Source organism: Malaclemys terrapin, chromosome 12 (assembly GCF_027887155.1).
Source record: "Malaclemys terrapin pileata isolate rMalTer1 chromosome 12, rMalTer1.hap1, whole genome shotgun sequence".
NCBI classification, from domain to species: domain Eukaryota; kingdom Metazoa; phylum Chordata; order Testudines; family Emydidae; genus Malaclemys; species Malaclemys terrapin.
Genome location: NC_071516.1, coordinates 16,274,586 through 16,562,943, shown reverse-complemented (window position 1 = coordinate 16,562,943; position 288,358 = coordinate 16,274,586). Strand labels below are relative to the sequence as shown.

The window sequence follows — 288,358 nt, the reverse complement described above, 5'->3', positions numbered from 1 at the left end:
CCATCCCCCACATTAAGGCAGGATTCAGTACACCAAGAAGGAGAGTTGATGCTGAAGAAACATCTGGCACTTTGCCTCCATTCTGTTTTACATCAATACACGACTAAGGCTGTGTGTCTGGGACAGAGGTTTGGGGTGCAGGGCGGTGCTTCCCCCGGGGGGGGGGCTCCCCAGCCTGGCTTCCACCAACATGTCCATGCAGCTCCTAGGTGAAGGGACCAGGGGGCTCCCCAGGCACTCCCCCTGCAGCTCCCATTGGCTGTTATTCCTGGCCAAAGGGAGCTGCAGAGCCCGCGCTTGTGGCAGGAGCAGTGCGTGGAGTCCCCCTGGCTGCCCCTCCCCTAGGAACTGCAGGGACACGCGAGTCAGAGCCGGGTAGGGAGTCCGCCAGCCCCGCCAACCCTCCCCCCACCAGCACCAGCAGGGGTCCCCGACCACCACCCACAGCACCCACGGAATACCCCCTCTGCCCCCAGAGCATCCACGCCCCCCTGGCCTAAGTTTTAGGTAGGGATATATTATAAAAGTCATGGACAAGTCAAGAGCCATGAATTTTTGTTTACTGCCAGTGACCTGTCCATGACTTTTACTAAAAATGCCCATGACTAAAACGTAGAAGTGCCCAGGATGTGCTAGTGCTTTCCAGGCACTCAAAAAAGTGTCCTGAGTAACTCTCAGTGTAACGACAGACAGACAGACAAGCAGACAGAGGTTAAGGGAGGGTGAACAACCAATGGAGTTTTAATGCAAGAATCAGGCAGAATGGCAGTTATAGGGCTTAATTATGGGCAGAGTAAGGGTCCTGTGAATATACTGAGATAGGTTATCCGCAACGACTTTACTCTCCTTGGTACTAACAGTCAGCACAATCTGAAAGCGAAACAATTTTCTACAGGGGAAATGAAGGCTGTTTTTAGCAAATGGTTTTTGTGGGATTAACATGTGAGCAGCATAACACACTGCCCCACATATATGTGGCCTGAGTTGTAAAGCACAGCAAGTGGGCATGATGGGGCAGATCTGAGGCTTAGAGTAACAAAAAGACACTTTCCTGTGCAAAATTCCCTCTGAAGTTGACCCTGAAGAAAGGATTCTTTTGTCTGACTTTAAAATCTGAGTGACAGCCAGGGGCGGCTCTAGGCACCAGCAAAGCAAGCAGGTGCTTGGGGCAGCCTATTTGCAGGGGCAGCAGGGATCCAGCCTGGGAGCTGAGAACCAACAGGGGGCCCTGGGAGCTGTAGTTCCTTGGTTAGCTCCCTGCCTATACAGCCAACCCTGGAGCAGGGAAAGAACTACATTTCCCAGCATTCCCTTGGCCACTACCAACAGGAAAGGGAGGTGGAGGGAGTGAGGTAGCTGAAACCTCATGCTGCAGCTTGCTGTGAATGGAGAGATCACTGCTAGAGCGGGGTGGCCCTGGGGACAGGGAACAAGTGTGCCCAAGGAGTAGAAGGCTTTGGCCCAGCTATCCCCTTCTGAAGACATCCCCAGACTGGATTAGGGATACTGCTGTGACCTCACCTTGCAGCCCCCAAAGAAAGAATTGGGTGGACTAAATGCACAGTGCCCCTCTCTATCTGAAGCCTAGCAAGGGAGGTACGTGGATCCCACTAGAATTTAAAATGAAAAGTAAGGGAGAGGAGGCTCTGGACCTGGGCAGCTTTAGATACAGAACCAGGCATGTAGGAGGATTTCCATGTCTGAGCCATGGAAGCAGAAAATGATTTTTCCTGTCCAGATTTAGCTAGTATTCAGAAATGGAATCTAGCACCTGCCTTCCAGATTTGAATACCCTCAAAATTCAGGAGTTCTCAAGCTCAATTCGGGCAGCTGTTACTTCATTTCTCCCACTGTAACTTGCTGTAGAAAAAGTAGGATAAAATTGAGCAAGAAATGCTCCCCAGTGGTTATTAGGACTGGAATTGCTATTTTCAACAGCCATTGCCTTTTTTTTTTTTTAGTTTTATTTGTTTAAAAGGAAGACAGTGATATTGCATTGGCAAATTCCCCATAGAAACAAAGAGTGGAACAAAAGAATAATAAAGGCACCTTAACTTTTCCTCATTTATGGAGGACAGTCTTATAATATGCTTCCAGATATCCTCCAATCATACAAGCTGAAAATTGTTCCACTTTACTAGAGTTCTGTAACCATATGGGAACCAATCCGGTCTGTGCACATCCAAAATTCCTGCTGAATGACCCGCCTTGGGAGCGAGTTACCAGTGACCCAGGGCTGGGGCGGAAGGAGGGTACAGTTGGCAGGGGAGAGCCCAGGGCTGGAGCGGCAGGAGGTGTGGGGGTGGGGGGCATTGGTGGGGGGGAAGCAGGGAGCCCACAGCTGGGGTAGCGGGGGGGTGCGGGTGGAGGGGGAAGAGCCCAGGGCTGGGGCGGCAGCGGGTTTGTGTGTGGGGGGGAGGCCCAGAGCTGGGGCAGCAGGGGGATGCAGGGGGTAGCCCAGGGCTGGGGTGGGGGGGCAGCCAAACATTTTTTTGCTTGGGGCAGCAAAAAACCTAAAGCCGGCCCTGGTGACAGCCCTTGCTGATGGCACCAGACTGATAGCTGGGGGGGAGAGAGAAGGCCTCTGTCCACAGAAGAGAGACCACATTCTGGGCAGAGGGGCAGGCTTCCCCACATTGTCTCTCCAAAGTGCCTCAGCCCTGATGTGGAGGGGAAGCACATTCTCTTTGAGTTGTACATTCAGCCCTTTGTCTTGTGGTTGAGTACAGCCTAAAGGGGTCAGATGGGTCTGAGGTCGACAATGGTTTTTATGACATGGACATCAACATTTAAACATTTTCCATCTCTAAAAACTGAAAATATTGAGCCTGGAACATGTGAGTAGAGACCGGGTGAGCTCACACCCTCCACTTTATCTTTTGCAACTTTCAACTTTCTTTTTTAGTGGCCAGTATCTTGGCTGGTGCGTTGATGTCCATAGCCCCATACTATTCCTCAGATAGTGGCCTGCCTCCATGAAGCCTGATATTGCACTCTACTTGGTTCCTCTGCCAATCCCACAAGCAGACATGAAACAAAACTCTAGTATCACAGCTGTTGGCACAGGATGGAGGAGCACAGCTCTACACAACGCTCTCCTTCCGTGGATACCTATGGGAATCCTCCATCCAGGCTTACTGGAGCAAATAGTTCAGCTAAAGCAACCAAGATTGAATGTACAATAGAAGGAGACTATGTTATGGGTAGGCCCTATGGGATTTCAAAGTCAATGGAGCATAGTCCCCTCCACACCCAGAGGCTTTCCCATCAGATGTGATGATGTTGTTAAAGTTTATTAATATCCATTGACTCACACCCTGCTTCCTACTGCGCCAACCATAAAGGATTCAGCCAATGGCAGAGATCTGTGGAGTTACACTAGAGTTTGATTTGACTCTGGATCTTTAAAACTGACCACTGCCAGGATGGTGTGTGGGATGAGATGGCCAGCGCAGAGAGATTACACACACACACACACACACAAAAAAAAAAAATCACACCATATTTCCTTTCTGCAACAAAAAAACGTACTGAAGAGCATTTCTACATTCTGAATGAGAAGCCTGTGATCTGCCTCTTACGTGTAGGTTACTAAGAATACCCCAAAACCACATTTGTTGAAATTCTTATTGACTCTTTTTATTCACTGAAGTTTCACTTTGAATGTTCAGGGAGAACCACCAAAGACCACACCAGGGAAAAGACAAATTATAACCAGTGCAGTTTCTCACAAACAAACCAACAGGGCAAGCTGCATGGAAAGGACACTATTTCTGCTGGTGGAGGACATTAGACACTAAATGGTATCAATTACCATCATGCCCTTTAGTGTACATGGACTAATAGTGAAACCAACTCATGGGTTTGTTGTTGTTATTATTAAACACAAGAAAAAAAAAACAGATCACACTATCAGCTCATCTAATACACTATGCCTCTCAGGTCCTGCTGTGGTGCTTTTTTTAAATCTGTGTTTCTTTAAGGGTTGGACACTATTGGAACGCTCCGTAGAGAGTCTTTGTGAGCTGGGGGCCATGGATTAGCGTTCATGTCGCACTCCGTCAGTGCCTGGCCTGAGCCAGGGAAGCGAATGATCCAACCAGTGGATCAAATCTGTGATGGATCCCGGTCACATGCCACCTGAGGCACATTGCGCATCATAGGCTAAGACAACTGGCTGCCTGCCAGTGACACAAAAGCTCTTCACCATGGTGTTTCTTTGCCAGCTCCCACAGCTGCCTGAAAGTTGCTCACACTCTCGGTGGTGCGTTTGATGTAGAAAATGTTGAGGTGACGTCATCTGGATAAATGCATGAGTGTTCAAGTTCTCCTGGATGTCTTGCACTAGTCGGAATTCCTGCTTGCCTTGGTTTTGTCTTTATGAAAGTGTGTGCGTATGTACTAATGGCTCTGTGCATTATGGAGCTAAACACGGTTCATTAAATAAACCACAGCATTAAACTGCTTTTATTTCAATACTTTTACTTTTCTCTATTTGTTGCTTTTTTCTGTTGTCCCATCCGCCAATTTTAATCCTCGATATTTACCCAGAAAACTGTGAAGTTAGTTTTTGAACCAATTTTTACCTGTTATTCATTTTTGTAATAAACACCAATAAATTTCTGGGAAATGTGAAACAAAATGAAAACTGAAAGTGAAGGACCTAGGGACTTCTTATTAATTATTATGATTATTACTACAATGGGACTACTTCCAGCCATGAGCACTACTCCTGGCAGTGTTCGCAGGTTCAGGCCCTACCTCCTCATTCATGAGAATGAGACTTCTCTTACATAGTGCAAAGCCAGCATTCGGAAATCCCAGCTGCTACTACACCCGCAGTCTGCAAATGGTTTTACATCTTTAAGGGAAGTGGAGCAGAATCAAAACAAAACTTCCAAAGTAAAATCACTCGGTTGAAGTCAGCTTCCTCCTTTCAATGAAGGAGAACCTCATTTCCATAGGTATGTTAATGTGGATCTGTGAGGGTTTACGCCCCTCATTACAGGGCAGCACAGCCTAATGGCCAGAGTCCGTAGAATAAGCCCTCGTTACAGGGCAGCATGGCCTAGTGGCCAGAGTCTGTAGAATTGCCCCTGGTTATAGGGCAACACGGCCTAGTGGCTCAGCGGGGGCGGGAGGGGTCCTACCAAATCACGCTGAGGCTTATCGGGGGCAAGGTACCAGTCCGTCACCTCCCCCGGGTCGCTTCCTACCGGCTTGGGAGTTGAGGTCTCCCACAAGTCCCAGGGTTCTCCGTGGGTCTCCAGGTCCATCGCCTCCCCTGGTTCCTCCTGCAGTAGGGGTTCGTGCCGGTCCATAGAAGCCTCTGTTCCCAGCAGCTCCAAGAGTGTTGGCTGCCTGCAGGAGCTTCCCGGTTAGGTCCTTCCCCTGTGGTCATCAGCCCAGACTGAGCCGAGTTCCCTCCTTTTATACTCCCTGAGCATTTGGAGCATGCCCAGTATGAAGGGGGGGGGGGGACTGCCTGCCTCAGAGCTACAGGTCTGACGCCGCTGGGGCTAGTGCGGGGCGGGGCTTCCCCGTCACAGGATCTTATTAATATAGAATCATAGAACTGGAAGGGACCTCAAGAGCTCATCTAGTCCAATCCCCTGCACTCAAAGCAGGATTAATTATCTAGACCATCCCTGACAGGTGTTTGTCTAACCTGCTCTTAAAAATCTCCAATGAAGGAGATTCCACAACCTCCCTAGGCAATTCATTCCAGTGCTTAACCACCCTGACAGTTAGGAAGTTTTTCCTAATGTCCAACCTAAACCTCCCTTGCTGCAATGTAAGCCCATTGCTTCTTGTCCTATCCTCAGAGCTTAAGAAAAACAATTTTTCTTCCTCCTCCTTGTAACAACCTTTACATTCTTGAAAACTGTTATCACGTCCCCTCTCAGTCTTCTCTTTTCCAGACTAAACAAACCCAATTTTTTCAATCTTCCTTCATAGGTCATGTTTTCTAGACCTTTAATCATTTTTATTGCTCTTCTCTGGACTCTCTCCAATTTGTTTACATCCTTCCTCAAATGTGGTGCCCAGAACTGGACACAGTACTCCAGTTGAGGCCTAATCAGAACAGAGTAGAGTGGAAGAATTACTTCTCGTGTCTTGCTTATGACACTCCTGCTAATAGATCCCAGAATGATGTTCGCTTTTTTTGCAACAGCAGTCCTTATTGAATTTCATCCTATTTACTTCAGACCATTTCTCCGGTTTGTCCAGATCATTTTGAATTTTAATCCTACCCTCCAAAGCACTTGCAACCCCTCCCAGCTCGGTATCATCCGCAGACTTTATAAGTGTACTTCCAATGCCATTATCTAAATCATTGATGAAGATATTAAACAGAACCGCACCTAGAACTGATCCCCGTGGGACTCCATTCCTTATGCCCTTCCAGCCTGACTGTGAACTGCTGATAACTACTCTCTGGGAATCAAGTATCAGAGGGGTAGCCGTGGGGTCTGGATCTGTAAAAAGCAACAGAGAGTCCTGTGGCACCTTTAAGACTAACAGATGTATTGGAGCATAAGCTTTCGTGGGTGAATGCCCACTTCGTCGGATGCATCTGTTAGTCTTAAAGGTGCTACAGGACTCTCTGTTGCTTTTCTCCGGGAATGGTTTTCCAACCAGTTTTGCACCCACCTTATAGTAGCTCCACCTAGGTTGCATTTCCCTAGTTTGTTTATGAGAAGGTCATGCGAGACAGTATTAAAAGCTTTACTAAAGTCAAGATATACCACGTCTACTGCTTCCCCCCCATCCACAAGGCTTGTTACCCTGTCAAAGAAAGCTATCAGGTTGGTTTGACACAATTTGCTTTTGACAAATCCATGCTGACTGTTACTTATCACCTTATTATCTTCTAGATGTTTGCAAATTGATTGCTTAATTATTTGGTTCATTATGTTTCCAGGTTCAGAAATTAAGCTGACTGATCTGTAATTTCCTGGGTTGTCCTTATTTCCCTTTTTATAGATGGGCACTATATTTGCCCTTTTCCAGTCTTCTGGAATCTCTTCCGTCTTCCATGACTTCTCAAAGATAATCACTAATGGCTCAGCTATCTCCTCAGTCAGCGCCTTGAGTATTCTAGGATGCGTTTCATGAGGCTCTGGTGACTTGAAGATATCTAACTTGTCCAAGCAATTTTTACTTGTTCTTTCCCTATTTTAGCCTCTTCTGATCCTACCTCGTTTTCACTGGCATTCACTACGTTAGACATCCAATCACCACCAACCTTCTTGGTGAAAATCGAATCAAAGAAGTCATTAAGCACCTCTACCATTTCCACATTTTCTGTTATTATTCCCCGCCCCCCTCCCCCCATTGAGTAACGAGCCTACTCTGTCCTTGGTCTTCTTCTTGCTTCTAATGTATTTGTAGAATGTTTTCTTGTTACCCTTTATGTCTCTGGCTAGTTTGAGCTCGTTTTGTGCCTTGGCCTTTCTAATTTTGACCCTACCTACTTGTGTTATTTGTTTACAGACGCTCCCAGGGTTACGCAAACCCGACTTACGGAAATCCGGATTTACGGAAAAAGGTGGGGGGGGTTTGTGTGTGTGCATAATTGTCGGAGATACATTCCTGACTTACGCAAAATTCGACTTACGCAGGCATTCCGGAACAGAACGCTTGCGTAAGTCAGGGAGCTTCTGTATATTCATCCTTTGTAATTTGACCTAGTTTCCAGTTTTTGTAGGACTCTTTTTTGATTTTTAGATCACTGAAGATCTAATGTCTCTTTGAAAAACTGCCAACTGTCTTCTACTGTTTTTGCCCTTAGACTTGCTTCCCATGGAATCTTATCTAACAACTCCCTGAGTTTGCTAAAGTCTGCCTTCTTGAAATCCATTGTCTTTATTTTGCTGTTCTCCCTCCTACCATTCCTTTGAATCATGAACTCTATCATTTCATGATCACTTTCACCCAAGCTGCCTTCCACTTTCAAATTCTCAACCAGTTCCTCCCTATTTGTCAAAATCAAATCTACAACAGCCTCTCCCCTTCTAGCTGTCTCCACCTTCTGAAATAAAAAATGGTCTCCAATACATTCCAAGAATTTATTGGATAATCTGTGCCCTGCGGTGTTATTTTCCCAATAGATGTCTGGGTAGTTGAAATCCCCCATCACCACCGAGTCCTGTACTTTGGATGATTTTGTTAGCTGTTTAAAAAAAGCCTCATGCACCTCTTCTTCCTCATTAGGTGGTCTGTAGTAGACCCCTACCATGACCTCACCCTTGTTTTTTTACCCCTTTTATCCTTACCCAGAGACTTTCAACAAGTCTGTCTCCTATTTCCATCTCAATCTTAGTCCAAGTGTATACATTTTTAATATATAAGGCAACATCTCCTCCCTTTTTTCCTTCCCAATCCTTCCTGAGCAAGCTGTATCCTTCTATACCAACATTCCAATCATGTTTATTATCCCACCAGGTCTCTGTGATGCCAACTATGTCATAGTTGTGTTTTTTTACTAGCATTACGAGTTCTTCCTGCTTATTCCCCATACTTCTCGCATTCGTATACAGACATCAAAGATACAGATTTGATTCCCCCCCCATTTCAATTTTTATACCATAAATGGTGTTGTGTTGATATTTGGGGATTTCTCTGCATTCTTTACACCAGACAAAATGATTCTACAGCAGCAGCCTTCAAAATACCAGCATTACAAAATTGCAATGGCTTATGCAAGACAATAAGCAGGTTGATGTCGTTTCAAATATGCAGGTGAAGAAGCTATTAATGGACGGTACCAGAAACATACCCATGTTCCTTCACTAATTTGTTGTCTGCTTCCTTTCTATTTGAAGAGTCTTTTTGATTCCTCATTATTTCATGGCATGATATATGTACTAAATTCCAAAAATATTATGAGTAAGATTCTCAGAAACATTCATTGACTTCAGTAGAAGCAGAGATAGGCCAGCACTGGGTGCTGTTGAAAAATCTCTCTCATTCACACAAATTAGATTAGATAGATAGTGCTAATGACACCCTGTTTAGCCTATACCAGTACCACCATGGCCCAGAACCACAAAGGTACTTACTCTCCTAACTTCCATTGATTTAATTCCTTTGAAAGCAATGAAAGTTAGGAACCTAAACTCCTTTGTGGATCTGGGTCCATCTGAACTGAACAACCTTCTGTTTGAAGAGACCACATTCCAGAAATCCTAAATGAACTGAGTACAAAGCTGAGCATACTTCCGCTTCACTCTTGGTTGAAGTCCATCTAGATTTTTTTTTTTTTTTTTTGGACAGTTACGGCCTGACCCAAAGCCCATTTAGCCAATGGAAAAACTCCCCATTGACATCAGTAGGCTTTGGATCAGGCCCCTTTCACTGTGAATTTCTGTTATAAACGTCTCTCTGTTAGGTTTACGATGCACCATTAAAAACAAAAAACAGCCCTCTGTTTCAGTATTTGCTTGTTCTGTTCCTATGTATCTGAATAATTTCAACATAAAGTTAAATTAAAACTTAAATGAACACATGGGCCAATTCTCTTACTATAGACAATTAAAGTACACCACAGGTCAGGCCCATTATTGGAGCAGATTTATACCAGTTCAGGATTTTCCCCTGTAATTTCTGAACAACAAAGGTTAAAGTGTGCCAAGAACTTAAGCTGTTTCTGAAAGAAGGAAATTCAAGATGCATTGATTAACTGTTTTATTTTTCTCCTTTATGAAATGTACAATTACCCTTTGTACTTTACCCTATATCTTACATACTCTGAAATCCCGGCCTGATCTCCTCTCTCTCGTGAATCACAAGGATTTGGACTATCTGATAGGTACGTCAGCTTGTTACTCTTTGTTCCTTGTCCTCTGACCGATCAAGCCACCTACACACATCCTGTCTGCCAGCAGGTGTGTTAAGAGGGAGTGCCTCTGGTCTCAGCCACTGCTGTAACTTGGTACACACTTTAAAGAGGAAAATACCATCAAAGCAGCAAAACAGCAAGCACCGTCAGCCCAGCAATTAAGCTGTCAGGGTTTTTATGGGCACAGTGTTCTACGTGTTCATTAACCCTTTCCTTACCTCTTAGCAATGACATCTAGATTATACACTAATTGTGACACTGCAGGAAATCCCGTTTGAAACAATTTTAGTTTCAAGTTGATGTTACTTTCCCCTGACTCTTGCCCATTTCACCGCATCACAACAATACTCACAGTTCTCATTTCTTTGCTTCTACAACCCCCTAAATTACTCAGTGGTTTGGGTAACTTTAAGGGTTGTGCAATAGGTTCTTCCACACACAAAGAGCATCCTCATAGCTTTAGTCTGCATTGCTTTCCTTTATAGATTAAGAGAAACAGCAAAAGAAGAACAAACAAATACAAATTCTCCATTAGACAGAGGAAGAGAGACAGCACAGTGTGGCTGTCTCACTTGTAATACGCTGCCCGCTTGATATGAACCTGCTCTGCAAAATGGAAAGTGGAAACAGGCAGGTGGACTGCTTAGAAATGTAAAGACACAGCATGCAGAAAATTGTCCTACCAGCAAAAACATACTGACGTAGAGTTTATGTCCAAACTTTTAAACACAAACAAATGTGCATCCTCTGAGCAAAGTTGAGTAAATAGGCTGTGCATAGAAGTGCCACAAGCAGTCACTCTGAGACTGCTAGGTGAGGATTTCGGCTGGTGGATCTAAGTAGCCAGATAGTTTGTGGGCCCACCGGCCACAACCCTGGTCTTCCCTTTCCCACTTCCAAATCTCTCACCCATGTTTCTATAAAGAGAGCAGCCATGGACCAGTGCCATGGCACACAAGGAGCATGGAGCTGGTTTTGGAGCCAATCTCCAACCATAAAGCACCAGGGGTAAGGAGCGTTCCACATCAGGGATTTGAATCAGTAACACACACCCTGACCCGTGTAGGGCTCGGGTTTTGGCTTCTCAGGCTAATGGTAAATAATGTAGTACAAAATGATACTTCCAGAAGTTGGTCCAATACAAGATAGTACCTCAACCGCCTTGTCACTTCCAAAAGATCTCTATTTAACTATTATTGTCAACATTTAGGGAAAAAACTCCTCAGTGCACCATCCCCACTCTCTGCTCCACTTAATCCACTTAATGGGAATGCCAGATGGCAGTATGGCTAGGAGGTGTACAGAATGGAACAGTTTTGGATGGTGTGTGGGAGGCAGTCTGAACAGAATAGAATATGCTTGTGCTCAGAGAGTTTATGGCCTACCAGGGGATTCACAACTACATGGATTAGGGCGAGTATTTGCAGAGGGGACTAAATTAGTTAGGCACCCTAATTCCATTGACTTTCAAAGCAGTTGGCTACCTAACTCCCTTAGGCCCCTTTGAAAAGCTCAGCCTAGATGGTCCCAAATCCCTGCATACAGAGCATGGAGATGGTTGGGTTTCAGAAGGTGCTCACAGTTGCTCCACCCTGGAGGAGTGCCCCTCACTTTCTATGTGGTGCGGGGGAGGGCTCGAATTGCCACCTTAAGGGAAAAATATAAATACTTTCTGCCTTATTTTATTTTGCCAAAGAGTTTCATCCAGCCACCACCCAGGTGTGTGCTGAGCCATAAGGCCCCAGGCCCAAGGCAAAGCAGAGATGCACACAGCAGCCCTTTTAAATGTGTGGGAAAGAGTTTCATCATCATATCCCAATTTAGGAAAAAACTAATTAGAGCAAGGGTTAACTCATCAAAATGGTGAGTCAGCTCTGAGCATCAAACACTTAATAGCTATTCCCAATTCCTGAACCTAATGACAGCAGATGGAAACTTTTATATTTAATTGAGTTTTAATGAAGCAAAATTTCCACACACACAGAGAGGCTTAATATTAGGCTCTGAGGTTATCACCTTCTCAAAGCCAACGTCCCTTCTGACCCTTTGCACTCATAAAGGATCCCTGGGCTTAAATGCTGGGGTGAAGCGTGCAACAGAAAAAGCTAAGCTTGAACCGAGAAGGCATTTTTCAGAAGAATGAAGAGTCCCTAGCTTAGTATCCTGGCCAACTTCCAGTCTGGGGAATTACAATCTGCCTCCTTAAATTCCCCCCTGCAGTTTCAATTGGGCACAATATTCATTTTCACTTCGTGTTCCAACACTGTCAGCTTCAGACTGCTAAACAGCTGCTGCCAAAAGTTGGCTGCATTTCAGTGGTGGGTAAAGTGATTCCTTTGCAGATAACCTATACAGAATTTCTGGAGCCTTTGTGATGTGGAGTGTAAGATATTATCACTAGGCCCTACAATTCTGTGGCATTTGGAACATGAACCTGTAAAATGCTGACTATCCTGAGCACCTGCTAAGTTATTGGGAGTTGAGGGCACTCAGCAGCTGGCAGGATCAGGCTCTTAACGTCCAAGTTCCGTGGCTGGATTCTACAGCATGGGTCAGAAAACAAGCGCTACAGATAAAGTACTGGTTTTCCCCAAGTGAGCTGTCTCGTGCTGACTGAAGGACAATTCTGGTTAGGGCCAGCTTTTGAGGTTTCAAAATTTGTTTTCATTCCCCACTGGAATGAAAACAAAACCTGTCAAACTTTTTCACAAAAATGTAATTGTGTCAAAATGTCCATTTTTCGATTAAATCAGAGCTTTTTGAGTCAGATAGATGGGTTGGGGCACAGTGGGGATACTCAAGTTCAAGTCCTTGCTCAACCTGAGTCAGAACCAAATTTTTCACCCCAAAACACTCTGAATCAGGGGGAGAAAGAATTTGAACTTGAGTCTATCATCAATGAGGCCAGCGCAGTAACTTGTTTGCCCTTTGGATTATACTTGTTTTTCTCACTGCTGCTTGCTTCAGCTCATTTTAAGTTGCTAGATGCCACATACAGTAGTTTGAGGATAATTTCCCATAAGCCAGGATTTCACCTGAAAGTCTTTTTTCTGCCAGCTCCTATTACAGAAGCTTATTTTCTGTTGCAGAAGGAAGAGAAGGGTCTCTACAGTTGTAAGGAGCCCATTGTCAGTAATTTTGTATAGGCTATCATTTAGGCCGTGTCTAATGTAGAGCCCAAACCATGTAAGCTAGCACTGTTTCAAGCCATGTGTATAGTCTTTTTATTATAGTACCATCTCAAGACCTCAAGTGATATCAGGGCCCCATTGTGCCAGGCATGGTACAAACACATAGAAAGGAGCTAAAGCCCATTCATCTGCTTTATAACCCATACCCAGAAATATTTCTAATGGGGCTCCAGAAATCTATGCTACTTTTGACTCTCCTATATTCTCTAAATCACAGATTCTGCACTCTGTTAAACTAGTGGAAATCCAGAGCAAATACACAAAATTCAGTGTAACTGAGAACAGAATCTGATCCTAACTCCTGATTGCTCGTGATATTTTTTGGCGTAATAGTGACACCGTCCAATAAAATACAGCAGGAAAATGCATTCTGCGTAACTGTGTCTAGTTTCACTTTCTCCCACGCAGTAGGTGGGTTTTCAGGAGCAGCAGAAATTATATTAATTGTCATCCCTTGGGCTAGGACTCAGTCATAAACTGCACTGGTGTTGAATCTCAAAAGTGACTTTTTATTTCAAATATGAGCTAGAGTAGCCACCAGGGTGATTTCATCATCAATGGTTCTACCAGTGTGAAATGTAGAGCTGGCCAAAAAAATTACTTGCAATATGTTATTCACTGTCAAAAAATATATATAATGACTATTATTCAACCAGCAATAGAGCCAGTTGAATAGTCAAAACCTCAGTTCACAAATTACCGTGTGATGGAAATAAATTAGTCAGATAAACTCTTTGAAATATTATACACCTAGCTCTAGTGAGATGCTCATGTTGTCAGCTATCACTATTTTATCATGAGTCTAGCAATACTGTGATGTTTGTCTTAGAGACCTAGCTCCTGGAGTCCACTGATGTGTTGTGGTTGCATCTGGGTGTCTTAGGCATGGACCAGGACCCCACTGTGCTAGGTGCTGAACAAACACACAAAAAAGAACATGAGAATCTCAACTTTCATTTAAAAAACAATAATGTCTAGCCTTCATGAATGCGGATAAAAAGTTTGAAAAGGTGAATCCTAAAGCCACAAGATGAATAATACACCCCCCCTCCAATATTTATTATTATTAACCAGTCTCGGGATTTTGGGAGGCCTAGCTCATGCTTTTTGAATTCATGGGCTTGGCTGCACTGGTGCTGGTGCATGAACAGTCTGTTGCTTCCCAGGTGATTTGTTCTCCATGCTACTAGCAGACCCAGGCAAGGATTTTTCCCCCCCATGTGTGTGCGTGCACACACACACACGATGGTACTGATGGAACAACAAATAATCAAGGCTTGTGAGACAAGTTCTTCAAGTGGTTTATGGGAAGGTACTTTGGGATTTGCCCTGTTCCTCTTCCTCATCATCATTAGATTTAGCTCCCTGCCTCTTCAGTGGTATTTATGTCAGGTTCAATCTATATCTGATAGATAATTCCAGAGAGTGCTAATACTATGCCAAGGAAATTTGGAGATGGAGAATTGCTAATGGAGATTTATAAGAACTTGGCTTGCTTGCACTTGCAGTTATAATTCCAGCTAATCATTAAATATGTTGTTCTTCTTATTCACCCATTTATCACTAAAGGTCCCTATAGATTTAATTTTGATTTATTTCCACTAGTGACTTGCCCTCTGAGTGGCCCTTTCAGGTCTGACTGCCTTAGATACACATTGATGCTCACCTCACTTACACTTTTGTAGTACAGTGTGTAAATCTCTCTGCAGGTTTGGATTGGGTTGATATGAACAAATGCCAGGCTGGGCTAAATTCAGAGATTTGTCATGTTTAAGGCCCGAAGGAGCCATCAGATCGTCTAGCCTGACCTTCGGTATATCATAGGCCATTAAATGTCATCCAATTACCCCCATACTGAATCCCATCACTTGTGTTTGACTAAAGCATAACTTGTGTTTAGTTACATCATACCTCCCAAAAAGACACCTAGTCTTGATCTGAAGACATCAAGAGATGGAGAATCCAGCACTTCACCTGGTAATTTAAGCATTGGACCAATCACCTTCACTGATAAAAATTTGTGCCTTATTATGAACAAATTTTAATTTGTCTGGCTTTAGCTTCCAGGCTTTGGTTCTTGTTATGCCTTTCTTTGCTAGGCTAAAGAGCCGTTTAGTACCCAGGATTTTCTTCCTACGAAGTGTTTCTGCACTGTAATCCATCACCTCTTTACCTTCTTTTTGATTATCGAAACAGATTGACCTACGAGCATCTCATTTTCACCAGCCCTTGAATTATGTTTGTGGCTCTTCCCTCCACCATCTCCAATTTTTCAACTCCTTTTCAAAAGGTGGGCACCAGAATGGGGCCCAGTATTCTAGTATGGGTCAATGTTTCTTCATTATGAACCCTTCAGAGTCGAAGTAGAATTTTTTTAAAAATCTCAAGCCATCTGAGCTAGATTCTTACTTGTGTGCTAACTTCCAAATGTCAGTCCTGAGTATCATGTAGCATGGACCAGCAAGATAATTGTTACACCATCAGGTGTGTCCCAGCAGTCATATACCACATACCCATCTCTCAGTTTCCCTCAGAGTTCAGGGTCTGAGTTGGTCTGAGTTGTTCCCATGTAAATCCAGAGTCCAGTGGAATTACTATGAAACTACATGGTATAATCTAGAGCAAAACTGCATGAGTGCCTAATTTATGGTTCTTAAGGACTACACATGCTTAAACACACCAGTATTTATAAATGTATAATTGCCACATGACACTGGTAGGTCCTCTGAGAAGATTATTTGAATCCCAACCATCTTGAGTTCTGAAGTGATTCTTGGCCATATTAAAACTTTCCTCTGTTGATGTTGTCTGTTCCTACCTGGATTATCCTGAATAGGAATGCCCAAGCATCTTTATTATGACCTCATTTACCCCAGCCCTCAGGTACAGCAGACAGTTCTTTACTCTGACCAGAAATGTCTTAGCTCAGGTCTTCCAAACAGGGTTTGCCCTTTAGTCCCCACCCCCCCCCCCCCCCCACACACACACACTGAGCCCAGTTACAGCCATGGTTCCACTGTAGCTTGAACACTTAAAAAATATATCAATGGACATTTACCATAGATGAATTTGGCCTAATGAAATAATGATGGCAATACAACTGAACTTGTAAAGATGCTAGTATCTTGCCATTTCTCTTCCCTATAAATGGGAAGGTAAGGAAATAGCTAACAGTACCTGAAAAGCAAAAAAGAATGGAAGCACTTCCACAGCATTCAGGGGCTCCCTATTACGTAGACTTACATATTTTTCTGGATTCATCATGTGTTCTCTTGTGACTTAATGCAGAGCGTTGTTGCCTTTATCTTGATGCCCCAGCAGATTATGTTAGATTATCCATATTGCTAATTAGCAAGATAAATAATGAAGCAATAGCACATGACAGGCAAATTGCATTTCTGGGCTATTATCAACATGCCTTGGGTGGTGTTGTCAGGAGCATCTTATTGCAAAATGCAATTTTAAAAAAAGAAGGAATGAAGTGAGAACAGTGTGTATGACGCCTAGTAACTATGCCATGAGTGTGACTTCACCAGCAGCCAACTATAAAGCTCCACTTGCACCCAGTGTGACAGTGCTGTTTTGCAATATTGTAGAAACCTGCCAAACGCACAACCTCATTGCATATAAGTGGCATTCATATAATACGTGTGAGCATTTACGGGAAAAATCCAGCTTCCACTCAGCCTCTTCTGCAGGCAAGCAAGGCCTGATCACTTGTGGAGCCACCTTGAGTCTACTGCAGGGGTTGGCAACCTTTCAGAAGTGGTGTGGCGAGTCTTCATTTATTCACTCTCATTTAAGGTTTCGCGTGCCAGTAATACATTTGAACGTTTTTAGAAGGTCTCTTTCTATAAGTCTATAATATATAACTAAACTATTGTTGTATGTAAAGTAAACAAGGTTTTAAAAATGTTTAAGAAGCTTCATTTAAAATTAAATTAAAAGGCAGATCTTATCAGTGTAGTGCATTGGTTCTTAACCTGTGGTGCACGCACCCCCTGGGGGTGCGAGATGCCCTTTCTGGGGGTGCGAGACATGCCAGATTTTTTTTAGAAGCAGAGCCCTGGGCTGGCTGCCGGTAGCCCAGGGCGGCTGCAGAGCGCTGGGCCCAGGCCAGGAGCAGAGCCCTGGGCTGGCTGCCAGTACCCCAGGCCGGCAGTGGGCTGAGCAGGGCCAGAGGCCCGGACCCCGGCTGGCAGGAGGCCGTGTGGCCAGACCAGCAGTGAGGTGAGCGGGGCTGGCGGCTGGTATCCCAGGCCGGCAGCAGGCTGAGCAGGGCCAATGGCCAGGACCCCGGCTGGTAAGGGGCTGGCGGCCAGAACCCCAGACCATCAGCGGGCTGAGTGGGCTGGCGTCCAGAACCCCAGAGCGGCAGTGGCTCCTGCCAGCCTGGGTCCGGGCCACCGGCCCCACTCAGCCTGCTGCCGGTTGGGGGTTCCAGTCACCCAGACTGTCAGCTGGCTGAGCGGGGCCGGCGGACAGAACCCCAGACTGCAGGCGGGCTGAGCGGCCCTGTTCAGCCCGCTGCCGGCCTAGGGTTCCGTTCACCAGGCAGGCAGTGGGCTGAGTGGGGCTGGCGGCCAGAACCCTGGCTGGCAGCAGCGTGCCAGTAAAAATCGGCTCACGTGCCGCAGGTTGCTGACCCCTGGTCTACTGCATAGGATGTAGGCCAGGGAAAACATGCACAGGTGGTGGCTGGAGAGGCAGGAAGGTGTGAGGCCAGCGTATGAACTACAACCGGCTCACTATTCCCAAACCCTGTGTGTCTGGGCAGGGAACAGGCCATGGCTGCTATTATAGTCTTCAGGCAGCAGCAATGACTAGAGAGGGGTTGTATTTACTCTGCTGTTTTATAAATCCCTCCTCTGCCTGAGGCCTCATTAGATCAGGCTTTGCAGAAAGAGAATTTGGCTCTTTGGTTGCAAGCTATTCCAAGGCCTCTTCATCTTCCTAGTGTTACGCTCAGAGGTACTGGCGACTGCTTAGAGATCATAAACCTCTGAGACGGAGTGTGACTGGACTCTTCAGTTAACATAACTGTCAGGATAAGTTAATCAGACCCGCCCCATCTCTGAGAAAAAAAGAGGGTTGTGAACCTGCCCAGGAGTTTTTGGACTGTATGCAGGGCTGGTGCTACCATTAAGGCAAACTAGGCGGTTGCCTAGGGCGCCAAGATTTGGCGGCGCCAAAAAGCGGTGCCCCCAATTTTTTTTACAGTGTTCCTGGGCTGGGCTGCCGGTGGCGCACTGACACGTGCGGCTCAGAGTCCCTCTCCCAGCATAGCTGCCACTCCACTTCTCCCGCCTCCCAGGCTTGCGGCGCCAATCAGCTGTTTGGCGCTGCAAGCCTGGGAGGGGAGGAGAATTAGAGCGGGGGCGCCGTGCTCGGGGAGGAGGCAGAACAGAGGTGAGCTGGGGTGGGGAACTGCTGAACGGCTCCCTGGGCCGGGGGGGCGGTAGAGCTGCCGTGGGGGGAGGGCGCCTCAGGGCGGGGAGCTGCCGCAGGGCTGGGGGTGGCACGCAAGGTGGAAGTTTCACACCCTAGGCACCGGCCCTGACTGTATGGACAGCGGGTTTTTGCTGAGTACTGTTTTTTGGGGAGAGGGAGGAAGAAGGGGCAAAGGCAGAACACAGAACAGAACGGACAAAAACAAAGACACGCGTAGCTGGAAGGAGCAGCTGAAAGTACTGTGTTTACCCTGGCCTGGAAAAAACCTGGGGAGATGTTTTTGGGCTAGGAGTGCAGGAGGAAAAGAGTTGGTACTGCAAGCAAAAGAAGCAGTTTCCTGCTATTTGATTCCTCCTGGGTTCCGAGACACAGGAATTTGTACTTTCTTTGTAAATAAACAAAACTGCATCAAAGCAATACCTCAATTGCATCAGTTTCTCCTCCCAATTGGAACATCCCCAGAGCCTGGATTTTGGCTAGATGCTCAGGTCTAAAAGGGGCATCATTCTTGCATTGTTCTGCCCCACCCTATTAAATAGTTGCCATCTCCCACCAGAGATGTGGCACTATTTCAATCTGGTGAGGGAAGCAATGCCTGATGGTCCCTAAACAGCTTTGGGATGCTTTGGCTGGCAAAGTTCTGTACAAATGTAAGATATTACTATTATTATTGCCCCTCAATTGCCCCAGAACTGGCTATGCCCTAGGATGTAATCAGATCTCCAAACTAAGTAGGATGAAGCCTGGAGAATGAGAAGCTCTCAAAGACCCAAGGTGCTGTAAGAAATGGTGTAGGTGGTTCCATAGACAGCATTTTCCCCTCTGTCAGTCAGTCAATGCTGCGCCCTTACCCCAATATTGCCCCTCAATTGCCCCTCAGTATGGTGTTAGGGAGTGCTGTTATTCAAGTGCCTTTTAGTATTAGATGGAAATCCAATGCCCTGGTCGCTTATCGCTATTAAAGATCCTTTGGCATATTTCACAAGGATAGGTTGTTCACCCCAATATAGGTATTTATATTCTGCCTCCTTACATTTCTCTTGTAGTTTCCACTGGCTGTGATATTATCCACTTCCTCCCGAAAATGCCATGTGGGGTTGCAGGTGCAGAATGGCTGCAGAGCATTTCTACCCCAAAGGCTGCCGTATTTCAGAGCCAGAAGTAGTTATTGTATTTCCCGGCTGTGGTTTGGGTCAGTGTTATTTATACAGCTCAAGGGCCTTGCACAGGACTCAGGCCCACTGTCCAAACACCCACCTCTCACAGTCCAGGAGAAAAGGGGAGGAAATTCTGGCTGAAAACTATTATGAAGCAGTTTTTAATTTCAGTCCTGTTGTCTAAAATATAGGGCCAGATTCTCAGCTGGTGGAATTAGAGAGACTGGCACTCAGGAGGTGGCCCTGCCTTTAGGAAGGATCAGTCATGGCGCTTAAACAGCTGTGTACATAATTATTATTTCTATTCATGCCTTTGTGGAGAAAAGGTCTTTAAACCAGAGCTGTATCTCCTAGTTTGTGGAGCAAGGGACAGTGACCAACTGTACTATATAGCTGAACTTAATCAATGGCAGTCTTGTGACCGCTGACAGCAATGTTCATCCAGTTCAAACACTGCCACAGACCCTTGATCCCTGCAGCTCAGGTCAGTCAATGATGCAGGTGGCTATAAAAGGTTGCACCCGTACCGGATTTTTCCACAAGGGAGAGAACATGCAAGATGCCTTGCCCCATTCTGTGTCCCCCTCCCCTCTGAGGGGGCCAGTCACTGAGGCTGTCAAAAAGGGAGAGGAGGAGGTGGGGCCATGACCAACCAATCCCCATCTGCACTGGGATCGGACAGAGTGGCAAGCATGCATCCCTCCCCCCTTCAGGCTGGAGAGCTCCAAAACGTATCCCAGGGTTCTCACTGGGAACGTGCAGTTTCGTGCTGACTTGTACCGGGGCTGTGTCCCAAAGTTACAATCAGAGCTTCCATCAGTGGCTCATGACCAATGCAAACAGAAGCCACAGTGAAGCATTTTGTATAGTTCTGTATAGAAATGTTCCATTGTACAGCATGTGCATTGCAAGCTAGGGTCAGTGTTAGATCCATAGAAACGCATCGGTAATTCTCTATGGGAAAGGAATTCATATTTGTTTTCTTTTATTAAATGAATGTAGAACTCGGGAATGTGAAAGAATAGCTCTCCTGGCTGGGGCACCTTTCCCTGACAGCTCTCTAATGCACCCCGCTCTACCTGACCACACACAGCTTTAAGTCTATGCAAAGTGGCATAGTGTTTTTTTCTGCTGTGTGTGCAAAAGTGCACTCGTCTCACCGGGGATAAGACTGAGGACTGGTCTATACTACCCGCCTGAATCGGCGGGTAGAAATCGACCTCTCGGGGATCGATTTATCGCGTCCCATCGGGACGCGACAATCGATCCCCGAATCGGCGCTCTAACTCCACCAGCGAAGGTGGTAGCAAGCGCCGCCGACAAAAAGCAGCAGAAGTCGATTTTGCCGCCGTCCTCACAACGGGGTAAGTCGGCTGCAATACGTCGAATTCAGCTACGCTATTCACGTAGCTGAATTTGCGTATCTTAAATCGACTCCCTGCTGTAGTGTAGATGTACCCATAGACAGCAAACATTTTAGAAGAGGAGGCTTGTTTCTTCTTCCTAGCTGCAGGTGAGAAGAGTATCATGGGAGAAAAGGCAGTCCAGGAACTGGGAGGTGGGGAGAAATGTATGAAAGTAACCCCTTGAACCTACTGGGGGCTTTGCATCATGCACTGTAGCATTCTGTTTTGCTGAATTCAGGGAGAAGGCGCATGGAAATACCACTTTGTTCACTGCCCTTATAACAGGGGGACCTGGGATGAGTTAATCGCTACTGGCATGCCACCTGGGCAGGTAACCTCAGCCACTCGTGACAAGTTGTATGTCACTTGCTATCACATTAGTGAAAGGGAACACCAGGGGTTTCCAACCAGGCTGCAAAGGAAAAGCTCAGCGAGAGACAGCTGCCGAGTTGGTTGGCTCTGTGCATGGTGAGTCAGCCATAGACACCTGGGCCATGATATTCTCTTTGCCTTGGCTTTCCCCCGCTTCTCCCTTTGTCATAGCATCACATGTCAGTGTTAATGATTGATGTTAAACCAACAAGTGCAGGTTAGGGCAAATCTTATCAAAGTGATCTTCTAAAAAGTACCAAGCACATGTCAGGTCGTGCAGTGGCTTGGATAGAAGAAGGACCTGCCTGAACCTTTTCTGGTTTTTGGTGTCAGCTGTGACCTTAAGCAGATGTACCATCTAGCTGTCAAGTTCCAAGATACTTATAGGATAGATAGTCATGTGGCACAGGCCACTGGAATCAGTGGATACTGACCCTATTCTATGGCAAGGTTGTTGATATTCATGGTCCTCTGGCCCAGATCAGGGAGCTGGGGCTGGGAAGAGCATTTTCCTCTCTTACTGTTACTTCCACTGTAGCTCATGATTGTACCTCTTTTCCCATAGCACTGACTTTACTAACAGTAGTAGCGTTATTTTCAAGTTATTATGTTAAAGCTCTATGGGTCAAGCCTTGTGGATTTGCATATGGCTCATATACACACCACGGTTGTCAGTGGAACTTTCTTACTCAGGTTTCTCTTAGGTCCTACTCTGCTAACACTCTGATTGAAGTCAAGGACCTCAAGATTCAGCCTGATGTTAATTGGAAGTGGATCTGAATCAAAACCCCCAGATTTCAAATAGCCCCAAGCTTCAGGGACATTTGAAATCTGAACCCAGATCTAAACATTGTGGTTTAAACTAGCGTCTGTTAATATTGTTTATTGACAAAACTATGGCAGAAACTGGACTTTAAGAAACCTGCTTTGATTGTAAGCTCTTTGAGGTAGGAACACACTACACACATATATATATTCGTATGGTACCCATAAAAATGGGAGCCCATTTCAGATTGCGGCCTTTGAATGTTACCATAACCTTGTAATAGTTAGTAAATAGAAATGATACATGAGTACAACTGTGGAAAATTCACCTGATTTCCATTACAACCTTGAAAATCAGACCAGCTTTGTCAAAAAGGCTTGATAAGATTCAAAGACCTTTCAAGCGAACCTGGCAGTGGTTTCAAGGGAGACTGATATAAGGAATCTGTGGCTGAATATGGTACATACAGACACCATGGTTGTTAGTGGATCTTTCAGCACCAAAAGCTCAAGACTCAACTAGGGACAGCTCCAAGACCCACACATCCCTGCTACCTTTCTAGATTAAGCTGTAGGGCAGGGGTCGGCAACTTTTTTGAAGCATGGACACCAGAACTGGACACAGTATTCCATAGGCGTGGCACCAGCACCAAATGCAGAGGTAATATAACTCCCTGCTGTTACTCAATAGTCTCCTGTTTATACATCCAAGGAATGCATAAGCCCTTTTAGCAACAGCTTCACACCGGAAGCTTGTGTTCAGCTGATTATCCAGCATGGCTTGCAACTCTTTTTCAGTCACTGCTTCCCAGGATAGATTTCCCCATCCTATAAGTGTGTCCTACATTCTGTGTTCCTAGATGTATGACCCTACATTGGGCTGTAATGGAAGTCTGTTTGCTTATACCCAGTTTTCCAAGGGATCGAGATCACTGCATATCAGCGATCACTCCCCCAATCTGTGTCTCAGCTCCAAACTTTCTGAGTTATGGTTTTATATCTTTTTTTATCGAAAAAATCATCTAGTGTAGGGCCTAGAACCAGTCCCTATAAGACCCCACTGAAACATACCTTCTCAGTTGCAATTCCCAGTTTGCAATATTTTGAGAACTCTCAGTTAGCTAGTTGATCATCCAGTTCACATGTGCCATATTTTGTAACGTTCCAGTCAAAATGTTGCACAGTACCATGTAAAATGCCTCATAGAAGTCAAAGTATATTCATATTTATTCACAGATTCCAAGGCCAGAAGAGACCATTGTGATCATCTAGTCTGACCTCCTGTATAACCAGGCCAGAGAACTTCCCCAAAATTACATCAATACTAGTTATTACCTTTATCAAACAAACTTGTAAGCGCATCAAAAATTGATATCAAGGTTAGTTTCACAAGATCTATTTTCTATAAAAACATGTTGATTGGTATTAATCAAAAATGCCCTCCTTAAATTCTTGATTAAGCAAGTCCCATTTCAGCCCCTCCATTAACTTTTCCAGGATCAGTGACAGGCTCACAGGCCTATAATTACCCAGGTCATCTCATTTACCCTTTTTAAAATATTGGCAAAGCATTACATTTCTTCTAGTCCTCTGGAAGATCGATGGTCCAAGAGAGCTCCTGCACCAGCTCTTCTAAAAACACTTAGATGCAAGTTTTCCAGACCTGCTGATTTTAAAATGTTTAACTTTAGTAGCTGCTGTTAGACAGCAGCCTTAGCTACTGTTGGAATGGAAAGTATTTCATCATCATATATGCTATGATTATATCATCTGGCATTTCCACCCAAATACCAAAGAGAAATATTTATTGAACACTTCTGCCGTTTCTGGTCATAGATTTCTCTTTTTGTCCTTTGGCTTCCTTTATCAGTTTTTAGCTTCTAATTTATATTCAATAGCTATCCACTTCCTCTTTTTTCCATTTGTTACATGCTGTTGTATAGGTGAGGGGGTAGTCCGCACCCATTCGTTCCCAGGCCTCTTTCTGAGACCGATGGTACAGACCCTAGTTCTTGTGAGCAAAATATTAAACCTACTCCTTTGACCTGCCCTTCCCACTGTAGCACCACATTTTAAAGACACCTCCCATTTAAAATACACAGGTTGATACCCTGGCCCCACTGAAGTCAATAGCAAAACTCCCATTGACTTCAGTGGGACCAGAATTTCACCCATAAAGTCCACTGCCTGCAGAGAGGAGAGGTTGTAAGTGCCCTTAGGCTCATGAAAATCAGGCCATAATTTGGGAAAGCCATCAGATATCACTGTGATGCAGGCCATATAAGAAGCTAGCTAGGTAGACATAATGGAAATGGTGATTTATATAACATGGACTCACCTGTCCCCAGTGAACAGGACCAAGAACCATTAATTCCCCTTTTAGTAGACCACAGAATAGCCAGCAAGTGGCAATGACTACCACTTAGTCACTACCCACCAGCTGGATTAGAACCCATGATCTAGCTGCAAAAAGTTCTGTATCCTATTACCAAGCCCACTGAGCCATCCAGTCCCCCAGGAATGCTGTGTTTTAATAAAACTTTGATTTATTCCATAAAGACTCTCTCATACCTAAAAGCTTTTTATGGAAATTCTCACACATGAACTGAAACCACTGTAGTCAGAAGAGGGAAATTTGCAAACAGACCATAAAATTGTCTTTAATTAAAAAAATAAAATGGTAGACTTCAAATCCAGACTAAACACTTGGCATCTGAGATAGGCAGAAGAGTCTGTTTAGTCTCCCCTAAACCACAGCATCTCCTTTCATGACAAGGTAGCATTTCACTAGAGAGAGCAATCTAATATTTCCTTCCTTTTTCCTCCCCTCTCCCCCCACCTGATGCACAGCTCCTGGGCTGAGATAACTGAGAGCTTACACTGAACGTCTGACGCGAAAGAAAGTAACTGTCAAACACACACTCCCTTCTGAACAGGAAGCTCAATGAAATGTTCCTTGTGGTTTTAAGTTTCAGATCACGCTATCAGCTCTATAACATGGCACTTTGCAGTTAGCTTGTTTGTTTTTTTTCTCTGCAGTGTCCTATTTCCCATAACATGACACGAGTAGGCCTTGTCTACATTAGAATTTCAGACCTGCTTGTAGCTGCACCCATGCAAACACTTAGCACAGACAATCTACACCAATGCAGCATGACTTGCACTAGTGCAGTTTACCTCAGTACAAATCTCAGTTTATAGAGGTTTACCCTGTCTACAATAGGGCCAGCTGCACCCATGGCTGAAATCCCAGTGTGGACAAGGCCTTAAATGGACCAGAAATGATGTCTCTTTGTAATTATACCCGCACCACCCTGCAAACCCAGGCAAGCTATTTATCCATACTGTGCTTGAATTTAGCAAGCCGGGGCCAAATCCTGCAGTCCTTAAGTTAAAGAGAGCCTGATTTTGCAAGGTGGTGAATGCCTCCTTCAGTACTGATTGCCATCAGCTGCAACTAAAGCCAAGGGGAATGTTACCTGAATAAGAATTTGCGGGGGCTTGATCCTGTAGCCTTTAGTGCTGCTCCCAGTGGTTGCAATAGAAGTTTAGCCTGAGTAAGCACCGCAACATCAGACCCTGCAGGATTTTGTCCATTGACTCTGATGGGAGTTTTGGGCAAGTAACAACTGCAGGACTGAGCCCTGTATTACTATCCCGTACTTTCTTTTCAAAATAGAATTTCAAAGCAATATTACCAGCACTTGCTTCTTTCTTTTGGGTTTGTAGAGTTGTTGTAGCTGTCTTGGTCCCAGGATAGAAAGACAAGGTGGATGAGGTAATATCTTTTATTGGAGCAGCTTCTGCTGGTGAAAGAGACCACCTTTTAGCTACACAGAGCTCTTCTTGCAATAAAAGATATTATCTCTCCCACCTCATCTCTTTCTTTGGTGGCATTTTCATCTGTACAGGGAGGTCACTGGCTCTGCCAGATACAGCTCATTACTTTAGCAGTTAGTCTAGCACTGTACTCTTTGTGAATGGCGAGTGTCCAAATTTCTTGCAACAAGTAAAGGAGTTTTCTCCTTTGGGAGTAGTGGCCTCCTGGAGAGAGGAAAAATGCAGAGTAGGAGAGTCTGGCTTTGTTCCATGCTGATGCTGCATTATTTCCCTGGTAGTAGGCATGGAGAGAATGGGACACTTTTCAGGGCTTGCTCTGTGGGCAGCTAGCTTGAAATACTTAGCCTGCCATTCAGTACCAGCAGCAAGCAGCCAAAAATAGAAGCAGAGGTGGGAAATGATAGGCAGAAAACTGAAGAAAAGCCAAGCCATTTGAAAAAGGCATGAGAACTGATTGCATAGTGGCTCAGGGAAAGGCACTGATCTTACTCCTGCTATAGTTTTTCCTTGGTTCTCCCTACGCCCAGGTAAAGCAGGCAGTAGTCACCGCAGAAGTGAAAAGGTCGGTAATAAAATGAATGTCTTGATGATTAAATAAAAAAGTTGTTCTCAGATCTCAACCATCCCCTTACAGCCTGGTGCCTGTATAATAACATTTAGACATGCCAGAGTTCGTCTCACACCACCATGAATTAATACAATTCAAACACACCTGGCTTATTTTGATGAGAGTATAACACAAGGCCATATGTTCCTCAGTAATGTGTCTAGCTGACTGAAGGGGGCAAAACAGCTCTGGCAGATCAGTTGAAGGGGGAAATCCCTATTCTGGTCGGTTTAGTTTCTTAATCTGTTACCACCCCTGTGAGATCAGAGGGCCTGTCTGTCCTAGAGATATTTGTAACTCACCCAGAGCTAAACCCCCAATGTAGATGGCCTGCCCTCCTGTGACTTACCCCACTTTGAAGCCCCATTTTGCACCACAGCAAGGGGAGGGGGAGGTTATAGCAGCATAACTGCATCTGTGTACTAGTACAGATATCCCCAGAGAAACAGGGAGGCTTTGAGAACCTGAGTGTTCTTCTAGAGCAGTGGTTCTCAACCAGGGGTACGTGTACCCCTGAGAGTACACAGAGATCTTCCAGGGGATACATCAACTCATCTAGATATTTGCCTAGTTTAACAAACAGGCTACATAAAAAGCACTAGAGAAGTCAGTACAACCTAAAATTTAATACAGACAATGACTTGTTTATACTGCTCTATATACAGTGAAATGTAAGTACAATGTTTATAAAACAATTGATTTATTGTATAATTATATGGTAAAAATGAGAAAGTCAGCAATTTGTCAGTAATAGTGTGCTGTGCCCCTTTTGTATTTATGTCTGAATTTGTAAGCAAGTAGTTTTTAAGTGAGGTGAAACTTGGGGTATGCAAGACAAATCAGACCCCAGAAAGGGGTACAGTAGTCTGGAGAGGTTGAGAGCCACTGATCTAGAGTATGGATTAGAATACTCTGTTTGTGGGAGAAAAGCATTATTCTTGGATTCTTTTAAAAGTGGTGTATGTGGGAGAGGAGGGGAAGCATTGAGGAAGCAAAGAGGTTGTTTTTTTAAATGAATACTTCCCATTTTTAAAACATTTCAGATAATGTGATGACTTTGCATGAAAATGTTCCTCCTCCTCATGACCTGTCAGGTAATCTTATCCTCTCTTTTATCATGATCAGAATGAGTTCTTCTGTTCTTTTCAGTTCCCAGAAATAGCTAAATTAAATAGTTTCTGGTTAAGCTCAAAGGCAACTGTATGCAAAAAACAGGTGCAGTTACTGCCAATACAAATAGCTAATAAGGCACTTTTGAGTTTTCAGGTCCCTTATCTGAAGTCTCATTTTGTGCATCCACTCACCACACATAGGTGTGCAAATGTAACATATGCCTTTTTATCAATCATTAGAATCTTTATTACATGATATATGAAAAGTGTAATAGCTAGCATACACACACACACACAGAGGAATTTTTTTTTTACTGGATTAAAAAGTAATGAAAATAAACCAAAAGAAAGGGGATTCCTTGTAAATTGCACATATTAAAATATTTTTAAACCACTGTTTCCATGAACAAATATTTTTCAACATTCATTTAGGGCTACATTTTCAAAAGGGTGCTTTTCCTTTCACCTGCAAAAATTGTTCCCACATTTGTTCCCACATTTTGACATACAACCAGGGGGACAGAGTTTCAGCGTGAATGTTTGAGGAGTAGCTATTTCACCCCTTGTAAAGTGAGTATACAGGGCTTATGCCTGCAAGGTGCCAAAGTCCTAGCTTTCTACAATGGGTGTGTCTACAGTCTGAGAGCACAAGAGAGAACCCCACATTTTGGGCTAGACTCTCATCCCTGGGTCAGGCTGCTGGGGCAGTATAAAGCAGTTGGAGACCTGCCCTTAAGGGCAGCTCAGGATTCTCCCTAACACAATGGAGACCTTGGGTGACAGAGCCAACCTAGCTGGTTTTACATCACTGGCTTCTTTCTGCCTTGCACATAGAGGGTATATTGGGGCCAGTGCAATGAGAATGTGTGCAACAGGAGCATGGTGGAGCACGTAGTGTTCACTAGAATGTTTCCCAGCACAAACAATCCTGATGATATCGCTGTAGCTTAGGGTACTCTAAATTACAACAAGGGCTGTTTTGGCCCTGACTATCCCAGGGCCATGAAAAGATGATCTAGTACCTCCCCCCGCTCTCCCAACTCTCCTCTGCTGTATCAAACAAACTCAGCACAGTTGCGGATCTGGCCCAGTGCTGTATTATTGCCTAGGCCGACAAGGCCTAAGCCTAGGGCGGCAAATTTGCAGGGGCGGAAGCTCCCCTCCGCGCCCCGCCCCCCTGCTCCAGCTCACCTCCGCCTCCTCTGCAAGCGCGCCTCCACGTCCTGTTTCTCTCCCCTCCCAGCGCTTGCGCCGCGAAACAGCTATTTCGCCGGACAGGGAGGGAGGGGGGAGGAGGGGGAATGCCACGCGTTGGGGGAAGAGGCGGGGACGGGGACGGGGATTTGGGGAAGGGATCCAGTAGGGGAAGGGAGGGGGCGGAGTTGGGGCGGGGACTTTGGGAAGGGGGTTGGAATGGGGGCGGGAAAGGGGCGGGGCCAGGGCGGCAATTATTTCCCGGCCTAGGGGCGGCAAAATTATTAATCCGCCACTGATCTGGCCCTAGAACTCACTGTCTGTTGGACCCAGAATGCCTATATTGCTATGTAATGTGGAGCTATGTATTTAGAAGAAGGGTTGGAGCATTCAGTTAGAACATTCCTAAAAATCACTTAACCCCGAAAGAATGTAGCTTTACAATCTCTTGGGGGGCGGGGGAGGGTGCACATTAGCTGGCACCAAACTTTATTTCCAGATGTTTCATTCAGGCACAATAGCCTTTTTTTCACTATTCAATCAGGACATTGACTGTTGCCTGCACTTTGCATGGAATTCAAACAGTTGAAACCCCTCAGCATTCCTTATACATTTTTTACCTTGTACTTCGCAGCGCACATTTGCTTAGACCCAGCATCATAAGAGTTCATAATCTGGTAGCATTTCCATTTCAAGGGCTTGAAATCAAGTGTAAAAAATTGGCTCTTGGCTGATTTAGCCTACAAAGTCTGAACATGGCAGAAGTCATTTTGCGTCATTTGTCTCTCCTTTAAAACTCATGATGGCTCCCTGTAAATGGTTATACATGTACATTTACATTTAAGTTAGATGTAGACGTTAAACTCAATTTAAAAAAATATATCCCTAGTTAAAGATATAGTAGCTGGCCAGGTTTGTGCAGATGTCCCATGTTGGAGATATCTAAGGTCAATGAGATTACTCACTTGCGTAAAAGTTAAGCACATGTCTAAATGCTTTGCAGGATCAGGGTCTGAGAGCTCAGCATCTTGCAGGATCGAGACATGAGTGAGCCAAGTTAAAATTTGGTTTCCAAAAGCATTTGTGCAAGTCAAACTCAGTGGAATAAATACTTGCGGGAAGCTGACACTCAAAGAGTGCAAACTGGCCAAAACATATTCATTCACAAATATCCTAGACCTAGGAATGAGGTGAGGCTTTGGTTGGTTGGTTGGGTTTTGGGTTTGGTTTGGTTTTTTGCACTGCTAGCTGCAAATGTGGACAATGCTCAGACTTCCTTCCATTAATGTGATATGATGTAACACACTATTGCTCACCTACTGGGCTGAGTTTCTATGCACTAATTATGTTACAAAGTGAAAACTATTGAGCAAAACTTAATCCCTCAGAATGTGTCAATGATCTGTTGATTGTTTTGTGTGCTTTTTGTTTAGTTTTGTGTAACAGCCCCATAGGCGTGTGCACGGGGTGTGCCCAGGCACACCCTAATGCAAGGGTGGGCAAATGGCTCCACTCCCTGGTGCAGCAAGCCGCGGGGTCTGCGCTCCCGGGCCAGATCGCCCGGCTGAACGCAGCAAGCCGCCAGCCCCTCCCCACTCACCTGGAGCCATGCTGCTGCATGCGCAGTGCTCTGGGGGCCGGGGCTGCGCACTCCTGTGGGGCAGCGTTTGGCTCCGTGTTGAGGCAGACATGCTCCCCCCTCCCTTGGAGCCATGCCGCCGAGTGTAGCACTCTGGGGGCCAGGGCTCCGCGGGGAGTCAGACACGCTCCCCCCTCCCCATGAGCCATGCCGCCGTGCGCGCAGCGCTCTGGGGGCCGGGGCTGTGCGTTCCCGCGGGGCACTGTTTGGCTCCGCGGGGAGGCTAGGAGCCTCATCTCATGGTAAGGGGTCTGGGGCCACGGGGGGTTGGATAAGGGGTGGGATCCCGGGGGGGGGGGGTTAGGGACAGGGGGTCTCTGGAGGGGGCAGTCAGGGAGCGGGGGGTTGGATGGGGCATGGGAGTCCCGGGATCTCTCAGGGGGCGGAGGGTGGATAGGGGTCAGGGCAGTCAGGGGACAGGGAGCAAGGAGGGTCCTGCGGGGGCAGTTAGTGGGGGGGATCTCTAGAGGGAGGGTCAGGGGACAAGGAACTGGGGGGGTTGGATGAGTCAGGAGTTCTGGGGGGGGCTTTCAGGAGGCAAGGGTGTGGAGAGGGGTTGGGGGAGGCAGGGAGCAGGGAGGTTGTATGGGTCGGGAGTTCTAGGGGTCCTGTCAGGGGCCAGGGAGTGGTTGAAGATAGGCCTGGGAGTCCCGGGGGGTCTGTCTGGGGGCGGGAGTGTGGATAAGGGTTAGGGCAGTCAAGGGACAGGTAGGGGGCAGTCAGGGGACAAGGATCAGGGAGGCTTAGGTAGGGGGTGGAGTCCTGGGGGAGAGTTAGGGGCAGGGGTCCCAGGAGGGGGTAGTCAGGGGACAAGGAGCAAGGGGGGTTGGGAGTTCTGAGGGGGTAAGTCAGGGGGCGGGAAGTAGGAGGGAGTGGATGGGGGCGGGGCTAGGGCAGGGCTCCCTGGGTGCACAACCTAATGAAATGGGCTGCGCACGCCTATGAACAGCCCTGCGGTGTGCTTGTTGTGCTGATGCAATCCAGACAATCAAAAGTTATTTTTTCACTTCTTTTTTGTTTCCTTCCTTTCTACTTGATTGTCAAAGATGAGGCGTGACAAAGGATTTCTCCATCTCAGTCCATTCTGATTTATCCACTGGTAGCTGCAGAATAGTAACAAGCCAAATTGACACTTGCACTCCATGCAATGTTCCCATTAAAGCTATAGCGTTTTGCCTGAGTACACGCTAAGTAGAAATGTCAGGAATTAGCCAGTTATTACAAAAATGTTGCACTCATACAGCATTTCACTTGTTTGTACAATGCTTTAAACATCAGCTAATTAGTCATCTGTATTGTGATAGACCCAGACCAGTTGGGAACAGTAGAGTAGCAGAAGGGAGATATACTGGCCACTGGATAAGTAGTTTTCTGTTCTCTGAGTGACCAGAGCAGGGGCTGCTCCAGGCTAATGACTCCAATTAACCTGCTAAGAGTCAGGTGAGGCAGTTAAGCACCTGACTCTAATTATGGTCCCTCTGATGCTATAAAAGGGCTCACTCCAGTCAAGCCAGGGGGAGCCAGAGGAGAGGAAGTGTGTGTGAGGAACTGGGAGCAAGAGGTATGCAAGAAGCTGAGAGTGAGTAGGTGTACTGCTGGAGGACTGAGAAGTACAAGCGTTATCAGACATCAGGAGGAAGGTCTGGTGGTGAGGACAAATAAGGTGTTGGGAGGAGGCCATGGGGAAATAGCCCAGGGAGTTGTAGGTGTTGTGCAACTGTACCAGGAGGCACACTAAACAGCTGCAGTCCACAGGCCCCTGGGCTGGAACCCGGAGTAGAGGGTGGGCCCGGGTTCCCCCCAAACCTCCCAACTCCTGATCAAACACAGGAGGAATTGACCTGGACTATGGCTTCTACCAGAGGGGAAGGTCTCTGGTCTGTTTCCTGACCCACAGAGTGAATCTGTGAAGCGAGCAAATCTGCCAATAAGTGCAGGATCCACCAAGGTAGAGGAGGAACTTTGTCACAGTATGCATGTTAATGTTTAAAGGAGGAGAGGCAAAAAAGCTTAAAGGCTGGTATTTTCCAAAGGTGCATAATGGAGTGAGGAGCCCTACTCCTATAGAACATCTGTGGGAGTAGGGCACCCAACTCCCTTAGGCACCTTTGAAAATCCAACCTAAAGTATTAGTCATGCAAGCTTAAGAGCACAAAGATGTTATCTAAGGTCCAGAGGAGAAGCACCCACAAAGAGGAACGGTTCTACAAGGAGATCTTTGAACCCAACAGTCAGCCCAGGGTTCTGTACAATAGGACTGGATGAAAAGGAAAATGGGAGTGTTGTAATGATTATGGCTGTTGATGATGTGTTGTCACCTGTTCTGAAATGGTTGGTTTCACCAGTAGCATTACATGTATTTATGCACATAAGCTACACCTAAATGACCATGTTACAGAGTGACCGTCGGTAGCATTACAGAGATAATAGTACAGGCTCAGCATACTCCGATACAGACAGAGATGAAGGACATATAAGTAACTAGAGAGAGAGAAGCAGTGCCCATTATTGAAGCTAAGTATCTAGACCATCAGCTTCCTATGTGAATGATTCAGTCCATACCAGTTGATCATTTGCTAGTGCTAGATTCTACTTCTAGATATTGAAAAGTTATAGATCATGTACATGGTCACAGGTGGGATCATGTACATGGTCACAGGTGGGGAACTTGTAGTAGAAGTAGGTGATGGGTATTTAAGTGCAATATTGTTTCTTCAGAGATGAAAACCCATCTTTTTATTTTTCCAAAGATTCCCAGAGTGTGGAAGTCGTAAGCACTGCTTCCTCAGATAAGTGGTGCTTAGCAGTAAGTTAGACTTTCATATAGGATGTCCAGACAGCAAATGTGAAAAATCGGGACAGGGGTTGGAGGTAATAGGAGCCTATATAAGAAAAAGACCCAAAAATCGGGACTCTCTCTCTAAAATTGGGACATCTGGTCACCCTACTTTCATATGAGAGAGACAGTGAATGCAGAAGTCTTGCTAAGCACAGTATTGATGCAGAAAATAACCTCTCTGTTATTCAAGTTGTGCCCTGGCTGATTTCAGGACTGGTCTGTGCTTATGCTAAATTCATCCAGGGCTAATAAAAACTGTCATGAGCTGGAAACCAGAGACTTTATTCTGCATCCAAAATGGAAACATTCAGATGACTACAGTTCATTTAGCACTTTGATTTTGTTCAGAAAAAAGTTTCCATCGCATGCATTTATGAGCCGTCAAAAAGTTCGGTCCAATGATTGCACCAGATTTTAATTGCCATGTCTTCCATGCAATTATAAATAGTCATAAATGCAGATGCTCACAATACACAGCCTAAATAGAAGCCTCATCCTCTGTGTGTCCAGCTGCATCGTGACCTACTTTCTCACCAGGGTTAGGGATGTCTAATGTGCGTGCTGGAGTTAGCAAGAAGAGCTAAGTCAGTTTTGCTTTACTTTAGTCTAAAAATAATGCCAGAGCTTAGCAGTGCTATGTTTAACTCTTCTCCTAGGAGTCACTTTCTTCTGCTCATTAACCTCCCTCCATCTTCCTGTGAACAACATATCACTTCAGTGAGTTCCCAAGAAAACTAAGGATTCTCCTCATGTTCACTGGTGTAAATCAGGATGGGCTCCACTCTAGCCCCTGGAATTACACAGGTATAAAGCCAGTATAAGTGAGAAGGAAAAAAAAATCCAGAACTAAAATGTTATAATTATTCAGAATTTGAAAAGATTTAGTCTACGTGAGTTCAAGACAGTGCTTCGGCTCTTATCTCACTCGGAGGCCTTGGCTACACTGGCGCTGTACAGCGCTGCAACTTGCCGCAAATGCCCCCCTCCCCCTCCGAGTGCAGCGCTGTGAATTCCCAAGTGTAGCCAAGGCTTAACACTCTATGCCTCAGGGGAACACCCTGCACCCCCATGTTCATCCTTATAATATGATTGTGTGGTATCCAATGCAAAGGTTGTCATGTCGGGTGTCTTCAGAAGGCTCGTGATGCACTGAGCGTTGTTGTGTTATAGTAATGTTATAGGTTGTAATTTCATGTATATAGTTATGAGGCTGAAAATGTGTCCTCGTGGCTTAAAACAAGCCCAGGCAAAACTCTCCAGGAGCAGAGGGGCAGTTCACACCTCATCAGGGCATGGATGGGATAAACCCAGCCCAGCCTCACAGGAACAAAGGACACTGGCCTAGGCAGCAACAAAGGATCTGTTGGACTCTTGAGTGAGTCACCCCTCTTCCTTTGGTCACTTTGGGACTGTGATGAGGTAATGCTCACCTGACTCTGAAGGGGGGGGGTGCAAAGCCAAGAGGGAAGAAAGAGCATGATAAAAGGGAGGGATGTTTGCCATGCTTTTCCTCTCTTCCACCTCCATCTACAGACACCACCAAGCGACTGAAGTGCTGATCAAAGGGCAGAGCCTGGCTGAAGGGCAACCAGTCAGTCTGTGGTGAGAAGCATCTAAATTTGTAAGGGCACTGAAAGTGTTAAGATCAGCTTAGAATGCATTTTGCTTTTATTTCATTTGACCAAATCTGACTTCTTGTGCTTTCACTTATAATCACTTAAAATCTATTTTTGTAGTTAATACATTTGTTTGTTCTACCTGAAGCAATGCATTTGGTTTGACACGTCAGACTCCCCTTGGGATAAGAAGCCTGGTACATATCAATTTCTTTGTTAAATTGATAACTCATATAAGCTTGCTGCATCCAGCAAGCATAACTGGACACCGCAAGATGGAGGTTCCTGGGATTGTGTCTGGGACTGGAGATATTGGCTAGTGTCATTCGGTTGCAGAATCCAAGCAGCTTACATGCCAGAGGCTGGCTCCCAGAGTCAAGGATTGGAGTGACCTAGCAGATCACCAGTCCAGATAACACCAGGGGAACGTCACACTCACCCTATAGATTTTTGAAACTATCTTGGCACGACAGCAATAAGCAAGTTGTGCTTTTGTTTGCAGGACATTCATCAATCAAAATGATTTTGTTCATCACAGAGATGACCACAAACCGAAGCACCTGCCCTAGTGAATTCTGAAACCAAATCCAATTGTTGCAGCCTTCCATTATCTCTATAAAGGGCCAAACCAAAATTCCAGACCCCAAAATACCTGAGCTTTGGGCGACATAGGCAGTGCCTCTGGGCTTGGCAGTTCATAGCTCTGGCACCTCTAGGCTTGGTGCATCAGTTATGAAAATAAAAAAATTGCTTCAGCCCTGGCACCTCTTCCGTTACAAATTAAGCACTGGGTATAAGTCCATCTCGAGCTGTAACATATGGGGCAGAGAGAAGAGATGGGTGGCAAGAAGGGATTTTCACTTTAAAGGGCAGATTTAGGACTCTGATTTTGCGACAACTTCCACTGTCTTGAACAGCATTGGACCCTTTGAGCAGAGCTCTCCTATAGCATAAAGTTCTTTTAGGGCTTAAATGAGAAGGTGGGGAGAAGCTGCCACAACTGCAGTCTGTAAAGAACAGCAAGAACACAATGCATCACCCAGCATATTCGTAGAGCTCAGAGACTAACATCCCTCAGCATTCCAGTGGCTCCCACGGGAGAGCAGTGGCATGCTGCTCTTCTCCCTGTTTGCAGCAGCAGCTAAATTGCTTTAAAAGCTGTGAAAAATACATACATGCTCTCCTAATGTTTCTTTCCATGTAAGCCGGTGTATAGTTGCCACAGGGATGCATGGTCACCAATGGGAGGGGAGGTGTCCACAAGACAATTTCTCGGTTAAGATGCAGACAACACTACAGAAATGACTGGGAACCTCTGAATGAAGCAATAGTTATAGAAAGCACCACGAGCGTGCTTATTGCCTCTGGCATGCCCAGTCATGGTTCTGAAAATCTGTAGGATTAGAAAAGGAGTTTAGCATCATCTTCAACTCTTAAAGCTGAAAATCTGTCTCTGATCAAAGGTTTCTCTCCAAAGATGGTGCATGACATTTCACAACCCTTGCCAATTATATGCCATTTTGCCTTTCCTCCTGGTGATTATTCTTGCACTCCTGCCACTAAATTGCTCAAGTCCATTTTACTTCCTTCTAGTTCATGATGCAAAGCTGCCCCCTATTTAATGGTACAGCAGGGAATGACAAAAATAGATATGCTGAGTGGAGGTCTCCCTTGAAGGATTCTCACCCAAGGAGGATTCAAAAAGGAGAGGACACTAAGGGCTGTCTACAGAGGAGGTTAATGTGAAATAAACTAGAGTGTCAACTGAAAGCACAATAGCTATTCCCCACAAACTCCCTACTTGGATACTTTGATTCCACGTTGCATTTAGGTTAGTCCACTTCCACGGGGAATAAGAGCATGGAAAAAAGAGGGTCCACATGGCAAGTTGGAATAGCTATTCTGCATAGGGCTTGAATGTATGGGGCAATAGCTAAGACTAACTCAAGAAACCAGATGACCAAGGACCAGAGTATGCCTCATGTTTGTACGGCACTTAGCGAAAGGGGGTCCTAGTCCATAGCCAGGCCTCGTAGGTGCTACAGTATAATACCAAATGATAATAATGTCTTGGCTTGAACACAGACGTGCAGTATAGGGAGGGCAGAAGGGGCCTGAATAAAGATTAGGCTTAATTGAGATTCCTACGCTTAAATGAACTAGGGTGACCAGATGTCCCGATTTTATAGGGACAGTCCCGATTTTTGGGTCTTTTTCTTCTACAGGCTCCTATTACCCCCCACCCCCTGATTTTTCACACTTGCTGTCTGGTCACCCTAAAATGAACACAGGGACAGCTTCCACCCATACTCCCAAAGGGAGCAAGGAGGAGCAGGTTCATGGTCCCACAAAGCCAGACTGTACTGTGTGTGGGCAATGAGCAGCACACCCTGTAGAACAGGGACTCTCTGCCTTTCCAAACTACTGTAGCCCTTTCAGGAGTCTGATCTGTCCTGCGTACCCTAGGGTTACCATACGTCCGGATTTTCCCGGACATGTCCGGCTTTTTGGGCTCCAAATCCCCGTCCAGGGGGAAATCCCAAAAAGCTGGACATGTCTGGGAAAATCGGGACATGCGGGGTCGGCGGGGCTCGGGGGTCGGCGGGGGCCGGGGGCTCAGGGGCCGGCAGTGCTGGGCGGGCCGGGGGTGCTCGGTCGGGGACCGGCAGTGCTGGGCGGGCCGACCCAGGCTGGAGATGCCAGGGGGGCCAAACTGGGCCGCGCCTCCTCCCCCCACACCCCCTTACCTGCTTCAGGCTTCCCACGAATCAAATGTTCGTGGGAAGCAGGGGAGGGGGCGGAGTCTTTGGGGAAGGGGCGGAGTTGGGGCGGGGGGTGTGGCTGGGGGCGGGGCCCCGTGGAGTGTCCTCCTTTTGGAGGTTCAAAATATGGTAACCCTAGCGTACCCCCAAGTTTCACCTCACTTGAAAACTCCTTGCTTACAAAAATCAGACATAAAAATACAAAAAAGTGTCACAGCACACTATGACTGAAAATTTGCTGACTTTCTCCCTACCATATAATTATAAAATCAACTGGAATATAAATATTGTGTTTACATTTCAGTGTATAGTATATAGAGCAATATAAACAAGTCATTGTATGAAATTTTAGTTGGTACGGACTTCACAAGTGCTTTTTATGTAGCCTGTTGTAAAACTAGGTAAGTATCTAGATAAGTTGATGTACCCCCTGGAAGACATCTGTGTACCCCTGGTTGAGACCACTGCTGTAGAACATGAGCAGTGGTCCTGAGCGAGGACTCTTCCCTGAGCTTCTTCAGGGGCAGTGCCACCCCCATGCTGGGCTGTGCCTGTACAGCCCAACTAATCCCAGTGATCCATTTCCTCTGAAACAGCTGGCTGCAAGCCTGGGAGCAAACAGCTGCATTGGAATTAATTGCTTTCAAGTTTAATTAAGTTTTGCTATCAATTCCTAGTCCTTAAACACACACCTCCTGCTGATCTGATGCAATGCAGCAGCCCAAATGCATCCCTGGCGCTATTCTTACTGATCTCACTAGAATGTCAGTCGGGATGAACTCAACACCTAAGGGGCATTTTCTTTCCCTTCCATTTGATTTTTCTAGATAAGCCCATTACAGCAGAATGCAGTCAACACTCACTCCCAGCACACAGTCTAAGCAAACCCTGCAACCATGCTGATGTTTCACTGACTGAAAGAGAGGTTTGTCTTCCGGCCTGATAAATGCAGCATTTTGTTGTGGGGGCTGCAAGAGGTGATCCCTTTCCCTTCTACTTTTATTAAGGCTCTGAAGAAGTCTTGGTTGTTGTGTTTAGGGAGACATTTCTCCCCCAAAATCTACAAAACAGACTGGTGCTCTGAGCAAAGCTTACGTCAAAGGCTTTCTCCTAGCTTTTTGGGGGCCAAAATATTTGTGTAGAGACAATGACTGGGCCACTTTCTCTCCAGCAGAACTTGGGGCACTTTGAGTTTGTTTGGTTGCCAATTGCTGAGGATTTGAAGAAGCCGGCAACAACTCTGCATTTCCATTGACCAGGGGAGACGGGGGGGGGAGGGGAGAGGGGGTGTGTGTGTGCATGTCAAAGGGTCTGTACAGAGGAAATGGCTATTCAGGTGCCCTGAAATACTCCTTCTGCGACTTGTGTTTCATCATGATACAGAGTGAATGGTAATTTGCCTTTTGGCCCAGCCTTCTTTTCTATTCAGCTTTGGTATTTATATGCCCCATGTAGTGAGGTGGAGTGGCCCCTCTCCAGACTTGAAAGCAAGGGACCAGCATGCTCCCCCTGGTGGGTGGAGCCGAACCAGCCCCATTCCCCTTGCTGGAAGTACCAGGGTGGGACAGGAAGTATAAAGGGAGGGCTCTGTTGCTCAACTGAGTGGGAGCCCAGGAAGGAGATGGACATCTCCACTCTGCTGTGGCACCTTGGAGCTGAACCTGCGCTATGCAACGCCCTGTCCCTGGAGAAGACTGATCCTAGAGAGGAGTTGCCGAGACTGCCGTCCGCTGTGTACCCAGAGGACCTGAGGACTACACACCACCCCACCCCACCCAGACTGTGGTAGGAAGTAGCCCAGGGAAACCAAACTGTATTCTGATTTTGTTGCCGGAGCATGAGTCAATGTGTTTTGGCTGGACACCTCCCCACCCCTCACCCTGCCCTTCCCCACTCCACTTCCCCACTGCTATGGCCCCGGGCTGGGAAGCAGTGGAGTCAGGTGGGCCCATGTCCCCCTACCACCCCAGCTTCACCCCTGTAGGCCAAGAGGCCTGCCTTTGACTATGATCTGCCTGAGTTAAGACCAGACCTTTTTTTGCTCCGTCCTGTCTGAGGGTGGGGGCGTGCTAAACTTGTACTTGTTGTCAGCCCCGGCCAGGGGCCTGTGGGCTAAAGCCTGCGCCCTGCAAGCTAAAGCCGGTGCCCTGCTCTGGCCCACCCAAAGGCCCAGAGCTTCAGACTGTTAATTACTACCCACCCCAGCCACGGGGCTGCGGGCTAGAGACTGATCACTGCTTTGTGAGGTGGCTACAGAACTAGAGACTTCATACGGCTTGGCCCCACCAGGGAGGCCCGAGCCTGAGGATTATTTACTGATACAGCGAGGCAGAGTGGCCTCTCTCCCTACTTCAGAGCAAGAGACCACTACACCCCTCCGCCACCATAACATCAGAGAAGCTCACAATCTTTAGAGTATTTATTCTCTCAACACCCTGTGAGAGAGGGCAGTGCTTTTACCCTCATTTTACAGATGGGGAACTGTGCCACAGTTCCCCAAGTGACTTGCCCAAGGTCACACAGGAAGTTTGTTGCAGAACAGGAACTTAAGCACAGGTCTCCCAAGTCCCAGACTAGTCCATAAATGTCAGACCACCCTTCTTCTCAACACAACACAAAACTCCTTCTGGGTCTCTGCAATCCATTTTCAGCCTGGACATGGGTTTCTGTACATCTGCCCCAATGAGGTGGTAATTTCAAAACTGGAGATATTAACACAAATCTCCACTCTCAAGATTGTTTTGCGGGGGGAGTCTATTCCCTTGTTTGCAAATCTCGTAGAGAAGAAATGTACAAGATCTATCATGCCTGACTCACTGCTTCACCCAGATATTTATGTCCGTCTCCATTTTCAAGGTCACTGAGGACCTCTTGACATGAGATCCACCACAGAATCATTACCACTGTACATCAGATCCTGCCACGCAGTGACTTCCACCCATTTGAATGCTTCCTAGTGAAATGTCTCTTTAGCCTGTGCATGGTGCCAAAGCAGTAGTAACCACCAGTGATCCAACTGCCGTCCTTGCATCTGAGTATATTACATTGCATACTGGGCTATTCACAGAAACTTACCATGCCCAGCAAGATTGTGAAACTGAGGCAGAGAGGCTCAGAGAGTCAGTCAAGGTCGCATAGTGAATTACAAGTTGGATTAGAATTTAGGGGGTTGCTAGCTGCCGGTATCACTTAGCAACTCTTCTGTGCTATAGTGCAGACCTGTGAGTTCATCACAGAGTGTACAGTGCTCAAAAGCATAGAATCACTTTGACATATGCACTGAAAGTTTAACTGCAACCTGCATGCAGGATACTTAAGGGAAACTGACGGAGGAAAGGCACCGTATTTATATTTAGTGTGAGATGAGCTTCAAAGTTGGCATTCTTTTGCAAGAGACATCTTGACCTGGTTGATCAGTACAGGTAATTTATTAGCACCAGAATACCTTAAAAGTGTGACCATCTTATCAAAGCAGCGTAGGTCAGGCAAACCTTAGCTGATCACATGAAATTAACTGAATGAGAATGGTACGGGAAGAACCAAAAGAGATCTGCTGAATATTCAGACAGTAGCGTCCCAACATGATAGAGAAATTCAAAACCCCTCCCTAATCTTCACTACTTGGGTTCTTGGGAAGAGGAAATCTCTCTGATTCCTTGAAACTGAAAAAGCAATGGCTGGTACTGAATACTTTAGACAGTTTGTGGAAAAAGACAGCAGATAAAGTCATTGCTTGGTGAAGAATTCCATTCCTGCATTAAGAATAGCATTTAAAACAACCACTTTTGGCAACTCCAGGCTCCTGGGAAAATTAGCCTGTTCTTATCAAATGACTAACAGGCATGCACTAAAATAATCAGTTTACTGTTTACCTAAGTCCTCCACAGTTCTCAGAGGGCAGCCTATCTGATGGGTTATTCATTACTTCCCTATAATTATTTTTAATAAAACATGTAAAGTGCAATGATCATTCTGATTTTTTGATGTTGGTGCAGTTTAACATCACAATACAACACTATAGAAACAGACCTGCAATTAACCATGTTGGTATGGAAATTAGTACTTAATGAGGAACAGTGGGTTTGTTCACACCTTGCAACACTCAGTTGCCAGTAGAATGTTAAGGGGTGAATCACGTCTCTGTAAAGCATCTTGCTTTGTATCTAGGGTTAGAAAAATGTGCTCTACATTCGCTATTAGAACAAGATGACTCTTCCCCACCCCCTCTCTCTTTGATGAAGAGCTTTCTTTATCTCTAATATGTTCTGTGGAGAAAGTAAATACATATAATTCTCTGCATCCTTTTAGCTACGCTGTGTCCTTGATCCCATGTGGGGCACTCTGGGGTGGAGTTTGGAACTGTACTGGTCTGGGCAAAATGTTCTAAGACATTCTGTCCAGCTAAGGCAGATGCAGGCAGAACACCGTCAGGAGCGGGCTGTATGCTGCTCTATCTACATGCTGTTGAAAGAAGCACTATGTGCTCCCCAGCAGTGTCTGCCGTCAGATGCGAGCAGGCTACCCTCCAGTGCTGCTGAGCACCCGCACGGTGAGGTCCAATGTGCCAGCTGTTACAACTGCTGCAAGATGTAGCTGGCATTGGTGGTCTGTGGGAGTCAGACTAGATGTGGTGGTCCCTTCTTGCCTTACATTATAGGACCCTATGTAGATCTGCAACCTAGCTTGCCCCAGAGTTTTGGGGTGTTCCAGCCCAGGATCTGACTTTGGCCATTATAGGTACAAGGCCAGTCTCAGAGTATGCAGCTGGATTCCTCCAAATCCAAGGAGTGTTTTGAGCCAGGATTTTGGTCTGGGCTCTTCTCTTGTTGGAATGCTGGCACTTCAAAAGAAAGGGCAGATATACAAAGCAGCCTGGACAATACATTTTTCCCCGCATACCTGGCAGCTTAAGCAACGCAAATGTGGTTGGTTAAGACTAGCTTGGCTCACTTCACCATGCACAGCTATTAGTTCTCTCTCACTCAGCCAGGTGTTCACTGCACAGATTGTCCAAGAGACTCACTGATAGCCACAAAGCCACAGGGGAGTTGAGGTAGCTAGGGCAGTTTCCAAAATCCAGTCCTGAGCAGAAACACAGTAAACTGCCACGTTCCCAGGCTGGAAAAGAATGCCAATGCTTAGGCATCTCTGTTGTTAAGCCTGGGCCTGATGACTGCCCTCAAACTAAACAGATTGTTCTTTACTGCATTGCACATCCACAGGGTAATTAGATAAGTCTGCTCTTTGAAATCGTCCTCCACCTAGAGTTCAGTCAAATCCCCTGAACTCAGCACTATACTTATTATCTTCCTACTTGTTAAATATTCCCTCCCCGCCCCCTTTTATCTTCCCATAGGCCACAGGCCATACACCGGCAGAACTCGGAGCTACAAAGTAAACAGCCCCAAAGAACTGTGTGACCGAGCTCTCCGGGTACAGAATGTATGGCATCTCCTAGGTTTGACAGTTCAGGATAGTTATTTTGGACACGTTTGTTGATAGACAAATGAGTTCATATGTATCCTTAACAATTCTGTGCTCTATTATTAAGCACTGCGTGGAGTGACCTGTCTAGCAATAATGTTCCCACCCCATACCACTCCTGAGACATCTCAGCTACTTGCATTTGAACCACAGCTTCTAATAATTGTATCAGGAGTCATAGGATTGTTTTGCTTGGGTGTTTCTGGCTCAGTAGACCACATATGATTAGGTTTCTTATCTTGAAGCAAAGCCTGGGAGCAGTAAAACTTGCAACAAGTATGTCATGTTTCACAGTTTTGAACAGTCAGGTCCCATCTACACTGCAAGATGGAACTGAGTTTTTAACTATTTCAGGGACAGCCATGTGGTAAGTGGGTCCCTAACATAATTGACATTGTAATGTAGATGTAATTTTGATCATTTTTCCCTTCTTCCCCCCCACCCCTTTCTAGACCTTTACTCTGGTGCAACAAGGGGACTCTAACCCCAAACTTCTAAAATTGGGTTCAATTAGATGTCAAAATGTAAAATAATGAGACAGTACCTGATAACTGGAGAGATGTAGAGGGTGATAATGCTTTAGGCCAGGGGCTCTCAACCTTTTCACACTATTGTTCCCCTTTAGGAGTCGGATTTGTCTTACGTACCCCAAGTTTCACCTCACTTAAAAACTACTTGCTTACAAAATCAGTCAAATACAAAAGTGTCACAGCACACTTACTGAAAAATTGCTTTCTCATTTTTACCATACAATTATAAATCAATTGAAATATAAATATTATGCTTATATTTGAGTGTATGTATATACAGCAGTATAAGCAAGTCATTATCTGTTTGAAATTTTAGTTTGCACTGACTTCACTAGCGCTTTTTATGTAGCCTGTTGTAAAAGTAGGCAAATATCTAGATGAGTTGAGGTACCCCATAGAAGACCTCTACAAAATGGGAAATGACTGCCTAGGAAGGAGTACTGCAGAAAGGGATCTGGGGGTTATAGTGGATCATAAGCTAAATGAGAGTCAACAGCGTAACACTGTTGCACCCAAAAAAAAAAGCAAACGGCATCCTGGGATGTATTAGCAGGAGTGTTGTAAGCAAGACAAGAGAAGTAATTCTTCTGCTCTACTCCGTGCTGATTAGGCCTCAACTGAAGCATTGTGTCTAGGGTTGCCAGGCATCCGATTTTCAACCAGAATGCCCGGTTGAAAAGGGACCCTGGCAGCTCCGGTCAGCACCTGTGATCAGACCACTAAAAGTCTGGTCACCCACCTGCAGCGGGGCAAGCAGGCTGCCTGTCCGTCTCTGTATGACTCCCGGAAGCGGCCGGCATGTCCCGTTGACTCCTAGGTACAGGGGTGGCTATGGGAGCTCTGTGTGCTGCCCATGCCCTGAGTGCTGGCTCCACGGCTCCCATTGGCCGGGAACCATGGCCAATGGGAGCTGCAGGGGCGGCACCTGCAGTCAGAGGCAGCACCTGGTGGCACCTGCACCTAGGAGCCGGATGCTTCCAGGACCCACCTAAGGTAAGAGCTACCTGGAGCCTGCACCCCGTACCCTCTCCTGGACGCCAGCCCGGAGGCCCCTCCTGCACCCCAAACCCTTCAGCCCCAGGGACCACCCCAGAGCCCGTACCTGTAGCCGGAGCCCTTACCCTCTCCTACACCCCAACCCCCAACCAAACCCGGAACTCCCTCCTGCACCCTGAACCCCTCAGCCCTACCTCCCAGCCCGGAGCCCCGCCCGCACCCCAAACTCCTCATCCCTGGACCCACTCCAGAGCCCGCACCCCTCCCACAACCCAACCCCCTGTCCCAGCCTGGTGAAAATGAGCGAGTGAGGGTAGGGGAGAGCGAGCAACGGGATGGAGTGAGCGTAGGGCGGGGTCTCAGAGAAGAAGTGCAGCAGGGGCATGACTGTGGGGCAAGGGTGTTTGGTTTTCTGCAGATAGGAAGTTGGCAACTCTAATTGTGTCCAGTTCTGGGTGCCACATTTCAGGAAGTCATTGCAACAAAAATGATTAAAGGTCTGGAAAACATATGAGGGAAGACTGAAAAAATTGAGTTTGTTTAGTCTGGAGAGAGCGAAGACAGAGGGGACAAAACAGTTTTCAAGTACATAAAAGGTTGTTATAAGGAAGAGGGAGAAAAATGGTTCTCAACCTCTGAGGATAGGACAAGAATCAAGAGCTTAAATTGCAGCAAGGATGGTTTAGGTTGGACATTAGGAAAAAAACTTCCTAACTGTCAGGGTGGTTAAGTACTGGAATAAATTGCCTAGGGAGGTTGTGGAATCTCCATCATTGGAGATTTTTAAGAGCAGGTTAGACAAACACCTGTCAGGGATGGTCTAGATAATACTTAGTCCTGCCTTCAGTGCAGGGGACTGGACTAGATGATCTCTTGAGGTCCCTTCCGGCCCTACACTTCTCTGATTCTATGTGATAGTTCTCCTCTATTTCTAATTGGCTGAGCCTGTCTATGTTCAGCTCTGCAGAAGATTTTTGTTTCTCGGCAGGAGAGTCTTCTTTTTCTTCAGTTCTTTGATCCAGCTGGGAAAATGAGACGGAACAAATTCTCCTAGCCCTCATGTCTGTTTGACTCAGCAACCCAGAGGCCTAGAGCAGTGGTTCTCTGGCAGGTTCTCTATGCCTACCTTTATGTCTCTAGCTAGTTTAATCTCATTTTGTGCCTTGGCGTTTCTAATTTGGTCTCTACATACTTGTATTTGTTTATATTCATCCTTTTTAATTTGACCTAGTTTCCACTTTTTGTAGGACTCTTTTTTGAGTTTTAGATCATTGAAGATCTCATGTGTAAGCCAGGGTGGTCTCTTGCCATACTTCCTATCTTTCCTATGCAGTGGGATAGTTTGCTCTTGTGCACTTAATAATGTCTCTCTGAAATACTAACAGCTCTCTTGAACTGTTTTTCCCCCTTAGACTTGCTTCCCATTGGATCTTACCTACCAACTTCCTGAATTTGCTAAAGTCTGCCTTCTTGAAATCCATTACTTTTATTGTGCTGTTTTCCCTCCTACAATTCCTTAGAATCATGAACTCTACCATTTCATGATCACTTTAACCTAAGCTGCCTTCCAATTTCAAATTCTCAACCAGTTCCTTCCTATTTGTCAAAATCAAATCTAGAACAGCCTCTCCCCAGTAGCTTTCTCCACCTTCTGAAATTAAAAAAAAATATCTCCAATACATTCCAAGAACTTGTTGGATAATCCGTGTCCTGCTTGTGATATTTTCCCAACAGATGTCTGCGTAATTGAAGTCCTACATGGTAAAGGCTCAGCCAATTGGGAACAGAAGATACCATCTGACTTCTCCAATAGACCTATCCCAATGAAATTGGTCAGAACTTGAAAACATACCTCAAACAATAGCCTAATAAACATTTTGCAGCTCTTCAGACAGAGCAAAAACAGTTTACTCAAAACCTCTGTGGACAGTTCAGATATGGACAAAGCCCCAGATCTACCCCCCAGATTTAGACACCTAATGCCCATCAAAATCAGCAGGGGTTGGGCACCTAAATACCTGTAAGGATCTAGGCCAAAACATCAGCAAATACTGCTAGTTTGCAGTTACAGTTCATATTTGAACCATGTGCCTTTTATTAGTACACCCACACACACAAACAAAATAAAGCACCTAGAGGCCCCATTGTACCAAGCAGAGTATAAACACATAATGGGAGACAGCCCTTGCTCCAAACAAACAGATATTTGGGCAAAAGGTGGAGAAACAGAAGGATGAAGTAACTTGCCCAAAGTCACACTGCAGTTTAGTAGACTCAGAAATAGAACCTAGACCTCCTGGATCCCAAATCACTGCTCTGTCTTTTAGAGTGAAAAACTTCACAAAGCCCTAGTTAAAAGTCCAAGCTTTAGTCTTAACTCTGAATCTTCTGGCTATGGAGATTTTAAATCAGATCCTCATTATTATAATTATCAGAATTCTTATGTAACATAGTTGACCAATGAATGATTTATTATATTAGACTCCAAGACACAGATTTTATTGAAAAGGGGCCAGCAATCCATGTGTATTTGTGCACCTAAATTTGCACTCACAATTATCCCAATTATGGGTATAAATTGGGTATTGGTGCACGCAAGTAGAATTCTTTGACATTTTAAAGACTTTTTGCACCTGGGAAGCAATACTTTTTTAAACCTCTGCCCCTAAGTATAAGAAGCCAAGTCCTGGAGTTCTTATTCAGTCTTTACCTAGTTAAAAATTTCACCGAAGTCATGTGACTCCATGAGACGAGAGGAAGGCCTTCAGGATTTTGCCCAGTAAATAAGCAGAACTGCTGGTATAATAACAAATTGGTTCTGGAAATAAGTAAGGTTTCAGACAAAACCTTTGTTACTGCAATAGCTCATTTACTTGTACAAGTAGATTTCGTTCCTTTGGGTTGACTGGAACACCTTCCAGTTGGTATCAGAGTACTCTCAGCACGTGCTCCCACAGTCCTCTGAGTAGTGGCTCCATATCATGTGCCATACATGGCTACTAAGGATAGTGGACCTTCACAATCCATTAATGATAGCAAAAGGCGGTAGCTCAGCAGATGGCCATGGAAGTCTCACTGCCTTTGTGTCCTTGATTGAGGCTGAGTTGCACTGAGTTTCCAGCTGTGGTGCTTTTGCAGCTAGTGCACATGAAACGTCTATTCAGCAAAGTACAAAACATCAAAACTGTATTTGGTTCTTCACTGACGAATGAAAAAAAAAATTACTGCAAATGCCAGTGACTTGGTTTCCTAGAAGGAGGCCATCGGCCGCTTTATAAAAGTGTTCTCGTGGCTCTTTGTTGTGGCTGGCATGGCAGTCTGTCAATCGTTGCACACTCAAAGAGAGGTGTTAAAGCAAGCTTGGAAAGGATTTGGAGAGAAGCCAAATGAAGTGCCATCATCCACACATGATTTTTCACTGTATGGACACTGGCAACCCAAAAGATCATTAACAATGCTTTTGAACAGTAACATGCTTACGACTCTTTTCACTCTGCTTCTGCAAAGATAAGTTCTGCTGCATCTATAAGTCAAAGCATGCGACATGACATAAGGTATCATGAAGGACAGCAGGGCAAGCAGAGAAGAGGGGAAAAAACCCCAAACACTCTCCTTGACACTCCATAGCAGTCTCCCCTGGGCACAGGCTCCAACTTTCCTTGGCGCCAGTGGGTGCTCGCGCCCCCCCGCCCCACCCCAACTCTGCCCCTTCCCTGCCCCTATTGGACCCCTCCCCCAATCCCTGCCCCAGCCCTGCCACTTCCCGGAACGCGCCGTGTTCCTCCCCTTCCCTCCCACCGCTTGCTGCACAAAACAGGTGTTTTGTGGCGCAAGTACTGGGAGGGAGGGGGGAGAAGCAGGACTTGGCGGCGCACTCGGGGAAGGAGGCGGAGGTGGGGCGGAGGGGTGGGTTGGGGAGCTGCTGGTGGATGCAGAGCACCCACCAATTTTTCCCTGTGGGTTCTCCAGCCCCGGAGCACCCACGGAGTCGGCACCTATGCCCCTGAGGTCAAGGGACGGTTTGTTCAAGCTCCTGTCTCACTCAAGATCCGGACAGTTCACAGGGCTTTCTCCAGTGGAGCCTGGGTATTCACCGTGGGTACGTCTACACAGCAGAGGGGAGGGTACTTCCCAGAGCAGGCAGGCTAGCTTGTGCTAGCTCTGCTCATGCTACTGCACTGAAAATACCAGTGTGGCTGCAGCCGCCCAAGCCACCTCCTGTGCTAGTTGCCCAAGTATAAACCCACCCAACCCTCGGGGTATGTACTCTGGCAGCTAGCCCAAGCTGCCACCCCGTGCCATTGTGGCCACATTACTATTTTTAGGGTGCAAGCTCAAGCCAAGCTAGTGCCTGTCTAACTACCCACATCGGGAAGTGCCCTCCCAGTTACTGTGTGGACATACAGGGTGTGTCTGGTTTTTGATGGAGTACATTCTGAAAGCCTTTTTTAATCATCATTGTAGAAATGATTCTACTGGCACCAATTCAATAAGAGTATCTGGTATATCAAAACGTATTTTAAACAAACAAAAGAACATTTTAAAGAGGTCGTAAGGTGTGCGGGGGGAGGAAATAAAACATAATAACCAGGAAAATCTTTTCTGAATGCGTATAGAATCAGCTGTGGTTCTCAAGGCCAGAGAGACTCACATACCCATTTCTGAGGTAGGTATTATACTCCTTTTGCAGCAAGGTAAACTGGCACAGGGAGGTTAGTCTCGGATTCAGCAGAATGCTTCAGTGCTTCACTTAAGCAAGTTATTAATCTAATTGAAGAAATCTGCTTAAAGTTAAGCATATACTTAACCACTGTGCTGAATCAAGGCCTAAATGGCATGCCCATGTTCACAAAGCAAGATAGTGAGAAAGCTGGAAATAAGAACCTCAGAGTTCTGACTACCAGCCACCCACTCTGATTGCTAGACACTACTTCCTACAGTACGTACATATAACTAAACAAAGCCAAACTAGGAAAAGAAAAAAGTATTCTTACAGCAATGAAAACAACAGCACTTCCTTAATATTATAGGTCCATAACCTGCACATGTTGAAGTCAATAATATGTCGTATTTATCAACAAAACTTTCCTGAAAGAACAGGAATTTGATATTTTTAGTTTTCACTGTTTTGAAATGCTATCTTTGCTTGACTGGCTAGAGGCCTACCTCCTACATGACTGCCTACTATTAAATGCTTTAGCTAACTTCTAGTTTTGCAAAATTCAGGCCAGACTTTCATAGCTGCACATGCAAAAATGCAGGTGTAATTTACCCACACAATTACTGTGCTCCAACATGCATTCCTGGTATTTTTACATACACGTGACTAGTTAGATGTGTAACTGGTCCCTTTCGTGCATAGCTACCATGATTGCACATGCAATCCTGATAATTGCCCACCCTAATTCTGTGCATATACATTCAAATATTATAAGGCCAGAAAGGACCATTGTGATCATCTAGTTTGACCTTCTGTAAACCACTAACTACAGGACTTCCCTAAATTAGTTCCTATTTGAACTAGAGTATCTCTTGTACAAAAACATTCTATCTTGATTTATGAATTCCCAATGATGGAGAATCCACCACAACTCTTGTTCAGTTATTCCAAGGGCTATTACCTTCACTGTTAAAAAAAAATTACACCTTATTTCTGGTCTGAATTGGTGTAGCTTCAACTTCCAGCCACTGGATCTTGTTATATATTTGCCTAATACATGAAAGAGCCCTTAGAATCAAATTCCATTCCCATGTAGATGCTTATAAACTAGGATTAAGTCACCCTTTAACCTTCTCTTTGTTAAATTGATGGAACTCCTTAAGTCTTTCACTTTAAAACATGTTTTCCAATCCTTTAATAATTCTCATGGCTCTTCTCTGAACCCACTCCAGTTTAACAATATCCTTCTTGAATTGTTGACCCCCCAGAATTGTATACAATATTACAGTAGTGATTGCACCAGTGCCAAATACAGAGGTAATATAACCTCCATACTCTTCCTTGACATCCAAGGACTGTGTTAGCCTTTTTGGCCACAGCCTCTCACTAGGAACTCGTGTTCCCCTGATTATCCACCATGAACCCCAAGTCCTTTCCAGAGTGACTGCTTCCCAGGATAGCATCCTCGATCCTGTAAGTAAGACCTGCATTCTTTGTTCCTAGAAGCATGACTTTACACTTGGCCATATTAAAATGCATATTGTTTGCCGGTGCTCAGCTTACCAAGTGATCCACATAACTTTGTATCAGTGACCTGGCCTCTTCATTATTTACCCTTCCCCAATCTTTGGGTCATCTGCAAACTTTAATCAGTACTGATTTTATGTTGATAAAAATCACAACCAGTGTAGGGTCAAGAGCCGATCCCTATGGAAGCCCAATAGAAACACACCCACTCCATGAGGACTCCCTGTTTACAATTACATTTTGAGACCTGGCAGACAGTTTTTAATCCAGCTATTGCACAGCTGTGAAAATCTGAACTATGAATTTGGATTAATGTTCTTTCATCATAAACTCTAAAAATGTAAATCAGGCAATATAGGGCTGTTTTACACCAATATAGACATATATTTGCTTTAAATGCACTGTCGAGTGGGAGATTACAAACACTCAACCAAATGCCAATTCCAAAATGTGAGTGCTACAACACTGGGCTCACACGCATGATGTCCTAAAGCCAAAAATGCCATATTTACATAGGTTATCAGCTTTCACGGTCAGCCCCTCTGACCACTGTAGACTTTTCCAAATACAACATGAAGTCAAAACGTCACTCTGAATAGGACAATTTTCAGCAGTGTCCTTGTCTGTCTGATTCCTGCTGTTTTTCAGCGTCCCTGTGTATAGGCCAAATCTTGTGTTCTTAATTACTCAGTCCTTACTTAGGAACAAGAGTTTCACAGGAGCTTTTTTAATTAATGAATAAAAATTTCTATGAAGCCCATAAAGGCTCAGGTATGGCATCAAATATGCACTGTTTAGAACAGGAAGCCTTAGAGAGAGAATATAAGCTTCATAACACATGACCTTACATGATTGCCTAACATGACTTGTATATTCAGAGTTAACCTGGCCTCCCCCACCCACCCCCCAGGATCATCCTGATTTCAACAAGGAAAACCAATGTGATCCTAGTTGAGGGGTATGAGAAATAAATTCACCTATCTAAGATCCAAGCAGATCTTTCTGGACATCTTTTAGCATTTGGTCTCTCAAGAACAAATCTTAGCGGGGTGAATGCCCAGTTTCTCCACTGGCCTCTGCTCAACGGGACCACCCACAGGAACAAAGCAAGTAGATGTCCTGCAATACAAGTAGTTGCTCCTATATCTACTGATTTTCTCTCTCCCCACAGGGGTTGTTAAGGCAGAGCACAGCCCATTTCATGCTTCAGCCTTTCAAGATGAATTACATAAAATTCATTTGAACTAGTAACTTTTAGAGCTTAACAAATATTACGTGGGCAGGAAGGAAAGAGCTCTAATGTGATTGGGTTTGAAAGCAGGAGGTGGTGAGGCAGGATGACAGAAGCAGGGAGTGGAGAGAGCAATTTGCTCCTTTCCTGCCCTCTCTGGACTCCAACTGGGTCGTAGTAGCCCTTGGATTCTCTTGATCCCCCCCCCCCCCCCCCCCCCACACACACCACCACTCTGCTGGTAGGTGCAACCCACTTCCAGATCATGCCCCACCACTTGAGAAACATCTAGTCCATCTGCTTGTGCTGTGTCAGCATCCCGCTATCCCTAAACAATCTCATCCAACTTGAAGCTTTCCAAGGATGGTGACTCCATCACAAGGTACGTTTATGTCACCCATATGGGCCTGATTCTCAATTACACTATGGCCTCTTTTACACTGATCTGGCAGTGTAGCTACCCACCAGAGGGCAGCATAATTACACAGACACTTGAGCAAGCTGACATTCCTTCTTGCCTTGGAAGATTACGAAAGAAACATCCTGGTCCATGCTGCTTTGCAACATGAAAGGAAATCCTCCTGGATGGCATTGTGCAAGCGACCCTCTGTCTTATCCAGCACCCCAGGCCAGCTTTCTTTTTGTTTGGAACTAACTGGAGTGGTTTTAATGCTTTGTCCGGAGAGAATTTTCCCCATCTTGCATAGCCCAGATAGATGGAGTCTAATTTTCTAAGGAGGTTACTTACCTAAATACCATTGAATTTAAGTGGGATTTGCATGCCTAGTTCTTTGGAGCTTTTGAAAGTCCCATTTTAACATGAAGGGTAATATTTTCAGCATTGGCCCAACGCTGCTCTCTTTGAAATCAATAGCTGACTTCAGGGGAGCAGAATTTAACCCACTGACTTCAGGGGAAGCAAAATTAGGCCAAAGATGAGCCCTTCTGAAAGAAGAAAAAAAGAAGTCTTAATTTCCATTTTTATTTTTATTTTTTGCCATTTTTGCAATAATATACATCTGTAAAATGGAGGTCGTGTCACTTATTCACCCTTCTAAAGTGCTTTGGGATCTACCAATGAAAAGCAGAATAGTAAGCGCCAAGTAATATTTATTTAATTACTACCATTAGTTACTTATGCACAAACAGAGGATTAATGAAGGAATCTGTCACTGTCTTGAGCTCTGTTCCTCAGCACACGTTGCAAGCACTTGTATTCATTCTTTTCCTGGCTCCTCATTGTCTAAAGGCCACCATAATTTACTGTTTCTAGCCATATTTGGTGTGTACTGACGCTTGAGAGAAAAAGATCTGTGCTGGTTGCATGAAAACAAAGACATGTTGTGGTTTCACCTCTGTTTTGTTGTTGCTTTTTCCCCCCAAAGCAGAAAAGACAATTATGAGAAGCAGAAGAAAAAAAAAAAAAAAAAAACACAAACAAAAAACACCCTTTGTGGCAGAAAAAATGGTAAATTTATGCCTGAGGTAAAATGTGTGAAGAGTTGGAATGGAATTTTAGCAGGTTTCTTTAGCTTCAAGTGAATAAATAAGAGAAAGAAAAGTCTTTTCATCTGAATGTTTTGCAGTGCCTGGGGCTATGTACATTGGACACTGTCTGCAGCTGGTTTCATTTAGGGATGAGTGAAGTGGTTCAAAAGGAAAACTAGGAGCTGCTCTGAACCCTTGCCTTTGAATAAAAAAGTACCTTTTGGGGAATCCATTTAATTTCTTGTCATTATTCGCCACTTTGGCACGTAGACTCTGCCAGAACTGCAAAGTGCCAAATAAAAGCCATACTTTTTTCCCTCCTTGATTCTTTTTGTAGGCTCAAGAGGCTTGGACAGTTTGGGTTAGAAGATGGAAATTCTGGGGGGCCAGTCTGAACCAAATCTCTGAAGCTTTCAAGTCCACCCATCGCTAGGTTCCGACACCTACTGGCGCACTAATAACTAGCAGAGCCATTTATTTCTGTGGGAGAGAGAAATCTGTTGGCAATGTCTAGGGTAGACACATTGAAGCACCATATGCCCCAGTTTCCTTTCACTGCTTCATACTCAGCTACCTCAGCAAGCCACAGCCACTGGAACCTGCTCCTCATTTCCATAATTCACCTCCTTTGGGTTTGGCCCGTGTCACTGTGAAGGCTCATCACACCCCAGCCAGCTGAGGGAGTCAGTTGTTTGTAACAAAACACAGGTGTCAAACCTCATGAAAAAGAGGGCGGGGGTGAGCACAAGAGATAGACTTGGCCCTTCCGGTGCATCCCAACCTGACAAGCTCAGCAGGTTCCTCTGGTTCAACCAAACCTGAGCTAGAGGAGGATGCCACTGCTGATTCTGCTGCCCCTGGTGCCCTGTGCATCATCAGGGGGATAAAGAACGTCCAAAGACATCACAGAAGCCTTCACGTTAACTTGCACTTTTGCTGGTGGCATCAGAGGCCAAGGATTGAATGGGCCCTTGGAGGTTGAACTCCCCACTCCGCTCTGGCAGGGGTCACTTCAGAAGAGGACTGGGTCAATGTAAAGGAAGCTTGACTTGCTGCTGCTGCCCCGGACTGTGCCTGTTCGTTGCACAGAGGTTTGCATTCTCCGGGGCTGTTACTAATCCAGCTCCTTTTACCAGCACTTGATCTGCACTACTACAGCATTAAACCTTGCTGATTTAAGAGGCTAAACAAACCATTTCTTTTCAGGTTGAGTTACCTTCCTGCTCCCCAGAGATCATTAATGCTATTTATGGGCTCCCAAATGGCTCAGAGTTTCCACCATCCGATGTTTAGTTTTGCACGTTGAGCAGTGAACATTAATACAGTCCATGCAGATTGGTACCCAAGACAACTGCCAGCTCAGGAGGAGCACCTGGGTCACTTGGCACCAGAGAAAATAGACGCATTGTTAGGCCCCACTATTGAAATCAGTGCAGGTAAAGTTAAGTAGGAGAATGAACTTCAAATGATCATGGTGGCTCAGAAAAGGCTTGGTCTCAAGAAAACATCTACCTCATCTCTCAAGTGTTTTCCAAAGAAGATGCCAAACAGGTATTACTGGATGCCAGAGAGGCCGACAGGACTGGTGCTGTTATTGTTGTCTAGACTTTATTTTATTACTACTCGAATCATAACAGAGTCAGATGATCACATACCCCCTCCTCCCACCTTTGTAACCCAGGCAAGTCACATATGAGAGAGGCATGTGTAGCAACTGCATAGCTAAGGTAATATTAGCTTTGCACCTCAAGCAAGACTCATTTTCACCCTCTAGGCCTCAATCTTGCAAACACTTATACATGTGCTTAACTTTACTAGTGCTGAATTACCCCCAGGACTAGAGTTAAGCACATGCATAAGTGTTTGCAGGATCAGTGCTTAAATGGCTGAATTTAGTCTCTGTATGTGGCACGATTCCGCACAGGACAGTTTAAATTTTCTGTGCAATGTATTTTGCAAAATATTCAGTACACTTGTCCAGAGGAAATATCTAAAAATTCTCCCTTTTTGAAATGTTACAGTTTTGCTCATGCAACTTAAGGTTTCTTTAACATAAAATAGGTCATCAAAACACTTGGCATTTTATACAATAACGCATTTTGTGAGAGTGGAGTGAAACAAAAGAGGAAGCCAGAAAGAGAAGTTTCCTCAATGGCTATTCAGGCAAGTTAGTCTTTCTATCTGTGTCATTTATGGAATATCTTAGTTGCCCAAGTACAAACTGGAAGTCATCTCTCCTCCTGTTGTTAAACACTAGCAATAACATTGCAGGACTCATTTAATTCAGGTTTGTCCTTCGACCATCAAACTCTTGAAACTAATGAATAAAGCTTCTTACAGAAGCTATAAGCTCAAGGAACAGACAACATTTGAAATAATTAAACAAGTGCTCAGGACCGTAAACTGTGGCCTTTCAATGAAATAAGTAAATCCATCCAAGAATCCAATGTTTTGCTACTGGCCAACAGGATAGTTTTGTTTACCTTATAGAAAGCCTTATGGAGCATTGGTGCTTTCCCTTACCAAGTGGAACAGTAACAAGTGCTCCAGATTCCTTTACCTTCATCCAGTGGCAGCATCAATTCGTAAGATTTTTTTTTAAATTAAAATTCATAAATTTCTTTAAAAAACAGATTAGTGTATTTTTAATTTCTGAACTAGAATAAATTGTTTCTTACCAGTGTTCTCTGTGTATTTGCATGTTGTATATTAAGGATTAGGACATTTAATAATACCCCAGAGTGTGCTTTGTGTGAGAGCGCTAAATAGTAGACAGCCATTAATCCTGGAATTTGGCTCTATAAACCACAATGCCTCCTGTAGAACCTATCAGGTGTAGTATGTCATTGTTTCCTCCCTGAGGGCTTTTGGTCTACAGATCTTCGACATAATTCATTGATACGATATCTTCTGTCCGTGTGTGTTAAGTATATAGTGAAAGTAATAAACCAAAGAGCCTTGCGGTGCCATCTAATCAATTCCATACATTAGGCAAGTTTGTTTCCCACACTGCCAATCTAAGCTTGGGGATTTTTTCCTTCTTCTACTTCTCTGTTGAAATATTCTGTGCAATAAAACTGAAAGTGACAATATATGGCATTTCCCCATTCATGTGGTGTTCACTGGGCAGAAAGATAGCAACTGACACAATAGATGACAGGACCTACTAAGGTCACCCACGACCCTTCCCAAGCACCAGTGCAAGATAGTCCTCATTCAAAGTGGTTGAAGGGAATTTTTATCTGTTCTAGTGAATCTCTTTAACTCTTCTGCTGGCCTCCTTAAGCAAATTATCCCACTGTCTAATTGACTTCACAGTTAGCAATGTTTTCCTAATATCTGCTTCAGTTTTCCCATATGTAGGTATCTAATACATTGGCCTGACTTTAGCAGCTTTCCTTTAGGCTATATACGTTGAGTATGGAATTTTCAGAAGTGCCAAAAGCAGTTAGGCGCATAAGTCCCATATTTGCTCTTTTCATAAATCCAGCCATTACTCGATTAACCGTTTTCCTTATTCTTCCTTAGAAATAAAATTATAAGTGGGCATTTGTGCAATGCTGTGCAAACTCCTGAAGAAATGAAAGGAATACTTCATCCTTCTTAAGTTACACTTGGGATACGAGTTGCTGAGCTTTGGACATGATTGTATGTGGCTGTTCTAAAGAAATACTGGAAGGGGAATGTAGTGAACTGAGTGGCTGAAACCTGTGAGTAGATTCAATGAAAATCCTTAGGTTGTCTCCTATGCCATGTACTGCAAGTTAACCAGTTACACCTAGGATTTTGCACTTTGCATAGTGTTACCATACATCTGGGTATTCCCCAGACATTGCCTCTTTTTTGACCCTCTGCCCTCCATCTGGGTGGATTTTTCAAATAAGAGACAATGTCCAGGATTTTTGCAGAGCAGACATTGCAGCTCAGAAAAAGTCCCAATTGGTCCATTTCCCAATTGGTCCCCTCCCCTGCATCCACAGCTGATTGGTCCATTTCCCTGCAGCCACAGGTGCTGGGATCCCACCTCCACCCCCCAACTCCCAGCCATGGGGAGGGGGAGAGGCCTGCAGGGAAGCACTGACTGACCACTGGCACTGGGTCCTGGGCTTGCACCAGCTGCCCTACCAGCATGACAGGAAGCAACACTGTCCCCCACCTCCAATTAGTACGCTTGCTGCAGGTATCCCTTCCTGTACCCCCAAATACTCCCTTCAGCATCCCCAAATACCCCTCCCAGTACACACACCCATCCGGCACAACCCACCCAACTGTACCCCTCCTGCTGTGTCCTCTTTTGGGGAACCTGAAATATGGTAACCCTAACTTTATAATGATACAATGGAGGATCTACTGTAATATTGGTCTCCACCACTGCACTTCACTTCTCTGGACTTTAACAGGGATAGGATGAGACACAAAATGGATTATCTGCCATTGCATGGACTGTAAGTAGGACAGGGAATGCTATGAACATCCCCGATTCTCAGTCCTCCTGGGATGACGATTCTAACATCAAGAAATCATCAAGAAGAAGAGGCAGTAAACTATACATAAGCCCTTGAGCTATAGGCAAACTTTTTAGTGCAGCATTTTTGCTAGAGATGGGCCAGAGAGAGGAGCCCAGGGACAACGGGGTTGAATCTAAGTTTGTGCTTTGAACTTCCCCTTGAAAACATGGATTCAAATGTGAATTTTGAATCCCAATTTTGATCTCTCAGGTTTATGAGTGCTCAAATCCAAGGGGTGTGTGTGGGTTTTAATCTGGGTTCATCTTTTGTTTTGACCATCAGAAACAAAATAAGATCTCTTAAGTGAGCCAAGTCACTAACATTTTGTGTTTGGTTTTTCTTCCTTTCGATTACTGAACACTGGACAGCACCAGTTCTAGGCTCAGCAAACTTTCTCTTATTATATTTACAATGTATCATCTGTCCTGTGTTGCATCATGTCCTGCTTCTGTCACAATTATGACTTCTTCATACAATTCTGAACTTAAATCTTAAGTGTTAAATTACATTTTTTGTCCTGAATAGTCTTCAATAGTACGATCTCCCGCTTAGACTCCCCTTCTAACTGGATGAGCAAACACTCTGGACTTTGATTCCCCAATGGGCTGATTAAGAGAAGATGCCTGGCTCCAAAGAAGAAGACTACAATGTGACCTGAAAAAAAAAAGAGAAAAAAATCCACCCATTCATTCATTCCTTCCCAGCAACATTCCTTGGCCCAGAGCCAGCTACCATTTGACGTCACCGTCTTAACCAGGAACATAATGTACTGGCACCCAGACAAACGTTTATTATGGAAAAAACACAGTAACAAGTTGAAACATATCAGAGAAACCAGGGGAGAGGGAGCTAAATGGAGAAAAGGAGTTGGGGGCAGATTGGCAGAAAGTGAAAAACTTTATCTATCAAAACCCACAGGGGGGCACTTTCATTTTACTTTGAGCACTTCTGCCAGTTACACACATGAAAGCCTCTGGAGCTTGTGGTAAGTACCAACATTGTAAAATTAGCACAGTCAAAACAATGGAAAGTTGCTTACTTAAAGCACTGTTTGCTCCTTGCGATGTTTAGTAAGCTAATAAGGAAAAGGCCCCATTCTTCCATTCCTTTTTTCTTTAAACTGTTTCAAACCAAGTATTCCCAGAGCATTTTTTTCCCCTTACTCAGTAGCTGTTCTTTAAGTTCTGGTCAATGGGGTTAAAAATTAACTGGATTTTGTGGGAGGAAAGGGGAAAACCCAGTGTTTGCAGCTCGGAATTAATGCTGTAAAGCCAGTTTGAAGATGGGAAAAATAACCCTTCTATGGTCCCCTTTTCACAGCTGCAATTAGTGGCTGTTAGAAAAAAAAAGCCACAGAATAGTTTGTCCCTAAGGTACTTTTAGCATGGGGAGAAAAAAATAAATACTGAAAGTGGGCAGAAAGGATGAAGAAATAGTTGGGTGGTGATGTGACTTTAGGACACCAGCCTGACTACCCACAAACTCAACATGGATTTGGCAAGTGCAAGCTTCCCCCATATGGAGTGACTGGTAAGAGAGATCAGGTCTTGGCTTCGTTGCGGAGACTGCAAAAAAGGTATCATGTAATGGTTTATCTTCAGAGCAGTGTGGCCTAGTGGATAGAGCAGTGCACTAGCACTCAGGTGAACCAAGTTCAATGCCCAAATCAGCCTCTGGCCTGTTGTGTAACCTTACACAAGTCATTGTACCTCTGCACTTCAGTTTCCCCATCTGTAAAGCGGGGCCTTTGATGACCTCTTTTGTAAAGCATTTTGACATCTACTGATGAAAAGTGCTATGTAAGAGGTATGTATATATTGTTAGTGCTGTTTTTGTGATACGACAATTGGGAACGGGACTGAGACCCACCACGCTCTTCTGGCACACACATCGCTAAGCTGTCACATGGTAGACACTTGCAGTTGCTATGACTCTAGGCTAGATTTGAACCAGTGACTAGCTGATAGAATTGGCTCTGAAACAGTCCCTTTTGGATAGCTCCAGCAGAGCGGCCGTAAATCTGTTTCTGAGGATGCCCCCACACAGGTACTGATTCTGTGGGGATGGTGAGTTCTAGGAGCTAGGCCAGCAGAGTGGGAGAGGCATGGCCAAAGAACCACTGTCCTCTGGCACTCCCTAGCAGATGTTATCAGTTGGTGCAAATTAGAGCAGCTGTGAGGGTAAATTGCACCAGTGACCAAGCCAGGCCAAGATATCAGGGAAATGAGGCCCACTGTCACCATCTCTATTTCCAATTACCAGTCCCATGAACCATCAAGGAGCCCTAAAGAACTAGGTTTTGCACTCGCTGTTGACTGCAATTGCTTCACTTACTAAAACTGTTTTGTTCCAGACACTGCAGAGACATTTTCCATCCTGCCCCAGTAATCCCTCTAAGGACAGCCTTCGGCTTTGCTCATTTCCACCCATGTGGATTCCACATCGAGTTCTACCTATATGGTTCTTAACCTACAAAGCAGCAGGTCTAGAAGATGCCCTAAAAGGGCTGCATAAGTAGCACACCTGTGAAGTTCAGAAATCGATCTGATTCCTGAAGTCCACCAAGAAACCTTCAGAAGCAGGATCTAAAAACATCAGGGACATCAGATGCACAATTATATTTAAAAATGCAGATTATTATTATTAATATTAAAGAACCCTGCAAAGTTCCCAGGTTGCCTATCCATTCTTTATTGCCCTGATGTCACCACCGCTGCTACCCTTACTCAATTCTCTATTTCCTGTCCCTCTGAAGTCATTGGGTCTGTTGCCCAAACCCAGCACCAAAGTCAATAGACGTTCTACATCTCTGTAAATCAGGCCAATTGTTTAGATTTGGACGTGAGGCTCTCAGTGCCTAGATTTAGGCACCCAACTTTGAAACTTTTATCCAATGTACATTAGGTTAGGGGAGTGTGCGTCTTTGTGCCCTGAAGACATTAAGCGTCCCCTTGCATCCAAACAGCCACCCTAGTCCCCAATCTAACAATCCACGCTGCACACCATTGGTGCTACGGGCTGTCAAATTGTTCATAGCAAGGCAAAATGCATTTGGATCCTGCTGCAGATGCTCATTCTGCAGGCTGGTATACTTTCCACAGGGCTCCCCAGAGAAGAAAATGAAGTGTGGATTCTGAATAGCAGCACTAGAGAATGCAGTGAGGGGTCTAGGCAGCAGATCCAGAGTCTTCCACAGTGTAACAGAAAATTTGGTGTTGAGTCTGGGCAGCCCCAGGGAGTGCAGAGTGATAAAGAAGGTAGAGCCGGGGGCTTCCAGGTAACTTCATTGGGAACCGGGAGAGCACAGGGCCTCACAAATAAGATTACTTCTTTAGGTGCTCCTATATGGATTCAGACTGGGCTCTCCAGTGGCACCTAGGGGAGTTGTGCACTCAAATCCCATGAATGTTCAATAGATCTGAGTGCCTAACTCCCTAGGTGCCCGTGCCTTAGGCATGTAACTTGAGGCAACCACATTTTATTATTTTGGCATGGACTCTTTGGATTTTTTTTAGAATAATCAAAAATAAGCCACGTATCTTGCATTTTCCCTTTCCATATAGTGTGACCCCATTGTTGGAAATACAGTTTCCAGAGGGGTCGTTCTAAAGCTAACGGCAGTGAATTGACTTCTCTGATACAGCAGTCCCCAAAGAAGCATCTTCAGGAGGTGCCTGCACAACTTCTTGTTCCAAACAAAGGAACTGATCCTGGGAGCTGCTGGCCTCCTCCAGGAAGGTGCTGAGAACACTCAACCTCTTTTGAAGCCAAGGGATTTGAGGTGCTTCAGCAACCTTCAGGACCCGGCCCTAAGCAATTCTGTGCTTCTTTGAGAGCAGGAGTTTCTCAGAGTTCCTGTTCAGTTCAAAAGAGGAAGGGGGTCTGAGAAAGAGCTTCACACATACCTCTGCAATGTGGAGCCAAAAGGCGATCATGCAGAAGCATACATTCCAGAAGCCTGTGGTTTTATCAGTCACAAGACCATTCCTTCTTGGCACAGCTTATGGCCATCAGACTCACAGCATTAGTAAGCAGAGTCCAAAATCCCTATAAAGTTGAGCGTTTGCAGCCATCTCTCACACACACACGTGCAGGAAAGAGTTCCAGATTCCAATAAAACACAACACAGAGGAACTAGTCAGGCTGAAATTAGACAAATATGGGGAGTAATATACCCCACTCTTGCATGGAAAAAACCCTGCTCAAAGTGGCACAGAAAGCAATTCCATGGGAATCGTAAACTGGGGCACCAGAGTCCTAGGAATCTCTCATATGTCATTTTACCTGTATAACCAGTTAATTGAGAGTGACTCCATAGAATGTCTCCACAGAGAATTCAGATTTATTAAAATCGAGTGGGTTACCTTTTATTCAACTCATTCAAAAGACATTCACCTGCAAAAAAAGTACACCTGTCCAATTTTTTTGAAAATTGGACAGCTGAAAGACATGGCTGGTCTGTTAAATATGTATATAGAGCTTTCACTCCATTTAATAAAGTCTCTAGAAATGACATATTATAGGTGTTGTGACAATGCTCACTGTAATATGGTAACACCCTGGTAAAGAGAGAGATTGATCACTATATTCTTGTATGTCTCTTTAAACAAAAGCTAATGGTTCTAACAATTATTTTGTTTTTGATGGTTAAATGGCAACAATTTGTAAACTTGTTAAATCTTCCTAAATAAAATTAAAAAACAGAGCAGCCAAAAGTAGATGATGCTGTTTGCTGCAACAGAAGTGCAGGCCAATATAGAAAGTCCCCATCTGAAAGCGTGTTCCTGAATGATAGACTGATACAATCCATGCCACAGGAATATTATGTAGGGAAGGTAATGCACCTGCCCCCCAGCCCGTCCCTCACCCCCCCAAGTACCTGTAAGAGCAGCTTGCCACAGGGATGGAAGGCTAACCAGCTGGCAGAGTGGCTAGAAGTGCTCTCCAGTCCCAAGGGGGAAGTCAAGGGATGCTGAGATCATGGCCACAAACTCAGACTGAGGCCAGTGCTCGGGGAGCACAAGCCACAGCTTTTCTGTAGGTGTAGCAAGAACTATTACTGAGCATGCTCCCCTGGAGGTATTAAACCTCCCCTTGTCACTGTTTGTGTGGCAGTCCCCAATCCTATAATTAGGGCCCTACCAAATTCATGGTCCATTCTGGTCAATTTCAGGGCCATAGGATTTGAAAATTAGTCACATTTCCCATTTTCAGATGTTTACATCTGAAATTTCACGGTGTTGTAACCGTGGGGGCCCAACGCAAAAGGGGATAGTGTGTGGGGGAGTCGCAATAGGTGTTGTAGGGCGGTTGCGGGGTTGCCACCATCACTTCTGCACTGTGCGTCTCTGGAGCTTCCTGCAGCCAGAGGAGATTCCTGGAGGTGGGTCTGATCTCCCATGTGCTCCTACAAGCACCCCAGCTGGGGGCTCCTAACTGCTAGCCCCAGCCAGGCTGGGGAGGGACGGGACTTGCTCTTCACCCCACCCCAAAGAGTGGCCATGCAGGGTGGCAGGGAGGAAGATCAGACCCACCTCCGGGTACCTCACCTGGCTGCAGGGTGCTCCCAGTGGCATGGGGGAGATCAGACCCTCCTCCACCTCTGGCAATCTCCCATGGCTGCAGGAAACTCTGGGGCTGCTGCCCAGCTCCGGCGCTTCCTGCAGCTGGAGTAGGTACCCAGAGAGGAGTCTGATGATCTGCCGAGAGCAGCTGTGCGGGGGGAAGGGTAAGTCCCGTCATAGGCACAGACTCCGTGGGTGCTCCAGGGCTGGAGCACCCACGGGGAAATATATAGCGGGGGCTGGAGCACCCACCGGCAGCTCCCTTCCCATCCCCCAGCACCTCCTGCCCGCTAGCAGGCCCCGCAGATCAGCACCTTCCTTCTCCCTCCCCAAGCCTCCCACCCTCTGCAATCAGCTGTTTCAACGCGTGCAGGCAGGAGAACCTGCAGGGAGGGGGGAGGAGCAAGCATGCGGCACGCTCAGGGGAGGGGACGGAACTGGGCGGGAAGAGGCAGGCCGGGGGTGGGGTCTTGGGGAAAGGGGTGGAGTGGGGGCAGGGCGCCAGTGGAAAGTCGGCGCCTGTGAGTCCCATCCCTTCCCAGTCCAGAGTGGACTACCAGTTGGAGCCCTGGGGCAGAGTGGGAAGGGCACGTTTTTCACAGCCATTAATTTGGTAGGGCCCTACCTATAATCCATCATGCACTGTAATTTGCCTATGGTAATTAAAATGCAGTTAGCAATTCACAACACCTGTTTCCCTGTGGAGATGGGCCTAACATTCAGATGCAACATTCAGTTCCAGATCCAGATTTTTTAAAGCCCCACAGTTTGGGTTTCAGTCTGATCCGTTATAAAAATAGGGCCAGATGCAAAATTTAGATCCCAGTTTGAATTCTAAATCCACCCCAAGTGGAACCAGTGCCTAAGAAACTGCTGTGTCATACATAAGAGTTGGTTGAATATTATTCATTGGAAGTGTTCCATCAAATGCCCCATTGGAACAATATGAACGTCTCCCACTGTTCACCCAGGGCTAGTCATGCACATGCAAGGCCTGCAAACTGAATCAAGCCACCCTCAACTGCATCCTCCTAATGTCCAATCCACATTTTCTGGTTTTGGGTGTGCACAGCCTCACCTATTTGCACACTGATGCAATACTAGGACTTCAAGCCAGTAAGTGGGTCAGGCATCCCATGACATTGCTCATCTGTACGATGCATGAGATGCAGCACATAGCCTGTACAACCTAAAGGAGGAGGAGAGTGAAAATAGAAGATGCATGAAAAATTCACATAAGAGAGAAAGGACTCGTCATTTAAATGACTCTACACTAGTAGAGAAAAGCTTGTAAGAGGGGTGGCTGTGTAGGTTTATCTCAGGCAAGGGAAATAAAACTTAAATAGGCGGTCTTTGTGCTTCACTGTGATGCTACAGAGCGAACACCATTTCACAGAAAACTTGGCAAATGACATCGGTTTGAGTGCAAAACAGTCCTGTTTTTCCAGTGAAAATCTTGACATTGTCTGCACTGAAACCTACGTACTGCATACATCAGTTTTCACCTCAAAACGAGAGAGATTCTGAAATTTGATGTTTTGCTGTAACGACTGCCCCTTTGAGAGAGATTCTCTGAAAAATCAGTTTGGGTGCTGCAAAAAAGCCTGAAGTTAAGATGGAAAAAATATTACTTCCCTGAAATTTTATGAAAAAAATTGCCATCTTTTTGGCTAGCCTTGGAGTACCAGACACTGCCATGTGAAGACCCTTTGCAATACATTTTCCCTACCTGTCCGTCTTATGATATTCTTGCCAGTCTTCTGGGATCAAATTCATCCCTGGTATAATTCCATTTTTAAAAAGCATGACAATAGTTGATAGTTCTATCTAACCAACAATAAGGGCCGGATTCTGCTCATTGAAATAATTGGTTCCCGTTGAGTGCGAGACTGGAGCCATAAATCAGTGGTTAAAAGATGACAGCATAAGCCAATGAGAAGAGCAACACAGTATCTGCCATTATTGTTAATGGAATATTAACCACCATGTTTAGAGCCAATCATGCGGGCATGGCCTTCCAGCGATTCAGGAAAGTCCATATGGAATAACTCATTTTATGAGCAACTGTTGATTGTGCTAAGAATTCTGCTGATTTATGAGTGGGTCTCACTGTCATTTTCTATCACAGTGGTAAAAAAATAGATACATTTGTCACAGTTGCAGGACAATATACACATGTGGAACTGAACTATGCACTAGATTTTCCACTGGTGTAAGTCAACATCACTACCTAAGCCCAGCAATTAGTTTGATCGTGTTTTGTGTACCAAACTAAAATCCTCCTAATGTTAACTGTCTGCTTTTCCGTCAATAGCATTTGCAGTGCAAACAATACTGGGGATTTATGGAGGGTAGGTAGCAAAACAATGTTCACAACAAGGTCAAATTCATATGCATTTATGGCCTTCTAGCTATTGTAGGTTAGGTTAGCCCTGGGATGTCCAAATACACATTTCAAAAATCCAAGGATTACACCACATGTTTCTGCTCTCTGTTAGAGGGTCTGAAGATTATCCAACTAAAATATGGTTTTATCTGCATGCAAGTTACCATTTCCTCCACTCATTCAAATACTTCATCACATCACAAGTTAACAATGTCTGTCTACATACATATCCAGGTTTTGTCTAACAAGCTCATCTCTGGAAGTGCTACTTTATTACCTATCAAACAGAAAATCTAACCCACCACTGTAAGTGTGGTCTAGCGGTCAGAGTTGAGGACTAGAAGCCAGAACCCTTGAGCGGAGTTAGTCAAAAAGACTGATTCTGAAAAGAAGGAAAGAAAAAAAGCTTCATTTTGATGAAACATGTCAATTGTGTATAACTTTCTGTGGGGATGGAATTTCTAGTCAAAGCCAGAGTCAGACACACACAGAATAGCCAGGTGGGTAGGATTCTTACCTGGCACGGGAGACCCAGGTTCAACCCCTGTTGGATTTGGAGCAGGGACTCTTACTTCCTATATGACTGCCTTACCCACCAGGCTATTGACTATTCATACATTCCAGAGCCAGAAGGGCCCATTGTGATCTAGTCTTACCTCCTGTATAACAGGCCAGAGATCTTCCCAAAATAATTCCTAGAGCAGGTCTGTTAGAAAAACATCCAATCTTGATTTAAAAGTTCAGTGATGGAGAATCCACCATGACGTTGGTCAGTTGTTCCAATGGTTAATTACTCACTATTAAAAATGCACACCTAACTTTCAATCAGAATTTGTCTAGGCTCAACTTCCAGTCATTGGATCCCATTATACTTTTTTCAGATAGACTGAAAGCCCATTATCAAATTTGTTCCCCATGTAGCTACAAGACACCCCTTAACCTTCTCTTTGTTCAGATAAGTAGATTGAGCTCCTTGAGTCTGTTATAAAGCATATTTTCTCATAACTATCATTCTTGTGGCTCTTCTCTGAACCTTCCTCAGTTTTTCCCCACATCCTTCTTGAATTGTAGACACCAGTACTGAACACAGTATTCCAGCAGCAGTCACACCGCTGCCAAATACAGAGGTAAAATAAGCTACTCCTATTTGAGATGCCCCTGTTTAAGCATCCAAGGATCGCATTAACTCTTTTGGCCACAGTATCACACTGGGAGCTCATGTTCAGCTGATTGTCCACCATGATCCCCCATCTCTTTTTCAGAGTCACTGCTTCCCAAGGATAGGGTCCCCCATCCTGTAAGTATCACCTACATTATTTATTCCTAGATGTATATCATTAGCTATATTAAAAACACATTGTTTGCTTAGCCCACTTTACCAAGCAATCCATATCACTATGTATCAGTGACATGTCTTCATTATTTCCTACTGCTTTAATTGGGGTCATCCGCAAACCTACAGTGACGATTTTATGATTTCTTCCAGCTCATTAAGAAAGATTTTAAATAGTGTAGGGCCAAGAACCAATTGCTGCAGCACTCCACTAGAAACACACCTGCTCTATGATGATTTCTCCCATTTAAAATTACATTCAGACTTATCAATTAGCCAGTTTTTAATGCATTTAATGTGTGCCGTGTTAATTTTGTATTGTTTTACAGGGGGGGGGGGAGTTAAATCAAAATTAGGGCTAAATGATTTTAAAAAATAATCATGATTATCGCTCTGTTATACAATAGAAAACCATTTATTTAAATATTTGTGGATGTTTTCTACATTTTCAAATATATTGATTTCAATTACACAGAATACAAAGTGTACAGTGCTCACTTTATATTTATTTATATTACAAATATTTGCACTGTAAAAAAGAAAATAGTATTTTTCAATTCACCTAATACAAACACTGTAGTGCAATTGCTTTATCATGAAAGTTAAACTTACAAATGTAGAATTATGTACAAAGAAATAACTGCATTCAAAAATAAAACAATGTAAACTTTAGAGCTTACAAGTCCACTCAGTCCTACTTCTTGTTCAGCCAATCGCTCAGACGAACAAGTTTGTTTACATTTGCAGGAGATAATGCTACCCGCTTCTTGTTTACAATGTCACCTGAAAGTGAGAACAGGCATTCACATGGCACTGTTGTAGCCAGCTCACAAGATATTGATGTGCCAGATGTGGTAAAGATTCATATGTCCCTTCATGCTTCACCCACCATTCCAGAGGACATACTTCCTTGCTGCTGATGGGTTCTGCTTGATAACGAGCCACAGCAGTGCACATTGACGCATATTCATTTTCATCATTTGAGTCAGATGCCACCAAAAAAAAGTTGTCTCTTTTTTTGGTGGTTCAGGTTCTGTAGTTTCCGCATCAGAGTGTTGCTCTTTTAAGACTTCTGAAAACATGCTCCACACCTCATCCCTCTCAGGTTTTGGAAGGCACTTCAGATTCTTAAACCTTGGGTCGAGTGCTGTAGCTATCTTTAGAAATCTCACATTGGTACCATCTTTTCATTTTGTCAAATCTGCAGTGAAAGTGTTCTTAAATCGAACACCACATACTGGGTCATCATCTGAGACTGCCATAACACGAAATATATGGCAGAATGCAGGTAAAACAGAGCAGGAGTTCAGTCTCAAATTTAATTAATACATTATTTTTAACGAGCATCATCGGCATGAAAGCATGTCCTCTGGAATGGTGGACTAAGCATGAAGGGGCATACGAATGTTTAGCACACCTGGCACATAAATACCTAGCAACACCAGCTACAACAATGCCATGCCAACGCCTGTTCTCACTTTCAGATGACATTGCAAGTAAGAAGTTGGCAGCATTATCTCCCATAAAGGTAAACAAACTTGTTTGTCTTAGCAATTGGCTGAACAAGAAGTAGGACTTAGTGGACTTGTAGATGCTAAAGTTTTACATTGTTTTATTTTTGAATACACTTATGTAACAAAGAAAAATCTACATTTTTAAGTTGCACTTTCACGATAAAGAGATTGCACTATAGTACTTGTATGAGGTGAATTGAAAAATATTATTTCTTTTGTTTATCATTTTTACAGTGCAAATATTTGTAATAAAAAATATAAAGTGAGCACTATACACTTTGTATTCTGTGTTGTAAATTGAAATCAAATATTAAAAAATGTAGAAAAACATCCAAAATATTTAATAAATTTCAATTGGTATTCTATTGTTTAACAGTGCAATTGCAATTAATTTTTTTAAAATCACGGTTAATTTTTTTGAGTTAATTGCGTGAGTTAACGGTGATTGACAGACCTAATCAAAATGTCATATGGTACCACGTCAAATGCCTTACTGAAGTCTACGTTTATTACATCAACACTTCGCTTTATCAACTAAACATGCAATATTTTTTGATGAGATCAAGTTATTTTCTATAAACCCATGTTGATTCGCATTAATTGTATTACCTTCATTTGTTTCTTGATCAATCAAGTCCCATATCAGCCACTCCATTAACTTACTTGGGATTGATGTCAGACTGACAGGCCTATAATTACCCAGATCATCCCATTTACCATTTTTAAATAGGGGCACAACATTAGCTTTCCTCCAGTCTTCTGGAATTTCCCCAGTGTTCCAAAACTTATTGAAAATCAAAGTTACGGCCCAAAGAGCTCCTCACCCACCTCTTTCAAAATTGGATGGAAGTGATCTGGACCTACTGATTTAAAAAAAAGTCTAACTTTAGTAGCTGCTGTTTAATGTCTCAGGAAAGTGTTCTGTTTTTTCCCAAATGCAGAACAGAAATATTACTGCAGAAAAGGTAGACGTGTTCAGTAAATAATAATTTCCCATTTCTATCTAGTAATGGACCAATACCATTGTCAAGATTCTTTATGTTCCTAATGTATTTAAAAAAAAAACCACCTCCTTAAGTCTTCTGGCCATAGATTTCTCCTTATTCTCTCCCTTTGCTTCCCTTATCAATTTTCTACAATTCCTAACTTCTGAATTATATTCATTACTATCAACCTCCCCTTTCTTTCAGTTTCTATAGCGGCCTTCACTTCACTTCTAAACCAAACTGGGGTTTTTTTTAAACCAATATGGCCTTCTTCTTTGATTGTGGCTTTCTAGACATGTAGTATTCTTAAACAATTCCAAATTATTCAAATTTCTGATTAATTCTTCCTTCTGGCTTATTTGGCTGTTTTCATCTTCGTGAAAACTGGACCTTTTAAAGACCAGTATCACAGGTCTGGACTTTTTTGCTTGCACATTATAAATGTGATCAAGTCATGATCACTTATACCTAAGTTACCATTAATTTTTAGTTCTGTGATCAGTTCCTCTTTATCTGTCAAGACAAGGTCTAATATAAAATTCCCCTGTGTTGGATACAATTCTTGGAATTAGGAAATTGTCATCTAATATTTAGAAATCCCAAAGATGTTTTAGTACTGGCAGTATGAGAGCTCCAGCATGTGTCACTCAAATTGAAGTCCTCCACAACCACACAGCTTTTTCCCCTACATGTCATAGGTAGGTGCATAAGAAACTGATCACACTGGGGAACAGGATGATCTGGTGTCCTGTAGTACAGTGGTTCTCAAAGCTGGTCCGCTGCTTGTTCAGGGAAAGCCCCTGGTGGGCCGGGCCGGTTTATTTACCTGCCGTGTACACAGGTTCGGCCGATCGTGGCTCCCACTGGCCGCAGTTCGCCGCTCCAGGCCAATGGGGGCTGTGGGAAAGGCGGCCAGCACATCCCTCGGCCACGCCACTTCCCGCAGCCCCCGTTGGCCTGGAGCAGCGAACTGCGGCCAGTGGGAGCTGCGATCGGCCGAACCTGCGTGTGGCAGGTAAACAAACCGGCCCGGCCCGCCAGGGGCTTTCCCTGAACAAGCGGCGGACCGGCTTTGAGAACCACTGCTGTAGCAAACACCAGCTAATATCCCTGCCCCATCTTGTGCTTTATTTTCTTCTGAATTGTCAGTGACTTGGAAACAGGTAATGCCATTTTTGACAGAGTGCCGCTCCCACTCAATCCTTCCTAAATAGATTATAACCATTGATTAGGACATTCCAGTCATGGGAATCATCCCACTAAGTTTCAGTAATACCAACTAAATCAAATTTATGCTCATGAAATGAGCAATTTCAGTTCCCCTTGTTTGGAACCCAGGCTACTTGCATGGTGTGTAACCAATAAAAGAATTTCTTCTCTTTGTGTCCCTTGGTTTTTGATTAATTTTGTTCTCAACTTCTCCATTTTGTGCTGAGTGCTCATATCTTAAACTAATTACAAAAGGGGAGAGGTAAACATCCTTCTGACCACTCTAGCCAGCCTGTCATTGAGAAGATTGATCCCCTTTCTGCTGAGGTGGAGGCCATCCAAACTATACAGCCCCTTCTCCCATAAACGGTAAACCAATGTTCCACAAAAACCAAAACCCTCCACCACTTCTCTAGCCAGCTGTTCACTTCCAGAATCCGCCTACTGTCTTCCTTTGCTCATGGGACAGGAAGGATCTCAGATGATCACTTGGAATTCTTCTTCAGCACAAAGATTAGTGAATGTTTGTTAAGCACTTTGGGTTCATTGACTGAAAGATGCTCTATGGGAACTGCTCAAAACGATCCAGATTGACAGTTCTAACATTTGACCAGATTTGTGCCTCACGTACCTCTTCAGGTCACTAAGCTTGATGGAGTTCACCACCAACAGTAAATCTGGTGGGGAATTAGATTATAATGTCATATACTAGGAATGCACAGTACTGCACTGTATTCGATCACTAGAACCACTATGTGAAGAAACACAAGTCAGTCTGCCTTCAGTTTTTATTTTATAGCACCTTTAACTGTGAAGTCTAGCAAACGTAACACATCCTAATGTGTAATAGAAAAGCATGGCAGATAGTGTCTAGGAGAACTTTCACAGTACTGTATCACTTCCTAGATTTTAAAATAAATACACAGCCAGATTTTCAGGATTGTGACACCTTCTTCCCCCCTCAATTCAACAACACTTAAGTACATATATAACTCAGGGGGATTACTCATGTGAGTAATGTTAAGCACATACTTCAGTGTTTCGCAGAAACAGGTGAAATTAGTAGCAAGTGAAACTCCTTTACTATGAAACTGCTTAAAACCACAAAGGGACAAAATCTTTGCAAAATAGCTTAAGCTTGATCAATTCACATCTGAACTGCCCCAGCACTTGCAGGTCTGTAATTGTATTCCCAAAGGATGCGGGCAGAATGGTGAGCCCCCTAGTACTTATTTCTCTTCTGATGCTGCCATTTCATTGAGTCGTCTACTCTGAAAGGTGCCTTGACCCTCTTTCCTGCTCCAGAGGAAAGTACAGACCTATCCTGAAGTGCCAAACACTTTAACAGATCACAGCACCCAGGCAATCTGACACACATTATTGGAGTGTGTATCTCGGCAGCAAGAGCTCTGTCAGACTGGAGGCAGGACAATGACGCCTTAAGGACTTTCCAGTCTTTTAACACTGACTTGGTGATGGCCCAGATTTTCAGTATTTTGCACATAAAAGTGTACACAGTTACCTTGACTTATCTAGGGTAAAATATTCAGAAGTACCTAATTTGCACTTAAAGTTAAGTGCCTTTGGCAAATGAGACATAGTTGCTTTTGAAAATTTGACTGGAAACTGGACATTTATGCATAAATTTGCTGCAATTATGTACAAAGTGGTGGTATTGTGCATAACATTAGGTTTCCTGTTCTATTTTGTCCCTTAATGTTTAAGAAGTGTCATATTAAAATATTTCACTTCAAATGAAAGTGAAGTGAAATTGACAAGCAAGGCAGAATAAATGCCTCCAAATACGAGATGGTTGGGGTATGAGGTGTTCCGCCTGTATTGACGGAAGCCTGCTTCTCATCCCCTATTACACAGAGTTAAAAGAAATACACGTTAACAAGGCCTGGTTGTGAAGGACTTCTCATATGAATCATCCCACCGTGAGCAAAGAATACTCATGTGAATAAGGGTTTGCAGAAGTGGGCCCTAAATACATATTAATTTTGTGGTCATTCAGACCTGCTCTTCAAAGAGGTTACAGTGACCTGCTCACACTGATCTCCGTGCAGAAAGGAGTGGAATGCTTCAGCATTTTGTAAAAGCCGTTATTTTTATAGGTGACATTTTTCTCAGTAATCAGAGTAAATAATTTTGGCTAATCTTCCTCCTGTTTTTATACAATGTGAACAGGAATAATAAAACACAAAGAAATGCCACTCATTGATTCATTGCTGCTGCATAGAGATTCCCACATTTAAAAATAAAGAGATCTTTCAATTTAATCATCTAGCAGGAAGCATTCATAAGTGATTCACACACCGTGTCCTCTTTTATTAATGCCACGGCCAGACAGACTGATTTGCACACACATTTGCATGTTTGGCTTGATTGGAAAAATGTGCACACACCTGCCCCCTTGTAATGCAAATTGTGTAATTCTGCTCTACATCTTTTGTGCTAGCCTGGCACATGTCCTCACTTATTGCCTTGGTAGCCATGTGCACAAGCAGCTTACGGATTTATTTGCACAAGCGTGATAACTGTACATGCAAAATTGTTTCACATGCATCTGCATGCCTAACTAGTCAGGCACAAAATGTTCATTACCGAACACAAGAAAAATATCTGGGGGCTGAAAATCTATGAACATATTTTAGTCATGCATTTTGACGAAGGGCAGGTCTACACTACAAATTTACATGAGCGCATCTGCACTGGTTCAGCTGAGCCACTTGAGTGCGTCTGGTGAAGATGCTCTAAGCTGATGGGAGAGAGCCCTCCTGTCGGCTTAATAACTCCACCTCCGCAAGAGCCAATAGCTATGTTGTCAGGAGAAGCTTTCCGGCCAACATAGCGCTGTCTACATAGGGGATGAGGTCGGGATAACGACATCGCTCAGGGGTGTGGATTTTTCACACCCCTGAGCAACGTAGTTATACCAAAGTATGTAGTGTAGACCAAGCCTCAGTAAACGACACAATCCCAAATCTTAGGTGACGTCTAACTAGGATATTGCAAACATGAGGTCAAACTCTGGCTGCCTGCTGTGTATGGGACACACCAACAACCTTTCAGGCTGGAAGTTTTCTGCCCCTATTTTGGCTTCCCCCAAAACCTATGGAAAAGCAGGAACTAGATGAGGCATTGGTCTGCATGCTTGATGCACTTGTCACTAATCCAGCAATAACGGCTACACATGGATTCTTTTTACTCCTAGCAATGGCAATCTGAAGGAGGAGGAATCTGGCTGCTGCTGGACCACACATGTGTGCTCATTAATGGTGCTCATGCAGCATTTATATGCCCTCCTTTGTGAGAGCTGCGTGTTGTTTGGGGACTTGCCCTAAAAGGTATATAAAAAAACAAGGTGCCAAGTGCCATAAAATAAAATTTCCTACCAACTAGATTTAGAAGCCTCCAGAAAAGTTAAACTAGTTTGTTTTGTGCTATTTCTTGCTTCACCAAAGGCTGTATATCTGAACATTGCACAGATCTTAGATCCGAAAGTATTCTAATGGGAGCATAGAATTGATATTTGAAGGGGGGGGGGCGGGGGAATCAAAATAGTACCCAAAAACAGGAAGGAAGAAAAAAAATCAGAAGGATCAGAGCAGATTGGACTGGAAAGCTAAGTTGCAGCCTGGGATAAAAGAATTCAATACTGCTCCCATTTGAAATACTAGGGATGAGCTGACCCAACTACTATACTCTTCAGAGGCTGGGGAATTGTAATAGAAAGACCCTGGAGTTTCAATAAGAGGTTTATATTTCATAATAAGCAAATAAAATAATTGACAGGTTCAACAGCTCTTAAACAGTAGGAAGAGAGTCCTACCACATTCCATTACAGCCTTCCTGGGGAACACTTTGTTCTCCCCAGGCAGAGACCAGGCACAATTGCAGCTCTTATGCTCAGGAAGTGCATTGACTGCTCCCTCCTAGCATCCCTGGGAGCACAAGCCATCCAAAGGGGACACAGAATTGGACTCAGAAATATAGGGCTGGAAGGGACCTCAGAAGATCATCTAGCCCATTTTTGCCTGCTCCCCATAAGAGGCAGGCTTAAGTATACCCCAAGACCACCCCAGACATATTTTGTCTAACCTGTTCTTAACACTTGAAGGATGGGGATTCCACAACCTCCCTAGGTACCTTCTTTCAGTGCTTAAGGTATCCTTATAGTTCAAAAGCACTGACGAATATCTACTCTAATCTCCCTTGCTGCAAACTAAGCAGATTAGTTCTTGTCCACCAAAGGTAGGACAAGAAAAGTTGATCTCTGTCCTCTTTATAACCTATTATTACCTAGAGGAACACTTCAGCAGCCTCTTCTCTAGAAGTAACATGACCAATTCTTTTAACCTTTCCTCACAGGTGATGTTTTCTAAACCTCTTATTTTTGTTACTCTCCTCTGGATTCTCTCCCATTTGCCAACACCTTTCTTCAGAGCCGTGCCCAAACCTGGACACAGTATTCTGGCTGAGGCCTCACCACTGTTGAATAGAACAGAATAATTGCTTCCCATGTTTTACATATGACACTCCTGTTAATGGCACCTATGCTGAAGTGTGACTCCATGGGTGCTCCGGGGCTGAGTAGTGGGTGCTCAGCACCTGCTGGCAGGCCCCGCCCACCAGCTTGCCCCACCCACGGGCCCCGCCCACAGAGGATCAGCTGTTCAGCAGCAGGCAGGAGGTGCTGGGGGAGGAGCAGGGGCAGGAAGAGGCGGCGTGTGCTCAGGGGAGGGGAGGAGTCTTGGGGGAAGGGGAGAACTGGGGTGGGGCCTAGGGCAGAGCAGGGTGTCGAGTTCCCCCCAGGGAAATGAGAAAGCTGGCACCTATGGACTCCAGAATGACATGCCATTCTCACAACAGCAATGTGATCCACTATAGACATTAGACCCTTTTGGGCAGTATTACAGCCAAGCCAGTTATTTGCTGGTTTGTATTTGTTCATGTGATTTTTCCTTCCCAAGTGCTTGTCTTTATTGACTTTCATCTTGTTGATTTCAGATGAATTCTCTAATTCATCAAGATTCTGAAGACAAGAGGTATAGCAGTTGCACTTACCCTCAGTCTCCCTTGCTTGACCACAGAGCAGACCTAGGGACAGGCTGCACCATTGTAAGGGATGATGCCGCACAATACATACTCTGCCGATGTGCTACAGAGCTGGGGAGGGATTGCATCTCTTGAGGCACAGTCCTTCCTGGAGCTCCTCCTGGGCAATGCAGCTCTGAATCACCACTATCACAGACCAATATCTAAAGAAATCCTAATTCTGAGCTGGTCTGATGGCTCAGATGAGCAGGGCCGGCGCTTCGATTTAGGCAACCTAGGCAGTCGCCTAGGGCACCAGGATTTGGGGGTGGGGGGCATTTTGCCGCCCTCGGTGGCAATTTGGCGGCGGGGGATCCTTCCGCGCTCCGGGACCCACCACCGAAGTGCCCCGAAGACCGGGAGCACGGAAGGACCTCCCCTCCCGGCCGCAGAATTGACGACGATGACCAGGAGCATGGAAGGACCCCTGCCTAGGGAACCAAAAACCCTGGTGCCGCTCCTGCAGATGAGTACGCACTACACTGGTCAGGACTGGGGGAAGAAATCAGCTGCTTCATCAGCTATCTGGGGTTGGGAGGGGCACATGTAAAGGGCATGCAGTCAGCCAATGTGTAGTAGAGAGCTCAATGCTTGTTCGAGGCAGTGGCTCAGAGAGCCCTAATGGTAACAGAGAGTGCTGGGGGATTGGGATGGGGTGACTAGTGGCCCAGAAGACTCCGGGAGCTTGTGAGTACTGAAGGCTGAGCAGAGTTGGGGCAGGAGGGGGCAGGGCAAGTTTATTTTTTTGAATGTTCGTAGCACATAATCTTAGAAGTTCAGTTCATGCTTTATACACTTCAGGGCCATTTTTCAGGCCCTGTGGAGTCAGAGCTGGCTACAGCTGTGTTACCCAATTTCTTCTGGCTGGTATCTACAGTGACCAGATAGCAAATGTGAAAAATCAGGACAGGGGTGGGGGTAATAGAAGCCTATATAAAGACAAAGCCCCAAATATCGGGACTGTTCCTATAAAATCAGGACATCTGGCCACCCTACTGGTATCTTGGTGGCTTTATACCAGCTGTTGGAATATGTATCCCTTAAGGTCTGATAGAACATCTGCCCCTGTATGCTGGCCAGCAGCCTGCCTGCCATCCTCCCCCACAACAACGCTGTATTGCATAACTTCACCCCTACCTGTTTAGGTGGTGAGTTGATCCTCCAGGGACTTTATCCCTAAACCAGTATGGAGCTTAGCAATACACCCTCCACCCCCACTACAGTACTTATCCCCTGCTCCACCCCACCCTCAACTGTTCCTTTCCCTTGCTCTGTTTATTTTTGGGTTTGAACAGTGAGCAAAAATTGACTTTGGCTTCTTTGCCTGAACTCTGAAGTGTTTGAGTTGATAAGATCCAGGTGATGCATTTGGAGACAGTTACACAGTTCCCATGGGAGAAGACTGGTTCCTGGCAGGCAGCAATGAGTGAAGCTAAGCAAGGGCTGATGTTTCTTTTAACTGCAGCAGCATTGCTCTGCTTGCCTGTTCACCAAACTGTTAAAGCTAGATCACCGATTAGGAATAACATTAAAAATCTTTGGCATTGAGGATTCCTGCTTAGATCCTGGAGTGGGGTGAGGGGCTACATAGTATGGGGGAGCACCCACAGCTGCTGGGAGGAATGTGGGGGAGAGCATTACACATTGCTCTTGAGTGAGTCTACCTCCTGCCAACCCAGAGGCGTGTTAGACTCAAAAGAAGCCACATCCAGCCCTTCTTGAACTAAAGGGAAGGTCAGACTAGACTCAGGAGGGGAAATAATGGGGGAAACAGAGTGGTGGAAGAACCACACACTCCAAAAATTCTCCAAGGGACAGAGCTCCCCCCCCCCCCCTTCCCCTGTCCCAGGCAGTTGGCTGTCTATAGAAAGAAAGCTAGGTGCAATTAAGTTGGGATCCTGTTATGGTGACATCTTTATTCTCATACACCAACTCCACTCTATACAGAGGTTTACCTACAACTAGCAACAGAGGGTCCTGTGGCACCTTTGAGACTAACAGAAGTACTGGGAGCATAAGCTTTCGTGGGTAAGAACCTCACTTCTTCACTTGCATCTGAAGAAGTGAGGTTCTTACCCACGAAAGCTTATGCTCCCAGTACTTCTGTTAGTCTCAAAGGTGCCACAGGACCCTCTTTTCAGAGTAACAGCCGTGTTAGTCTGTATCCGCAAAAAGAAGAACAGGAGTACTTGTTTCAGAGTAACAGCCGTGTTAGTCTGTATCCGCAAAAAGAAGAACAGGAGTACTTGTGGCACCTTAGAGACTAACAAATTTATTAGAGCATAAGCTTTCGTGGACTACAGCCCACTTCTTCGGATGCATATGTTGCTTTTTACAGATTCAGACTAACACGGCTACCCCTCTGATACTTGACCTACAACTAGAACATCACGGCAGGGCCGGCTCCAAGGTTTTGGCCGCCCCAAGCAGCCAAACAAAAAAAAAAGCCGCGATCGCGATCTGCAGCGGCAATTCAGTGGAAGGTCCTTCGCTCCCAGCGGGAGTGAGGGACCGTCCGCCGAATAACTGGACGCGCCGCCCCTCTCCGAAGTGGCCGCCCCAAGCACCTGCTTGGTAAGCTGGTGCCTGGAGCCTGCCCTGCATCACGGTGCATTGAAGCTGCTGAAGACTCATTCCACTACCGGTAACTGGAGTTGCACTGCATGTGAGTTCACTACAAGACCAGTTCCACTCCATAAAATAAGCCTGCTTATCTGATTTTTCAATACTTCATTATAAGAAGTTCCACATTTTTAAAGAGAGGCTTGAGTGAATACAATTGTGCAACTAGGTCTGCAACTAGGCCATTAGCAATTATCTTTGAGAAGTCATGGAAGACGGGAGACATTCCAGAAGACTGAAAAAGGGCAAATATAGTGCCCATCTATAAAAAGGGAAATAAGGACAACCCGGGAAATTACAGACCAGTCAGCTTAACTTCTATACCCGGAAAGATAATGGAGCAAATAATTAAGCAATCAATTTGCAAACACCTAGAAGATCATAAGGTGATGAATAACAGTCAGCATGGATTTGTCAAGAACAAATCGTGTCAAACCAACCTGATAGCTTTCTTTGACAGGGTAACAAGACTTGTGGACGGGGGAGGGGAAAGTGTGTGGAAGCGGTAGATGTGGTATATCTTGACTTTATTAAGGCTTCTGGAATGTATTAGCAGGAGTATTGTAAGCAAGACATGAGAAGTAATTTTTCCACTCTACTCTGTGCTAATTAGGCCTCAACTGGAGTATTGTGTCCAGTTCTGGGCACCACATTTCAGGAAAGATGTAGACAAATTGGAGAAAGTCCAGAGAAGAGCAACAAAAATGACTGACAGTCTAGAAAACATGACCTATGAGGGAAGATTGAAAAAATTGGGTTTGTTTAGTCTGGAGAAGAGAAGACAGAGGGGACATAACAGTTTTCAAGTACATAAAAGGTTGTTACAAGGAGGAGGGAGAAGAATTGTCCTTCTTAATCTCTGAGGATAGGACAAGAAGCAATGGGCTTAAATTGCTGCAAGTAAGGTTTAGGTTGGACATTAGGAAAAACTTCCTAATTGTCAGAGTGGTTAAGCACTGGAATAAATTGCCTCGGGAGGTTGTGGAATCTCCATCATTGGGGATTTTTAAGAGCAGGTTGGACAAACACCTGTCAGGGATGATCTAGATAATATGTAGTCCTGCCTTGAGTGCAGGGGACTGGACTAGATGACCTCTCGAGGTCCCTTCCAGTTCTATGATTCACATGCATTACTATCACTGCACATGCACCTCAGGACATTGTACGCACAAATGGCTGGTGCCTGCATGCATACACACACGTGGGGTACAAAGCTCTCAAGAAACGTGGTCCTATTTCTCTGTGCACCCATCATTTATTGTAGTACAGAGATGTTCCAGTCACTGACATGTGAAAGCAGTGCGGGACAAACATCCACCTGACCTCAGTTGCAGGCTCAAATATTTGCACCTGCAAGAGTGTAGGCCCAGTTATAAGGGCAGGGTGAAAAACCCACCCTTTTGGTAGATTCAGCCATCATGTGTGTTTTTCAGGAATACAGCGAAGCAGATTTCATATACAGATTAGCCATCACTGCTGGGAGGAACAGTGAAGAGGAGGACAGAAGGGAGCACCCATAATATTTTATCTCCTCAGGGGTACTTCATATAGTATGTCTTAAATGCAGTCCCCTCTGGATTGTAGAGTAGCAACACCAGCCTACAGCACACTTGCATCAGTTGGAGGGAAGGGAACAGAAGTGTAGTCAAGGGCATTGGGGTAAGTTTCCTAATATGCCCTGGGATCATTAATGCCCCCAATTGAGAGCATCAAACTGCAAGGGACTTCATTTCTCTACCTCAAAAACTGAATCAACGTTGACAGAATTTGAACCCGGGGTTCCTAAAATCTGATGCTCAAAAACAGAGACAACCCTTTAAGAATAAGTGTGATTTTCTACTACTTACCACTGCTTCCCACTAGCAATATATATCACTCTAGTTACTATTCTTTATTATTTGGTGCTTGACCTAAAGCTCCTGTTAGGAGTCAAACTATTCAGTCTACACAGCACAAATAGACTGTGGGGTACTATGGACTACAGCACCACCCAGTGGTAAAATGTTCTTCTGCAGCTAAAACTTGCCACTGAATGCTCTACCTCCCTCTGCTGTGTCCAAGGTTAAGATCAGAAGTCTCAAAAAGCAGCAAAAAAACCCAGAGAAATAAATTATGTACACACACACATACACAATTTGGCACCTTGCTACTGATTATTGGAACCCTATAAATGGATGGATATTGCCAGTTTCATTTCCCCAGAAGCTAGCAGTGTTATGACAGACCATTCCCTAAGACCACTTTTCAATAGATTAATGTCCTAGGCAAAAAAATGTTGCTCCCACTCCTTTGACAGGTTTAGGGACCCCAGACATGGAGCAAGATGAAGAAATTCCAGTCCACCACCCTTCCAAACTAGCCCCTGCCCAGCACAAGAGCCCATACTGCAAGTCCCCTTCTCAAACCCGGAGTCTGAAGAACAAACCTGAGAGCTTGCCTGCCAACCAGCTACAAGGAGCCCACTGTCATAAAGTTGGTGCCCTAGGAAGCTGCCTACAGTGCCTATCCTTGAAATAGGCACTTCCTATTTCCTGACAATCACAGTCCTTGTACCTCTCTGTACCAAACTGCCAGGTGAACGTGGGGAACAAGAAGACAACTCAGCAAGCATATGGCTGAATCCAGCCCGGGCCCCCTCTCTCATACGCAGCTGACTATGTTGGTTGAGGTATTTTCTTTTCCAATAGTTAGACTCAAATGGGGTCTAACTGCCTAGACTAGGCAGAAGTGAAGCTCAAGAGGTTCGGAGTCTGGGTTCAGCGAGGATAAGCACTCTAAAGCAGTGGTTCCCAACCTTTTCTCTGCCACAGCACATCTTAATACCTTTAATTATTTTGAGGTACACCACCATATTGTCTCCAAATGAACTGATGAATATGCACGAACCAACCTAGGATGAGGCTAGTAGGGTTACAATAAAAAAAAAAAAAGCCAAACACACCATGGCAGCTAACATTAGATCATGATCTGTCTTTTGTGCCAGAATTAACATTTTCTGCAGTGGAAACTAACATTAAAGCTAAATATAAGAACTCTGAGCATGTTTTTGTCCAATGGAGAATGACATGCACTTGAGATTATTTTAGGATAATAAGCAATTAATTAATCGTTTCTTCTCATTCCCAAAATGGTCTTGTCATGTGTGTATAACTCTCTCTGCTGTTTTTAAATGCCATATAATTAAGTCACACTTAGAGTATTGCCAATCTCAAGAGATCAAAAAATAAATGAGTCCAACTCCAACAAATCAGGAGATTGTAAATAACCACGTTTTGGGGACCAAAGAGATTATATTTTTTCGGTATTGGGTATGATGATTTTGGCCTCTGCTGCAGGGGTCCTCACCCCCACATCTGCCTGTCCCCTGCCCAGCAGTGAATTCTGGCCCCAACTTCCAAATCAATTCTGTGTCCCAGTCTCCAAATCAGTTCTGTCCCTCAGCTCCCATCAGTTCTGTCCTCACCCTCAGGGCCGGCTTTAGGCCAATTCCACCAATTCCCCGAATCAGGCCCTGCACCTAAGAGGCCCCGCGCCCAGTGGCAGGGCCGCCCAGAGTGGGGGGCAAGTGGCAGAGAATCCATTCCCTGGCTAGAGGCACCTTTTTAATTTTTACTCACCTGGTGGCGCTCTGGGTCTTTGGCAGCACTTTGGTGGCGGGTCCTTCAGTGCCGCCGAAGACCTGGAGCGAGTGAAGGACCCGCCGCCAAAGACTAGCAGCGCGGCTGGGTGAGTACAAACCCCAGGTGTTTTTTTTTTTGTTTTTTGTTTTTTTTTACGTGTTTCTTTTTTTCGTCATCCCTGTCGGGGCCCCGTCGAAACTGTTCGAATCGGACCCCGCACTTCCTAAAGCCGGCCCTGCTCACCATCCACCAGTCTAGCCTCTCCACCTCAATTCTGCGCCCCCAGCTCCCTTACCCCACCAATTCTGCCTGCCCACCCCACATCCAGCCCCCACCCAAGTTCAGCTCCCCCCCCCGACACACACACCTTACCTCTGCTCCTGAGGTTCTTCCCCCTCCCAACCTGGAGGGGCTGCAACAGGGTCCCCACTCTTCTTCCAGGCTGGGGGGCAGCTCCAGGGTCTCCTGCCCTCTGGCACCTGCCGGGGGTGAGGGCAAGGAGACAACCTGTTGTTCAAAGGAGGGAAGGGAGATTGAGTTCTGATTGGCTGCTCTGCCCCTGGAGGAGGTGGGACAGTGAAGCAGATGACCAATCAGAAAGCAGCTTCCCGCCCCCCATTTCCTTTCCCCTCCCCTGCCCCCACTCCACAAAATTCAGATTTGCTATTTTACCCTGGCTTTGGGGAATGGAATGTGATTCATGCATAATATTTGAAAGGCACCTTGTCCCAGAGAGCAAAGTACAGAATGCGATCTGGTTCCAACACTAATTAAAATACAAAGGAAGGGTTTTTTTGTTCTCCCATGTAGCTTTTCAAAAAAATTCCACAGCACATCTGTTCGGGCCCGACAGCACACCAGTGCCCTAACCGATGAAGCCTTCCGAGTCAAATACAAGCAGATACAGCTCCCTCGCTTCAGATGAAATTACCTGTTTACAAGATTGATTTGACTTCTTGATTTGCAAACCTGTGCTCAAAAGATTAGGCTTTCCCATGACATCACTAGTCCTTCAATCTCAGCTAAGGGTATTGGGGAGGGATTTTTCCTCTTCATTTGCGCTAGTGCTAACTCAAGATGGCATGAACACAGACTTCAAGGATGGGAATGGGGGGGAGAGAGGAAGTAAATCAGATACCAGCAAGAAAAACATTAAACGTTCACAAACAAGCCAAGACGGGCAAAGGTCAAATTTACAAGGAGAAACATCTCACTCTAAAATATTTTGCCTGTGGGGAGAGTGCATTTTCGTGGTAAAGCTGTATATGCAGTCACCCAACAAGTATTAGATATTAGCAACTTTCAATCTTTTGATCTGGGGTAAAATTTTCAAAACACCTATGTGATTTAGGAGCCTACATCTCATTTTCAAAAGGGAGTTTGGACAATAAGGAGCTTAAGTCTCAATGAAAGTCAATGGATCTTGTACTCCTGAGTCCCAAGGACACTTTTTTGGAAATGAAACTTAGGTTTCTAAATCATGTAGGTGCTTCTGAAAAATTTTACCCAGTGTGAATTTGAATTAGTGGTCTAGTAATAGAAAGCTTTCATGCCATTTCCAAGGCTATAAGCCATCCAATGTCTTTAAAGAGCAATTATGGTCAAAACATTTATAAAATTAAGCTAGTCAGAAAATGGTAAAAACTATTTCAAAATTTCAACGTGTTTTGTGAAATTGTTTCCACTTCACAGGGTACAAAATTGACTCTCTTCACAAAATCATGATTTTTCATATTAACATTTTTAACCAAGTTTTTCAAAATCATTTACAAGTTTTTTTAGTTACCAGAACAGCCAGTTAAACAACCAGTTTTCTTCTATAAGAAAATATGGTATATAGTAAATTTCTGCAACAGTTTTGAAAGTGACTGATTAAAACATTAGTTACAAACACTGTGAAAAGTTTCACAAAATGTGAAAAATTGATTGTTTCAAAATTCAAAAATGAAATGTTTCCTGAAAAATTGACATTAAGGCCATTTTTTGATAAATAACCTTCTAGAGAGAAAAAAATGTTTGTTACATACTTACAGAACTCTGCTTCTTTGGGGCCAAATAAACTGAAAACCTACATATGAGGTTGCCAACTCATTACATCTGGATTTTTGTCTTAAAGTGCCAGCTACTGGAGTCATGTGATTACATGAGACTTAGCTTGCACTTAAGAGAAGCAGTACATTTCTAGCTCTTGTAGTTTGGAGAAAAAGCTTGAAAACAGGAATCCTTAAGGCTCAAACACCAAAAGCAAGACAAAATCCAAAATTCATTATGTTTTATAGTCTCATGATTTTTTTAAATCTTTGGATTTGGTAATTCAGCAAAATCCAGGGCAGAAGTTTGTAGGGTTTTGTTTCCTGAGGCTAACACAAACAGCCAACTAGCCCATAGAGTCAAGACCACAGAGAATACCTCAGGCCTTTATGAAGTACTTCCATAGACAGGTAAGACAAATAGGTTCCCCTGCTTCCCGTCCTAAATCCTCATTTAAATTTTGTGATGCTTGGGTGTATCTGTGATTGTTTTCATATTGAAGGACTGGCTTTGTTTATGATTTCAGTGAGAAATAAATAAATTAAAGCTGATAAGAAGTTTCTGCAGATCATTTACGGCTCTCCATAAGAAGTAGTTATTATTTTTCCCTGTTATACTATATTCTTATATCTGTGTGCGCACACATGTATGAGAGAGAGAGAGAGAATGAGTCATGCAAAGCTTCTAGAACTGTGCTTTCTCATAAAAAGTTCTCCTTGTATATCAAGTTACTAGATAAATGAGCAAGTAAGTTTTAAAACTCCTACATCACTACTACAGTGTGTATAAGTAACAGGGGAAAGTTCTTCAGCTGACCAAGTTCCAACTCTTTTAGCAGGTGTAAGAAACCTGCATAAAGCCACTGAAGTTTGACCTACTGTATATTTAGGATGGAACTAAAGTGTCTTTCTTGAAACAGAGGGACTGAAGGGCCAAGTTGGCAAAGGTACTTAGATACCTAACTCCTTAGGCACTTCTGAAAACCCCACTAGGCTTCTATCTGCATCTGTAGGCACCTAACTACCTTTGCAAGCCTGGCCTGTAAATACCTAGGTGCATAGGTGTGCACAACCCATTTCATTAGGGTGTGCACCCAGGGAGCCCCGCCCTAGCCCCATCCCCACCCTGCCCCCATCCACTCCCTCCTACTTCCCGCCCCCTAACCTCCCCCCTCAGAACCCCCAACCGCCCCGATCCTTATCCCCTAACTACCCCCTCCTGGGATCCCTGCCCCTAACTGCCCCCAGGACCCCACCCCCTATCTAAGCCTCCCTGCTCCTTGTCCCCTGACTGCCCCCCTAGGACCTTACCCCCTACCTGTCCCCTGACTGCCCCAACTCTTATCCACACCCTCGCCCCCAGACAGACCCCTAGGACTCCCACGCCTATCCAACCGCTCCCCACCCCCTGACAGGACCCCCAGAACTCCCGACCCATACAACCCCCCCTGCTTCATGCCTCCCCCAACCCCTCTCCACACCCCTGACAGCCCCCTCCAGAACTCCTGACTCATCCACCCCCCAGCTCCTTGTCCCTTGACCACCCCCTCCAGAGACCCCCCCACCCTAACGGCCACCCCCAAGACCCTCCTTGCTCCCTGTCCCCTGACTGCCCTGACCCCTATCCACCCCCCGCCCCCTGACAGACCCCGGGACTCCCATGCCCCATCCAACCCCCCCTGCTCCCTGAATGCCCCCACCCCTTATCCAACCCCCCTGACCCCAGACCCCTTACCATGAGATGAGGCTCCTAGCCTCCCCATGGAGCCAAACACTGCCCCGCGGGAGCACGCAGCCCCGACCTCCAGAGCGCTGCACGCGCGGCGGCATGGCTTCAGGGGAGGAGGGAAGGCAGGGGACGGGCCAGCGGCTTGCTGCATTTGGCCGGGCGCTCCAGCCGGGAGCGCAGACCCCGCGGCTTGCCGCACTGGGAGACGGGGGCCATTTGCCCACCCCTGCATTAGGATGTGCCTGGGCACACCCAGCACACCCGGTGCGCACGCCTATGCCTAGGTGAGAGGAGGTACAGGAATGAAGTTGTAGGGATGGCCAATCTCAGGAAGAAGATGCTACTAAAAAAATAAGTTTAAGCTCTTGGGTCTGTGAGCATCTGTTCTAGGTTTGTGGGGCCTGGTCCATGACTGGAGCACCTAACTGTTACCACAATATAAATATAAACAAAAATATAAATAGCTAGCTAGCTATGGTCTGAGTTACCAATGAAGCCAAACCCCAGAGATAGTGACTACATGATCTGCCGAGGATGGGGTAGAAACTCAGACTGTCCAGTGTAATACAGGTATCTAAAATTAGCATCAAAGAAACTGTATTAAGAACTGTTCTACAGCATTCTCATTTCAAAGCAGAAGCTGAGAAGGGCTGGATGTTTAACAGGCTGAGCACTTCCTAGCCAATTTTACTATAATATTTACTCAACACGATACCAGCTGAGAAAACAAAAGACAGCTTTCCGTGTTTTTCCATCTTGTGCACCTTTAACAGCTTGAAAAGAGTGACACCAAGTGGTTACTTCTACTTTTGCTTACTGTCTTTTCCCACATGCAGTGTTGTTGTAGACATATCGGTCTCAGGATATTAGAAAGGGACACAAGGTAGGTGAGGCAATACCTTTTATTGGACCAACTTCTGTTGGAAACTTGTCTCACCCATCAGCAGAAGTTGGTCCAATAAGAGCTATTACCTCGCTCACTATGTCTTTTACTATATTCATTTTCACCACTCAGAGCAGCAATTCATTAGAATTGTTTTCCAAGGCCAAGTTAAATTGCCATGGTCTGAGGAGTGGTAAGAGCAGTGCCATAATTTAGGGAAAGCCAGGAAGCCGTTATAGACTAGTTAGCTTAAGGTCAGTTTGGGGGCGGGGGGGTGGGAAAATGTTGGAGAAAATTAGCAATCATTTAGTAGGATTTGAGAGCTACACTTCCAAAACTAAGTAGGTGCTGAAATGATCCATGGCCACAAACTGAACAAAACAACACAGTCGTCATCAGCTAAACCACAAACATGTGGTATCAGAGATAGAACCCACTGTGACCTTCTGCTCTGAGAATATAGGCCTTTGCCACTGGAGATAAACAGAAAACATCTTATCTGTTGGCTGCCAGTGGATGGCGCTGTCCAAAATATTCACCACCAAATGTGAAATCCCCTGATAATTGGTTTTATTTTTGTCAAAAAGTGCTCTTTAAAATGATTTAATTTGTTTTCAAATTAGAAATAAGACTATCCCCACTCCCATCACCCCTCCCCATTAGCCTGCTATTCTCCCTCCATCCCCAGATAATGGTGGTCTTAGTTAAAACAGGAATGTGAATCAGGAAACCTGGGCTTATGACCTTAGACAAGTAATCCAGTCTCGCTGTAATGAATTTTATGTCTGTACAATGGGGACAATGCACACCTATCTCACAAGGTATTAGTGAGCTCAGGGGTGGGGTGCAAGGGGTTATGAGGCATAGTTACTTCTTGGGTTGCCAGGATTGGCCTGGAGTCTCCCGGAATCGGCATTCCTCTCCCGGTGACTATTGAAAGCAATCCGGGACATTTTAATTGGCTATTTTAAGAAAATGACATTATGTCATGTCCCAGAATAGTTTCAGTCAGAGTTGGCAACTCTAGTTACTTCACATTTGCAAAGCACTTTGAGAATCTAGACTGGAAGGTGCTACAGAGGGACCTTCAATGATTAGGACAATTCTCTCTGTGCATCTGCAGAGTTTGTGAAACTGTGCGCTGTCCTTCTATCTTCGGTCCAGTCAAGGTCTTGCACTCCTATGGAGTGGGTCCTCCTTCCACCGGGGTCCTCTCTTGTGTGGTTCAGCATTTCTTTTTCTCCACACACCCTGCATCCACTTGCAGTGATTTCACTATATTGGGTGTAGCAGCGCACTGACACACCAGCACGGCGTCTCCAGCTGGCCATCCAGGAATTAGCTCTCTCCACCCTGGAGCGCCCTCTATGGCCCACTGTCTCACCCTCTTACCTACCCCGCTGCAGTCCTTTTATCTCCACCACGTATCGGCCCCACATCACTCCCGGACCACGGTGCCCCTTATCTTGGGGTGCTGCCCATCATCCAGGGAACCCCACTCCCCTGAGCCCACCTCACCTCAGTGACCCACTGCCAGTCGTCATCTAGCCCCTTTACTCAGGGGCAAACTGCAGTCTGAAGTGGCCACTCATCATTGGCTAGGGGGTTGGACCTGCTGCCTTTCCCCACAGCCCCAATACCTCCTTAGGCCTTCCTGTCAGGCCTCAGCCTGGAAGATCACCAAGCCTGAGCTCCCCAGCACTACTCTGTTGAAGGTACCCTGTACTCCCAGTCCCTCCCACCCCAAGGCTGGAGTGAGGCTGCCTGCCCCCTAGCTCACAGCCCTCTTTATACCAGCCCTACCGGGCCTGGATTAGCTGCTACCTGCCTTCCCCTGACTGGCTCCTCAGGGCAGCCCTTTCCCAGAGCTGGTTTTAACCCCTTTCTCTCCGGAGCAGAGTGCTCACCCTGCTACAATGGGCCCCACTATGGTCCCAGGATTCCTACCCTTAAATGCTTTGTTTGCATTGAAGCAAGGGCTTCCAGTATTCAAACACCAGATAGCAAATTCTAGCTTCTGTGTCTGCAGTAGGCAGTTTTCTGTCTACTAATCTTTATACTCTCACTAACCTCCATCTATCTCCTCTAATGGAATTCCCCACCTCCACAGCAGCAGTTGCATTCACTACTGGACAAGGTCAAGTGAACAGTGTCCCTTCAATGGATAAGAACTCAGAAGGGCTTACTCTGCGGCACAGCCGTGTCTTCTCTTCAGAAATGTTTTAGAAACAAGCTGTCCTGTTTAAAAGAATGCTTTACATTTTCCCCAACAGCTCCAGCACTGCACTTCAGTTAAGAGGGGAAAAAGCAGCTTTATTCCCACTCCCACACACTACATCACCCTCATATTTAAATAGTTTATCAACTTCTCTCTAAAAATATGCAGTAAAGCCAAGAGAACAAGCTCAAGTCAAAGAGCATTTCACTGGTGCATTTGGGAATCTACAGAGGGAAAATATTCTAGGCACAGGTCTCTCACACTATAGATTACTAATGTAACCTAATAGTATTTCACAATTGTTTATCACCTTTAATCCTAAAGCTTAGTCCTGGCTAGAAGAAGCCTTCAAACCAGGAAATCATTTGAAGGCTTCACTACAAAGGACGGTAAGATACTGGTGATGGTTGCAGAAATAATTCTGCCTGCTTCCTTGTCTTCAGAGAAGGCAACAGCCAGGCATTTCCCATTGATTTCCTCATGGGTTGAAGCCAAGCCAAAGTTCAGTGTCCACTGACCCAGTAAAGCCAGAGAATTTAGTGGCCTGCTTCCCCTACCCCTGCCCATTCACTCACAGTTGGGCTTCTCTCCCTGAGATTTATTTAGTGTTGTAGGTTGACAGCAGGGGTCTGACTCTTGTTTTCTTTCCACCCCACATTTTAAAAAGCTTTTATCAACCAAACCTGCTGCTCCTTTTCTGTTTTGAGAACCTAGCACTAGCAAACACCTTTTTGCTGCATCACAGAGCCACTTTCTTTGCTGAGCTCCATTTATTAGTTTAGCTTTATTATTTACCTTCTCTATGACAAGGTTATTTGTAACAGCTTGTTTCAGTGTTCTGCCCTCTTCCTGGCATCTGTTTGCCTTTCCTGTGCCAACATCAAAACAGAGACAACAACAAGAAAGTCAGCCAGAAAAGAATCCTTGTATGTTGGGGGAGCAGTGTGGTTTAGTATGTGAAGTGCTGGCCTGCGTGCCAGAACAACTCAGTGCTAATCGTGAATCTGCCACTAACCTGCTGTGAGACCATGGGCAAGTCACTTTACCTCTTCTTTCCCCGCCCCCCCCTTCAGCCTTTTGTCTCTGCCTTGTCTATTTAGTTTGCAAACTTGTCTTACTGCGTGTTTGGGCACAGCCCCACTCTCAGCCGGAGGCCCTTGGTGCTACAAAAGATAAATAGCTTTTCGGGGGGGGGGAGAGGGAGGGGAGTGGGAGAAATCACACTGATTTAAACCACCACCACCAACAAAACCCCACTCACACACCAAGTCTGATCTTTCTTACTGTAGTTGATGGAATTACTTCTGATTTCCAAGTAAATAAAGTTACACTAGTGTGAGAACAGAATCTGTAACTTAAATAACCCTGTGTTGAATTAAATTCCTTCTATGTTGCAGATATGATGTTAATAATAATAATTCCAGAAGATAACCCTATGATACACAGATCAAAATCTTACATTTTGACCGTTCAGTAGGAGAGGAACAGTCTCATTCCTTCACATTGAAGACAATCGCACCAACAGATTAGCAGATGTGCAGCAGGTCTCAACATGCCAGCACAGTATCGTTGCAATCCATATAGGAACACACAAAACAAAACAAAAAACCTTTAAGGACTAGTCTACACTGGCAATGAGCGGCAGTGCTTTAACATGGCTTGTGTGGTTGCGGTGGAGCCCTGGGAGAGAGAGCTCTCCCAGCACTCTAAAAAACCCATTCCACAAGAGGCGTGGCTCCCAGCACTGGTGCACTGTCTATACTGGTGCTTTGCAGCACTGAAGCTTGCTGCGCTTGGGGGGTTCACACCCCTGAGTGAGAAAGTTGCAGCGCTGTAAATTGCCGGTGTAAACAAACACTATGCCACTGCATGAGCTACCCAGACCAAGAATTCTGGCACACTGGGTTAAGTGGGCACTGAATGCCTGTGTATTCCACCAGTGAATGGGATCTGAGCAGGTGGGAAGGGATTGCTATAATTAGCTGTTACTGTTGGTATAAGTTCCTCCTTTCCCCCAAAGCAAGGAAGGGGTATGGAGGCATTGTGACTGAGAGGGGTATCTGTGAGGCAACATGCTTCCCAGCACTACCCCTGATGTGGCACAGCCATTGCTTAGAGCTGTGCCTAAATGTAGAACATTATCCATAGCAAGCCACCTATTTGCATTCATTAAAGTGACTTTTGTCAATACAAAACTAGTAATAAAAAAGGTCCATGTCTCTGTTACCAACACATTATACCATTCATAGAATTTAAGGCCAGCCAGGACCATTAGGTCATCTAGTCTAACCCCCTGTATATCACAGACCATTACATTTCATACAGATACCCTATATTAAGCCCAGTTACTTTAGTTAGACCAAAGAATTTTAGTCCTCTGAAGACTAAACCTGTTCTCTGCCTGTGGCACACAACAGGAGAAACCACACTGCCAACCATGCCCGAGGCTCCTGCAATGACAGGGAATTGATTAGATGACATGTCCAGATTGTTATGCTGGCAGATCGGGTGCTAGCTCATGCCAAGGCCCCAGGCCTCATTAACACTGACAAATGCATAGCTGGAAACCAGTCTGGCTTACCTGTGGGTTAGTATGGTTAAAATAGTGTTATAAGGATGTACTATATTTAGATTTTATGGAATGCTTGAAGAATGCTGCACATATTAATTCTGCTCATAATATCTTTATCCGTGGTATTAAGTTATGTTGAGCATTTGAGTTACACGATTACAGAGGTTTACAATGCAAACAGGAAAAGAAGCATTAACTAAAATAAAGTGCTACCCTGCACATAAGATGGCCCATTGAAGGCAAATGAGGCATTGTGTAGTATCGAAGGACAGAAATCTTGTTGATTGCATTCCTCACTCCCCCTAGGAAATGGAGGCCTGAGCATGAATTCATCCCATTAGCTTGGATTCTGGGATGAAGGAGATAAAAAATCCCTGACAAGTTGAAACTTGGTCTCTTTATGCTGTCTGGACTCTGAGGGGCAATAGATCCCCATAATACTTGACATGGGTCAGTCTTGCAGGACATAAGGTTCTGTAATAAGCAGGTCTATATGTCACCTTTTTAAATCTAAGACTAACACATTTGTGTGTTTATGTTTCCTGTTTTAACCTTGTAAATAACATTTCTTAGTTAATTACAGGACTGGGTATGGCATTATCTTTGGATTTGAGATCTGAGTACAAGTAACCAGTCCTTTGGGACTGGGAGTAACCTGAATGTTGTTATGATTTATCACATAGTCCAGCTTGTCTGGGTAGCAAGATAGTCCCCTTGGGCATTCCAGTCTGACTCCATGGTAAGACTGTCATAGTGCTTTAGGAGTCCACACTTTCTTCTGGGTAGGTGAAATCTAACTCTTGAACATACAATCAGCTTGGGGTGTCTGCCCTGCTTTTTGAGAGTCTGCCCTGAGATTGGCACTTACAGTCATAGGCCATTCCAGACAGCAGGACACAGATGACCCTAGCAGGCAAACACACATCATGCCACAGAAAAAGACAAATTAAATAAATAAAAATTAAAAGTTCCTGCCAATTTGACCTGGGGGAAAATTCCTTACTAACCCTGAACCTGACAATGAGTGTGACCCTGAGCATATAAGCAAAACAGTCATGCATCCAGGTGAGATGATTCTCTATACCACTTCAAAGCCCTGGTCCCATCTTTAGAGGGAGGCTTAAGCAAAACAAAAAACCCCACAACATATCCGTCCAAGAATGCATCAAGAAAAAGAATTCCTTCCTAATCCCTGCAAGTGACTGTCTGAAGCCCTGAAGCATGAGATTATTTTATATTCACTGTCTCAATGCAAAACTGCAAGCATTGTAAGCACATTGAGGACAATGCAGAGCTTCCTATTCCCCTGTGGCCCAAGAAGAAAGATAATGAACAAGGAATTCATAGAGTCACAGATTCCAAGACCAGAGGGGACACTACCACAACCATCCAGACTGAACCCCTATATACACAGGCTACAGATTCTTTCCCAGAAACTGGATTAGAACATATCTTTTGGAGAGACAGCTAATCTTATTTTAAAGGCGCCAAGCAATGCCAATTCCCCAAGCTCCCTGGTAAATTGTTCCACTGTTTAATCACCCTCACTGCTAGGAAACTGCATTTTATTTCAAGGTGGAATTGTCTAACTTCAGCTTCCAGCCCCTGCAAGGTTACATCTTTGTCAGACACACTGAAAAGCCCCAGTCAAGGAGTGGGCTCACCTCTGATGCATCCCCTTGTGTCTGGATGTGGCATAGCTAGCTCTTCTTCTTTAGCACCTTATGCTGACAGCTGCTCCGGCCCTCCGATGATCTGTTTCATCTGGTGACATGTCCCTCCAGCTAGGTCATGGTTAGAGCCATCCCTTCCAGGGTTGGCAAAGAGTCCAACTCAAAAAAAAAAATTCCTTGTCCCTTCAGCTGGACTTACTCCTCTACAGATTTTTCACCCCTTCTCAGGCTCTGCAAGGGGTGTCCTGCTCTTTTGCAGAGATTTCTTCCCAGAGGCCCAGCTCCAAACTCAATAGTCCTTCCCCTCCTTGTGCCAGGGGGTTTCTGCACTCCCTTTCCTGGTAGACCAGTAGGGGAACCCAGACTCAGCCTCTGCTCTGGTTTCCAGTTCAGAGACCCTATTATGAGCAACTAAGGTCCATTCCCTCAGACTCCTTTTGCTTCCCTAGACTTTTTTCTCTCTTGGCCTTCCTTCGAGCGCATCCCACAGCCCCTCCATGGGCTTACTATACATCTGCCTATCTTTTTAGGCCTTTTTTTCTACTCTTTAGCAACCACCTACAATCTCTACCTACAACCTCTTCTTTGTCTGGGTTTCTTCCCTTTGTGCTCATTACCCAGCTCCTCCGCAACAGAGCTTCATCCTCAGTTGAGCCTGGCCCACCCACCAGGTGCAACCTGGTACATTAATTGCTCTCTGTTGCCAGTTAACTATTTAATTAACTCTGAGAGGAAACATGCTCCATCACAGGCTCTCACTATCAAGTATCTTGTCCATGTGTAAGTATCTATACAAATAAATCAAGTCACCTCTCACTTAGAGATGGACAAAAGTCAGGGCAGTCCACATGGAGGGGCTACCCCAGACCCATGAATCCTGTAACCTGGTCATAAGACTTTCAGGCTGCCCTGAAGCCAGGACTTCTAGACTCCCCAATGCATAGCAGGGCCCTATGAGTCCTGACTCCAGACAGGGTTCCTAAGGAGGCCCATACAGAGAAATTTAGGGCCCTGGTATATCATGTTTGTTCCTCCCCCACCCACTGACCCCCATTTCACTTTATTTACACACACATTGCAAACATTTTAGGGGTGCCATGAGCTTGATGCCCTGGAACAATTGACCACCCTTTCCCTGTCTCTCATCAGCCCTGCCCGGGGCTGGCTTGGTCCCTGCCATGGAGCTAGGAGCCTATAGAGAATATCAGGGCTGCTAGACTCCCAGTCCACAGGAGGAAGCTTGGTAACCTGGGGTCCCTGGGCCAGTACCAAGGAAGTCCTGATGGCAGGGCTTCCCCAGAGCTATGGACCCTGAAACTCAGACTGCCAGCCATGCACAAGGAAACCAGGCAAGCTGTATTAGGTTTGATACCAGGCAAGCTTTATTAGGTTTGACAAAAGCAACAGAGGGTCCTGTGGCACCTTTAAGACTAACAGAAGTATTGGGAGCATAAGCTTTCGTGGGTAAGAACCTCACTTCTTCAGATGCAAGTGAAGAAGTGAGGTTCTTACCCACGAAAGCTTATGCTCCCAATACTTCTGTTAGTCTTAAAGGTGCCACAGGACCCTCTGTTGCTTTTTACAGATTCAGACTGATACGGCTACCCCTCTGATAGGTTTGACAAAAGATTTTTCCCTCTCGAACAGGCATTATCAACAAACTTAGTTTTGTTGAAAAATTTCTGACCAGGCCTAATCTCAACATTCTCTCTGATAAACTGAATAACTTCAGCTCCTTAAGCCTCACATTGTAAGGTTTTGTTTTTCAGTCTATGGATAATTTTTGTAGCCCTCCTTTGAACTCTCCTCAGTATTTCCACATCCCTCTTGAGCTGTGGACACCAGAACTGGACACAGTATTCTAGTTGTGGTCTGCTGTGTACAGAGGCAAGATCACTTCCCTACTTCTTGATATTCCCCTTTTCATACATCTTAGCCCTTTTTTGCCACACATTGCGCTGAGAGCTCACATTAAAGCGACTATGTACCATGACCCTTAAATCTTTCTCTGGCTCCCAAGGCAGCATTTCCCCTCCTGGTTCCTGCATTCTTTGTTCCCACGTGTCTACCTTGCATTTGGCTGTATTCAAACTCCTTTTGCTGGATTGTAACCATTTAACCAGGTGATCTTAGATCACTTTCTACAAGTGACCTGTCCTCGTCATTTACTACCCCATCACTCTCTGTCTCATCTGCAAACTTTACCAGCAAAGATTTTATATCACTGTCTAGATAGCTGATAAAAATATTGAATAGCATCAGATCCTGGGGGGACCCTGTTAGAAACAGCCTCACTCACTGATGTCTCCCCATGAACAATAACATTTTGAGATCTGGCGGAGAGCCACTTTTTAATCCATCTAATGTGTTCTCTGTTAGTTTCATATAGTGCAAGTTTGTAAACAAAATGTAATTTTTAATCAAAATTCCTACTGAAAGAAATCTACATCAGATGTGCTTTTCACCATTTATGCCTATTTCTTCCCTTTGCAGCTTCACTCAGCTTTCAGAGTGTAACAAGGCCAGTCAGCTTCACCTTTGTTTATAACTACTTTGAATATCAGGGATGATACAGAAACTCAGGTGGCTTTCTAGGTGAGTGTGTTGCTTGCCTTGCCACATAAATTAGACTAATTAAAACAGCCACTGATATACACAACTGCAAATTGTATCCAAGTTGTGTAAAAGGCATGGTTGACCCAGTTGCTTGTCAGAGGTCCCACATCCATCCAGCTCATGATTTCTATGTAGTCGCTGATACTGGTCTGATGACCTATAGTAATCATATTGTAGTTCCAGTCACTGAAGGACAATATATCAGAAAGAATAAACCAGCACCTCACAAACTATTATAAGCAAGCCCAAATGCCAGTGTGGTTGCATGGCCTCGAGCAAGACCTAAAACACAAGGGGGAATCATGGGAGCCTTACAGATAGCAAGCCCTATCGTCGGTGAAGAACAGGGACATACCCATCTCCAGTTATTGACTGTTTCTCCAGTTTGTAGAAATCCTGTTCCTCACTTGTCCCACATGTCAACAGGTCATAGAAAAGTTAGAGTATTCGCTAGCCAAGGTAGTCAAAATAAAATCCAAACTCTCAAATTCAGCTCTTTCTTCCAGGCCAGCTTTATTAATAAACAGAATATGCAATGTCTTAAAATAACAACAACACTGAGTAACAAAGGCCCATCCTCCTTTCCACAAGCTGGGAAGAGACAGACCACATCCTAGGTAGCCTTTCCTAGCCATTCCTCAAACCACAAACTAGAGTCCCATGAAAGACCTTTCCTTATCTTAGAATTTTTCCTCATGCCTCATTTTCCTGAGACTAAGCTGGCAGCCTCCCAGCAAGGCCGCCCAGAGGCAGGGTGCAAAAGGGTCACTTTGCCCCAGGCCTCTCCTTTGAGAAGAGCCCAGACTGGCTTGTGGAGTTGCTGCACCACTTAGGTTTGGCCTGGCTGCTCCTCTGTCACAATGGAGGGATGGCTGGGCCAAATTTGAGTGAATGGTGCTGTGATCCTGCATGCCAAGTAGCAACGCCCAGAGCTGGAAGCTGGCATAGCTCTGCAGGACAGGAGCTGCCGCTGTGGGGTGAATGCAGGGCAGACTCACTCTGGAGCTCCCTATCTCCCAGACCTCCCCTCAGTAGTAATTGTTTTGGAATGGTGGAGGAACTCCATTTCAGGTTTTGCCCATGGCCCAGAAAAGTCTCTGTGCAGCCATGGCTTCCAGCATATGATGCTTGGTTAACTGACTCATCATCATCATGTGCTCTCTCTGGAAACTGCAACTCCAGCAAGGGCTGTAACAGACATAGTGGGCTCTGTGCATGTGCCCCCACAAGGTACAGATTTTTTCCCCCTCACATTTTGGCATTCTCAAAGACATAGTAACTAACCTTTGGGTATAGTTTGTTAGCACTGAATGCCAAACTTGTGGGCTACAAAGTGATTTCAAGCATATTTCCCATTCCCCCTCCCTCAGAACAGAAAGGAATGTTGGAGAGAACAACAGAGATGGCTATAATAAAAAAGAGCTGCCCTGAAGAGCTATGGGGCAGCCCATCAGACACCAGGTTAGTAGAGCAGAACAACACGGTCAATCTCTGAGATAAGTCCCATAGGCCTTGCTGAAAGACCGGCTCTGTTCAATATCTTCATCAACGACTTAGATATTGGCATAGAAAGTACGCTTATTAAGTTTGCGGATGATACCAAACTGGGAGGGATTGCAACTACTTTGGAGGACAGGGTCATAATTCAAAATGATCTGGACAAATTGGAGAAATGGTCTGAGTTAAACAGGATGAAGTTTAACGAAGACAAATGCAAAGTGCTCCACTTAGGAAGGAAAAATCAATTTCACACATACAGAATGGGAAAAGACTGTCTAGGAAGGAGTATGGCAGAAAGGGATCTAGGGGTTATAGTGGACCACAAGCTAAATATGAGTCAACAGTGTGATGCTGTTGCAAAAAAAGCAAACATGATTCTGGGATGTATTAACAGGTGTGTTGTGAGCAAGACACGAGAAGTCATTCTTCCGCTCTACTCTGCTCTGGTTAGGCCTCAGCTGGAGTATTGTGTCCAGTTCTGGGCGCCGCATTTTAAAAAAGATGTGGAGAAATTGGAAAGGGTCCAAAGAAGAGCAACAAGAATGATTAAAGGTCTTGAGAACATGACCTATGAAGGAAGGCTGAAAGAATTGGGTTTGTTTAGTTTGGAAAAGAGAAGACTGAGAGGGGACATGATAGCAGTTTTCAGGTATCTAAAAGGGTGTCATAAGGAGGAGGGAGAGAACTTGTTCACCTTAGCCTCTAAGGATAGAACCAGAAACAATGGGTTTAAACTGCAGCAAGGGAGGTCTAGGTTGGACATTAGGAAAAAGTTCCTAACTGTCAGGGTGGTTAAACACTGGAACAAATTGCCTAGGGAGGTTGTGGAATCTCCGTCTCTGGAGATATTTAAGCGTAGGTTAGATAAATGTCTATCAGGGATGGTCTAGACAGTATTTGGTCCTGCCATGCGGGCAGGGGACTGGACTCGATGACCTCTCGAGGTCCCTTCCAGTCCTATAATCTATGAATCTATGAATCTTTGAAAGAAGAAAGTACCCATGAGCCTCACCTCCTTTAACAGCCTGACTTGACTCAAGCTTAAACCAGCTGATTCAGTCACAATAAAAATGGATGAGGAAGCCTATTAGACAACACCAGCTACTGCCACTGGATGTAGTTGCATCCCAAAATCATACCTGCTTGAGACCTACCTAGGTACTTCATAAAGAAGGAACACGCAGCATATGTGAAGAGGGTCCTATTATTGTTGAGAAGAATCTTAATATTATTGAAGAGGACTCTACGCCTTTGGGGTTTGAAAATGCAACGAATGGAACAAAACACAAAAGATGTCTAGATCTGGGTGAGTAGTGAAGTCAATGACTCATCTGCATCTATAATTTGTTGTTAAATATTAATTCTTGTTTTATACTGAAAAAGGAGAAGAGGTGATATGAGGATACCTGCTGTGTTTTCTAACCTGTAGCTAGTTGCACTACACCAGGTCATTAGGAGGGTTGGCAAGTGTCTAAGTAGGAGCAGGGCTGGAGAAAGTAGAAGCTGTAAATTAAGTATGGATAGTACGGTTTCCCTTATTCTAATAAACATACTTGTTCAGTGTTAGGAAAAAAGTGATTCTGTCCTTAATTCTTTACCAGTTTCCCATTATAAAAAGAAGCAAAACAGCCCATTAATTAACATCAAATTGCTTTCTAGTCCTAGGAATTTGTACACATGCAATATTATGTAAACTTAAGGCACAGTTGTCTGGTTCTTTTAGATTTTGTTCTTGCTTCTGCAGGTGCTGAGAGATTCTGGACTCTCTCAACTCCTAGGGTCTGGCTCTTACTCACTGTAGTGTGTGTGCCTCATTTGACACTGTAGCATTGCTGGGGGAGGGAAATCAAGACTGAACTGTGTTGGGTCTTCACAGTGAATGCTCTGAATGCCTAACTTACTATCACCAGTTAGTAAGTAAATAAGGACAAAGAATGTCTGAGGCTCAAGACCCAAAGAGCATCTCAGAAGCTGCCAATAGAGTATCATCTTTGTTTAACACAAGACTGTCTTTCTGTTAAATAAAACAGAGGTTTTAATGTGGAATAATGGGAAAATTGTGTGCAGCTTGACAGTGTGAAGTGTGCTGAATGTGAATGACAACCTTTCCGGTTGTAAATGGACATCCAGCCTGCTGGAACTGTTACTTATTATTAAACATAATTGTAGAGTTAGATTCACAATGCCACAGTGCAGGAACATCATGTATCTTATTTACAGAGTTTTTTTATGGCTGTTTTAAACTTGGTCATCTTGAAATTTGAAATATTGTGACCACAGATGCAAATTTGTATCTAATGGCTAAAATGGAATAAGCCATTTTTTGGATCTCAAACTGGTGAAAAAATAGCGTGTTCTTTATGTTTTGGTTGATTGTTTTGCTCTTTTTCCAAATGCTTTTTTAAATTGATATAACTCAGAAACAGAGTCATTTAAAAAGAATGAAATTTTGCAGGTGCTTAGAGTTCAGTCTATGTCATGGGAGATGTAAAAGTTAACCTGGGACCCCTAACTACTGTAGTGCAGGCCAAAGATTAGGCAGAGTTCTGTGTACTCTGTCCTCACCACTTCCTGACACATAGCTAGGGTGTCTGGTTTTGGGAGTTTATTTTGTTTTTCAGAGTTTATTTTTAGCAATTTTTGAGTTTTATGTAGATGTCAAAAATCAGGGTTTTGGGGGGCTTTTTGTATCTACTGTAATAAGTAATCTTTTTGTAATGTTTCCCAGTGTGCTTTAACTGTGCTGTTTCAAACAGCACTATGTTAAAATGCACTAGGGAACCTTTAGTGCACACCAATAGGGTCTTCATGGTCCAATTAACGTGCAACACATTAGTGCTTTTTAGAAAGTATATATGGAGATATACCTATCTCATAGAGGTGGAAGGGACCCTGAAAGGTCATTGAGTCCAGCCCCCTGCTTTCACTAGCAGGACCAAGTACTGATTTTGCCTCAGATCCCTAAGTGGCCCCCTCAGAGATTGAACTCACAACCCTGGGTGTAACAGACCAATGCTCAAACCACTGAGCTATTCCTCCCCCAATGTGCACCCCTATAGTCAGCATTACTGCACTGTATAGACAATCCTTAAATAAAATTTTCATTTCTGGTGTTTTTCAAGGATTTATTGGATAAACACTGGTTTCATTGGTTTTGGGGGGTTTGTTTTGTTTGTTTTGGGGTTTTTTTGTATCAGGATGTTTTATCAGTGTTAATAAATTAAACCTAAAATCAGAGGCCCTAGACTTACACCAGGAAAAATCCAAGGATTCTCCTACTCAGGGAATACCTTTGATGCCAGCATAAAGTGCTTTAAGGGCCCTTTCCACTCTTCCAGCAACACAAAGGGGACTTAACGAGGGCTGTGAATCTGGCCATTTGCCTTTAATGTAGACTGGTGCCTATGCCTATATTTTAACATACTGAGCCCAGATTTTTAGAAATGTCAAGAACCATTCTGGTGGTTGCAGGGAGAAGTCATCAGCTTCTTGACATCTAAACGGTCATTTGTGCCCACAGTTAAAATGATTAGTTCAAAGAGATGTTGCAACTGCTTGGAGAAATTATGTACATAAAATTCTAAAAATCTGGGCTCAGATTTTAAAACACTGCATTTGTATACAAAGTATTTTAATTTTTTTAATGCATTTGCCATTTTTGTGTCTATGTGCCACCTAAAAAGTGTCTAATTTATCCAATTTGCAAGTGTAATTGCATGTGGAAAGTACATAGGCTATTATGCATGTATTTGCACATCTAACCTTTTGCAAACCTAATACCTGGACCTTAATTGCAAATGCATCTGGGCCCACTTTTTTAGAATTGTGCACACATTTTAATGCCGAAACAGCACAGCAGTACATGCAATTACAGTGACTGAAAGTACAATTTAGATGTGCATTTTCTGAAAATTTGGGACAAGGTGTGCATCACTGCAGTGATTAGTTATCCCCCAGCCAAAGACATTATCATTTATATACATGTAAATATTTGAGAATCTTTATAACCCAATTTATACCAATAATTTAATGCTGAATCCCCAGAACAAAAAATTCCTCGGGATTTAAGCAAATCGTTATTGAACTATAAATTTAATTGAACATGCATTTTGTCACCTCATTTACTTCATAAATACCTGACAGTATATGTTTAAAACTCCCATTGTTACATATTTATCAAATAATGTGAGTTATTACAGATGTGTATATTTGTATAGACTCTTCAATGTGTCCATACTTAGTGATTTTTTAAAACTCTTTCTTTTTTTTACTTGAGCTCATTTTACACTGTGCAGGGTGAATGCTGTCTTCGGTCTGTGGCAGACTCCCAAATTCTCCAGGGCAGCATATGGCTCTTAGTGACCCGGGGCAACTATTCTATGATAACAGTATCTCAGATCATTTTTTTTCTTGATGGATCCTTGACTGAAGAGTCTGTAGTGATTTTATCTATCAAGTCAGAGCAGGTGACATGAATGCACAAGTCTGTATGCTAACTTTCCTTATGAAAAGCTTTTGTACTGCAGTAATTCAATTGCCTGCAGTCATCGCATCATGGGCTTTGATCCTGTCCTAAGTAGGCCTGTATTTGGAAGGGAAATGTCCAAGGGCTATCTATGTGTTGCAGTAACTATTACTGGTGACTAAATGGAATCAAAGCCCAGAATGATGTTCAGTGTGTGCTGTTGAAAGCTGCTGCCTTTCTCTACAGGGTCAGTTGCATTTCAGTGGAACCTACCTAATGGATATAATTTGTGAAGGATATGTGAAGCAATCCTTCAAGATTAAAAGTGCTAGAGAGATCTAAACGATTGTAATTGGCTGAACTGCCAGTGCCTGACTGGACTGACCTTGAGAAGGGTCCTATGGATTAAGAGCTGCCACCTGGAGATTATCTCACAGGAAAAAGATTGGTGCATCACAAAACGGTGATGTTCATGTCCCAGTAATGTAGCATCAAAATGTCTGAGTCAAAAATGTCTCAATGACATTTTGATTGGATTCTGTTTGGGGTTGGGGGCAGCAAGCATAGTTCATTGGGGCTGGGAAAATGTTAACCCTTTTGAAAACAAATTATGTACATGAAGTGGTACATATGGTACATATAATGAATGGTACACAGGTTCACCTAGCAAAGGGAGGAGTGGTGAGAGTGGCAGTGTGAACTATGTGTTAGAGCTGGCAGATGGATTCCAGAGACCAGGAATGGAATAGGGAAAATGCAGCCGCATTCCACCCATCTGTACAGTCCCAGGTATAATTAGACATAACTAAGGTAACAGTAAAAAGAATGAGGAGTACTTGTGGCACTAACAAATTTCTTTGGGCATAAGCTTTCGTGGGATAAAACCCACTTCATCAGATGCATACAGTGGAAAATACAGTAGGAAGATATATATACTAGAGAACATGAAAAAATGGGTGTTGCCATACCAACTGTAACGAGACTAATCAATTAAGGTGGGCTATTATCAGCAGGAGAAAAAAACTTTTGTAGTGATAATCAGGATGGCCCATTTCAAACAGTTGACATAACTCTCCTGTCTGTCTGAGAGTCCCCAGGCCTGGGGGGGGGCGGTTCATAACTCCCCTGTCCGTCCTCAGGTGGGGGGGAGGCACAACTCCCCTGTCTGTCCTTTGGGGGGGGCACAGGTCCCCTGTCTGTCAGCCCTCAGAACGGGGGGAGGGGGGAAGGCATAGCTCCTCTCTCTGTCCTTGGAGGGGCCACAGGTCCCCTGTCTATCTGTGAGTCCTCAGGCCTGGGGTGGGGTGGGGGGCACGGCTCCCCTGTCTGTCATTGGGGGGGGGCACAGGTCCCCTGTCTGTCTGTCAGTCCTTAGGCCAGGGCGGGGGCACGTCTCCCCTGCCTGTCTCTCCCGGGCCGCCCCTCCCCTCCCCTCCCCCAGCGGGGGCGGGCCCGGGCCCGGAAGCGGCGTGGCCGGCCTGGCAGCGTAGTTCCTGTGGCCGGGGAGGGGGTGACATGCAGAGCAGGCAGCGGCGGCCCCGCGAGCAGCTGGAGCCGGAGGACCAGGGAGCGGAGGCGGCGGGGGGCCAGGCTCGGGGGGCCCCCACCATGGAGATCGAGAAGGAGTTCCACCGGCTCGACCAGGCCGCCAGCTGGGCCCTCATCTACCAGGTGAGGGGCCGGGCCGGCGGGGAGCTCTGCCGCCTCCCTTCCCCGGGCCCCGGCTGGGGGGAGCCGTGGCCCCCTGACCGCCCCTCCGGCCCGGGGCCCCGGCTGGCGGGCGGGAGCTGCGGCCCCCTGACCGCCCCTTCGGCCCGGGGCCCCGGCTGGCGGGCGGGAGCTGCGGCCCCCTGACCGCCCCTTCGGCCCGGGGCCCCGGCTTGGGGGGGGGGCGGGAGCTGTGGCCCCCTGACCGTCCGTGCGGCCCGGGGCCCCGACTGCGGGGGAGGAGGGGAGCGCTGTTCCCTTCATAGCCTCTGGCTCTGGGCCCTGGTGGGGGAACTCTGCCCTCCAGCTCCGTCATTTATTTCCCCCACTACCGTCCTGCTCTGTGGGGACCTCCGCCCCCTTCTCCCCCTGTGCACGTCTGCCCTCCCCGCTCCTTTCTCAGGCTCTTGTAGAGGGGAGGCTCTGCGCCCGGTGTAGGGCTCTGGGGAACGAGCTCTACTCCCCCACCCCGTCCTGCTCGGAAGTTTCCTTCCCGTGTCATGGGTCTCTAGGGGGAGTGCTGCAATCTTCTTCCCCCGCAAGTAGCCAGCCCGTTGTAGAGGGCCCTGTGGGAGGGCGATCCCTCCCTTTTCTTCCAGGTTCTTTCCAAAACCAACCTCCATATATGACTCCTGGGTGACGGTCCTTAGTTCTGCCTCTTCCCACACCCTTGCACAGCCTTCTGCACTGGGCTGGAAGGAAACTTGTCCTCCTCTGCCTCACCCAAAACCCACACCCTATTGCAAGGCTCTTGGGGAATGGTGTGCCCCCAACCAGTCCTCTGTACAAAGCCCCGAGGTGAGCTTTTCTGCCCTCTTTCATTGATATATCTCTACGATACAGCTCCCTGTATGGGGCCCTGGAGGGGGGACTTAGTGATGCATATATTTCCCCCCACAATGCACAGAATAGAGAACTGATACCCTAATAATCCCTCCCCCTCCAATCTCAAGATGGATGTGGGAAGGAGTTTGTGGTACATGTTTTCTGAACCATCTTTGTACCATCACCATCACCACCCCGCCCCACCTAAGGAGAGGCAATAAATTCCCTTCTCTGCCTTTTAACCTCTTCTTAAGCCCTGAGTCATATACTCACACACCAGCCCACTTTCCTAGTGGAGTGATGGCGGGGTGGCTGTTGCATGTATGTGGCTTTTGAATCATTTTAATAATATAAAGGCTGTAAAATTGGTTAGGTATAGATTTGTGTATAACCGTGTGGTATGCCCAGGGTAGAGGTTATTTGTCAATAATGGTATTTATATAAAATATCTTTAAATTGTTTTGCTATTATATTTACCCAGAAATATTTCAATTTCATAGTGGCAGACTTTAGAAAAAGATACATTTGTTATTTCACTGGTAGTATGGTGGGTTTTGAGTGTGCAGTCCTAATTTACATTGCCTGTACTTTTAACAAGCTCCCTGGACAGTATATCCCCAAAATAAACAGGATGTGAGAGAGGATAAGGAACACTTACAACTAGGTTGATAAACTCAAGCTCCTAATATGTTGAGATCAGGTGGCATTATTATAAAATAACAAAGTTTTTGCTGTTAATGTATCTTGCTGTCTAGTTTCTCCACAAAGGCGATGTGTGTGATTGGGTTATCTCTTCCCAAGCCTCTTATTTTTTTTTTTTTTTAAGCTGATGTTTTGTAAGATCTTTTAATGGGTGTTTGACAGTGTTTTAGTTCATATGCTGCCAAGTTGCTATGATCTACAGAATGGATCAATATGTGAAATCGGGCTCCTCTGCCCATTCACTCTGAACTTCTCTCACCATAGAGTTTTACAGAAGTGGCATAATTGAGTTTGTTTCACATCTACAATATGCAGAGTGCAGAAAAATCTTTAATGGAACATTTTGAGCTGCTACGGGAAAGATTTTGCTTCACAAAATTAGAGATGAAGAGTGAAAGAACACCCAGTTCTGGGTTCACTTCTGGGAAGTTCTTCTACTGGTCTGAGTATTTTGCTTCCTGCAGCATTCCAAACTTGATGTCTGTTGAAAGTCATGTGAATCTGTGACAGTAGGTTTTTTTCTAACCTGTTCTTGAAACATTTGATGTGTCTCAGACCCAGTGCTCAGGAAATAACTTTGACTAATGTATTACAAAGTTGGTCTAATGTTAAGGTTGTGAATTATGACAGCAGAAATATAGAAATTCAGTTGTGGCTGCTGCGTCACTTTTAACTTGCGTCATCCAACTGAAGTTCTTACCCAATAGGTAATATAGGATTATGCTGCAACAGCCACTGTATTTGCAAGCAGTTACTAGATTTGGGCTGTGGAAACAGCCTTGGAAAAGGATGCTCTGGATGGTCATAGCTTTTTTAAGTTGAGCTCTTTTAGTTACCAGCTTGTACTGAATTTGAGCTGGCAGTGATCAAAAGAGACAATCTGATTGCCATTTGACTTTTGTGAAATGAGTTAGTGGTGGGTCATGTTCTAGTTCCTGTGCATGTGTCACTGAAGAACACTAACTGGCACCTTTTGCTGGCTGTCTCAACAGGTCCATTGAATTTAAGTATCAGGTCAGTAGCAGCATGTTGTCTGGGCAGCATGGGGATGTTTGTACAACAAATGTCAGTTGTATCCCTTGTGAAGGGTAAGTAGAGAATTCACTCGCTGGAGTTGACAGCTGTGAGGCTGTCACGCCTCACCAACACTCCAGCAGTGTGTGTGGTCCACTGACCTCAGTCACTTGGGACTTAGGTATGTATGACAGAGTGCTAGCTGTAGCACTCTGGTCACTGTCTCCAGTTGCATCTGCAGCCTTCTGTATGCTGTAGCAACTTTAACCTGTTTCCATGGGAGTTACTGACACGAGGTGGTAATGGCTGGGCTAATGAGGTAATTACTTTAGTAATAGGAATTATTTTTATATATATATAAAATTGGTGGGAACAGGAAGTAAAGAGGCAGCTCAGATGGTGAGCTAGGTGGAAGAGACAAGTGATGTGAAAGGCTTCTCCTGTTGTACACCTGTGCTACTCCTGTCCTATTTTGCAAACAGTCAATTAAAGGTACACATGGTGGAAGAATAACAGTGTGTGTTTTGTGGCTGAGGGACCACAAAACCAGGCTAGGCAGGGGTCCTCACTAGATAGCTCAAGAAGCAGCCTGTGATGGTATGTACGTGCTGCAGAGACTACCATAGTTTTTGTTAGTGTTCTCTACTCTGATATGGATGAAGGCTGGATGTCGTCTGACTCTTTTTGCCTATCATCTGCCTTTGGTACCATTGGCCGTGAGTTAGTTGGGGATATGATTGCAGACCCTAGTAGGAGCAGAAAGTGATTGATTGATTTATAGTAGCTCTCCTCCTTTCTTACTGAAATATCCTGGAGTGTAGTCATGAGCAATGGCTCTTTTGCTGAGACTGCAGTCTTGTGGGGTTTCACCAGTTGCAATTTGTCATCCTCTCCTGTTTTAATGTCACTAAGGGGGTGTTAGAGGGATAAGTAAAAAGCGTTTCAGTATCCCTTAACAGTCAGCTTTACATTTAGATTCCATCTCACCTGGCCAGTGTGGTTCAATAACTTGCTCTAACGTAGTCTAGCGAGGTTCAATTGACCCCTGAAACACTGAGATGATATTTGGAGGCTGAGCAATGTAACTGGAAGAAAACAAGGACATTTCAGGTCAATTTAATACAGTTTTCTTTGTAACCCAAGTCTCTTTTTGGGGCCCAAGTTGCTTCTGGGTGTCCAAATATCAACTGTAGCCATGGTTTTTCTAACCTAATTTGGATGGGAGAATGCACATCTTTTTTTCACATATGGACTTTCATGACAGTCAAAGTATGGACTGTAGCAGAATGGATTACGTTAATGGGTTGTCAATGCAACTTTCCTGTGTATAGCGTCCTTAATCCAAAGATTAATGCATTGTGGTGAGACATGTGTATGTAGCTTTGCCAGTCTGGAGGGATACTGTTACATTTTTCCTGAAATTCTTCCTCCGGTTTAACAGGTCATTAGCCTTATCAGAAGTTTCCAGTGTCTAAATGGTATCAAGCTAACTACTAAATGTCCAGGAGGAGGGTGTAGACCATGTCACTTCATATTGCCCTGAATGAAGCTTAACAGCAATTAACAAACGGACTCATTGGCTCATATTCTTGGACATGGGTGCCTGACCAGGTTGCATTTAGTATAGGGGCAGGATAATGAATGCTACAAGGAGCTCAAAGCAGTAGCGGACATGGCTAGCTTGGCTCACTCTCATTGTAGGTGTGGGAATAGCCATTTGACCCCTGTCTATGTGCTGATGAAGCTAAGTGGGAATCTGTCATCTTCTGCAGGATCAGGAGATCTTTGGTCATTGGTGCCATGTGACTACTAAAACTCAGGCACCTTTTTAGTGGGATAGGAGGGGGCTACACTCAGCTGAGAGCATATAACCATTGCGAAGGAACAAAAATAAACCACAAGAAGACAATCTTTCTGAAATGAAGTACTTCGATATTGTGTGAACATTACAAAACATGATGAGATAATCGGCCCAGCGTTGAGTACTTAGTGGAGCTACTTTGGTTCACCATAAATGATTGCTCAAAAATGGGAAAACATTTGTAAAACATTCAATTTTTCTTGACCAAAAAAATCCTCTCAACACTTTAACCAACTCTGTTTGCTACAAAAACTGTAGCGCATGAGATGTTTTGTCTTTGGCATCCTTCCAAGGAAAAGGGCCCAATCTTATTCTATGCCAGTGTCATAAGAAAAACTCTTGCTTAGAAAATACATGAATAAAGTGAGAAGCCATTCTAGACCAGTTACAATGATGTAAGTATGCCTTGCACCGTGCATACAAATAGGGTCCTCTACATGAAAAAGAGCAAGCTCAAGAAAGAGTTGGGACAAGGGTAGACAGTAAATTTAAATATGAGCTTTGCAATATGAGACTGTGGCAAAGGTATGCATTTAGAAAATAAGTGGTGTATGGGTGGGTGAATGACATGTTCAGTACATAAATATCTTCAAAAGGATCAATAGGAATGAAGAGAATTCACCCTCTGAAGATATCCCAACAAGGAGCAAAAGCCTGAAGCTAAGCAAAGTTTAGGTTTGCCGTTGAGGGAGGCAGTATGGTGTGTAAAGGGGACACTCAGCCATAACAGTAAATGGACAGTGAAACATCACAGTTCTCCAAGAAAATAGACAAGATAAGATTTTAGTGAGATTGCTGCAAGGAGTAGTCCTTCAAAATGCAGGGTGACTTTTTGTAGGCCCCAATATATAACTCTATCAGCTATGTCTAAGGAAATGCTCAAATATTGGCAGGTTTGCCCACTACAAAATAAATGTTACTCCCACTAAAATAAACATATAATAAAGAAGCAAAAAAGGCAAAAAGCCTGATGTCTTTCCATTGCAGTTCACTTTTAAAAGGGGCACCATCTGCTTGATCTCTAACAAATAGAAAAAAAGAGCTAAAATTAATTTCAGGTACTATATCTGCCCCTGAATCCCTATGCTACTTTTTATGATTTTACAGTCACACTTCCATGATTTCTTATTTACATTCTTTTCTTTCTCCCTTTGCTGTAAGAGACTGGTTATAAAGGGGAGACAGTGAAATTGACTGCACACAACCTGCTCTCAAATGCAGAAAGAAATATTTTCCTTAATCCTTCACTAATAGGAATCCTAGGTGTTACTTGTATCAATGGTAGATCAAAAGTTTTTGGACAGATTACTTTTTTAATTGACAGTGTACCTTTTAAAATATGCTGCTTAGGCTTTAAAACCTTTAACCTATCTAGTTTTAAGGCCTTTGGGCAACTAAACTGAAGTTTGTGACTTAAATAATAGGTTTCGTTTTTCCATCATAAGACCCAGCTTGCACATGAAACTAACATGAATTATAAATCAAAGTTGTCTTGTCCCAGAGGTTGGGTACAACTGGGGGCTTCTAGTCCTTGGCACTTGAGTTGAGAAACTGTTGCTTCTTTCTAGGTGGCTACTCTAACTGGGAGTGTCAGTTCTGACTTTTGTGTGAATGTTGATTTGGTGTATAATAGTGGATATGATTTGGAATAGTAGTTGTAATCCAGTATCTGAATTTACAAGTTGTTACTGTCCAAGTGTTGCAAAATGCTTTTATATGTTGGACTCCGTATAAATCAAACCAGGCTTGGGTATTTGTAACGGACTGGACGACCGGGGATGGTCACTCGATAATTGTCCTGTTCTGTTCATTCTCTCTGAAGCATCTGGCACTAGCTGCTGTCAAAAGACCGGATACTAGGCTAGATGGACTTTTGGTCTGACCTAGTATGGCCATTCTTATGTACAAGTAAAATGTCGTTTTCATGGTGGGGTGAGAGCATGGCCCAGAGGATGGGAGGCACAGGGTTGAAAGTTGGGAAACCTGAGTTCTGTCACCAGTTTTACCACTAAATTTGTGTCCTTTGGCAAGTAAATTAACAGCCGTACCTCTTGTTTTTTCCACTTGTAAAATGGAATTATACTCAGTAACTAGATATCCATGGTGCAACTGATTTATAAAGCACCTGTGATTTGAGACCTAATTACTGTTGTGTGGGAAGGAAAGAAACAACTAACTCTTCAGTAAGATCTTGATCCTGCTCCCATTGATGTCAGTGGGAGTCTGGCCATGGATTTCAATGGGAACAGAACTGTATCCTGTTTGCCAAGAAAACATGAACATTTACTACTCCTGCCAGAAAAATCTAGCAAGACAATAATAATGCCATAGGCATAATCTGCAAGTGAGTGGCATATCTGGTACTTATAAATAGTAATCATGAGTCCTAACACCATTCTGTTGTAATGCTGAGCTGCTATAATAGTGGGAGTTATACATCATACAGGGATTTTCTCCTTTTACCATTATCTCTTGCTTTACAACTGAGTTTTCTTCTCTCAGAACAGAGGCCTTTTTGTCTGTCAGAGGAATAGCCTTTCTGTACTGAGTGAAAGTGTTCGAGAATGTGGACTGAGTAGGAGGCTACATCTTATTAAAATTGAGACTGATAAACATTGGCACATGAATGTTATTTTTAAAAACATTTTTGAAAAATAATTTGAATGGCTAGTTGAAATGTCCCTGGGTTAGTTTTAATACCAATGTTTTACTTTATGTTGCTAATTTTAAAAGGACTATTTCTTGGTATATTAAATCACAGGAAAGGGATTACTGTAAACTGACACTTATAAAAAAGCAAACATGTACGGCGACTATCCGAAGACTTTTGGTATCTCTAAACATTTTAAATGTGCATATTTATATAATTATAAATGTAAAACTTCATTATTTTGAAAATAAAACTGTTAGCACATGTTCATGAAATAGTTGTTGAGAATTGCAGTGTACTAGCACCTGTCACAGGAAAGCAGATGCTCAGTAATTACCCTAAATGTTTGCAGTTCTTAGGGAAAAAAATCACCAGGATTGGAAGATAAAACCAATTCTCTCATCTGTAAGTGAAATTTGAGAAGAAATTCAGGAAAAAAATCTCCCTCTCTATTAAACCACCAACCTGTTGAAATTCAACTTGATCACTGTCACCCTCGATTAGTTTGTCATGTGTATACAAGTGTCTGTTAAGTTCTGTGTTTCACTTCAAGTTCAAGGACTGTTTTGTATGATTGTGGTTTAATAAGGAAAAAGTACCCAGTTCTAAGACAGCTGGGGAAGATGAAAAATAATATCCTTTCTGCTCTCTTCTGTAGGTGTAGAGGATGTCCATGATTTATTGAAAAGCCTTTCTGCAAGAAGTCTGAAACAATCTTTGTACAAGGCAAGCTATGAAAATATTGGTTTCAGTGGAACTAGATGACCACTTTTCAAGTGGGCTTAATATACTTATTCTTGTCATTGGCAGGTGTAACTGGTTTTACACATTCCATGACACTAGTCTTAGACAGCTAAGAACACATTCTCTCTCAACAACAGCATTCTACATGAACTATGAAATCTTAAACTGCAAGGGTTAAATTTCTGAGAGACAAGGAACAGGCCTTTCATGATGGCTGGCCCAACACTGTGGATCTCCCTTCTGGAGTGTGATCAGAGATCTTGCCACTTTAAATTTCACTTTTCTCTAGGGCTGTCGATTAATCACAGTTAACTCACGCGATTAACTCAAAATTAATCAAGGTTTAAAAAAAAAATTAGTCACGATTAATTGCACTGTTAAACAATAGAAAACCAATTGAAATTCACCTCATACAAATACCGAAATGCAATTTCTTTATCGTGAAAGTGCAACTTTAAAATGTAGATTTGTTTTGTTACAGAACTGCATTCAAAAAGAAAACAATTTAAAACTTTAGAGCCTACAAATCCACTCATTCCTACTTCTTGTTAAGCCAATCACTCAGACAGGCAAGTTTGTTTACATACAGGAGATAAGGCTGCGGGCTTCTTACTTACAGTGTCATCTGAAAGTGAGAACAGGCATTGGCATGGCACTTTTGTAGCTGGCATTTCAAGGTATTTACGTGCTAGATATGCTAAACATTCATATGCCCCTTCATGCTTTGGCCACCATTCCAGAGGACATGCTTTCATGCTGCTGATACTGATAAAAAATAATAATGCATTAATTAAATTTTGACTGAACTCCTTAGGGGAAAATAGTATGTCTCCTGCTCTGTTTTACCCACATTCTGCCATATATATTCATGTTATAGCAGTCTCAGATGATGACCCAGCACATGTTCATTTTAAGAACACTTTCACAGCAGATTTGACAAAATTCAAAAAAGGTACCAGTGTGAGATTTCTAAAGATAGCTACAGCACTCGACCCAAGGTTTAAGAATCTGAAGTGCCTTCCAAAATCTGAGAGGGATGAGGTGTGGAGCATGCTTTCAGAAGTCTTAAAAGACTCCACTGTGGAAACTACAGAACCCAAACCACCAATAAAAGAAAATCAACCTTTTGTTGGTGGCAGCTGACTTGGATGATGAAAGTGAACATGCGTCGGTCAGTCTGCACTGCTTTGGAGAAGCAAAATAGTTATGTTCATCTACGTTTTTTTAAATTACTAAATGTGAAACACCTAAAATTCTGCTTGACGTGCTACTTTGAGGTATAGTTTTGTAGGCAGAGTATGAGATGAAGTATCTGACTTCAATAAAACATAATTTTAGACTTCTATACCATGCATAATTTAAATCAGTGACATTACCATGCTTACTTGTGTTTTTTTTTCTTAAAGTATTTTAATTTTCCTTCTCTCTCTCTCTCTCTCTCTCACTCACCCTCACCCACCAAAGCTACACAAAGTCAGTCAGGCATAGATAATAGAACGTTGCAGCAAAGTTGAACTTCTCAGAAATCCAAACATAGTAAGTAATATAGATAGGAGAGGAGACCATGCATAAAGTAGTTAACCACCGAACTAGTTTATATGCCACTTACTATTTTCAATCTTTTTGCTATTGAATGCCATAATGTATAGTGGCTGAAAACACAGAGAGAAGTAAGATTTCATACAGTGCACACAGCAAACGAAAACTACTAAATAGCTAACTTGCTCAGTGGTGAAGGATTCCACAGATTTTAAAAAGAAATCTGAGATTCAAAAATTTTGAGGGCTAGGATAACCTCACAGTCCTATCTCGCTTGAATGATTTGGCATCTAAAGATCTTTGACTCTGCTAAAAATTAATTGACAGATGAGAGTTTGGCAATCTGTTCTTTGTCACATTTAAAATGAGAAGTGCAGAAAGCATTCTGACACACTACATATTCAATTAACTGGACAGTGTAGTAAGATCAGTATAGATTAATATGTTGTCCAATAAATCATTAAGTTCACAGGAGTATTTGGTTTTCTAAACTATGGGAGATACTTCATGAAAACTAAATTATAAAGCAGTATTGGTAAGATTAACCTAATGCTAAGAAATGGGATCATAGAATTGGATGCAGTTGACTTTGAGCATATGCCAGGAAAGCAGGGAAATTCAAGAATATGAGAGCTAACTTAAAAGAAGGTTCTTTGTACAGATATGACAGATCTTAACATGTTGAGAAGGAGAATGGGAGAAGATAGTGAAAGATCTGTTTGGACAGCATATTGCAAGATCTTCCAAACAAAGTTTTTAAATTAGAGGCCTTTTTGTTTTAACTTTGGGGAAGTTAGTTCCATCTTCCACCTTATACAAGCTGATGTGCTAAAATATCAAATGTTGACCAAATTATTTCCATGAGTAGTTATTGCCCTTCCACTCATGAGTAGTGAGGTGGTAAAGGGCATCAGCGTTTGTGGAAACGTTAACAGAACCTCTGAGCTGGCTGTGATCACTTTTTTAATATCTGAAAAAATGAATGGATTTTAACTCTCAAAAAATAGTGCCATGAAAATTTGTCATTGCTCCTGACTGTTCTATGTCTCATGCGGAGGTTCATGTGAGTACATTTCCACCTTAACCAGTGGCTTATGGCCTCTTCACCAATTACCTATCATCTGTTCCTATCCACTCTCTGTTATGGTAAACCAAATGTTATCTTAACCTTTTAAGAGTAGTCTTTTGAAATTACTGGTTTAAGGCATATATATATGTATGTTCAGCTTCCAAAGAGTTAATCCTTTGAATGGAAAAACTGTGAGATACAATATATGTAGCTGGACAGATTTACTTTGTGGATGGAGAGGAGAAATGGGTTAGGAGCTGGATTTAATGAAAACTTAACCTGGTTTAGATGAATCTATTGTGGCTTTATCTGGGTAAGTACTTTTAATAATATTTCAGTATTTACATTAATGAAGCTTATTTCAGAGACTGTCATGCTTGCAGACTAAGGCTGTATTCCTCCTCTCTGGAACATTTGGGCATCATCTTGTCTCTTCACGGTTGCTTCCTGCTTTAATAGGAGAGCCAGGCAGTAAGATAGCTCTTTATTTTCATTTTTTCCCATTTCCATTTTTCCTTCAAGAGATAGTGCTATGGAAAACAATAAGCAGCATGCTCTGCGCAGCAACCGTCTCCTCCCTTCCATAGCAGTATCTTTGTTTTCCTTCTGTGCATACAACTGCAACTCCCACCATCTGAAGCTATAGCTGACTCAGCTGTTGATTCTGGTGAATGCACTGCATACACAAACTATGAGACAAAAGAAGAAAGGTATCTTCTCTACAGGAGGGTAAAATGTTCAGTGAGGGTTAAGATCCCACCTTAAGGGATATTGGTCTTGGGCATCAGTGATTTAACCAGGGTTAAGCATGTAGCTCAGTGTTTTTCCCTTGTGTAAGAAATTTGAATTCTCTCACAATTTAAAAAAAAAAAAATGTTGGAGGGAAATTTATGCCCTTGGTTTCACCACATAGCCCCAATAATGTTAGTGGAGCTGCACAGGTACTGTTAAGGGCAGAAAGAAAACTGTCAGATGTCTGGTAAACAGAAAATGTACCATTTTTTACTACCTCGTTGGATTCACTTATTTTTAAAGCACAGTTGTTGATGGTTAGGTTGATTAGGTTAAAAATGAATGCTCTTCTGATGCATTTTCTTGCCTTTCCAGCTCAGAACTTCACATTTCCACTGAGATGCTTAGTTTACCAAATATAGAATGTGTCTCAGCATTAACTAAAAGCTGTTCTGTTTGTCAGATCCTTTGTGGAACAGAGTAACTGGTGGACATACAGAGTAAATGTTCTCATACCCCTTTTTTTTTCTTGTACACATTTCAATGAAAATTACTTGTTTATATCATCCTGTAATTCCACAGCAACAGGTTCCAGTATTATAAACAGTGTGACCTTTAAGTGTGATCACAAGGAAAATAGATAAGATCTATTTTTAAAATGAATCTTTTGACTAAGATTCTACTTCCTTTTGCTGGCAAGAAAAATAACCCATATTGGGTCAGATGATCTCAATTCCACTATTATATGAGGCCTGTTTTTTTCCACTGCCCTGCACAGTCATTTATAACTGTGTAACATTAGTGTGAAATGGGTATAAATTGCCACCATTCTGACCGGTAGCATTTTACACCCACTTCTGGCAGGTGTAACTGATTGCACAAGGTGCAGGCCAATGGAGGGAAAAATTGGCTTATGGCCTTTGACACAAAAACACTAGATTAACTGGGATAGAAAGAGCTGGAGTTGGAGGGAGAATTGTACAAATACTAAATTGCGTCTTAAACGTAAAAACTACATGCATAACATGGGCACTTTTTTCCCAATTAAAAAAGTTCCTAAACATGGAGGAAATATTACAACTGACCAATACAAATGTTGTTCAGTGACTGCTACACTAGTCTAGAAGGTCTCCATAAACTATCCTTGTTCTCCTCCTTTACACAGCTGACTGAACCACAGAGCAATATTTCTTTCCTAAACTTTTGATAAAGGAAAGTTTTCCGCATAAGCTGCAATTTGCCTACTTGCGTGTGTCAGATGGTGGTGATGATAGCATGCAAGGTTCACAAGAAGTAGTGAAGAGCTTGATGAAAACTGCTAGTTAAATCAGCAATATTGATCTTCTCCAAAAGCATCACATAAGTGCAACGCAAGGCTTCTCTTACTGATACTGTTTCATAAGTAACATAAAACTTCAAGCATAGTAAGCACCTGAAGGATAACACCTGCTGTGATCCAGCAGCTGCACCCTCTGATTCAAGTGCTCCGCCAGTATTACTCGACTGCTGAGTCCCCATCTTTGTCAATGAGTGTTGTCAAGAGGACTAGTCAGAACAAAGAGGTGGTGGTTTCCAGCCAGTAGTATAAAGCAAAGAGTTTGCCTGTGACAGTGGTTGCCCTTAGTCATCATGTGCTCTAGTAGAGCTGTTATTGAAGACTCTGCAACCATGAACTCAGATGCTAAAAGCTAAGTCATAGAAATGTGGTATGTATACTGTATAAGAGTGAGAACGTGTCTTCTCAGTTAGTGCCTAGTTTCTTGAGGTGGCATGCTGAGGCAGAAGGGGGGTAGAGGTAGCAGTGGCTCCAGGGATTGGGGAAGCGGAGGGCTCATCAAATGCTTCTTCCCACAACAGAAACGATGGCAAAGTCTGAAGCCCCAAACCAATAAACTAATGCTGCCACAGATGAGATCAACACAGCCACCAGAGCTGGCATACCACTCATAAGAGTGGCAAGGCACCTTGTGAGAGCCACCTCAGCTTTTGAACTTGCTGCCTCATCCCTGGTCTGAAGTAGTCCCACATTATCAACTTTAAGAGAGTGTTGCAAGTCCCATATGTTTCTCCTTGATATGGAGGACTTGGAATATTTTCGGAGATTAAGATTTTAAATGTTTTCTGATGCTAGGTTATAGAATCATAGAATATTAGGATTGGAAGAGACCTCAGGAGGTCATCTAGTCCAATCCCCTGCCCAAAGCAGGACCAACACCAACTAAATCCTTCCAGCCAGGGCTTTGTCAAGCCTGACCTTAAAAACCTCTAAGGAAAGAGATTCCACCACCTCCCTAGGTAACCCAGTGCTTCACCATCCTCCTAGTGAACTAGTGTTTCCCAATATCCAACCTAGACTTCCCCCATGGCAACTTGAGACCATTGCTTCTTGTTCTGTCATCTGCAACCACTGAGAACAGCCTAGCTCCATCCTCTTTGGAACCCCCCTTCAGGTAGTTGAAGGTTGCTATCAAATCCCCCCTCCCTCTTCGCTTCTGCAGACTAAATTACCCCAGTGCATCAGCCTCTCCTTGTCATCCCTTCTGTGTGTGGGGGGGAGGGGGGGAAACTGGACACAATACTCCAGGTGTGGCCTCACCAGTGCCGAATAGAGAGGAATAATCACTTCCCTTGATCTGCTGGCAATGCTCGTACCAATACAGCCCAATATGCCAGTGGCCTTCTTGGCAACAAGGGCACACTGCTGATTCATATCCAGCTTCTCATCCACTGTAATCCCCAGGTCCTTTTCTGCAGAACTGCTGCTTAGCAGTCGGTCCCAAGCCTGTAGATGTGCATGGGTTTCTTCCTTCCTAAGTCCAGGACTCTGCACTTGTCCTTGTTGAACCTAATCAGATTATGTTGGCTTATTATTCTAGAAAGTGTTATTACATGAGTAGTCTAGTATTTTTATAATTGTATTTTGAAAGTGTGTCAAGAAGGATGCAGAGCAAAGGAAAATCTTTTTATGGAATGAGTGTATTTAATCAAAAAATACCTGAGCTTCCTAGATGCAAAGCATTACACCGAAGTTACATTATATCATTTATGGACCAGAGACCCATTATGTTGTGCTCTGTACAGAGGCAGAAAAAGGTGGTCCCTTCCAGGATTAAACCAGACTCAACAGGAAAGGAAGTTGCTTAGTTTTTTCTACAGCATCTGTTCTGGACTATGCAAAGGTGAGTCACTTGTGCTGCTCACAGAGGCTTATGTGCCATTGTTGTGACGGCTTTAATAGCAGTAAATAAGATAATACTGCTACTTAGATTAGTGGTGCTTCCAGCAGTAGTTATCCAAAAAAACAAACAATTCCAAATTTTCTCAGGTGTCACTAGGATACCTGTGCTGTGTGAACTCCAGAATTTTAAGGTCATTTGCCTGTCCTGTAAGGACTCTTAATTGTGTAAAACCTTCCCTACAGTGTGCATTCTCCATATCAGAGACTTTATATATGTAAATTCCTGTGCTTTTGGTTCTCTAGGCTTTGAATCTGCCATTAAATACACAGTGCTCCCATCCCTACTTCTAGCAAAATATGCTACTGTGCTTATGTACAGGCTTAGTAGTTAATCATCCATGGACACTGTTGTGTGCCCGGTGGTCTTTAATTTAACATGTCTAAGCATTTTTTTTTTTGTCTATATTTTTACCCTTTTGTTTTTGTTTGCATTCTTAAGATGTTTCTGGAGGTGGATGTACTCCATACTTTTTATTTAGTGAGCTTCTTTAAATACTAGTACTGCTAACGGGGGTTTGAAATAATCTTGCTTAAACATGCTTTATAACTTGGGAGCTGATATCGGCCAATGCTGACAGGAAGTGGAATTTTATGAGCAAGAGACTAGTCAAGTTGCAGGGTGTGGTTGAATCAGCATGGCAGTGTGGTCTGGACTGTAAAAGAGTATAGGGAAGTAATAGGAGTTGTATGTTTCCAAAGAGTTCCCTAAATATAGAGATGCAAGTCCTTGCTAGTCATTTGGCTTTGCAGAGCGGTGGTCCTTGGTAAATTGCTTTGGACACAATGCTAATAGATCATGAAATGAGAGAGTGTTTATCCTATCTCTCCTGTGTAAGTTGCTTTCAACTCACAAATCTGAATTATTAGCATGAAGAAAACTACTAAAAAACTCCCATGCATGCTAGGCTTATCTAGCCCTGTTTTTGTCTTTAATGTGCTGGAGTGTTACAGTGGTGCCCTAATTTGTTAGCATGTCTGTGAAAGACATCAGGACATCCCTATTTAGCACCAGAGTCATTCTTTGAATCCAGGCTGCTTCCACCCTTCAGGTGAAAGAAATGCATAAGGCCCAGTTCTCTCTTGGGGTATGTCTACATTGCCAAAAAGTGTGTTCTTAGCTTGTGTTAGCTAACTCAGGTTAAAATAGCAGTGAAGATCAGGCAACTTAAACTCAAGTTAGCAGCTTGAGACAGAGCCTGTAGGGGATCCTGGGTTTAGCAGCTCCAGTTCAACGAGAGTTAAATGCTCAGTTTCCTTGTCTTCACTGCTATTTTAACCTGGGTTAGCTAACCTGAATTAACACACTTTCTTAGCAATGTAGACATACCCCTACATGAATAGGGTCTGTTTGTATATAAGATACACCTCTCCCCCGATATAACGCGACCCGATATAACACAAATTTGGATATTACGCAGTAAAGCAGTGCTCCAGAGGGGCAGGGCTGCACGCTCTGGCGGATCAAAGCAAGTTCGATATAACGCAGTTTCACCTATAACATAAGATTTTTTTTTTTTTTTTTTTTTTTTTTTGGGTTCCCGAGGACAGCATTATATCTGGGTAGAGGTGTATGTATGGTGCCATCACCATAGCAAGTGTACCTTTGCCTTATTCTTGCTATGGTTTCTGTATGCTAGTTGTTCGTTATCACTTTGTAAATTACAGAAATAATGCTAAATTAAATGTAGAATAAGAGGCAAGAATATGGCTTGTTTTCATTGTCCTTTGTGAGGTAGCTGGTTTTGTGTCTTTCTACACAAATTTCTTAAGCTGCTTGTCAGTCATAGATGGAGGAAGGTATTCAGAGCCTACTGTTAATCTCATACAGAACTGGAATTTATATTTAATTTTCAATCGTGATCAAATTCCTTCAAATTATGTCTTTGTTCCATAAATATACTTTCTTGGTGCATGTTAGCAAAGACTAGTTTTCACAAATGGAGACATTTTTTCCGTTGCATAATAGAAGCCTGTTCTCTGTAGCAAAAAAGCATAGAATTTTAGCATAAAGAAATTAAGAACTTAAATTTATATTGCATTTAGAAGCATATAAGAGAAGCTAGTTCTTTTCTGTCAGATGCATGTGTGTCTAAAACTTCACTCAACTAGGCTTATGTTAGGGTTACCATATTTCAGCAATCAAAAAAGAGGACGGGAGGAGCCCCGCCCCTGTCCTGCCCTAGCCCCGCCCTTGCCCCACCCATTTCCCATCCCCCTCAGAACCCCCAACCCTCCCCCTGCTCCTTGTCCCCTGACTGCCCCCTCCTGGGTCCCCTGCCCCTAACTGCCCCCCCCCCAAGACTTCACCTCCTAGCTAAGCCTCCCTGCCTCTTGTCCCCTGACTGTCCCCTTCTGAGACCCTCCCCCCCATCCTAACTGGCCACCTAGGACCCTACCCCCTACCTGTGCCCTGACTGCTCCAACCCTTATCCACACCCCCACCCCCAGACAGACCCCTGGGACTCCCAAGCCCCATCCAACCACTCCCCACCCCCTGACAGCCCCCCCCCCCAGAACTCCCGACCCATCTAAACCCCTCTGCTCCCTGTCCCATTGACTGCTCCGATCCCTCTCCCCACGCCTGCCCCCTGACAGCCCCCCCCAGAACTCCCAACCCCCCCCCCCGCTCCTTGTCCCCTGACTGCCCCCTCCTGGGACCCCTGTTCCTAACTGCCCTCCAGAACCCCACCCCCTACCTAAGCCTCCCTGTTCCTTGTCCCCTAACTGCCCCTTCCTAAGACCCCCCCACCCTAACTGCCCCAGGACCCTACCCGTACCCTGACTGCCCAAAACCTTATCCACACACCCCCCAGAAAGCCCCCCCGATCTCCCCACCCCCCCTCCCCCGCCTCTTGACTGCTCCCTCCAGAACCTCCCTGCCCCTTCTCCGACCCTCTGGCTCCCTTGTCGTTGGCCTTCGGTTCGCCTAAGGTCTCTGTGGGAGCTTGCTGAGTCTGAGCCGTTCTCCCAGCACGCTGGGCAGCAGCGGGGGAGGAGCTCCAGACTGCCGGAGGGGAATGCAGGGAGGGAGGGAGTGAGTGAGCTATGCTGCAGGGGGAGGAGGGGGAAGTGGAGGAGGGACTCTCTCTTGCTGTCGGAGCCCCATGTAAGTGGCACCATCCGGCTGCCCTGTTAGCTGCACGTGCTCTGCATGGGGGGGTGGGAGGGAAGTCCGGACATTAACAAATTCCCCCGGACGCTATTTTTAGTTCAAAAATCCGGACATGTCCGGGGGAATCCGGACGAATGGTATCCCTACTTATGTGAACTGTGGTCCTTTCTCCATTTATAGGATTCAGTGGTTAAGTTTTTGTTTCTCTTCAAGAAAAATATTGATTTTTCTTAGAACAGAGTTCACAACACTCTAAACATTCATCAAGTGCACACAACTGAAGTTTATCTGTTATAATATTCTAAATGAAAGCCTTAATCGAATATAAATTTCTGGGTGTTACATAAAAGTGTACAGGCCCAAATGGGGAAATGGAAGTAATCCTAATCCATCTGTCCTTTTTATTCCCAAAAGGATTTAGTGTGAACTGCATAAGTGATTTGGTAACAAGGAAGAGGGCACCATTCAATAACTTGAAATCTGCCTACAAGAAGCACTTAAGTTTGCTTTCCAAACTTGCATATTTAAGTAATAATTGCATGCCCATGTTTCTCCATATTTTTCATGATCAGCAGAAATATGCTACAAAACAGATTTACAAACAAATTTAACTGTCCATGCCATTTTGTAGTGTAATGGTTTCTACACACACACACCTTTGATCTTTAAGCTCAATCAATAAATGAGCGATAAAGCTAGTTTAAAAATAAATACTTGGAGTTTATTGGTTAGCTGTTACCTAAATAAAAACTACCTGAAACCTGCGAATTCAGATCTTGGGAATGTAATGAAAAACTGCTAGTGAAAGTGTGCATCTTTGTTGGGTCTGTTGTGATAGCAAGGGTGAATTATTGCATGAGCATGAACATAATGCATGTGTAATCCTGGTAATTGTGCATGCACTCAGTTTTTAAAATGTGGATTTGAATATCCTAATAATGCTATGATGTTTTTACTAATAGTGTGACAATACCTCTGTCTCTACAGAGAGGGCCTACCTCCGCTGTTTACTGAGGGTTAAGTTTGCAGTAGAGCACTCTTACTCCATAGATTGTAAAACACTAAAATACCACAGGATTTCAACCAGAAGAAATGAACTGTGTAAAAAAGGGAAATCCTCTTGCATGATGGAGTATAATGTTCATCTGATATTCAGAAACACTTCACTAGTGTGTTTTTTTTGTTTTGTGTTTTTTGTTTAAGGCTTTAAAGCAAACCTGTAGAAAACTTGAATTATCCGCACCCCTTTTAGGTAAGATAATTAATAGACCAATGTATGGTGCAAAAGCCTTTAACTGTAAAGTCTGCATCTTGTTTTAATGTGTTCACAACTTCCTATTTAAAAATTTGTGACTCCCTTTCCTGTATATTTTAATACTGTCTCTATAATATCTCATAGTTTTAGATACTTGATTTTTATGCAAGAGGAAAGAGAACTGGAATTCTCGACTATGTGGTGTGTTCTGTAGTGGTGTTCCAAGTGTGAAAATAGTACTGATATTACTAGCATTGATATATTCATAAAGTATTAGGTGTGTTATACCTAGTACTGACAGGATTTTTATCCTGTTAATATTAGGAGTTGTGCAAATCTATTAAACCTAAATGGCTTATTTTAGCCTTCAACGAGTGTACTGCTAGCCTAGTCAATTCAGGGTTGAAGTTATGAGAATAGTTACGTTTGCATGTGCTTAAGCAATAAGTGTAAGGATTTTCATCCTTCAACCTCTGACTTCAGTATTGAGTGGTCAGTCTGAGTGAAAAACTTAGTAAGTCCATAGTCTTTTATGCCACAAGCATTCACTAGACCCTAACATTTGTTGTTTTCAAGGGTTTAACACCAATTTTATTGGAGGGTTTTATTTTTTTTTATATTTTATTCACCCAGAGAGGATAAGAGTATAGCAGTTTGCATTGGTTATTTTCTCTCTCTCTCTCCCTCCCCCCCCCCCTCCACCTGCCTTGTTTGTAACACCCTGATAAAATGAACTGATGTAGTACATTTAAACTAAAGGAAAACTGTTCTGAGGATGCCAGATGGCTCAACAGTGTGATAGCACCTTTTTTTTTTACATTGAGTAGCCTTCATCAAGTGATTTTAATAATGCACCATTTCTCTTGGGTTGTCTTATTTTGCAGAAAGAACGGTTGGTAATAAAGGATGAAATCTAGTACATGTGGAACTACCAATATTTCCATTTTAATACTCAGCCTTAAGAATTTAGGATGCGATTTTCAGATGCTCAGCGTTGGTCTAACACTGCTTCCACTGAAACCAATGGACGTTTTGCTATTGACTTCAATGGAAGGAGAGTTAAGTCAACACTAAGCACTTTTGAAAATAACACCCTTCCAGTATTGGCATCTGCAAGAGCTTATTGGGCAGAAACTCGGGACAGATGGTCCAGATGCAATATTTATATTTGGAGTTTGGCTAAAAAGAATATAATTTGGTTTTTCATGCAGTACCACGAACTTTCAAATAAAAACTTATTTTCTTTATAGAAATGTAGAGAGAGATTGCAGAAAGTCTTGCTGCAAATCCTAGATGGTTTGGCAATGGAAAGTGTGCTCATGTCCATCAATTTCATAATTTAGCTGCTATATATGTATAGTAGCTAACTCTTCTGTGCACGTTACTGAAACTTTGCACTTGCATGTCAAACCAGAGGTCTACAATAGAAATATATGTTCTTAAGCAAATAACTATGAATCAGAACTCTTTCCTTTCAAGACAGGGTCTTCTGAAAGTGCCAGAGAGAAGATTGACTTTACGTTGTCAAATAAGAATGTGAGCCTTTGTAAATGAAATGTTTTAGAAAAAACAGCGGTCAATCTCTAAAGTCCGAGTACCCTGTGGCATTTTACATAACAGTACCATACTGTGAAAACTTAGTAATATAATAGACTTTTAAAAACTTATGAGAGGGAAGTAACCTTTAGAGCTTTTACAGTATGCAAACCAATGAGAGGCTACCGTGAATAAACTAAACTCTAAAATTGCTATTCTAAGCTAGTTTAGAATGTCCTTAGTTCTCAGCAGTACCCACACAATTACCTTTTAAAACTGATGTAAATGTATAACTGTAGGATTTATCACTGTGGAAGAAATAGACAAGTTTGAGGTCAGCAAGCTTGTTACTTATCAGCCCAAAACAGTGCATGCGCAAATCAAAACACTTATGTGGCCATGGTGACTGAAAATGTCTGATTTACACAAGATGAAAATGAAAGTTTCTTGAGGAAAAGTACTTGTATAACAAAACTAATTCACTATGCTTACAGCAAGGTATTTTGAAAGATGTGCGGTAGTCAGTAAGAAACTGATTACAATTCACTACAGAACCAGGTTTCTTTGCTAGGGTGGATTTAAAAAAAAAAAAAAAAAAGCTGAGATTCTTCTGTAAGTGCATGACTTCAGGAGCTAGAGCTTTTAGAAAAAAATACTGCATTTCGCGAGACTCAGGTAAACATGGAAGTTATGTTGGCAGGAGTGGAAGATTGGAGAATATTTTATATTTTGGAACTAATGTTCAAATAACCATTGTTCAAACTAAAATTTTGTGCAGGACACAATTGTAATGTAAACAGCATATTTGTCAAACAGACTAAGTGTTGCTAAAGAATTGTCCAGGTAGTAGGTTTTATAAAAGCTACTGTTCCCTTCATTCATGACCTTGACATCACTCTACTATAGACTAGAACCAAGACTATAACAGGCTTCAAAAAAGAACTAGATAAGTTCATGGAGGACAGGTCGATCAATAGCTATTAGCCAGTATGGGCAGTGTTGGTGTCCCTACCCTCTGTTTGCCAGAAGCTGGGAATGGGCGACAGGGGATGGATCACTTGATTACCTGCTCTTTTCATTCCATCTGAAGCACCTGGCATTGGCCACTGTCAGAAGACAGGATACTGGCATAGATGAACCTTTGATCTGACCCAGTATGGCCGTTCTTGTGTTCTTACTCAGTTTCCATGTCAGCATTTAAAATACTTCATTTCATAAATTGCATAGAGTGCCAGCAGTAGCAAAAAATGTATGTGGATTCAGCAGTCAGTTTTGCAGCGAATAAAGAACAAGCAAAGTCCATACCACAAAGATGTGATTCCTCACTTGATGATTTTGCATATATTCAGCAACAGTGGCAAATGATCAGAGAAGAATCTCATATTACATGGTCAGTTTAGACTCCAAGCTCTGTGGAGCAGGGACCATACCTTTGCTCCATCAATGCCTCATATGCATCTGGTGGTACTGTATACACAAACATTGGAAAGACATCTGTGTAGAGTAGACACTTTATCGTACTCATTACCATAGTGATAGTGCCTTTATAAACTTATATTGCTTGTTTAAACATATTTTTAGCACCCCCCTCCTTTTCCTTATGCTGAATGTTGTTTTGAGAGGTTTTTTTTTTTTTTAATTTGTATTATAAATACATTAGTGGAGAACTTAGCAATGAATGCACTAAACTTAATCTTGCCTAGTAAAGCCCCTGATGGGAGACTCTGACCATTTGGAGTGTTGTGACTTGTTGCTAAGTTTTAAAATGGTGTGTCAAGAGTAGTGAACTGAAACCTGTGATAACCTTAACTCCTACACCTCTTGTGCAAAAGGCTTGTGATTTACATTATTTTTAAAACGCTTTCCTGTAGTGTTACCGTCTAAGCTGAACAATATTAAATCAGCTGTGATCACACAAATTTTAAAACAAAGTAAAATATCACCTGTCCTGGTATTTGAACATCTTTTCTGCTGTTTTAAGGTGCAATGTTATAAAATAACTGTACTAGTTTAAGAACTTGGAAAACATTTTGGCATTTAATTTGAGATTTAGCGTTTGTGTAAAGAGTTTACAAGTTTCCTGATGCTGTCAAGTCAGAAGCAAGTTAGCATTAAAAATAAATTCACAACATATTTTTACTAGTCTTGGTTAGCTAATGGCATATTTGGCTTTTAATATTTTACACACAGACTTATCAAAACCAGCTTCTATAAATCGTGTGTGTGTGTGTGTACTGTCCCACATGTTCAACTATATTAGGTCTTTGAATTTTTACAAATTAAGTATAGTTGTAACATGCCTTAGTGATGTGCAGAAGAGAATATCCTAAAACTTCTTTACTTTCCAGAAGTCATGCATAGCTGCAACCTGAATCTGGCAACTTTTGAATATCTAGTTCAGTGGTTCTCAACCCACAGGCTGCTTGTGGCCCAGTCCGCACACAGCTGCAGTCCATGTGACATCCTCAGGGCCATACAGGGTCGGTCGGTCTGTCTGTCTCTCTCACACAAACACAGACTCTGTGGATCTGGCCCATGTAACATATAAAGAGCTGCATATGCGGCCCACAGTGGTGAATAGGTTGAGAACCACTGATCTAGTTGAAGTGTGTGTGACTTAAACTCCAATCCTCATAATAGGCCGCAAAGTAGGTATTATCTCTTTTATAGAATATGGCAGGTGTGATTTGACCAGCTTCCAAAAAGTGAATAGGCATTGGGTACAGAGGTCAGTAGTTACAGATTAATCATGTGCTCAACACACTAGACTGCACCCCTCTGTAATGGTCAGAGTGGACTTCTAGGGCAGCCCCAGGAAACAAGGTATTCAAAGGACAAAGCAGTTCTGACTCCCACGAGTAGTAATCCTTTTGTTTTTGCTTGTTTGGATTCTCATGTAAGGGCACCTAAAATCTTAAAGAAGTGCACCTCTTAGGCTCTCCCTGACCCCTCCCCACCCCATCCCCCAGGCACTTCAAAGGAAACATTTCCAGCCCTGACTTCCAGACATCCTTTTCATTTTCTACTCTGACAGCCAGTGCCAAGGACAATCCTGTTCTATAACCTTAATGGTCAGGGGAAGGAAGAAAATAAAATCTAAAGCTCTTATTTTTCCCAAGGGACCTAGGAATACACATCCTACAAGAGCCAAAAAGGACTCCAAGAAATGCTTCTCCTTCTACTGACAGAAGAAGGGTACAATTATTCTTGCACAGCTGTCAACCAAAGGGAGCATTCCCACAGTTGCTAGATTCCTAAAGTAATGGTGATCAAAATTTCCTTCTCCCATGTCACAAACTCAATCACAGAATTAATGACAATAACAGATGAAAGTCTATCTAACTGAAGAGCACAAATGGTGCCAACAGGAACTCAGGAGCATCAGTTGGCCGTAGTCACAGGTGATTTGGTGAACTGATGCATTCAGGAGCCTCATGATACCATGGTAAAGCCTTTTGTGAACCGGCAAAATTAGAAGAAAGATCACTGTTGCGTCATAAGAGTTATTTTGACTTGGCAGAAAGATGCGCTCCTCCCCACCCCCTTCCAGTTTCATAGCAAGGAACTCAGATTGCTGAACCATCAACGTTCTAATCAGATTTGACCCTAGTAACAGTGTATCCCAAAAGTTGACATTCAGGTGTCAAGGAACAGCTATATAATATAGCAATATGTTTATACTTCAAGTGTAATGTATTTATAAGTCCAGCACAGAGATACTTAATGTGTGGTTTTTTTACCTCTTAAAACTTACTAGACTATTTAATTTTTGGGATATGAGTTATATGCTGAAATTTATACTAAAATTCTGTAACGGTCTGAATAAATGTACAAGCTCATGTGCACACACATGTACTGCCTGTGTCCTCTTGGCATGCAAACTACAATGAAGCGTATTATAAACAGGAATAAAATTCAGTCAGTGATAGACAGGTTTCAGCATGCAGGGCTTTGACTACCTTTCTGTGGAATGGAGTAGTATAACTTCCTTTACTCATTGCAATAGCTACGAACTGTTGATTCCAGGAAGTACTAGAAGAGTAAATTGAATCAGATTGATAAACTAACTGATAAATAATATGGACATAAAGAACTGAAAACGAAAAGGATGTCTGGAAGTCAGGGCTGGGAATGTTTCCTTTGAAATATATGCTGAAGTTGCTTGTGTTTGTGTTTTTTGTTTTTAATGACTTAAAACACATTTTAGAAATGTTCTTGAAGCATTTGCAACCATTTACTCAAGACAGTGTTTGGCTGTTATGTAGTTAAACTGCTGTGCTACTTGATTAAAAGACAAGCATACTTTCCAGGAAAAGGTGAAAGGACACAGATACCACAGATCAGTTTCGTTTGCCATTCTCCGAATTTCAGGCAGATATTCTAGTGTGAAATGAAATCTTTATACTGAGGCTTGAGAAACAGTAAAATACAAGGCTTCAGTCTGTTTCATTAAGCACACTGAGTTTAAGAGTGCAATATGTTGTATTTGAGGGCAAAAGATGAGACCACAAAGCTAATTCTCTGGATCTGATTGCCTTGAAGCCTCTTACTAGGTTTCATTTTATCACTTAATTTGAGGATATCAACATCTGTAATTGATTGAGAGCTGGAGTTATTGTCACTCTTTCAAATATTGGCAAGTCCAGTCAATGTATATATTCATGCATCACAGATTTTAAAATTGGGAGAGTGGCTGCATACCCATGTAAAGGCATGTTGTTCAGCTGGGAAGTTTCTGGAAATGTTCAGATAAAAAAAGAAGAGGCAAGACTCTTCAGTATTCCTGCCTTACTTACAGGTGAGAGTCCACAATGTTACTGCAGAGAGGTTCCTCAGTTGAAGAGGCTGAGTGCAGAGATGGTATGGAACCAGCTCCCAGGAATCTATTTGGAGCCAAAATATCAACTGAGGGAACAAGGCACATTTGTCTTACTGTCATAGATATGCCAGGGCTATTTTAAATTCCAAAACAATAATGCAAAAACCCAGGTTTCCATGGTTTAACTTTGCAATATGCAGGTAAGCAGAGGGCTGCAATTGCAATTTTAGGCAATTGCTATGTCATTTGGGAAGATGTGATTCAAAAACAGTAAAGGGCAACTAGCTTGGCCCCCCATCTGCAGGATTTTCCAAGGTGGAGGAGCCAACTTACCAGGATGGAAACCTTGGCAAACCACTGTAGAGCAAAGGATTTAAAGCAGTGATACTCAGACTGAGGCTTGTGAGCCGCAAGTGGCTTTCTAATGTCTCCCCTGTGGCTCTTTGCAGCTCATGATTTTAAAACACGATGTGATTTAATTAACAACCAATCAGGATGCTTTTACTATGCTAACAAATTGTAGTTGATAAAATAAGAGTTGGTCAGTCATTTCGCTATGAGAATAAAATTATATAGAGTTGCCAATTCTGGTTGGACGCATTCCTGGAGGTTTCATCATGACATATTTATTTAAAGATTACTCTTTAATTTCTAGAGACTCCAGCACACTCCTGGAAGGTTGACAACCCTATATATATATAATATATAATAATATATACAATAAAAATAATAAATGAAACCATGAATTCACACTACTGTGGCTCTTTAGGGTAATATTGATTGCTAATTTGGCTCCTAAACCACTGAGGTCACTGGTTTAAAGAAAGGAGTAAGGTGAAGGAAACTTGCAGCAGGTCTCCAGGGTATTGCTATGTGACCTAGTGACTGTTTTAAATGCTGCATGCCAATAATGAGGAGCCTTTACAGGAAACTGGGGACATGCTAATTATTCCCCTAATGAAATGAAATAAAATAAAATAAAAAAAAGTGTTGCAACCCCAGAACAGAGTTTCTATGCTAATGTCACAATTCTACACTCCTTTGTGAGATAACCTAGAAAAGTCTCACAACTGGCTTTACGAATAACACATTCAACTGTGAGTTTGTCTACACTGCTCCTTACCCTGGTTTGGTCTTGTGCTGTCAAGCCGAAAATAGCAGTGTAGACATTCCCACTTGGACTGGAGCTCAGGCTCCAAGACCCACCCCCCCTCCCTGGGTTTCAGAGCCCAAATAGTCATGTCTGCACCGCTATTTTTAGCCATGTACTGGGAGCCTGAGTCAGTTGACCCCAGGCTCTGAAACTCGCTGCAGTGTGTTCTTTTTTTTTTTTTTTTACAGGGTTATACATACCTTTTATCTTGCATGTAACCTAATGCTTGCGTTAGATCTTTACTGTTTGTGTATCTGTAAAGTACTGTGTACACCTAAAACTTAGGTAAGTTGCATGTGAAAGGGGAAGACTGCTCATGAAACAGGATTTAGTTACTGTGCTTGTGTTCATTTACAGGAACCCTTTTGTGGTTCAAAGTCTTGTATGTAGTGGTTTCAATATACTGAAATCAATTACAAGAAATCAGACTAGAGTGATTCATTTTCTGCATATTGATTTCTGCCCAAGGTGAAACTTGTGCCTTTAACAAAACATAAGTGATTCCTTTATTTTTTTCATCTTCGCACAGTCCCTTCAGGGGGTTTCTTAAATTTCTTTGTGATCAAGTCTTGTAAAAGTATGAGACTAGAATCCAAACAGAAATGGTAAAGTAATTCCTATAATGTTAACTTAAATTACAGCTAGTTCATGTGCACATGGAATGAGCATACTCCATGCTTTTTTTGTGTGTGTATCTAGGCCAGAATTTTCAAAAGGACTCCGCGCCCAGAATCCGGTCCAGATTTTGAGAATAGTTCAGCATCCTCTTAGGTACCAAAATAAATGGCCAGATTTTTGGGGACCATCAAAGCTCACCACCTTCTATACTCAGCACAAGCTGAATTTCTTTGGCCTTGCCTTCTCTATCAAACATGTGGCAATGGGTAAGCAAAAGAAAACTTGTACAACATTGCAAAACAAAACAGTCCACACACTTCTCCCCTAGGGAGAACATGAGAGAAATAGCACAGATTTTAGTCATGTTGCTCAATGCATTTCTGGAATGCACTCAGCGACGGAGTTCAGTGCAAGAACCCAGATAGAATAGAATTTCAAAACAGCTCAGTGCTTATTGTGTGGTGGTCTTGTTTTCATGAATCAAACGCAGTCCAAACACTTGAAATACCTTGAAATATTCTTTGCACCAAAAATTGAAAGTAGTTTGCTTACACTGTTACAGTTTCAGGTTTGCTTCAGTGTGATGAAAGATCAGTTTTGAGGCTACTCATGTGTCTTATTATAGGAAAAGCTTTTGTTCTTAAGCTGTAAAGAACCTAGGAACTGAAACTATGGCTATATTGACCACAAATACATGAAGTGATTTTTTTTATTCTTGTGAACTTATTTTCTGTTTGAGTTATAGGCAATACCAATAACCCTCTCCTCTTTGGAAAAAAGTAAATGGTTGGTTGAGTATGCACAAGAGAATAGATTTGATAAAAGCAGTGTCAATTCATATGAAATAAACTTAAGACGGGTAAAACATTTAGTTTCTAGGTTTTTAAAAAGTTATCCACTCTTAGTGCTGTTTCAGAGTAGAACAGATAGCCCCAACATATTTAAGAAATTAGATCTCTCCTTTAATTCAGAACAAGGCAGCAGATGTGACAATTTGTGGCTCCTTCTATAGATTTCAGAAATGACTTGTCTATTAAAGCGTATACTAACTTCTTTTCTGTAATTCAGTTGCTTTTGAAACAGTTTTCATTCCATAAAGTTTGACACCTGCAATTCACATTTCTTATGACAATATACATTTAACCTAGTTTGTTGGCAGTGCATTATCAATAGAAGCTTTGAGGAAAAACAACTCTTTCCATTAACTTTGGTGGGTTTTGGATTAAGCCCATACTTCAGAGTGTTGGTGCTCTGTTTATTCTGTTATTTCTGTTGCTAAAAACTGGTCCCTGGCTGCTGCAAACTCTGGTGCATTTGAATATACAGTTAGAGGTTTCTTCTTTTTATTATTCTTTTGAGTATAAAAGGAAGATGTAGGTAAGTGAGATTTTTATATTTAAAGAGAATTTTTAAATAGTTGGAGATTCTTGCTAGCATTGTTTAATGTAAACCGATTAGTGGCGAAGTCTATGCACAGGACCAAATCAAGCATTTTTTCAACTTTGCAATCTCCTGCCCTTGCGCTAGAACAATCCTTGAAACTATTTGAACAAGATTATCATATCTCTAACCTTTAAAGAGACCATATTCTATGTAGTCCACTATATAGCTTTATAATGTGAGGATGAAATTTTTCAGGATTTATAAATAGTCTTCTAATACTCAAAATTTGGATGTCTTTTGCATTCAATACTGTAAGGCTGTAGTCCGGTTCTAGAAAGTTTAGACCTATGTAGGATAACTTAAAGCATTTGAATTCCAAGTTTTGAAAATGTATAATAGAAAAATCACTAGAGACCTCCATTGTGTATTAGATTTTTGAATTAGCAAACAAAATACTACGTCCCAAGACGTACCTTTGACAAAACAAGTGAACCATGTAGTTTCGTTTTGGTAGGTTGGTAGTGTTCTGGTAAGCGTATTTGGAACCTCGCTGTGCCAGGTAAGCTTTGCTGAGAAACGGAGTATGACTGGGTTAGTTGTGCCAAAATTTTTGCAGAGTGAGAACTAAGATTCCAGTACGCTTTACTGAAAATCAGGCTCATTCTCTTTAGTATTGGATACAGTTGTGCAAAACACTTATTTTATTTGCATTTTGAAACATCACCATCCTGCTAATTTGAAAAGGCTTGTGCATTTTTTCTAGGTTTCTGATATCAAAAATATCGTCTGCTCAATTTTTCACAAATACTGAGTTCCTGCAGAGCTAGTGAGGGGGAGCAGTCCTGCTTTGTCAGGTTTTTAAAATGATCACTTGGTCTCATATTTCTCAGCTAATTTTTTTTTTATTTATTTTTAAAGGATAATTAACTATTTGATTTAAAAACTAAAATCGGTTTGTCCCAGGGCTTAAATTCAGCCGGAGCAGAGCTCTGGTCAATATTTCTGAGCCCTGGTCGCTCCTCTTCTTTCCCTGCTCCTCCCCTGGTGGGCCTGAAACCCAGAGACTGGAGCCCTGAACTGGAGGTTTTTAATAGCATGGGGGTTGGGGAAGCAGCTTTGGGAAATAATCTAAGAATTTAAATCCTGGTTTGTCCCAAACTATTATCTATGTATATATAATACATCAGTCCAGCCCCTCCCTCCCCACCCCCTTCCCCCCGGAAGCTGTGAGCAGAATCCATGAGGTCCGCAAAGCATGGCTGGCATTAGACTCGCTAGGGCCCAGGACAGAAAGACAAAGCCCCACCACACGGGACTGCAACCCGGGCCCCGAGCTCCACCATTCGTGGCTGAAGGTGAAGCCTGAGCAACTTAGCATTGTGGTGCCCCTTTTGGTGTGGAGCCTCAGGCAGTTACCCTACTTGCCACCCCCTAATGCAGGCCTTGGCTTTTCTGTGCAGAAAAACAGTTGTGGCACAGCTGGGCCGTGGAGCTTTTATAGCATGTTGGGGGGGCCTCAGAAGGAAAAAGGTTGAGAACCCATGTTCTATACCATTTTAAACATATTGTAAAATATTAAAGGTACAGTAGAGTCTTGCACTCTAATTTCTATTTTCCCTTAACCCTTTAAGGTTAATTTCATGTGTATAAAACATATTTCAGTGCAAAGTGTGTGTGTGTGTGTGTGTATATATATATATATATATATATATATATATATATACACACACATAAAAAAATAATGATCGTGGGTGAATACAAAAGATGAAGTCACTCCACAGTTCCCCTTCCATCAATTATGTTATCAGAACCTCTCCACTGAATTGCATCTCTGTATTCATTCCACGGCCATCTACTGTTCTGTTATAGCCCATACACAATGAGAGTCCTAGCTCTGGAAAGATTACTATCTTGATGATTGTACTCTGAGTGTGCAGCCAGAGCCATCTGGTTTCACTGTCTTAAAGGGTGTGGGAGAAGCCTCTTGTCAGGTGCTTAGTATTTTTTTTCTCAAGCATTTTTCACAAAAATATTTAGATTTGCCAAAAGGCTACATATGTTATCATGTCCTTGTATAAGTAACAATGAAGACAGTCAGTAAGAAGTTGAGACTGTCACTTGTCAGTCCAGGAGTTAAAATATTATGTAGCAGCTCTCTTGAAATGTCATCCTATAAAAGGTTGACATGTCCTAAGGGTCAGGGAGAATGAAATAAGTTTTAGTTCATATAAAAACGCATGTTAGTGGAATCCAAACACCATTGTGCAAAAATTGCAAAAACTAAATTTTCTTTCAAAAACTGCATCTGAATTTGCTCTACAAACTAATGCAGAAACTCCTTCAGAAACTAAATAGACATCTGGATTTTCAAATGTACCCACTAAACTAGAGACGAGCCTGAGCCAAAATACTGGATCTGAAAACCTCCAATCATTGGGGAAATTAAGATCTGTATCTGATCCTCACGATTCATTTCCCTTCTCTAAACTGCATAGGAGGTGAATTAACTTACTTATATCTCGACGCTCTAGTAAGACTGTGGTTTGTTTCCTGGCACTGATTCTTGCTTGATATTGTAAATAGTAAAAGCTTTTCCTCTGCAAAAATACTTGTCAAAGAGCCATTTTGTTTTTCAGTCTCCACCTCCAATATTTTTCCCTCACACTCATTTCAGGAGCAGTGAAGAGAGTTGTTGAATAGGAAACAAAGTTGTGCAAGTGAGGAAGAGGGGAGAAGCAAGATGTTGGTTTTTTTTTTTTTTTTTAAATATAGATGCTCCTGTTTTAGTTTTGTTTCCTGTTCAGCTATCACGTTATGAGCCTTTTGAACTATCTTAACAATGTATTCCTGCCACCTATTGTGAACTTACGTTCTTAGTCTTAGTTTTCATGTTTTAACCTTCTAATTTATTTAAATTTTGAAGACATGCATATAACTTTTAGCCTAATATTAGACCTTCGTTGATGTTGTCTTTTAAAAACAGAGAGAGCCTTCACTACGAGTGATCAAAACCACAATTGATTTAAAAAAAAAAAGCTTGAAAAGTTAGAAATACAAAAGGTTGTAATATGTAAGGACTGACAAATTGTCAGATCCTCAGCTGGTGTAAAATCCACATAGCTCCACTGACTTCAGTTCTACAAATTTTTTTCTTTTGCTTAACATATTTACATACAGAAAACATTTAAGCGTTCATAGTTTCCAAGGCCAGAAGGGACCAGTGTGATTATCTAGTCTGACTACCTGTATAACACAGGCCACAGAACTTTCCCAAAATAATTCCTATTAGAACTAGAGTAGAGCACGTCTTTTAGAAAAATATCCCATTTTGATTTTAAAATTACCGGTAATGGAAAATCTGCCAAAATCTTTGGTAAATTGTTCCAATGGTTAATTACCCTCACTGTTAAAAAACTGTTCCTTATTTCCAGTCTGAATTTGTCTATCTTCCACTTGTAGGCATTGGGTCTTGTTAGACTTTTGTCCACTAGATTGAAGAGCCCATTATGAAATATCTGTTCCCTGTGAAGATACTTGGATTGTGATCAAGTCTCTCCTTTACCTTCTCTTTAAGATAAATAGAATCTTGTTTGGGTGGCAAAATCAAACACTTGAAGGTTAGGAAATGCCAGTTTTAGGGTAGCTCACATACCTTTAATTCTACCCTCATTTTAAAGTTGCGCATTTAGGGTTGTGTGTGATGTGTTTTTAACTTCCAATCATATATTGGGCTCCTATACAGCTAGTGTCTTTCAATAGAAACTAGTTAGTCCTGTTTTCCCCCTTCTTGCCCTTGCTACCTAGAGGTTCCCAAATGGCAACTTATAAATCTTGGCCCAAATGTTTAAATTTGTGTGGATAAGTGCATACCCAAATGATCAGAATTCAGAATGTGTATTCAGATGAACTAATTACCTAATTTACACAGTCCTTGGTGTAGAAGAGTGGACTCACTGCTAGAGTGAATCCTTAAAGCACAAGTGTGGTGTAGTAGCTCTCCAGTCTAGCACCCCTTGCCAAGAGTCATGCCAGTCCCTCAGTGGTCCACCTCTTCTCATGGCTCGTGCTTTAGTTGCACGCCTTTCAGGCTGACAAAGTCTAGCATAAATCAGTCAATAATACCCTGGTCCTTCCATCTAATCTGTTGCCCTTGGGTTTTGGAATCTTCTGTCAAAGTTTCTAGCAGTCCATATCTTAAGGGCTTCCCATCACCTTAGCAGTCACTGGTAGGGGAACCCAGGTACATCCTCTACACTACACCCTCTTGCTGCCACCTCCCTGGACTTCCTCCGATGAAGCCTGTCCCTGGGCTTTTCTCCTCACTCTGTGTAAGAGCTTCTTGTTCCTTACGGATCTCGCCACTCCGTATTATCAGAAGTGTAACTTCAGAGTTTTTCCTTGCAGCCCCTTTCTACTTCATGTGTCCTCTGTTTATAGCACCACCCAGCCCCTTCACAGGTGGGTTCCATCATTAATTAGGCCAGGCCCCCATTAACCCATTCACCACATGTGTGGGGTAGTCACCCTATCACAGTAGGCAATACAGGTTTTGCAAATTACAATCCTCTAAATTTTGGGTCTACTTTTTTTTTTTTTTTTTTAACCAGTTGCACCTTGTTCGTGGTGCAAACAAAGCCCTAGCTTAGGGATGTCTGATTGCTAGGATAATCAAAATGGGTATAGGTTTCTTTAAAGCCCTTTCCTACGTGCTGACATAATTTAATGGCACGTTCCAGCCTAGTTCACGCATTCTGGTGGCTGTGCGTTTCAGCAACCACAGCCAACTGACTGTAGACATGGAAGTGCTGCTTATACTCCATCACTACACCTGTTTCAAATTGCCCACATAGTACTGAATCAGCAAGGGGCTTTCTAGGAAAACCATGTTGCAGGTCTGTGATTACAATTTCTTAACCTCATAGGGCAATCACTTGCTCAGCCAGCCTTACACAGACCTCTTGAGAAATGCAAGTACACCCCCCGCAGGCTTACTTAGTTCCCAGATGTATGAACAAGCAAATCTCCATAACCAATGTCCTAGAAAGTGGTGTGAACATTATATTCAATTGTACAACTTCTACAGATTGTCAGGCTTTAGTTCATGAATCTGGGTGGAATTTTATAAGCTGTGTTTATACAGGTCAGGTTAGATGATCATAATGGTTTCTTCTGGCCTTAATAGCTATAAATGAATGAATGAACCGCTTGCATATGTGGTCCAAAACAACATCCCTAAAGAATTTTACATCAGGTCTATTGAAGTCTGGTTAACAAGTTTATTAGGCAGGTGGCTGCATAGAACGGGGAAGCCACTCCTGTTGCCCCAACTGGTTGAATGTCAGTTTCATCCAGTGTGTTCCTGAATGCTGTATCAGAATAATTCACTTCATATTCTGGCTCACCAGTGTTCTCTTTAGAGAAGGACCAGGGTCACTGATGCTCAGTTCTGCAAAATCCTGCCTTTTCCCTTTGAGCCTGGAAAGGTTTTCCCCTCAATTAATCCAGCTGTTTGTTTCTGCAGGACCCCTCAATATTTGTTTCTCTTGTGGTCTCAGGAGGGAAAAGCTTTGTAATTGTGTGAAGTCACCTAGCAAAGGAACATTCCAAAGAGCAACAGCTTTCCCTTGACTTCTAATTGTGACTTATTTTATTGTGCCGCCGTTCTTCGTAGCACCTGTATCAGTAAATGGAGATTAGGAAATTGATTATTTAAGTAAAATTCATTCATTTTAAGATTAGTGTTGTGCTGATAACTAAAAGCATTAAGGAAACCTTAAATGTTAAATATGTGATTATTTTAGTGTACACCAGACTATGGTTCACTGTAGCTGCAATCATAGGGCAGGAGTCGGCAACCTCTGGCACGCGGCTCGCCAGGGTGCTTACCCTGACAGGCCGGGCCAGTTTGTTTACCTGCTGTGTCTGCAGGTTTGGCCGATCGCGGCTCCCACTGGCCGCGGTTCGTCGCTCCAGGCTAATGAGGGCTGCGGTAAGTGGCGCAGGCCGAGAGATGTGCTGGCTGTGGCTTCCCGCCACCCCCATTGGCCTGGAGCTGCAAACTGCGGCCAGTGGGAGCCACGATCGGCCGAACCTGCGGACGTGGCAGGTAAACAAACTGGCCCAGCCCGCCAGGGTAAGCACCCTGGAGAGGCGCGTGCCAGAGGCTGCCGACCCCTGTCATAGAGTCTTGGCAACTGCTGTTTCCCAGAGATAGACAGGCAGTGAGTAACAATATAACATAGGACCTCTTATCCTATGCTACGCTGAAATTCTTTTCCCTAAGGGTTTATGGGTAAATAGCTTGATTAATGGGTAAAATGAAAAATATATCTACAGACTTAGTCAGATGCAGACCATTGAAGTCAGTGGGCTTTGGATCAAGCCTTTCTTTCTCCCCTCTCAAACGGTAATGAGTTGTAAATACTGACACATGAATGCTTGCAAGGAGGTGATGTTCACCATGTGATTATGAATACAATGTACCTGAATGGTTGCTGACAGATCCACAAAGGTACGTAGGCTCCTAACTTGAAATCCGTGGAAGCTAGGACCCTATGTGAATGTGGAACTTAATTTTTCTGTGGCTCAGTTTCCTGCCTATAAAATAAGGATGCATGTAAAGCACTCTTGATATATTCTGATGAAGGGCACTATAGAAGTTGGCCTCAAACTAAAATGCAAAAGCAGAACTTGGTTATACATAGTGACTTAGTTCAATGTTTGGGGCTACATAGCTTTATGGTATTTTGTAAAGCTGCTAATGGTATTGGGGGGCCAGAAATACTGATCTGACCAAGGTGTGCTCAGCTTGAGGAGGAAGGGGAAAGTTGACTCTAAATGACTTTTCCACTTATCAAGTCCTGGGGCCCATTTGGCCCCTAACATGGCTGAGAGCAGCTCTCCCCTCTTGAAAAGCACAGAAAGAGCTTTAACTTTTACCTGTATCATTACGATAGATCTAGATCAGAAATGGGCAGAAAAACATTGATTTGTCTCATCTGAAGTACAGCATTTCAACAGACTTCCTCTTCCCAAGCTACAAGTTACTGCCCTGAAATATCTGTGGTGGGTACAGGACTTAAACCCATGAGGTGAGTGCTATCAAATGAGTCATACTCAAAACCAGAAGATTTTACTTCAGAAAACTGACTTTCAGTTCTAATTCTCCTTAAGTTTTATAATGCATGACATTTTAAATTGTGTTATGCTTCCCTTATAAATGATAGCCACACTGTAGAGGCACCATATGAATGTAATTCAAGAAAGTGTTAATAATCCTTATCAATCCCTGTATTCATCTACAAGCCTTTCATTTATTATACTGACATTGACTTTGAGTCACTCTGACATGACACTTGCATGTGAATTTTTGAATGAGTACCTTTTTCTTTTCCTATGTAGATTATACTACCATAGGACTGACACGTTTTGAAATTACCGATTTGGCAACTGGTCTCTGACAGTGGCCAATACCAGAAGCTTCAGAGGAAGGTGCAAGAAACCCCAGAATGGACAATTTTATGTAATAACTTTGCCAGCAGAGGGCTTTTTTCTTTTAATAATGCCCTCCACTGAGGGCATCTGATTAAGTCACTTCATGTTCTGTGGGACTTCTCGTTACCATTGGCTGCACAAAAAGCTGCCATTGCAAAAAAAAACAAACAAAAAGAACCACCACCCACTACCATCAGACACATGTCAGATGAAGGCACCTCTTTCAGAAATAAAGCTTAGCTCCTGAGATCTATGCATTCATGACTTGCAAGATTGACTGACTATTTTATGCAATGTTCTATATTTAGAATGAAGCCCCATGGACTAATTGAGGGTTTTTTTAGGACAACAATTAGCATCACCGGTCCCTATGAACACTTCACTGCGGTGCTCCATTCACTGCACTGGCTCCCCATTTAGTGTAGAATCCAGTTCGAAGTAAGGACAGACTTTGAAAGCTCTCCAGGGGTTTCTCGAGCTACCTGAGAAAGTATCCCCCTCCGTGACAGTGATTTACCACAACAGGTATGTCTACACTGCAGTTAGACATGTGCGGCAGACCCAATCCCGCTGGCTCAGGCTTAAGGGCCTTTTAATTACGGTGTCGACATTTGGGCTGCAGCCTGAACCCAAATATCTGAGCTGCAATTAAACAGCCCTTAAGCCTGAGACCCATGAGTCTGAGTCAGCTGGCGTGGGCCAGCCAGGGGTATAGACATACCCAATCAGGCAAAACAAGAGCGCCTACTAACTTCCTGCCTTCAGATCTAAATAGCAAACTCATCTGTTTGACCTAACTTTCCTATGATAGTATTCTTTCTTAAGGCAATGCAAATTTAGCATATTTTCCTACCTTGGGGATTGAAAAGAGATCACTGCCTATATTAAGGCTTTGTCTTCATTATGCACCTTTTAATGACACCGCTGTGCCACTACAGCCGTGCCACTAAAAGGCATGCAGTGTAGCTGCTGTTTGTCGGCAGGAGAGAGCTCTCCTGCTGACAACAAACTTCGACCCGCAACGTGCGGCAGCAGCTTTGTTGTTTGTGTAGGATTTTTTCCTATATTTATGAATATTCTTATAGTCTATATCAATGTCTAACACTTTTTAACCTTATTGAACACTTGGCTTCAGTGGTATTTGTGGCAATGAGCTCTTGGAGTATCATTTATCAGTTATTAAAGTTCCTTTGTGTGACTGAAGCATCATTGTAATTCTTCTATAAAATGTAAAAAGAGCTGATGTTAGCAGTTTAGATCCTTAGGAACCAGTATTGGTTTACAGTGGCACAAGGCAGGTTAGTGCCTCTGCTTTATATATTGGATTGAATTAATAAAACCATATAGATTTTTTTTTTTTTTGCTTACATTACATGTTGATTTCTTTGCATATGGACCTTGTCTTTTTCTTTACCCTACTCTGTGGGGAGTAGATTTAGAAAACCTTTTTTTGCCATTCTCTTTTTGGTCTTGATACTTTAATTTGGACATGGTAGCAAAAACACTAAAATAAAAAATGACCAGTTTATGAATAGGTGTTTGTAAGTTGCAGGGGCTTCATGTTCCTGGGATGTTGTACTGTTGAAGTTGAGATTACATTCACCATACTGGCATCTTACATTCTCCATCAGAAGTATAGGCAGCCATGTGTTAAGTTATAAAAAGATAGCAGCTGATGACAAGGCCTATTCAGCAGGGAGCTATTTCAGATCACTGTACTAATTTGGGGCAAGTAGTTGTAAAATATAACTCATCACGCAATATAGTCTGTACAGCATACTCCGAGATTGCTGCTAAATCTATGGGGAGGAGTAGGAAAGGAGGGGAAGGAATTGAATGCTTGCAGTTGGCAGGCCACTTTGGACAAAAACATTCTTATGATTTAGCACTTCTCTGTATACCTAAGGTTACTTCTGTGCAAAATCATAGAGTACCAGTCTGATTTGGTCCAAATTCGAAGGGTCAGATCCTCAGCTAGCATAAATTGATGTTTACTCTGCTGATGTCAGGGAGCTACACCAGTTTAACCAGCTGAGGATATGATCCTAAAAATGTAAATTTCTTAAAATTTAGTTTAATTTGCTTAACCAAATAATCAGTGTCTCAAATTCAACCCTACTGGAAAGGGATGAATTTGCCCTAATATCTTTAGTATTTTTGGATGGCCTTTGAGCCATGCTAAACTGCATTTTACACACACAAAAGATGTCTGTGTTGGGACTCCTTAAATTTCATTGTAATAGCTAAATCTGAATTCTGCAGTGAGTGCATTTCCTGCAGTTTTCATTCAGATTTTGTTCCAGCGTGGTGGGGGGGAGTAGAGAAATCTACCTTGGTCCTGGTAACAACATTCATACAGGTTGTACTCTTATGCAGCATACAATATCCATGTCTGCCCGATTTCTATAAATAAGGGTTTATGTTTAAGTTGGGCAGTATTTTGCTTCTTTATTTGTTCTGAGTTTCTCTCAGAGGCTTGAGCTGTTAGACGCATCTGAAAAAAGGCTGGAGGAAGAGCTGGATGGTTCTGTCAGCATTAGCTTGGGGAATGGCATCCTTGCTTTTACGTAGAGTATGCACGGAGTACAAAGAACCCCTTTTGTCATTTGCAGCTCCAGAACAGCTTGCGGATGACTCGAGATAAGGATCCAAATTAACTTAACTAGACATGACTGCAGTTTTGGGCTGTTAATACAGACTTATGAAATGGTGATGTGTAGAATACTAAATGACAGATGGATTGTTACAGATAGAAAGATGGTTAGAAATGGCTTAGTGAACTCTTTGATGTGTAGCTGAGTGCGATGAATAACTTAGTGGAAATATTTATGTAATGCCATATTCTTTACAATTCTGTACATCAGGTAAAATATGTTAGACATTGTGCTTTTAGACGAAGTGTTGCAGTACTTCCTTTGTGAAAAGCTGATAGCATATTAGCATAGCCAACAATGAGTCAGTGTCTTGCACTCCAAGAAATAATCTTACCTCAGTATTTAATCTAAAACTGAAAACATTTGTTCTAAACAGTTGCTGTCCAAAACCCTCAAGCAAATTAAAATGCCATGATAAGCAGACACTTGCAGGTAACTACAAAATAAAATAAAATCAACAACCCCTCCCTCCCAGACACACTGAACTGTAAGTTTTTCTTGCAAACTGCTGGCAGGTTTAAATTTCTTAATTTCTTTTGTTCTAGGATATCAGGCATGAAGCCAGTGACTTTCCATGTAAAGTGGCCAAACATCCCAGAAACAAAAACCGAAACAGGTACAGAGATGTCAGCCCCTGTAAGTATCCTTTCTTCACAATTATTTGTAACAGTCTCCTGACCTCTAAGAATTTGTCTCCAGAAGGCATTTGGTTGTATATTTTGAATGGATGGCTACACATCCATGACTGAAATCTTGTCATTAATATACTTAATGACATAAGATATATCACAGTACACCATAGTATGGTATGTTATGGGATTACACTTCAGCAGTATGCAGTAGCTGCAGTATTCATGGACAGAAGTCTTTGCGGGAAAGCAGTTGTCTCATGGTCAAATCCCTGGGGACAGAAAAGAATAGGTAGGATAGCACATCTGCTATCAATATTAAATGTACAGTTATCCTCTCCATTACTGTAAATACATGTGTGTAATATAATATGTGTATAGCATGCTCCCAGTTAATATAGGATGTTTGTAGCTGTACAGAGACGGGAGGAATCTTGCCAAAACAATATAATTGGAAGTTAGTTTGAGAGGGGGAAAAAAAGAAAGAAAACAACCAAGCTAGCTTTTAACTTAGTCACTTCAGAAACTCTGGTCTCCTTGTTTTCCTAATATATAAAGTTTCATTAACAGATATTCAGCCCTCTAAGTCTCTTCTCCCTGCACAGAGTGGGTCATGATTGGGCTTCTGATTTTCAGTCTTAACTGATAAGCACTGAGAAAACACCCTAATACAAAAAATGCAATCAGTGTTTATTGGATAAACACCAGAAATGGTTACTTGTACGCAGACTGGTAATGTGGATTACATGGGTGTAAATATAAAAGCACACTAATTTCTTGCACAATAATTGGTCCTGCTGGTGTTCATTAGAGGTTCCCTAGTACACTTTAGTATATTGCTGTTTGAAAGAGTACTATATTAAAATACACTAGGGAACATTGCAAAGAGATTACTCATTATAGTATATACTGTTTTGAGTAATGTATAGAAGGCCCCCAAAAACTCCAACTTGGACATTTACAAAATTCAAATGATATCATTTAATTTTTTCAGGATTTATTTTAATAAACGCAATAAACCAAAAACCCTAATCATGATGCACCTTTGTGACTTCTTTCCCCTCATCCCAAGTGTATATTAATTATGTCCTCTGTTTTGCGAGACAAGGTGGGTGAGGCAATATATTTTATTGGACCAGCTTCTGTTGGTGAGAGAGACAAGCTTTTGAGCTACACAGAGCTCTTTTTCAGGTCTGGGAAATGGACTCTGTGTCACAGCTACATACGAGGTGGAACAGGTTGTTTAGCATAAGTAGTTAACACTGCTTAGAAGAAACGTAAAGAACAGTAGCGATGTATGCTGCAATCATAGGATTCCTGTACATATTGCAGCTGAACAGATATTTCCAGATAATGGCTAAAATTCAGTTGAGCCTTTCAAGAAATTCAATGGGAACTAAAATGTTGCACATAGCTTTGCTTACTGATCAGTTTCAGGAGTCTTATTGTTTTCTTGCTGACAATTGTTGATTTTGTTTTACTTTAGATGGTATTGCTTCCAATAAGTTTGGTTTTCCTGTAAAATGTGGAAATTCTTATGCATTGGGGGAATCATAAATACTGCAGGCTTTGGAACAAACAGAAGTGCAGTAAAATAAGCATCAAGTAATTTTTGTTCAGTAGGTGGGGTAGATAGATTAGGGAAATTTTCAGAATGTAGGACCTATAAGGAGAGGTTAAGGTTTCCATTTGGTGATTAACCTAATACAGGCAACTTTGTTCAAATTTATCTTTTATCCAGATTTTAAAGAACTGATTTTCACAAAGACCTGCAAAAACATGCATACAGTTGGGTAATTAGTTTGTACATGCTAATTGCATGTACAAGCAGTAACTTGATATATAAATCTGTGTGCATAATTATCCAGTTTGCACATACAGTTGTGATCATTGCATGTGCAAAATACTCCACACTTCACAACTTTTTTTAATTGGGCCCTAATTGTGTTACAACAATAAAATAGTACTAATTATTGTCTGTTCCCAGTACAGCAAGTACAAAGAACTTTTCATTCAGAAACAATCCTTTATTGTTACTATTTCACTTTTTTTGTTCTTTTAGAAAGTTACATTTTTGGTCCTAGCATTTGATGAAATTGTCCATGGATCATAACAGATGCATGAAGGCATTAACCTGTGTTTTCTGATTGATTGTCTGTGCTACAGTTGACCACAGTCGAATTAAGCTAACCAAAGGTGACAATGACTATATCAATGCCAGCTTGATAAAAATGGAAGAGGCCCAAAGGAGCTACATCCTTACCCAGGTAACTACTGGAAAAAAAAAACCCTGCAAAATAGCTGATTGATAGGGTAAAATGATTCTTTCTCAAACTAACACCTCCAAGAGTTTTTGTTAAACATGATTTTTGCAAATAGTGTATTGTCACTTGAACTGCGTATCAGCACTGGCTCTAATAGTTCATTCTGACTTTCTTGTATTTTTAGTCTAACTTTTTATCCCCATCCACACTAGGAAAGTAGTGTGTAGTGTAACACATTTTTAAATACAAGTAAAATTTTGGCTCCACTGAAGTCTATTGGAATTTCACTATTGACTTTAATGGGACCAGGATTTGGCCTGACCTGTTTTCCTAGACATTGCCTCAGTACAGTTTCCAGATCTGCCTTTGGATTAAATGAAGGCTCTTTCGTTAGATAATAGTGCATCTGTCTCGCCACTTGAGAGACAGCATCCTTTAGATGTCAAACTTAAGTCTGTTGGACTCTAAACCCAGCTAGTGGTAAATCCTGATTATCCAGATCTCTTAAGGGACATCTGAAACCTCAGGGTAAGTGGAGTTTGGCAGGAAATGAAACTTGTATCTCAAATCCAAAATCCACATAGTAACATGTCCATGTTTCTAATAAATCAGACAGTAAGCACACATTCACAAAATCTCACAAATTAACTTCACATTACTTTAGTTATTGTTTTAACTTGAGAGTTCAAAAATTCCTCACGATTTAAGACTCCACCACCGTTATTACACCTCAAACTAATTTCTGTTTTTTATGCAAATACTTGGGATAGCCTTATTCATTAGGAAATGAGAAGTCAGGTGCTCTGACCATTCTCTTTCTAAATCCTTTCATCGAGAGTTTGACATTTAGGCTGTATTTGCCAGTTCGCCATCCCTTTGGATAACTTGTCATGTTCCTTTACCCAACACTATTACAAGGAATATTAACTGTAAATGCCTATATTCTTAAGTGTAGTACCAGTTAATATTCTGGTTTTGCAATATTTATATTTGAAATTGCATCCTGCATATACAGGCTATCCTCTTTGTATTTCTTTTTTAAATGAATGTTTCACCGATTAAACTGGAAAATTACAAGCTAAAGAACAGTGTAGAGAGGGACGTTCTGCCAATGGTGCAAACCTTTATTAGTACTATATTTGCGGGAGGATAACATAAGTACGGCCATACTGTGTCAGACCAAAGGTCCATCTAGCCAGTATCCTGTCTTCTGACAGTGGCTAAAGCCAGGTGCTTCACAGGGGAATGAACAGAACAGACAATCATCATGTGTGTGTTTAAAATTCATGGTGTTTTGAACAATCTAAATTAGTTGAAGCAGCTGGCATGGTAAATATTGTTGAAGACCGTGGAATCTATAGAATGTTACTTACATAATCCTTGCCAATATTGAAAGAGAGTCTAAATATAGTTGAATGGATGAAATTTACCTCTGAGCATAGGCCAGCGCAAAAATCTATGCGGAAGTCCAATTAAGCCCTATTATCAGTGCTGGCTCTGTGAATTTCACCCATTAAGACAGCTTCACACGTATAGAAAATAATGCAAATCTGAATACCAAGGATTTGAAAGTGTATTGTAAACACAGTTGATATGAAGCAGTCCATGACTGTTAAACTGAATTGGACTGAAACTGTATAAAGATACACAAAGGATTTTCCTTTTGTCATCTGTATACTCATAGTTATAAAATATAGTTATACTTTTAAGGACTATTAAAATCCTCAGTCCTCAAACAGCAGCACGTTCCTGGACATGTGACTCTAGTAAAAGATCCTTCCTATAACTTTTAATATAGCTGCCTCAACACAGCAATGTAGTTCTCCACTAGCTGAGATTTAAAAGTGTGTAGTTCATCCACTGAGTAGGCTATATCACCAACGTACTATTTAGAAGTAGTGAGGAGTCTCACCTTCTAGTTTAAACCTTCGTCAGGTCAGGCTGTTGGGAGCTATTTTCTCTTGTAAGTTTATTTTAAAAATAGAGAGGCAGGAAAAGTGTAGAAAAACAGATTTGAGAGAGTTTTTTAATATAAAAAATAGCACGATTGAGTTACATTTCCTGTGAATCTAAACTTCTGCATCTTTGTATGTAATCAGTCTGATTACACCTTGCTAGCATGACTTGTTAGTTGCTAACTCTAAGCCTGTGCCAGAATTCTTGTTTGCCTTAATGTTGTTTAGACAATGAGATTTATGGTTCAGTTCCCTGGGAACAGTTGTCTGTAATGTTTGTGTGTGTTTAAAAAAAAAACAAAAACAAAAAAACCCCACTATGCTTATTAGATGACGGTAAACTGGGATTAATATTTTTTTAGCAGAAGTCAAGAGCATCTTGTTTTCAGAAAATCAGCACCAATCTGTAGTACAGAAGTAAACTTTTTTTTAGAAAACATGAGTTAGGATCTGTGATGTCCTAGGAAATGAGGAAAAACAATTGTGGATACAGATCTACTTGTTTTATTATTCAGGGCAAGGAAGTAAGAGGTACGCTTAGCTGATAGCTTATATCGGTTCTAACCCAATATTTCTTTAATCAGTTTAAAATGAGGCCACTGAGAATCTAGTTATGCTTTTCAAGGACCATGCCACATTATTTTGTCTTTGAGCCATGTGAGAAATCACAGCTGCACAATTTTGTTAGTCTAGGTTATCAAAAAACAAACAAAAAACCAACAACCTAAGAGGATGTTTGGTGGTGGTGGTATATCTCCCCACTATATAGATTAACAGAGAGATTAGGGGTAAAGGAAAATCTTGACACATAAGAGAAGGTGCTTTGAAAGTAGATAGCTTTGGGATCTAATGAAGAGGACTACCCCTTAAAGAACAATTGATAGAGGAGCTATTAAAGAAGACTAATAAATTTTGTATAGTGTTTGAGCAGTCCAAAATAGTTGGCTCATTTTTTGACCGACCATTGTTTGGCAGGCCTCAGTCAGTAACTTTGGCACATTATTACTAGCAAGTTCTTTATTACCTGTAATATGTACTTACTGTCAATCACGGTGGCCCCAGTTCTGCAAACTACTTACTCTTAAATCCTGTTGACTGGGTCAGAGTGAGATTATTTCCCCCATTAGATTCCTTTTTTGCCCTTTCTGAGCAAATTCTTTGTTTTTTCACTCCCAGTTCCCTTCTTGCAAATACTCTTCCTATTTTCTGTGGGGAAACTTAAGCTGGTGACTTCATAGTTGAAAAATGGAACTTAAAGTTATTGTATTGCATTTCAGACACTTAAAATGAGAAGTTACTTGCATGCATTAGGCTGTAAAGTTAGGGTACAGTGCTCCAATCTATTTCCACAGAAAATGTTGCTTACTTTAGAAGATTCTCTGTCTTTGCAGGGTCCTCTGCCAAATACTTGTGGTCACTTTTGGGAGATGGTTTGGGAACAGAAAAGCCGTGGTGTTGTCATGCTCAACAGAGTGATGGAAAAAGGATCAGTAAGTATATGAGTGTTTTTTAGCTGTGTGTATTTAAAAACAAATAAATAACCAAAACATAATGGTAGCAGAAAGATGCATGTACAGAATTTTGTCCAACAAAGCATATCTAAGATTCAGAAGCTGAGTATCTGAAAATGGATCTTGGTTAACTCTGAGGGATATGTGGAAATTATCCAGTTCAGAATAACAGATTGTAATTTCTTTTGAATTCAGCTAAACTAAGGGCTGAGTGCAACTAGATGTTTGTGTAGTTCCTCTTTGTTAATGGCTGGAGACTGGGGCCCTGATTCCCATTTATATTAAGACCCTTTACATTACTTTGGCACTATCCAGGGGCCTTAAAAATAGTTGTAAGATCTTTGGGGCAGTAAATTAATCTACAGTCTCAATCTAAAGGCAGACAAAATATACAGAAAGAAGAGCAATGTATAAAGAAACTGATCAGGGTGATGTTAGATAACTTCTTATTTCCAGGCTTCTTTCAAATTCTCCTGCTCCACTCCTTCTGATCTGCATATTTCCTGTGCTAATCAATTCACTCCTGTCCCCTACATACCTACATTTCCCCATAGCTTGGGACAGGGAATGAGGGGAGTTAGACACAGGGAATAATCACCAGAAATATCTGGAAATCCACCAACCATCTCTGTACGTATTGGCCACTTGTCCTCCTGTGGTGTAAAAGGGGTTCATCCCTTCTGGTAAGCAGGTGGGGGCACAGGCTCTATTAATAGCTCTTACCACTTCTTATCCACTGCATGAGTGAGCGGAAGGGGTGCTTAGCTCCATGGCAAATGGTGGGGGACATCCAGCCCTAGGCCCAGGACTTGTTCTGCACCCAGGGGCTCAGGAGAAGTTACCATAGTTTGCTTGTTAATGGAAGCTGCCATACTGTGATCACAGTAGTGGGTCTGCCAATGGAGCAGATTTGGTTAAAAGGTCATTGAAGATTGAATAGAACTGTACACTGAGATTTTTTTTTTTTAGTTCCTTCGCTGACAGGCCATTTCAGAGGAGGGTAAGTGGGCATGTTGTGTCCACTAATGGGGATCTAGTGTTGTACACTTGCGGGCATCAGGAAAACAGTTGTGCAGTGAGCTGTGTTCTAACTCTGGCCTTGATTTTAGTTTTTTGCTTTTTTAGTAAAGGAAATAGTGAATTGTAACCTTCAATGGGGATTTGCAGTAATTCTGTTTTAATCATCCTTCCCTCTCCAACCACTCACACTCACTCACACTCTCTCTCTCTCTCTCTCTCTCTCTCTCTCTCTCTTCCCTTCCTCCCCCCCCCCCCTTTACTTTGAACAAAGCAAAGAATTATCAAGATTCCTTAGGGCAGAGGGCTAATACTTCTCAACAAACATCAGTGAGAGATTTTCAGTGGAACGCCACAACATGTTATTTGCAGAGCCATTTGGTGCAGAAATTAGATATGAAGCTAACTGCTCTCTTCTAAGATTTAATTTAAAAAAAATTGCAGAAGATTGTAATAAATCCTTGCTTCATATTGTCATCCCACTCCGTATTTAACCAGTGTTAGAAGCATTGTAGGCCTTGATAATTTGTCCTGAGATTCCTTCACAGTCTACAAATAAAATGCCATTTGTAAAATGTTGTCTAACTTCCCTGAGAGGCAAAATCCTCTTTTCGTCCCAACTCCCGTTACACACACGACAGCTCTCTCACATTTTATTACCATCCCATCATAATTTACTTTTCATTGGTAATAAACTATGTAATAACCAGTTTTCTTATTTCAACCTTGTTCCACTCCAAATTAAGGCCACTTTATTTACAATTTAATATAAGAAGCATTAGCCATGTGCAGTAATCTATTTCCTCTGCAAACATAGATTTGGAACACTGATCAAAATCCTGTTTCTGAGGAGCTGTGTTAAATTCTGAAAAGTAGCAGTTTAGTTGTCAATATTCATAATATCCATATAGGTCTAGAGGTCAGAGACATGGTTGCAGACTTTATGTATACTGCTATCAAGATCCCTTAGTGTCATTTCCCCTTTGTACAGAGCAAAATGCACTACTTGTATTTTTGGCCGACTCATTTAAGTTTCTAGCATGTCAACAGTTTATTGGTGCAGACCTTCGGTTTCCTGGAAAATTATTACTGAGAAAATTACTATGTACAGTCAGAAGCTAGGTACAGGAATTCTTTGCAGACTCCTTTTTTATCTCAATTAAAGTTTTATAACTTTTAAACTATGCCATTTAGGCTCACAGTGGTCTCAAGACTTTTTTCCTTTTGTGGGGAGTGAATGGATACCCCAAAATCTCATCTGACATTTTAACTTCCAAATTAGTAATGCTGTAACTTTCTATATGTAGAATATTATGGATTCTATAAATAAGCTTTCACACGTACATTGTGCTATCTTTTATTAACTCTTATTTTCTTATAGTAATACCCTCCCTTGAGATGTTCAATCCAACTTCATCTTATATGCCTGTTGGTTGCAAAGTGAAACTGCCTAAAATCATGATCTCTGAAGTTCTTCTGAGCCCCCAAGTTTTTAAATGTATAGGATCCAATTGAATCTTTTCATACTATATGGACTACTGATGCAGGGTCCAAATAAAAATATTGGGGTGCTTCTTACTAGATTCCAGGGGGGCTGTTCTGACTTACAGCAGCTTTGCACAGCCCCTGATCCCTCCCCAGCCCGGGCACACCCCTGTGCCCCAGGGGATGAGTAGAAGGGCTACATCCACCCTAAGCCACAGTTGTGCTCTGGGAATTTTCCAGGGGTGCAGTGAGGGTCAGCCTCTGGGCCTTTGTGTGAAAGATACCAAAATGTGCTGAGGTAGTACTTGCATAATGTATAGGAAGCAGGAGGTCCTCCTGCAAGAACTAGCCTTTCTTTTTAGAAATGCATGTTTGAATTTATTGCAATATACTAGACCTCAGGACTCCTTAGTGCCACATTAATATATGTAATTAATAACCACTTAAAAAATGCTGCATTAAAGAACACTCCTCTTTCCTCACCTTTAACATAGACCCAAGTGACTAGTGCTTGTCTTCTGTTTGCTTTTTTAGATAAAATGTGCCCAGTACTGGCCACAGAAAGAGGAGAAAGAAATGCTCTTTGAGGATACAGACTTAAAGTTAACCTTGATTTCTGAAGATATAAAATCATATTACACAGTACGACAGCTAGAATTGGAAAACCTTACCGTAAGTATGGAACGCATACCAGTCAAATAGTGTTGTCCTTGAATTCCCCATCAGTGAGCTGTATTTCCTCATCCTGGTTTGTAAAGGCTCAGAGTACAGAGACTGGATGCTGAAATTGGGTAACATGCCCATCAGTGACTTAGGAGGTTCTCAATGTGTTAGCATTGCTCTGGTCTGTGAATGCCAATGCAGTTTGCTCTAGACTGTACTGGTTGTGGGGATAAACACTTTTCAGCCTTTGATTTTCCCCAACAACATAGAAGTTAAACTCCAGGGTGTAAAGAATCAATATGTATTAACATTTATAAGGTTAACTGTTGTAATTCAAAACATAATTTGAATGAATGGATATTACATTGTGAAGTCTTCAGCATTATCTTATCTACAGTGACAGCTACTTTTAGGGTATGTGTAGTTACACACTGCAATGAAAAGCAGGCTGCATCCAAACTGTGGTGTGTATATATGTGGGAGTGAAAGAGGCTGGCCGGGGAGAGACGACAGGGAGCTGCCAGAGCCTTTTCCCACTGCTAGACTCTTTCGTTGCTTTGCAGAAAGGCTCTGCCAGCAGGGAGGCAGTGGGCCACTACTCCGCTACAGACAGCAGTGTAGATAGAGGAGGCTCTGCTCTGGGAGGGTAGAGCCCTGTAGAGGTTTTGGAGTGTCTTCACTCTGTTCATCTAAGCAGTGCCTCACTATCTACACTGCTGTTTATACCCATGCTAGGGGAACATGCAGTGTATGAACTCACTGCTGCAAGTATAGACCTCGACTTAGTTTCAATGTGGAACGTTAGGGCAGTGTTACCTGTATAACATCACTGTGTAAAAGTCCAGCACCTCTGTACAGGACTGTCTGAAATAATTACTCTTCCAAACACTCAGCCATTACCAATTTGCTAATGAATGTATACATGGAGCTTTTTAAAAACCATCTTCTGAAAATAGACCTTCTCTTGGAATTTGTCTCCTTATCGTCCTTCCTACGCTGACTTAAATCTTCACCTTTTCACACTGAAAACCTTCAGCAAGGGAATCAGCAGTCTTCCTCACCTAGGGCTTGTCTTCACTACCAGGTTAAATCGATCTAAGTTATGCTACTCCAGCTACATGAGTAACATAGCTGGAGTTGGTGTAGCTTAGATCGATTTACCCTGGTGTCTTCAGTGCTCTGCGTCAACAGGAGACGCTCTCTGGTTGACTTACCTTACTCTTCTTGGAGAGGTAGAGTACCGGGGTCGACCAGAGAGTGCTCTGCCATCAATTTCGCAGGCCTTCACTAGACCCGCTAAATCGACACCCAGCAGCATTAGTCCCTGATCCTGCAATGAGCTGTGCGCAGGTGGAACTCTGCCCACATGGAGCCCCACTGAGGCTCAAGCCCTTAGTTGCTAAAAGGGGACCCTCTGTAACCGTTTATTTTTGGCGGTGACAAAATAAAACGTTACAGTGGGGGCAGTGGGAAACAGTGCAAAGCAATGCTGGGAATACACTACACACATGGATAAATACAGCAGAGAGGAGCCCTAGCAGAATCCTTCAGAGCAGAGGGAGGGGCAGAGCACTGAAACTGTGCTGCAGGAGATTGGCTAAAGGGGCAGCTGCAGTGAGCACGTCTAATCAAAACGAACATCTGCATCTAGTTAAAATCAAAGTCCACAGAGCATCCCAGACCTGTGTTGGAGCAGGTGCATGTGGACAGGTAGTGAACGCCAAATACATTTTAGTGACCTGCTAATTTCAGTTCTACTTTGCTCTTTCCAGTTTGCCTTTTTAGTTAGCTTTTTAAAACCTAGTACTGCCTGTTATTGGGAGAAAATACTGCTCCACCTCACCGAATATCTCTAATCTCTCTTAAAGATTTAGCACCTTGCTTCTATGCTCCCTCTTGCCAGGAAGCTGAAAATAGGACCATTGTCAGGTACAAATTTCACTAGCCAAACTATACTAGTAAGAAGTCGGCAGTTGTCAGAAAAACATCCCAGGTTACAGTGTCTGCAGCAGACAAACTTCAAAAGGTTTGGTTCAAGATTTCAGGAGGCTGTGAGCATCAGTCTTAACACTTCTGAGATTGCTTTCAGCTTAGTAGAGGTGGTTGGTTGTGAAGAAAAAAACTGTGCTAATATAAGGTCCCTGCTTTGGACAAGTCTGAGCTGCTCTTGCAAATTGAGGTACCTCATTTTCCAAAGAGTTCAGCCAGCCCATCTACTGGAAGGCTGTAGTGCCCATTTTATATGGGGATAAAATGAACATCTGAGCTATAAACGTTAAAATTACTCTGTATAATTTAGTTTTATCTAGTGTCCTTTCAAAACATCACAAGGCTTTTATGGTGAGAGAATTATTTGTAAATTATATGGGTCCTTAGACATTCGGTTCAGCAGCTCTTAAACGCAGAATGGGAAAACGTCATAGGAAAATGGATTGGGTTAGATTAAAGGAAAGCAGCAAATGAGCAAGCAAGTATTCTTGCTGAACGATTAAAGAATGGAGACTGGAAGGATACAGCAATAGAATGGTGAGTAGGGTTTAGTCCATCGTAAATGTAAAAGGAATCCTTTTCAAGGTAAGATTTGAAAAGATAAAGCAGTGTGGCATGAATTCGATATGGGGCAGTACAAATGAAATCCTGCCCCTTTCCTTAGGAATTGTAGAAAGTAAATGTGTATATTTGTAGTATCAAGTCTGATCTTGGAAATCCCTTTGAATGGAATATACTAGGAAAATTGGTCACTTACTAGGAATATGAACATGTGATGAGTGGTATTCTCCCTCTGGTTAGTATATTATTGTGCTTGAATACTCTTTAAATCATATCTAGAGATTCTTATAGCTTGGAAACATTATATTTTACAGGCACAAGAAACTAGAGAAATTCTGCACTTTCACTATACCACATGGCCTGACTTTGGAGTCCCAGAATCTCCTGCTTCGTTCCTCAACTTCCTGTTCAAAGTGAGAGAGTCTGGCTCACTGAGTCCTGAGCACGGACCCATTGTGGTGCATTGCAGTGCAGGAATTGGAAGATCGGGAACTTTTTGTTTGGTTGATACATGTCTTCTACTGGTAAGAACCACTTACTCTAGATGGGAATAAGGAGTGAGTTACAACTTTGTGTAGTTACTTCTGGGAATTCCTTATTTGAAGCCTGTGCAAGCCATGGCGCCTTTCATGAATTGTGGTATAGTGACACACATTCCTCTGAGACATTTGTCTCTTACTCAACTTTTACTTTTGTCTTCAGTAATATATTTTCATTTTAAAGCTAAAGCAAACTGAGCTTTGAATGGGCCATTGTGGGAGTATGAAAGAAACTATCACTGGTTCCAGCTGGAGTGACTCGCAAAGTTAGGCTTTGTCTTCCCTACTAAGAAAAGTGGTCCTTGCCTAATTTACCTTGAGGTAAAACTAAAGTGCCTGTTTTGTACTTTGGGGATAGCTCACGTGCATTAGTTATCCTGAAATAAAACTGTATCTCTATTTTTAAGCAGCGAAGGCCTGATAGAAGGTCCCACATGTTACCTTCATCCCCATACCCGTTAATATGGGAACAGTTTGAAGCCTATGCAACAAATGAGTCGTGTTGAAACACATTAGAATGGGTATCTGTGTAAAGCAAATTTCAAATCTTTACCTTCAGATGGACAAAAGGAAAGATCCTTCTTCTGTGGACATTAAGCAAGTTCTCTTAGAAATGAGAAAGTACAGAATGGGGCTTATACAGACAGCAGATCAACTTCGTTTCTCTTACTTGGCTGTTATTGAAGGAGCAAAATTTATTATGGGAGATGCTTCGGTGCAGGTGAGCATTGAATGCATATCATTTGTACAGAGAGAAGGTGGGTGAGTTGGGCTAATAAAATATATTACATCCCCTACCTTGTGTCTCTCATATTCTGGAACCGGCGCAGCTACAGTACAGCATACAACAATATCAGTTGTAGAGTAGATTAAGATCCACAAATCTCATAATTGCATGTAGCCAGACAAATGTTATGAGGGAAGTTAGCATAGTTGAATAAGGTTAAGAGGGCTGTATGTACTGTAATGATTCATTCTATCCTTGGCATGAGCATTGTACAATAACTTACATTCTTTAGTGCACAATGCACTTGGATCGAATGCATTGTTTTACACATGTTGATGTGTTCGTACAAATAGCCCACAATAGCTCCTGTCACATGGAAAATTCTCCTTCTTGTGAACCTATGGGAAACCGTTGGGAAATATCCATTGCAGTGTGAGCCTCATGATGCTGTTTTGCTAAGTCTTCTATTTAGGCCCTTAACAATTTTCCAACATGCTGTAGATTCTTCCAGTGTTGTCTCCTTTGAAGTATGCATGTTTAAGTTATTGCTAAATAATACTATAGCACAAAATGGGATTCATGTTGCTACTTAAATAGTTTTTCATGTGGGTGAAGCACTAAATTAAATCTCCAGTTAATGTTTCCCATATGTGTGGTTAGGCTGTGGGCATACTGTTTAGTTGGTGGGAGGGGAGAGGTGAATGCATCTGAACAGTGACCCTGAAAGTAAAACAATGACTAATGTGTAAAGCCTCTGCCATGTTAATGTTAGAATTACAGTGGTTTTAATATAAAATATTATAATATAGCAGAGCTTAATAGGCACTTTCTTCTGTGTAGGAGCAGTGGAAAGAGCTTTCCAATGAAGACCTGGAGCCTCCACCAGAACATACTCCGCCACCCCCGAGGCCACCAAAGCGAACGTCAGAAATGCACAACGGGCGGATGCACGAACACACCGAGTTTTTCCCTAACCACCAGGGGGTAGAGGAAGAGATCAGATGTACAGTCAGCGCTGTGGAGGAGATGGTACCTGATGGCACATCTGTGCAGCTGGGTACAGACAGGTAATTCAGTCAAGTTGTTTGCGTTGATGTTTTTGACTGTTCCAGGAAATCTGCTGTAGATTCACAGCTGTACATAGAAAGTTCCCTTGTTTGAGCCACTTCGCACCACCCATAAAGCGTGTTGGACAGAACTTGACGCTTTTGTGTAACAGCACTCCTGGAATAGGATTCTAACCCTTTATTTCCAAAGGCCCACGTGCTTGTTTAGGTGAGATGTGAAAAGGCTACAAGAGCCACCTGACAGCTCTTGCTAGGCTGTGATGAAAGATGGAGGCGGCACAATGACTCTATGGTTTAGCCTCACATGCAGGTGCATAAGGGGTTTGGTTATACAGGGCTCTTTTACACGTTAGGTGGATTGTCAGGCTTTCGGCTTGAAGTTAAGCCAGCTAGCTTCTACCACACCAATCAGTGCCGGTATCTGGTACTCTACATACTTTATCAGATATATCCTGCAACATTTGAAAATGTCCTTTTAAGTCAGTTCAGTCCTGATGTTAGAACATAGGAATGGACAATTTTCATTCACTATCAAAGCACCTGTTTGCCTTAAAGATGCGGTTTATCCTTTTTTAAATCTACAGTTCTCTTGTCATATGCATCTTTCATGCTGGGGAACTATTTTTGCTTTCTACTACAGGACAGATGAATTATGATAATTTAAAAAAAAAAAAAAAAAAAACCTTTTCAGCAGAGAATTTATTCTCCCTTTCAGTCTAGCTAGACTAAAGCATTTGGCCTAAAGAATAAACCTATAACTGGCGGGGAGGGAAATAAGGGTGGCTTGTGTTTAACCACTAGATGTCACTGCTGTTTCACAAATCTGAAGTATAGTATGTTATGTTACAATAGATTCTACTGTAACAATCCTTAGTTTTAAATGTACTGGATATTGATCTATTTCTGGCAGTCTTTGTCCAAGATAGCTAACTAAAAACCCCTTCTGGGAGGAAAGGGCAAGGGGACATCAGAAGTCACCAGGAGAACAGTTGAGGGGAGAATTCCAAGGCTATCTCAGGCAAATGAAACAAATGATCACACCTGGGACACACCCAATTTTGCAAGGGTATACTAGGAACAGGAGCATCTAACTTTCAACATTTCCTACAAAGTTCTGGAGATACTCTTTGGCAAATAAAGCTGGGAAACTTAGTGCCTTGAGCCTTGTGAAACTGGCTGGGGAGTGACCCTGAATTGACATGAAATAAGGCACGTTCAGTAGTTTTTTCCCTCACCTTAAGCTGGTCTCCATAATATTTTTTATCATTATTTCTATTTATAAAAGACATGCTTTCCCAGTAGCATCCCCTGCTGATGACCCACGTGGGAGTCAGTGTGATGCCACAGGATGGAATTTCTGGTTGTTTTTAGTTGCCTTTTAAAAAAAAAAAAAAAAAAAAATCTAGGAAACAAGCACAAAATTAAATATATAATTAAAACAACTTTAAGGGTATAGAAAAATAGTATGTGATCTTGTAATTATACTCTATCCTAATGCGTACACACAAGGGGCCAAATTTAAGGTTACACAAGCAAACTTAATTCTGGCATTTCTTTACTTTTGAGTGCTTGACTTTGCAGCCTTAATCTCTTAATTTAGGGATGTGTTCTGTGTATAATTATATCCCTACTGTCTTGCTCCAACAATTGTGCATGCTTTGGTGATAACACATTCAGCATTTTGGTGCAATTAGTGTTTGTGTGTTTTTATGGGCACAGAATAGTTTTGAATATATTCACTGTCCGGAATTCCTGTTTGTAAGGATGATTGCCGGATGTCTGGCCTTGAAGTGGAGAATCTGAACTGGGTAGATGCTTGAGTACCATCAGGGATATGGTAATCAACATGGGATAAGAAGCAACTTGTTTGCTAGCAACACCCAGCTGATCAGGGCAATAAATATCAGCTTAAACCTCCTAATTGAAAGCCCTAACTATAATCTTTAAAAGGATACATCTTGTGCATCAGGTATCAAATCTCCTGGTGAAAACTGATCTACAGTTTTATCTGTAAGGCCTGGTCTACACTGGGGGTGGGGGGGGGGTCGATCTAAGATACGCAGCTTCAGCTACGAGAATAGCGTAGCTGAAGTTGACGTATCTTAGATCGACTTAGAATCACTTACTCCGTGTCCTCACGGCGCGGGACCGACGGCCGCTGCTCCCCTGTCGACTCCACTTCCGCCTCTCACCGAGCTGGAGTTCCAGAGTCCCCGACAGAGCGATTGGGGATCGATCACTACCGGTTGATCCAGCGGGTAGTGTAGACGTACCCTAAGTGTCCGTGAGGTGTCTCTGGATTGGGCCTCAGTGTCCGCACACCTTCCCCCTCAAGGGGAAGAATACTATACTGAATATTTATTTCTTCATCCCTCAGCACTAGTCAAGACACTGAACTGAGGAGGAGGACTGTTGGTGAAAATCTGTGTGCCTCACCTCACAAAGAAGAGCCAGTGAAGTCAGAAAACATAGAAGAGGACGATGAGAACATGATGACAACTTGGAAGCCATTTCTAGTGAATATCTGCATGTTCACTGTCCTCACAGCAGGAGCTTACCTCTGTTACAGGGTATGTTTTCATTGATGGACATGTCAGCAAGATAGAGTATGCAGAGAACAACAACAATTTGACCAGTGTGTAATCCGCTTCTATGAAAGAAATCTATTTGAGGCATCTGAGCCTTGTCTCAGTGGAAATATACCTTAGGTTGAAAGGCTGGAACTTTTGGTTAGGGCTTAAAGAGAGAATTGATGCACTAGGGTTTAATTTAGCCCTGTGGTCCCAAGAACATAATATTCTAATCTCAGGGCCTTAAAATATTCAGGAGTAAGCAGAGAAAATGCCAAATAAGTCTTTTTTTTTCTTTTCTTTTTTTTATTTTTTATGGAATAATAGAATTACAACACATTGTTGTTTTTAGCCTTTTTTAAAAGCCAGTTCTTTTTCTTTGTGTTACTTCAGAAAGAAACTAGGCACAAGTGAAACTTGCTTGTACTCTCCAAGTGTTGTAACCAAATACATGATTTATATTATTACTGAGTTCCCAAAAAGAGAGAGAATCCACATATCTGAAGAATGTAAACTTTTTGGAAGGGGGAGGGCTCTTTTTGTCTCACTTCATCTATTAAAGACTGAGTTGTGGGCAGTGCCTGTGGTATTGATGCATTTAATCATGGCATAACTGTTCTTAACTAGCTTCTTGTTTTACATATCTTTATAAAAACAGGCTTCTGCATTTGCTCAGGGTATCCCAACATGTCAAACATTGTTTAAGAGGGAAAAATTGTATTTCCCCATTGACTTTTTTTGTTGCACTCTACTTGCACCTATGCCTACTTACATTGTACCAATCTCTGTAAAGTTGTTTTTACCTTTATATTCTGGGATGTGGGGGAGGAGGGAAGCAGGAAGGGAAATTCAACCAAAACCTGTCCACCAGCATTTTACAGCTATTCAGCTGGCGTTTAGAAGGACCAGTTTTTAAACTTCATCATTTGGAATGTAAAAATGCAGTTTCACTCTAAATCTGCCTTGTAAGGAGTGATGTGCTTTGTGCACAAACCAGAGGGAGGAGGAGCGTACTCAAGGGTGATGTGAGAAATGATATATTGAAATGCTTTCCAAATCCAGAGCAATTAATGCCATGGCAGCTTCCTTAACAAACTTAAAAGATCAACAGAAGACATGTTGGTCTTTGAACATACCAGTTGGCTTATCATGATGCAAGCGATTGTGTAATCTTCTTCTTTTTTTTTTTTTTTTTTTAAAGTAAAGATTTCAATATTGACTTTAGTTTGGTTTGAAATTATGTTAAATGATTACTGGGGTAGAGGGGCATAAGTGCCTGAGGCCTTGCAGCTCTGCAGATGTGGGTGTTCCTATCCTAGCTCAAAGTGAGAAAAGCTGGGTGGTGTAGAGTAAAAACTAGGACAAAACAACGGTGACACAACTTGGCTCAGTTGGTTGTGCCTACTCAAGAGAGGCCTAGGACTTGAATAGTGTTAGGAGTGCATTAGCGGAGCTGTGACTGGAAGCTTGCATTGCACTAAACCTAATTCTCATCAATGCTGTTAGTCTTTTCCTTTCAGGAGTACGAAATTCATACATTTTAAACAATAATAGAGAAAATCTTTGCTCATAGGGCAGAGATTGGAAGCAAATTCGCTACTTAAAGCGGTAGTGGTTATAACTAAACCATGATGACTAATCTGAAAGTGTTACTAATCAGTGCTTTTTAAATGCATTCTAGTTGTATAGCACTTAACCACCGTTCTCAGTGTAAACATCTTTATGGAGTATATTGTGTAACAGTCCTTTCACTCCATATTTATTTTTTTCAAAGCTGCCAGTAGCTCCTGCTCTTTCCTTAAACCCATAAGGTGTTGACTTGGGGTGGAAGGGTTGTTTTTATTTGTTTTGGGGTTTTTTAACTGTTAAGCTTGCATCAAGGGCTTCTCAAAAGTACAATAATAAATAAATCCTCAGGTAGTACTGGGAATTAAAATTTTACCTGTGAGACTGTTGGTCAGACCAGTACTTGAAAGGGGGAATATTGTAAGCAGTCAGTATTTAGTATATTATTGGAAACATGAAAAATTGAGTATAGAAAATGATATAATATATAATGGATCATTTGTGTATTTAAGATACAGTATGTGATTGCTTTGTCTCCATTATTCTCTCCATCATCTGGTAGAATATTATTGTAGGGCAACATTTGTACCCCCTTTGTATTAGAATGCATGTAAAGTCTTTTAGTGTCCTGATTAAATACCATGTGCTTGAAAGATGAAAAAACTTATACTTCTGCTTACTGATGTGCCCAGATAATATTTGCATGATCTGATCATTTAAGTGGCTGTGGTTCAAAGGATGTTGCTGAAAGTGTCTTCATTCAGCGATACATTGATTTGGTGTTTATCAGGTAACATGTACTTGCCTAATATTTGGCACGATTTTCTATTGAATTTCTGCATACTCAGTGTAACCCACCAGTTGTTTAGCATAGTTCATTTCAGCTGAGTAAGTATAATACAAACATTCCAAAGTGTGTATTAAGCCATATTCACACCTCACCTCCAGTCAATTTTGGCAACAAATATCTCAACAATTTCAGAATGACTTGCTATGCTGCCTTCAGAAACTTGCACTTGGGGAAACTCTGCTTTTGGAAAGGTCACCAATAAAGCAAGGTTTCAAGTGAGTGTTTTGTGCCATTGAGCCCTAATTGATCTCTAGAAACAGACTGGTGAGATAAACGAGTGGCCCATAAACAGAATGGGACTTGCTGTATTTCTCTCTTTGGACAAATGTAAACGTTGGGGTTGATGAAAGCGTAGCATCCCTCCTTAGACTCCACAGTTGTACTTTAGTTGCAACCTTTTCCACAAAGAAAAACTTAGAAACATTTTGCTATACAGAGAGAGAGAGAGAGAGCCACTCTAGCTAACATGCCCCTTTCTCCCAGCGAACTTCACTACTTGGCTTTCATCTGTTTAAAGTCAAGGAGGCCTTGTACAGTGGTGGGAACATACAGTGGAATGCTCTGTAAGCCGTGAGGTGTGTGTATAAGGCTTATGATGCTAAACTGTAAGCATTTTGTTTTGATGTCCTGTATATGTCTGTAGTAGTTTGGGTGTGTGTATATACAGTAGTGTTTCAAAGTGGGTGTATTGATTAACCTGTTCTTGGAAAAATGGACAAATATCCATGTTAAAATTGTTAGAAAATTAGCTGCTCTGCTATATGCCTTAAGCAAATATTTACTCATCAGGTCTGTCTTTTTTACAGATTGCCATAGAATAAACTTTTTTAAAAAAATATAAAAAAAAAAAATACAAAACAAAAGCTAAATGTTTTGGTATAATACATTTTCAGGTATCTTGTCTTTTGTGTAAGGCGCTGCAACGACCTCACAGTTTTCAGTAACTGTACAGTTTTTCAATTTCCCAGACAACTTTTCAGTTCTCATTTTAGTTGCAACAATAAAATTTTTTTAAAGAATGGATGTGTGAGTCTTTCCACTTCCTGTTTTATCATGGAGGTAGAGATGATTTAGTCACTAACAAATTTAGACCTTTGGGTTATCAACAGGATTTCACCTCCTACTGATTATTTTGTGATTTCTCACATTAATAGAAAATGTTAAGAATATTTCCACTGGTGCAGAAAACTTGCTTTCAGATCAATAACTAGCTGTCTGCTATAAAATAAAATGCATTTTCACTACACATCGGCTTGCTCATAGATGTTCAACTGAGTTTAAATATGTAGTGTTTGGGTCATATCAGTAAACTCTATGGTGTGCAACCTGCAACATTAAATATCTCTAAAGCACTGTAATTGTTTCTACAACAGTTTACCAGCTGTGGATTGATTTGCTAAATTTGTTCTTCAGGATGGGACTACACGCTACAGCAGTCTGTACAACAAGGATTGCTGCAGATGTAAATATGACATCTCCAGGTACTCTGGGTGCTTTGAGACTTTTTAATGAGACAAGCTTCAGGCCTTTTGATTACCCTTAAATCAGCATCTGTTATTAGAGTGGTGGTTGTACACACTCCTTTGCTCTGTATTTGAATATAATTTAAAGCTGCCTGGAGATGCCATTCCCAGTAACTCCTTAAAACTACGTGTGAGAAACACCAGTGTCAAAGACTATGCAGTCACACTAGTGTAATTGCATAAAGCCGAGCTCAGACTGCAGCTTGGATCAGCTTCGTTCTTGTGCTGTAATCCTCTCTCACTTTTAAACATAAGCTATTCCTTGTTCTCTTGTAAGGATGAAGTTATAATATATGCACATATTACAACTGTGTGCATGCTCTCTGCTTGTAAATGTCTGCAAATTAAGTGGAGCCCTGTGTACTGCTGAGGGAGAGCTCTCCTGTTTTATGTTGGGAGTGGAACAGTAACCCAAGGATGCTTTTCAAGCCACCGTGTCTCCCCACTAACATCCCTGTTTTACTTGAGAGCACAAAGTTTCAGCCTGACTTTGAATGCCAGACCTATGTTCTGTTTATTTCCCCCAAAAGAGCCAGAGCAGGTGTTATATAGCCTTAGGAAATATTTTTGCTCTCTGATTTCAATGACTGTCAAGTTTGAAATGAGCTGAGAATGCTTCCAAAGTAACTAAACAAAAATTTCAGAAGCAGTGACCATAGAACTAGATGTGTGATAAATCCTCCCCCATATTTCAGCTGTGGTTTTTCACTGGTTTTGCTCTGAGGAATGTGTTAACTAATGGTTGCCCCCATAATGTTTTCAGCACACACTGTTTGCAAAAAGGCAAGTATTTAATGTTTTATTTAAAATTTTAGAAAACTGTATGTAAACCAACATAGAAATAAATACTGAATAGAAAAGTACAAAGCACAATATACTGTATAATATATACATAAAGACCAAGACTGTTCAAGTATTGTGCCTCACGTAAGGTTCCTAAACCCATATTTGAATACTCAGATTGGGTGATCTTATTCTCAAGAGCTGAGCATTCATCTGTTTCTGTTGAAAATCAGGCCACTTCTGGGTGCCCAAGTATGGATTAAGGAGCCTGACTTCTGGTACCTTTTTTTTTAACCTTAGGCTAAGATTAAATGAGTAAGTGTATAAATTAAAAACTATACAGACTAACACGGCTGCTACTCTGAAACCAATTAAAAACTTGACACTTCCGCCTGGATCTGTCCATATACAACTCAGTTTTGTACACTTACTCCATAAATGTGAAGGATAGGCATGTTCTGAATTAAAGTAAACAAGTCAGGCTGAAGAAACATTGCCTCAATAGTTTCCCTCTATCTACGCTTACACTGTTTTCAGATTAGAATTAATTTCAACCATCTCTTGCTTGAAGCACTGAAATCCCCATTTGTTTACTGCACATTTTTACGTTCTTCCAGAAACCAATGAACTTTTGAGCTCTTACTCAAATTTACAAGAAAGCACAGACCAGCTTAGAAATGATGTTTTAAAGTGCATGGCAGCTGCTATGACTTCTGACAGAACAAGTGCTGGTTTATAACTTCAATACCTGCTGATACTGGAGCTAGCTTGTACTAGTTTTCTGCAGATCTAGCATACATTGACTAATTGTATACAAGTATTCTGGCTCATTAGTGACACTCTCCACATCCACACTGTCTTGTATTCATAAAATCAAAACTCCAAGGGCTGTAGGAAAACTACATTTAGGACCAGCTCCTTTCATACCAAGTGAGGAGCTGACCCTTCTTTAGCACAAACTACTTCAAAACAAAGGGGAGAACACTTTGGGAGGATAACAAGCAGGCCCAGTGACATCAGTTCAGAGTTCCTACATGTGAAGCAGAAAGGAAACATCCACCTCTTCCCACTAAGCTTTATTTCTGCTCATGTTCTCTGCAGTAAGATAGGGCTACACTTTACCTTTGCTCCCTTCCCATGCATGAATCCCCAAACCAACTGCAAAGAGTTGAGTTTTTTTGTTCGGGCTTGGAGGGGGGGGGGGGGGGGGAGAGGGAGAGAATGAGTTTGTGAAGTTGAGTCAGGATTCTTAATGAAAACAAACCCATTACTAAATCTCCTGTCAAGACTTACCCTTTGCCTCCTGTTTTGGGCACTGCAGACTGAGTTGTTTCAAGGTTTATTGTGCTCCCTGGTGAGGACAGCCTGAGAGGGGCTGATGGATTTACTCTAGCACCACCTAGTGATACTTCATGATTTTAGCTCGGTGTCAAGCATTCTGATCCAACTGCTGAATGATTTTTTAGTCCTAACCCCCCCACACCCCCCCAATGGAAGAGCTGTCCCACATGGACCTACTCAATCTTCTGCTAGATACCTACGTGCGCTAACTTAACCACCTAGGGGTAAATGGAAACCAACTCCTGTAGCCACCTGGGCTGTAGCTCAGATTCAGCATTTCATTAGTTAAAATATTGTGATTTCAATTTCAGCTTCTTGATATACAGAGCCTCTCAACTCACAGCAAACTCTGTCCATTTTTTCAAAGGCTAGTCGTCCTTTTTCACCTACAAATAAAGACAGACAAATCAGAGCGAGGACAAGAAATCTGGGAGAAACTCTGAGGTGAGAATCTGTTGCAGTTTCACCATAACTCTGCACTGCCTCTTACGACCTTGTTACAACTTGAGTGTTCAGTCACTCTTGAAAATCACTGCCTGAGTGGGTTTTTTTGGATGCTCTGCTTCAGACACCTTTAAAAGGGACCCTGTTTCCAAAAATGGCTGAGCATCTACCTGCTGAAAATCAGGCCCCTTTAAGGCAGCAGTTTGGTGTCTCCAGAAAAAAGGCACCCAAAAGCACTAGTCGTTTCAAAAATCTGGCCTGACTGCAGATGACTTTGTACAGGAACATCTTAAAATGAAACAATTCTTGTTATCTTGGGGCAATTGTCTAGTCCCTGGCTACGAATGTAGCAGCACAAGTGAAAGGAAAGCCAATACGTACTATCTATGCCAAAGGTACTTGGAGAGTCTCTTTAATTACTATATATGTGCTCCCATCCTGCCTCACTCAGACAGTAATGGCACAGGATCAGATCCCATCTTTGCCAACCTAATTTCAGTTCCTTGATGGCAGCTGGATCGCAGCTTAATTTCCCTCTCTCTGGAAAATGCAAGTTAGTTAATACACCCCTCTGATATTCTTAGCAATTACTTTCTGAGCCTGACCCCTCCCTCCCTGGGGTCAATCAAGTTTTATACTGCTGTCACTTCATTGAATCAGTCCCTATATGTGCAATTGGCCCCTTTATTTACAACCGTGATGTCCACATTACCTATTTTAAAATCAAATCCTACCTAGATTCAATAAGATTTCACCCTAGTTACCAGTCTGGTTAGACGTTTATGTATACAGCTCCCAGAAGAGAGTACCAAATGCTAATATTTTTATGGCTAACACTAGTATTGACAGCAATGCTTGAATACCTTTAATTTTATGACTTGTTACCTGAAATCATCCTGTTGCTCACTGTCCCTTTACAATGGTTAATAGTTTGTAGAGCACTCCCCCTCAAGCTGTCTTCTGGGCCTGTATATATACAAAGCCTTAGCACATATGTTGCATTAAGATTATTGTAATGTTCCGACAGTGTGTCGTGAAACATCTCTATACCTGTTAGCTCAGCCTTAAACATATTCTTTTGCTGAAGAACACGTTGGTAAAACTTTAGGCCTATTTTGTTTTCTTAATAGCTCATCTGTCACTCTCAGCATCTTTATTTAAAGCTGCAGTAAACATTTACCAAATGACAGTGTTGTTTCCCTGGCAGCGTTCCGTACGTCCTCTGTTTCAGACTGACACAGGCGGGCAATCTGCTCAATGCTTTCTATGGCCTGTGGGGGAGAAGAAAAAACTGCAGCATTGTGTGTTTAATAAGCAGTCTTGATCATTTCTCTCAGAGTTTTCCCACCATAACACTAAGGTACTATCTGTTACATAAATACGCAGACATGCACCAGCTGTTCAACTGCTCTCTCTTCTTGTATCTCAATTCTAATATGATTGTGCTCCCTTCCCTTCCCTTCCCCCCCATCCCCTGAATTGGCTGTAGATTGGTTTACTTAGCATGAGCAGAGGTTTGCCGCCACCTAGCCTCGTCTCAAAGGATTAAAGTTTTGAAGATACAGGACGTGATTCACCCATGCATTACACCAGTATTGTACCTGCAGTTTCAATGGAGTTATACTGGCATAAAACTGAAGTAATGCAATAGTGAACCAGGCCCAAAGAGCATTGAGTCAGTAAAGTTATCACATGGGTGCAGACACAAAGGACCCAAGACTGCTTTCTAACAGTCATTCCTAAAAAGTCAGAGTTAGTGGCTTGGTCTATCTTATAACTGCATTTCCTTATAAAAAAAGAGTTGTGCTGACAGTAATTGCTTATGTGCAAACTAACTGGTTATAAATGTTAGTGGAAGGATTTGACTCCCATCTCTGCAGGAAAAGTTCTGCTAATTTGTGTTGGAGTCTGCTGGTAACTTAAGACAGACAGTGGACAGATTTTTTTAAAAAACAAGAGAGCCTCTAGCATGCTGGGATTGTAGATGAGCAGTTACTCTCAAAACAGGATTAGAAATTTATTCAATAAATCAGTCAATCTTAAAGCAAGAGCACAAACTATATTCTGAGTTTGGGTCCAGTGTTAGTACCTTGCTAGAAGCTAAAATGTCTCCCCAATCAGAACTTGTTTTCCAACCCCACTGCTGTCCCTATTGACAGGGAAGCAGTAACTAAGACGGCTCATTGTGGCTACTCTCTGTACTCTAGCTGTTGTCCCAGTTCTAATAGGGTTTAGATAATTATTGCTCTCTTTCCTGGTTGCCTCACGTAGCAGCAAAAACAGTTTGGAGCTAAAGAAAACCCCCGTTTCATGTACTGTATATAAGGTAATTTAAAGAAAAATCTGAACAATGCCTACCAGAAAAAATTAAGATGAACCTTTGGCCATACAGCTGGACACAGCCCCACACAATAAAAATCCAGTTACTCGGTCAACCACACTTACTCTGAGGTTTTTGAGAGCCAGACATGCCGCTTGCTGTATTTTTGCATCACACTCAGCTAAAATATCCGTGTAAAAAAGCAGAGCCTAGAAAATAAGATTGAGTGATTGGTTACCCTACAAATAACTCCTCACGTGTTCTGAATGCCAAGAGGACTGAGATCCAGCGCTGTTTTACTTATCTGAAACTGATCAAATAACATACAAGAATCATTTCTGATGCTGAAAGGCAGCAGTCTCTGGGGTGGAATATGGCAGGGGGTCAATAGTGCAGGATCGAACCAATCACAGTTTTGATCCTTAACTCACCCTGCACCCACTGGGGTAGCAGATGTTGAGAGCTTCCTCGAAGCAAAGTATAACTCCTTCCCCCCAAAATCCTGCTGCTCTCAGAGAGATCAGATTCCTTGAATTGTAGTATCTCACTCTGAAAACGGGTGAGAAACCATGAAGTGGCCCAATTCAGTTAATACCTTCTCCCTGAAATTCTTATTCATTGCCGCCCGAGAGAGACAGGACGTTGCTGCTTTGCTGACGTGGCGGTTGTCATCGAGCTGCAGAATCCCGAGCAGCCGTAAAGTTTGGGGTAGAGGCTGGAGCTGGCTCAGTCGCTTCCCTTTTAGTTTCTTGATTTTCTTAAGTCGCCCTGGACACTGTAGCTCCTCAATTAGCGTCACTGCAAATGGAAGAATATCAGTTCAGCTATAAATGTGTGCAGTGTCTATGGAGAATTGGTTCTGAGAAGTCCCTTCCAATTTTGTCTCCTGCCTCAGACATGTGCCCCTTATTAACACCACTACTGAGCAAGGCTGTCTCTTAGAAAAAATACTTTGAGGTACATGACTAGGCAAGAGGTGAGCTGCAAGTACTGCTAGTCTGCACAAAACATGCTCCTTTTACCATTCTCTTATCCTCCCTTCTTCCCTCAATTTGTCCTTTTCATCTCCTCATAAACCTAGCTTGTAAACTCTCTGAGGCTGGGGCTATGTTTTTACAATATGTATGCACAGTGCCTAGCAAAATGGGGCCCTGGTCCTTGACTGAGGTCCATACGTGCTAAATTAATACAAACATTCGTGAATGCAAAACCTTTTGGAAGAGTAGTAATTTGACTATTACTAAAAAAGAGGGAAAACTGAAAAATGTTAAAACAAGCATCTGTGAAAGATAAGGCTGCACTGGTTAGGAGGAGTGTAAGTGTATCATAGAGAGAGAATAATACGCCTAGTTTTAAAAATAATGCACCACACTGTCCTTTTGAAATCTTACATGAGATAGCAGACAAACTTCCTACGCCTTTGCGTTCACGCACTGAGCAAGCATGAATGGCCCAAAGGAAATGAAACTACCCCAGTATCTGCCACGTTCAGATTTTCAAAGTACTGGATGGACTGGGTTTCAGCATGACAGTAGCGCTCTCAGCAAATGCATATTAGTTACTCCTGGAATCTTAATGCCACTGATCTGTCTCTCATCACTGTCATGACCATGCGATACCGTAAACCATCTACTCTGCTGTGGAACACAGCAGCTTACTGTGCGGCCAGTTTGGCCTCTCCTTATATTGCAGACTTTGAGACCTAAGCCAGACACTTGAGCTAAATATTTGCATCACATCTGTTCCTTTCCTGTCTAGCTATGAAGCCTGATTTTGCCTTTCGTGCTCTAATTAAAACTGCATGGGCATAGTGAGGAGAAAGGATGAAAACAGAGTTGAATTGTATTATGGTAGGGTTGTAGCCTTATTCTTTAAAAAAATATCCCTTTGGGATTGGGAGAGATACAGCCCCATAAGCCATTCCAGCAGCCAACTAGCTAGCCTGAGGGTTATTTGCCTGAGTGCAGTGCCTGGCAGCCTGCCATTACCTTCTTTGCTGAGTTCTGCCAAGTGCTTCTCCAGGTTGGCAACACGCTCTTTCTCCAGGTAGCTGTGAAACTGGAATAAGGTGAGCAGTTCTTCAGGGGGACTCCCAGAGGGGAGTAACCCGCTGCATGTGACGATTTGCTCCAGCAGCCTTCGCAGCACTGAACAGACATGCAGAGAAGAGCAAACAAAGAAGGCCTGCTGAGGGGCAGGACACTTTGCACTCATGCATTTCATTTACAGTTTTAACAAGAAGTTGAAGGCTGGAATTTTCAGAGGAACATAAGGAAGTAAGGGCCTAAATCTCACTAAAATTGAGTAGGAGGCAGGCCCCCACTCTGCTGATAATTCCAGCCGAAGTACAAAACAGAACTCATCCAACACCCACTGAAGCCAAGAGGAGTTACTGTATTGACTTAACAGACTTTGAATCAGGTCTATAGGTGGTAGCAAAGACAATTAAGTATCAGAGGGGTAGCCGTGTTAGTCTGAATCTGTAAAAAGCAACAGAGGGTCCTGTGGCACCTTTAAGACTAACAGAAGTATTGGGAGCATAAGCTTTCATGGGTAAGAACCTCACTTCTTCAGATGCAAGTAATGGAAATTTTCAGAGGCAGGTATAAATCAGTAGGGAGATGACGAGGTTAGTTCAATTAGCTGATTGAACTAAAGCACAGGACCCTCTGTTGCTTTTTAAAGACAATTAAGGCAGCCTGGTTTAAGAAGATTAATGCAGGGCCTCAGGAACTGGCAACCTTTAATTCTAACTCTGCCATCAACTAGCTGTGTGATTCTGAAAGAGCCACTAAACCTTTCTGGGCCTCAGTTTCCCCATCTGTAAAGCAGGGTATAATGATTTTACCATATAAAACAAAGCAGTGCTCTATGCACATGTTTAGAAGCCCTTTGGAAACAATAGGGTTGCATAGGGGAAATTCCTTTGTTTAGAAAGATCATCCTATGGGAATTCCTGGCCATATTGTGCATTCGGTGTTAGGATTGAAATCTAAATGAAAGGGGTCATCCAAAATGTAAGTCCTAATGTCAGATGTTGTTTGTGTCTGTCTTTTAGTCAACTTTTATCAATTTTGTTTTCTCTCTTCTAAAATGGGGGCACTGTGCACGTGGGTGTGCGCGTGAGCACACCCCTTTGCAGCAGAGTCTGTACTGAGCTTTACTTTCAGTGTTTACACATCACCACAAGGCTATTGAGTGACATACAGATACATACGCACAATACGTACATATTTCAATGATAAACTCTTTGGGATATGGATGATGGCCCAGATTCTGGGAGTTAGGCACCTAAATACCTTTGAAGATCTGAGCCTATGTCTGCCTCATGTTTGTACAGCACCTAGCGAAACAGAGCTCTCATCCCAACAGGGGCCTCTGGGCACCATTGCCACTACACGAAATAATAGGAACTCCATGTTGACTTTCTGAGATGTGTGTAACACAGAAGATAGAACACAGCACAGCATTCATAATTATCTTAGCAATTAAATGCCTGCAATTTTGTATTGTAAACTCTTTGGTATATCAGATAAAAGGGAGGGATTTTCAAGAGTGCCCAAGCGAGTCAGGTTTCTAACTCCCATAGACTCCTAACCCCCTTAGGTGATTTGGTAAATCCCACCCAAAATTATTACAAAACATAACGCTAACAGTCCACAATGTCATGGGAGAGAAGTAATGCCTCATCAAGCCGCGTGTGGAGAGTGCCATGGTCATTTTATAGTATAAGTAATAAATCAAGGGGCTGGAGTCTGAATTTTAAATACAGTTTACCAAGAACAAGTTCTATGTCATTTTAAAAAACCTACAGGGACAACCTTAAACTCCGTGTACGAATAAAATCAGGTGCCTTATCTTCTAGTAATTGACTGGTACCTGCTTCTAGATGTCCTGGATATTTCTCCTTCACTTTGAACATTAATATGTATTTCAGAGGATTCTGGAATTTTTCTGCTGAACAGAACAAGATATTTCCTGGGTCTGTGAATTCACTCCAGATTTTCAGACACTGCTTCTGCTTTTTCACCTTATGAATAACTGTAGAATAAAGTTTTACAAAAGTCAGCAAGTGAGCTGGAGTGCATTTTAAATGAGACATGAGACACCAGATGGGATGTCTAACAAATGTATGAATGTCATTTTTATTTACATTCCATAGATGGATTTCTTTACAACTGAATTGTGTTGCCAATTTATTAAAGACTCATTGAGGACCTGAGCCAAAGCCCACTAAAGCCAATGGGAGTCTTTCAATAAACTTCAATGGGCTTTGGATTGGGCTCTACGCTGTCATACCAGTGTGTAAGTGAGACGTCTACCATGCTCCTAGTTCTGCCTTTGCAGGGACATAAACTGTGCTCTACTAGGGATTCCCCTTCTCTAGCATCCCAAATTATATCTCATTGGACCACACTCAACCTATTAGGATTGCAGACAGCCTATCAGGGTCATGTGTTAGGAACAAAGACCTACAATCATAAGATCACCAGGCCTAGCTCCATGTGCTAGAGGGCAAGTAAAAAAGCCCCTGCTCCTCTTCCCTGGGAGCGAATTCCTTCTCAAATCCAAATGTGGAGCCTAATCCTACAATCCTTGCTCAGGCAAAATTCCCCTGGGTTTCTATCGGAGTTTTTCTGAGTCAGGCCTGCAGATCATCACAATAAAAACCTGCATAGTTCAGTATCTAAATAATCTCATTTGTGTTGCTATGTCACTCCCTCCCTTTTGCTAGGGAGGGATAATGTTGGTGTCCAAGGGCCAGATTTTTAAAGGCATTTAGGCACCTAAAAATACAAATATGCACCTAGTGGGGTTTTCAAAACACCATGGGATTGAAAGCAATGGGAGTGAGGAAACACCCTGTTTTGAAAATCCTACTGGACATGTATCTGCATGTTTAGGTGCCTAAACTGGCCCCAAATAATTACCCATTTTCCTTGAAGCCAAAGATTAGGATTTTCAAAAGTGCTCACTGTTGGCTTAACGCTGCTCCCCCTGGATTCAGGGGGAGTTTTATCATCCATTTCAAGGGGAGTTGAGTTAAGTCAGTGTTGAGCACTTTTGAAAATCCTTCAAATGCAAAATTCAAAACACTTATGGCCCCCTGCGTATGGGGTGGGGAAAGCCCCTTTACATGAAATACACAAGCTCTGTGGTTTACTTGGTTCATACAGGGTCAAGTTAATTATTGCCTGGGGCAGAAATTCTAAAAACCCTTTCCTTTCTAACCAAGAAAGATCTGAGCCCCAGCTGTTAGGGTTTATAACCTACCCATAAAAGCTGCTTTGACTGGGAATTTATTTTAAAGCCTTCAGAATCAATCCCTGATTTGCCAAATGAGGTGAGAGCCATGTTACCTGAGCCTCTCTGGTCTCCTACATATGCCTTGGCATCACATCCACATTACTCACCCTCTTCAACAGAGGTGAAGCTCCCAACTTCCAGAACACAGAGCTCTGAGACAGTTTCCAGCACTTGTTTCTGCCGTGACACTTCTTCCAAAAGGCTCTCCTGGACAATTCGGGCTATGTTTGGCGAAACCAGTTTCTGAAATAAAGTGTACTTTTCCTCAGTGACTGAGACGAAAGCATTGAGCAAACTCAAGAAGTGCTGAACCCCCTGACTTTCAGAGCTCAACTCTCCAACAGCCAGTGGGGAAGACAACTGCCTCTCACAGAAATCCACTTTTCGCATTGTGTCTTGGATGGGCAGAGGATGCGATGGAAATAGGAGACAGACTTGTTGAAAATCTCTGGGTAAGGATAAAAGGTGTAAAAAACAAGAGTGATGTCATAGTAGGATCTACTACAGACCATCTAACCAGGAAGAAGAGGTGCATGAGGCTTTTTTAAAACAACTAACAAAATCATCCAAAGCACAGGATTTGGTGGCGATGGGGGACTTCAACTACCCAGACATCTGTTGGGAAAATAACACAGCAGGGCACAGATTATCCAGCAAGTTCTTGGAATGTACTGGAGACAATTCTTTTATTTCAGAAGGTGAAGAAAGCTACTAGGGGAGAGGCTGTTCTAGATTTGATTCTGGTTGAGAATTTGAAAGTGGAAGGCAGTGTAGGTGAAAGTGATCATGAAATGGTAGAGTTCATGATTCTAAGGAATGGTAGGAGGGAAAACAGCACAATAAAGGTAATGGATTTCAAGAAGGCAGACTTTAGCAAACTCAGGGAGTTGGTAGGTAAGCTCCCATGGGAAAAACAGTTCAAGAGAGTTGACAGTTTTTCAAAGAGACATTATTAAGGGCACAAAAGGGAACTATTCCATTGCATAGGAAAAGATAGAAAGTATGGCAAGAGACCACCCTGGCTTAACCAGGAGACCTATAATGATCTGAAACTCAAAAAAAGAGTCCTACCAAAAGTGGAAACTAGGTCAAATTAAAAAGGATGAATATAAACAAATAACACAAATATGTAGAGACCAAATTAGAAAGGCCAAGACACAAAACGAGATTAAACTAGCTAGAGACATAGAGGGTAACAAGAAAACATCCTACAAATACATTAGAAGCAAGAGAAAGACCACGGAGGAAGGGGGAACAATAACAGAAAATGTGGAAATGGCAGAAGTGCTAAATGATCTTTTTGTTTCAGTTTTCATCAAAAAGGTTAGTAGCAATTGGACATCTAACATAGTGAATGCTGAGGTAGGACGAGAGGCTAAAATAGGGAAAAAACAAGCTAAAAATTACTTAGACAAGTTAGATGTCTTCAAGTCACCAGGACCTGATGCAATGCCTCTTAGAATACTCAAGGAGCTGACTGAACTATTAGTGATTATCTTCAAAAAGTCATGGAAAACGGGAGAAATTCCAGAGGACTGGAAAAGGGCAAATACAGTGCCAATCTATAAAAAGGGAAATAAGGACAACCCAGAGAATTGCAGACTAGTTAGCTTTACTTCAGTTCCTGGAAAGATAATGGAGCAAATAATTAGTGAACACCTAGAAGATAGTAAGATGATAAGTAACAGTCAGCATGGATTTGTCGAGAAGAAGTTGTGTCAAACCAACCTAATAGCTTTCTTTGACAGGGTAACAAGCCTCATGGATGGGGGGAAAGCGGTAGATGTGGTATATCTTGACTTTAGTAAGGCTTTTTAAACTGTCTCTCATTACCTCCTCATAAACAAACTAGGGAAATATAACCTAGATGGAGCTACTACAAGATGGATGCATAACTGGTTGGAAAACCGTTCCCAGAGAGTAATCATCAGTAGATCACAGTAAAGCTGGAAGAGCATATTAAGTGGGGTCTCGCAGGAATCAGTTCTGGGTCTGGGTCTGTTCAAAACCTTCATCAGTGATTTAGAGAATGGCTTAGAAAGTACACTTATAAAGTTTGCGGACGATACCAAGCTGGGAGGGGTTGCAAGTCCTTTGGAGGATAGATTAAAATTCAAAATGATCTGGACAAACTAGAGAAATTGTCTGTAGTAAATAGGATGAAATTCAATAAGGACAAATGCAAAGTACTCCACTTAGGAAGACACGATCAGTTGCACACATACAAAGTGGGAAATGGCTGCCTAGGAAGGAGTACTGCGGAAAGGGATTTACGGTGTCATAGTGGATCACGAGCTAAATGAGAGTCAACAGTGTAACACCATTGAAAAAAAACAAACATCATTCTGGGATGTATTAGCAGGAGTGTTGTAAGCAGGACATGAGAAGCAATTCTTCTGCTCTACTCCATACTGATTAGGCCTCAACTGGAGTATTGTGTCCAGTTCTGGGCACCACATTTCAGGAAAGATGTGGACAAATTGGAGAAAGTCCAGAGAGGAACAAAAAAAAAAATGATTAAAGATTGAAAAAACTGGGTTTGTTTAGTCTGGAAAAGAGAAGACTGAGCGGGGACATTTTTACCTACTTGAAAAATGTTATCGATTGTTACAAGGAAGAGGGAGAAAAATTGTTCTCCTTAACCTCTGCGGATAGGACAAGAAGCAGTGGGCTTAAATTACAGCAAGGGTGGGTTAGGTTTAGGGTGACCATGCATCCTGTCCTGGCCGTCCTGACTTTTTTGGCAAAACTGGGCATTTGTTTGGTTTGCTCTTGCCAACTGATCATCATTTGGCAAGAGCAAACCAGACAAATGCCCAGTTTTGCCAAAAAAGCAGGGTGTGACCCCTAGCGGGGGTGGACATGCTGGGGGGCAAGCGGCAATGCCAGCCCCGTGCGGGAGGAAGGGTTCAGGAGAGCAGCTCAGGCCGGGCCAGTCCCACATGGGTGGATGGCAGGGGGGCTTGGGCCGCCCCATGCATGAGGGGAGAGGAGGGCCTCGGGCCGGCCCCAGGGAGTGTCCCATTTTTCCTTTGGGAAAATATTGTCACCCTAGTTAGGCTGGACATTAGGAAAACTACTTAACTGTCAGGGTGGTTAAGCACTGGAATAAATTGCCTAGGGAAGTTGTGGAATCTCCATCATTGGAGATTTTTAAGAGCAGGTTAGACAAACACCTGTCAGGGATGGTCTAGATAATACTTAGTCCTGCCATGAGTGCAGGGGACTGGACTAGATGACCTCTCAAGGGTCCCTTCCAGTCCTACGAGTCTATGATTACATTTTGCATCTCTCCCTGAACGGGAAAGTCTTCTCTTCCCATCTGAAACAGTTATAAACATTACACGGTTCAGTAGATGCCCGAGGTTGATGTACTGTACTGATGTGTGGAGTAACCCTTGTACAATGCCTTTTGGGCTTCAGGGCCTGATCCTAGCTGATGCTGAGCACCCACTACTCCTAGTGAAATGAATAGGGATTGTGGCTGTTCAGCACCGATGAGTCCCAGGGGTGTTCTAGAGCAGAGGTTCTCAGCCTTTTTTTTTCCAAGACCCCCCCCAACATGCTATAAAAACTCCATGGCCCAGCCGTGTCACAACTGGTTTTCTGCATATAAAAGCCAGAGTCAGTGTTAAGGGGTAGCAAGCAAGGTAATTGCCTGGGGGCCACATGCCACAGGGGCCCCCACGAAGCTACATTGCTCAGGCTTCAACTTCAGCCCTGGGTGGGACTTCAGCTTTCTGCCCTGGGCTCCAGCGAGTCTAATGCTGGCCCTGCTTGGAGGGCCCCCTGAAACCTGCTTGAGGCCCCCTAGGGGGCCCTGGACCCCTGGTTGAGAACAACTGTTCTAGAGAAATCATCATAACTTACCCTGGATAGTGGCTATTTTACTCCAGTGATACCAAATTTTCTCTCTGAAAAATTGGTCATTTGCCAATCAATATGTAGTTCAATCCAAACCGGTCCTACTTCATTCATAGCCAGCTCATCATGCATAAGTTCTCTGAGTGCAGAGCTACTAATTCCTACCCCAGCAAAAAAGGTCCGGTTTCGCAGAAGAAGTGCATGCCCACCTGATTTCCCTTTGCATAGGTCTGTGCATTGCAGTTTGAAAATCTGGCCTGCTCAAGTGATCTGCCTTTCCATTCTCAGTCATTCCATTTTATAACATAACCTCATAAATCACCAGCTCTGTCTTTGCTTGGTGGTTATAAATGATGGCCCAGATCCTCAGCTATGGCCATGGAGTGCACAGTTCAACTCAGGAATGGGGGAAAAGATGGGTGTTGCACTCCCTGATCCTCCACCAACTGAGTGAGGGGCTGGTTTCCAGCATAAATCAGGGTAGCCTGAAGGCTGCCCTAAACTATTCCAGCTGCCCTTGGATGTGAGAGGCAAATAGAGCAGCAAGTGCTGGGGCAGAAGTATGTCCCAGCCATTCTAGCTTTCCCTCCAACCATGTCCCCTTCACCATCAGCCAGAGAAGAAGGGTCTGCATAGAAACTGTTACTCCCACACTATGCTACCAGAGAATCCTGTGCTGGGGGGATTCTCATATGGCTGGCTATGCCAGCTTTGTGCCCGTTGTACAAGGCAAAGTGCCTGCACAGCATCCCAGGATCTGAGCCAGTATCAATCCACTGCAAAGGGATTAATCCATACGTCATTCCTTACCTGCAAGAGAGCTTTGCACAACTGCAGATGAACTATCAGAAGTTTGTCTAAATCATCATTTCCTGTGGTTAACTCTTTCGTTTCTGTTTTCCTGTCATAGCCCAGTATGTTGTCATTGTAAGTGCTGTTAGAGAAGTTAAGAAAGGGGAACAAGTAGTTAATGTTAACCAGCCATTGTGTGCGGTAAAGCAGAAGGATCTAAAACACCAAGAAAAAAATAAAAGTTGTTTAAAAATCCACAAGGCACTTCCTTCACCCCTATATCTATATCTTCAACAAATGAATGTGAAAGTTTCTCTTCCTGTCTTCTCAATAATAATCCCCAAACTCATCAAAGTGGTCACCACTTTTGACAAATAACTGATGCTCTATAAGAGCAGTAAGCCTGTTAACAATCTGCTCTCTTGATTGTGTGTAAACTTCCGACAAAGGTGAAGATGGGGATTAAATCTCTAATTCTTCTGTCAGGAAGGCAACAGTATGTCAGCTAATCCTGTGACCTCATTTTTGTGAGGTCCACCATCCAAACAAGACACTGCCATCAATAATGTGTATTGACTGGCTGGCCCGTTTGGAACGATGTATTGCAAAAGCAAAATAACACCACCTTGTTCTCTAGCAACTCCAACTCAAGGATGCTCTAGTCTGGTCTATCTGGGGTTACTCAGCACCTCTCAGGATCAGGCCCACAACCCCAAAGGGTAAGAGTGTTATGAGCAAGGGTCACAAATATGAAACAGAACCCAGTAGAAGAGACCTGTGAGCTGCTCCTGTCCTATTCCCTTGCAAAACTGTTCCCCATCATACCCATACATCTGTTTTCTGAAGGCTAGTTTTAAATATCCCAACTATCCCATTCTGCAGCCTAGTAGGAGAAAGGCTTTTCAAGATATTCAGCCTAAATAGTCCCAAATTTCAGTCCATTTATTGCTTGACTGAGCTGTAAGTTTCATAGAATCCTAAACAATTCCTCTCTCTCTTGAGTGTCCACACCCTGGGCACCAACCTCCCCACACCACACAGGCATTGCCTAACTGAGTTCAGTGTATTTACCTCCTAATCTTCCTCTTGTCAATCCCTTCAGCCCCTCAATGGGATGCACTGGTCTGCTCACCTGGTACTGTCTGTCCTTATGCTTCCAAATAAGGAAAGCTCATCAGCACTGCAGTCCGTATTTAAAAAGTCAAAACTTTCCAGCACCATCTCCACCATCAGACTCTCCATGGAGGAATGTTTCTGATGAGACGTCTTCAGCTGTTGACAGACAGGAAATAAACTATTGTTCTTTGCAAGGATCCTGTTCCCCACCAGCAGTTCACCCATACTGATTTACAAATCACCACCTATTCAACCATGGGACAGTTTACTCTCATCAGCTCATCCACAACACACCAGAAAAGCTGATCCTTTCACACATACAAAGCACTTCAGCCATGTCACCCCGATCCTGAAACAGCTTTGCCAATTCATTTCAGGAACTAGTTCAAAAGGTTTATCCAGTTTTAAAATTCTCCTTGGGTTTACTACAACCTCACCAGTGTGGGCGTAAGACCCTTCTTCTCTGCAGCTCCTGTCATTTGGTACAATTTTCCTGTCTTTCTCCTTCTTAAGATCTAGAGCTATCAGTTTTATACTGCCACCTATCACTGTAGTAATAGCAAAGTCCCTACCCCTTCTGGCATTTCTCCCCTTTCTCTGCTTGGGGTAGAAGTTTTGGGAAAGGGGTTGGTTTGGGGGCTGTTTAAGTTTTTTTAATTTTCTTTTAATTTTTCTGAGGGCTAAGGCTTTAGGAGTAGAAAGTGGTGTCAGTGATGTCAGTGTCATTCTTATCTCAGATCTCAGCTGAAATCTTACAGTGTCTTCTCTCTCTTGCCTGCACACAGGGCCCCGTGTATTCCACAGCTGTGGGACTACAAGTGCAATCCACCCTTTGCCACAGAGCTGTGCTCCAGAATCTTTCATGTAAGGGGGGAAAATGTTTCTAGTCTCATATGATTGTGAAGATATCCTTAAACACATGGGTGGCGGGTATAAGAGCTGCTTCCATGGATTGCCATTTGCGGGTTTTTACTTATTATTATGTGCCATGCAGGTTCTGGGGCAGCTGAAGAGGCTGTCTCTGCTATTCAGCTTCCCGGGTTCCTCAGTAATCTTCCTGGACTCCAGAGATAGACAGCTGGGGGAGGTGCACTGCCTTTACCATTCTCCGGCACAGCCCAAGCCGGCCTGGGGCTGCTCGGGCTGCTGGAACTGGCACGGCTGGGACAACTCAGGCTGGACTGGAGCTCGGGGCTGCTTGGGCTGGTCCACGCAGGGCCAGCTCCAGGCACCAGCCCACCAAGTTTGTGCTTGGGGAGGCACCTGGAGGGGGGCGGCGCAGTGCGGCACTCTGGCTCCGGCCGCCGGGGAGAGCGGGGCCACGGCCGGGATTCGCCGCCCTCCCCCCAGCGCTCTGGCCGCCGGGGAGAGTGGAGCCCCAGCCGGGCACTCCGCCCAGGGCTCTGGCCGCCCTCCCCCTCCGGCGCCCTCCCCCTGGCCACCAGGGAGAGCGGAGCCCTGGCCGGGGCTCGCCGCCCTCCCCCCGGGGCTCCGGCCGCCCTCCCACCCGCCTTCCCCTGCCGCGCTGGGGGGGTGGGGCGGCTGGAGGCTTTTTTGCCTGGGGCGGCAAAAAAGCCAGAGCCGGCCCTGGGTCCACGGCTCGGGTAGGGCGACCGGCACGGCTGGGGCAGCCGCCGGAGGTGGGAGTGGGGGGGCCTCAGGGCTCTGCTGAGGGGAGACAGAAAGGGGCCTCATGCGGAAGGGGTGGGGCCAGGGGCTAGCCTTCCCTAAGGGAGTGTCCACCAGCAGCCCATGCTTAAACAGAAACTGAGTTTTAATCTGATTAACTGTCATCTTTCTGAGGGTGCAGAAGGCCTTAAACATTAGCTCTGATGGACTGACCCCATTCATCAAGGGGGTGTTTGCTCTGAAACCTACAGATGACAACATACATGCCCACATTGTCAACAATTTCACTGCTGATTATTTTAGCAGGAAAAAAACCCATGAAATGTGCTTCCTCTAATCCCAGACTGTATCATCAGATGAAGAATTTAATATAAAAATAAAACACTGTGGCTAATATCCTGATTGCCTTATTCATCTTCTTGGATTTTTTTCCCCATTAAAACCTCCATCTAAATGAAATTACTGTGGAATCCCATAGCAGTGTCCCACAATGCAGGGACCTTCCTCCAGTTTGGCTCAGAGAACACAGGGCCTTGATTATACTCTGCTTTCTAATGTCTCCTTCTCTCTGCTATTCACCTCTGCAAAGCATGTTGGGATACAGTGCATGAGAGATGTTATACAGACTGAAATGTTGTTGCCCTTAGCTAGCTCTCTTGACTTCCAGCCATTTCTGAGAAATGCCTGAGCTCTGATGGTCAAACCAATATTTTGGGAATGTGCCACCGAAAATGTTGAAGCCATTGATACTCCCTCATGTGGTTTTGAGCCCTTTAGAATAGTAAGAGGAAAAATGATGAACAGCAAAAACTACAACATATTGCACAAAGGTGAAAATAATACCACACCTTTAATTTGTCCCTGATGCATAAAATTTGGTACTCCAATTCCTCCAATTGGGTTTGCCCTGGATTCTGTGACTTCAGCAAATTTAACACTTCTTGAAGGAGTTTTTCAACTGCTTTGGCGCTTCCGGCTGGTTTTCTGTCATCTTCAGTGTTCCAGCTTTTCCGATCAACAGACAGGACATTTTCTTGTTCCACAGGCTGGTGACTCCAGTGCTGGCCGATGGAATCTCTGCCATCTTTGCTAATGTCCCATGGGCTGGGTGGGCTATTTGGAACTCCATCCATGGAGGGTGTCTCTTTCAGGATATCTAGAGTTGTGTGGTTTGGAGACTTGTGTTGTCTTCCTTCGGCACAGGTGTCCTGTACAAGAACCAATGGCAGGGTCCTGTGGTCTGAAGCTGGAGTCACATTTCTAGTTTCTGTTCCTTTCCGATCCTGGGAGCTGAATGAGTCAGTCTCTGCAGAGCTGTGGTTGTCATTCCTTAGATGTACATCGAAGTCACAGTCAGCCAAGTAGCTCAGTATGCAGGGGGCTCGTGCCTCATCGTTTATGCCACCTTGGTTCATTCGTTGCTGCAAAACAGACTGCAGCAAACAGGTTCAAGTGTAAGTACAAGTACTTGATACAGATGAGATTTATCCAGAGATGGAGAGCCCAGGAAAGACCCTCAGCCCCACATTGCCCCTCTGGAGAGTTTCGGGATGACAGACACAGCTATAATGGCCAAACAGAGAAAACCTCTGAGCCCCATGCAGACCAGAGCAGGAGGACCTGTCGGGGGAAGCCATGCGTGGGCCCAATATTTACATTGATCCAGCAGCCCAAGAGCCTCAGGGAAGAGCAGAAGACAAGCAGAGAATACTCCACATTTAAAGAACTTTAAACTGAATGGTAAAAAAAAACCAGTGTAAGATGCCACTCCCTGTCACATTTTTCATTCCAAAGGGACCCTAACAAATCGGTTCTAACCCCCCTTCAGCCCAATACAATAGGATATTAAATTGGCTGGAAAACGTTTTCATGATTAGTTATTAATAAATACAGCACACTCATTAAATAACTAGACAGCCCCATAACGCCGCTGTTTGCAGAAGACCTATCTACAAGCAATGTTTTGTACTCCCTCCGCTGGCTTGGCAGGAGCACACAAACCTGACTGCCAGGCTGATATGGGAACTTGTCTTGAGGTTAGGGGCGTATACGCACACATGCCTCTGCTACCTATTGCCTGTGCTATGAAGAGGCAGGAGCACACGGAACGAAGCAGCAACATTAAGTGAAAACCCCATTAGAAACACAGGAGATTGTCTGGTCCAACTAAACTGCACTTGGCACTAGACAGGGGATGGGGGGAGAGAAGGGGATGCTTTACACTCCACCTTTAAGCCACCACTGCTCCTGGGATTGGCCAGTTCCCAGTGTAGACTGCTCTAATTTATGCCTGGCTGCACATGGGGAATATTTGGCAGGGAAAAAATTTTTGCATTTCAAGATTCTAAAATGGGATTGAAAACAACAGGGGTTAAATTAAAAAAATAAAACACCCCATAATGATCACCATACCGCCCTGTGACTGTGGTCTGTCCAATTCTATTCGGCAACAATCTGTTGTCCCAGCCCCAGCTCACTGTTTGGGCCCAGTGTTTTACTTCCTCCATCATACTTACGAGATAATATTTCTCTCTGAAGCTAGGAGTGTTTGGCGGAGTCCAGTTGTATAAGGAGCTTTTCCTACTACCCAGAGAAAACTTGGCAGAAGTTCCAGGCGACAAAAACAGGTTCTCTGTGTCAAATGGGCTATGAGCAGGGAATACAAAGGTGTAAGTGTTATCAAAGGCCAGGAAGCATTTAGATGTTTAGCAACAGGAACAGCTATTGGGATTTGAGCCCCATAGCATCATTCTGGTCCCTGAAGTTTATTAAACAATACTCAGCTCTGGGATAAAAGAAGAGGGAGACGGGCAGCCCCTCTGACTTATTCCCTTGACACCTGAGCCGCAAGAGGGAGATAGTGGGGCATCATCCTTTTGCATGGAGAGAAGTACTGAATAACCTCATCCTTCAGGCATGGAGATCACAGCAGAGCCTAATCAATGCAGAGCACTCTGAGCTGGCTTCTCTCCCAGAATCAGATCAGAGTCTGATGAAAGCTCCCTCTCTTTCTGTGGGGTCTTATATCCCACACAGTAGTTCCCCAGCTATGGCCCATGAACAGCAGGGTGCTTGCAGGTGGCCAGCGGAATGGTATATTGGCCGCCTGGTGCTCCAGAAATGCACGGGGGAGATTAAATGAAGAATAAAAGGAGTGTGTAACTAACTTTTTCCACAAAGGACAAAACACGATCACTTGAAAAGCCAGTAAAAAGGTATGAAATACAGTCTTGATCCTACATCCACTTATACACAATTGATGTAGTTGCCACAGGGATGTTATGTCATTGTGCACAGCAGGAGAGGCGGTTCATGCAATTGTGGCTGGGAAGGGAGCTTCCACACCTCTATCCCTGTAAGATGCTGCCCGTGCTGTAAAGAGCCCAACAACCCTTATTCTAAGCACTTGCCAATTGTCCTCAACGCTCCAGAGAAGGTCACTACTCTTCCCATTTCCAACAGATGCATGTGCTGGGACCTCTTTCCTCAGAGAAGCACACTAAGGTAAAGCTGGGTAAACCTTCACCCACAATACACTCCAACATGAAGAAAGAGAGGTAAATTCATGGACTCCCCCCTCCTTGATAGTACTAGGGCATTTTTAATTAAATTAGTTCCCCTCTCATGTGTGCTTTTGTGCACGAGGGGAACATATCATTTATATTATCTCTGATCCCACAGGCCATATTTTAAATGAAGGCCAACCACAATGCTAAGGTGTCTGCACTCAACTGGAGCCCCTGGGAGTTCTGAAACGATCCAAATGATAGTGGGCACACATTAGTTACATGGAGACTTTTGCCCTCAATGCAAAGCCAAGTTCTATTTCCCTTTTATTGCAGGGGTGGAAGGCTGAATATAAACATTTCAGGCACAGACAGCAGTGTCCCTCATTGGAACATGCTGTTGTCATCCCACCATGGAAGTATCACTCTCAGATGTTGGCCTAATGCATGTCAATTAGCTAAATTAACCAGTGTCACACAGCTGGAGTTTGTCAAACAGGCCAGTTCCATGGAGTCAGATTAGCAGCCATCTGTGCTTTCTCACTTTGCAGCAAATTAACTAAATCGGGTATCTGACAGCAAGAGCACTTTATCCGAAAACGTCATGGACTTACTGACAGAGGCAAATTGCTTTCATCTACAGCATTTTGTTCTTAGGAGGAGGATGGCTGGGGCTAGGGAATCCTTTTGTTTAAGATTTTCAGTTTTAGTTTTTAATACAGCAACAAAGCAATAATAATAAAGAATACAGAGTAAAGATATAATAATATCAAGGTAAGGCCATTCTCCTCCTGTGATGATTGATATAATCCTATAGTAAAGAAAAAAAGATTAAGGGTATGTTTACACTGCACATTAAGACCCGGCTGTGATTCCGGTTCGAGCCCAGCCCAGCCCCCCTTCGTCCACACACAAATCAATCTGACTCAGGTTAGCAAGCACTCAGGTCCTAGGACTCTGCTAGGAGGTTAGGTCAGAGCCCAAATCCTGCTGTGACTTGGGTTCAAGCCCTGTCATACTGCAGTGTGGACACAGGTCAAGCTACAGACCTGAGTCAGAGGGTCTGCATAGTGCAGTAGGGACACATTAGCACGGCTGAGAGACCTAGGTCCAGTAAGTGTAAACCCAGCTTTACAATGCACTGTGGATTCTCAAGCACAGGCTTGGAAACACCAAGTCCATAAGGCTGGGTCGTACAGGCCCAGGTTTAATGTGCAGTGTAGACATATGCCCTTATGGAGTACATCTCAGGGTATCAGCCAGAAAACACAGTGAAGTACAGAGGTGAACTGATGACATGGCTCTTGTAAGTGAGTGAGACACAGACCGAGACCATGATGCTGCATGGGAGAGAATGAGAGCTGCTCAACTATGGACCAGACCCTATATTGCAAACAAGTCAGATTTTTTTCTTGAGCTCAAGTGGTAGGAGCCTGAGCTTTTAGAGCAGCAGGATCTGGGTCTTAGCCCTGCTGTTCCCATGTAGTACTGAGGCGCACAGAAACAGCCACAGCACTAAACTGTCCGAGTACCATTTGCAGGGGAAGCAGTGCTACATTTACATCTACTTGCCAAGGTCCAGAGTTGTCTGGGTGGCTTTGATCCCTGGTTCAGTCCAATTCGCTCTTTCCCAGCCCTTTGCCATTAGGTACATACCAAAAGGCAGGTACTGTCAAACCAAAGGTTTTTGTCAGGGTTGTATTCCTCCCACACTCCCCCAGCGTTCACTCCATTCAAATAATGAGGCAGCCTAGGGGGGTGCACTCCAACAAACTTACAGCCATTATGGGAATCATCATGGGCCAGATGGTCCCATGATACCACAGTGAGGGGTGCAGCCTTGAGGGAGAATGTAGCCTCCCTTTGTGATTCTCTTTGCTGTTTGGGTTGGCCTGGTGACCAGGTCCCGTTCCCAAGCCAGCAGAGCATTACGTCCTCTCCACCCCAATCATAGAATATCAGGGATGGAAAGGACCTCAGGAGGTCATCTAGTCCAACCCCCTGCTCAAAGCAGGACCAATCCCCAATTACAACATCCCAGCCAGGGCTTTGTCAAGCCTGACCTTAAAAACCTCTAAGGAAGGAGATTCCACCACCTCCCTAGGTAACCCATTCCAGTGCTTCACCAGTTTCACCCAAGCTTCCCTCCCTCCTCCCCTAAGCAAAGCTCTTAAAGGAGGGCTATGCCACAGCTGGAGGTATGAGCACAGCGCAGGTAGGCGTACCTGCACTAACTTTAATCTAGCTCGCATGGCTAAAAGTAGCAGTGAAGAGGAGGTGGTTCAAATCCTAGCTGGGGCTAACAATATGAGTTCAACATCAACCAAGAGTTCTGGGTGGGCTAGTACAGCCTATCATGAAGCTCTTGATGATGCAGCTTCACTGTCATGTTTAGCCATGCTAGCTTGATTAAAACTAGCATAGGTATCAAGTATCAGAGGGGGTAGCCGTGTTAGTCTGGATCTGTAAAAAGCGACAAAGAGTCCTGGGGCACCTTAAAGACTAACAGAAGTATTGGAGCATAAGCTTTCATGGGTGAATACCCACTTCGTCAGACGCATGTGGTCAAAATTTCCAGAGGCAAGTATAAATATGCAGGCAAGAATCAGTCTAGAGATAACAAGGTTAGTTCAATCAGGGAGGATAAGGCCCTCTTCTAGCAGAGGAGGTGTAAACACCAAGAGAGGAGAAATTGCTTTTGTAGTTGGATAGCCATTCACAGTCTTTGTTTAATCCTGATCTGATGGTGTCAAATTTGCAAATGAACTGAAGTTCAGCAGTTTCCTCTTTGGAGTCTGGTCCTGAAGTTTTTTTGCTGCAGGATGGCTACCTTTAAATCTGCTGTTGTGTGTCCAGGAAGGTTGAAGTGTTCTCCTACAGGTTTTTGTATACTGATATACAAATATCGATATACAAAAACCTGTAGGAGAACACTTCAACCTTCCTGGATACACAATAGCAGATTTAAAGGTAGCCATCCTGCAGCAAAACAACTTCAGGACTAGACTCCAATTGCAAATTTGACATCATCAGCTCAGGATTAAACAAAGACTGTGAATGGTTAGCCAACTACAAAAGCAGTTTCTCCTCCCTGAGTGTTCACACCTCAACTGCTAGAAGAGGGCCTCATCCTCCCTGATTGAACTAACCTCGTTATCTCTAGACTGATTCTTGCCTGCATATTTATACCTGCCTCTGGAAATTTCCATTACATGCATCCAACGAAGTGGGCATTCACCCACAAAAGCTTATGCTCCAATAACTTCTGTTAGTCTTAAAGGTGCCACAGGACTCTTTGTAGCATAGGTATGACTACTTCTGACTGCAGTGTAGAAATACCCCAACCAACTGAAGTCTGCAAAAGAGGCAGTAGGAGGTTTATCAAAGCTATCTAGGCTAAGAGAGCATGCACAGCTTAAAACCAAAAAAAGCAAGTTGCAGTTAGAGCTCTCACTCCACAGCTACTGGGGTGGGAGCTGGCCCAGGAGGGAAGTTTGGGTGTCACAACTGGACTTGATTAGTCAGTCATTTTAGGGATGGAAAGCTGCTATTGCTCTGAAAAGAGCTGTTATTTTGAGTGGTTTTGTTTTTTAAAATGGAAACACCCTTATCTTATCACTGTGCAAATATTCCTCTGTAGGAACAGCTTCAGCAGATAAGCTGTCAGAGAATAGGAGCTGGCCAGTTCCATGTGCAAGTGCTCTGGAGAAGCTGCTTGGTGGGATACCAAGGTATTGTGCAAACCTTACACATTAGAGAAATATGGCAGAAATGCTCTGGTAAGCATCAAGAGTCCTCAGGGGGGGTTAGCTCACAGGGGATGTATGTCACCATTAACGTTGTTCCCAGCTGGGCAGTTGCCAAGTTGAAAATCTCTTGTTTCTTGGAGGCAAAAAAGTGTTACAGCTGGACCAATGCTGCCAAGTATTACCAGCTCTGGTGCACGTATGGTGGTACAGTCCGGTATGCCATACCTGTATGCCAAAAGACACAGGAGAAGCCTGGCCCCAGTCCCTCCCTTCCACACAACTACATCTCTTGAGTCCTCCTGCCTGCGGTCTGTACAGCAGCCATGCCTGAGGACAGAGCTGGGGGTAGTACAGCAGCCACGTGGGAGGAGCTGCCGGCGTGGGGCTGCCCGGCGGCCACATTTTCTTCTTCTCCTATTGCTGCTGTGGTTCCAGAGAGCCTAGATCTCTCGGGAACTGCAGCGGCGAGAGGAGCAGAACGGGGGGCAGCGAGGTGGCCCCACACCGACAGCTCCTCCGGCACGGCTGTACCGCCCCCAGCCCTTCCACACAGCTTCATCTCCTGAGTCCTCCTGCCTGGGGTCTGAACAGCAGAAGTCTCCGGCACAGGAGGGGGAGGATAGAGTTCCCCCCCCCCACCTAACGTGGGATGGATGTGAATCAAGCGGAGGGGACAGGGAAAAGTCATGCAGGGAGGTCATGTGCCTCGCCTTCGTAGCCCTCCCATGAGTGCAGCGTAGGGTGACCAGATGTCCCGATTTTATAGGGACAGTCCCGATTTTTGGGTCTTTTTCTTATATAGGCTCCTATTACCACCTCGCCCCCGTCCTGATTTTTCACACTTGCTGTCTGGTCACCATAGTGCAGCGTGCCAGCAAGAAATGATTTCTGCTTGCACCACTGATTACCAGGGAATCATTTGAGTTTTTGAAATCAAGTCACTTCTCTTGTGTTCATGTCTCCTATATGTTGGTTTATTTGATGCTCAAAGGCTCCATACACTCTGAAGTAAGTAGAGATAGACCTGGCCCAAGACTTTCAGTCTATGCTACCAACTTCTGCCAACATAGCTACATCAGTCAGGGGCATGATCCCTGATCAATGTAGCTAGGCTAGCAAAAGCCCCTAGCATAAACATGGTTATAGCAGCAAAACTGTTCTTTTGCCAGGAATACAGAACACTGATATAGCTCTGTTAGCCAAGCATTCTCACTGTAGACCTGGCCTTAATCAGAATTGAGTGGGTTTGGGTGTAGAATGGTATTAGTATGTCATTCGCACACTGCAGTTGCTGCTAAGTGCCAAGAGAAGCAACAGTGTGCCAGGGAGATCAGTCAGAGGTGCCATTTGCCTAGTGGAGTTTTTAAGTTGTCCACAAGGTTGAGGGACTAACAAAATCTCTGAACAAGAAGGTGCGTTACCACCCTCCCTTCCCCCAGAGGCGCAGGAATTTATGCACACACAATTATAGAAACAGCACTAGCAGGATTAAAAGCAAAGCAACAGTGTTCATCCGTGGCAGTCATTTGCCCTTGTGGGTGAGAGGGAAAATTAGATAGGAAGAGATGTCTTCCAGGCTCAGCTCTGTGGAGGTACGCGCAGTACAGTGCTCCCCAGATTTCAACAGAGATACTATGGCAAGAGATGGTTTAAAGACTCATTCAATATAGTAGAAGCACCTCCAACACTGCACTCGGGGCTTCAGATCACTTTTTCCAACGCAATCTTCGTGCTCATTTTAAGCCCAGAAGTAGAGCATGTAGGGATGGGTTTGTTCTTGCAAAGAAATTTGCGAGTGGTGGTTGTTAGGAAAAACTATTTCACTAGGAGGGTGGTGAAACACTGGAATGCGTTACCTAGGGAGGTGATGGAGTCTCCTTCCTTGGAGGTTTTTAAGGCCCGGCTTGACAAAGCCTTGGCTGGGATGATTTAGTTGGGAATTTGTCCTGCTTTGAGCAGGGGGTTGGACTAGATGACCTCTTGAGGTCCCTTCCAACCCTGATATTCTATGTTGTGTTGTTTTCTTCAGAAAGTTTCCGTTTTTGTTGAAAGCCTGAAAATACCATGCTGCTGCCCCTCCACTCCCAAATTAGTTTGTGGTTGCTAAAAACTAAAGAGGTTTAGCATTTGAGCAAAAACCTGAAAAAATCATCACACACACACACTACTTTTTTTTTTTGGTCAAAATGGAAAGACATTTTTAGCATTAAAAAGTCACATTACATTAAAAATTTTGGCCAATTCTAACCTGATGGCCTTTGCTTACAACTACAAATGGCATGCATGTAAATCCACATGCTATACCCGTATTCTGTATTCCTGGCAAAAGAACAGTTTTGCTGCTATAACCATGTTTATGCTAGGGACTTTTGCTAGTGATGCTGCAATAAGGGTGCTGGGGGTGCCCCTCTAGCTTGAAGTAACAAACACCAAATGATGGAAACCAAGGTTTCCATCATCAGCACCCGCACTATAAAAGTTGTTCTAGCATCCCAGGGTAAGACAGATCACCCAGAGATCACCAATCAGAACCTCAGTGGTCAATGCTTGTGGAATGATGCTTTGCTGTTAAGCCAAGTACTAGCTCAAGCTTCCAAAGAAGAAATGTTAGGGCCCTTGCAAACCTCAGAGCAGCTGCAACAAAAAAACCAAAACAAAACACAAATCAAAAATAATATACACTGGTGCCCAACACTAGCTCTGGGGAGAAGGAAAAAAAAAGGGGGGTATGATAAACAACAGGTGCAGGCATTGAGCTCTGCTATGTGTGTTTTCATTTACTTCAAGTGTTTGAAAACAAAACTTCAGATGCTTTTGACCACACTGATATTTTGTTGCACTACAAAACTGAGCTAAACAGGTGTGGAAGAAAATGGCAGGATGTGTGACAAACCATTTGCTCACAAAAAGGCACTGGAAAACCATGTAGGATACTCCATGAATGTCATATGTTCCAGAGAGCAACCTGAAAGTTCAGCTACTTAGCTACATTGGGGCTGGAAGACTCATGGGAAGGCTCTTTACAGTATTTCACCTGTTGGTAGCTAAAGACAGCACCAAAGCAGAAGCCAAGCTAGGTTTCCAAATACTCTTAGAAATAGAGGATTAGTCAGGTTGTTCCCCATTCCTGAAGAGGGGCCTAAACCCACAAGTCCTTCAGATCTGAACTTTGCATGTTAGTTCTAGTTGTTACCAAATATATTCCAAGACCCTTTTCCAGCCCTGATGATGGAGCTGAAAACAGCCAGCAGTAAAGGTGCTGCTCGCATTGATTGGCTGGGTACTTCACAAACATAGCTGGGTTTGAGGTAGTGGAGAGTAAGTTAGCATTCTCCTGTACCAGAGGGGCACCCAGCACTTTGCAAGTATAAAATAAGAGTTTGCAATATACTGCAACCCTGGAAATATGAAATGCATTATGACACTGACTCTCTCACACACACACAGCTGCCTTCCCGAATGAGTAGTTTGGATTCATTACAGACACCAAACTGTCGATCCACAGTAGGACAGTGGTTGCCTCTGCTTCTCAAGAAAATTGAAGCTCTGCCACATTCTGTTAAATGCTGACTCGGTCTGTTTCTTAGCTTGCTTTGCAAGCCATTTCCTTCTCATATTGGCAGGGGGCGCCAGTTTTAGATGGTTTTCCATTTCAAGTTTAGATGAGTTACGGTGTGTACCTGCGCTAGTGAAAAATCCATAGCAGATTAGTGACAGTCTTTTTCCAACCCCCTCAGCCCTAACAGGAGGGCAGGTCACGGCTATTTAAAAAGGGAGTAATCATTTAATTCTGACCGTGGCCACAAAAACAGTCTGTGCCCTCTCTTCAGCAGAAGGGAGCTACAACAACTGAAATATGCCAGCAATTGACATCAGGAGAGAACGGCTGTTAAAGAGCCATCCTACAGTCAGAGAGGCAGGACCAGCATGTGGCCACATCTTATATAGACCAGCCTCAACCACATATGAGAATACCAATGCAGCACCTGTCTTCCGGGCATCTACACCTGCATTAGAGAGCCCAGGATAAAGCCTTCACATGGATGGTAAATTATGGAGGGGCTCAAGATGCAAATTAAGATTTCTGGAGTGAGGATTTTGAGGTGTACCTGGCAGAAAAGATTCAGGAAATCTCTCAATGCAGCACCCATAAAATGAAATTTTTCCTTTAATAGTAGTGGTAATTTACTAGAAAACTTTACAAATCTAAAAATGTAAAACAATGCATCAAATCACAGGTAGCAACTAACTCTTCGAGGGCTGGGTGTGTGCGATGCACCATAGACGCAATCACACTGGGATCATAATAATGTTTCACAACTGTGCACAAGCAACTGTGATCACCATGTCAAAAAGTCGAGTGTGACAGCAGCCAAACCTTTGAGGAAACCTCATTTTTAAAGGAGGGCTTGGCCCCTGTAACTGTAGTGATTTCTCTAAACCTCAACCATATTCGTATGGTGGTGTCTAAGAGCTGCTGTTTTCAGCTTCATTTCATCTTCTTTAAGTCCATTCTTTGCATTTCAGAGATGTGCCTACACCACAAACTGAACACTGATTCTGGACAAAGCAGAAACCTAAATAAAAGCCAGACACAGCTGGCTCCATTGTTGGCAGCCTCAACACAGAGCAAAGAGCTGAAGGGCCATGGAGAGAGGGGCTATCCTCTCCTCCCTGGGATTGGTCCCTCCAGATCAGGGTTCAGGCACATTGGCGGGGGGTGCTGTGGGAAGGCTTGCGCTGCTGCTACCTAGGCTGCACCTGTGGTGTGAACAGAAAGAGGACTGTAGTGTTGAGTGCTGTTAAAGTGGCACCCATCACAAGCACTAAGGCCCTGTTAACAGTCCTCTCCCCCCACTCCCATGTTCAGCATTTGGAGTTGTACTCACTTCCAGACGACCTCCAGCTGTAGCTTGATGGTGCCTAGCTCAGTTATATCCACAATGATCGCCTGAGGCCTGGTTGTAAAGAAGTCGATGCTGTCACACGTTACCATACCAACTAGAATCGTGGTCAGTCCCCGCAGCTCTGTGACCTACAGAGGCACAAACCCATTTTCATTTTGCCAGATACCGGACACACATGAAGGATAGCGGAGGAGTTTAGAGAGGCTGGACTCACGGGATATGGCTGAGTCCAGTTCATCATGCCCATGAGACACAGATTCTCTACCACCCATATTGAGGAACTGGCCAGTTTGTGTACACAATGAACATGGCAGCCTAGGATCAGCTCTTTGAGGCCATAGGCCAAGTTTTTCAAGCCTGGGTGCTTACGTTTAGGCCCCTAAATAGTAACGGGCTGATTTTCCATAGATGCTGAGCCATACGCTGCTCCCATTCACACCAATGGGGGCTAGGAGTGTTTAGCACTTCTGAGAGTGAAAGTCATCCACTTATTTAGGAGCCTAAACTTAGGCACCCTGCAAATTCTAGTTTTAGTGTATATTCAAGTAACTCTGTATCAGACAAACAACCTGGAACTCTGGAGCCCATTTTGCTGCAAGATATATATTTTACAGCAAGCCTCACCCATCCCTGGATTTGACCCAAAAATCATCTAGGGTAGAGACCCTAGAGATTATCTAATCCAGGGGGGGCTAACCTGTGGCCCCGGAGCCACATGCGGTTCTTCAGAAGTTAATATGCGGCTCCTTGTATAGGCAGCGACTCCGGGGCTGGAGCTAAAGGCGCCAACTTTCCAATGTGCCAGGGGGTGCCCACTGCTCAACCCCTGGCTCTGCCACACGCCCTACCCCCACTCCACCCCTTCCCACCCCCTCCCCTGAGTCTGCCATGCCCTCACTCCTCCCACCTTTCCCCCAGACCCTGATCGGGAGGTGCGGGGAGGGAGAGGGAGGCGATGATCGGCAGGGTTGCCAGTGGGCGGGAGGCGCTAGGAGCAGGGGAAGCTGATAGGGGGCTGCTGACATATTACTGTGGCTCTTTGGCAATGTACATTGGTAAATTCTGGCTCCTTCTCAGGCTCAGGTTGGCCACCCCTGATAGTCTAGTCCAGCTCCCTACCCATGTAAGGCTGTTCCAGTCCCCAACAACCTCCAGAATGTGGACACAGCCCTGGTCTACCACTCCCTCTTGGGCCAAGCTGAGCTCAGCTGCCGCTCAGAATCAAAGCCGACAGGTCTTCAGCATCCCTCCTCTCATGGTTTACAAGTAGCACACCCTTCATTGGTCAGTAGCTCATCCCAGTTGTAGCCCATTACACATGCTTTGCAGTCTGACCCACAGCTTCTTCAGACACAGCTGAGTCCAGCAATGGCAGAGAAACAGCTCCCCAGTTCTCAAGTCTGTCTGCAGTCCTGGGAAGTGGGGCTGGAAAACCCACAACCAAGATGCAGCAGGACAAAGGCATATTACTACTTTTGTACATCAAGGGGTCTGTCATATTTAGGATCAGGGACAGATTTAGCAGGTAAAGTTTTCAGAAGCACATACATCTCATTTGAGAGTTAATGGTAATTAGGAGCCTAAGTCACTTTTGGAGGTGGGAATCTGGCACTTGAAAATTTCACCCAATTCACACTTGTGGGGAGAGGGAAAGCAAAGAAACTAGAGTCAGTCAGGTTTAATAAACTGGCATGAAACCCAAGTCATATAACCTCTCTCTTGAACTTTGAGGTGAGTCATTTTCACTGGCATACAGAGCCATTCATGTTTTTGCAAATATTATGAGAAAACATGCATCTGAATTAGCTTCTCTCCGGCTTCTTATTGTGCAGCGGGGAAAAAACATTTTAAGAACATTTCTAAAAGCTCTACTGGCTAGAAGTCAGGAATTCTTTCCTATGTAACTCACATGCTGTCAGAAGGGATGGGGTGTTGCAATAGCTATTTTGTATGGCTTCCAGGCATTGAAAGCCCTACGTTGGCACTACAAAACAATGTGTTTCACTCGTGTAGTGAAGGTCCAGCCCAACCCTGCAGTCTATTTTAGTCTCCGCTCCCATCTAAGTTGATGGGAGTCATGACGGCAGGATCTGGCCTTCAGAGGAGTCCAGATCACAACAGGCGTTTGCTCCTAAGCAGCAGCTGCCAGGTCAGGATGTAATGTAAAACAGGTGGAAGCGGCAGTAGTAATAGTAACAGGAACAGGAGGATCCAACTTTTACCTACGTGAAAGAATAAAGTGCCTACCATGCATCTGTATGGTATAGCAGGGAGTCCTCCAATGAGCCACTCTAATGCCAAGTGGCAGAATCCTGCCCAAAGATACTGAATAATTATGCCTGACTCACACTGGAAGGAGGATCTCATTAGCTCCAATACGATATACATGGCTTTAGAGTATCTCTGGGGCAGAGGAAATTAGGGCCTGAGACAGAAGAGGTCATGCAGGGAAACCCCAGGAAGGGGAAAGTTTGGCTTATATATACACCCAAAGTATACATACATACATACCTACATACATAGAGTTACCCTGCTCTAAAAAGTGTGTAAGAAAATCCCCCAAATCTTGCATGCAATATAATTACTCCATCCAAGCCGTGGACCCCTAACCACCACCAAACCTTGGATGCAGATCTTAAAAAGGGGTCATTCCAATATATGGAAAAGCAGAAGCATTAACCCAGTTGCCGTTACAAGAGTCCTGGGAAAGAAAGCAGAAGCAGAGATCAGAGGCCAGCTCAGCAAGCAGAACATTGATTAATTGCTGTTTCTATGGAGCTGTGAAAATTCATGTTGTTTTTTAAAAGCGTGCTAGGCAGAGAGCTGTGTGGGAAGGCAAGCTACTTGCTAACCAATGGCTCCAATCCAGCCACTGCAGACAGCTACCTTTATTTCAAACTTCTCATGGAGGTTGGGTATAAAAACCTTCTCTTCCTCATCCCATGTTTGGCTGTCATCCGTCTCAATCTTGCCCTTCAGCTTCCACTTCTGGCGTCCCAGTCGCACAAACACCTAGAAGCCACATAGGGAAGAGGCGGCTAGAATCAGCAAATCCCAAGATAGCACCATCCCTCCCTCCCCATACTGCAGAGCTCGGGCTTGTTCCTTTGATTGCTATGCTTTTTAAGAAGCAGGGGTGGAGTTGCCAAGTAGTTCTGTGCCCCACCTGTCCAAGAAAAACTTGGGTGGCTAAGTCAGATACCAAAGCGTACGTGTTGTTGTAATGCAGAGAGTGAGTTACTGTCGTGTAATGTCCGGCATCAGAGCAGGACAGATTTTAAAGTGATTTGGAGTTTTGTTAGTGGCAGGAAGAAAAAAGTGGGTTAGAATTGAAACTACTGGGATGAAAGCCATAGGCTTTGTACACACAGTTATGCAGTCCTGTGCCCTTCAGGGCAGTTGTTCCAATTGGGATCTACCCTATGGATAGGCAGCAGTATTGCTACTACCCTCTTTCAAGGTGGTTTTAGACTCCAGCCAGGTCCCCAATGAGCTCTTCTGGAAGATTTAGGTCTCCCAGGTACCTGGACACTGCTCTCTATCAAGGCACTTAGCCAAGTCTTTCAGCTTCACACTGAGGCAGGAATAACTTGGTAGCTATGCAACACCCATATAGCTTCTGGTTTCCCTGCATTCTCTCTCCTGCTCAGCCTACACATCCCCACACTCCCCACCTGCACGTTACAGGTGCAAGCCCATAATTGAAAGTTGTAAGAGAAAATGGATTGCTGTGTACTGCACCTCATACTGGTCCCCTGGGCAGAGACGTGCGTAGCCCACCAACCCTGAAAAGAGAAGGAAAACCCCTTGTAATGTTTGTAGTTTGAGAGAGTTTCAAAATATCTATTAACAAATCTCAACTTGCATTAAATACCCAGGTGACACTCTGATTAATGTCCCCTTACAGCAAAATTCACATGGAGGAGTTGTTAGCATTTGTCTTATTTAATATTGCAAACTTTGCATAGGGGTGGGGAAGAGGAAAGTCCTGCTTCAACAGTCACATATAAAAGAATGCTGCAGAGCAGGGACAAATTTGTTTCACATGAATGGGGAAGGGGGGGAAATGAGAAGCACAGAATATCAGGGTTGGAAGGAACCTCAGGAGGTCATCTAGTCCAACCCCATGCTCAAAGCAGAACTAATCCCCAGACAGATTTTTGCCCCAGATCCCTAAATGGCCTCCTCAAGGATCGAACTCAGAACCCTGGGTTTAGTAGGCTAATGCTCAAACCACTGAGCTATCGGAGTCAGTTTAGGTCCCAATCCAAAGCCCAGCTCCCAGACTTCAATGAGCTTTGGATCAGTCCTTTATACAGCCAAGCTGAAGAGCTTCTGGCTCAAGTGATGAATGCTGTAGAATAGTACAAGGGTTACCTTTCATTTTCAAGTGAAATTCTCCCAAGTGCACCTCCAGTGCCCCTTCAATCAGACACATATCCTGGAAGAGAAAGACAGAGCAATTACATTGACCGAAGAGTGGAGTAAATGGTACTATGAGAAAGTGGCAGCCATTTTGTCTCCATTCTTGAAGACAAACACATCACAGACCAGGTTAGAGCGGTTTGCAAAAGAACATACATTTTACACACCATTAACACTCCTGCATACTGAGGCAGTTTTTTTTTTTAAATGCTACTTTCAGGATGGGACGTTATATCCCAGCTCTGCAGAGGAGCAAGGTTGTTTAAGTAATACGCTTCACACAGTCTTCCCCATTCAGGACAGAGCTACACTTTGAGCTGGAGGTGTAAATTCCAGCTTGAGGAGACATATTAGCACTAGTTCTGATGGAGCTAGTGCACTTGAAAAAGAGATAGACCCTAGCCACAGCAGCAGTACAACAACAATCTTGTCCAAGACTCGAGGCACATACTTAGACAGGTAGCCCCTCCCACTGCTTGTGCGGTTACAGCTATGCCATTTTGAGCAGGCTGGTGCCATCAGAGTTAATGTGGGTACGTCTCCTCAAGCTGAAATTTACACCTCCTGCTTGAAGTGTAGACCTACCCTGACTTACTCACACAGTAAGTTATTAACTATGGCTCCCATTGGAAGTCAATGGAAAGGGTTTAGCTGATCGCCATATTTGGGGTCGGGAAGGAATTTTCCTCCAGGGCAGATTGGCAGAAGCCCTGGGTTTTTCTTGCCTTCCTCTGTAGCATGGGGCATGGGTCACTTGCTGGAGGATTCTCTGCACCTTGAAGTCTTTAAGCCATGATCGGAGGACTTCAATGGCTCAGACATAGGATAGGGGTTTGTTACAGGAGTGACTGGGTGAGATTCTGTAGCCTGCACTGTGCGGGACGTTGGACTAGACGATCGTAATAGTCCCTTCCGACCTTAAAGTCTATGAATCTATGACACCCCACCCCCACCCCCAAATAACTTCCTATGAAAGCTAGATTCAGTCCTAATGTTACAGATCAAATTCAAGGGACTTTCTATGCACACTTCATGAACACATTTGGTTACAAGCAAGCAAACCGCATTACCCTGTACATGTCACTGCATATGAAGGTGGAAAGTTAGACAGCAAAATACTTTTATAGAGGAAGTTGTGAGTTGTAGCTGCTGTTATGCATCTTCATCTAATTTTACATGTTATGTTCTAAGCCCAGGCCACCAGAGAGCCAACAGTTCAGAACAGCATGTTTTGGTACAGTATCCACCGCTTTGACTTTAGACAGAAGAGTCAGTTATTTGTCAGATGCTTGAGGAGTTCTCCTACCTCTGTGCATTCTTGGAGGTTCTTATAAAGTTCTACCAGGCTCTCTCTGGAGGCTTTGGTGGAGGGAGTCAAGGAGAAGGCATGTTTCATATTAGAGGCCCCATCTCGCAGCCTGCACTGGATGCAGTAAGTTTCATATAGTTCTTCTACCTTTAATAGGGAAAAAAAGAAGGGGAAAAAAAAAAAAAAGGACTATTTTACACCACTCGGGGGTCAGTTTCCAGTTTTAGTGAGTTGAGGGAAGTAACATTAACACGAGGAATTTTTGTTTGACATTTCCCCTTGTAAGAGAGCAGATCCCATCGTTCTAGCACTGACTCGTACCCCCTACTCTCATAAGAAGCCTTTTCAACAAAGTGGCTCCAAGATTTCAGATGGAGGGAAGAGTGGGTAAAGGATTAATCCCACCAGCTAAAGATTTTTTTGAGGTTTTGTACAGTACAAGAAAAGCATGCTAATGAGACGGTCCTACATAACCTTGAAACATGTCACTGTTAACGGTCTGTCCCAGGTTTAAGGCCAAACGCTTAAATAAAAGTTCATTTCCAGCCAGCACCAACAAAAAGTACTAACCCACCCCAGAACCTGAAAGCCTCTAATTAGTTGTTCTGCAGATAACCTTCTGTTGATCATTTCTAAGTTATGGGTAAATAATTTCTTGGGGGGTATTGTTTTTCTGCTGTTTTGGCTACACAGGCTTCCCTACCTCACATTGTTTAGTCTACCATGGACTCCAAAATCTGAGCAGAGAGCCATGTTTCTCCCAGCGCTACTTCAAAAGAGGTAGGGCACCAGGCTTTGGAAACCACCACCACAGATACAAGACAGAACAAGTAGCCCTAGAATTCTATCCAGCTCTCCAAGGTACTTAGTGTGGTAATGGGAACCTTGTATCTGAGGACCCTGAAATCTTTAATGCACTTCTCCTCACAACACCTATGAGACAGGGCAGTGCTATTATCTCCATTTTACCAATGGTAAACTGAGGTACAGCAAGGCTAAGTAACTTGCTTAAGGTCACACAAGAAGTTAGTGGCAGAAGAGGGAATTAAACCTCAGTCTCCCGGTCCTAGACTAGTGCCCTAACCACTGGGCCACCCTTCCCATCTCCAAGTCTACACTGAGGAGGCAACTCACAGAGTCAACAGGAGCATGTTGAGATGGATAAAGATGGGGCTGCTCTATTTGTTTAATCTCAAAGTGACTATATAGGGAGACCTATGGCACGGATGCTTCAGTGCTAACCCAGAGAAAGGCTTCTGCTTACTCAGGCTAACCAATCCCTTACCTATATACCAATCATGGTAAAATGGCCCTAAATGGATGGGTATGTAGGGTACATCATGGCTCTCAAGTGTGTATTTAGTGAGGGCATGACTCTGGATATGCCTGGTTTAAAACAGGTTCATTCTACTGTTATTAAGCCATGAGGCATGGAGGGTGAAAGGAGACATGGTTCAATTCGGGGGTGGACTAAGCAAATAGGGGGCAGTCACTGAATTCTGGGTTGAAAACACATACAGCTCCATGTATGTAAGAGATATTTTTGAGCCCTTCAAATCAGACAGGAAATTGGTAGAATCCATTAAATGCCACCACCTAGGCTTTCAGGAAGCAAAAACAAACAAAACAAAAACAACCACCCTTTGCAACTCCTCCCAACAGCACCTTTCTTGTGAGTAAGCTGGTAGGACATAGAAACTGGTTCTGCAGGCTGAGGTTGGGCTATGCCCAGGATTCAGTCTGAATAGAGCCATTCAACAAAAAACACCACACAACCCACACACCTATACACACCCTCTCCTTTTCTAATGGAAGCAGTTACATCTTTCAGAAGTCCCAATGTTATGCACAAACAAGCTATCATGAAAGTATTTTCTAATCAAAAATTTTATATAGCAGTGTAAATCTCCCATACACAGACTATAAATAGCCCTTACCTTGCTTATATGAAATTCCAGTTTTCTGATATACCTTTCAACAGAGCGGATTTGCTTTAGAGAGGGAAAGAAGGATTAAAAGCTATTTAAACAAACATTCACATAATACGGCATTAAATTATTCAGTGAGCATATAGTATCAGTACTTGCACTTCACTGTTCATTGCTTTCTGTGACCTGTCCTGTCCCTACCCCTCCAAAAGAATGAGTACTTACCTTATCCAGATCATAATAGAAAGCCTGAAAGACAAATATGACAAGTTGCCTGTGAATTCATTTGCACATATTGAAGACATTTCCACATCTGCTGCCAGAACAACTGCCCACGCTGCACCGAGTCTTTGTTTAGAGAGTTACAATGTTTGTAAGCAGCATTGTTCAATACAATGGGCAGACAGCAAGGCCATCATTTTCAAAAGTACCCTCTTAGTTTCAGTGTCTTGATTTTTGGGTGCCCAAACTGAGGGCACACAAAAGTATGATTTTTCAGAAATAGTAAGGATTTGAAAATTGGTCGAGGTGGGTGGGAGGTTTTCGAATCCTTTATCCAGCCTTGGAAGGTTACTTTGTGTTCCCAAGGACAGTCCCAATACAGAGTCTGAGGTGCTTTGTACAGCTTAGCACTACAAATAGCAAAGGTTTTGTTGGGATTTTTGTATGTTGCAGAATCAGAGTTGTTAGGACCTATTAATCAATGTTTCACCAGTTTTGCCTAATCTTTATTTCTCCTCAGTTTCTAGACACAGACAGGCACGTATATTACTTGCCACATAATAATCAGCAGTTAGCTACCGTCCCAAAAGGGAAGGAGTGCAATCCAGGGAACACAGCAGGATACTGAGAGTTAGGATTCCTGGGTTCTTTCCCCACATCTAGCCTTGACTTACTTGGTGAATTTAGCAAATAGGTATAATACTAGCCTCTCACTTTCAGCATTAACAAATGGAAAGCCCCTTTGAGTCCCAAAAGTAAGAGACAGTCGTTGTTTTTAAAACTCTGCTCTGTTTAAACCATCTAAGCGATTAATACGGAGAATTATCTTACCAGTCTCGAGTTCCTTTTTGTATCTTTGTGTCGAGCAGACAGATAATCCAACTCAGCCTGATGCACTTGGAGGTATTCACTGGAGAGGAAAAAAACTAAAGTGATATTTTCTTCTAGCATATGCAGTAGGATACCCCCAGGAACAGGTTTAAGAGGGCCAGGGGGAGGGAGAGAAGAGAGATTCTCTGCGCCCCCACCTCAAAAGTAGCCAGAGGTTGGGAAGGGCTGAGCTGGTGCAGCTGAAGGAACAGTTGGAAATGGAAAGGGGAGCCATGGCAGCTGGAAAAGAAGATGGGCTTCATGTGGGTTAGAAGCTGCTGCCCTCCTTCTTGCTACCTCTCATCCCCTCACGTGCCCTCCCAACTCCAAGAGCTTCATGTTCTGTTTCCCCCACACCGAGAACACAGCCAGAGCCTTATCGTTCTGAGGGATTTGTTTTAGACTAAGAGGAAACAAGAAACAGCAAAAGTGCAAGTGAATGGGCACAGCATGCAACTCACTGCGACAGCCGCCATCTTGGACAGGCTGCCCTGAGGCATTCAAAGGAGGAACAGGGGCCCAGGAGGCTCCTAATGCTGAAAAGTGCTGTACATAGGAAACAAAATAGTACGCCTCCTTACACCCACACTGTACATCTGTGTGCCCCTGCCCTCGCAGCAGGAGCCTCCCTGCATCGACTTTCTTCCCCTCAGGACAACCCTTTACCTGCATGAGCCACAATCCCTTCAGAGGAGCCCTCATGCCTGGGCCTGCTCCCATGTCTCACTCTCTCCTGCCACCTCCCCTTTTGCTTGGCCACCCACAGTGGGGAAATAAGAAGTGGGAGAGGGAGGTGTCTCCCAGCCTCTTTGGCTCCTCAGAAGGGGAAGGTGGCTTTGGGCCATGCTGCTGGCTTCCTGCTTAGCTTCCCAGCGGAGCACTGGGATAGGGAAGGTGGCGTTCTGGAGCTCCGTGCTCCTTGTTACCCTTGCCGCTGGAGCAGAAGCTGCCATTTGGGGAGGGAGGAGCTGCAGAGCTGACTGAGACCTGAGCAGCTCATTAGCCAGCTGTAGCTCACAAGGTCAAAGGGTTGAAACACTGAACACTTCAGTCCTCTGGGCTTGATTTTCAGCGGTGCTGAGCATCTGCCGCTCCAGCCAAAGTTAATGGGAGCAGTCAGCACTCAGTCAGCACCTCTTAAACATTCCCTTTGTTTATCTGAGCAGCTAGGGACTGAATGCTACCTTTGCTGTCCCCTAGAGCAGCCATTGGCTACTTCCTGATACTACCGTTGCTTTTCCACCCCAATTAAAAAGCAGGGGCCTTACCCTGCAAAGTGCCAATAACTGCTGAGCACTTGACTTCAATGAGCCCCATGGCAGCTCCCAGAAGACAAAACTCCTTCTAAGCTGATCCTCTTCCAACTTCATTTTAATTCAGAACAGACTTGAGTAAGTCTATTTTCCCCTCTTGTATTTAAAGAGCTGTAGCCAATCACCTTCTGGAAAATGCTGCTTTACAAGACACAGAACCTGAACAGCTTGATGTGTTTATATTAAGCAGCCTGCACTTTTCCAAAATTACTCTGTTGGTGTATTTTATGGTCTTACTATTATGAACACATTCCTGTTAATACACAAAAAGTGACTCTAGCATTCAATTTTCTGCTCTCCACACTTGCTGATAACAGCTCAATGCAGTGGTAGTCAGAGGTGGTTTTTTTTTTTTTTTTTTTTAATTAAAGTCATTTTAGGTTTCTGCAGCATTTTAAGATGCTCAGTTGGTGGGGAGGCACCCAGAAGGGTCATTAGACTTAAGGGCTAGTTGCTGTTACTATCTAAAAACAAAAAAAACATTCCAGCAAGAACAAATGGATTTAGTTTGAATCTGCTTAAAATTTGGCCTTTAAATTATTAGATGCAGCTGTTTTCTGCAGACAGCTTTAATTAGTTACTCAGTTCTGCAAGGAGCTTGCTCAGGAGTCTGTCTGTGTGATGTTCTTCACAGAATTGGGACCATAACTCTAATCCATCTGACAGTTTAGTGTCCCCAAGCCCTAATAAAATATTGGAGTCAAATCAATTTTTTTTTAGGTTTAGAATTTTTATTGTTAATTTAATTCCATTAACTAGACACTAGTGTAACTTTTTAAAAAAGTCTAAGACATTACAGTCTTTGAGGGAAACCAAGTGTGTTTTAACTATGTGAGACAATTAAGTAGTTGAGGTGTTTACATTTATGGTAAATAATTTCAGTACTTTTTTCATTATGTTCTTAGCTTAAAATCCCATGGTATTAAAATCCTGGAGATGCCAATGTTGTATTTGAAGGAGCTGCATGCCAGCATGGTTCCCACAGATTAGAAGCACTGAGAGGAATTATAAAGCCACACAAAGGTTAAGATGATTCCATTTACTCTTTGTCTACTCAGTGATGGCTAGGTACCTAATGAAGTTCCTAAAGCTCCATGCTAGACCCACGGACATCACGGAGTTTAACTATTACCATTAATAGAAGCAGGATAAAATCCTTGGCATGTGGGAGGATTTGGTCCCAAAAAATGTTTGCTACTAGGTAGTGTGTTTACTAAGGGCCCAATTCTGTATCTAACGAAGACAATAGGAGCTTTGCCATTGATTACAAGGGTTGCTGTATTGGACCATTAAGCTAGAGCAGGGGTTGGCAACCTTTCAGAAGTGATGTGCCGAGTCTTCATTTATTCACTCTAATTTAAGGTTTTGTATGCCAGTAATACATTTGAATATTTTTAGAAGGTCTCTTTCTATAAGTCTATAATATATAACTAAACTATTGTTGTATGTAAAGTAAATAAGGTTTTTAAAATGTTTAAGAAGCTTCATTTTAAATTAAATTAAAATGCAGAGCCCCTTGGACCAGTGGCCATGACCCGGGCAGTGTGAGTGCCACTGAAAATCACACGTGCCATAGGTTGCCTACCCCAGAGCTAGGAGTATAAGGAACAAAGTTTTGGCAGTAACAAAGACACTAAAGAAGTCAAATTCCAACAAATTAATACTTGAAAAGTCCTTACTTAAGTCCTTTCTTCAAAGCTTCAAAAATTTTCTTCACCTGCTGTGGTTTTGGATCCCAGATGACAGCCCCTCTCTGCAGGGAGGGATACATTTTGGAGGATTTCACAGACATTTTAGACCTCACTGAATTCCTGCTGAGAGACTTTCTGTAGGGAAGGGGGGGAAAAAAAATCAGCATCACCTCAGAGCTGGAAGAAAGTCTCACACATATAGCTACTACAATGATAGTTACAGAGCTGCTCCTGCAAACCTTTACTCAAAGGAGCAGTCTCATTGAAAACAGTGGGACTACTTAGGTGAGTAAGGGAAGCAGGATCAGGACCTGTATTAGATCCATAACAGAGAGTGGTTCAGGGTTTGTCTTTAACCCATCAAAGCCAAGAAATGGCTACAGCTCACTGGGATGAGAGGCCAAAGGAAGATAGAGAAGATTAAGTTATGAGTGTTAACTTAGAATTTCCTGGCTTCAAGGGAGACCACTAGGAATCAAGTATGTCTCTTCTGTTAAATTTATATTACACACACAATTCCCCATTATTTGGGGGAACCAGAAATAGATTTTTATGTACTGTGATTCACAGACTGCAGTTCAAACACTCAGTAATTAATCCTTGTGATTTGCTCACAAGATAACTTAAGCCCTGATCCTGTAAACACATTCATACAGGGTAGGTTTGTAGAACTGGGACCCAATTGTTATTATCCCAGTCTGTAAAATGGAGAAACTGAGGCAAAGTGTTTGTGTGTTACTCAAGGTCAGGAAAGAAGTTGGGGTCAGAGTCAGGATTAGATCTTGGGCACTGCTGTTCTCCAAGTTTCACTAATCCCCTGACAAATGGTCCACTCTCATCAACTAAAGGGATCATATACAAGATTAAAAGTACGTTAACAGACCAGTTCTGTGCTATTAGGCAGTCTAGCAAAGATATGTTATAAAAGGACTTCAGAAATAGCTACTGCTTGGCTGCTCTCAACACCTGTTTCAATATTCACTCATTTATATTTTTTGTCTGAAAGTTTCAAAACATGCCAGAAGTCTACCAGGCCCAGATTATAAACTAGGTTTTTGTTGTTGTTTTTAAATCAAGGTTTTTTTTTTTTTCCTAACCCAAACTGGCTTTCTATGACAGACACATTACATCTTTTTAAAGCAATTAAAAATCAAAATCAAATCACACTTAGCTCAGAAATCCTGTAAAAAGTCATTACATAATGGGCCTGCTGTTCAAATATGAAGAACAATAACACCTGTAGTCTTTAGTCATATACCTGTGATGGATAAGCCAAGCCCAGAATAGGCTTTGAAATCACTGCTGACACTTGTCTCCTGTTGATAGATTCCTGGCTGGTTTACCTCCCTCTTTATAACTTCATAAACCCTGATTATTTGTAGCCGGTTTGATTAATTCCCCCTTCTATTTGCTTTTAACTCCTTCCTTTAAACCAAGCCTTTATTTGACAAAGTTAATCTAGGGAAATTCCCCACTCCTGACATCTATTCAGATTGTGTCATTGGGTTGAGTTGAGTTGAGTTGAGGCTCCCTCAGCTTTTGAGTGCTGAGTAAATCCTGGATTGGACACACCTGGGGAAATGACAAAAATCTGAATTCTAGAGGTAGCCCATGAATTATACAATGGGCCACCATAAAGAAGGTGTATGACACTCCAGGAGTGAGGAAGGATGGTCTGGGGATTGGTTCTAGCTGTGTCACAGGCTTGCTGTATGACCCTTGGGTAGGTCCTGCAGTTAGGTGCCTAAATACTTAAAAGGAGCTGAGCTTTCTGTGTCTTAATTTCCCCATTTTACAGTTGGGAATAACAATATTTATCTCCCTTGCAGGGTGTTGGGAAGGTAAGTAAATTAACATGCCTAAAGCATGTTGAGAGCTTCGGATAGAAGCTGCTGTAGAAATGCAACATATGGTCAGTGTATGCTCAGAAGGGAGTCTGCCTGTGATCTCCTACTGTGTCATTCTAAAGAGCTAGTGAGAGAGCTTGTGAAGGGAAAGGCAATAAGTAAATATGTTCACTTTGCTGGGGAAAGTCCTCGGGTGTTTCACCTAGCAGTGTCTTGCTCTTAACGCTTAGTATTGTCTCAAAATACTTTCATAAATGTCTGAATTCTCATCCTTGAGCAAAACTTTCCTCTATCGAAAGAGTTAAGAGGCAATGGGATTTTGCAAATAGGAAAAAAATGCATAAAGGCTGATTGTTTAGAAATGCTTTACAGCTGAAAGTAACAGAGCAATCTTAGGGGAAATCTAAACTTGCTTATTTGGAGCTTTCTTTGCCTGCTGGAGGTGATTTGGTTATAGAAACAGCTGTTCAACTCTTTTCCTGCTAGACTCCTTCCCTGTAAGAACTCCCACTATGTATGTCAAGCTCAAATCCGTTTATGTAATTTACTGTCTGTGTTTTTCTCGACAGTTTAGTTATCAGTGTGACTTTAGACATCTGACTTATGGTAGGACTATTATTATTCAGGTTCCATAATGAATTTCATGAATTCATGTGCAAAGACTTCCAGATTAGGTTACCAACCTGTGTCAGGTTCTCATTTCAACTCACAATTTTATAAACGCTGTGTTTGGTGACAAGGTTAATTAGTTTGTTCAGTGCTTTGAAAATACAAAGAACTGTATAAGAAGTGCCAGGTGCTTTACTGAGATACAAGCAGTTACTCAAGAATTGCTTTAAGAAGTGGAATACTTTTAGTGACATATTTTTTCAGCACTTCTATATGATTCAAATCAGTTCCCTTTGGTATTTTTCTGGCATACGTTGAAAGCCAGAGCTGATGATGATGATCTTCCATTTATATAGCATTATTATCCTAAAAACATTTCACAGATTATATAGGAATCACTTAAATCAGCACAGGAACACGAGCCACTCTTGGGTGGAAGTGGCAGCTATTTAATGCTACCTAGCAATGTTACCCAATAATTTAGAACAAGCAGTAAGGAAGATTACTGGGCCACGCTGCTGATAGGGTCCTGGGACTGAGAGAACTGGGTCTAGTCCCAGTTGTGCCGCTGAACTGCTGTGTGACAGTGGGCAGTTCCCTTGATCTTCTCTGTGCCTCTGCACACCCTTTGTCTGTCTCGTCTATTTCAGCTGCAAGAGACCTAGTCTGTCCCTATTATAATGGCATCCTGATCTCATCTGGGGCCTCTAGATGCCATTTAATATAAATAACTGCAGGAGGAATTTAGGTGCACTGAATGTAATTACCTCAGTTAGATTTTAACCAGGACCTAGAGCTAACACCCCTGTTCTACTGAAAAGTGCCATGAGATTTTTAAGGACTATAAGGAGTCGGGAAATTTTACATCGCCTCTCATAGACGGCATTGGCACAAGCATGCTAGTCACTACCACACTGCTGGGAGAGGGTTGTTGCTTCGGTACAGACTCAAAGCTTCAATAGGGGGGTTCTTCCCTCTAACACCAATGCTGCAAGCATTCAGTGTTCTATTTGGGATCCCATCCAAACATGGATCTGTCACAACCCTGCTTCTTGTGTGAGATGCGAGCAGCTCCCTTTTAATTCCCATGCATGTCCTTTTAAATCAGTATCTAGCAGCAAGTTCGCAAAATAGATTTTGCAGGTATTTCTTGGTAAGTACAATTTTGCCCTCAACACACCAGACCCATTTTAGGGGAATTCAGCTGTGCTCTTCCTGCCAGATGGAAGAATGATCCATACAGTCTGACCTGCTTTTGATTCTGCAGAAACATTGGTGTGACAATGATAACGATAAATAGTACTTTAGACGTATCTTTCATCCCATCAGTTTGCAGCCTAAAACTGATATGCAAACAACAAGCAAAGGTTGCTTCAATCACCACTGAAGTGCAGCCGTCTCTAGACCATGGTGAAGTAGCTGTTTAACTGTGCACAACAACAGACTCATCCATTTAGGTCAAAAAAAAAGTAAGGCACACCTTATGAAGGGAGGCTTTAGGTTGGCAAGAAGTGTTGACCTGTGTCTAATATCTGACTGCTCAGGATGCATGTATTTGTTTTCACTTTTTATTCTACTTACGCTAACTTTCTGCTTTGCACCGTGCTGAATCCAGCAAAGGAACAGCTCCTGCTGATTCCACCCCCGTCGCTGGGAGAGACAAATGTCAATTTCACTGACATGACTGGTCAGGAAGTCTGTGGCCTCCTGAAATAAACAGGAAAAACAGATGAGTCTAAACCTGCTTGGCAGTTCAGGTTGAGCCAGTGCTGGACTGCAGGGAGGAGAAACCACTGAGCAATGCAGCAGGCACTAGAGTTGCTATAAGAAAAGATTTGTCTGCTGAACACATTTTCTGTCACACAATACAATTAATAAACAACGGTGTCATCTGAAACACACTCACGCCTTCAGGTATTTGCTGATCTTTTTAGCAAACTCTAGACCTCATCGTATAAGAGGCCAAGCATCCTCAACCGCTGCAGAAGCCAGTGGGGCTGGAGGGCTCCCAGAATCTCATGCAGTACTTCCTACAATTTGCAACAGCCCTACTGTCGAAGAAGGAGGTTGATGCAACCCATGTACTCCCAAGTCAGTCTGGGATACCAGAACAGGACTCGGGCCCCAGCCCTGCAATCAGGGACATGAAAACAGAGCCCTACATCCATACAGAGCCTCACAGAAGTCAATGGGGCACCACATGGATGAAGTGTGCGCGCGCACACACACACACACACACACACACACACGTGGATCTAATGGCAGGATCGGAGCCCTCGTTTGTGGTGCTTGAGCCCATGGCAGAACCTCTTCTTCCATCAGTAAAACTCAGGCTCATTCTCCCCTTCTGGCGAGTTTAATTTCCCTGGGATCCCTCACTTCTGTTTCCCATCAGTCATACTCTTTTGTTTCCTGGAGAATTATGTTCTCCACTGTATATGTATAGAATTCATACTGTAATACAAGTAACAGACACATCCACAAAACAGCTGTAGAAAATCATCCTAGGCAGTTAATATACAGAAGAATTCCCCTCCCGCCCCCCACAGGCTGGTGTAATGTAAACACCATAGCTAGCAGCTTTGCTTTCTTTTTTTAATGGGGCCATGAAGAGGGCCAAACCCTGACATCTTCTCTCCGTTCTTACTCTCTCCTTACTTAGGCAAAACTCCCATTGAGGTCAGTGGGGAATTTTTGCTTGAGTAAAAATGCATCCCTTTCTGCAGAAATATTCACAGGAGAGGAGAACGCCTCATGGATTTGTGACCAAATTACTCCATGGGGGAGAGGTATGTGCCTTGCACGGTGGAATGAGTTCCAGAGCCAAGATCCCTGGAGCTCAGTGTGCCTCTGCTCTGGCTCTCGCCTCAGTAGCATGGCTTTAATTAATAGCACAGCAATCTTGGAGTCCAGAGAGCAGGGTTCTATTCTTGGCTCTACCCAGTGACTTGCTGTGCAAATGCAGGCATGGTACCAACCTCCCTGTACCTCAGTTTCCCAATGGATGAGGAGGATGACACTTCTCCTCCTATGTAAAGCACTTGCGCTTCCCAGGAGGAATGAGAGATTTTGAACTTATCTCCTGAATTCAAGGCTAAGCTAAGGGTCTTCCCACTATAAGGCCTCTAAGTATTATTATCTGCAGCAATAGTAACTATATAAATAGTTCGCATAACGATGCCCGTGTATATTTTTCCATCTGATCATTTGAACCTGAATGAGAAGTGACCATTTTACCTGCAGCTTTTCAGGTAATTGTTGCCTCTACTTGAGTTCTACGACTTCTAGATCCCTGCATGTTTCACTGGCTTGTCCAGGCTTTGGGGAGTTCACGAGTAAGCCAATGGAAAGCAGTTGAAAGGTGTTAGAACAAGATCCAACAGTCAGGCAGTGGGGCCAAACACCATCTACTTTGCAACAGCCACTCAAGACAAAAGGGCCTGCGCACTAAGTATCTTTTCTCTTAGTACATTTAGCGCCACAAGATCTCAAAGGGTCTGATGCAACTCCTAGTGAAGTCAATGGAAACCCTCCCACGTGGCCCTGTTAGGTGTGCCCCAATCACATTTTAATCAGACAGCACGGGGCTTTTAGTTTCTTTGGCTGTGAATGGGCGTCTGGTGGCCATCACTGTGTTTAAGATTGCATTACAGCTTTCATTCTTGCCTGCAGTTTTCAGAAGCTCATAACTCTTTGAACAACCACCCCATTATCGTGATCATTGGGCTGAAATAAACATGCAACTTACTGAAAAATGTCATTGCCTAGCAAGTCATTAGAGGAAGAAACAAAAGGAATGGCTTTGTGGTTATTGCCTGCATACCCCATGAAAGCTGGACTGGAGTCCTGGGTCCAGTCTTCCACTCCTTGGGGTTGGGAGTCTGACAGTGGGGTGGAGGAGTGGAGGAGAACCTTGCCTTATTTTATTTACTCCTCAAGCCGGTTTGGTAATGGACATTGAAGAGCTCTTAAAGGGAGATTTGCAGACTTTGAGGGAGGGGGTAATACACCACAGACAAAAGGAGGGAGGCTTGTGGGGGTTGGAAGATTGTGAGAGGCCCCATGCAGGCAGGACTTGCAAATCTGAGCCCCAAGTTCGAAGGGCTAGGAAGTGTGAAACTTACAGCATCAAGTGTGATTTTGGGATCTGTAACTAAACTACTCTTCAAAAAACCTCGGGCCTGATTCTCTTCTCTTATTTATACTGGTGTAAATCAGGTGACAGTATTGAACTCCAAGGAGTTACACTCGTGCAAAGTGAATATAAATGAGAGGAGAACCAGGCCTTGTGATTGTCATGATCCGCCCTGAACTTATTTAAACTCATGTGGGCTCAATTCTCAGCTGGATTGAGTATGTCCCTTTAGTTACAACATTTAGGGTTATGTTTCAAAGAAATTCACTGGCAGGATTTGCAAAAACAGAAGCTTTTCTCATCAGAATAAAAGGGAACTGAAATAACCTCAGAGAAAACATTAAGGGGGTGGGGGTATCTTTATTTACTTTGAAATAACTGTGATAAAGTCAAATCATCTCATGGTATAAAAAATGTTTACATATTTTTGGTGGTGACTCATAGCTCAGTTCACACTTCTGACTACAAGGTCTTAAGTAGGATATCGTGGTAGCATCTTTTTTTAGCAGGGAGGATTTATAAGCACAGTTCTCTAGAGCGAGGCTCACAGAGTTTTGCAAGCCAGTGTGTCTATATAAAAGTGCTGAGCTTGCATTACAACTGCTCCTGGAAAAAAGCACCTGGCCTTAAGCACCAGTTCCTCCCTCAGGTTAGGAGTGACTCAGACAAGGACCTCCAGCAAAACTTAGTTGAAAATCAATCTCAGACGTTTACTAACCTGGTAATCTCTGCTGGGTGGGTCAATGTCTTCAAATCTCAAAATTTGGGGAGTTAACCCTTGGGGTCAGACTCAGAGGTACTTTCCCAATCCCAGAAGTCCCAGAAAGCATAAAATGGGATGACAGCGGCTGACTGGGGCCCAGCACATGTAAAATACTTGACATCAGACCGAACGTAAGGAGCAGGCTGCTGGGTGATGGAATTGTTAGGGGAATACATCTAAGGCCAGTAGAAGGGTTGGGCTGAGAGGAAAAAGGACAGGGACTGAGAGTCTAAGTAGCCACATTTTGATGGGGCTTAAGCAAATCTCCCAAACTGTCAGAGATTAACTCAGTCAAATGTGAAGTGCCTGATTTTGCTGCATTGAGATTCTAATTCCCTCAAAATAAATTTTGTATTTTTTGATGTAAGGGAAAGCGAATAAGCTAATTTGTCCCAATTTTAACAACTTGCAATGCCACAAAGACACTTTAACACTGTGCTGCACCGTTCTCATATAACCAGGCTATAGGGCCAAAGATTCAACTATACTCAGCAAGAGGTACTAAAACTCAGCTCAGGTTGCCTGCAGTACTCAGAATCTGTTAGTATTAGGATATTCCTAAAACCAAACTACCCTCATCCCCTGCAAACAAAAACCTGATTTCTGTTTGTGTTTATGCCTAAACTTTTCCGATCCTAGTCACATACTTGCTTGTTTCTGGGCACAACAGTTTCAACAATTTTATGAGGAAAATATGACTCATTGACTTCTTGCAAATATTTCTGCTGATGTTTTGTCCTTTTAAACTAGTAGTTATGGTTTTTTTAAATGACTCCAAGACATTTATTTGTACTCATTATACTATCGCTAGAGAAGGCATTAGTGCCTGTATAAAATAGTAAAACATCCCATTTCTGTTAATTAAAACAAACACACTTGCTTCCATTTAGTGTATGTCTGAAAATAATTGTACTTGAGTTTTGCTTCCTGCAATAACTTGTGGATACATATATTAGTACTTAGATCTCTCCTGACCTATTTGTACCAACGTATCAGATGGCTACTCATATAATTAATAAATATTTGCACCCACAGTTCATTGCATGCAGCAAAATGTGGGCTCAGCTATCTACTGCTACAGAACACTATCTTCAACCTGGCCTCCATTTTTGTGCTCAAGATGAATATCAGGCCTTAAGTCTGAACATCATCTCAGATCCCTAATAGGTATAGATTGAGAAAATTCTGTACCATCCTTCCATAATGTTGTAATATGAGACACAAGTGACTGAGTAGAGGATGTGTTATGTCACTGGTCTACTTTGTCTTTTACTTTGGATGTTAACTTTGTTAGACACATGGTACCCAAAAACCATTTTTATTTTTTTTTATTTTTTGGTCCTACATAGATCACTCTAAATTTGTCATATACTGCTTGATGCTTACTTTCCCTTCTCTTTATTTTGATTACTACTATTATTTATTTATTATTTCTGATCAATAATTTTGCTTTAGCTGAATAGTACTGGCATTAACTGGGTAGGATACACGAGGTGCTCCCTTTCTTCAGGTTTGTGAAAAGACAAAATACAATAACTCCCTTTGTCTATCACAATTTAATCCTTTTATGCAGTAGCCTCAAGTGTGCCCAGCACTTTACATAAGGAACTATGGCCCTGATTCTGAAATTGGATCCACATATGCCAACCCCTGTGCCCATTTGGAGCTTTGTGGCTGTCAATGGAGCTTCACATGAATCTGCCTACAGTACATGGATCAGACTGCAGGGCTTATGCCTGCTGCATGGTAGCCAGACAAACTGTGCTGGCGGGAATGGTTTCTACACCATTTTAACCAAACTCAATCTCCACTGTAGATGGAGCCAAAACTAAGTAAAGAGAATGAATTACCTTCTGAAAATATCTAGTCTACACCTAGAAAAGGTTTGCCAATATAGCTAGCTATACTGGCAAATCCACCTACTAGAGGTGCAGTTTTACTGGCAAAAATGTGTTTTTGCTGGTATAGCTTATACCAGTTCTCAGAATGTAATAAGCTATACCAGCAAAAATCTTTTTTTTTTTTTGTGCCCCATCCTCTTGCTCCCAAATAACTGCATGTACACTAATGCTTTCACTAGTATAAAAATGCCATTAAAAATCTCACCCCGTCCGATATTATTCTACTGTCAAAAGTTTCTAGTATAGACCTGGCCTACATCTCATTTTGCAAACAGTGCTTTGTTTTGCTCTAATCACATTCATGTGATCAAAGATTGTTTTCTCCCTCTCATTAATTGAAAAGCTTGGGAGCAATGGACTCCAGCACATTTTGTAGAGAGACTACAGGCCTGATCCTGCACCACTGAGTTTAAGGGAAGCTTTGCCATTGACTTCAGTGGGTGCAGATCAGGTGCTAAATACACATCCCTAGATTTAGGTCAGAACTCGGCCATTAGTTATTTTGAAGGTACACCTCTACCCCGATATAACGTGACACGATATAACACGAATTGAGATATAACGCGGTAAAGCAGTGCTCTGGGGGGGCAGGGCTGTGCACTCCGGCAGATCAAAGCAAGTTCAATATAATGCGGTTTCACCTATAACGCAGTAAGATTTTTTGGCTCCTGAGGACAGCATTATATCGGGGTAGAGGTGTATATAAAAAGCAAGCAAACTAAACAAAGAATTAAGGCTCCATTTTACATATAACAGTGTTAAATCCAGTGGGAATGTACACGCTACATGTAATCTCTGCTCTCAGGCATTCTTTAGAGAGACCACTGACCTCAGTAGCAATGTCTCTTTCACTAGATACTTTACTGGATAAACATTCCAAATTTATGATTAAAAAAACGTAACTTTTCAACTTCCTTTTAGATTATTACCCAGTCATGGCAATAAAATTGTTAATGTCATAACTAAAGAACCTTTCTCTAGTTATTTTTCTAGAGCTGGAAAGGCCATTTTAAGTCCTGGAATGGGAATGTTATCTTTTTAATCCTTTCTCATAGGGCCATTTTCACACAGCATTATGTATACTGCATACAAATGGACTCCCTTTCCTCAAATGTATACTTGCCCTTAGAAACTTACAGAAATAAGGAAGTGTAGGACAAGTGCAGAAAGGTCACATGCCATTCAGTCTTAGTCCAGAAGGTCTAATTGATAGACATCATTATTTTGGCACTGAAGCTTGTTGTCTCAGACTGGCAAGCAAAGCATGAACCCAGGTTTCCAAGACAGCTGGAGATAAGCCATCCTTACAGACTTCCACAAAGAGCTTGTAAAATGTACAGTTTTTAATTATTGTTTTTGGTTTTTAATCAAAGACTGATATAATCGCTGGAGCCAATGAGAGCAGAGTTAGCACAACACTGAGAGCTTTAGAAAATCCCACCCCAATCCATTCAAAGTTTTGCATCTTGCCTCTAACATGTTGAGGATCAAATTCTGCTTCTTCCCCTCTGCACCTTCTCCACTCCACACTCCCCAGGAGCATAATGAGACATGGGCAGCCGGACTGGCCCAGTCTGCTTTGCAGGATGCGGGGAGCCTGTCATAGACCTGTGCTTGGCACCAGCTTTGCATGACCAAGCTAAAGCTGTTCGGAGAAAGAAGGTATCCAGTGGCTCTGTGACTACACAGATTCACCCCCCTTCACGCCCTGAGGCTGAGTAGTGGATACAGGGCAATTTTGCTACAGATCCACCGCTTGTAAGGGGAAGATTTTGTTTTTACATCCACACCCACACACCTGCTACTGTGGAACTCCCTGTCCCATGAAGGTTTCACTCAGGTCCTAACACCCTACTAGGTATAGGGTAACACTTTCAATAGTGTCCAGGAGACATAGGAGCCTAGGGGCAGGTCTTCACTACGGGGGAGGGGAGCCAGGGGGTCGATTTTAAGATACGCAAACTCAGCTAAGCGAATAGCGTAGCTGAATTCGACGTATTGCAGCCGACTTACCCCGCTGTAGGGACGGCGGCAAAATCGACTTCTGCGGCTTCTCGTCGACGGCGCTTACTCCCACCTCCGCTGATGGAGTAAGAGCGTCGATTCGGGGATTGATTGTTGCGTCCCAACGGGACGCGATAAATCGATCCCCGGGAGGTCGATTTCTACCCGCCGATTCAGGCGGGTAGTGTAGACCTAGCCTAAGTCCCTTTTTCAAAACTGAGTTAAGTCTGTAGAAGCCCAAGTGTCATTGAAAGTCAGGATGACCTAGACTCCTAAGTGCCTAAATCATATTGACTTTGAGTTGGGCCCCTAAGGGCCTATTTCACTTTGGCAAATGGAACTTAGGCAGTTTTGAAAATTTGACCCATAAAATATATTTAACCCTTAAATATCTATTTTAAAACCAAAGATCTGAAAATCACTTTCCCCTTTATGCCTCTCACTCAGGCATATTTAAGAACACGTTAGACTGGTTTATCATACAGCTTAGCCCCACCCACGTTGCCTAGCTTCAGAGATTAAACCCAGCTCTGAGGCCAGAGCAGATGGGGCCTTACACAACTTCCGAGAGTCAAATTCTGGACTCTGTGTTTGCCCTGCACCAGTGCATAGCATCACAACCAACCCCCTCAGACAGCTATCCCTGGGCTCATATGGCATCTGTGAAATAACCAGCTACTGCAGGGAAAAAGCACAACCATGATCTCAGACCCGGCCTCTCAAGTACAACGTGGCCTGCTTTTCAAATAATGTATTCAAAATGCATTGAATTTCTAATTGGCTTCAGTCTAAGCACATAAAGCCAAATTCTGCTGCCTGTGACACTGGTGTGAATCCAGAGTCAGTGGAATTACTCCAGATTTACACTGCATTCCCTGACAGCAGAATTTGACCCATATTCGAACAACAATCTGGAAATTATTTTTCAGGAGTGGGGGTGTAGCTGTTAGTTCTGAGGTTCACTTTGACTCTCCCCCTAGTGGCAGGATATTAGATGGTTGAAGCAGAAAAGAAAAGTTACAGGCCACATACTGGTTGTAAAGTTCCCACTTCTTCCAGCCAGACTGTTCACCAGAATCAGGACAGGCAGTAAATCCCACTGTTATTTTTAAAATGCTTTTGGAATATTATGGCAAGAATCGGTTTGGATTTAACCACAAGCCCTGTGCAGTTTAGTTCCCTCCCCGATATGTGGCATGCTCATTCATCCACATGTTGAGTTGCTTCCTGCCGTATGTGGGGTGGCTTCATGCCCGCCTGTATCAGGGCTCTGCCCGTGTCACTGAGGTGTCGCTGTGAGGCTGCTCTAACGCCCTTCCTTGAGTTTTGCTTTCTTCCCCAGGGAAAGTCAGGGAACAATCCATCCATTACCAGCTGATTTACGAGCTCAGATCCCGCTGCTTGCTCCTCTGGTTTCAATTTCAAGCTTGATGACAAACTTTAAAGCCTGAACCAGGGATGCTGGAATGCACCAGGCTCTACACGCTAGCCTGACTCATAGCTTGTTCTGCTTTGGCAGAATCTGAGACTGCAGTTAGAGGGAGTCTAATGAATACTTAAAAAAAATCGTACCAAGAGAATAAGCAGATGGTGTTGAGAAAGTGAACTATTTACAAGCAACAAACAGCCCTTTCTAGGTCTGATAAGGAAAGTCTGCCTAACACTGATGCACCAAATTCTACAGCCACTGCCACAGATAAGCTTCCCTTTGTCAACTGGGAAATCTTGAGTATTTCCATTGAACATCTGTCCTGTAGCACACTTCTCCTTTCCTCCCACCCCCCATTAAAGCCGGTACAAATGTAATACACAGGCTAAGTGCATGTAATTATGTCTCCCTCTAGTGGCTGGTCCCAGAGACTAAAACAGTCTACTATTTACTCAGAGCTAAACTTCCCCTTTAGCTCTACTATGAAAGCCCTGGGGCTTTAGGGCTCAAACTCTCCCATTTCTTTTTAACCCCTGCTGGAAACCATGGTGATGTAATGTACCATGGGCACCTACATACATGTGCATGCACACTGCAGCCAAAGAGGATCGGTATGCCTAAGCAGTAATGAAGTTTGATGTTCAACAGCATGAGGTGCCTTTAAATATCTCCAAGAGGCCAGCTCTGCAAATCACAGTGTATGGGAATTTCTACCAGGACAGATTTCTGGCAATATAAGAAGGAGCCATTATACTTCTCATTTAGTCTTGTCATAATGAAACTAGCCTCTCTTGCTAAGGACTCGGGTCCAGATTTTTAAAGGTATTTAGGTGTTGTTGCGCTCAACATCATAATGCCTAAATCTCATTTTCAAAAGTAATGCAGGCACTTTGGAGTCTAAATCTCATCAATAGTCAATGAGATTTTGGTTTCCTTTTGCCATTGAGATTTAGGCTCCTAAATCAGTTAGGCATTGCAATGATGAGCACAGCAAGGCCTAAGTACCTTTAAAAATCTGGATCTTAGCCATTATGCCAGCCACATGACCCAGGCTTTAATCCCTCAAGTACCCCAGGACACTTGATGTGATGGGCAACTAGTAGGGCCATGGGAGATATGGGATGTACAGTACATTCTGCCATTCCACTCTTGCTTCCTAGAAAATAACGAGTCTAATAAAACAGGGTTAGTCTCCAGAAGCACATGGCAGATAAGGAAATGGAAATGAATACAAAACATCAGGTCACTGGGAATGGAGTTACTCTATAACTTCTCTTTGTCGACATCTAAAGCTAAATTATTTCCATAAGGCACAATCCAATGAAGTGCTGAGTGGGATGGAGTTACACAAAAGAAGTAAACATTTTCACAAGTGATTTTAGGTGCCCAACTTGAGTCACCTTAAAGAGGGCTGATTTTCAACAAGTGTTGAAAACCCACCCTCTGCGAGTTAGGTCCATTTAAGGCATGTCAAGTTGGGCACCCAGAAGCTAATGGTCCCCCAAATCATTAGTCATTTTTGGAAATTTTCCTGGGGACAAATTTGGCCCAATATCTCTTAAGATAAACAGGCAAGGCTTGAAAAGTTATGATTTCTAATGAATTAGGGGTGGAGAGGTCTAGTCATTGCTGTCGCAGTACTAATCTCTGCCATTATGTTCTGCGTAACCTGTTTTCTCTGCTGACACAGAAAGGCTCCCCAGCCATGGTACCTTCCTTACATGAGTCAATAAGGATCTCTGCCAATACAAGGGTGTGTTTGTGTTTTTTGCCCTTTCATTTATATCACACCAAAGCACTGTTCCTATCCAATCTTGGCACACAAGCTTCTGCCATTTGTAGCCCATAATCTCTTATGCTGTTACTTCCTGATTTTATTTGGTTTGGTTTTTAATAAGATGAAGTTTGCAAATGCCCCACTCCAGCTCTTATAAACCATTGGTCTTAAATGGGCAGATGTAGAGATTTTGCAGGAAAAAAAACAGTCAGTAACCACACAGCTCTACTTAGAAACAGATGTTTTACCCCCTCTAAGCTGAACTAATGAGGCAGGAGTTTGGAAAGAACATGCCAGATTCAGTCAAAGTTCTGTCCAGAGAGCCACACAGGCATAGTACCTCCAGACTAGGTGGCATATCCCCAGCTTGTGCAAACTGTTACAGTTCTGTTGACTTCAATGATCTGCCCCTTTGAGTCCTAGATCACATCTAAACTAGACTGCAGGCTCAGCCACAGTGAACTAAATGCTATTTGTCTAATTTACAAATGTATCCCATTGGCATATTTCCTGTAAATAAGGGAAGCAAGGCTTGGTCTTGTATGGGGAACATCACTTCAGTAAACCAGATCCTCAGTTGGTGTAAACTAGCATAGCCTTATTGAAGTCAATGGAGCTATCCTGATTTATACCAGGTGAGAATCTGGCCCTGCATCTGGTTTGCATTTAGCAAGCAAAACAAGGACTCTAAAGCCTATTTTTCAAAGCAGATCATCTAGGGTCAGATGCAATTAAAACTCTGACTGGCTATAGAAATCTGGCCAAACGTAAAATTCTTTAAACTACTTGTGTGTGTAAGCAGAGGAATTGTGGGGAACTTTCCTGGCTTCTGCACTACCCCGGTGAAGTGGGCTAGCGGAAGGATCTGAGTCCTCGCTCCCACTTCCTTTACCCAGAGGCCCCCCTGCCCTCGAGGACTCCCCTTGCACTCTCCTCATAACCCCAACAAGGCTGGGCCCAGGATTCCTGGGGGGCTCGACCCCCAACCTTGCTGTGGTCACTCAGGTTAGGGGCTAGGGTGTCCCCACTCCGAGGTACTCTCTCTGCACTGGATGCTTTCCTGACCCACTGATCATTCCATAGGATTTAAAGCAATACAGTTTATTTAATTAACAATTAGTTTAAAAAGGAATAAGGAAAAATGGGAAAGGTTAAAGGAAACACTTCATCCCGCTCTGTGGCAGGGAACATTACAAACAGTGTCTCTGAAACATCAGGGCAGTTCACAGTCTGCTTCTTGTAGGTCCCAGGCCTCCTTCTCAGGCTCTCGCTGTGCTGCGGGGATGCTGCGGGTTGGACACTTGCTCTGGCGGTGGCCACACGCTCTCAGGTTCTAGGTGGCAGGACCCTTCTTCCCAGCGTCGCCCCCGCCCTGTCAGGGTTACGATCCTCCTCCAAGTCTGGCCTGCAGAGCCTCTTGGCTGAGGCGTCTCCCTGTGCTGGGCCCACTGCCCAGGGTCCCCATCGCTCTCCCCTGCTGCTCACCATACCCGGCTCTGGACTGCTCCACTCTGCCTCAGCACAGCGGCGGCGGCTTCTGCTCTGCCTTCAGCTCCCTGGGCTGCTTCTCTGGCCTCTCTGGGTCTGGTTGCTGCAGCTCCGCTCCCAGGGCAGCTCTGCTCTCTCTGGGCCGTGCTCTGGCTTTGGGGCTGCAGCTCTGCTCCCAGCAGCGAAGCTTGGGCCCCTGTTCTCTCCTTAGTTCAGCCCCACTCTGTCTGACCCAGGCAATTCCAGCTCACACCGACGACAGGACCCCCCCTGACCTCCTGACTCCTTGATTAGCCTGCCCGTCCCGTCAATCAGGCTGACCTGGAGCGTTGGCCTCTCCCCATTGCCCCTGGGGACTTTCAGTCTCTGGGTCCTGATTTCCCATCGACTCTTCCCCTTTCAGTGCTGGGAACTAGCCAACCAAAACACCCACACTGAATGTTAGTAAGGGGATAACAGTCCCCTTACATGTGCATCCGTTGGGTCTTAAAATATAAAGTATTTTCTGCTTCTAATATAGCAACAGGTAACGTTTCCAGGATCACTACCACTCTGCCCAATCTTGCTCCCAACAAAGTCACTGGGAGCTTTGCCATAACTTCAATGGAAGATCTCTGTAATCATAATTTGGCTTGCACACTGGAAAAATGCATTAGTTATGGGCTTCTGTAGAAAAGATGCATCACAATTTTCCCTCAGATTCATAGTTTAGAGCCTGCCTAAAATCCATCCAGGATCTGCCTTTATAAATTTCTTATTGACTGTTCACTAATACTATAGACTGGGACTGACTTTGACAAGAAATACTGCCTGCTCCATTAGCATGTAACAACAGCAAAAGAAATATACAGCTCTGTGAGGGTGAAGGAGAAGGAGGATGGGAAGGGAACAGAGTCTAGCACAATGGGGCCCTGGTTTTGGATTGGGGCATCTAGGAGCTACCATAATATAAATGATTAATAATGAAAATAAACATTGGTTGGCTCAGACCCTTTTTCTACTCCTTATCCAAGAGCTTATTTTTGTGATGGATGTAGCTAAACAAGGCCCACTTGAAAGAATGCTTAATTGCAAACAATCCACACAAAATGAAATACAATTAATTATATCTTAAAGGTGATAAAGTAACTCCTCACTTAACGTTGTAGTTATGTTCCTGAAAAATGCGACTTTAAGTGAAATGATGTTAAGCAAATCCAATTTCCCCATAAGAATGAATGTAAATGGGGGGGTTAAATTCCAGGGATTTTTTTTTTTTCCGTACAGTACAGTACAATAGTTGGGAGGTGCCCCCGCCTTACCCCACACAGGCACAGCCCACTGGCACTGGAGACAATGAGGCAGGCAAGGAGGCTGAAGGTGCTATAGGCTAGGAGAAGCACATTGCGCAGCTGCAGCGGCAGCTTCTCCTATTCTGCAAGCACCAGGGGCGGGGGGGCTCAACCCTCAGCCCGCCCACACCACCTCTTCCCCCAAGCCCCCACCCTTAACCTGCCTCTTCTCCCCCCCCTTATCCCCTTTACTCCGCACGCCACGTCTTCGCTCCTCCCCCCTCCGTCCCCTGCCTCCTGTCTGCGGCAATCAGCTGGCTTGCAGCGTTCAGGAGGCAGGAGGGAGGGGGGACGAGCAAGGACACGGCGCAGGCTCCGCCTCCCTCCCCTGCCTCCTGAACACAGCAAGCCAGCTGATTGCTGCGGGCAGGAGGTAGGGGAGGGAGGGGGGAGGTGCGCCACATCCTCGCTCCTCCCCCCATCGCTCCTGCCCGCGGCGATCAGCTGGCTTGCGGCGTTCAGGAGGCAGGGGAGGGAGGGGGAGCCTGCGCGCTGAGTCCTCGCTCCTCCTCCCTCCCTCCTGAATGCCGCAAGCCAGCTGATTGCCGTGGGCAGGAGGCGGGGGGAGAAGGGGGAAGGCACTGATCTGTGGGATCTGCTGACGGGTGGGAGGTGCTGGGGGGGCATAGGGGAGTTGATGGGGGGGCTGCCACCTGTGGACAAAGCAGGCAGCCAAATGACGTTATAGCGAAGCATTGCACAACTTTAAATGGAGCATGTTCTGTAATTGAGCAGGGACGTAAGATCGAAATAACATTAAGCGAGAGGACGTTAAGTGGGGAGTTACTGTACACTTAACAAGATCTTAAAGCATGGTGACTTGGGAAGCAGCTGCTAAAGAAATATTATCTATCGGGAGGCAAGGAATGGCCAGTAGTCAGGTAAAAAGTTATTTTTAAAAATGTGCCTCTCAGGTCTCTTTACTTCAAAAAGAAACAAAGATTTGTTTTTAATGTTTTTATTCTGTTCTTTATTTTTAACTAGAAATTCAAGTCTTGTCTAGTCTGTTAGTTCTGGAAGGACATTACAGGCTCCAAAAGAGTAAAATCTGAGCAGTTGTGAGGGGTCAGTCTTTTTATAATTCTTTGCAGGGTTGTTTTTGTTAATATCTATTTCACTCAAACATCTGACACACAGTTGAGAGAAAAGATCTCCTTGTGAAAGATTCAACACCCTTTGCATATTCAGGTAAGCGCTGAGAAAAGTTCCCCATGCTATTTCTCTAGTCCTCCAAGGAATCCTCTAATAAAAACAAGAAAGACAAGATTTGATGTGCCTGATACTTCCAAGGTTATAAAACAAAATGAAAATAAAACTTTATTGAAAACTTTTTGGGACTTCTTTATATATCAAAGAGAAGCAATATAGGGCACAATTTCCTCCACAGATTCCCATTAAGAAGCAAAGAAATGGTAACTGACCTCATAAACTATCATTTAAAAAAAATCCTAGTAAACTGGAGAAAGAATTAGTTTTCTTGGGGTCATTAACCACTGTGACAGGAAACTGGACTGGAAGCAAGGAATTGGCTGTATAGTGCCTCATCAGCCAGCACATACTCTTCTGCTTATCAATGACTACCAGTGGCAAGGCGACTGCCAGAGATAGAAAGTTCACATGGGTGTCAGACTCTTCTAATCATTTTATCAGTATAAATCACCCAAGACCCAATTTAAGAAGAGTCAAAGCACAAGAGAGAAGCACAAGTTACAGAGAAGGAAGGAAGGAACATAACTGGTAGTGCTGGATAGAGGTTGCTGGCAAATGGATACAGTGTTTTCAGCAGTGGAACCAACTAGGATCAAACCACCTAAAACATTTATTTAAAAAGTTGAAACTATTTTTAATGTACTTTGAACTACTATGGGTATCATTAGCATACACTATTAAGGGAATGTACTTCAAAATGGCCTTGAATTTTGTGCATACAGTTGATAGCACCTTTGTCCCCAAAGGTGGGAGGGATAGCTCTCTGGTTTGAGCATTGGCTTGCTAAACGCAGGGTTGTGAATTCAATCCTTGAGGGGGCCATTTAGGGATCTGGGGCAAAAGTCTGTCTGGCGATTGGTCCTGCTTTGAGCAGGGGGTTGGACTAGATGACCTTCTGAGGTCCCTTCCAACCCTGATATTCTAAGTCCTTCACTATCTATAAACTCAATTCTTAACTCCTTTCAGTACTCAAAACTCTCACTGCAACCAACAGTTATTCACAGTATGGTCATTGTTTGGCTTTTTAAGAATCCATTCTTAGAACTTGTCTACAGTAGAAAGTTTTGTTTCTTTAACAATACAAGTGTAGTTTTGAAAGGTGTCAGAGCTCTGCACATTACAGCTCCTGCTCCCAGTGTTATACGGGTATAAAAGTACCTATATCTATATAGCTTAGGGCATGTCTACACTAGAAACACTATAGAAGCTCAGCTGAAGTGCTGCAGCTGTTCTGCTGTAGCACTGTAGCATAGACACTTACTACAGCGATTGGGAGGAGTTCTTCCATTGCTGTAGTACGCATAGGAGCCGACTCCGTGGTTGCTCCGGGGCTGGAGCACCCACAGAGAAAAAGTGGTGGGTGCTCTGCACCCATCGGCAGCTCCCCACCCCACCCCCACCCCCACCCCAGCTCACCTCCGCCTCTGCTCCACCTCCGCCTCCTCCCCTGAGCATGCCGAGTGCACGTTTTTTTCCCCCTAGCTCCCCAGTGCTTGCTGCCACAAAACAGCTGTTTCACACAGCAAGCGCTGGGAGGGATGGGGAGGAGGAGGAATGCGGCGTGCTTGGGGAAGAGGCGGGACTAGGGCGGGGATTTGGGGAAGGGGTCCAATAGGGGCAGGGAGTGGGCGAAGTTGGGGCGGGGACTTTGGGGAAGGGGTTGGAATGGGGGCAGGGCAGGGGCAGGGAAGGGGTGGAGTTGGGGTGGGGTGGGGGGGGCGCGAGCTCCCACCGGCGCTGGGGAAAGTTGGCATCTATGGTAGTATGTCCACCTCTCCATGAGAGGTAGTAGCTATGGCATCAGAAAAATTCTTCCATTGACCTAGCTGTGTCTATAGTGGGGATTTGGTCAATCTCACAGCATCATACAGGGTGAAAAAAATTTGACAGTCCTGAGAGATGTAGTAAGGGGCGGCTCTAGCTTTTTTGTCGTCCCAAGCATGGCAGTCAGGCTGCCTTTGGCAGCATGCCCGCGGGAGGTCCCCGGTCCCACGGATTCAGCATACCCGCCGCCGAATCTGCATGACCAGCGGACCTCCCGCAGGCATGCTGCCGAAGGCAGCCTGACTGCCGCCCTCACAGGGACCGGCAGGGCGCCCCCTGCGGCTTGCTGCCCCAGGCACGTGCTTGGAGCGCTGGTGCCTGGAGCCATCACTGGATGTAGTTAAGTCAATCTCATTTTTAGGTGTAGATCGGGCCTCAGGTCTGATATTAAAGCAATGCAGTTAATCTGGTGCAACTGTGTGTGTGGATGTTCTTACATCAGTTTAAACTGGGTATATATTGGTTTGCCTTTCACTTGTAATAAAGAAAAGGTACAAGCTAAACCAATGAAGTTTAAACTAATGTAACAGTGTCCAGACGCAAAGTTGCATTAACTTTAAACCTTTACTTAAACCAGTGAAACTTTGTATGTAGGCAAGGTCTTAACCACATTTGCACACACAATTACCCAATTTGTTCACACTACAGTGGTAATTGCTCATACAGCATTATGTGCATTTTCCACATCATTGTGTGCTAAATCTTTCAGAAATACTGGCCTCTCATTTTAACTCTACAGATTTCATAAAACAAATCCTTTCTTATAATTTGGAGTGACCCTTTGAACTTTTTTGTGCTATTTCAATTATAGAATGTAAATATTGCAGAAATCTTGAGCACACATAGCTAAAGGTTATTTAAATTGTATTTTGCCTGCAATGATGGAAATGTAAACTTATTCATGTTATCACTAGAGCACTAAATGAAAATCCTTTAGCACACTGAGCTCTTTCAGTTGCTCCCTTCTTTGGTTTATCTGTCCAGTCCTGGTGTTGGGGAATAGATGGGTTAGCATATGGGGGGAGGGGTATTTCAAGTGTGTTACAACTTAAATAATAAAAACAAAGTTATGTGAATTAAAAGAAAAATATAGAAAACGTGTAAATGGAAAACATACATTTTTAAAAAAAATGCATTTGAATAACTCAAAAAGTAACTGAGCTGACATCGTTCAGATTTTCCAAACATATTATATTTTGGGTTGAAAACAACCATAGGAAATTTCAGACCCAAAGGACAATTTTTGAGAAAATTATGACCACCTGAAATGGAAATTTTCAATAGAAAGATTTAATTATAGTGTCTGAGTGGGGATGCGCTACCCATACACAAAGACATATCCCATCTACTGAAGGGCCCAAACGAAAGAGATATTAACAAACTAGTGGGAAGTTTGGATCTGTTTGCTAACATCATGACTGGCTCTGTCCCAAGCAGCTGCTGCTGAATCAAAATTCTAAATTCCAACATCTCTGGACCTATGGAGAAGTGTAGATCTGGATTTAGACCCAAATTTTGTACCCCAAACTCATTTCTACCTTGCAGACACCAACTGTGAGTCCAAATCCAAATACTTTGCACACCTAAAACTCCCCCAGAAGTCAATGGAATTTTTATCTGAATAAGGAGTTAAGGGTAGTGACCAGTTTCTTATCTTTATAGCTGATCTCACATGGTGATGTACAGGCCTTTCAATTTGGCTAGGCCTAAATGTGTGATACTGTATATGCCAGTCCCAAAAATGACAGATCCCCAAAAAATTATCCATGCAGGAAACTTAAAATGATGCAGGATTCTATCCATAAGCATAAATAACTCTGAGTACAATTTTTGTTTCCTGATTCCTTATTTCTGAAATAAATAATTTTCAACAACAAAAGTCGGGGGAACACCAGAATTGTGTCTAATCAGGTAATCTGGGGACTAAAATGTCTGATATTTAAGAGGTATAGAGATGTCTGAGGGACATGTTTATAACAGTAAAGTAAAGTCAGGTTTTACATTTTATGGGGGGGGAGGGTAATTGTTAAATGAGATAAACCATTCTCAGTTTAAGGCTTTTAGGCTAATATCTTCCAGACACACAGAAGGTGAGGTCCTATCACCAAAAGTACAGAGTGTGAAATTCTTTTCCTACTGAAGTCGATGGGAGTTTTGCCATTAACATCGATGGGGCAAGGATTTCACCCATGATTTCAGTGGGGAAAGCACTGATGTTGTCTTCTTCAGTGTGGGGATAGTAGGGTTGCAAAGCTGGCAAGGAGCAAGGCCTTTCAATGGCAAGAATTACAAAGAAATGTGAAAACAAAAGAGCCATATTTTGTGGAGGTTGGCCTGTTTACATTCTTTCCAGACTCTTTGGCCAGGCCTACAGGTCTAGAAACTTTTGCCAGTATAGTAACATCAGTTAGGGATGTGATTTTTTTTTTTTTATGACATTTCTATATCAGCAAAAGCCCTACTGCAGACTGACATATAAGTGCTTTTCCTGATATAGTTTATTTCATTCAGGAAACCAGTATAAGCTATACCATATATAAACTATACCTGCAAAAGCACTTTTTTTTGCCAATATAAGCTGTGTCTACGTTAGCATGGCTTGCTGACACAGCTATATATCAGCAAACCTTTTCTAATGTAAATTTGGCCTTCCTGGCTACTTTCCTTGCTGTGCTACTCCAGGCAGTGTGTGCCAATCCTGGAAGCGTATGCCCGTTTTGTGACATGTAAAAGCCATGCAGAGGGAGTTAAGTAACGTATGTCACATTTTGCAATATGAGTTTGTGGCACTAGAGAGGAGGGCATGTTGCCTGTGGCAGCTATCCAGTGCCATAGAGATGCTCATACACATCTGCCTTTCCTCTCTGCACATGCCACCTCCAACACCATTTTCATACTCCTGATCCTTCCCATGCTGCAACTGTTACCGGGACCTCAGCTACATATACTCCAAGCCTTACTATGTGAGATAAAACAAAGTTATTTCCCAGCTAGATTCCCTCTTTTCATCAACATGTCAACTGTTGTAGGTTAGAATGTGCTAGTAATTATCAGCATCAAAATCTGGTCTAGTTCTATGTAGTCAGATACGCTTCCTTACTTTCAAAGAAACAACTGTTATTTGAAATTGCTTCCAAAGCACGTTGCAAATGGGGCTAAATAAATCAGCTAGCAAAATGCACAGCTTTTCAAGGAAAAAAAGTTTATAAAATCCAGTCAGGATTTAATAAAAATGTCTCTGAGGTGCATAAATCATGTCCCTAATCGAGTATTCTTCAATTTCCAGTCCTGTATGGAGAATCTTAAAATGCTAACAGATGTAGGAAAGGAAAAGTACAATTCCCCCCTACTCTTTCTGTCTCATATATACACACATACAAAAAAAAAAAAAAAAAACCCACAACCCTACAGGCTCTGAAATATGTATATAACTTTTATATTTACCGCTATAAAGACTACTCACTTGAAGGTCCTTCTCCCTTTAAATTGTTTCTGTGGCAACACATCTGGTACTGTAACTCTGGGCCAGAATGTTAACTATCTTGGAAGAAGTGAGTTATGTTGTTGTTGTTTGTTGTCTGCAAGAATGTGAAGCACAGATAGCTATGCAGACACATGTGATCATATACCCTCTTCTGCCTCCACAACGACATAGAATATTTGCTATTGATTCTCATGCTTCACTGTAAACAACAAGCCTGAAAGTGTTCCTGGCATCGTTTGGGGGGGAGAGGGGGGAGAAAGAAACCTTTGGGACTGTATTTTCAAACAAAATGAAGAATGTTTAGTTATCACCATTTCTGCTTAGTGTGTGAGAAATTCTCATGTTATTTCACAGCTGAGAGGAACAAAGATCCCTTCCTGATCACAGATACAAGTCCTACTCCTGGGGGAATTCTGCGCCACTACGCATGTGCAGAATTTATGTCCCCCGCAGATTTCTTTGCTTCCTCACAGAAAAATGACTTTCTGATGGGGAAGCAAAGGGAAGCCACAAGAGCAATCATACAACCCTCCCCAGCAGTATGTTTTGGGTGACCAGGGCAGCTGGCAGAGAGGTAAATCACTGTGGGGCAGGGGGCAGGACTGGAGAAGACCCACCTGGTGGCTCCTACACTGTGCTGGGCTCAGCTGCTAGTCAGCACTGGGCAGGGGAGGACGGGACTTCCTCTTGCCCTGCACAGCATCTAGAGCCAGGTCAGACCCATCCCACCCCCCAGCTGCAGGAAGCTCTGCAAACTTCCCTCACCCCGCTTCCTGCACCCATCACTCCTCAGCTGCAGGGGGAGCCACCTGAATCCAGATTGCCCCACACAGACCCCTTTCAACCCACATCTGGATCCCCTCATGCTAAGTCCCTCCACACTCAGGGCCGGCTCCAGGCACCAGGCAACCAAGCACATGCTTGGGGCGGCACCTGGTAAGGGGCGACCAATCTTGGGGTGGCGGGGGGCAGCGCGGCGCGGCATTCCACAGGGGGGGAGGTGCTCCGGCAGCACGGTGCGCGGCGTTCGGGGGGGGTGGGCTCTGGCGGCGCGGCGTTCGGGGGGGGGCGGGCTCCGGCAGCGCGGCACTCAGCGGGGGGACGGTGCGGGGCATGGCGCTCAGCGGGGGTTCCAGCGGTGCGGCGCTCGGCGGGGGGGTGGGCTTCGGCGGCGCGGCGCTCGGCGGGGGGCTTCCGGTGGCGGGGGGCTGGGCGGCGCTTTTTTTTGCTGCTTGGGGCAGCAAAAAAGTTAGAGCCGGCCCTGTCCACACTTGGATCCTGCCTTACTGAGCCTGCTTGCCCATGCTTGGTGCACCTGGCATGGAGGGGCAGGGCCCTGGGATGTTTCTGGGGTAGGCCCGGTCCTTGCACTGTGTCAGGGTTGGGTACCATCTCACCACTGAGTCTGTGTCCTGGGGGTGAGCTGCACAGTGCTCTTCCACTTCCATGCAGCCAGTGGCCTGTGCTCCCCCATGCCATGCTGGAGCCTCCACATTTATTTGAGAAATCAAATTTGCAGAATTTTGAAGAATTTTAAAATATAGTGCACAGAATTTTTAATTTTTTGGGTGCAGAATGCCCTCCAGAGTAAAGTCCTCCTGGATAATGGACTAACAATACTTAGTACTTATCTTCTTCCAAGGGCTATATAAACATGGACTAACCATTACTGCACTACAGTATTATCACCATTTCACAGATGAGAAACCTGAGGCACACTACTTAGGCCAAAATTTTCAAAAGTGGCCATTAATTTTGGGTGCCTTTATTTTTGGTTGCTTATCTTGACACCTGTAGGGCATGATTTACTGAGGTGCCGAGGATCCACAGATCCCACTGACTTTAGCTGGAGTTGTAGGTATTGAGCACCATTAAAAATCATGGTTTGTGTATCTCAAATTGAGCCACCAAAAACTGAGGCACTCAAAATTGGTGAACACTTTGGAAGTTGTACCCTGAGCAACTTATTCAAAGTTACACAGAAAGAGCAGGACAGAAGTAGAAATAGAACCCAGTAACCCTGATTCCCAATCATGTACTTTAATCATAAGGCTACATTTCCTTGGTAGAGATAGGTTTCAGAGTAGCAGCCGTGTTAGTCTGTATCCGCAAAAAGAACAGGAGTACTTGTGGCACCTTAGAGACTAACAAATTTATTAGAGCATAAGCTTTCATGGACTACAGCCCACTTCTTCGGATTATATTAGAGATATTTATTCTGATCTTTTCCAATCTTCTTTCCCTGTTGGTTGTTATAATTAAGGAACCTCACAATAAGCCTACTTACCATATAGTGCTGCTCTGAAATGTCACTAACAATTGCATCCGAATGACTCTAGGTCAAACTATTGTCTCCCAATGCCTTGAGATCAAATTTGCTCAGTTAACAAGTAAAGAGATAGAGGGGTGGGGGTGTTTTCTAACTACCAGTCAGCCCTTCAAATTCAGCTTGGGTTTTGAAAGGCAAGCTAGGTTATTTCAGACTAATACATTATCACCAATGATTATGACCCACTGAGGCCCATTAGTGATCTAGTTAGGCTGAAATTGAGATTGACACCTCAAGGTAAAAATTAATGGAGTTGGAACTTAACTCATAATGCAAGGGCCAGAACAGAATCCATTTCTCATTCTGGGCTCAGCGTGGAGTAGCAGTAGTAAAACATGGTGAAAACAATGATCATTACAGCACTTTAAGTTCCCTGTGAAACAGATTTTATCATCTAACTTGAAACAGCTGAACTTACTTCTTGCTCAATTAAAAGATAAACTGAATCTGTACACTATGATTATAGCATTTCCAGCATCAGTGAGGAAGAAAACAAAATCATCACAGAGTTCCCTCCATCACTAATGATCAAATTCAATGACTGGCTGAACATCAATTTTCCCCTTGCAGCCGTACTCCACAGAAATCATGGCTATAGGCCTTCTGTCTTTGAAGACATTTTGGTTTAAATATTAGTGCTTGGAGAGAACAAACTGGCAACAGAAATGGAAAAGTTAGAAAAAGAGGATAAAATTGGTATTTCAAAACTGGCTCTGTATGTCCCTGTTGTGCTGTTGGAGGTGCCGTCTTCAGATCAAAATTAAACTCGGGATCCTGAGCATGTGTAATGAGTAAAGGTCTGCTGATGCTTTTTGCAAGAGTTGTTCTGTGGGTAACTTTGGATTGTCATCAGCCAGTCATCATTCAAAATCTAGTACAGGGCAAACTACAGTTTGGATGATTACATTCTGCCTATTCACTTCCTCTTGGCCTTCTGACTTTTTAAACCAAACTTTGTACTTGTGGATAATTTAAGCATTATACCGAGATGTATGGAAACTCTTTTTTTAACCTGTGTCTTAGATAATTTTAACATTAGTTTAAAATGTTTATGAAAGCTAATATTACATATCTATTTATTGACATTTTTATATATAAAATATCTTCTTTCCTTCCAATCCCCCTCTCCTTTGCTCCACCCAAACTTCATAATTAACAACTCTCTTTGGGTCCTTCTCCCACACTTAACTCCTTGCCTTATTTCATACAACTGCCTATGACGGGAACCCCCATCTTGCCCTTGTTCTCCATACCTTCAGCCTCTCACCCTTCAAGCATGTCTACAGGACACATTTCCTGTAATCCATCATCCTTCCCTCCAAGTAAACTGGATCTTGTAGTTGCTTTACAATCAAAAAAGAAGACGACACCTACCAGATTCTTTTTGGGGAAACTAGATCCTGCATTTGCAAAGGGACAAATTTCAGGGAGGAAATGGGGTGGGGTTGTTAGAACAGCAGCTATAAGGATCCACTAACCATTGCCCCTGTGGAGGGAAGTTTTAGGGAACACAGAGGGCTCTAATCTGATGGAAAGGAATCCTCTCCTCTCTACATTCACACATAGAGAAGCCCAGATCCCATCCCACTGTTTGGCCTATGATTCCCAGGTCTTGGCTCTATGTCATCCACATAGAAATATTAGTATTTTGCTTCTGCTACACACTGATTCCAAGGCAGAGCACAAGATAGGGATACTGGAGATGTCATCCTAGGGCAGTTCACCAATCCTCCCAATCCAGTATTGCTGGCTGGATACTTCATCCTTCATAAGACCCCACTGTATTCCAGGCCAGTTGTGCAATGTCATGTCATAGATGCAGGGTGTGTGTATCTTTAGTGACTCACTTCCCCATCCCTTAGGCAAACAAGTGGAATTTGACTTGCCATTCGTTGACATCAGGTCTATCCTGTCCTGGTGTGTATTGTGCAGCCTCGTCTCTACTCTGCATGCAGCGCATGTGTCACTCACTCCGCAAAGTGAAATGAATAGCAGAGGCAGCATAGCATGAGGAGAATCAATAGCGACACCAAGGCTAGATTTGTGTGTAAGGTGTTCTCAGATTCACGTTCCATTAGCCACCACTGTCAACTAGCTGTTTTTAGGACATGTGTCACTATGTTCAATACCAAATATCCCTCAAGGTGAATTTTACATAGTTTGTTATCCTTCTATATAATCTTCTTTTCATTCCCATAAAGCCTTTCATGAATGCATTACAAAAAATAATTAAATCTCATTAATAGGTTTGATAATTATCCCCATTTTACAGTGGGGGAAACTGAGGCACATAGGGATTAAGACTTGGTTCTGTTGCCAAAGATGGCCCCCAGGAGTGCTGAATGCCAGCCCTTTGCTCTGACCACCATCCCATACACTCTCCAACACAAATACAAAACTTTATTTTTTCCTAGCAACACTGCGCTTCCTTAGTTGATGACCAATGCAATTTCCATATGGCCCAACTTAATTGAAACATTTTTTACAGAGAATCTAAACATTGTCAAAGGCAAAATGTAACTGGCCTGAGACCCAAAACCTGAATCTATATTTATGAGCAAACAAAACCATCTCCATGCAGTCAAAAAAGAGTCATTCCAATGTAACCAGCCCAGGCAATGACACATCCAAAATACGGTGGGAGAAGCAGTGCCCTGTGCCTTTGCCCTGCTTTTCCCACCTGCTGCAGACAGCCATCCTCCTCCTCCGGCTCCATCCGGGTCTCCCCCCGGGTGTGCATTTACACCCTCCCCCAGGGTATCTGCGTGGCTGTGCGCCCCCTGTAGGTGCATCTGCAGCCCTCGGAGCCTGTGCCCCTCCTACAGATAGATGCATGCGCCTGGCTGGTCTCTGTCCCCCCGGTGCCTGCAGATCTCGGAGTGGCTACTCACCTGGGAACATGCACACCCCCTGCAGGTGCACCGATCCCTGCTGGAAACCCCCCCACGGAAGCATCTTTTTTTTCCCTTCTGGTGTCTCTAGCCCCTTCCCACAGGGGCGGGTGCACCGGCGGCGGGCAGCACCTCCCCTCTACCCCCGAGCGGCCCCCGTGGCCCGAGCTCGGGTCATCCTCCCACCGCCGGCAGGGTCTGTCCCTTCCCCGCAGCGCGGTGTCTCCTACCTGCCTTCAGCGCGGGAGGGACCCGGGCTCCGCACCTTCCGCCGGGCGTGCGCCGTCTGCTGCCCAGCTCCGCAGCTGGCGCCCCGATAGCCGCCGCCTTATCGCGGCTGCCTGTCCCCACCTCCCCGCTCCGCTTCCAGGAAGCCGCGGCCCCGGGCTGCTGGTTGCGCTGCTGGATGCGGATCGCCCTGTCCCGTTCGCTGCCTCTCTTCCCTTCCCTCCCTCCCCCCATCCTGGCAGGGGGGCTGGGAAAGTGCGGCGAGGCTCCAGCACATGCTGAGCCTGCGGTCACGGCCCGGACCCTCTGCTATTCATCAGGAAGCATCCCAGGCACTCTCTCCTCCAGTCCCCACCGTGCTGCAGGCTAATGGCAAACAGGCTGTGCCCTGGCGGACTCCCCGCTCCCTGCCCGCCCGCACCCCTTTCCTTCCCCTCTTCCCACCTCCCCTTCTCCTCTGGCCCCTGCCTTTCGCTGCCCGTGTCCCTCTTCTCCCAACTTTTCTTCCCCTTTCTCCGGCCCTGATCCACTACCTCTCCCATCTCCTTCTCCCCTTCCCCTAGTCTCACACTCTTCCCCGCTCCTGGGCCCACCCAACCCTTTCCCTCGGTTTTAATCCCCCTGGCTGAAAGGGTGCTGAACCTGGTTTGCCCTCGGCTACCCTTGCAGCTAGCCCATGTTTGGCGCAGGTTCAGCTGCCCCCATTGCCTATACCCAATGTCAGTAACAGCCTGGGCACCTTTCCTTCTGCTGACAGGCCAGTTTTACTCAGTTTTCACTCTTGTCTTTTGTCATGTCACAGTTTCATAGTTCTCATAGTTTTCCCGTGTGAAAAGCCTGCGTTTATAACGTACAATACCAACAGCGTCCCTCCCATCCCTTTCTCCCCAGACCATCCCCCTGCACGCGCGCACACACACACACACACACACACACACACACACCCCTTTTCTTTTGAACAAAACCCTTTCAGGACTTCTATCAATATCAGATCCAAACACAGAGACCAATATTTCCCTCTTTGCAGGTCACCTCCCAATCTAAACCCAGGCTTTGGCGCCCCAGTTTTGCTTTCCCCTTGGTTCTCTGCACCGTTTTTACAATGAAGGCCTCTCACTGTCACCACAGGAGTCTAGTCCTGGTCCTATGAGGTGACTGAGTTGCCCTCAATGGGAGCTGTGGGTGCTCAGCACCTGCCAAGTTTGGGCCTTCTCAATTTGTTCAGCCCCGCTAGGGGGCTCAGCACCATTCAGAACAAACAGGAGATGTTTCATCCTGTCTCCCAGAGTTTTAAAATCTTTTTTTTAAAAATCCACCAAGGAAGACTCTCAAAGCACCTAATGAGGACAAGCCCAGTAAAAAGAACCTAGCGGGACAGGGTTATTTGTTTTCTTACCAGCTCCCCTGGGGAGAAGATTAATACTTTCTTCATGTCGGTCTTTATGGCAGAGAGATGTGTGTTTTGAGAAAGGAACTGAAAGAGGAGAGGGGTGGTTCTTCTTGTGAAGTTGGATATGGAGGGCATTTTAGGCACAAGGAGATGCATGAGGGAAGCCATAGAAATAAGAGTGGGAAGAGAAAGCAGAAAGGTAGGAGGTTCTGATTGAGAAAAGAGCTCAAGGGCTGAGGGGGTATGGAAAGTAGGAGGAAGATATTTGTGCTGAGATGTACGCAGAAGGGGAGATGATACCAAATCTTAAACATAAAGACAGGGATCCTGGATATGATTCAAAAGGCAACTGATAGCATGGAACAGAATAGTGATAATAACTAGTATTCCTTTAGAATTTCTAGCAAGAGAAATAGAGACACCAGTACATGGGGGAAGAGGGATTGCTGAAAATTGGAAATTCTGTTAACAGTTGTCCTCTTGATTATTCTCAGTGTGTTAGTTTTTATGATCAGCCACACTCACTTCAAAATAATACAACAAAATAACCACCCTTAATGCCAATTCTTCTTTCAAATACATGCATGCAACCAACCCAAGTGCTGCCTTGCAATGTGCACACCACACACTGCCCTCTGCAAACAAGGGCAAAATCTGGCCCTCACAGAAGATTCCATACATAAATCTCTGCACGTCAGCCCTATACAATCACTGTTTGTTGAGATAACAATCTCTGCGGAGAGCCTGTCATTTCCTCCTAAACATGGAACTTGTTCATATTAACTTCATGGACCAGATCCTCAGCTAGTGTAAATGGCCATAGCTCTATTGATTTCAATGCCCAAGTGCCTATTTACTCATCTTCATTTGCTGTGTCTTCCTCTGGTGTGTTTGTGTTAGTTGTTGGTTTTCGTTATTTTCCACTGCATTCTGGACTATTTGTTGTATGGTTTTGTTCACGTTTTGCTTTTCCACAAACTCCTAATAAAATGCTTGGCTACAGATTATCCAAATTGAACACTGATGTTCTGAGCAGCTAATTGGGTAACTGGGTTCAAAGTGAATTCTAAAATGTAACTCTTGAAAACAATGGATGCAAGGCTACAATTTATTGTTGCTGGCTGATTGTGCATTCTTTTGGAATTCACTTTAAAAAGCAACATATGTTTATTTTTCTCATGCATATGAAAAAAAGCAAATATTTAATCTTTGGCACTTTGATTATATTTATAGTGAGAAAAGGGAATTATTTAAATCCTGACCCATCTCAGGATTGCTAATGTGATAAATGTTAGTACTTTTCCTCCAAAGATCATAAAGCACTTTACTAATATTAATGAACTAAGCCACATAACACCCATCAAGGAGTATGAAAGGAGTGTATAGGAATCTCTCAAAAGAAAAAAGATGCAAGATGTCAGCAATAACAGCACATGAGCACCTTCCTAGCCTCACAAGTGACCTATCATTATCAGCTGGACAATTACCTTAACTGAACTTTTCTAATTAGTTCAGTTTCTAAACCAATTTAGCTACATCCATGCAAACTGTTCTGTGGACACTCTTATTTCAGCCTGAGAGTATCCTATGTTGATTTATTATTTAAGTAAGTACATAAACTGTGTGTAGACCAGCCCTTAACTTTCAGATCCAAGAAGGTAGTTAAGCACATCCAGAACCTTAAACACATGAAAAGTCCCACTTGCTTAAGTATCTACTTGAATCGGAGGCTTTGTATGCTTATGTCATCTCTTGGGAGTTGGACTATATGGAAAGGGATGAGTTGGAGCAGAGGGAAGGTCAGGATATCTTTTGAAAGCCCAAGGGAGCTGGAACAATGGCTGAATTCACATAAACTAAATGTGTCTTAAAAGTTACCTGCAGGGAAAAATGGGATTTTGTCCTTTTGGTCTTGTATGAGATAGATATAGATACATATGGAGAGAAAGATAGGGTGATCAGACAGCAAGTGTGAAAAATCGGGATGGGGGTGGGAGGGTAATAGGAGCCTATATAAGAAAAAGACCCAAAAATCGGGACTGTCCCTATAAAATCGGGACATCTGGTCACCCTAGAGAAAGAGAGCATTTATTGTGGTTACAAAGTGGTTAGTAAATAGCAAAAGTTTTGTTACTTCAGTGTAAAAATGTGTATTCCCACATATAAATTAATTTGTTAAATAGGTATGACCTTTGATGTATATTTATAAATTATATTGAGAAATAAAATCTTCACAGATCTGAACTGAAAATTTATAATCCATGGTTTTATGTAGTCTTTTAAAAAGCTATTAGCTTCCTTGCCTTATGATTTAAATAACAAGAGGATACATTATTAAACAATCTTAATTATAAGATTAGTTATTGTACTGTGAAACAATTGTTTTTATAGACATAGGCTAATGCTATAATTACAAAGTAAAATTATATTTAACATCGTCATAACAACTACCCACATAATCCAAATAGGTTTAACATTCATTCTGAATATATTACATGTATGATTTCATCCTAGTAAATCTACTTGAAAATACCAGATGTACAAGTAACGTGCATAGTGCCCTCTACTGGATACTTTTTGAATTCCCTGTACAATTCAATATAATACGTTATTGGAGGCTGAGGGGGACATTGTTTAAGTAACGTTAAACAGACCTGCCAAATTTAATCTGAAGGGAGATTCCTTTGTTTTGCATTAATTTAAAGGGAGTTTAAAAGCATATCCCTCTTATTCAGAAAGATTTTTCTTTGGTTTGCAGTGAGACATTACAAATCTCAGACCTATGGCTTATATGAGATTTATTACATTCCATGCTTAATCTTGTGTGAAAGCTCATATATCACATATGCACTGTAATACCTTAGACACATAAGATTATGTTAAGGATACAGGGTCAGATTCTGAACTCAGTTACACTGGTGCAAATGCAGAGTAACTCCAGTGAGTGCCTATCCTGGCCTTATTATCTTAATAACTCACTTTTGACTTCAGCAGAGTGACTCTCAGTGTATCTGAGATCAGAATCTGGACCATCACATTTAGTCCTTTTTGGCTTGATTCAACAGGCAAAAGGTATGGAGGCAGAAGTCCAAGTGGTATGTTATCATTTTTATAATTATTTCTAAAGCACCCACAGTACTCTAAGGTAATTTTTTCAAATGTGCCCATGTGGCTTAGGAGCCTAACTCCTATGACTTTTGATGTGTTTTAGGCTCCTAAACCCCTTTTGTAAATGGGACTCAGACTTTGCAAAGCTGAGCAGCACAACACCTAAAACACAGTGTCTAAATTATTTTTAAAATGAAATTTAGGCTCCTAAATTACTTAGGAAAATTTCACTTGGTCACTAGGGTCCAGATTTACAGAGGTATTTAGGCTTCTAAATTCCATTGATTTCAATGGAAATTAGGAAATTAGGAGGCTAAATACTTTTGTGGATCTGGGCCTTCGTGATTTAATAGGGAGTTTTGCCTGCAAAAAGATTCAGGATCAGACCCTTTCACCATGAATGTTTATGAATGTTTTTCCTTGTGATTTTTCTTCTTTCAGTCTTTCCTTCCAGAGATTCCATCAAAACTTAAGTTAGATCCCCCAGGTTTGTTTTGGCTTGCATACACCTGCAGTTACCAGCAAACACCCTGGGTTTGTTGGTGGGTCGCTTAGCAAAGGAGCTGACATTTTAACAATGCAGTAATTTTTGTTTGAAGGGCAGTTGGATTTGTCTGCCTTGATATGTTATTTTTAGGGAAGGTTAAACTTTGGACCTCTCAGCCTTGCCCCTTTAATGCCTACTTGAAAAGCTCCAAAAATATAATCCTTCACCAATGACATTTGAGTTTTTCAGCTTCTTCAATGTGATGGAAATGTAATGGAACCATTATTTTTCTTAATATGTATACTATTAATGGATCCTGGGGGCCATAAAATGTCAGTGGAAGTGTATGAAGCATTTGCAGATTGACACAATAACCCACAACATTCCCTTCTGAGCTGAGCAGTGGAGCCTTGATCCATATTTCATTGACAACATACTCTGGATCCCTTGGAACCAGTACTGAGGACAGTGTCTACTGGATCTTGCATATATCTTGTATGTACCTTGGCAGCAGCAGCCTTGTCACTTTGTGTTGTGATACTATTAGACTACACATGCTGTGTTGGGTTAGTACTTGGACAGACCTCCAATGAATAACTAAGGCTACACCTACACTGCCAGTGGGGGTGTAATTTGCAGCTTCTGTAGACATAGCCAGGCTAGCTTTAATATCTAGCTCACTAAAAATAGGAGTGAGGATGCAGCAGCATTGGCTTAAGTGGAGGTTAGCCAAACATGTATGTAACCAGGGGGCCAGGCAGGCTTTTACAACCCATGATAACACATCCCTATTGCTATTTGCAGCAAGCTAACTAGGGCCATGTCTACACTACCAATTTGTGTAGACAAAAATGATGTTGACAACCAAAAGTCAACATGTTAAAAATCACAATTTCATGTTCACACTTGCTCCCTCTGTCGGCAGATCGTGTCCACAGGGGGGGCACCATCATCAACAGCGTGAGCAATGCACTGTGGGTACCTATCCCACAGTGCTTCTGTTGCTAGGTGTTGTGGGACGACGGAGTGGATCACGGCACAACTTGGGACAATGCTAAATGTCCCCTGATGCATTGCTTTCTGTCCCAGCACTCTGTGGTCTTCCGGCTTTCTTTCATGGCATTTTTTCAATGGCCCTTCTTTGCCGTGCACCCTGGCATCTTTGTGAGAAGGGACAGATCCCAAACTGCTCTCCTGTGCTCTGTTGACTATCATGAAGACATCGCAGATGGCAGTGCAGTTAATCATGACGTTCATAACTGAAGAAGACTCGCAGGCGCCCGACATTCTGCGTGATATGGATAGGAGCAACTTTACATTGCTTTTGGCATTCACAGAGCAGGTGCATAGGGTAGACCGTCGCTTTTGGGCTTGTGAAACAAGCACTGAATGGTGGGATCGTATCATCATGCAGGTGTGGGATGATAAGCAATGGCCACAGAACTTTTGGTGGAAAGCCACCTTCCTGGAACTGTGCGTGGAGCTCGCCCCAGACCTGCGGCACAAGGACACCAGAATGAGAGCTGCCCTCTCGATAGAGAAGCATGTGGCAATTGCTGTGTGGAAGTTGGTGACTCCAGACAGCTACTGGTCGGTCATGAATCAATTTGGAGTGGGGAAGTTGACCGTTGGGGCTGTGTTAATGCAAGTGTGCAGGGCAATAAATCGCATCCTGCTACGAAGGACCATGACTCTGCGAAATGTGTGTGAAATAGTGGATGGCTTTGCAGAAATGGGTTTCCCTAACTGTGATGGGGCGATAGATGGCACAGATATTTCAATTTTGGCACCAGACCACCTTGCAACAGAGTACATCAATAGGAAGGGGTACTTCTCCATGATGTTGCAGGCACTTGTGGATCACTGTGAGCGTTTCACTGACATCAACGCGGGGTGGTCTGGGAAGGTGCACGACGCACGCATCTTCAGGAACACTGGCCTGTACAGAAATCTGCAAGCGGGAACTTTCTTTTCTAACCAGAAGATTACAGTGGGGGGTGTTGAAATGCCCATAGTGATCCTGGGGTACCCCATGTATCCCTTACTGCCGTGGCTCATGAAACCTTACACGGGACACCTCGACAGCACTAAGGAGCGGTGCAACAACAGGCTCAGTAGGTGCTGGATGACAGTTGAATGTGCCTTTGGCAGATTAAAGGTGCGCTGGCGATGCCTTTATGGCAGGTGGGACCTCACTGAGGATAATATTCCTATGGTCATAGCTGCGTGCTGTACGTTGCATAATCTCTGTGAAGCTAAGGGTGAAAGGTTTGCTCAGGAGTAGAGTGCTGAGGCAGTCCGCTTGGCTCCTGATTTTGAGCAGCCAGATACCAGGGTTGTCAGAGGAGCCCAGAGGGGAGCTATTCGAATCAGGGAGGCTTTGAGGCAGCACTTTGACAGTGACCACCAGTAACATATATTCTGTCTGAGCTGCTTCAATATTACATTACATGTAGTTTTCTTAGGGGGCAATGGTGACATTTGTGGCCTTATATTCCTGTAATAAAGTGATTAAAATGCCTGTGCATGTATTGGGATTGCCTGCAATCTTACCTTGTGGAAAAAAATTAAAGATGATTTACCATTATAAAAGTTTGCTTTTATTGCACAAGAAATAGCACACAAACACAGAGATGCTTGGCGGGAAAGGAGGAACCAGGAAAGGGCAGACTTTCACAGCTGTGTGTAGGTCCAGCTATCATTGTGAAAGCTTTCCGAGGGGGTAAAGTGAAGGGGAAACCAAGAAGTCCCGGAAGGTGGAAAGGAATGTGTGGGTGGAGTTGGGGGGGAGGGGGCTGGAAAAGGGTTCTGAATGTGCTGCAGTGGAGGTCGAGCACTGATCTGCTCAGTCTGCAGCATTATTAAGGACTTCAGCATCTGTGTTTGCTCCTCCATTACTTTAAGCATCTGCTGAGTAGCATCCTTAACAAATGCATGATTCTCTTTTCTGTCCTGCCGTTCTGCTTCCCAGCTCTCCTTTCTATCCCTTTTTTCTGCATTGGAGCACTGCAGGACCTCCCGGAACATATCTTATTTGCTGCATCTTGGGTGCTTTCTTATCTGGTGGAGATGCTCAGCCGAGGTGCGTGGGGTGTTCCTGAAGGCTACATCTGGTGAAACACAGGGGACAATGCACAGCAGCGGGATTTTTAAATTCACACACTGCACTGAAACATTTCTGTTAAATACACCTTTTGCAACATTGCCATCGCTTTCTCACTGACCCTAGCAAGGAACACATCTCTGCGAACACCCAAAACATGGTGAGTGTTGGCAGGGTGGGGGTGGGATGCTCTACATGGGGAAAAGAGAACACACTCTTTGCAAGGATTGTGGTGCAGCACTCTAGGGAACAAATTCTAAAATTCTCCCACACTTTTCCACAGGTGGGAGTAATTCTAGCAGACATCTCATTGCTAAGGGTAAGCAGGGAAATGAGGGTACATCTACTACTCCATGCTTGTGGCTTCCGCCCTGCTCCCTATGCTGCTCGCCTATGTGACGCTTTGGTCCCTGCAAAAGTGATTGCCAAATGGGGCGGGAAAGTTTCCTACAATGGGGGAAGGAACAAAGCTGCTCTGCCATGGAACCTTCAGCAGAGGATTACCGAGTACCTCCAGGAAACTTTCCTGGAGATCTCGCTGGAGGATTCCCGTGAGATCTCGGCATGCATCATCACCCTGTTCTGCAGTACCAATTTGCTACACAGGAAAATATCCAGCTCACAGAAACCCAGCCAACCTCCCACATTTCTATACACCAAACCCACCTCCGCACTGCACAAGCCACAGCCACTTACCAGGAGTCTCATCTCCTGCTTCTTGCTCGCTGGAGAGCAACTGCTGAGACTTGCTAGACACCTCTGGAGTGGAGAACAGTTTCTGGCTGCCTGCCCCACCAGGCGACCCTGCCTGCACATCCTCATCTAACTCCACCTCTTCATCAATAACTTTGTGCCCTCCGGAGTATCCATGGGGCTCTTGGCGATGGAGATGGGGTCGCCACCAAGGATAGCATCCAGCTCCTTATAGAACTCTCTTAAAAAAATTATAAAACTGGCTTAAAAAACTTATAAAACTTAGGTGAAGCACCTGAGCCACAGTTTGCCTCCCTTGCCTTATGGTACGCCTGCCTCAGCTCCTTTATCTTTGCTCTGCACTGCAGAGTGTCCCGATCATAGCCCTTTTCGCACAAGCCTCGAGAAATGTGCCCGTAGGTATCCCAATTCCTACAGCTGAAGTGCAGCTGGGACTGCACAGCCGCCTCTCCCCATATACTGAGCAGATCCAATAGCTCTGCAGTGGTCCAAGAGGGAGAGCGTTTGCTGCAATAACTCACCATGGTCACCTGGGAAGATGCAATGAGACCTCTCCACGCCAAGCAAACAGGAAATGGAATTTCAAAAATTTCCGGGGCTTCTAAGTGGTAGGAGTGGATGGTTGTTTACCCGGCTGCCAGGCAGTGGATTCAAATTGCTGACCAGAGTGGTCAGGATGGGTATTGTCGGACACCTCCTGAAGGCCAAATAAAGTGATGAAAGGAAGCATGGTGTCTACACTTGCACTTTGTCAACCAAAATACAGATGAAAAAGATGTAAATCTCTCATGAGGGTCAGGGCTGGCTCCAGGGTTTTGGCTGCCCCAAGCAGCCAAAACAAACAAAAAAAAAGCCGCAATTGCGATCTGCGGCGGCAAGTCCTTCGCTCCCAGGCGGAGTGAGGGACCGTCCGCCAAATTGCCACCGAATACCTGGACGTGCCGCCCCTCTCCAGAGCGGCCACCCCAAGCACCTGCTTGAGAAGCTGGTGCCTGGAGCTGGCCCTGATGAGGGTGGATGTATTTTGTTGCCAAAACTGGGCATTTTCCCCGACAAAAGACACCTTGCAGTGTGTACGTACTCACTGTTTGGGTCAACAAATGGCAATTTTGGTGACAAAACTTGGTAGTGTAGACAAGGCCTAGGTTAAAACTAGTGCAGGTACTCTACACAAGCTGTAAAGTACACCATCAGTTGCAGTGCGAACATAGTCTGAGAGTTGCATGAAGTGTTAATGCAGGGGTCGGCAACGTTTGGCATGCGGCTCGCCAGGGTAAGCACCCTGGCGGGCCAGGCCAGTTTATTTACCTGCTGACGCGGCAGGTTTGGCCGATTGCGGCCCCCACTGGCCGCGGTTCGCCGTCCCGGGCAAATGGAGGCGTTGGGAAGCGGCGCGGGCGAGGGATGTGCTGGCCACGGCTTCCCGCTGCCCCCCTTGGCCCAGGACGGCGAACCGCGGCCAGTGGGGGCCACGATCGGCCGAACCTGCCGCGTCAGCAGGTAAATAAACTGGCCCGGCCCGCCAGGGTACTTACCCTGGCGAGCCGCATGCCAAATGTTGCCAACCCTTGTGTTAATGAGTCAGTAGCTAACAGTCTTTCCTCTGGATTAATGCTGTTCTATAGAACAGTCAAACAAGGCACTCCTGGAGTGAATAATATTATTATTTATATACTGCTAACAATGTGCAAGGTGCTTTACCGGCAGGTACGAAGACAAAGTCATCAAAGAACTTTCTATGGAGTTTTCAGTTTAAATTCTGTCTTTGGGAATGAGACAAAACTGAAGTTCTGACCAATGACCAGCACTACTACGAGTGGAGCTGCAGCAATGGGATATGTTAAGATAAAAAGTCTTGTACAGATACAGCCTTAATCCCTCTGTGTCTCAATTTTTCCACCTATAAAATTGGGATAATAGTACACACCCACCTCTGAGGATTAAGTAATTAATGTTTGTAAAGTACTCTGAAGATGGAAAGGGTTAACTATTATCTACTGTTTTCTTCAAGCCAGTTTAGAAATAAAAAGAGATTATAAATCGTTAAGTTGTAAACATAGCTGGGAGGAGAGCACTGTGATTAGCACTACTTTGTTCGGTTAATTACTTTCCTTTTAAACAAATCTAGAGTTGTTTAATGCAAGGGGGAGTCCAAGGTTAACAGGATAAAAAACGTTTTTAAAAAAGCCAGATTGGATTACTTAGTTGCAACACCCCCTAATAGAACAAATCAATAAATTAGGGCCATGGCTCAGTTTTAGGCTCATAATGAAGATGCATCCAAAACAAGCACGCGTAGATGCAAAAGCCTGTATTCTAGCCAACAGCAGCCCGTGCCCAGGAATAATCACGGAAGCATGTTTCGGACCCACCCTGCCAGGCCAGACACACACTCACATAAACATGTGCATCACATCTGTCCCCTAGGCCCTACCACAAAACGGCTGTTCCCAATTCTCCCTGCTGGGTCTTCTGACAAATACATATGTGCAAGAATTTGACTTGCGCCCCAATCCTGTAAACAGTTCTGCATGTGCTTAATTTTAACTCAAAGTGACTGCTCATGTGATTAAATTTAAGCATGTGTGCGAGTATTTGCAAAATTAGGGTCATAATTAATAGAGCATCATAAGCAGATATTTATTCACTAGCTGGGATGATGTCAAAACAACTTTACACTTTTAAAAAGCTGGACAAAATCAATAAGTTACAAAAAAATCACCTCACTGGCAAATTAGCATGGTATTTTATTACAGAAAATAGCACATATATAAAACTTTATAAATCACTGAATAAACATTTACTAATCAATTAATCCTCACAACATCCCAAGTAGGTAGATAAATATTGTTATCCTCATATTATAGTGAAGGCAGCCAAAGCAGAGGATAAATGATTTGCTAGAGTGGACAGTGAATCAGTGGTAGAACCAGGGTTAGAATTCTTGTGTCCCATCCCTCTGGTCATTACTCCAAACACTGTCATCTTTCCATATGTGAGATTATAGGCGTTCTTAAGAAAAGTAGACAAGAGAGATAATGTAGAATACTGGCTTACTGAACCAAACTATAATTCTAAATACATCGTCTTTCGAGCCATACATTTCTTCTTCTAGATTTTACAAACAAGCTGGTAAATTCCCTTTTCAAGAGTTTTACGGATATGGAAATACATTTGTTAAGCCAGTTACCTATAGAAAAACACTGTAAAAACCTAATTGGCAGAGGAGTAGTTCTCATGAGTCGAGGGAGTAGGATCATTCAGGGATTGGCTATGCACAGAAGTTGTACTGCTTTCAATACAGAGGTATAGTTATATCTGTACAACCCTTCAAGTGTGGACACAATTATACTTATTTCTGTACAGAAAGGCAATACGGTATTCTAGTATAAGGGTATGTCTACACTATGGGATTACTCCGAATTTACAGAATTTGATGCCCTTGGAGATTTTTTCAAATGTTTTGGCATTTTGTCTTTTGGAACGTAGTTCTACTAGCATGGAATCCTCTCCCCATATAGCGATCAGATCTAATACCTCCCGTACGGTCCATGTTCGTGCTCTTTTTCGATTCTCGAACTGCACGGTTACCTGTGCTGATGAGCTTTGCGTGGTCACCTGTGCTCTTCACGCTGGGCAAACAGGAAATGAAATTCAAAAGTTCACAGGGCTTTTCCTGTCTACCTGGCCAGTGAATACGAGTTCAGATTGCTGTCCAGAGCGGTCACAATGGTGCACTGTGGGATAGCTCCCGGAGGCCAATAGCGTCGAATTGCGGCCACACTAACCCTAATTCAAAATGGCAATGTCGATTTCGGCGCTACTCCCCTCGTCGGGGAGGAGTACAGAAATCGATTTTAAGATTTATGTCGAAGTAAATGGCTTTGTTGTGTGGATGGGTGCAGGGTTAATTCGATTTAACGCTGCTAAATTCGACCTAAACTCATAGTGTAGACCAGGCCTTAGATATCTTTATACCCCATCCCCACCAGGAGTTGTATTGCTATAACTATTTTGGTAAAAAAATCACACACCTCTAACTGAAAAAATCAGTACAAAAACCACGTAAAGCAGCCTGGGCTTGCAGATTTTGCAGTTCTGATGAAGGAAAAGCCTTCCTTCCATGGCAGTTGGGAATGCATGATAGGAACTTTAACTTTTAGCTTTGATGGAAAACTGTTTGGATCTGATTTAGGCCATTGAGAAATGTGATTTATCATCTCAGCCCATTCCACAGCAAGTATTTCCCTTGCTATTTGCTTTAATATTATTATTATCAGCACAAAAACCAAATCATTGGGTAATTGGGGTTAATTGGCAGGCTTTGCTCGGGACAAACCCAGTGCTGGCATATTATTATTTATATATTACCACAGGTGTGCCTGAAACTTTACATGTATAAAATAAAATAAAGTCCTTGCCCTAAAGAATTTTCTATCTAATATGCGGTATATAGATTTATATATCACGGACAGCATCAGGAATGTTAAGAAAGGAATGAAGTGCATTTACAGGACTATGTGTGGACCTTTAGCTAGTGCTAACATTTTTCACATTCATGAACATTAAATGTCACAGAAAATGTATTGGTTATCTGTATGATCATTGTACTATGTGTGCAAGAGGGAAGCAATCTGGTCACACAAGCTTAAATAGTGTTCTGACAAAGCTGCATTTATCTGAGAGAGAGAGAAAGAGGATGTTAAATTCCTTTTATTTTTTTCTCTTTAAGAGTAATAAATAACGACATTGCATTTTTGGAAGGGAGAAGCTTCAGTAAGAAGGAGGGTGAATGGGTGATGTGTCAAATAAAAGCTGTTATTGATGCCAAACATGATGGTTTGCAAACTTCAGATCCTTTTATGAAAAGGAAGTGTAAGAACCTATGTTATGACCTTCCTATGTCTATCTTTCTCTTTTCTATACAACTCCCACTGATATTTTTTTCCACTTACTTGCTAATATTGAACAAAACGACCACTGATTTCAATGGGTGCATGATTAAACCAAATCTATCTAATCTACTGGGCCCTATTCTGATCTGACACTGTAAATGAAGAGTAACTTAATTGAAATATAAAAACGGTGCCAGCCCTGGTCTACAATAGAACATTTTACCACGTCTGAACCACACCGTTGTCAACAACAACAACGAGGAGTCCGGTGGCACCTTAAAGACTAACAGATATATTTGGGCATAAGCTTTCGTGGATAAAAAACCCACTTCTTCAGATGCAATCACCAACATGGTACTAAATACAGGCCTACTTCTACACTACAAACATTTGATGTTATTGTAATGTCAGTTAAGAGTTTGATTACTTATGAGATTTCTATTCCAGCTAAAACCCTAGTGTAACTGCAGTTTTAGTAGCATAAAAGTGTTTTTGCTGGTATGGCTTATTTCACTTGGGGAATCAATATAAACTACACCAGTAAAAGCATGTTTTTTGGTATAAACTATGTACTGTATTTAAAGACGGAAAGTTTGCCAGTACAGCTATACCGATATAGCTATATCAGCAAATCTTTTCTAATGAAGACCTGGCCTATAAGTGTGATCAGAATCAAGAGCTACATATGGTATTCATACAGTACCAATCACCACAGTAACTAAGCATTGAGTGTCTGAGCCAAACCTTCCTCCTGCCCCTCAATCTGAATTTTATCCCTCAATGCAACCTTTCAGCTGCTGGGTGTGTGGAATAATACACTATTTAAAAAGTAGTAACTCCTGGGATGAGAAAGCTACATTATGGGGGAATACTTGATGGTATTGGAGTTCTGACCTTAGTGGTAAATGTAGGTGAGAGGGAGCTAAAAAACAACAAAAAATTATCAACCATTTCTTTTGGCTGTAAATAGGTTGGTAGAAACTGAACATTCCTTTCCTTGGGGGCAGTGAATAGTTTGAGTAAGTCTGAATCACAGGTTTTATGGAATTTGTGACTAAAATAGCTCTGTAATCTTGTGCTCTGCCTGGCATGGAAGTCCTGCCCCTCTCCTTACCTTTATCTGAAATCAAACTGTTCCTCACATTCCTTTCTTACACAACACCAGTTCATTGTGATGTAAGCTAGCTAGTGATTAATACCTTTTTATGAGGTTGGTTCCAGTGACTTGAGATTATATCACCTTGGCTGTCTCAGAAAGCATGAGGCCACACCCCGCTGTGAGGAACTCCAACAACTCCAGGAATGCAAGAGAAGAAAAAAAGGTCCTTAAAAGAAACCTAATAAATATGTAGCAATAACATCACCTGCATGGTGGTTTCAAGTGCTGGGAGCTTCCTGGAGGCTTTTTCACATCAGAAGAAGGCCAATTCAACTGCTCTGCAAATCTTTAGGAAGGCTGTGTTGTCCTCTGCACCTTCCCTGTGGTCTGGCAGAACTGAGCAACTTGCTTGTAGAAGATGGCAGGCATAGAAAAACAGGTTGAGCCACTGCCCTTCTCTAGTTTTTGGTAATAATAAAATGATAGAATTAGAGGTTTGATTCCACCCTTGCTCACACAGTGGTAATTTCACTGACTTCTATTTACATCAATGTGAGAGAAGAAAAAGGCTCTAGGCATAGATAAGAACTAGCATGTCATGTAAGCAATCTCTTTTGCCAGTGTAAAGAAAACAGAGACCAGAGAAGGCATAAGACTTGAACTGGATGCCAACTGATTTGCTGGCAAATACTCACTGGACACAGGGCCAGCTTTAGGAAGTGCGAGGCCCGATTTGAACAGTTTTGATGGGGCCTCGGCAGGGATGACTAAAAAAAAAAAAAAACACGTAAAAAAACACATGGGGCTTGTACTCACGGGGTGGCGCTCCTAGTCTTTGGCGGTGGGTCCTTCACTCGCTCCGGGTCTTCGGCGGCACTGAAGGATCTGCCGCCAAAGTGCTGCCGAAGACCCAGAGCACCGCCAGGTGAGTAAAAATTAAAAAGGAGCCTCTAGCCAGGGAAGGAATTCTCGGCCACTTGCCCCTTCTCCCCCCCTCCCCGGTGGCCCTGCCACTGAGCGCAGGGCCCTCTTAGGCGTGGGGCCCGATTCGGGGGAATTGGTGGAATTGGCCTAAAGCCGGCTCTGACTGGACAATAACCTCTGTCTGTACTAATCAACATATGTGGCTGAGTTGAACCAGAGTGAAAGCTGCAGTTTCTTTGCCTTTGGTAAGGCTGGACTTATCTACCTGATCTACTACATGCAAAACTGCACTGGTTTAACTAAAGGTGTGATTTGAAGTGATTTAGTTAAATTGGTGCAATTTTGTGTGTGGATGCTCTTTTATCGATTTAATCCTGATTTATATCTAAGTATAAATACAGACCAGGAGTAAACCAATATACAGTCAGCACACTTACAAAATTCATTCAATTTATAGAGATATTACTGGTTTTAATGGAATTCCCCCTTTTAAGTGTAGGTAATATTGCTAGATCTGGTAATATCTCTAAAACCAAATGAACTTTTTAAATGTGCCCAGTGTGTTGCATCAGTTTAAATATTTTTAAACTAATTTAAATCAAACTGGTGCAACTTCTTTGGGTATACAAAGATTTACAATTTGCATGACCCTGAGATGTTTGAGAGATGGATTAGTCTGTGAGTTGGTTCCTTTTCTGGTCCTGCAGCTGACATGTGGCCCATATATTCCAAATACGTAGCTCTGTTCTATAATAATGACTATAAACTAATCTCATGCTTCAGGGCTTCAGCTGGTTGCTTGAAGGGAATGAGAAGGATTTTTTCCTCCCAATGTACAATTATAATCTGGGACAGGAAGGATACTGGTTCGGGTAGATCAGTGATCATCTGAGGTGGTATCAGGAATTGTGTTTTAGATGCCTGGCTGGTTTGTCCCGCTCACATGCTCAAGGTGTAGGTGATCCTCAGATTTGGGCTGGGTAGGAATTTACCCCCAGGTCAGATTGGCAGGGATTTGGGGAGTTTTCCACCTTCCGCTGCAGCATGGGGCATGGATCATTTCCTAGGATCATCTTGGCATGTCTCACCTAATCAATTCCCCGCACTGCATGGGCCTCTCAAGGCATTGGCAGCATCCTGTTCTCGACCTGTGGCACAAGACAGTCTATTTTTCTAAGGATTGAAATGCTTTAGTTTGACTGAAGTCATTGGGCCCAACAGGGATATTTGAGTGAAATTTGATGGCTTCTGTTGTGCGGGATTTAATGGTGGTGATTTAATAGTCCTTTTTGGACATAATGATTTAGATGATTTTATGGCCCTTTCTGGACATAAACTCCAGAAAACTATGTGCAGGAATCCCTAAAAATGAAGGGCCTCACAAAGCTGATTATCTTTATTTGTAGTTGAAGCCAGTCCTGATCTTTGGTGGGATACTACAGCACCCTTATTTCCTCGAACACGGTCTCACAGCACCAAGAGGAGGTGTATTCTGTCCCCATCCACATATTCCCAGCCTCATGGGGGCACTTTGACTCCCCCATAATCCCTCTATAGGTGATGCAGAGGCCCTCATAATCCCAGAATTGTGGGGGTGAGTCCTTCTTTAATCCCAGTACTGGGTGGTGTACTGTGCCCCCGCAATCCCAGCACCGGGGGCTTACTGTGCCTCTGCAATACGGTGTGCTGTATCCCCCCACAATACCAGTTCTGAGAGTGGGTCTTTGCCTACAATAACCCCAGGTCAGCAGTAATAGGGTACCGACACCTCCCAACCCCCTGCCTCGCGTTCGCAGCCGCGCGTGCGCCTTCCACTTTGGAAAGTAGCCGAGCAGGTGCTCACGTTGGACGCACGCGCACTGGCTGCAGGTGCGCCTACGCTTTCTTTCCTTCTCGCTCGCGGGGCGACAGGTACGCATGCGCGCTCGCTGCAGGTGCACCGAGACTCCCCCTCCCTTCTGTGAGTACTCGGCGCGCATGCGCTACCTGCCCCCCAGCCCTCTCCCGGGAGCGGCAGGTGCCAGGCGCAGCTCGGCGTTCTGTGGGGCGGCTCCTCCCCCCTCCTGGGTGTGTGTGTGAGGAGGAGGAGGAGGCGGCGGCAGGTTGTGGCTGGGAGGCTGGGCTCGGAACTGCCCGGGTTCTCCACCTCCCCCCACAGCGCGCCCGGGGACACAGACCGTCTGGCGGCATGAACCGGACCCACCGCAGCGCTGGGGGTAGCCGGGGCCTCGGCACCATGGAAGTGAAGAGCAAGGTGGGTAGCGGGCCCAGGGCGACGATCCGTGAGGGGCCGCAGGGGGCGGAGCGGCCCTTTGGAACGGGGGGAGGGGAGATGGGGGGGCAGGGCGAGCCCCCAGTGGAAGGCGGAGGGCGGGGACGTCGATCTGTGAGGGGCCGCCGGGGGCAGGGCGAGCCCAAGTGGATGGGGGAGCGGCGACGGGGGGGGGGGGGGCGGCGATCTGTGAGCGGCCGCCGGGGGCAGGGGGAGCGGGGCGGGGTCGATCCATGAGGGGCCGCAGGGGGAGCGGTGGAGGGGGGGCGCGTCGATCTGTGACGGGGGGCAGCGGAGGGGGGGGGGGGCGTCGATCCGTGAGGAGCCGCCGGGGGCAGGACGAGCCTCAGTGAAAGTTGGGGCCATCAGGAGGGAAGCGTTGAGGGAGGGGGGTATCTGGGCTCGGGGAATCCCTTGGGGGAGCGCACCCAAGGTCTGCCTGTGAGTTGTCGGCCCGGGGCCAGGGCTAGTTCTGCACTGGGTGGGTACTGGGTGGGGGGAGGGAGAGCTGCTGACTCACCTGCAGAAGGTGGCACCAAGAGGGAGATTCCCAGGGTGGGGAGGAAGTCCTGAGTGTTGGGGAGTGTGTCTGCAAGGAAGATCCAGGTTGCCTAAGGGTAGAGGGGTCTCTCTTGGGGTTTTCAGGGGATCTAGGGCCGTTCTTTTTGCTTGGTACCTGTACCAGGGCCTTCGAGCAAGATGATTGGTGTATTGTAGGGGTTCTCAAACTGGGGGTTGGGACCCCTCAGGGGGTCACAAAGTTATTACTTTGTGGGGGGGTCGTGAGCTGTCAACCTCTACCCCAAACCCTGCTTTGCCTCCAGCGTTTATAATGGGTTAAATATATATAAAAAAGTGTTTTTAATTTATAAGGTGGGGTCGCACTCGGAGGCTTGCTATGTGAAAGGGGTCAACAGTGAAAAAGTTTGAGAGCCATTGGTGTATTGTGTCACAGCCTTGTGATATTAGTCAAACAGCTATCACCATAGGATTGACACTAGTAAAAAAAAAATTTTAAAAATAAACGATACAGAAGATTTGAAGCGTCAGTTATTGGTCATTGGGGGTAACATACAGAGTATAGGGGGATGCTAGTATTTTGGGGTTGGGCAGCACACATAATATATACAGACTGCAATGTCCCCAATGGGGGGGGGGGTAAATGGTGGGTGGGATCAAGATACAGCCGACAAGTGGTGAGGGTCCATCACTCATACAGAAAGTACAGACAGTCATGGGTATAAGTAAGAGGGCTGGGAAATGGGGATGGGGTGACCCTCACGTGGTGGGGTTCAGTTAGGTTCGGTTGGTTCAGGGCTCAGGGGAAAAAGTCCAGCAGGGGGGGTTTATAGGTTTCTTCCCCCTTGCGGGTGCACAAGGTCTCCCCGGCTCACTCCCGGTATTGGTGGTGGCCGGTGATGTGCTCTGTGTAGATGTCCCGTGACCAACGAATAGTGTCCGAGACCATTAGGCGTCTCATGCGCCACGCGTAATGATGGCCTACCCCACAGGTCCTTAGCACACGTGGTATTGTCCCTGTAGCCTAGGGTGACCAGATGTCCCGATTGTATAGGGACAGTCCCCATTTTTGGGTCTTTTTCTTATATAGGCTCCTATTATCCTCCACCCCGTTGCGATTTTTCACACTTGCTGTGTGGTCACCCTACTGTAGCCTGATGCCTCCTCTCAGCACGAGCCCCCTTGTCAGATTACTCTTCATCACTTTTTTCCCCTCTATTCCCAAAAGGGTTATAGATGATTATCCACTGCAAAATTTGATAGTCTTTAACAGAAGTTACAGCATAACTTTACTGATTGGGCAGGCACACGGCTTTCCCTAAAATTACTCCATTGAAGTGTAAAACAAGACTGAGAGGGTTCCCCCTGAAACAGAATATATAGGAAAACAAATGCAGATTATATAGGGAAAATTACTAGGGAAAAAAGGTGTCAAGTATCAGAGGGGTAGCCGTGTTAGTCTGGATCTGTAAAAAGCAACAGAGTGTCCTGTGGCACCTTTAAGACTAACAGATGTATTGGACGCATCCGACGAAGTGGGCATTCACCCACGAAAGCTTATGCTCCAATACATCTGTTAGTCTTAAAGGTGCCACAGTACTCTCTGTTGCTTTTTAGGGGAAAAAGGTGCTCTTCAAAAAATCAGTTTAGCTAACATGATTTGAAATGCCTCTAATACTATGCTATTTTACTAGACTAGGATAAAAGTGTATTTTTAAAAACATGTTGGCTAACATGTTTTAACATGATTTAAAGATCTAGTGTGAACAGAACAAAAATAAGTTGCCCTGCTAATGTGTTTCTGCAAAAAAAAGATCTTTTATCCTAGTCTATACAAGATCCTAATTTAGATGCAGTATAACAATTCTGGAATCTTGTTATCTGCTCATATAACCCACAATTGTCAAGGTGTTGAACTGTGTCTAAACTGGGTGTTAAGGAGTGTTTCATGTCATTTTACCTAAATTGAATTAGAGAGACAAGGTGGATGAGGTAATATCTTTTATTGGACCAGCTTCTGTTGATGAGAGAGTCAAGCTTACACAGAGCACTTCTATGACAGAAGTTGGTCCAATAAAAGATATTGCCTCACACACCTTGCTTCTCTAATATCCTGTGACTAACATGACTACAACAACACTGCATACATAAATAGATTTAGGTAGTTTGGGGATTGTCTACACAGGGACAGCTGGGAAAATTAATCCAAATTAACTAAAGGTGTGAATTTGAAGTTAGTTAAATGACATTAAATCCCAGTGTGGATGCTGTTGTTCAGAATTAATGTGGCCTTAATTTGGTTTAGTTCATGTTGATCTAAAAAGCACATTTTCCCCTTGTCTAGGCAAGGCTTAAGGGTGCACATATATTGGGGAAAATTGTATGTTTCTCAACTGATGGAAGCTGTAATGCTGACTGGTTATAAACATTTTTACCAATGTGAAGCCTAATCCTGGCTATTCTATAGTTTCTTTGTTTACAATAACTGGTAGCTTTAATGTGGACAGGGCATATGCATTTTTAAGGGTTACGTGACATGGTGGTAAAAAATATACCAGCAATTTCTGCTGTAGGTTGTATTGGTTCTAGAGCAGGAGTGGGCAAACTTTTTGGCTCGAGGGCCACATCTGGGTATGGAAATTTTATGGTGGGCCATGAATGGTCACAAAATTGGGGGTTAGGCTGTGGGAGGATGTGAGGGCTCCAGCTGGGGATGCAGGCCCTTGGATGGGGCCAGAAATGAGTTTAGGGTGTGGGAGAGGGCTCCAGGCTGGGGCAGAGAGTGGGGGGGGGGGCTGGGGGATGAGAGGTTGAGTAATCCTGCTCCACGAGAGGAGTAGGCGGAGTCGACGGGGGAGCCTGCCTGCCGCGTGTGGACCCATGGTAAGTACCTTTAAGTTTGAACTAAGATACTTCGACTTCAGCTGCGTTATTCATGTAGCTGAAGTTGCGTATCGTAGTTCAAACTGGGAGCTTAGTGTGGACCAGCCCTTAGTGAGGACAGTCTTTTTTGTAAAGAGTTTGTACAAGCTAGCATAGTGGGGTGGTTCCTGGACCATGATTGGGGCTCCTTCATGCTACTGCAGTAGAAATGCTTTGATTCAGCACACCTTTTGTCATAATGATCATCTTCCCTGGCTGGTGTCGGGGAGAGAGATAAACTTATGGGAAAGCTTTACTCTTTCACATCCTGAAATTCTCTGCAACAAATGTTGTAGATGAATTATTTTTTTTTTAAGACTGGATAATTTTACCATCAAGAATATTTGCAGTTTGTATTTGCTGAAATAAGGTAACTAAATATTCTTTAGGATGTAAGTTAGTTGCTGTTTAGGTCATGGGGACATTTTCCCCTTTAATACTGCGCTGCACAATAAGCAGTGTATTGAGGTTCCTCTTTCTAGAGGCATGGGGTTCAATCTGGTATGACAGATTCTGTGTCAAACTAGTTCTGGTATTCTAGACACATGGATAGGTATGTCTGCATTACTTCAGAACATTGCTGCAAGAAGTTATCAAGTAATAGAGAGGCAGGATGATACAGCCAGCACAAGACCAGTTAGCATTAGTCTGTTCTCTGTAACAGTGCATGCTGAAAATCAGTGTTGCCTTTTCTCAAAACCGTGTAACTATCAGTGTAGATATGACAATTTCCTAGCATAAAGAAGGGATTTGTGCTGCACTTACCATCTATGAAATGGTGATACTTCACCTCTTACATTTATTTATTCATGTTTTTGAAGTGCTACAGGGCACGTCTTCACGAGCAATGTTAAAGAATTTGGCTTGTGTAGTCGCTCTAAAAAAACCACCTCATAGAATATCAGGGTTGGAAGGGACCTCAAGAGGTCATCTAGTCCACCTCCATGAGGGGTGTAGCTACCAGTGCTGGGGGCGCTGTCTACACTGGGAATGGCTGAGCCATTACAAACATTGAATCTATCTCCCCATGTAAGCACTCTCACACTTCTTATCAAACTGTCTGTACTGGACTATCTTGATGATCACTTCAAAAGTTTTTTTTCTCTTACTTAATTGGCCTCTCAGAGTTGGTAAGACAACTCCCACCTTTTCATGCTCTCTGCATGTGTATATATATCTCCTCAATATATGTTCCATTCTATGCATCCGAAGAAGTGGGCTGTAGCCCACGAAAGCTTATGCTCAAATAAATTTGTTAGTCTCTAAGGTGCCACAAGTACTCCTGTTCTTTTTGCGGATACAGACTAACACGGCTGCTACTCTGAAACCAGTCTATACTGGCGCGTTACAGCGCTGAAACTTGCAGCGCTCGGGGGTGTTTTTTCAAACCCCTGAGCGAGAAAGTTGTAGCGCTGTAAAGTGCCACTGTAGACAAGCCAACGGTTCTTGGATAAATACTCTCCTCCCCTCTGAAATCCACCTCTTCAAGCACTCTCTCCTGTCTGAATAATCCCCCATAACTTTCTTGTCCTGTGTTTTGCATAGTGCAGCCTGTCTCTTTACTCTCCTAAAGTACCATGTAAATACATGATGTACAATTGCGAAAATTATGTTGTTTTGGGAAACACCACAAACTACAATGAAATTAGAATATTTGTTTTGAAATGGAAACAGCAAGCACTACATTGGAAAAAGATTTTGAGACTGTCGCTTGCATGATTGTAGTAACTGCACAAGCATGCAGACACAATAAATGTGCATGTAGTGTATGCATGAAAATATGCAGTTATTTCTGAAAAGCTGGACATTTTATGATATTGTAACTTTAAACATGTTGTCCTTTTTAGCTCATGTGAAATTGTATTTGATGTCTGTCACATTAAACTACAGCAGTACTGGAAAATTAATTATAAGTAATATACAAACAGTGGCAATATACATAATATGTGGGAAATTCCTTGGATGTTGCATATTTCAAATTCTTGGGGAAACAGTTAATGGGAACAAAGGAGAAGTTCATTTATTGATGTCATAATAAAGCACACTGCTCTTGACTGAAGGCAGTTCCTTCTGCAGGTTTTATTTACTTTGTTATGCACAGGCGTGACTGAAATCAGAATGTGAGTAATTCATTCTACCTTATTGTTCACGGTTAGTGTTGTTAGAGTATCTATAGAACAGAGATATTTGCAGTGAATTCCTTTATTTAAACATCTTTAGAGGGGGGAGGAGTGTTGAAGTTCAGAAGGTATTGAGAATTCTCAATTTGTTGTGCTAACTGTTTGACATAGTATGGTACTATAGGGTCCTTGTCTCTGCTGGGTTTTCACAGACTCCCAAGTTGAATGCAAATAAAACTTTTGATTATATTATTTTTGAAAATAAATGTGAGAGACAGAGTTAGTCATGACAATAGCAAGGGTCCCATTTCCTATGTGGTACATTAGACCTAAACTATGCAACATGAACCCAAGAAATATATTTCAGAGAGATAGCCATGTTTAGTCTGTATCAGCAAAAACAACAAGGAGTCCTTTGGCACCTTAGAGACTAACACATTTATTTGGGCATAAGCTTTCATGGGCTAAAACCCTGCTTCTTGTCCTATCCTCAGTGGTTAAGAAGAACAATTTTTCTCTTCCTTGTAGCAACCTTTTATGTACTTGAAAACAGTTATCACATTCCCTCTCCATCTTCTCTTTTCCGTACTAAACAAACCCAATTTTTTCAATCTTCCTTCATAGGTCATGTTTTCTAGACCTTTAATCATATTTGTTGCTCTTCTCTGGACTTTCTCCAATTTGTCCACATCTTTCCTGAAATGTGGCGCCCAGAACTGGACACACTACTCCAGTTGAGGCCTAATCAGCACAGAGTAGAGCAGAAAAATTACTTCTCTTGTCTTGCTTACACCACTTCTGTTAATACATCCCAGAATGATGTTTGCTTTTCTTTGCAACAGTGTTATACTGTTGACTCAGTTAATTTGTGGTCCATTATAATCCCCAGATACCTTTCCTCATTACTCCTTCCTAGGCAGTCATTTCCCATTTTGTATGTGTGCATCTGGTTGTTCCTTCCTAAGTGGAGTACTTTGCATTTGTCCTTATTGAATTTCATCCTATTTACTTCAGACAGTTTCTCCAGTTTGTCCAGATCATTATGAATTACAATTGTATCCTCCAAAGCACTTGTAACCCCTACCAGCTTGGTATCATCCTCAAACTTTGTAAGTGTACTCTTACACTCTCTATGCCATTATCTAAATTATTGATGAAGATATTGAACACAACTGGACCCAGAACTGATCCCTGTGCGACCCCATTTGTTATGCCCTTCCTGCATGACTGTGAACCACTGATAACTATTCTCAGGGAACGGTTTTCCAACCAGTTATGCACCCACCTTATAGTAACTCCATCTAGGTTGTATTTCCCTAGTTTGTTTATGAGAAGTTCATGCGAGACCGTATGAAAAGCTTTACTAAAGTCAAGATATACCACATCTACCACTTTCCCCCTATCCACAAGGCGTTTTACCCTGTCAAAGAAAGTTATCAGGTTGGTTTGACACAACTTGCTTTTGACAAATCCATGCTGACTGTTACTTATCACCTTATTATTTTCTAGATGTTTGCAAATTGATTGCTTAATTATTTGCACCATTATCTTTCCTGGTACAGAAGTTAAGCTTATTGGTCTGTAATTCCCTGGGTTGTCCTTATTTCCCTTTTTGTAGATTGACACTATATTTGCCCTTTTCCAGTCTTCTGGAAGCTCTTCAGTCTTCCATTACTTTTCAGAAATAATCGCTAATGGCTCAGATATCTCCTCAGTTGGCTCCTTGAGTATTCTAGGATGCATTTCATCAGGCCCTGGTGACTTGAAAACATCTAACTTGTCTAAGTAATTTTTAACTTATTCTTTCCCTATTTTAGCCTCTGATCCTACCTCATTTTCACTGGCATTCACTATGTTAGACATGCAATCACTACCAACCCAATCTACAGTCAGGGTGTATGTTTATATAGCTCCATTGCACAGGGTGCAGAATCTTTCGCAGCCCTGAGCAGTGTAGCTAGGTTGATCTAATTTTTAGGTGTAGACCAGGCTTTAACCTTACATGTGGTTATTTGGGCTCAGAGTTAAATATAAGAGTAAAAACAAAAATCTTTGCACAGAATCAAAAGTAAACACATTCTGATCAAGACGTCGCATTGGAGCAGATTACTTCAAGACAGAAATAATTGCATACATATTTTGAACCATGTGGCATGGCCTCTGACATTAGTACATCTGAAAGGTCACCTTTTCACTCAAATCTTTAGAACCTTTTGGCTTTGCATTAAGTTTATCATATTTTTGTAAATTAAATTTTTGACCCGGTAAACACTTACTGTAATTTTCAAGTTATCCTGTTGTCTTGGTGTACATAGTGATTTCTGTCTTACTAAAATCAGATGTCTTTATTGTAGTTTGGAGCTGAATTTCGACGGTTTTCTCTGGAAAGAACCAAACCTGGAAAGTTTGAGGAGTTTTATGGATTATTGCAGCATGTGCACAAGATCCCCAATGTTGAAGTTTTAGTTGGGTATATAGACATTCATGGCGATCTGCTGCCTATCAACAACGATGACAATTATCATAAAGCAGTTTCCACAGCCAATCCTCTGCTCAGGATTTTCATTCAAAGAAAAGGTAAGTTCACTAATTGTGTGTACTGGTAGTGTCCACTGTGTACAAAGCAGTATACATGCACATGGTCACGTATTTTGCCCCAATCTAATTATTTTTTTAAAAAGTCCCAATTAGACATCCTGTTTCTCCATGTTGATGTGTACTGACTTCTTACTGATCTTCACTGGGAACTCCCAACTGTCCTTTGCAGCAGGCTGTTTCGAAACGTATTGTGCACCATTGCTGTAGGACTCGAGATTCCCCTCTGTCCTATAACTCTGCTACTAAGCTACTTTTCTCTTTTTTCTTTTCTTTTTTACATTTGTGAATGTCTGTAATACTTTAATTTAAATACCATTCGCTCCATGAAAAATCCATCCTCACTTCAGTAGAAATACTGCTTTTATATGAAGTCTTCATTAATGTACATATTCAATTCTTAGTTTACTCAAATTGGATAGAAACATTAAAGTTGAATCAACATTCTCCAGTGAATGTTTTTGTATATTGTTTAAAGGCAGTTGCTCATGTCTGGTTTTATTTCCACTGAAAGCTTAACAGTATCATAAATTCATCATATCCTAACTGGACACTAGGACATTACTGAAATACAAAATAAACTTGGTTTGAACAGAGATCTTATTTGAAGCAATGGGCATCAGTATAGCTTAAAAAGATTAATCTTATTAGCAAAATGTAAAATACATTAGGTTATAAGTGTCATGTTGAATGGTTGCTTATTTGAGCTATCAAAGTTCCAATGGAATGATTATTTCTTATTCAGAATGGAAATTTGTCTTCTCCCACATCTTTCTTTCAGCAATAGGTGTAATTTCCAGATTAAATTTTTTGGTTTTATCCTTAAACTCCATCTTTTGAATGCTGTTTCAAAGTATTCATAATTTGTTGCATGTCGAATAAAGCTTTTCCTATCTGTAGTAATTACTATTTAAAAGATCAATAAAACAGATATCTTCCCAGTGCAAAAATAAATATTTCTGATTCTTCTTCCCCAAAAAAAGAGAATTCTTTAGAAAAATGTTTTAGCTGAATTTCCTCTTTCCTAACAGAACTCTTGTCATTTGCCAACCACCATGTTGCCAGTAAAATGTATTTGCTGTATTTAAGTGTTCATGGAACAGGTAAAGACTGTTTCAATCCTGAATTGGCAGGGAGCTGGACTACATGACCTAATAGGTCTTTTCTGTCTCTAGATTCTATGTAAGCTCCTTCAGCAGCCATGACGAGAGCAGATAAACCACTTTATCAGATTGAGATTACTAAAGTTGCATTTATCACCACATGTTTTTTTTTTTTACTACAGTTGTACATGCAACTCCCTGTACTCATGTTAAAATTCATTCTTAAAGCATGATTGACATGTAGATTATTTTGGTATTGTATGGGACGTTTCTCTGTTCTGGGCACTGACCAGTTTTAATTTTTAAAATCACTTCCGTAAGAGGTCAACGGGAAACACTGTAGCAACCAGCCATTGTCTTTCCTCCCCTTTTCCACTCCTTTTTGATACCAGTCTTATTGCTCTGTGACTCCATGTCTGAGCTGCAGAAGACTAGGAAATAGAGCTCAAAGTTGTTCCCAAAACTGGGTCTCAAAATCAATCTGACAGCCAGTACCTATATTTATATTGTGCCAGTGTGATGACTTTGAAAAAGATTGTACTGAAGGGTGATATAAATCTAAAATTTGTTCAAATTGGAAAAAATCTGATTTCTTTTATTTCTTCAGTCAGTCCATTATTTAAAAAAAAAAAAAAAAAAAAAAGTTTGTTAGCAGTTCAGGCCTAGTTTCGTGATGCTGAAAACTACTTATAAATCCATGCAGTATAGCTTCTAATTTGTTTTATTGCTCAATTAGGTGTAATTGTACTCTATTTCCTGTTCTATTGCATAACTTTTGTGTCTGCACTTCAGTGGAAGTGGAAATAAGGTATGGCTGAAGAAATACTCACCATTGACAAGGCTGCTATAATTTGTCACTTTTGAAACTAGAATTTGTTGAGGGGACAGATGATACAAATTACACTTCTGTACTGCCACCCCTTTTTGAGACCTTTGTATCATCATCTTCTGCTACATTGCTTGAATAACAGAAATAACCTGTAGATTTTTCCCATGGGAAAGTTTATTCCCAATATAACTTAAACAGAGATAGTGGGGAACAACAAGACCCTTAGCAGTAGACCACCACAATATGAGAGGAAAAGTAGGTATTTCTTCAGACACTTGAAAATGTCTAATCCCAGCATTTTGCTTATTTAGAAATTGATGTGTATTTTAAATGAGAAGCTAGAATGCAAGGGAGGGACACATCCATACCAAAACCTGAGGTACATGTAAGTAGAGCAGAATATATTAGAATCCTGAATGTTATAGTTAATACCCATGATATAGCTAGACACTCCCCCACCCCCCCCCCCTAAAATGTCAAAGACCGTGGGTTCATCAGGAAACAGGTGGCCTGGTCACATGTTAACCAACATGAGTTTAAGTTCAAATAAAGGCAAGGCAGTTTGTAGTTTTAACACTATTAGCAGGTTGAGGTAAACGTGTTCCTGCTAATGTTTACCTCAACTTGTGAACAGGTAAAAACTAGCGACTGCCTTGTCTTCACTGGGATTTTATTATGTTAGCTAATGTGGTAAGAGAACACTTTTTCTCCTAGCGTGGACACACCCTAGGAGGGTGAGTTGATTATTTTTACTTCTTTCTAATTTGTTAGCTTTATAAAGAGTTCATTATACTATGGCTAGAATAAAAGTTAAATTTCCCCAGAGATGAATATTGTCTAGGTTAAACATAACATTATCACCTAGGTTAAGAGACAGTAGCTCACTCCTATCTGCATCCTGAAGTTCCTTTTATAACAGATTAACAGGTATTGTTGATGTCTTGGAAGTGGTAAAAGGGAATTCAAAGGCTGAACTAATGTGGCTTTAATTCAGTCAAGATATATGGGAGTCTCTCTGTCTGCAAGAGAAACCTGACCTAGGGATGAAACAAATGTGAAGACCAGCTGGGCATATCTTTTTGCCCTCTTCCACAATATAAGAACACAGGGTACTCAATGAAACAAAAGATATAGGGAAATACTGGGTTTTTTTAATACCACTTCACATGTAGAAGTCACTGTGTCAGAATATTAGAGAAGCAAAGTGAAAATAATAAATTTGACATATAAAGGTGGAGAGAGACTTAGGAAATCACTTAATCCTTCCTCGCTAATGCAAGCTTGTTCACTACAGCACTTTCTGGCATTTGTTGTGCAGTACAGGGCTTTCTTTTTTTCTTTTCTTTTTTTTAAATCTGTGGATGACTATTCCATAGCATAATAAATATAGCCTGCAGTTACACTGGTTATACTTTTTTACAGGTGTAATCAATCTTCATGCTTCAGGACATAGACTAATAGGCGGCTAATGTCATGAACAAATTACCCCACAACAAAGCAGGACTGTATGATTTTAATCACTTCCATTATGTAACAAGCTGCAAGTGTAATACTTCTTTGCTTCAACTTAATGCTTCCCTGCAGAGGTAGATACAGGGTGGCTGAAAGAGAGATGCTGAGGATAGACAAAAACAGTAACAGTCCTAATGCTCACCACTGCTTTTTTAAATTAGAATTGTTTAGTCACTAGAGTTTGGGGAAAAACTATCAAATTGTTTCTGGCACCCCATTAATTCTCTATGCAATTAATTTTGGTCCTGCTCGATAATTGGTGGAATGAAAGAAGAGTTGGGTTTTAAACTTTTCTTTTTTTGAGGAATGTCTCTAGCTGTTTTCCCATGCTTCCAGTGTTTTGAAATACCTGTAAAAGTTTTCCCAATTTAGTTTTGAAATGCCTCTAATCGATATTCAGGTCTCCATTCTTTTCTCCATGTAATTTCATAAATGTTAAATACTAATGTTAGGTTTAGTGTGGCTGACTTTTTTTTAAAAAAATCTTATTTTCCCCCCAGAATTATGGTACTCTTATAAAATGTCTTCAGATTGTTCTGTTTATCTTTGGAAGTTTGACACTTGAAGGATAACTTTACCAATAAGTGCATTCCTTTGGAAGCATATCAGAGGGCTTGTCAACAAATTGTGCAATTCCAGGTGCCGAAGAATATCGGGTTGAAACTCAGTTTCAACAGTTGTAGACTTCTTTAAATAATACATCACATACACACAAACTCACTGGTGATACTAATTTTGAGACCATTAAAACAGGAAGTTTTTATACCAAGTTGACATTCACCGTTACATCTTTGTTATTAACACCTTGTTCTTTGGCATTCTGCCAAAATATTTTTCACTGTAACTATAAACTGATTAGCTAGATGTCAGTACAAAGGTGTCTTTGTACTCGAGGACATTGCTTTAAAAAATTTTGTTTGGGAATCGAGGAGAGATTAAACAGAATCTTGCTGCCTGGCAGAATTACGGAAATTAGTTTTCTTCAGGCTTTCCCTACTTCTCCCCCAAATTATGTAATTCTAATTTTCTACCTTAAATTTTGTGCTAGTTTAGAATTTTTAGACAACATCAAAAGCTAATTAGTATTCCAAAAAAACCCAATGGTTTGTATAATCTGTTGATCTGGAAATGTGGTAGCATTCTGACTTCTAAGTTTAGGAATACTGTGTTTTTTCACAGTGCATCATTGAGCTTTAAGAAATGGATTTTAAAAGGTAAAACACCAGCTCAGTAATCGAGATTTCTGAGAGAGTTACATTTTCTGTGTTGGGGGCGGGGAGGTTGGAGGGTGGGGAGGGGTGCTTGTTTTTTATTTTGTAGGATAGGAAACTCTTGAAGTTCAGATCTTTCCTAACAGAAGCAGTTTCCAAAATCTTAATTTTCTTTTAAATGGCCCTTTCTTGCATTTTCGGGCATGTGTTCAAATGGAGGTGTCTTTTGTGGTATTCTTTAACTTCTAGTTGTAAAAATGAGTTTAAGAGACCTGCTTTTGTAACTGGAGTTTAGGTTCCTGTGGTGACTTCAATAAGTCTGACTTAAATGGGGGGGAGAAGGGGGGAAGAAATCTTAGTACGGCTAAACACTATTTGCAAATCCCATTATATCAAGGTATTACAGATCTTAAAATAATTAATGTTGCATATACACAATTTGCATACAAGTTGCAGCTTAAATGTAAATCAGAAAATGCAAAAGTTTAATGTTAACTTGGTTCTGTGATGTACATTTAACAAGGAAAGAATGAAGAAAGGAGTGCATACTACAGTTGTGCTATGTTGCTGTAAGAGTCCTAACTCTTGCATTTTCCGTTTAATTTATAATGTATATTGTTGAATGTTGCAATACTTGGTTCTTATGTAGTGTAGCATTATATTTCAGAAAGGGCAACTGCACAAAATGAGGTTAGTTAAACAAATTAAAAGGTACAGCACCAAAAGTAAAATCCCTGCAAGCTGCATGGGAACTTTTTAAAAACACCATAATAGAGGCTCAATTTAACTGTATACCCCAAATTGAAAAACATAATAAGAGAACCAAAAAAGAGCCACCATGGTTAAACAACAAAGTCTAAGAAGCAGTGAGAGACAAAAAGGCGTCCTTTAAAAAGTGGAAGTTAAATCCTAATGAGGAAAATAAAAAGGAGCATAAACTCTGGCAAATGAAGTGTAAAAATATAATTAGGAAAGCCAAAAAAGAATTTGAAGAACAGCTAGCCAAAGACTCACAAAGTAATAGCAAAATTTAGCCTGCTAAACAACCAGTGGGGCCACTGGACGATCGAGATGCTAAAGGAGCACTCAAGAACGATAAGGCCATTGCAGAGAAACTAAATGAATTCTTTCCATCGGTCTTCACAGTTGAGAATATGAGGGCGATTCCCAAATTTGAGCCTTCTTTTTAGGTGACCAATCTGAGGAACTGTCCCAGATTGAGGTGTCATTAGAGGAGGTTTTGGAACAAATTGATAAACTAAGCAGTAATAAGACACCAGGACCAGATGATATTCACCCAAGAGTTCTGAAGGAACTCGCATGTGAAATTGAAGGACTACTAACTGTCGTCTGTAACCTATCATTTAAATCCGCTTCTGCACCAAATGAGTGGAGGATAGCTAATATGACACCAATTTTTAAAAAGGGCTCCAGAGGTGACTCTGGCAATTACAGGCTGGTAAGCCTGATTTCAGTACTGGGCAAACTGTTGAAACTATAGTAAAGAATAAAATTGTCAGACACACAGATGAACATAATTTGTTGAGGAATAGTCAAGATGGTTTTTGTAAAGGAAATCATGCCTCACCAATCTACTAGAATTCTTTGAGGGGGTCAACAACCATGTGTACAAGGGGGATCCAGTGGATATAGTGTATTTAGATTTTCAGAAAGCCTTTGACAAGGTCCCTCACCAAAGGCTCTTAAGCAAAGTAAGCAGTCATGGGATAAGAGGAAAGGTTCTCTCATGGATTGGTTACTGGTTAAAAGATAGGAAACAAAGGGTAGGAATAAATGGTCAGTTTTCAGAATGGAGAGAGGTAAATAGTGGGGCCCAGTCCTATTCAACATATTCATAAATGATCTGGAAAAGGGGTAAATAGTGGGGTGGCAAAATTTGCGAAACTACTCAAGGTAGTTAAGTCCCAGGCAGACTGTGAAGAGTAACAAAAGGATCTCTCAAAACTGGGTGACCGGGCAAGAAAATGGCAGACGAAATTCATTGTTGATAAATGTAAAGTAATGCACACTGGAAAACATAATCCCAACTATACATATAAAATAATGGGGTCTAAATTAGCTGTTACCACTCAAGAAAGAGATCTTGGAGTCATTGTGGATAGTTCTCTGAAAGCATCCACTCAATGTACAGCGGCAGTCAAAGTGAACAGAATGTTGGGAATCGTTAAGAAGGGGATAGATGATAAGATAGAAAATATAATATTGCCTCTATATAAATCTATGGTACGCCCACATCTTGAATACTGCGTGCAGATGTGGTTGCCCTATCTCAAAAAAGATATATTGGACTTGGGAAAAGGTTCAGAAAAGGGCAACAAAAATTATTAGGGGTATGGAACGGCTGTTGTATGAGGAGAGATTAATAAGACTGGGACTTTTCAGGTTGGAAAAGAAATGACTAAGGGGGGATATGATAGAGAGCTATAAAATCATGACTGGTGTGGAGAAAGTAAATAAGGAAGTGTTATTTACTCCTTCTCATAACACAAAAACTAGGGGCCACCAAACGAAAATAATAGGCATCAGGTTTAAAACAAACAAAAGGAAGTATTTTTTCACATAACACAGTCAACCTGTGGAACTCCTTGCCAGAGGAAGTTGTGAAGGCCAAGACTATAACAGGGTTCATGAAGTTACCTAGTGGTTTTTTGTTTTTGTTTTTGTTTTTTTGTTTTGAGGGTAGGTCCATCAATGGCTATTATCCAGGATGGGCAGGGATGGTGTCCCTAGCCTCTGTTTGCCAGAAACTGGGAATGGGCAACGGGGGATGGATCACTTGATGATTACCTGTTTTGTTCATTCTCTCTGGGGAACCTGGCATTGGCCACTGTTGGCAGACAGGATACTGGGCTAGATGGACCTTTGGTCTGACCCAGTATGGCTGTTCTTATCTACCCCTCAGTTTTTAATGAAAAAAAACATAACCCCAAAGTCTACAGTCAACAGTTAAGCCAAGACTAAGCAATAAAATTCTCAACCTGTCTTATTTTCACACCTAAAGGGCACTGGTAAGCCAAAGACTAGCTGATGTCTGTTAATACTCTGTGACACTCCGTTGTCTGATAGCTGTGTGTGCAATTTCTCCCCTGAGGCTTCTTAAAGCCAATTTTCTTCAGTCTCAAGAACAAAGTACGTTATTTCTGTAGTTTTAAATTCAAAACAGCTCTACATAAATGGTTCAGATTTTCCTAGAAAATCCACCTTTTGGATGAGACAAAGTAAGGAAAACTGTTTCAGCTCAAGAAATTTCCTTTGGAAAGTGGTGAGCACCTGGAAACAGAGTTAAAACAACAAGGAGTCTGGTGGCACCTTAAAGACTAACAGATTTATTTGGGCATAAGCTTTCGTGAGTAAAAACCTCACTTCTTCGGATGCATAGAGTGAAAGTTACAGATGCAGGCATTATATACTGACACATGGAGAGCAGGGAGTTACTTCACAAGTGGAGAACCAGTGTTGACAGTGCCAATTCAATCAGGGTGGATGTAGTCCACTCCCAGTAATAGATGAGGAGGTGTCAATTCCAGGAGAGGAAAAGCTGCTTCTGTAGTGAGCCAGCCACTCCCAGTCCCTATTCAAGCCCAGATTAATGGTGTTGAATTTGCAAATGAATTTTAGTTCTGCTGTTTCTCTTTGAAGTCTGTTTCTGAAGTTTTTTTGTTCAATGATAGTGACTTTTAAATCTGTAATAGAATGACCAGGGAGATTGAAGTGTTCACTTACTGGCTTGTGTATGTTACCATTCCTGATATCCGATTTGTGTCCATTTATTCTTTTGCGGAGGGACTGTCCGGTTTGGCCAATGTACATGGCAGAGGGGCATTGCTGGCACATGATGGCATATATGACATTAGTGGATGTGCCGGTGAATGAGCCCCTGATGGTGTGGCTGATGTGGTTGGGTCCTCTGATGCTGTTGCCAGAGTAGATATGGGGACAGAGTAGGCAATGAGGTTTGCTACAGGGATAGGTTCCTGGGTTGGTGTTTCTGTGGTGTGGTGTGTAGTTGAGTATTTGCTTCAGGTTGGGGGGTTGTCTGTAAGCGAGGACTGGCCTGCCTCCCAAGGTCTGTGAGAGTGAGGGATCATTTTCCAGGATAGGTTGTAGATCGTGGATAATGCGCTGGAGAGGTTTTAGCTGGGGGCTGTATGTGATGGCCAGTGGTGTTCTGTTATTGTCCTTGTTGGGCCTGTCCTGTAGTAGGTGATTTCTGGGTACCCGTCTTGCTCTGTCAATCTGTTTCCTCACTTCCCCAGGTGGGTATTGTAGTTTTACGAATGCTTGATAAAGATCTTGTAGGTGTTTGTCTCTGTCTGAGGGGTTGGAGCAAATTCGGTTGTATCTTAGGGCTTGGCTGTAGACAATGGATCGTGTGATGTGTCTTGGATGGAAGCTGGAGGCATGTAGGTATGTATAGCAGTCAGTAGGTTTCCGGTATAGGGTGGTGTTTATGTGACCATCACTTATTTGTACTGTAGTGTCCAGGAAGTGGATCTCCTGTGTGGACTGGTCCAGGCTGAGGTTGCTGGTGGGGTGGAAATTGTTGAAGTCCAGGTGGAATTCTTCAAGGGCCTCCTTTCCATGGGTCCATATGATGATGATGTCATCAATGTAGCGCAAGTAGAGGAGGGGCACTAGGGGACTAGAGCTGAGGAAGCGTTCTAAGTCAGCCATAAAAATGTTGGCATACTGTGGGGCCATGCGGGTACCCATAGCAGTGCCACTGACTTGAAGGTATAAGTTGTCCCCAAATCTGAAGTGGTTGTGGGTGAGGACAAAGTCACAAAACTCAGCCACCTGGCTTGCTGTGGCCTCATCAGGGATACTGTTCCTGACAGCTTGTAGTCCATCCTCATGTGGAATATTGGTATAAAGTGCTTCTACATCCATGGTGGCCAGGATGGTGTTTTCAGGAAGAACATCAATGCATTGTAGTTTCCTCAGGAAGTCGGTGGTGTCTCGAAGATAGCTGGGAGTGCTGGTAGCATAGGGTCTGAGGAGAGAGTCCAAATAGCCAGATAATCCTGCTGTCAGAGTGCCAATGCCTGAGATGATGGGCTGTCCAGGGTTTCCGGGTTTATGGATCTTGGGTAGCAGATAGAATACCCCTGGTCGGGGTTCTGGGGGTGTGTCCATGTAGATTTGTTCCCGTACAGTAGCTGGGAGTTTCTTAAGCAGATGGTGTAGTTTCTTTTGGTATTCCTCAGTGGGATCAGAGGATAGTGGCCTGTAGAATGTGGTGTTGGAGAGTTGCCTGGCAGCCTCCTGTTCATAATCTGACCTGTTTCATTATGACTACAGCACCACCTTTGTCAGCCCCTTTGATGATAATGTCAGAGTTGTTTCTGAGGCTGTGGATGGCATTGCGTTCTGTACGGCTGAGGTTATGGGACAAGTGATGTTGTTTGTCCACAATTTCAGCCTGTGCACGTCTGCGGAAACACTCTATGTAGAGGTCCAGTCCGTCATTTCGACCGTCAGGAGGAGTCCACGCAGAGTTCTTCTTCTTGTAGTGTTGGTAGGAGGGTTCCTGTGGGTCAGTGCACTGTTTAGTGGTGCGTTGAAAATATTCCTTGAGTCGGAGACGACGAAAGTAGGCTTCCAGATCACCACAGAACTGTATCATGTTCATGGGGATGGTGGGACAGAAAGAGAGTCCCCGAGATAGGACAGACTCTTCTGCTGGGCTAAGTGTGTGGTTGGAAAGATTGACAATGTTGTTAGATGAGTTGAGGGTACCATTGTTATAGCCCCCAGTGGCAGGTATTAGTTTAGATAGCTTACAGTCCTTTTTCCTCTGTAGAGAAGTGAAATGTGCATTGTAAATGGTACCCCCTGATTCTTGGAAACAGAGTTGTAACTGACAGCATTTTACTCTCAACCATATTTACTACCAGTGCTATAATAAATAGGTGATTTTTCCACACCTTTTTTTATTAAAATACCAAGTTACAACTACTTTGACAGTAAAAGTTATGAAACTATTTTAAAAGGAAAACATGAGCATTGGAGTGGGAACTGCATAAAATGAGCACTCTAGATGTGTTGTCATCAGCAATCCAAATTTTATCATTAATAAGAAATGAAGCAAAAATACCGAGTGCATGTGCAACTTACTTTTGATGCTTGCTTAAAAATGGCTTTAAAATGGGTCTACTCTACAGAAATTGGAATAAATATTATGAAAACTGAAGTCTGTGTTTAGGTTTGACAGAGGAGGGGCCATTAAAACAGTCTAAATCCTGACAGATTTACATAGTGCATTCAGTGACTCTTAAAAAATCCCCCACTGATTGACCTTTGGAGCAACAGTGAGTTAAACCTTCTTACATACTCTTGCATACCTAGTAGTAAACTCATGAAGGGTGATGACACTGCATCACCTCTGCAAGTGTGGACTTTCCCAGGGGCAGAGGAACTTTTGGGGAAACGCATACTGCCTTTCACCAGCTTAGCTGAATTTCGCCTTGGTTGTACAACCTTAAAACTAGACTTCTAAAATCTCAGGTACTTACATATAAATAGAAATTTTAAAATTCTCTAACAGTAAGTCCTGTAAATATTTCTACATCATTTACAAGGCCTCTTCTGTGTAAACAATCAGTGAGAGAGGCAGAAGTTAAAGATCCCATGACTAAAACAAAATAACCCTTGCCCCAGCTAACATTGTTAATAAAACCAGTTCTAATGTCCAAGGCTGTATAACCTATTGTTTATACCTACAATAATAGTTTCTCCCCTTACCTACAGTAACTGTGCTGCTATCACTTAAATCAGTATCAGCTGAAAATCAGCACGTGAACTTTCAGCCTAAAATTAAACTCCAGAAAAATGGCATTTATAATCAGATTTTTAACCATAGAGGTTAAAAATTCTGACCTGTTTTGATAGCTTTTCATAGTTCATGTTTCTTTCCGTAGTTTAAATTTCACATTCAGTTTACAGTGCCTTTAGTGCTGTAGCGAATTCTTATGGTGCTATGTGGTGCTCTTGTTTGGATTAGCCATCTCTGGAAAAAGATAGACACTTCTCCAGGTACTTTTTCTAGGGGTGTGATTTTTAATGGTCTTAATTGATGTCAAAGCTTCAGATAAAAATGCATAGTGATATTTAAAAGTTTACAAATGTCTGGTTTACGATCATGTATGCAGAGCGGATAAAATCTATTTTTAAAAAAATATGATTTTTTGATTTTTTGTTTAAATGATTTTTTCTTTTGAAAAATAAACTGTTTTAAAATGAAATTGAATTGAATATAAAGTATAAGGCCTAAATTTATTGTAATCTCTTAAAATATTTAAATAAAAAATATGCTGAATCCATGAGCCTCTATCAAAAACTTAGAGTGAATTAAAGACTGCGTTTCTATATAAAGATCTTTTCCTATATAAAGAGATTATTCTAACTTTTGAGGTCAAGCTTTGTAAATATGGCATGATAGGTCAGCCGAAGTAACTTGTCTTAGGGTACATCTAAACTAGAAACACTGCAGCAGCACAGCTGCAGTACTACAACTGAGCCTCTGTAGCGCTGTAGTATAGACACTTACTATAGCAACAGAAGTAGTTCTTAGAGGTGGTAGCTAGGGTTGACAGAAGTCTTCCATTGACCTTGCAATGTCTACACATTGGGGTTTGGGTTGGCTTAACTACGTTGCACAGGGTGTGCAATTTTTGGTAGTCCTGAGCATTGTAGTTAAGCCAACTTAATTTTGTAGTGTAGATGAGCCCTTTAGGAGACTCAAATTTTCAAGAGACTTAGATGAGTAGGAACTTAAACTCTAGTCACTTTCACTTAGGCATATTTGATATTCCTGGGGGAATTCTGCATCACTGTGCATGTGCAGAATTCATGGTCTCCGCAGATTTCTTTGCTTCCCCGCAGAAAAATGACTTCTGATGGGGAAACAAAGGGAAGCCGCAAAAGTGGTCACATAGCCCTCCCTGCAGTGCAGGCAGGTCAGGTCAGGCTCCTGGGGCAGCTGGTAGAGACACAAATCACTGAATGGACGGGAGGGCTGGGCAGTCATGTGTTTGAGAGAAACACTCTATCCTTTTCTCCTGCTATTGTGGCATGCTTGGCATGGAGGGGCAGGGCTTTGGGGTGTTTCTATGGAGAAAAGTGTCCCCCCTCAGGCAGAGCAGAATGTAGCAGCCTGCCTGCTTAGTAAATTGTTCCCATTGTTCTTAGTGAATTCCCGCAGGAGTATAAAACAGGTGTAAAAATTTTAAGGCTTCTTACATTACCAGAGTGGTCTAAAAGACAGTGTGGCCTTATAAATGCTTATGCTGCTTTAGTGATTAGAACTGGTATAAACTTTTGGACTGAATTTCCTATCAAAATGTGCTCCAAGAACTGTTTGCTACTGACCTTTCTGGAGATGGTCAGTAGCCAATACAAATTGTGAATTTGAGTCCCCAGCCCTCGCTTGCTCTTCAGTTGCCTAAGATGCAACACTGAGCATATGGCTGCAGATATTTGTTGACTAATAACCAGAAGTAAAGGGTCAATACTAGTTACATTACTATTAAACAGAGGGTGTTTGGGAGATTTCCTCCAATGCTCCCCACTCCCATTCTTCATCCATTGTATTGTAGTTTAAATAAATTACCAAAATAATTGAAACCAGCATGATTGTTGCATAGTTTTAACAAATAAAATATGCAGAATTTTAAAATATTGTGCGCAGAATTTTTTATTTTTTGGTGCAGAATTCCCCCAGGAGTAATTTAAAAGTTTTCCCAGGCAGACCTGAAATCAGTTTAATTCATTGACTACAGTTAATCCCTCAGTTTTAATAAATCATTTGGTTTTAAATGTGAGACACGTTTCGATAAGAGGAGTTTAGGAATCCAAAACACTTAAGGTTATTTTGTTTAATAAACAACTATATTGTTTTGTTTTAATTTAATTCCAGTTACTATCTGAATGCAGCTTGACAATCATGAGCAAAAGTTAATTATCTAGTAAATAAGTAATGTATTAACCATTTTCTAACCTACTAAAATGTACAATTGAGAATCTGAAAATAAGCTAAATAATGGTTTAAATAAATGTAAGTAGTTATAGCACTCCTTCCTAACTATAAAAAGATTTACCAAATTTAATGTAAGCCAACATGTTTTAATGGTTATATCAACAGAGTGCACGTTTTTAGAACATAACTGAAGTAGAAATGGAAAAGTTGATTTAAAATTGATTATTTAAATTGAGGCTTTCCTCTTGGTGACTTAAATCTTAAGTCTTTGGCACCAATTGTGTAATTATAGATCTCTAGAATATATGCTATTCTGGGTTTCCTACTAAAAATAAAATAAATTTACCTTGCAGCACATTTTCCATCTTTGAGGCCTATGGAAGTTCTTGCCTTTGCTGTCCTGGAAGGTAGTCCTTCTAGTGGACGTTACCGGGCTCAGGGAAAAGGCCAAGCTTGTTGCTCTGTCCTTTCTCCCTATTTAACTTTCACCAAGATACAGTATTATTTAGAACATGCCCAGTCTCCTTCCGGAGGACCTGTCAGTTTCGTGTGTGATGTGTGCTGGCCTCTTAATTTAATGGGGACCTTTTTATTCAAGAAAACTGGCAACCTAACCTGTAGACTCTCCGTGAGGATTGGGAGCACCTAAGTTTGTAATAGCCGGATGACTCAGAGCTTGCCAGTTTTTTAGATGATCAAGGCTCATGCTCCCTGAGTGACCAATGTCACAAAATCAATAATTTTACTTATCCTTTTGGTGTGTGTGTAACATTCAGAATGATTACTTAAGGCCAGAATTTTCAAAATCTTAGGACCACAATTGCTGTGATTGCATACAAATGGCCACTTCTAGTCAATTGTTCAGGTATGTAAACTCATGATATTGTGAGACCAAACCCTGATTCTCCCCTACATCCCCCCTTTTTAGGCTGAAAATAAACTCCGCGACTTACCCATTTACTGATTTTCAACTAATACTTGCTCGTCTTCCCAATGAAGATTGTTGATTTTATGCTACAGCTGTTTGACTTTATAAGAGCTGAAGATCTCTGTGTAGCTCACAAGGTTGTCTCTTTCCCCAGTAGAAGTTGGTCCAATAAAAGATATTGCCTCACCCACCATGTCTTTCTAATATCCTGGAACCAACACCACTACACCAATGCTGCAAATGAGTTTATAACAGGTTATTTGATGAAAACTTAAAATTCTTGATTCCTAGGACTGCGCCGTACCAAAGTGAGTTCTCATGGATGTCTGATATGGTGGGTGGACAAACTGGACTGAGACTAACAAGCCCATCTTAACTTTGATCTCTATGGCCCTTCCCATCCCCTCTCTGCCCCTGTTGAATGTGTAATCATTGGCTCACACATTCAGTTTAAAATTATACGCTTTGCACCTTGAACTTAAAAGTGCAGTTGTGGACTTTGAATGTACTGTCCCTAGATTACATATTCAAATGTCACACATTTAATTTTCCTAACTTGGCATCAGTTTTTGCATACATTCTCTCTCTTACTCTAAGCAGAAGAAACACAGTATCCATAGCAGTCTAAATGTTGCATATTTATTATTTAAGGTGCACATACAATGCTTAATTTGTGCCAGGGCTGAGCCCCGGCACCTCTGGGCTTGGCAGTTCGTAGCCCCAGCATCTCTTGTCTTGTTGCATCAGTTATGAATATAAAAAAAATTGTTTGAGCCCCGGCACCTTTTTCATTACAAATTAAGCACTGTGCAAATTTAACACAGTAATTAGAAGTATTGGTAGTGACTCCATAGTTAGTATCAGAGGGGTAGCCGTGTTAGTCTGAATCTGTAAAAAGCAACAGAGGGTCCTGTGGCACCTTTGAGACTAACAGAAGTACTGGGAGCATAAGCTTTCGTGGGTAAGAACCTCACTTCTTCAGATGCAAGTAATGGAAATCTCCAGAGGCAGGTATATATCAGTGTGGAGATAACGAGGTTAGTTCAATCAGGGAGGGTGAGGTGCTCTGCTAGCAGTTGAGGTGTGAACACCAAGGGAGGAGAAACTGTTTCTGTAGTTGGATAGCCATTCACAGTCTTTGTTTAATCCTGATCTGATGGTGTCAAATTTGCAAATGAACTGGAGCTCAGCAGTTTCTCTTTGGAGTCTGGTCCTGAAGTTTTTTTGCTGTAAGATGGCAACCTTTACATCTGCTATTGTGTGGCCACTTCAACCTCCCTGGCACTGGCTCCACCCCGGCACTGCTTACCTGGAGTGGCTCCGGGGTGGCAGCGGCGTGCAGCAGGGATAAGACAGGCTCACGGACAGCACCACATGCCTGTGGCCCCTGGGGGAGGAGGGGCAGAGGGCTCCGCATGCTGCTCTCCCCTGCAGTGCCCATTGGCCGAAGTTCCCTGTTCCTGGCCAATGGGAACTGTGGGGGGCAGTGCCTGGAGGCGAGAGCAGCGCACGGAGCCCTCTGCTCCACCCCACCCCCAGAGGCTGCAGGGACATGGTCCTGGCCGCTTCCAGCAGCGGCGCGGGCCTGCGGAGCCACTGGGGTGGCAATCCCGCAGGTCAGATCCAAAGCCCTGATGGGCCAGATCCAGCCTGCAGGCTGTAGTTTGCCCACCCCTGTTCTTCTACTTTCCCATTTTTTACACTTCCCAGTGTTTCTTCTTGATTTGTTAACTGTGTTGCTTTAACTCTTACCACTCCTGATCTTGGGAAGTTGGGGAGGCAGTGGTGGGGGAGGGAGAAGAGGCCAAAGCATGGGAGGAGACTCCCCAGGGCATTGCTAATTTAAATTCTTGGCATACCCCAAGCAGCACCACTATGAAAATATTTTTTTCTTTGTACTGAAGCAGTGGCATATGCAGGACTATCCATGGTGATCCTACCATAGTTCCCTCAGTACTTCAGGTAGCAATAGCATGGGGGTTGAAGAGATGGCATTGGTGGGGTTGAGTCAGTGGTGATAGGATGGGTGAGTGGATATTTTGGGAAGACACCATGGTCTTCTGAGTTGTGGTTATATAGGAGTCAAGATAAAGGCAAGAAGATCACTATTGGATGTAGTATGGACGTATTGATTTAACTAGTGACTTCCGTAGATTTTTAGTGTCTCGATTGATTGAAAATGCTCTTGAGCAGCCTTAATGTAAATCAGTTTTCTTTGTGTGGTATGTTTAAGGGGGTGTATTAGTTACCATAGCAGCTAACTTTAAATTTCCTACCTCTCCTGTTCACTTAAATTCTCAACCCTACATTGCATTGAACAGTCATTGTTAAATATTTATTATTTATATTAACTTGCCTCTGCTATTTGAAGCCATGTCAGATAATCAACTGGTAAGATTTATACATTTATTTTCCCTTGTCTAAAACATGCACTGATAAATTTCATTGCATTATTTGACAAAACTATAGGCTACAGATTTACTCTCTCTCCAATAGGTCTGCAATAGAGGACTTTAAATGGGATGCATAGTATTTATGGGTCACCAGGAGGATACTTCAGGTCTTGTGTCTCACTTAATTTAAAGGTGTTATGTTGATAATGCTTGTACGTGCAAATCTTGTGAAATTGTAAAGAACTTTGCTTGGTACACTGAAGGTCCATCCGATATTTGTTTGTCTGGGGCACTTAGCATTTTTCAACTGTTACGTTCCACTACCCCTTTTTCAGACCATTATTACATTTTGTATTTCCTGCTTTCAAACCACCACTTTCAAATTTAAATACTAAAAATGTAAACCATTAAAGAAATCAATTGTTAGGTTAACTATTTAGAATTGCCATTTATGTTCTTGGTTACTGAACTCGGTTTTTAGCTTTCCAAAGCACATTGTAGTATCTTGCACTACTGTGGTTCCTGTGCAGCTATCTAATGTTCTAAGTAAAAGGGAGGTGACGAAGATGTTTGCTAGTTTACTCTGCCATGTTTTTCTGGTATGTGTATCTTATGAATCCCATATATGGAGCATTGCACTACATTTTTTTCTTTACTTCATTTACTTTCAAAGTCCCATGCAGAAACTTCATAAAGTCTGCTCAAATTTTACACTTGACTGAAATTATGGAAATACTATTTTCACGTACCATTTGGATTAATATTTGGCCTTTGAAACCCTTCTCATTATATGGCATAATTGATAGGGCACCAACAGCATGCACAAAGAAATTCCAGCTCCCTGGATCAAAGGGCTAGTTAGTCCGAGAAGGTCATGTGCTAAGTGGAAAAGCAATGTAGTGGTGTCAGTTTTTCTATAAGGGAATAAAATGTTTGTATTTAAAATGAGGCAAAACGATAGCATAACATTGAAGAAGTGCTAATGTTAATCCAAGTAAGCCTAGTGAAATATGATTGTTGTGAAATATCAAAATATTTATTGAGAATTATGCTATGCGAAGATTTAACCACAGAAGTTTTCTTTGAAATGCATATTTAGTGAAGTTTAAAGTTAGAGGGAAAAAATATGTGAGATTATATGTTTTATTTCATTCACCTTGTATGTCTAATATCCTGGGACCAACACGGCTACAAGAACATAGCATTTGTATTTCTGAACTAACAAGTAATTTTAGCGTTCTAATAAAAACAACAACAACAACAAAAAACTCTTGAGCAAATATAAACTATTCAGACACTTTTGTCACTCCAAATTATGGATAAACTAGGAGTCCTTGTGGCACTTTAGAGACTAAGTCATTAGTTTTTACTGATACAGACTAACACTGCTACCCCTCTGAAACCAAATTATGGAAGTTATAATATTGGCTATTGGTTACATCACTCGCCTTACGTATTTCCTGCTGTGCAGGGTCTGTTGTTTTTAGATTACCAGTGATTTTACCTACACAGTGTAGGAGCAGGGACGGGATTGTGTGGAATGAACTAAACTTTCTGGAGATTGAATCCAAGTCACTTGGCTAGCATCCAGATACTTGACAATAATAGGGAAAGCAGCCAGTGAACCTTTTTCATTCTTTCTGTTCCAGTGAACTGAAACTTAGGGGCCGGGAGAAATTTTAATAAATGGAATTGCTTTTTGTATAAGAATTGTAAGGTGTGTGTGTGTGTGTGTGTGTGTGTGTGTGTAGAGAGAGAACTATTTTTGATTAACATCTTGTTTTAAAACAGCTGGATTCTCATTCTTGCCTCCTCCAATACACTATTAATTTTGCTTGATTTTTTTGAAATACTTACAATAGCTTTTCTTTGGTGATTGTAAAGTGAAGTGACTTTAAATCAAGATAGTTTATTTTGTTAATGTTAGAATAATTACCTCACTGACAGAGAAAATTGTTGCTGGTACAGCATGCTGAGAACTTTTTACTAGACATTTTGCACCTGGTCAGCCTAAAACTTTCTTTTCTGATAGCCATGCTATGCAGAACAGAGTAGTTCACACTATACTAATTACCAACATATGCTATCTGTCTTTTTACAGAAGATGCGGATTACAGTGCCTTTGGTACGGATACTATGACAAGGAAGAAAAATGTCTTATCAAATGTGTTGCGTCCGGATAACCACAAAAAGAAACCACATATTGTCATTAGCATGCCGCGAGACTTCAGACCGGTGTCGTCTATTATTGATGTGGACATTCTCCCAGAAACCCATCGCAGGGTGCGACTTTACAAATATGGAACTGACAAACCACTTGGATTCTATATACGGGATGGCTCTAGTGTCAGAGTAACACCACATGGATTGGAGAAAGTACCAGGGATTTTCATATCCAGACTTGTTCCTGGAGGTCTGGCTCAAAGCACAGGCTTACTGGCCGTTAATGATGAAGTACTGGAGGTAAATGGAATAGAAGTCTCAGGGAAGAGTCTTGATCAAGTTACAGACATGATGATTGCAAATAGCCGTAACCTGATCATTACAGTGAGACCAGCAAATCAAAGAAATAATGTTGTTAGGAACAGTAGGACTTCTGGGAGCTCAGGTCAGTCTACTGATACTAGTCTTCTAGGTTACACACCACACACTGTGCAGAACTTCCATCCAGAAGAAGAAGACAGTGATGAAGATGACATCATTATTGAAGATAATGGTGAGCCACGGCAGATTCCAAAAGCTGCCCCTACCAGTGAGAGTCTGGAATCATTAACGCAAATTGAACTCCTTCATGAGTCAACACAAAATGGTTTCATTCCATTTAGTGAAGTAAACTTATGTCATTCAGCAGGCAATGTTAACATGGAGTATGAAATACAGGATCCAGACAAAAAGTCCTTAGAAGATGGGACAATTATAACGTTATGAAACTGTCTCAATGGTGTATTTTACGTTAACTGAAGATGCCGTACAACTTTTAATTTTGCTTGATATATAATGCAATTTATACCTCTCAAACTACCAGTCCTTAAGACCTGCAAACAAATGTAAGGGAAAACAGTAAATGCAGGAAGCTTAAAATTATGTGGGCTGATTAATGTCAGTTTTATAATTCTGTAATTCCATGTAAATATTTTGTAAGGATACAAGGTAGATGACCCTGGCTGTGATGGGACAGCGGTAAAATGAAGGATGATTGAGAGGTATTGACTGCATATTTGCTTCCAGAGGTACTACTGGTTTTAAAGAGTACATTTCCATTACCATGTGAGGTGGAGCAGATAGTGAAGCTGCATGTCTAATCCGAATTTATGGTCATGTGCGTTTACCCCTTAATGACACAATTAACAACGATCTTAAAATTCTAACGTGAAAGTCTTACTACTACTCGTCTTGTACCTTGAGGACCAGTTCTCTTCTCTAAGGCCTTGGCTACACTGGTGCTGTACAGCGCTGCAACTTGCTGCGCTCAGGGGTGTGAAAACGCACACCCCCCTGAGTGCAGCGCTGTAAAACGCCAGTGTAATCAGCGTCTGCAGTGCTGCACGCTCGCTCGCAGCACTGCAAGCTATTCCCTCGGAGAGGTGGAGTACTTGCAGTGCTGCGAGAGAGCTCTGGCGGCGTGACTACACTCGGCAGCGCTGTGAATTCTCAAGTGTAGCCAAGGCCTTAGTTTACAGCATTGTATAAGGTGGTCTTTTATGCTGGGCTTAGTCACTAACTGTAGTAAATTACATTATGTAAATGTCTAAAGAAATCAAATACAAAATTAATAGGATGAAAATAACATTTTACCTGATTCCTATTTCATGCTCCAAAAATGGTCATGTTAAAAGATATCAAGATTCTTACAAATGAGAGGAGAGTTATTTGAAGTTGATAATCAATGAACAGTTTTATCTTACTATTAAAAAATATATATTATCCAGCATAGGTTAGAGCAACTTGTATCACTTTTTTTTTTTTAAATCAAAAGTTTAGGCTTTGTAAAACTAACTTAAACTTGTGCTATTACAACTTCGTTTTTTAACATACCACCCCTGGTAGGGTATCTTCTTTGAATATTACAAAACTGCTATAGGAAAAAAAACAAAAATATTGAAAGCTAAAATCCTGATGCTGCAAACACTTAAGCAGGAATGTAAATTGACTCTCATGAATAGTTCATTGACTTCAGTAGAACTACTCATGTGATTTGTTTGCAGCATCAAGGGCTAAAATGTATTTGTATTTAAGAAATCAATTTAAGACCTAAATTTGTCTTCAGAACAAAATTAGTTCACTGCTAATAATGAAAATCTATTAACTTTTTTAATACATTAACACAGTTAACTTTTTATACATACACACTACAATTTTGAAAAATAGCCTTCTGAAGGTGGAATTTTCAGGTGTTTCTAAGTTCCTTCAAACTGCAAACCCTAATGGAATACAGCCTGGTTAAAGTACTTCAGCCTTCTTGACTTGTGAAAATTCAGTCTAATGGAAAGTGGTGGTAGCTACATTTGCAATTTGCTTATCAGTTTGTATTTATCTCAGTAAGGATGTAGCTTCTTAGCTGAACCAATTTCTATGTAAGATGTGAAATTCTACAGTTAGGAAACTGACCTCTTGAGGTTCTTTCCAGCCCTAATTTCTATGATTTTTAAAGAAACAAGAACAAAACATCCAGTTAACAGTTCGACTTTAAATGGGAAGAAAAGTAAGAATTAGCAACAGGTACTCCTGAGGAAATTCTGCACCCAAAAAAAAAAAAAAAAAAAAAAAATTCCGTGCACAATATTTTAAAATGCTGCATATTTTACTAATCAAAATAACACTATTATGGCAGTTTCAATTATTTTGGTCATTTATTTTAAAATACTTGTCTACAAGTATGTCTAACAATATAGACAACAAAAAAGGCTCAGGACATTTTTTTTGGCAAATAGATTCCTTACCATGAGTATTAATACAGAACTTTGAGTAATAATTGATTTAAATGCCCCCAGGCCTTTGCACTACTTCTGAGGGGTGTCAGGGGTAATGGAGGAGCTGAAGGGGGAAGTAATTGCTGGGAAGGAGCCTGGGAGTGAACCTGGAGGGTTGTTAGGTGTGGGTGGGAGAAGTATGGAACAGATTTTTTTGCGGGGAGGGTGGTGATTGTTAGGGAGTTGGGGAGTCTCCCCAATGCAGATGCTGGCTGACCCCTCACCCCTCCCATTTAATCAGGCACATCTGCCCTGTGTGTCCCTGCACCCTGATTCCCCATTCAGTTAGCATATCTGCACATCCCTGTGTTTCCCAGCACCCTCCCTCAGCCAGTCATAGCTCACCTGTCTCCATGTGTCCCTACATGCCCACTCCCCCATCTGGCCCCACACCCTGTTCAGCCAGGCATAGCTCCCGTTTCCATGTGTCCCTGCACCCCTGCTCAGCCATCACCCCCCCCCCCCCGCTCCTCCCCATCCCCATGTGGCCCTGCATCCCCACTTCCATTCAGCCCCTGGCACAGTACGGTCACCCCACTAGCTCCTATACCCCGCTCTGACCATCCACTCCTCCTCCCTTCTCCCCATATCCCATGCTTCCTCATGTGGCCCTGCCAGCAGAAGCCTGTGAGGAAGGGCAGTTTCCCTCTCCATGGCTGGCTGCTCTAGCCTGTGAGCCTGCTGCCCTCTCCTGGTGCCACCTGGTGAGTGAAAGTGTAATTGCAGCTTCCCTTTTCCTCCCTGTTAGAATCTGCTGGGGACATCAAGCGCAGAATTCTCCCAGGAGTAAACATGTAAATTTAAAAATTGATTTTTTAAAACTTATTTTTATACATGCTGCTCCTTTTTATTTAGGGCATGTGTCTTTAAAACTGGATTTGGTTTTTATTCCTTCAGCAATGGGACTTTTCCTGTATCATGATAGTGTGCATTCACATGCCTTTTTATTTACTTGATTGTATTGCAAGTAATCAAAGTGGGAAAATGCACTTGTATTAAGAGAAGAAAATGAGATCCACAGATACAGATGGAAGATAAACTAGTACCCCACTTTTTTTTATGTAGAGGTGTAACGCTTTCATTCAGTGGAATTGTTTTATGGATCTAATATGGTGCATTAGTAGTGTTGCGGCTTGGATGTAAGATAAGCTATTAACTTACACATGAGCCTGGCACTTGAAAACAAGTTACAAGATATTAATTTATTGCTTAAACACTTCAAGGTAGTATGCTGCTAAACTTTTGTCCATTACCTAATTTTGAATGTTTTTTACTCATAGCGTATGCATTTTGGGTATATATACTGGTATTAAGAACTTAAGGAAATTTTAAAAAGGGCATTTAGTGTGTAAGTGCTCATGAATTTCCATCATGAAGGATTAACAAAAGTTTTTGTAATTAAAATGACAGACTGCACAATATGTAATTGCATAACACTGCAGTTACCATAAGAGAGACTTTCTAAATATCTTCTATCTGCATCCTACCACTTGACAAATTACTAAATAGTTTAAAAAATCACTATTCCAGGATAATCAACTGTTGAAATAAATGGTTAGTTAACTTTATATATAAAATGGTACTAGGTTCAGTATATTATTTTTAAAGATGATAGATATATTCGCCTTTATATACTACCTCTTAAAGTTAGTTTTTTTAACCGTTAACATCTTTCAAAATATCTCCCTGCGGGGAGAAAAAAATTCAAGGCTTGACTATTTTGTACTAATTTTAACTGCAGAATCTAAAATGATGCATGATTGAAAATATTGAGCTGCTGTCAATGCACATTCTTTATGTATTCAGTATCCTAATGCATATACATTATATTTTAATCCAGATTTTATAAACTAATTTATATCCAAATTATTTCAAAATGCTTTGGAATACCAAAATTCCTTTGAATAGTGTTATACGGATGTGTACATGCACAATAAAAGCAATCTGTCCCTCCTCTCTGCTGGCAGTCTGAAAACAGATTAGCCTTTTAAGTGCACCTTATTAGAAAAGAGAGCAAATGTTGCTGAAATTAAGATACGTTCACTTTGGATCTCTGATATGGTATCAGTAAAAGTCAAGCTTAAACTGTGAATCATATGTTCTTCCACAGCTTCAATAAATTTAGGACAATGTCCTCATGAGCTGTCTGCACCATGTACTTTTGTGAATATTCTGTATTTTCTAATTACATTTTACTTGCAACTTGATTTTTACGCAAATGAAAATTTGTTTAAAATGTCAAATATCAGTATTTTTCTTACAACTTTAATGTATAATGTACATTGATATCTCACTAAATGAACTTTGATTTTACAAAATCAAACTAGCTTTAGCTGTATATTAGTCTTATATTTTTACAGATTGGAATAATAAATGGATATAGAAATATAATTGCTTTTTTAATTACTTTGGCAAGTCAGAATCAAGAGCATTTGTATTCTAAAACATGAAAACATGGATACATTTCAGGCACAGTTCTCAAAGGACTCTTATTGTGTACATGCTTTTCTTTGCCACCAGAGTATCAGCTAATTTTATAACACTGTTAGGATGGAGAAAACTGATCAAGGTGCAAGAAGATGTCCACCTTCACTTGTTCCCTCACCTGGGCTGCATTTATATCCTGTACCTATAGGGAAACACACAAGTGCTCTTAATACACCTTATAAATAGGGGTGAAGGCTACAATCCTGTCAGCCATGACTTCGACCTGAACATGCATGACATGCCCAGGCCCACTATAATTATACTAATTACAACAAACATGCATATAGCACCTGGAATACTGCCACTAGATGTGGTGGTGCTTCTCATGGTAAGCTAGAGCCATCAGACCCAAGGAGTCTAGGCAGTGGAGAGGAGAAGGCTCTTAGCCAGGCATACCATCATGGTCACGTGGTGATTGTGTGAGGGCTTCTGCTGAATGTGAGTACTAGCCATATGTTGGCAACACTGAGTATCTAAATGGCAAAATTCCTTTTGAACTCTTAGCACTGGCCTACTTCTAGTGTCACCCAATTCCAAAGCTTTAGGCAGGACTAGATATTCTGTTTCTTTAAAGTTACTGTACAAAAATTGCAGCCAATTAATTGAGATCTGCTCCCTGTCTATTGTCATATGTTTAATTTCAATTGCAGCATCAGATATTCCCCTCACACCTGTACAGCCCTTTAATGTGAAAATGAGGTTTCACAAGCATAACTGATGGTGAAATTTAGCTGATGGTATCTATTATTATTGATGTACAGGCTGGAAAGAACCTAGTTTAACTTTTTGATTCCATGTCAAGTTTGTAGACCTGGTAGTTGGAAAATACATTTCTTTAGTTTGCATGGAACCTGTCTATGCAGACCCCCTTTGTTTTCAAGAGCAATGCTGACACAATTATGATAATGAAGACATCAACTTTAGAATTCACTACATACCTAAATTAACCTTATTTTTTAAACTTCAGAATGTTGCAATTCCTATGTACCTAAAAATTTTGGAGGATGTTTGAATTGTCAGAAGGTGATGGGTTTGGAGATATTTTGGGGGACGGGGTTTCTAGAGGAGGAGATTTTTCTCATTATTGGCTGTTTTTGTGTGTTAATTGTAATTGGGATGAATTATTTTCTGATGGTCTTGTGCTTTTAATAGTTAAAGCAGGGCACCTAGATGCTGCTTTTATATTTATAAACTGAAATAATGTTTGTAAATTGACACACAAATTGTAATGCCACAATATAACTTAAACTGAAGTGCATTTTAGTGCCTAAGGCAACATCAGCATGTTGCCCATCAGAATTTTTTTTTTTTTTTTTTGAGACAGACAGATATGGGTCCCCCCGTTTTTTTACACAGTTATAGCTTGTGGCTCTGGGCTGTCTGGAGTAGAGCTGTACAGTTCCTCCTACTTAACGTTTTGAAGTTATGGCACTGCTCCATTAGGGAACATGTTCGTTTAAAGTTGTGCAATGCTCCCTTATGTCGTTTGGCTGCCTGCTCTGTCCACTGCTTTTGGATTCTGTGGAAGAGCAGCGACTTTACAAGGGAGCATTGCACATGTTCCTCTTCTCTGCCTCCTCCCCCTCCCTCCCAGTGCTTCTCCCGCCACCAAAGGGCTGTTTGGCAGTGCTTAGGACTTTCTGGGAGGGAGAGAGAGGAGCGGGGAAGCACTGGGAGGAGCGGGGACACAGTGTGCTCTGGAGTGGGGGTGGGAAGAGGTGGGCCTGGAGTGGAGCAGGGATGGGAAGAGGCGGGCCTGGAGCATCCCCTGGCAAAGTCGGCGCCTGTTCTTCTGGGGGGAAGCTGCCGCTGCGCAAGGTACTTCCTAGAGTCCTTGCCTGCCTCATTGTCTGCAGTGGGCTGTGTCTGTATGGGGTACCTCCCAACCACAGTACAGTACTGTACAGTATATAATGCCTTTTGTCTGCCCCAAAAAAATTTCCTTGGAACCTAATCCCTCGCATTTACATTAAATCTTATGGGAAAATTGGATTAGTTTAACATCTTTTCACTTATGTTCCTGAAGAATGAAACTTTAACTACAACATTAAGTGAGGAGTTACTGTATTTGATACTGGTGTGATCGCTGCTGGAATACTGTCGGGCTCTGGTGTCCACAATTCAAGAAGGATGTTAATATATTGGGAAAGGGTTGGAGAAGACCCACAAGAATGATTAAAGGATTAGAAAACATGTTTATTGGGGTAGTCAAAGAGTTCAATCTATTTAACTTTTCAAAGAGAAGTTTAAGGGATGACTTGATTACACTCCATAAGTACCTACCAATATTTGATAAAGGGGTCTTCAATCCAGCAAGAAGGGTATAACATGGTGGAAATTACAGCTAGATACATTCAGACTGGAAATAAGCTGTACATTTTTAATAACCATTGGATCAGCTTACAAAGGGTTGAGGTGGATTCGCCATCAGTGACCATTTTTAAAATCAAGAGGGGATGTTTTTCTAAAATTTGCTCTAGGAATTATTTTGAGAAATTTCTCTGGCCTGTATTATACAGCTAGTCAGACTATTAACACAATGATCCCCTCTGGCCTTGTAATCTATGAAACTATATAAAAAGCCATCTGGAAATACTTAACTCTCAAAAATACTGCCTTTTACAATCACTAGGGGGCTCTATCTTGATTCCATTGAAGCCAGTTGATTCAAGCCCTGCAAGAACTTGATTGTCATGTTCTGCCACACCAAGTATTCATATTGTGAAACATGGCCTTCATGTAAATTCCACAATCTGGACTTAGTCAACAATGCAGTACGATTCGATAAAATCTTTATACTCAGTTTGGGTGGAAGGAAGGGAGCAAGTTAGAGGAGAGATGATAAAAATGGAAGAGAAGAAAAACTTAGTCTGCTGAGGAAGTCCATTTACTGATCTCTTAGCTATAAATCCGATCAATAAACTGGTGAGTTTTACCTAACTGTGTGAGAAATTCTAACCTATTAAAAGTATATTCTGTCTTGAAATTGTCACTACAAAAATCCACATGTCCAAAGCAGAGATTGTCCACATATGAGGATGAGAAGGTAAGATTTTAATATAACCAATGATACCAAAACTTGTTTGCACTAAATTAAAACATTAAATATGAGCAAAGACGTGTGTTACATGTCTCATTAAAACACTGCATTACACCTAGGAGAGATCTTCATTGCAGAGTTAGCTTGGACTCTTAACCAGATATTGCCTCTAACCAATCTCCTTCCCATCCACATGCCCTCTCACCTGGGCTTAGTGGTGAGAGCTGGCCGGGCTGGGGATATGGGTTAGAGCCTGGATCTACTTTCACCTAGGCTGGCAACCTACCTACTTTGCAGTAAGGATACAGACTAAATCATTGTGGTGCTGACAGTCTTCCAGTGTCGTGCTACATCCCGGCCTGTTTGCCCAGAAGGACAGAGCAATTCTCCCACAATTTGGTAAGAGAGAATCTCAGAGCGGTTCAGCTTTCTGCAGCACAAAGAACCATAGCATTCATCCCCAGAAGTCCTAGCAACATACTGAGTTGAATGCAACCCCATTGAAGTCACAGTAATTTGGGTATGGCTTTGCAGTGTGGCTGTTCTCACCTGGGTGCTCGTCTCCTGGGCTAACTGTAGTGAAGACACTCTTAGATTCTTGTCCGAGGCACGTGCCAGGAGGCAAAAACATCCACTCCCTAGAATGTGATCGATAGAAGGGGAAGGGATAGCTCAGTGGTTTGAGCACTGGCCTGCTAAACCCAGGATTGTGAG

At 43.1% G+C, this 288,358-nt stretch overlaps 3 protein-coding genes across 5 annotated transcripts; 2 read left to right on the top strand and 1 right to left on the bottom strand.

The window, feature by feature from the left end:
* The first annotated feature begins 103,754 nt into the window (after positions 1-103,754).
* PTPN1 (protein tyrosine phosphatase non-receptor type 1) lies at positions 103,755-162,760 on the top strand. Its single transcript, XM_054045300.1, has 9 exons — positions 103,755-103,910; positions 142,890-142,980; positions 145,140-145,240; positions 148,584-148,682; positions 151,740-151,877; positions 154,733-154,942; positions 155,517-155,678; positions 156,525-156,751; positions 159,129-162,760. The coding sequence occupies exons 1-9, from the start codon at positions 103,755-103,757 to the stop codon at positions 159,334-159,336; spliced, it is 1,392 nt and encodes a 463-aa protein (XP_053901275.1). The 3' UTR covers positions 159,337-162,760.
* Positions 162,761-164,032: 1,272 nt separating this feature from the next.
* On the bottom strand, positions 164,033-234,336 carry RIPOR3 (RIPOR family member 3). 3 transcript variants are annotated; one of them, XM_054045296.1, is made up of 22 exons: positions 234,028-234,336; positions 208,814-208,939; positions 204,765-204,911; positions 201,734-201,812; positions 200,906-200,929; positions 200,690-200,743; positions 198,750-198,899; positions 197,396-197,459; positions 196,760-196,803; positions 195,905-196,030; positions 193,001-193,146; positions 183,373-183,502; positions 181,705-182,289; positions 179,244-179,383; positions 178,130-178,253; positions 173,563-173,698; positions 172,028-172,189; positions 170,137-170,295; positions 168,744-168,946; positions 168,274-168,357; positions 167,009-167,099; positions 164,033-165,770 (listed from the first exon to the last, which is right to left on the bottom strand). In XM_054045296.1, the coding sequence occupies exons 2-22, from the start codon at positions 208,912-208,914 to the stop codon at positions 165,670-165,672; spliced, it is 2,850 nt and encodes a 949-aa protein (XP_053901271.1). In that variant the 5' UTR covers positions 208,915-208,939; positions 234,028-234,336; the 3' UTR covers positions 164,033-165,669. The 3 variants fall into 3 exon arrangements, with proteins under 3 accessions (XP_053901271.1, XP_053901272.1, XP_053901273.1); XM_054045297.1 differs by having other exon boundaries at positions 234,032-234,336; XM_054045298.1 differs by lacking the exon at positions 234,028-234,336 and adding an exon at positions 233,798-233,879.
* Positions 234,337-251,789: 17,453 nt separating this feature from the next.
* Positions 251,790-284,508, top strand: PARD6B (par-6 family cell polarity regulator beta). The gene is made up of 3 exons (XM_054046170.1): positions 251,790-251,999; positions 259,933-260,155; positions 279,249-284,508. The coding sequence occupies exons 1-3, from the start codon at positions 251,934-251,936 to the stop codon at positions 280,073-280,075; spliced, it is 1,116 nt and encodes a 371-aa protein (XP_053902145.1). The 5' UTR covers positions 251,790-251,933; the 3' UTR covers positions 280,076-284,508.
* The last annotated feature ends 3,850 nt before the right edge of the window (positions 284,509-288,358 follow it).

Bases quoted from the DNA above. Each gene is read 5' to 3' on its own strand.
- RIPOR3 (XM_054045296.1), bottom strand. From the start codon at position 208,914: ATGTCAGTGAAATTGACATTTGTCTCTCCCAGCGACGGGGGTGGAATC. The intron at 200,930-201,733 runs GTAAGATAATTC...TTTGTCTTTCAG, and splicing joins CAAAAAGGAACTCGAGACTG to GCTTTCTATTATGATCTGGA. The intron at 167,100-168,273 runs GTAAGTGTGGTT...TCTCCCCCACAG, and splicing joins TGGCTCTCAAAAACCTCAGA to GCCATAGAAAGCATTGAGCA.
- PTPN1 (XM_054045300.1), top strand. From the start codon at position 103,755: ATGCAGAGCAGGCAGCGGCGGCCCCGCGAGCAGCTGGAGCCGGAGGAC. The intron at 142,981-145,139 runs GTAAGTATCCTT...TCTGTGCTACAG, and splicing joins GTACAGAGATGTCAGCCCCT to TTGACCACAGTCGAATTAAG. The intron at 148,683-151,739 runs GTAAGTATATGA...TTGCTTTTTTAG, and splicing joins GAGTGATGGAAAAAGGATCA to ATAAAATGTGCCCAGTACTG.
- PARD6B (XM_054046170.1), top strand. From the start codon at position 251,934: ATGAACCGGACCCACCGCAGCGCTGGGGGTAGCCGGGGCCTCGGCACC. The intron at 252,000-259,932 runs GTGGGTAGCGGG...TCTTTATTGTAG, and splicing joins CCATGGAAGTGAAGAGCAAG to TTTGGAGCTGAATTTCGACG. The intron at 260,156-279,248 runs GTAAGTTCACTA...GTCTTTTTACAG, and splicing joins GATTTTCATTCAAAGAAAAG to AAGATGCGGATTACAGTGCC.